Source organism: Camelus ferus, chromosome 18, assembly GCF_009834535.1.
Source record: "Camelus ferus isolate YT-003-E chromosome 18, BCGSAC_Cfer_1.0, whole genome shotgun sequence".
In the NCBI taxonomy this organism is placed as follows: Eukaryota; Metazoa; Chordata; class Mammalia; order Artiodactyla; family Camelidae; genus Camelus; species Camelus ferus.
The window spans coordinates 19542979-19752091 of NC_045713.1; the positions used below are offsets into that span (position 1 = coordinate 19542979).

A 209113-nucleotide genomic window follows, 5' to 3' on the forward strand; every position below is an offset into this window, starting at 1 on the left:
CGGTTCCCACCTCCTCCGCTGCAGGAGGAGACAAGCCACCACTGCCTTCCAGGAGCCTGCCTTCTTCAGTCACCCACACCACCCCCTTAAGATTCCCCTGATTTCAGAGCAAATGCTTACAGATGAGTTGATTGAGACTCAGAAGTGACTTGCCCGAGGCCACACAGCAGGCCATTGGCAAAGCTGGGGTCCAGTTTTAGGTTTGTGTGACTCGAGTCTACCAGTGCTCATGAGGAGTCAGCCTTTGCGCAGCCTCACCAGGGAAACATTGGCCTGGGAGGTTTCTGTGCACATGTCAGTCATTTGTCACTGTTCCCCTTGAACCTGAAGGATATTGAGTCTCAGAGAGGTTTCGTGGCTCACCCAAGGTCACACAGCTGGAAGTGGCAGGGCAGGAAACCAGGCTCGCAGGATTCCATATTCTGTTTCCTGCCAGAACTGCGATGGCTTCCTGACGAGCCCGAGTGGAGGTACTCTGTGGGTGGAGCTGCTGGAGGCGGCCCAGAGCCCGAGCTGGCTGTGGGGAAAGCGGGAAGCTGAGAGCCGGGAGGCCGGGTCCCCGTTGCCCCAGATACGCTGTGTGTGCTGCGTCCTGGCCCTTTCTGTTTTCAGAGCCTGTGCATGTGAGGAGCCGGCCTGCTTCTGGCACACAGTGGGCTCCACACCTAGTTGGTTCCGCTTCCCTAGGGGCTTTGAGAGCTGTTTGCAGAGCCCAGTTTGTATCGGTGACCCAGGTGGGCACCCTGGCCCATCCTTGAATACAAGGCTCCTTGGAGTTTCCCTGTGCACAGGGTCTGTGGAATCAAAGGCCAGCTGTGTAGGCTTCCCTTCATATGATGATGTGTGTCTGAGCCATCCTCAGCTCAGACACACGTTATCACTGAGGCCTCACTCACCTGTTCAGTCTGCCAGTCTGTCACCAGACATTTACTGAGGGTCTGCTCTGTGACAGGTACTGGGTCCTGGACTAGGCCTGATGGGTGGATACCCATGGGTCTTGCCCTCCAGAAAGGGAGGGGTGGATCCTACGTGTGTCATGTCCTTTACATCATCATAATTACTCACGAGAGTGTGTGTGTGTGTGCGCATGCACACGCACATGTGTGGGGTGGTGGACAAAATGTACTCTGTGCTCTGACCCGACTGTGCTCTGACCCGACTGTGCTCTGACCCGACTCAGATGTGCATAAAATGGATCTGTTTCTAGAGACAGTCTCATTTTACTCTGGAAAACTGGTGGCAAGAAAAATGTATTTTTAAAAAAATTAGCTCATTAAAGAGAAATCAATCTCTCCAGATTTAAAACAGGCTCTTCTGGATAAAAGAGTCAGTTCAAGTTGAAACTTTAGACAAGTTGTGTAAGAATTTCTAAAGGCACTTCTTCCTCCAAGCAGGTGCAGCTCTATACCAGGAGAGTGGGATGTGGGCTTTCAACCCACATTTGCTCCCTCAGCCAGGCCTTCTTCAATGGTAAGCAACCTGCACAGCTGTCCATGGTGGATTTGTCAGACTCCCCATTGAAACTGTCCTGTCTCAAGAGATCTCCCTACCCCCTCATCCCTCCTCTTTCCAAGATAGCTTTCGATGCAAGCAGCTTGTGTCTTTACAGGGTTAGGGGAGGGCCACCCTGCTCTTGTTTTGGACTTTGGGTCCGCAGACCAAAAGAACACTGTTAGATGGCCATGGCCCCCTGAGGACTGGATATCCAAAACCCACTCAATCCTGTATCTGAGGCTAAGTGTGTCTGTGTGCCACACCCCTGCCTGTGACATCTGGCTTTCACCATCCCCCACCAGGACACGGTAGGTGAAGTATTCATTAAAGTGGTCACTGGTTCCTGACGCCTCCACCTTCCCATCAGCAGAGGAGAAAATCAGAGTGAGTGGGCTTAACACTCAGCACTGTTAGGTGCCACAGCAGGTAAGTGGGTGGTGGAGCTGCCCCTGCCGCCCCAGCCCTCCCAGTCTGGGGGTGGCCTGTTGCCTCGGGCAGGCCTGGGGTCCTGCTCTTAAGCCGTAGTTTCCCTCCCCCTACCGTGGGTACCCAGCTCGGGTGACCCTTGGTGGCCTCCCTCCAGTCTACCCAGGCCCTGGGGTTTAGGGCTTCCCTCCTGGAGCCGGGTCCCACTGCTCTTCCTGGGTGGCCTGGTCTGGACTGTGGAAAAGGGAGTTGGCAGCAAGGAGTGATGTCACAGGGAGGCAGAGCCGGGGCTCCGGCAGAGGGGCCACAGTCCTGCCAGTCAGTCCTTGGGCAATACGCTGCCCACGGGAAGGCTCGTCCCATGTGGTTCCCGAGGGGTCTGGTGCTCACTGGCTGGTCTTCAATCCAGCACTTGGATGTGGTGACAGTTGACAGTCCCCTCCTCTGGCCTCATGTTCTGTCTTTCTCTCTCTCTCCGGCCCCTCTGCCCACCTATCCAGCCTCCCAGGGGCAGAGTTTGGGATCAGCGCTGATCTTGCATCCTTGAGGAGACAATCAGAAGAACCAAGAGAATTCACTTCCCTGGGGTTGGGGTGGGGGCACTTCATTATCACATCCAGTCTCTCACCTTTCAGTGCTGATGGGCAGGACTTGGTAGGGACAGGAGGCTGCCCAGGGAGCCCAAAATCAGGCTTGGAACTCCACTCCCTGGAGCTGAACTCCAGCTCCTGGTCAGTCCCACCTCTGCCTGCCTATAAAATCTCCATGTCTCACACCACGCTCTGTCTCCTACTCCAGGAAGTGACTTGACTCTTCCAAATTGGAATCCCATGTGGGCGCATTTGATGGGAAGGGACGTGAATATTGCCATTAAGAGATGGACTTACTGCATGAGAATTTCCCCCAGACACAAAGGGTATTTAAAAGATGGTGAGCAGCTGCATGTACTACCCACGCCCACTAGGTGGCAACATGAGCATTTATGGCTCCCTAGGACTCCTCCAGCTAGACCCACCCCAGAGACCACAGCCTCGGGTGTTAGGTCGGGGCAACAGTGCAAGGGGGCTGGGCCTTTCTGGGAACCCCGCCCTCTGTCTTCTCCCTCCCAGTTCCAGGCCCCTCTGGAGGTGCTGTGGCAGCCAGAGAGGTGGGAGTCCACGAGCTTGGTGGAATTCCGGAGTCCATATGTCCTTGCTGGAAAAAGTGTAGTGCCAAGCCCCCTCCACTCCCAACCCCAAAGTAATTTAAAATAATAACAATGCCAATACCTCAATAAAACTGGGGAGGGGGGGAGATGAAAAGAAAAAAACCTCAATTCTATGTCATAGAATTAGTTTCACTATTCCAAAGTGATGCTACATATGTAGGTAGGCTGATTTCTCTCTCTTGTGCTTCTAAGCACAAGTCAGTCAGCCCAGCTGTGTGACCTCAGGCACATCACTTAGGCTCTCTGGTCCTCAGTCCTCGGCTATAAAGTGGAGTTAGTACATGTTCAGTTGTTGAAGGACCACATAAGATGATGGATGTAGACTGTTCAGCTTCAAGCCTGGGTTGCAGTAGTTGCTCAGTAAACAGTGGTCCTTTGGGTTGTTATTGATACAGGCTCCTTTGGGCTGTTGGGGTGTGTAACCCATAGCGCAGGAGACCTGGCTCTGGCGGGTCAGGAGCAGTTGGGGTGATTGGGGGTTTAGTTGATACTCGATCAGAAAAGTTGGGGAGAGCCTGAGCTAAGTATCAGGCACATGGGCCAGGTATAGACATGAGGCAAGTGTCAGGAGAGGAGATGGTCCCAGGCTAGGCATCTCCCCAGGTCCCTCAATGCTCTCCCCGGAAACTGGCCCCTGTGAGAGGTGGCTGTTTCTTCTCACTTTTGAGACAGAAACATGGAGATGCTCAGAGAGAAACTGAGACTTGCCCAGTGGGGAGAGTGGGGACGCGAGCCCAGGTGCGGTGGCAGCCTGCTGGTCAGCCCTCTCCTGCTGCATCTGACACAGAGGGGGCTCTTCCTGAGCATTCCTGCCCCGCAGTGCTGGCCCTGGGGTCGGGGGATGGTCTAGGCAGGTACAAGGGGGCTGGCGGACAGTGAGACTTCCCTGGACTGTCTCTGTGACTGCTCCAGATCTTCTGCCCTACACTGCTTCTACACGGCTGCCAGCCTCGGGACACAGCCTGTGCCTTTGACACACACATACGTGTACGCACACACATACCCACCTGGGAGAGCGGAGAACACACGACCTCCCCAGGGGGTATTGACAACGGCCTCCCTGATCACAGCCAAGACCAATGCCCCTGTTTTGCAGCTTGGGAGCCTGAGGCCAGAGTGGGGAACCAGACAGAGTGGAGGGATCCCCATGGCAGTGGCCCAGGTCAGTGGGAGGAATAGGCCAGGGAGCTATCATTTCTTCAGCACCTACTAAGTGACTGGCTTAGTGGGGCATTTAACTCACAATAGTATAAACATGAAATGGTCTCATTTCTTAAAAAAAGAGACAATATAGCTGTGGACTCAGAGTTTTAACTGCACTAGGCACCTCCTCAGGCCCCAAGGAAGCTCTCTGCCCCTGCTTCTCTCTGATAGGGGCACCAGTGTGGATCCGGGGAGCCTCCAGCTCAGCCAACATCCAGCTGGCAAACAAGATGCCCTTCCTTGCAGGCATCCTGTCTGTCTCTATAATTCTCACAGGGCCTCCTCTTTCGAATGCAGGATCCTTGACAGCTTTGGTCCTTGTCTTCAGACCTTAGCTGCCAAGCACACAATAGGAAAAAACTCCCACTGGGCTGTACTTGAGTCAGATTCATGGGTGAGGGTTCGGCTCCATTAGCCAGAGACAGAGTAAGAAAGGAGGGGGGTCAAGGTGCCCATGGCTGTGTCTACCTCTCTCCTTTTTCATTTCTTTGACAAACATTCAGTGATAATGTGTTACATCCTGGCTCTGCTCACAGGACTCATTAGTGAGCCACAGGCCTGGTCCTGCCCCCGTGTAGCTGGCCTTCTGGTGGAGGAGAGAGAAGACACCATAAATGAACCGTGGTCCTAAATGACTCAACATGGCCATGTTAGATAGTGTTGAGTGGAGGAGCTAGTGATGGGATGTGTGCACAGGATGAATGGTCGGTGGGCCTCCCTGAGGAGCCGACCTAAAGCTGAGACTGGATGAGTCGCAGGAGCGGTCTTTGGGCAGGAGGAACAGCAGTGCAAAGGCCCTGAGGCAGGAATCAGCTAGGTGTGCTGGAGAATAGAAGGGAGGCCAGTGTGGCTAGAATTTAGACAGGGAGAGTACAGAGTTTCATGAGATGTTATATGATTATTTTAATCTGTACATGTGTAATTTTGATATGAATTTTAAACAATAATTGAAAATCAACAATAGTGTTACTGAGTCTAAACTCGTTCTGCTTGCCACATGACAGACCAATAAATCCAGAGACAAGTTGTTGGGGCAAGGAACAACGACTTTATTCAGAAAGCCAGCAGACTAAGAAGGTAGCAGATTAATGTCCTGGAGACCCATCTTCTCCGAGTCAGAATTCAGGCTCTTTTAATACTAAAAAGAGGAGGGGATGTGGTTGGTTGTTGCAAACTTCTTGGTGTGGAAATCCTTTGTTCTTGCAGCTGTCCTGTAAGGTCAGGTCATGATGTTCCTGTACACCTCCAATAAGACAAATGTTATTCTCTGTTCTGCAACTTTTTATCTTTATACGAATGGAAAAGCGCTATACCCTTTAAAGGTCAGAGCCCTGAGAATGGGCTCTCCTGTATATTTCAGGCTACAGGCAACATTCTTTTATAAAAGGTGCAGAACCAACATGACCTAGCACAGGAGTCAGAGCACAGGGTTAGAACCAAAGGAACAGATCTAATGTGGAGTCAGGTTTGTTCTTCCCTATTACATAAGGGCTCCCACCCCTAGCACTGCCCAAGTCGGATGGAGCTGATGTCCTGCCGCAGCTGCCTTGCTGGGCAGGGGCGTGGTCTCAGCCCTTCCTTTTGGCAGTCCTTGCTGAGGCTTCCGTGCTCCCCATCCCAAATTCGGACAGCCCGAAACCTCTCTGCCCCTCGGGTCCCGCACGGAGAATAGTGGACGGACACCAGCTGGGTGTCTTCCGGTGCTGGCAGGCCCTGCCAGACCTCGCCACTGGCTCTGCTGCTTGCCCACGGGGTCTCTGACTGCAAAGGCTGTTTTCTGTACTAATTGACCTCCTTGAAAGTCAAAGCAGGTCGACCAGCTGGCTCCCTCCAGAGTGCCTCCAGAGCCTCCTGCTGTTGGAGAAAATGAGTTTGTTCAGCAATCTGGGTGAGGCTTAATTCTGTTAAAGCCAGCGTCCTCCCCTTTCCTCCTGTTTTAAGAAAGGTCCTGAGTCTGTGTAGGGAGGAAGCCGGGGGCTCCAGGGCTGGAGGATACTCTGGATCCCAGCTCTGCCTCCCACGGGCTAAGTGACCATGCATGAGTCCCCTGCCTCCTCTGAATAATCGAGGGAGGGATGTCGATCTTAATAGTTCCAAGGGAGGGCTGTGTGGAATTCACTGGCGGTGTGCACGCTGAGTGCAGGTACAGAGAGAGAACTGTGGTAGGGTGAGTCCTTCTTGTTCTGTGGTGAAGGACCTGAAACTGAGTAGCCCCTTGCCCACAGTACCCGAGATAGTAGTCATTCTCCTCTCCTGGACTTGCTCACTCCCCTCTGGCCACACGGTGACCCCTTGCTTCTCCTTACATGTGCCGACATTCTTTTTTTTTTTTCATTATAGTATAGTTAGTTACAATGTGTCAATTTCTGGTACAGCACAATGTCCTAGTCATGCATATACATACATGTATTCATATTCTTCCTCTTTTGGTCTCTGCACTGCTGTCCCCCCCTACTCCAACCTTCGTCCCCCTCCCTCCCCCCATGTCTGCATGACTCCCTCCCTCACTTCCCAGGGGTCTCTGCTAGTGTGTGTAGATTCTTGTCCGTCCGCTCCCCCGGCTTGAGTTTTCCTCGGAGCTCTTATCAGCATCTGACCTGTTATGGTTTTTTTGGGGGGGTTGGTGGTGGTGGTTATCATCAGTCTCCCTTCAAAAGAATGGAAGATTCTAGAAGGCCAGAAAGCACTTGTAGTGGGTGAATTGTGATCCTCTCCCCAAAGTTATATCCACATCCCAGAAACTGTAAACATGATCTTATCTTTAAAAAGGGCCTTTGCAGATATAAAATTAAGGATCTTGAGATGAGACCACCCTGGATTACCCAGGGGGCCCTGAATCCAATGAATGAGGGTCTTTATAAGATGCACGCAAAGGGGAAGGTGGGAGGCAGAGACTGGAGGGAGGCAGCTGCAAGAACGCCTGGAGCCACCAGCAGCTGGAAGAGACCAGAAGGATGCCCCCCCACCAGCCCCCGGAGGGAGCGGGACCCTGCCGACACCTTGATTTCAGTCTTCTGGCCTCCAGAACTGTGAGAGAGTACTTTTCTGTTGTTCTAAGCCCCTGGGTTGTGGTCATTTGTTACGGGCAGTCTCAGGAAGTGGAAACAGCTCTGTATCGCCAGTACCCTGAGGGGGCCTGGAATGTAGCCGAGCAGGGGGCAGTGGGCTTTCTCTGGGAAGGATCAGAGAGCAAACATCTGAGGTTCTGTTGGCCAGACGCCTCTCCAACTCTGCCTTGGAGCCTGACGGCAGATGCAGATAACAGGGAAATGAATGGGCGTGGCTACATTCCAGTGAAACAGCATTTGCGGACACTGACATTTGAATTTCATATAATTTTCATGTGTCACAAAATATGATTCTTATTCTGATTACCCCTCTGACCATTAGAAAATGTAAAAGCCATTCTTAGCTTGTGGGTGGGACCCAAGCAGGTGGAAGGCTGGATCCGGCCAGTGGGCCGTGGTTGGCTGTTTTCTGTCGCAGGTGCTCGGTGGGGATCTGTTGAAGGATTGAAAGGAACATCACAGGCAGCAGCTGGAGGCTCCAGTCAAGGAGCCCAGAGACCGTGATGAAACCGTTTATAGACTAAGCCCCCCGAGGATTAAAATAGACTTGGATTCTGGGGCCCTGCAAGCTGCTGAAAGCAGAGGCCTCACCCCAGGATTTTCGGCCTCAGGGAGGGACGAGTACATGTTAGGGCTGACAGGTCACTCAGATGCCTGGCTGGGGAGGTTGTTCCCAGGTCCTCAGTGCTGGTCAGTGTCCTGGTGGCTGGAGTGATGGACGAGACAGAGGGAGGCCATGACAGCTCCCTTGAAAGATCGGAAGTTGAGCTGTGGGTTTAGTGAGAGTGGATCCCAGGATAAAGTTCTGGTGGAGCTCTGGGGACAGTGGAGCTAAAACTCCAATACAGTGGTAGCTGGAATTAGGCCAGGAACATAAATGAACAAAGTAGGTCTGATGTAGGACAATAGGGAGTCAAGGGGGACTGTGGCAAAGTGGGGAAACTGTCTCCCAGCTGAAGCAATTGCTTATCCCCAATCAATTTGGCCAGCTGGGACTGCAGGCCCAGTGCTGGCAGACTTTTAGGTTGTTTGTAAGAAGCTGGAAAATTGAATACTTTGTATGCAATCTCCTGATTTAAAATCTTGGCTCAAGAAAACAAACAACAACAACAACAACAACAAAAAAAAACCAAATAAAAAATAATTTAAAAAGCACGCAACAATTAAAGAATAAGTAAAAAAATAGAAAAACAAAAACCAAAAAAATCTTGGCTTAAATTAAAAAAAAACGTCATGCCAGGATCTGTCCACAGTTTAAGTGGATATTGTTAAACCCATCTTATGGTTCAGAGGGGCTAAGTTGCTTGATCAACAACACACAGCTATGAGACAGCCAATCTGGGCATGGGGGACCTCACAGTCTTCCACGTGGGGGCCCTGTGTGGCCCCATTCACGGGATGGAGATGGAGGGGCTCAGAAGATCTCTCCAGCTAGGAGGGCTGGGTCCTTGACGCCTTCAGTCAGAGAGGGCAGGAGGGGGATGCTCAGGTTCCTGGAAGGACAAAGCCACACACGACCCTCCTTCTTGGTTGATGGAGAAGTGGCTGGGCATACACTCCCATGTCTGATGGAAGCAGCTGTCACTCGTGTTTGCGAAGGAGGCAGCCCTTCTGTGAAGAAACCTTGGGAAATCAGATGGGACTGCTGTGCCTGCACTCTTAGGGGCCTGGGAAAGCACGTCGCATGCGATTAGGGGATGAAAGGTCCCCTTCCCCTTCTGCAAATCTCCGTCTTGTCTTCGCTCTGTCATTTCACAGTTCCATCAGAACCGGCGACTGTGATGGTGGAGGAGGATTTGCTCTTAATGGGTCTGCCCAGAATTGCCTTGTTTTCTTGCCGTCAACAAACTATATCCCTTAATAAAAGTTTCATGACTCAATTTAGTGAAGGAGACATGTAATCCCAGCCCCTTCTGCCCTGATCTCAAAGATTATCTCTGGCAGTGGGTCCCAGGAGCGTTCTTGTGTTTGACACAAGTGCCATTTCCAGGGTCATTGCCTACCGAGATCGCCAGGGCACTGGCAGGCAGATGGAGACACCCACGCCCTGGGAGGACCTCTTGGCCACTGCCTCCATCCGCCCTCTTGTGGTGGTCATTGGCCACTTGGGCTGTCCGGAATCCATTCTTGTGTCTGCCTTAATCGCCTGTGGGGATTGTTCGCAGGCCTACCAGCCCTTTGCAATAACACCCCAACAACAGATCTGGGCAGAGGTGCTTAGACCAAGAGAATGCATGGGGTGACTCCGTGTGAGTGCTCAGGGCAGAGCTCAGGAGGCTTTGTGTCTTCCACCTTTGCCTCCTAAGACCCCGAGACTGCTGTGCAAAACGAGAACCCCATCTAGCTGACCAGAGGGAAGGGCTCACTTGGGGAACTGAGGCACCCCAACCAGCATGGTGGCAACTTCCAGGTGTGCAAGTGAGGTCATCATTGATCCCCTGGCCCCAGTCAAGCCATCAGAAGACTGCGGCCCATGAATGACGCTGAGAGAGAGAAGCATAGCTGCCTAGATTCCAACCCACAGAATCATGAGGATAATAATTGCTGCTAAGTTTTGTGGGTTTGTTAGACAGCAACAGATAATGGTTGTAGCCACCTCTCTCTCTGTCTCAGGCACGATGTTTGGGCAGGGACTGACCCCAGACACAGCTCCAGGGGCGAGTCCTGAATCCCTCCACCAATCAGAGCATCCCATTCTCTCTGTCTACAGTGAGACATCAGGAACCATTTGCTGGGGCTTCTAATAAATATAAATTTCTCTGCTGTCTAAGAAAGAGCTGATGTGGTGTGAGAATGTGAGGTCAGGAATCATGGCAGCCATTTTGTGGCCTGGGGAGACCCTGGAGCTTTTGGGGAACTTTCAGGTGGAGCCAGTGGTTGGAGAGATGAAGCTAACACAGTAGGAGGTAAACCAGAAGCCTGGAGAGGACGCAAGTCCTTGACATCTTTGAGCTGCTAGATCAAACCACCCCTGAAGCTAGACCTCCCCCCGGGGTTTTCAATTATACAAGCCAATGAGTGACCTTTGAATGCTTTAAGCAAGCCTGAAATGACACATTTCCCTCTAAGGTGTGGCACAAGTACACCCAGGGATATACTTACAGATTCTTTATAAAAGCAATTGGGGCCTGTGTAGACCAAGATGTATATTAACAGATGTGCATCAGAGCGTTGTTCCTATTGATATATAATTGCCAAACAATAGCTGATTGTTTAAATACATTTTGGGACTTGCATACGGTGCAGTACTCTGCAGCCACTAGAGTACAGTGGAGGCCAGCAGATCTGAACTGAAGTCTTGACGGTGTGTGGCCTCTGTTTCCTGTGTGACCCTAGACTAGTTCTGTAACTCTCCTGAGCCTCAGTTTCTCCCTCTGTAGGACTGATACAAGGGTATTGCCTACCTATAGGATATCTGTGAAAATTAAATGAAATACGGGAAGAGCTCAACACAGTGCCTGGAACATTCCTAAATGTGCAATTAATAGTTATTATTAGCAATAATAATGGGCTGTGATCATGAGATGATTTCAAATGTAAAAAGCTGGATAGAAAACTGAGCCCGCAGTGTAATTCAATTTTTGTAAAATGTATGTAAAAATTTGCATTAGAATACTGAAATGTCCACCAAAATGAATATCAGCTAATTGTAAAATTGCAGGCAGGTTAAACATTCTTTACACTTTTTTGTATTCCCTAAATTTTCTGCAATACATTATCTTTATAATCAGAAGAAAAAGCTATGAAAAAGGAAGGAGGGAAGGAAGGAAAAAAGGAAGCGAGGGAGGGGTGGAGGGTGGGAAGAAGAGAGCTTGTGGATGATTAAAACAATTCCAAGACGATTAAGAAGCACATTTTCTATGGACTGGTGTTGCACTGTTGACCAGGCATCAGGCAGCCCCTAAGATGGCCCCAGTGATCCCTGCCTTCTATTCTTTACATTTCTGAGTGGTCCTCTCCCATGTTGGATAGTGCTGACCTGACCTGTGTAACCCATTGAATAGATGGAAATGACGTGTGATATCTAAGGCCAGATCATACAAGACACTGCAGCTTTCACTTGGCTTTCTCTCAGATCCCTCACTCTGGAGGAAGCCAGCTGCCGCATTGTGAGGACAGCCAAGCAGCCCTATAAGACAGGCCAGTGTGGCAGGGATTTGATGCTTTCTGCCGACAGCCAGCATGAAGCTGAGGGCCTGCCATCTGGGAAGTGGATCCTTCAGCCCCAGTCAAGCTTTCAGAGACTGAATCCCTAGCCAGCATTTTAACTGCAACTTCATGAGAGACCCTGAGCCAGAAGCATCCCACTGAGCCGATCCTAAATTCCTGACCCAGAGAAACCATGAGATGATAAATGTTTCTTGCTGTTTTGAGCTGCTATGTTTGGGGTGACTTGTTACACAGCACAGATGACGAGTACACCTGGAGAGAGAAGTTCATATTTATCGAACACACATCATTCCAGGGATCCCCCAAACATTTTTTCATGTCACCATCTCAACATGAACCCCTTAACCAACACTCATATAGTGTTTATTATAAGTCAGGTATTGTTGGGAGCATTTCATATATTGCTTATTTAATTCTCACACTAACTCTGTGAGACAGAAGATATTATTCTCATTTTGTAGATGAAGAAATTGAGACCCAGAGAGATTAAATGGCCAAGGTTACACAGCCGTTGGTGAGAGAACCAGGATTCAAACTCAGATGGTTTGGCTCCGGGGTCTACAGGCTTGCCCATCAGGCTATTTTCAGAGAGAACCCACGGCCCAGCAGTTAGAGCAGCTGGATGTCCTTATGCGTCCCCTTGCTTTCTTCCTCCTTCCCCATCACAAAATGTAAAGACATATTTTACATCTCTGGGAGATACGTTGGCCATTTTTGCTTTTGACACACTTTTTCTGTCTATCCCGTATGCTTTGTTTTCAGAGAAACATTGCGGGTTCTGGCGGGGAGACGCCTCTAGTTCACCTCTTCTTCTCTTCCTGGTAACCTGGTCTTGCTGAACTGGATGGTGGGGTCCACCAGGAATTCCCATCTGGTTCTTTCCTCTTTGAAGACATGCCACACAAAGGTCAGCAGGGAGAGGGCTTAGGGCTGGATACATGAGAGAAATAGCTAGAATGTATCAGTTCGTCTTGTTCCAAAAGTGCTGTAGCAAATGACCCCTGCACCCCCAGCCCCAAGTCAGTGTCTTGAAGACACTCATTTGTTCGCATGGACCTGTGGGTTGGTCGGTTGACTGATTTAGGTTGGACTCGGCGAGGGAGCTCTGCTGGTCTTGGCTGGTCTTGTCACATATCTGGGAGTCAGCTGAGGGGCTGTCAATCAGATCCTTCTCCTGGGGCCAGCGGTCTAGCCCAGGTGTGTCCTTACCATGGCGATGACAGACATGCAAGTGGAAATGTGTAAGCGCTTACGAGGCCTGGACTGAGAACTGAGCCAGCAGCATTTCTAACCTCATGCTGTTGGCAAAGCTAGTCACATGGCCAAGTCCAAAGTCAAAGGGCAGGGAAGCAGGCCCCGCCCATGTGGAAGGGCAGTGTGAAATGGCCCAGGGCACAGATACAGGATGGATAAAGAATGGAGGCCAAGGATGGAATCGACCCCATTTATTCATCTCAACAGCCTACATCCATCCATCGTGTGCCCATCTTTTGTTCACTGTGCAAACCCCAGCCAAGCCCCTTCCTGGGTCAGCACTCCCTCAAGAGTGCTGGCCAGGAGGTGGATTTCCTCTTCATGATATCCTTCACCCAGTGAGGGGGGCTCTCCCTTCCACTGGGTTGAACCCCATGCTTGGCTCGCCTCACTCCTGGGGAGGCGGGGAGGGAAGACCCATCGCTGTTCCTGCTACTGTTTCTCCATGTTTTGCTGCCTTCACCCTTTTTAAGAAAACCCTATTTCAATTCAATGGATTTCTTTTCTAGCCCAAACTCCACACAATGTGACATAAATATCTTCAATTAGAAAAACCGTAAGACAAACAAATAAACAAAAACCTCTCCTGACCCACAGAGGATGGAGTTGGCCATGCAGAGAGTTCGTGGGTGGAACTTCCAGAGGCAACAGCTGCCAGGTCAACGCATCCCAGGCCACGGGAACTGGAGTCACACCCCTGGGGCGGAACTCTAGCTCTGCCATTGACCTTACAGGGCACACTTCTTTCAGCCTCAGTTTTCTCATCTTGAAAATGGGGCTATAAGGGCACAGTCTTCATGGGGCTGTTGCAGGGAGAAAATGAAGGTTGTTTGTGTGTAGGTCCGGGTACACTGTGTGGCACGTAGTAGATGCTCATTAAATTGTCTTTCTCTTTGCTTTACTTGGGAGACTAAACCAATACAAGGAGTGTCATGCAGATGTGTGTGTGTGTGTGTGAGCATCTTCACTGGTTAACAGATGGTGTGGTAAAGAGAAGAGGCTCCAGGAGGTGTGTCTTGATCAGAAACCTCAGGAAGATGTGAGCACAGGCGAGAGTCACCCTTTGCCACTGAGTCCCGTGTCCCTAACCTTCCATCAGAGTGTGGAACTTGGGTGTCCCTTGCAGGCTGTGCCGAAGCCACAGGCCTGGACTCAAGTCCACTAGAAGCTCAGGGTGTCTCCTGGGTGGTGGGGGAAGCTCTGGTTCCCAAGTTTGAGAGGCCTCATGTTCTCACATTGGTGGCATCGCCATCCCCCAATAACAGTCTCCCCTTTGCCAGTCTCATCTGTCACGTCACAACAACCATGTCCTCAAAATGCCTTCTGGTGGGCTTCTCCCAGTTTTGCCACGTCTGTGCCTCAGTTTCCCTATCTGTCAACAAATCTAGAACCGTACCTGCCTCAGAGGGTTATTTGTGGATGTAATGAATTAGTCTGTGGGGCCCCTCTTACATAGCACCTGACACAGGGTCCGTGTTCTCTATTATCACATTTATGATTTGTATTATTACTGCTAAGGACAAGATCTTCGCAAAGAAGACTCTTCAATGATACTTTGTTATGAGATGGGGAGGGACCCCGAGTGTGACCTTAAACAACTGCTGAGCCTGGAGATGAGGCTCATGTGCTTCTTTTGTGAAAAAGACAAGGGCTCACATCCCCTGACCTCTTCTTGGGTGCCACGTGACTGTCAACTACTTGTCCCCCCAAAAAACAAAGCACCCAATCTGCTCCTCCAAGAGGAAGGTAATTTTTAAACAATGCAAGAGAATGTAACCGCTTTTTGAGAGACACTTGTGCTGGAAAGAGCATTTTGAAAGCAGATGTTTGGAAATGTTTCCATTGTTATGAGCTTTTATTGCCAAAAAGCAACGAACGTGTGTTTCCCTTAAAAACTCTCCAAGTCTGCACACTTTGAGAACCTAAAAACAGGAAGTTCCAATTTCAAAAAGCTTCCAAAAGAAACTTTCAGGGGGTTTTGAATCCATTTGTTAAAAATACACGATACCAATCTTCTGATTTGTCTGCAAGACTCAATGACTGACATCAAGGAAGATGTCAATTAGCCAGATTTCACCAAAAACGGTTCCCCATCTTGAGAATGGGACTAAAATATGAATATTGATATTTAGAAAGCACAGTCCATGAGATGCTTCTTTCATTTGGATTTATAAATCCAAATTTCAGCGCTGTTTTCAGCTCTAACCGCCATTCAGATCAAGTATGGAAATAACCCTACATAGAACTAGACTCATTTATTCATTTAATGGCAGTACCGGGGACTGAACCTAGGACCTTGTGGATGCTAAGCACATGCTCTGCCATTAAGCTGTACTTCCCCCCCAGAAATAGACTCTTGAATCACCATTTGGTAGAACATTAACCCATACTTTAAAAAAAAAGTATATGCAATTGCATTGCTAGCTGTAAAAAAAAATATTACTAAGAATGTTTAAATAAAGGCCAAAAGGTCTATTATACTGTTTGTAAATAAAATAAAAACATATAAATACAATGTTTGTTTAATCTTTATGTCCTTGAAAAGTTTCTAGTTTTTATATATGCTTTATACTGTTCGTAATATATTTCTGCATCATTATGTAATTTATAAATATTTATGCCCAGCTGGACACCTTTGCTCTTAATCACTTAATCGAGTCCCAGGTGTCCCTCAGGTTGCTCTCCTGCAGTTTTCGTTTCCTGGTGGTGGGTGGATGGGGAGAGATGGGGCTTTCTTCTTGGTCCTGGGAACCAAGGCCTGTGGCCCCGCTCTCGGCCCCTAGAGGGCAGCAGAGGGAAGCAAAAAACAGTTTGGAAAAAACCACTCAGAAAAACAGCCCAGGAAGAGCTGGTTCAGGAGAACTTAAAATGCCTGTTTTCTCCCCAACCTTCCTCGTTGTCCCGCCTCCAGACAGTAGTAAAACAAACCAGCTACAGCTCCTGAGGACTGGGAAAATTCCCACCAAGTACTGGGAACAAGGAGGCGAGTTTGAGCTGTGGGACTTTCACCTGGGCACTAAATTCACCTGGAGACCACAGAGAGTCAGCCGTGGATGCTGACCCCGGCCCTGCTACTTCTTGAGCCTCAGCTTCTCCAGCTGAGATCGAGTAAGGATTCCATAAGGACTCAATTATATCCCTTTGGCCAAAGTGCTTGACATGCCTTCGGTCCCAAAGAAATGTTCCCAGACCCTTTCTTATGATTCATTTATGCTCCAGCCCCAAAGACCCTCCCTAGCCTGTCATCCAGAGGATGTCACAGCTGATGGTGGGGACCCTTGTGAGGCTCTCCTGTCCAGGCCTGTCTCCTTTCCCTCCTGGTCCCTCCCTCAGAGCCAAGGCTGATTTGCCCGTCACCCTGTCGCTGTGGTTTCTGAGCACATTTTTGAGCAGATGTCCTGGAGTACGTGTGTGCCCTGGCCTTGTTCTCTGTGAATGCAGCCAGGTAGCAAGTCCAGGCTTCCTTCTCATCCCAGAGGAGGCTTCAGTGCTCGGCATGGACCACAGCACGTATCTTCTGACACAACTCCAAGATGCCTCACCTCGCAGCCACCTACCCCACTGACCCCTGGGCAACCTTCCAGAAACACAACCCTGGGCATGTCGTGTTCTTGGCTCCCCAGTCATCACTGGATCTTCTTCGCTGATAGGGTAAGATCTAAGCTCCTAGGTTGATGTTCAAGGCCGTAGGATAGGTGTTCTCCCCAACACACCCCTATACCTAATGTTCAGAGCCTCTTCTATATGCCCTCAGTTTCCTCATCTGTCAAATGGAGGCAACTAACCCCTTGCAGGTTGAGAGTGATAGGGGATGGAAAACTCTTCCTGTGGTGAGGATGCTCAGCACCTGATGATGTCCCCTTCCTCTACCCCATTTACAGATGGGAAAACTGAGGCTCTGAGAGACAGGTGTGGCCCAGATATGGCAGAGCCAGGACTAAAATTCAGATCTTCCATCCTCCATTCAAGACATCTGCTAACACCTCTCAGCTCAACTCTCCCTCCTCAACGAGGCCCCTGGTTGCTGCCTCTCGCGTCCTGTTTCACCATCTATGATTATCAAATTGATTAGCAGTTTCCTTGTTCATTATTGTCTCCTTCTCTAGAACGTAAGCCGGGTGAAGGACCTGGTTGGTCTTGCTCACTGAATGCCTGGCACAGAGCCAGGGCCTGATAAATTCTTCTTGAATAGTTGTTGGAAGCACTAAGACAGTTTTAGAGAAACTCCAGCTGATCACTTGCTAATGAAGTGGGTTTCTTTTTCCTCCAGAGAAGCCACCCTCTGGGACTTCTTTGATTGCACAGAGCTCCAGGGTCCCTTCTTCCCTGGGGAAGACTGGCCCTGAGCGGCAGGCAGCCTCACGTTACACACACCAGCAGTGCGAGGCCGGCTTTCACAGAAGCCCTGGAGAAGCATCTTAACCAGGGAGTAAAGTGTGTATTCAGCTTAGATACCTTGGGAGTCGATGTTTAAAAAAATCTCACCGGTAATTGGAAATTGGCTAATCCCTCGCTGTAATTAGGAGGGCCTGGAGGCTGGGGATGTTCTGGTTTCCCAAGCTTTATTTCAAAGGTTTAGGAAACAGGAAGTGACTTAGGAAGCCCAGAAGCTGGTGAGAGCCTTTGCAGCAGCTGACTCCAAACGGAAACCGAGACGCATATGGGTCATGTCCCTTCAAAGCATATTCATGTTTTCTGAAAAGTATGAATTTCATTATTAATAGCAACAATTTTTCTGGTCAATTTTGTTGAATATAAAAAGGGCGCAATTCCCAGCTGTACGGATCCATGAGTTTTCATAAACTGCATGTACCTGTGTGACCAGCCCCCAGAAGCCCCCCACTCCACGCCATGGCCCCTCCCGGACACTACTCCACCTCCCGACTGTAATCATCATCCTGTCTTTAGCATCATAGACGGGTGTTATCGGAAATGTTTAGGGCCTTGATTCCAGGTTCTCAAATTCAAATGCCTCCAGGGGTCCCTCAGCTGGTATCCCTAACGATGGAAGGGCCCTGTGGGACTATGGCCTCTCCTGCCCCCGTACGGGGACATCTGCCAGTGGTTGCCATGCAAAACCGCAGGCCCAGTGTTGGCAGGTAATTTGATCTTGCAGGAGAAGCTGGAAGTCTAGATTTTTACACGAAATCTCATGATTACTGAATGTTAGCAACTCATGAAAATTTAACACCCTGTGGAGGCCAATTCCAATCAGGCCAAACAAAACATACTTGTGGGCCAAACGTGGCCTTGCAGACTGCCGGTAGGGGGCACTTCAAGGGACCCCCCCCCCAGGCCCGTGAGGGAGACAGTTGTCCACAGACATCACAGCTCAGAGGAGGGGTGACAAAGGGCTGGATGGTAGGGGCCAGGGGCAGACAAGGCTCTGCCGTGCTTGGAGCGATGTTTAAACAGCACTTTGAAGGCCACACAGGATAAGTGCAGCAAGGGCGTCCAGGCTGAGGGTGGAAGGAAGGCAGAGGCCTGGAGCCTGTCCCAGCCCAGGGACATCAGGAAGAGGGAAGTGATGTGGTGTGGCGGTGGTGTGGGAGGGGCAGGCAGAGGGGCTGAGATGTGGGCAGAGCCAGCTGCACAGGACCTGGAGAGGCAAACTGGGGCATCTAGACTTTGGGGAGTGCTTGGAGGAGGTTACGTGGAGGCACTGGGCTCATCTCCCAGGCAGCAAGTGCAGGGGAGGAGAGCTGGTGGGGGGGAGCTGGGGAACAGCGGAGAGACGGGAGGCCTTGGTCTATGGCAGTGGCTGAAGAGGAGGGGGAGGGGTTTGGGCCCACATGTCTGGCCTCCTAAACAAACCCCACCCCCACCAACCCCAGACAAAGACCCTCCTTGACCAAACCTTAGTCAGGCTCCTCTGAGCCCTCTTCTCAACTAGGCCCTGACCTTGGATTCTGTCCTTGGCCTGCGTACTTCATTTTTAGCAAGAATCCTATTGGTTCAGTTTAACAAGAATCCCTCATTTTCAAAACCCAGTCAAACCTCTCATTCCCAACTCTGGATATCTTATCCTCCCGGGCCACCTTCAGCAAGAATTCTGTCAAGTCACTTTAGCCAGAATCTTCCCAGCCCTGGTGTTTCCTCTTAGTAACTGTCCATCCACTGACCCCCTCCCTGCTCCCTCCTCTTGTCCGGCTTGTTTTCAGAGTTGAGGATGATCTCTCGCTCCTGGGGCAAAACTTCTGCACTGGTCCCTGAGTAAAGGCTGCCTTCCTGTCTTAACAAGGGTCAGGAATAATTTTTCTTTAACACCTGTCCACACCCAAGGTAATTCCAACTGAATCACTCTTTGAGGATAAAAATACCCATCCTATCTAGGGGACCTGCTAATGAGTTTGGATTCATTTCAGAAAGGGTGTGTAGACACAAGAAGTGGCTCCCTCTGGTGGCACATCTCTGACCCCTTGCCCTTAGCTCCAGCTTGAGTACAAAGCCCAGGGCAAAATCAGTCAGAACTTCAGATCTTCTGGGCCATCTTCAGCCCCACCCTCCACTGGCTCCTCTTGAGGCTGTCAAACACCTCAAAGTCATCTTTCACGTCCCACAGCCGATCCTTGGACAAATGCTGCTGGATCTGCTTTTAAAATCAACGCAGATGCAGCCTGGTCTGCACCAGCCTGGTCTGAGCATTACGTGCCCGACTTCACTCACTAGCCCCTAGCTGGTCTCTGGGTTTCCTCTGTTCTTAACCCAGCATCTGGAATGGTCCTGGTATACTCGAAGTCAGATGTGTCTCTCCTCTGCTCAGAACATCCCCAGGTTCCCATCCTACTCAGAGTAAATGCCAGGGTCCTTATAACAGACTCCAACCCTGTGATCTGTCCCCTCCCCCCATCACCTCTCTGCTCTCCCCCTGCCCACTCAGCTCTGGCCACACTGCTCTCAGTTCCCCCTACCTCAGGGCCTTTGCACTGGCTGCTCCCTCTTCTTGGAACCTTCTTTCCTGGGATATCTCCATGGTTTGCTCCCACCCTCCTTCAAGCCTCTGCTCCAGTGTCACCTTCCCAGTGACCAGAAGCCCTCATTTAAAAATCACAATATGCTACCCTCACTTCTATCTCTCTCCCTGCTTTATTTTTCTCCCTGGATCTTAACACCTGCCAACTCTACAATGTACTTATTAATGCTGTTCATGCTCTTTTCTCCCTGGTGACGAGCATCCAGTAGGCGCTCAGCGAGTAGAAGAGTGTCTTAGATGGAAATTCCAAACTCCTCTGTGCTTTCTCTTGGTATTTCTTAAGAGAGCGTGGTCTCTGAGACATAAGTCACTTGGGCTCTCTGCATCTGGATGCCCAGGACAAGGTTCCCAACCTGTAGGTCTCTGAGTCCTGCCCACATGTACACAAACCACTGTCTGAAGCCCCCACCCAAGGGATTGGTTTTCAAATGTGTACAGATACTCCTCTGATGAATATTGCATGCCTGTTTAGAAGTGTTACTGAATTCCTTGTAGCTGTTTGCCATGATTTATTTTCTCTGTCAACCAATATCCTCAGTGCCACCATTACTGCATGGAGGTCCTCCTTCTCTAAATAGTTGGGAATGCCTTGCCTACGACCAGAAAAGGGATCTAATAAACAAGTCTGGAGACCCCTGGCCATCCTTCTTACGGGTTCCTGCCAGGAATTCCTGCCCACAACTACTCTCACCTACCCCCGGGCAGAGTAGCAGCAGCTGCCAGTGAGCACAGGCTTACCCACCAGAGTAAGGCAATTCATAATCCGTTAACCTTGAATTCTGCAAGCCCTGCCACTCCAAGAACTGGGGGTCGTTGGAACAGTTCTCAGCTTGGGCAGAATTCAAATGAACTCTTGCAATCAACGTGCAATTAATTGTTGCACATCCTGGGCATCCGGGCATCCTGTGCTGTGCAGTGTGACAGGGGTTCAGGGAACATGGTCATCTAAGAGTAGAGGCAGAGGTGACAATGGAGGGCTCACAGTTGGGCAATCCCACCTTGCACAAGAGATCCTGAAATGCTTTGTGTGAATTTGGTCCACTGACCTTGGTTCAGATGTTAATAATAATGGCCAGCACGTATTTTGCACCTACTATGTGCCAAGTGCTTTTCGTTGGTGTGATCTCATGACAATAGCCCCAAATTCCTCCCCTTTTTATAGATATGGAATTGAAGCTTAGAGAGGTTTAGTAACTTGTTCAAAGCCCACAACTGCCCAAGCCCCAGGGTGGCCTGACCCCAGAGTCAGTATTCTTGACCATTTTGCCCCCACCCCAACCTTGAAGATTCTGGGTTGGCAGCCTCTGCGGCGCACCCTTGCCTGGTAACTGCAACATGGGACCTCCTTGGGCCATGATGCTCAGGTCTCAGGTGGGTGGGGATGGCCTGCGTGGGGAAGCCCCATGTGTCATACCCAACACTTGGCATCCTGTGTGGGCCACTTCTTTGCCACCCTTCTGGCTGTTCCATGCCATGATAAGGAGCCCTGGTGATTGCAGCTTCATCCAGGAGCCTGTCCTGTTGGCTTATGCTGCCCGAATCCCCCTGGGAGACCCCCCAGGGGAAGCACAAGCCCGGCATTTATGATGAGGCATCTCTCCTGATGAGTCCCACAGCTCCAGGATCAGTATGAGGCATCCCTTCCAGCGGGTCTTGCTGCTTCTTAGTTGTGGGAAGCCCAGCAAACTCAACTCTGCAGCTCAGATTCTTTGGGGCTCCTTCCTGGGGAAGTCCTGCTGGTGCTTGTCCCTCGTGGGGCGCCCCAGCAGGCTCTGCCTTCCTCTCCCGAGGGCAGGGCTTCTCTAGTTCCCGCGTGAAATGCCCCTTCCCGGCTTATCTTGTTGCTCCACGTCCCTCGTGGGAAGCCTCTTTTTCCGAGAGCGCCTTTCTGGCACCTTCCTTGCTTCTCAGACTCCCCACGCGGGTGCGGGTCTCTTTGAGGGGCGTCTTTTCCCTCCCGGGCCCCTGCCCGCGCCCGGTGTGCGGCGCCCCCTCTCACCGTGAGGGCGGGCGCCAGAACAGTGTCGCCGGCCGCCTGCAGGTGTCTCCCCACGGAGGGGAGCGCGTCCCTGCGCCGTGGCCGCTGCCAGGCGCCAGCGACTCCTCGCCGAGGTGCATTCGCGCTCCGGGCTCCGGGCGCGCCGGAGCCGCTCCGCCACCGCCCGCCCCCTGCGCCCCCCGCGCGCCGCGCCCCCACCCCGGGGGGCGGGTCATGGGCCCGCGCCGCGTGCGCCGCCGCCCATCGCAGGCGCCCGAGCCCCGGGGCGCGGCGGGCAGCGGCCGCTGACGCGGGGCGCCGGCTGCCAACTTCGCGCGCGGAGCTCCCCGGCGGCGCGGTCCCGGCGGCGCGGCGGCATGAAGACGAGCCGCCGCGGCCGAGCGCTCCTGGCCGTGGCCCTGAACCTGCTGGCGCTGCTCTTCGCCACCACCGCCTTCCTCACCACATACTGGTGCCAGGGCACGCAGAGGGTGCCCAAGCCCGGCTGCGGCCAGGGCGGGCGCGCCAACTGCCCCAACTCGGGCGCCAACGCCACGGCTAACGGCACCGCCGCCCCCGCCGCCGCCGCCGCCGCCGCCGCCGCGGGGAACGGCCCCCCCTGGCGGCGCGCTCTACAGCTGGGAGACAGGAGACGACCGCTTCCTCTTCAGGAATTTCCACACCGGCATCTGGTACTCGTGCGAGGAGGAGCTCGGCGGGCTTGGTGAGTGAGCGGCGGCGCCCGCGGGCTCGGCTCCCAGCTTCCCCGGGCTGCGCGGCCCCGGCGCCCGAGCCCCAAACCCGCGCTCCCTCTTCACGCCCGGGCTGGGGGCCCGCGCCGCCGCCAGGACGCCGTGCCCCGCGCTCCGCAGGCTCGGCCGGACGTTCAGGGGGCGGGGAGCACCGTGGGCAGGTCCGGGGTTGGGGTGGGGGGGCGATCGGACGCCGAGCGTTTGGGACGCTCCGCCGTTTCAAGGTTCCGGCAGAGCTCCTGCCCCTTCGGAGCGCCGGACGCCTTTGGGGACGTCGCCTCCCAGAGACGCGTCTCCCGGCACCCTCCCCGGCTGCGGGTCGGAGGGGCGCGCGTTCCTTTCCGCGCCAGAACTCATCTCCATGCTCGCCCCTTCCCCCTCTTCCTTTCGCGGGGCACTGGATACTCCCATCCACCCTGTCCCGCCCGGGGTGCTGGTGGTGCAGGGACTGTTGCTATCAGCCGCCTCTCCCACCGCAGATCCCAGGAGCCGAGATGGTCATTCTGCCAACCCCATTCCCAACCCGCCCTAAACCGCTCACAGACCGGACTTGGGGAGCGCAGGAGTGGGGAGTGGGGACAGTCTGGTGGGTTCCCAGCAGGGAGCCCTTCCTGTCCTGGCCCCCGCCTGGAGAGGATGCTGCAGGGTCGGGGAGAGGAGGCAAGCTGGAAAGCGGGACAGCTCGGAGAGGCTTCGATCAGAAATGGGCAGGGGCGGGGGCGGCGGTGAGGGGTGACTTTTCAGAAGGCAGATCAAACTGCTTCCTTTACCTCGCACCCTTTCCTGTGCCCGCTGGAGGCAGCCAGGGCCGGAGAGAGTGTTTCCCCGGCAGACAGTGAAGCTGCTGGCAGGACTCAGGGGATGACGATTGTGCCAGATGCTGGGGGTGCTGGTCTACCTACCCACCCAGTGCCTCCTAGATGATGTTGCTCCAAGTCCAGGTGTGGGGACTCTCTTGAGTGAATTGACCTCTTTCCCCAAGGTTAAACCTCCTCCGTGCGTGCAGAGCTCTTTCATGTCAACGTGGTGTGTGTGTGTACTCACATGTAGGCAGGAGTGGGTGACAACCGTTAGTTTGCCCTGAATAAGCCATTGGCCTAACTGGTTTAAAGGACAGACAGAAGAAAGTGTGAAATAAGCCCAGGGAGGCTGCTGCCTCTGCCTGGAATGCCTTTCCCCCCATGTTCCCTGGCTGGTCCTCAGCTCCCATGGGACTTCCTGACCCGTCTTCCCAGGCAGGGTCCTCTGGAGAGAAGACCTCCCTATCGCCCTTCGGAAGTAGGGTCTCTGCACCTTTATATGTCATCACTGCCTTTATCTCCCTCATCGCACTTGGCACAACCTGAAATTTTCTGGGGGCATGCCATTGGTCACCAGCTTCTTGTCCTCTGTCCCCACAGGATGTCACTCCATGCGGGCAGGGCCCAAGCTGTCTTGTTCATTGCTGTCTCCAGCCTGTGGTTAGTGTGTAGTGCACAGAAGGTCTTTAGTACCTATTTGCAGGATAAATGCTAGGTGAGGTCTTGGGACCATGAACTAGAGGCTTCCCGGGGTGCTGCCTGCTCTGTCTTGCCTCTGAGGCTGCCCCACCGAACTTTTCTGGGACCACCTGCTTGATGCTGGCTGTTTGCCAAAGAAGCTTGGAGTAGGAGCCCACCCCTGACCAGCTGGTTCACCCTATCCAACTCACTTCCGGTGTGCTCTCAGGACTTGAGTTTTTACTCTGGGATGTAATAATAATTATAAAATTTACCTCAGAAGGCATCTTGGCTAAAATGCCCTGCTTTCCAGGAGAACCTTAACCTCTCCCATCTCAAAATGCCTTGTTGTGGGGAATGTTTGCACCTTTTGGGGTAGGGGTCCCTGTACAGCACCTCTAAGTTTCTCCTTTGTATGAAAATGCAGACCACTTGCCCCTTCCTTTACATTCACACTTACATCCAACTCTGTGTCTCTGGCAGTGGAGTTGTCCTGTCTCTGCCCCAAGGAGGGTCCAGCCCTTGATGGCCAGCTGAGCCTTTCAAGTGTTTGAAGTCTCTCCTGGCCTCTTCCTGAAGCTCACACCCCCTGACCCTGGTCATTATTTCCCTGTAGCTCATCTGTGTAGCTCATCCAGGGCATGACCCAGGATGTTTAAACCTGAGCGTTAAAAAAAATTATGAATTGAAAAACATTTAAAAACAATATTAGCCTTTATTTTTTTTTTTGAGTCTTGAATGTGCCTCAGGCATTGTTGAAACGTCTCACCTGCCAGACCTTGTTGAATCTTTGCCAAGACCCTGGCAGTAGGCACTTCTATGGTACCCATTTTTCAGATGAGGAATTAGACATTCAGAGAGGTTTCTATTTGGCCTAACTGCTGATGAGGGGGCCTGAATTGTCATCTTGGGGCAGAAAGGAATCAAGGCGAAATGATCAGGGAAGAAAATAGTGCAGTTGGAGATCGTAGAAGGGAGTGATTTGGGGGGTTCAGCATAAGACCCTCACCCCCAGTCCTTTGTTAGTAAAAACGTGGATAGTTAGTTTGTTGGGTAAATAAGACAAAGCCACAGTTTTCTCTTTTCTCTTGAGCACTGTTGGCTGGAGGTCGTTCCTCCTAGAAAATCATAATTTTCCTCCCTGGGAGCTTGAAAAATAGTTATCAGCCTGTCAGTGCTGGTGAGAAATTTGGGAGGTCTGAGCCAGCTTGGATGGTTCCCCTGGCTGATGCTACGATGCCCAGATCCTGCCCCTCCACTGTCGTGGTACTGAAAGGGTGCCAGGAGGTACCTGGCCTCAAACTTTTGTTGCTATGACAACCTTTCTTCTGGGTTCTGCGACCATTTTAAAATTTATTTTCTACTTGAAGAGGAAAAAACACCTTAACAACGCCCCCCCACCCACAACAAAATCCTGTCCTCCTCTTTCCACATCCCTGAGAACACCGAGGACTAACTTCCTTCCCTCCCACCTGTGAGACTACAGGGACGGCTTTCTTCCTTTCTCTGCATTTTATGTTCACTCCAATGAAAACACCAACCACAAAATCCTAACCTCTCCATGAGAAGCAGCTGCTAAATGTTCCTTCCTCTCAAACGCCTGTTCGGTAATTTCTTTCTGCGCTCAGAAAAACCTCTCCCCACTCTGGGCAGCCACAGGGAAATCAAATAAGCCCTTTTTCCCACACTAAAAATCTACAGCGTTCACAGAGAAAACTGCAGCCTGTCCTAAGCAGACACAATTTCCCCAGACCCGGCACAAAGAAACCTCTTTTTCTTCCTCCAAGAAGGAGCACCAACCTCCTTCAACAAACAGAAAGGGAAGCGTGGCCTCGACACAGAATTACCCCAAGCCCTTCACGCAAATTGAATTTCTCTTCTGAATTAGATGCTCCTAAGGGTCGAGTGGGTGCAGACGCAAGCATTGGGGTGGGAGGGGCAGCGGAGTAAAGGCCTGGAGGAGGCATGAGTGAAGGTCCGGAGGTGGGCGAGATGGGGTGGCAGGCAGGTGGCCGTGCTAACTGGGCACGGGTGATATTGGACTGCATCTCAGGCAGTGTGTGTTTGAGCCTCAGGAAATGGGTGACTGATGGATGGATGGAGTGGCCTGGTCTGGGGGAGCTTGCGAGGGTGGCTGGAGGGAAGTGGGGTTGGGGTGGCCAGAGAGAAGGGAGAGACCAGTCATGGGGAGGAGAAGCTGGACATTTGATGTTCCAACTCCAGAGCCACTCTCTCCCCTGTGATGGGTGGGAAGATGCCCACTCCCTTTTGTGAAGGATGGCTGCTTCTCAAGTGTAAGGCTACATGCTACCTCTTTTTAGCAGTGTGGTTTGGGCAAGAGCTTCAGTTTGCTGCCCTGTAGAATGGGATTATGGGGATCAGAGCAACGAGCACCTGTTCAAGGTGCAAGGATTCAGTGAAATAGTGCAGAGAAAGTGCCAGGCATCTGCTGGGTGTGTGAGTGCCCCTGGTCACCTCTGTCCGCCGCCCACATCTCTCCTGTGGACGGCTCCTCCTCCTCGTGCCCACCATTGTCCCCCTGTCACCCTGCATCAGAGCAATTGTCAGATCCTGTCCCTGTCTGCACAGCCCCCCTCTGGCAGCACCCCCTCACTTAGAGTCAAAGCCACATCCTCCCAGAAGCTCAAGGCCCTGCCTGAAGGTGACCCTCAGCCCCTCCCAGGCTAATGGTCTCTCTGCCTCTCTGAGCTCCTCTCCTTGTCCCTCCTGGTCCCCACTGGCCCCCTGACACCAGGCACACTTGGCCTCAGGACCTTTGCACTGGCCTCTACCTGGAATGCTTTTCCCCCAGATGGCCACAAGACTACTTCCAGAAACTTCTTTAAGTCAGGTCTCTCCTAGCCCTCGATTCAGCACTGATCTCTCCATACTTGTCCTGCTTGATTTTCCTTCTAGCCCTTGTCACCATCGACTGCCCCTCCGTGTCGCTTGATTGTTTTGTGTCTGGTCCGCCAGCTCTGTGAGGGTGGGTGTTGAGTTTATCCGCATTATTCATGGCTGGCTCCCCAGTGCTCAGGACACTAGCACATAGTAGGTGTTCAGTCAACATTTGTAGGATGAACGTTGGTTGTCATGACTGTGGTTCTTTGTAGCCAGTTCTCTGCCAGGCTCTATGTCTCCTCACTCTGTGATGAGGCAGGGGGCCGACCAAGAACCCCTCCCCTTCCACTGAGGCATCAGCAACTGCCTCCCCCTCCTTAGACACACGAAGTGGTGCAGGGCGAGCTCGTTCCCCCTGAGGAAGATAAAGCCCCCTGCTGCCCCTATGCCTTTCTTGCTTTCCTTTCATTTCTAAAGAAAATCCCAGCTCTTCTGTCCATCCCTTACATTATGCTGCTCCATTTTCACAAGTATGAAGACGCAGGTCATGTCCCCATCACTTGGAGGCTCCCCATGCTGGGAATACGTTGGTGTAATGTTGGACGGGCTGGGAGCAGCCGATAGGTAGAGTTGGACTTGGAAGGGCATGACTCTCAGCCCTCATTAGGGGTTACTTCCTTTCATCCCCATAACATCCCTGTGAGGTAGGTGCCATGGTTACACCCATTTTCCAGATGAGGCAACGGAGGCATAGAGAGGTGACATGACTTGTTCAGGGTCACGTGGCTTCTGAGTGGCAGACCTGCGATTCACGAAGGCTCCAGGGCCTGACGCTTGCTTGCTGTGCTGGGCTGCACCCTGTCCCCTGACCCAGTTCATTCAGGCTCCCCGGGCTCCTCCAACAGGCCTGGGGAAGGGCACTGCACCAGGTGTCGTGAGCCCCGGGTTCGAGTCCAGGTTCCAGTGCCAACTTGCTAAGTTACGTCACACTCCCTCTCTCTCTGGCCTTTTCTTTCCTCATGGGTAAAATGAGGGTTTGGTTTTGTTTTTTGTCTGGATGATAGAGGTGGTAGAACATCCCATGACCACAGGCCTTAGGGTCAGCAGTCTAGGCTCCAGCCCCCCAACTGCCACTCTCCTGCTATGTGGCCTCTGGTGGGGGCTTGCTCTCTCTGAGCCTCAGTTTTCTTGGCTGGGACAAGAGGATGAAGACATCTGCCTCACGATAGTGTCGTTGGAGTTGAAGCAGATAACGTGGGTGTGTGGCTCGTACACAGCAAGCACTCAGTAATGGAGCTGACGGTGATCTGACCTTGTGTCTGAGGCTGCAGACCCATGGGCCCATAGGGCACATCCCACTGTCCATCTGTTTTGTTTGGCCCTGAAAGGTTTACAGCATCTTTGAATAAGTGGCCAATATTTGCAGATTGAAACATTGCACAGAAACATCTGGATTTATAGCTTTTCTCAAACCTGACTGATCCATCCCCTTCCAGGAGTCCACCGTCCACCTCCACCCATCCACCTCCTCACTACTGAGATGACCCACTGCCTTCCAGGTGCTCGGGCCCCAAGTCTTGGGGTCCTCCTCGGTGCCTCTTGTTCTCCCATCCCACTTCTCATCCATGGGCGAATCCTGCCAGCTCTACATTCAGAATCCAGTCCCAGAATCCAACCATGTCCTCCCAGCTTTGCCCTGGCCGGGACTCTGGCACCTCTCCTGTGGACTAGGGCAGTAGCCCCTCGCTAGACTGCCTGCTCCTGCCCTTGGCTCCCACCGTCTGTTCTCTACCCTACAGCCAGAGGAACCCTGTTACATCTAAGTCAGATCACTCCCCTTCTCTGCTCAGGGCCCTCCTGTGTATTTCATCTCACTCAGTCACAGCCAAACATCTTCCAAGCCTGTGGGTCCTTTGAAATTTGTCCCCATTGCCTCTCTGACCATCTCTCCCTGTAGTTGTTCTGACCCAGCTGTACCAGCCTTCTTGCTGGTCCTTGAGCAGGCCAAATGCCTCAAGGCGTTTGCACTTGCTGTTCTTTCTATCTGGGAACTCTTCTCCCAGATGTATTCCAGGCCCCCTCCCTTTTCAGGCAGGTCTCTGCTCAAGCCTCTTCTCAGTGAGGTCTTCCCAGACCACTGTCTATGTCGGTGACCTCACCACCTCCAAGCTCTGTCCCCTCCCACCTTTTCCCCCCATCACTCTAATCACTGTCTTATCCACTACATAGCACACTCATTTGTCTTTTTTACTATCTCTCTCCCCTGCCTGGATGCTAGCTCCACAGGGGCAGGAATTGATCCATTTCATGTAATGCCATATCCTGGAACCTAGATGAGCTGGCACTTACTAAGAGTTTGGTAAATATGTGTTAAATGCATTTGAGTTTCTAGAAACTTCTCAAGACATGTGTGCAGCAGGAGTCCCTGGCTCTGTGCCCATTGTTCCCGTGGACTTGTCAGATGTTCTTTCTTCCCTCTTCTCTCCCCTGTTCTGCTCTGGAGAAGAGGTGTTCAGTGGGATGCTATGAGGAGCTGAGGGGGTTCACGGTGGTCACTCTCCCTGTTTAAATCCTGGGGTAGCAGACTCAGAACCCTCTTGTGGGGACACCATGACCTTAGGCCTCCGTGCTGCCTATGGGACCGTCCGTGGTGGTTAAGCTCTTTTGGTCCCAAGAAACAGAAGCAGATCCAAGCCCACTTAAGGATAAAGGGGAGTTTTTCAGAAAGATGCTGTTGCCTGCAGAATCCAGGCAAAGGTGGAATCATCAGGCCTCAGAGGTCAGAGTCAGAGCCACCTGGGCTTCTGGAGGCCAGAGCTGATGGATTCTCCCTCGGTTCTAGAGCCACCAACTAAAATCCTACAGTGGACAGACTGGAAACTTACGAGAGTGACATACAGGGGGTGAAGGGACTGTGGGGAGCGGAGAGCATCTGCTTGGTCTAAAGGGGTGGCTGCTTGCTGTTCAGCTCCAGATGACCTTTGTCATTGGTGGTGGTGGGGCCCACGTGGGGCCCAGTTGTCCATTTTGTCAATACTCCAGGTTCTTTTAATAATGCTTTTGATTTATTAAAAGTGTTTTTACATTTGCCGCAACCTGTCCCTTCCTAGTCTTTCCCATCTCAGTTAACAGAATCACCATCCACCCAGGCAAGAACCTTCATTATTTATTTTTTTTAATTGAAATATAGTCAGTTTACAGTGTGTCAATTTCTGGTGTACAGCATAATATACTCCAGGTTTTTATATGAAACCTCTTGATGGTTGAAATTTGGCAACTAATTCAATTAAAAATAAGAAACCCGCTCTTCGGGCCAAAAGCTAACACTTAGGAGGGACGGGCAGACCTTAGCCTGCCAATTTGCAGCTTCTTGGCCAGACTTGTGCTGCTCACATGGGTGGAGTCCTAACCCCGTTTCCACGGCTATTGGTTCACGGTCTTGAGAGAGAATCTGATTGGATGGCGTGGTGCCTGTGGCCATGGCTGGTCCAGTCTGCTCTGTTCCAGGAGTGGGGGTGTAGGATTACACAACCCCATCCTGTGGCTAGAGGGGAGCAGAGCTTCAAGCCAGGGGAATGGATGGGGGCTCCAGCAGACATCCCAAATGAGTCGGCCCTGTTATCTAGGACTCACTGCAAATGAGACAAACTTACCTGATGTGGGCTTAAATAGAAAAAAGGAATTTATGGTCATTCTTGGTAGAAAGTCCCCCAAGAAAAGTGTGGGGTTGTGGCGTGGCTGGATCACTGTGTTGTTGGAAATTTCTCTTTCCAGCCCTCGTTGCTGCCTTCCTCTGGGTTAACTTCAGTTCTCTAGTGGACTCTCCCCCTCTGGCGGTCCCTGAAAGCTTTGAACTTACCTCCTGTCCTTCCAGTACCTTCAGGGGAAAAAGAGATCCTCCTCCCCAAGGTTCCAAACAAAAGTCCCAGGGCTGGGTCTTATTGGACCAACCTGGGCTCTGTCCCCACCCCTAAACTGATGGGTGTGTCCAGAGGGGTAGATTGTGTTGATTGGCTACAGGAGATGAGGACAGGCCTCCCCCTCCCTCACAGACCTGAGAGTGGAAGAGGGGTCTATCAGTCAGCTCTTGCCACAGTGTTGCTGTGTAACAGCAAAACCTCAGGGGTTGACAACTGTAATGTCTACCCAGCTCATGAGTCTGTGGGTCAGTGTTTAGGTGGGGACTAAATGTTAGGTAACCCATATGTGTGGTGGTTGCTGGCTGTCAGCTGGAGTGATGGAGGCAGCTGGGCCATATGCCTCTTATTCTCCAGCAGGCTGGCCTGGGCATGTTCTCATGTGGTGTCAGGGGTGTGAGAGCCAGAGCAAGCCAAATTGTGCAGGTGCTTTTCAAGCCTCTGCTTCTGTCACCTTTGCTTACATCCCCATTGGCCAAAGCCAATCACGTAGCTGAGCCCGGAGTCACGGTCCGGGAGTACCACAGAGTTATCGTGGCCAAGGGCGTGGATACCAGAGGGGTGGAGAATTGGGGCCATTAAAGCAATCACTGTATCACAGTGATTCCTCCAAATTGGGGACTGGTCCCAGTAAGAGGTGCAGTAGGTACTGGTCAGGTAAGAACAACAGATGCCCCCTACTTACACAGCAGGGATGCATCTGGGAACTGAAGGAGTTTGTGGCCATGCCCTCCATCCCTGGCCTGATTCCTTTTAGCCAAGACACTGCAGCTGTGCTTGAGTCAGAGGTTCTTAACTGTGTGGTGCTACGGGGCGCCCTGATGCTGGGATGAAACCCTGGGCCTCCATCTGGAGAAATGCATCTCCTGAAACTCACAATTCGGCCTACGATCCTGAGGCCCACACTGAGGACCACAGCATCCATCTGATGTTTCAGATTCAGCTGATGTTTTCCAAACTTGGCTATGCCCCAGAATCACCTAGAGAACTTGTTAAAAGACACATTCCCATGGTCTTGCCCTGGGACCTTCCTGCTGGGTGGGTCTGGAGTGAGGCCCAGGGGTCCGTATTCCTAACCAGCTCCCCAGAGTTTCCTGAAGCCCAGCAGGCATGGGCACTGAGGTTCCCGTCCAGGCCTCTCTGCATCTGGGAAGGAGGCAGCAGCTTCTGCAGTGTGTGGGGCAGAGCTGGCCCTGGTCGCCAACCCTCCTCTGCCCCCTGCTCTCCCTGATCCTGGGACTGCCTTCCACTCCCTGCTCCATGTCAAGGGCCTCCCTGCACTTCTGGCCACAAGGAGCGCTTGTTCCCCACCTCAGGGCGTTTGCTCTTACTGGTCCCTCACCCAGGTTCCTTTCCTCTAAATGTGAGGAACTTGTCTCAGCTGTCATGTCTGCAGATCCTCCCCAATCTCCTCCCCTCACTGCTGTCTCCTGCCAAGGTTCTTTTTTCATGGCAGGCACTACTCACTGAAATGGCCTTTTTTTTTTTTTTAAATTTCCATGCATGTTTATGATTTGTACCTCTCAGTGAGCACCTCAGAGCAGGCCAGAGACCGTTCACCTTCCCAGCGTGGTGGTCCCGGCATCAGAACGTGGGATCAGTGGTCCTTAGGAAGTGGCAGAATCCCTTTGGATGAGGTGATACCCAGGATCTCAATGTCCCGGGAGGCATGTCTTTCCACGGAATGTGCACGTTACCTTGGAAATGCTCAAAACACAATTAAGCATTGAGGGCTGCCAGGAGGGCCAGGTTGTGTGTGTGTGTGTGTGTGTGTGTGTGTAGGGGATAGAAGGAGACAGGCAAGATCAGCCAGTCCAGTGCAAAGGCCAGTGGGGAGCATCCCATGGCCCCTCAAGTCCTGTTCCAGAGGGTGGAGCCCAGGGCTCCAGGACTCCCCAGGTCCTGGTCAGAGCCGAGAGGAGGCCTGGGCAGGCTCTCAGGGTCCCAGGGAAGATGTGGTCTGGATAGGGACACTGATGGGGACAGTGGTTTAGAACAGAGCAAGCAGGAGTTTTTCCTTTTCTGAGTTTTCAGAGGAAACGTGGTTCTCAGTTTCCTCATCTGACAAGTGGGGTAATAGACCTAACCTCTTGGACCCGCTCCTTCCTGTGATTCCTGCTTGCTTTATATCTACTCTAACTGGGAGGCCAGAATCGCTGTCAGAATGTGAACACGGCAGCCCTGAGCTATTTCCTCGGATTCTAGCTGGGTGGTGATGTCAGCGAGGTGTGAGAGGTGACCTGGCCTCACGTTGCCCAAGCTCAGGCTGCCTCCTCGTCGCTTTTGGGTAAGTCAGCCACAGGGTCCTCTCCCAGGGGCTGCCCCTGTCCCTGCTGGTGGAGACCAGCGGGGCTGTCTGTGTTCCAGCTTCTGAAAGCAGAGCTGGGGCCTGGGGGAGGGGCAGTGTCTGTGGGGGCCTTGTCCGAGGTCCCATCCTCCCAGGGAGTGGGTCAGAGACAGCAGAGATACAGGGACCCAGGGAGGGGCTGAGACCAGAGGAGCCAGGAAGGGAGGTCATGAAAGATGGTGACAGAGATGGAGAGAAAGGGAGACACACGTGGAGGGAAGAGAGCAGGAGCGGGAAGGGGTGGAGAGAGGCAGACACACACACACACACACACACACACACACACACACACACACACACACACACACACACACACACACACGAGCAGGCCTGAGGAGCTGGAAAGAGAGGCAAGTGAGGGGAGCCTGAAATAGCCCAGGGGAGGCGGGAAGGAGCACATATGGCCCCTTCTCACTGCTCTTTTCCAGGAAGGCTGAGTCCAGGCGAGAGGAGGCAGCTCCGCCCAGGGGTGGGCTCTTCGGGGCCTGGGCCCGGCTCTGGGGGCGGGGCTGGTGGGGAAGGCGGGGCAGCTGGGCCAGGCCCCACCCCTGCCCTCCGTGCCTCCCGGGCGCGTGGCCGTGGGCGGGCCTGGTGTTCTGGTGCTGCGGGCCTTCTGCTCATCGCAGCTGTCCAGCCCCTCTCCAGACCGTCCCAAGTCAATAATAATAACGAGAATGACTCGTGTAGAGTGTGAAGAGAATCACAAAAACATCTTCGCAAAGCTATAGTATTTTTATTGGTCATTCACAGCCCAAGTAAACTCAGTAGGTGGGAGGCAGCTTCTCCACCAGTTAACTGGAGCTGTGCCCTGGTCGCCTCCGGGACACACTTGTGGCTTCCACTCCCCTCTGTCCTTGTCTGTCTGTCCCCGCTTCTCTCCAGGCCACTGCTTTCTCTATCCGAGGGTCCAGTTCTGGAAGAAGTGCTGTGTATTCCTCCCATGCTCTTGGCTGCCCGCTTTGTCTCCTGCCACCCCTCTCTGCTGAACCCCACCTTGCGAGAAATCAGGGTGGTCCTGGAGGAGGTGGAGAGGGAAGGAGACCCTCCCCAGATACAGATGGGGAGAGGGGTGGACACAAGTCTCAGCTGATACCTCTGCTCTGAGGTCTAACCAGCATCTCAAATGAACAAGTCTCAGACCCACCACCTGCTCTTCCGCCCTCACTGGCATCACACTGCTGTGACCATCTGCAAATCTGGGAGGGTTCAAACAACCCTGGGGGCTCTGTTCCATGCTGTCCTGACTGGGGACCCAGGTAAAAGGGGCTCTGTCTCTGGGTTCCATGGCTGTAGAAGCAGGAAAGGGGGATGAGTTTCTGCCCCAAAGTGGTACATGCTGTTTGGTTTGCATTTCATCAGCTGAAGAAAATCACATGATCATAGCCAACCTCCTCGGGGGCTAGAGCGTTGCAGTCCTAACAGGTGCGTGGAAAGCGGAGGACTGGGAAGACTGCTGACAGCATGAATGGCCACCGTATCCTTAGCCTGCTCCTCTCGGCTCCGTCTCAACGAACTATAAAGGACAACACCATTTTTCTCATTTCCCAGGGAAAACCCTGGAGTCCTCTTTAACTCCTCTCTCCTCTCTCTCTCTCTCTCTCTGTCTCTCTCTCTCTGTCTCTCTCTCTCTCTCTCTCTCTCTCACACACACACACACACACACACACCCCATTCAATCCATCAGCAAATTCTGTTGCCTCCTTTTAAAAAATACATCCAGAGTCCAACCATTTCTCCCTCTCTCCCCTGCTGCCCTAGTCTGAGCTAGCTCCATCTCTTGCCTGGATGACTCTAGCATCTCTTTCCCTTGTCTTCCTGCCTCACTTGTCCCTACAGTCTGCTGAGGGACCCTACTACACATGAGACAGCATTCCTCTGCTCAAACTCTCCAGTGGCTTGCCAGCTCATCTCCCCATGGCTGCAAGACATAACTTGTCCCTACTGTCCCTCTGCCTCAGCTCCCACTACACACTTCCTTGCTTCCTCTGTTACATCCCCACTATCTGCTGGGCTTTTGCACAAACATTCCAGCATGTTCCTGCCTCAGGACTTTTGCACTTGCAGTTCCCTCAGCCTGAACACTCTTCTTCCAGATTTCCATCCCTTCACTTTAATAAAATGTCTACTTTTGTGCGAGGTCTTTCTGGTCACCCTATTTAAATTGAAAAACACCCCCCCCCGACTCCAGCCCACCCTCTTCCACCAATCAGCTTAATTTTTTTCCCATAACACTTTTCCCCCATGACCCCCATGACATGTTATCAATTGCTGGTTCTACCTCAGTGCCCTAGGGATGTGCAACCCATACTTTGAGAACCACTATCTGCATCAACTCTGTTTTGTGGACAGGGACACTAAGGTCTCTGCAGGGGAACAGACCTCTTGTAAACCACACCCCGTCACTAGCAGAACCGGTGCTGGGACCTGGACGGCTTCCCCTCAGCCCTGGCTTCTAGTTGCTGGTCCTCAATTACTCCTTGGAGAGCCACTAGAGGCTTTGACCTCTAGTTTCATGACTTTTGCTCTGTCAGAAGAACTGTTATTTAGAAAATGGCCATCCCCAGCCTCCCCAAAGCCACATTTCGTGGGACGAGTAGGAAGTTGGAAAACTTCAAATTCTCATTCTTTCATTCCTGTTCTTGAACGCCTACTATGTGCCAGGTTTTGTCTAGGCAGGAAGCAAGACATGACATCTCATGTCTTTTAATCTCATGGAGCTTACATTCTAGAGCAGGAAGAGAGACAGTAAGAGGTTGTTTATATGTTTGTGATTTAACCCACATTTACCAAGTCCCACGGAGGCCACTGTGGATTCAGTAGTGGGCAAAACAAAGACCTTGTCTTCATGGAGCTTATGTTCTGGAGGGGATGGACAGAGAGAATGGGTTTATCACTTATCATGACATATGTAGCACCTTAGGGCAGAATGACCTGGGGACTCAGGGAAACAGGTGTATCGCCTGAGGGGGTGAAGGCTAACAGGCCAGTCACTGCTTCCACATGTGTTCTTTTTTTTTTTTAAATGGAGATACTGGGTGTTGAACCCAGGACCCCGTGCATGCTAAACTCACGCTCTACCACTAAGCTATACCCACCCCTCCACGTGTTCTTTATTTTTTCTTTTTTTTGAGGGAGAGGAGGGGAAGTAATTAGTTTTATTTGTTTGTTTGTTTGTTTGTTTGTTTATTATTTATTTATTTACTTACTTATTTATTTAGAGGAGGTACCGGGGATTGCACCCAGGACCTCATGCATGCTAAGCATGTGCTCTATCACTTGAACTATACCCTACCCCACCTCCACATGTGTTCTTGATTGCATAAGCCAGTCACATCTCTGTGACTTCTCAAGCTTCTAATGGTGATAGAGTAGAATTTTGAGACCATGGTCATCTTCTTGTCTGTGAACCCTCAGCTGCCGGCCAAGTTGTTCCGACCCCTGAAGTATTTTCCAGGATAGTTATTTCCATCTTGAAATGTTTGTCCTCCTTTGTAATAAGAGGTTGTTTGGAAGGATTTCCTGGAAGCTGTCCTCTTGCCATCTTTGGTCTCCATTAATTCATTTATTCAGACACATTCATCGAGCACCTACTCTGTGCCGGGTCCCCTCCTCCATACTGGGAATACTTGGCTAACTTCATGAATGAAGTTCCTGCTCGTCAAAAAAGAAAATAAATCAGTAGCTTCATATATTACCAATCAGTGTAGATCTAAGTGCTATGAAGCAGGGTCACAAAGTAGCATGTGAGGGTGGCGTTCTTGCTAGGGTGTCAGGGAAACTTCTTTGAAGGGGTGACATTTGAACTGAGAGCTGAAGGACCAAGATGAGGTGGTCGTGCAGAGTGCTGGGGTGGGCGGAGCTTTCTAGGCAGAATAAGTTAGTTCATCCTTGGTGGTGGGTCCCTTCCCTGTTTTTCTACTCTTGAGTCAATTGTTAGTGACTTGTGTCTTCTGAGAAAATAATTTACTCATCAAGAGATTCTAACTTATTTGCATAAAATTTGGCAAAGTATTTTCTTATGATTAAAAGAAAAAGTCTCTCTTTGATTAGTTTCTTGTTTGCACTCCTAGCCCTGTGTATTTTTTTTTTTTTCTTTTTCTTTCTTTTGACTTATCTTGCTCAGATCTGCTGAGAGTGATATGGACCTGGTGAAAATTGCTCTTCAGACCCTCCAGAAAGAGCAGACTGGCTTGAAATCTTTGCCTGGGATCTGTCCTGAAGTGTCACATCCTCAGGTTGGAGGCTCTGATAACTTGTTCCAGAATCCTCCCTTGATTTTGGTTCAGGTCTTGCCAGCGAGGCTGTTTTATTGCCCTCCCCAATCTTTTTTAAAAAAAGAATCAGTACTCTTACATTTATAAATTCTGTTTGTTCAAATTTCCTAATGCATCGTTAATTTCTTTTGGATTACTTTTCTGAGGTTTGTTTTGTTAGAGTTTTCAAGGATTTGAGTTGAAAACTTTGTTTCCTATAGTAAAAAAAAAAAATAATGCATTTAATGCTATGAGTTTGCTTATGAACATCTCTTTGGTCATATCTTGTGAGTTTTAAAATGCAGTGCTTTTTTCAAAATGATTTTCTAAAAATTCTGACATTATAATTTTGTGTCTGACAGTTCTGAACTTTCAGTTTTGTTTCTTCATTAACCCAAGAATAATTTAGTGGAGCATTAAATATTTCCTGGTATTGATTTTATTGCTTAAATTTTTATCATTACTTTCCAGTTTTACTGAATGGTATAGGAGGTGTCCCTGAAATTCTGCTTCATACTTTTTTTTTGGTAACTGTTTTCTTTGAAAAAGCAGGTAATTCCCCTGTGAGTAAGGTAAAGCAGCTTTATAGAATTTAGAATTTCAAGGATGATTTTGTTATTTATTTCTTTTTGCTGTTTTGATTTGTCAGAAGCTGGATGGGGTAGGTCAGAGTCTTTCTCTTCAATAGAATTCTTTCCATTTTTACTTGTGTTTCGAATAGTTTTTGTTTTTATAAAGTTTGATTCTTTGTTATTCATCACAAAAAGATTCGTGACAGTTACGTTTTCATTGTGGAATTGTGGATTTTATCTTTTGTCAAGATAAAAAGATTGTTTTCCCCCAGTGAATGCTTTTTGCTTTGGATTCCATTTTTTTCATATTTTAATATTGTCATGCCAGCTTTCTTTTGTTTGTGTCCTCTTGATATATCTCTTTCTAGCCTTTTTATTTTAACTTTTTCATGTCTTTCTTTTAGGTGCAGCATAGTTAGAGTCTGTCTTTGGGTATAACCTGGGGAGGACGTCTTAACCAAATGACGTTTATTTCTGTAATAAATACATTTGATCTCCTGTCTCTCCTTTTGTGGAACGCTTCAATACTTTATTCTTTTTTCTTTCAACATTTCCTTTGCTTTTATCTTTTGGTACATGGATTAGGTTTTGTTTCTGTTTTCTTTACTAATGATTTAAAAAGTGTATTCACTGTTGGCAATTCTGTTTTTAAAACTTGGATTTCTGTTTCTCTAATAACTCTGAAAAACTATATCAGATAGAGTGCATCTTTCCTGGTGGAATGAGATTACTTGCTCTTGAATCCTGTTTTTCATTCATGTTTGTAATAACAATTGCAACCGGATACCTTGTTTAACCAGTTTCAGTACGAACTGCAAGTCCCTTTAGTTCATTTCCCCCTCATTTTTATTCATATCTTGATTGGCTTTGAACACTAGATACGATGGTGTGTGCTCCGGCCGCCAGCTGTGCACTGGATCCCATGGCAGATGCTGGGATGCAATGGAGATGAGGCCGTAGGAGTAGGTTCCGCCCTGGTGGAACTTCCGGTTGTGTGTATGTGTGTGAGAATCCACTGGTTTAAACCTTTCCCCTTGACATCCTGTAGGCATCCCTCCATGTTTTCTGGCATCTAGTGTTGAGGAAGAGATCCTGAAGTCAGTCTAATTTTTTTTTCCCTTTGTAGGCAACTTGTTTTGTTTTTCTTAATTCCCATGTGATTCCCCCCACCATTCATCCTCAAAATAGAATTTCATCACGGAATATATAAATCCCTTTTTTAACTGGCCAGGTACCTGTTGCGAGCAGCTTAGAAAGGCTTGATTGTGTTTTTTCAACTATTTCTCCTATTGCATTTGTCCCAGGCTCTTCTTCAGAAACAACTCTTATTTATGGGATTGTTTTCTGTTGCCTAACCTCTCTGGTTATTATTTGCTCTCGCACAATAATCTTCTTGTTCTTTTTAGCTCGTTCTTTTGGAATTTGTCCTGCATGGTGTTCTCTGAACTTCCTCGACCTGTGGTTTAGTGTCTGTTGTTAATTTGGGAAATTCTCTGTCATTGTTGTTTCGGATATTTCTTCTGTTCCTTTCTCTTTTTCTTTTCCTTCTGGTATTCCTGTTACGTGCAGGTTACACCTTTTAGAGTTGTCCCACAGGACTTGGATATTCTGTTGTTTTTCAGTCTTTTTTTTTTCTCTTTGCTTTTCAGTTTTGGAGGTTTCTATGAAGATGTCCTCTAGCTCAGAGATTCTTTCCTCAGCCATGTCCAGTCTATCAGTGAAGTCCATCAAAAAGCTGCCTTCATTTCTGTTCAAAACAATGTTTTTGATTGCTAGCATTTTTTGGGGGGGCTCTTCCTTAGAATTTCCATTTCTTTGCTTACCTTGCTCATCTATTCTTGCACACTCTCTTCTCTATCCATCAGAGCCCTTAGCATATTAATTGTAGTTATTTTCAATTCCTGGTCTGACAGTTACCATATCCCTGCCACTTCCAGGTGGTTCTGATGCTTGCTCTGTGTCTTCAAACTATGGTTTTTTTTTGTTTGTTTATTCATTTTTTTGCCTTTTAGTATGCCTTGTAATTTTTTTTCTTCATAGCAGATGTGATATGCTGGTTGAGAGGAACTGCTGTAAATAGCCTGCAGTAACGTGGTGGTTGGGTGGAGGGGCAGGGGCAGCATTCTGTGGTCCTGTGATTAGGGTTCAGTCTTCAGTGAGCGTGTGCCCCTGGGCTGTGAGTTTCCCAGGTTCTTCTCAGCACCCCATCCTGTTAGGTGGCTTAGGATGGCTGGAGTTGGTAACACCCTAGCAGGTTAGGCTCTGGTTAACTAGTTTGTCCTGAGAGCAGGCCTGTTGAGAAGAACAAGATGCTCTGATGACTTTCAGAATCCTTCCTCCTCCCCTTCCCCTCCAGAACACGAGGGGATTTTTCTCTGATACTCACTGTGAGGACCTGGTAAAAACCACAAAAGTTGGGGACCCCTGATAACTGAGTCCTCCCAAGAGTTTTCATATCTCAGACTTATCTACACCAGCGATTCATTAGTTACAATTCAGGATACCTTATCCGTGCTGGTTCCCATGGTGGTTTCTGCTCCAGTATGTTGTGTTTCTCTGAATCTGCCCAAGCCTCCAATTTTGGGGACAGCCATCTGCCCTGTGACCTCAGTTCTCTTAGGGATCTCAGAAGAGTTGTTGATTTTTCAGTTTGTTCAGCTTTTTAACTTGTTCTTAGGATGGATTGGTGACTTCAAGCATCTTACATGATGGACTGGAAATTGGAAATCCTGTCTCATTCTTTTGTGTTCCAAAATAATTTAGGACGTCTATTCTCTAGCTTTTGGTATCTCTGAATGCTCGAGAGAATGGTTTCCAGGCCCTGAATCCATCATGCTGTGCTGCTGTTAAACTGTGCTCAAGCAGCTCTGAGGGCGCCCTGGTTGAGCCTGAGTGGTCCCCTTGCTTCGTCTTCTCTGTACCCCAGCCTGATTCTGTTGGGGCCTGTAAGGATGGGTAATGTGGTGCTTCCACCAAAGCCAGAGGAAGCTCGAGGCCCTAGTTTCAGTTCCAGCTCAGAGGAGCAGAGACATAAAAGAAGATGCTCTTTGCCCCTTGAACTGTGCCTCCTTGTGTCCCTGACCCCTATCGGGCAGTGGTGTAAGTTTCTGGAGTTCAGTGTCACTAACACGCTGCAATGTCGATTCAGTTTTCTGTAGGGTTGAGTCTGCTCTTTACTGCTTTAGATGTGTATTTGGACTCTGCTTTTGCATCTTTAGTTCCTTAAAGTCCTTCCTTTCACCTAGACTGCCTCCCTGGCGGCTCTTCTCAACTAAGTCTGTTGTCTTATTCTCCAATCTGTTGAGTCTCAGTTATAGAGTTTATGTTTTCTTAGGGACACAAACACATTCATGAATTCTTTTGTGCTTCCTGTAATAAGTACATTTCAAAGGTGCACTTCTGTTCCTCTTTTTAGGTTGTAGAATTATCCCCAATGCCCTATTTGGGGTTATTTTCCTCATCTTTGGGTATGGAAAGGTGTCTCCAGGTAGAGTGTTTACTCTTAAGTAGGTTGTGTGAATTCTCTTTAAGCCATCTTACTTTTCACCTTATTGCTATTAGATTCTTCCTCGAATATCTTAAGTGGTACCAGTGGTTGGCATTTACATCACGAAACTGATTTCTGTTTTTTTTCAGGATTTATTTACATTTTGTAACTCAGCTAGCTGGAGGCAGGACCTCCCTTCCTCCCTTCTGGTGGTTTGCGCATGGAACAGAGGAATGACCTCCTTGTTCTGTGCAGTATTGTCTAGTTCCTTTCTTAACCAAAATGGCTGATGTAAAACTACAATTCCCATGGTGCACCATTCCTCCATTTCTTCTTGTCTTTGCCCAGTTTTGCTTCAGCTCCAGTTGTAATGCACTGTTGCCCATCCATTCAGATTCTCGGCCATGTGCCCTCACTGGGAATCACGGATGCTGGGTGGATGGAAGAGGTGGGCTGAACAGTCCTGGTCTCCTCAGAAAGTGGCTCCTGTGCTACAGTGGGTTGGGCACTGCCTCTCCCAGACCTGGTGATGTCACAGCCGCAGGGCGGTGGGACCCCTTTGGTCTTCCTTCTTGTCTGCAAAGATAAGTTGATTAATGGAAATTCCTTCTTGGTATGGCAGAGATCATTGACAATAGGCCCAATTTCTAGTCCCCTTGTAATGCTTCATGGCTTCATATGTCTTCTTGAGCGTTTTGATTGAAAGATGGGTAAGAGGGGCAATCACAATGTCTCCAGGCATCGCCAAATGTTCCTTGAGGGGCAGAAATCACTTTTGGTTGGTAACTAACCTGAAATCTTCTTGGGGACATTTACCATTGTCCTAGGAAGAAGTGGAAAATACGTATTACAAGTGTCGACGCCACCCCCTCCCTCACTTGTGGTCAGCATCCTTAACTGATCACATTACTTTTTCCTACAAATCTCAGATACCGCCTCAGAATCCTTCTTAACACAGCTGACCAGTAGCTACCACTTATCTCCCTATTCTAGGGTTAAAAGAACCCAGAATGCTCTTTGTGGCCCACACTGATTTACAGTAAAATCCTAGACAGCAGCCTTTATCCACCTGTGCCTCAATGTCCCTTCAAGTCAGATGAAAGCAATTTTAACTGCCTTCTATGGATCTGACAGAGCCTTAAGTGGGAGGATCAATGAGATAATCTTGGTAACTCAATTTGAGTTTTTGGAGGCGGGCAGAATATTACAGAAATGTGCAGCAAGATCATTATCTCATGGGGGTGCTATGAAGGTGAACCTGTAAATAATTAGAAAACATTTAGCTGTTATAAAGTGCCAGGTTTAATAATGGGAATAATGAAAAAGGAAGGCTCTTGGAAGCAGGCGGGCAGGTTGGAAGGCCCTGCAATTGGCTCTCTCAGGCTATCGCCAGGAGGAGTGGCGACGCTCAAGGCTACGGTAATCTGTGTGGTGTATGATGTTTTGTTCAGGTTCCGCGTAACCATGGAGACAGACTCCCCCCCTTCTTTCCGTGAAGCTGATTCCACACTCCTGCACATATGTATACACCACACACACGTTCTCTCTTCCTTCTTCCCTTCTCCTTCTGGCTTGGACAGAAGCAAGGATTCAGAGGAGAACCTAGAGAGGGACAGTGTTGTGGGATCTGGACGCCAGGGTTGTGGGTTCAAGTCCTACCTCTGTCCCTTCCTGACTATGTGAATGTGTATAAGTGTCTCAGCCTCTGGGAGTCTCTGTCTCCTAATCTGTAGAATGGAGATAAAGTATTTCCCCTACCCCTGCAAGGTTATGGGGGGAGCAAACTCTGTCTCCAGTGGGGGAGAACCATGTGAACTCTCAAAAACTCTTAAAGAGTGTGGCCTCACTTGCTACATTGTTAATGTGGACCTCAGGAACCCAGAATGACAGTAATCTAAATCCTTGATTTAAAAAAGTGCAAACAAATGAACAAAATCAACAAAGTCAAACCTGTGGTTTGTGTTGTCCTCTCACCAAAGGTCAGTGAGTGGCCTCACTGTTTTATTTATGTATTTAATAAGAGCCCTTGAGAACAAGACTACCCATGAACCAGACCATGACTCTGGCAGCCGGCAGCTTGGAGCCGCGCTGATGCCAGGTTGGGCAGCCTGCCTGGGCACGTCTCAGCTCTAGCCTTGCTGGATGTGTAACCACAAGTTATTTAGCTTCTCTGTGCCTCAGCTCCTCAGCTGTAAAGTGGGATAATAATAGTACCTACTGCAGAGTTGTTGTGAAGATTAAATGGATTGATATTTATAAAGCTTTTAAGATTGTGTCTGGCTGCACAAGTGTTTGTTAAGTCAATGAACTTAACAAGCCTAGTGCTTGATATCCAGTTTCTGTAGAGCTTGTTACAAAGCCATGGCAGGCTGGGGAGAAGTGAATCTGGTGTGTGTGCAGGTGGCTGGGCAACCAGGCCAGAGGGTCTAGAGGTGGTGGCGAGGAGCTGTCCTTGGTGCTGATGTGGACACGTTTAATCCATGAACTTCAAGTGGGAATGGGGCACTCAAATCAAACATGCAGCTATCAGGCGGTAGGGGAGGGTTCAGGGTGCAGATGGCTGCATCCCACTAGGGGAGATATTAGATGGAAAAACATATGGCACTCAGGTCCAAAGAGCAAATGAGAAGACCTCATGGGCAAGTCTAGCAGCATATCAGAGACTCAGGAAGACTTGGGTTAACTGTGAATTTGATATGAAAACAGGGCCTGGCACATCATATATATATACATACACATATACACACACATACATATGTATAATTATTATTGTAATTGTTGCTGCTGCTGTTTTTGTCACTGTTATTTTGTGCCCAACAGTGAAAAATGGCTTCCAAAACCCAGAATGTGACCTTGGGTTATATCACTAGAGACATGCATGAGGGAGGTGTGGTCCCTCTCTTCTCTGCCATCGTAGAGGCACACTTGAAGCATTTGACCTTACGAGCGACATTAATGAACTACCATGGGTCTTCTGGAGAGGAACAAGAAGAATGACCTGTTCACAGGGAAGTGGAGGCTGTATCTTATTCATCTGTTAATGGCTTGCAGTTCTAAGAACTAAGAAAGATACAAAGAGAAATTCTGCCCTCACGGAGTGCATACTCTTCTAGGGAGTATAAATCAGGCACATGATTCTCATATACAGTGGGAAATGCAATTAACTGTGTGTGTGTGTGTGTGTGTGTGTGTGTGTGTGTGTGTGTGTGTGTTTCAGTTATGGGGAGAAGCATTTTCGGTCAAGAAAAGAGAACAGAAGGGGGAAGTGGTCTGGGGGCTTCTGGGAGCTGTCTTAAAATATTTCAAGGGCTTCTGTGGTGAAGAGAGTCCTGATTTGTCCTAGGAGACCCCAGAGTCACCGTCAGAGGGAGACCGTGCTGGAGAGACCCTGATGGTAGGAAGCTTAGCTCAAACCAGCCCTGCTTAGTTGCTGCCTTATAAGCCAACTCTGAAATGAAGACTTGAGGATTTGTGTGCCTGCAGTTTGTTTGGGAGGGGATTCCAGAAGTCCTGGTGAAGAAGGGGGGCCGTGAGACAGGGTAGGGAGGGTTGCGGACGCAGTGCGTGTTCCAACTTGGAACCCCACTGAAGACTCTAGGGGACAGCCTGAGATGTGGGGGAGTCGGGCATTTGCCCACCAACTGCCACAGGCCATTGGCTGAGGGCGTTCCTGGCTTCCTCCTCGCTCTGGGTGCCAGCTGAGCATGCGCTGGGGCCAGAGGAAGCACTGGAGAGCGGTGAGTACCAGGGGCCAGGGGCAGTGTTGCGAGCTGGCGGTGAGCTTCCTGAATGGGGTTGGGTAAGCAGAGCCTGGATGATTGTTGGTGAGGTGTTGGGCTGATGATATGTAATCTTGAGGGCGTTTAGTGCGCGTTACCCCCTTGAGAGATGCTGTAAGCCCAGATCTTTATCCCACAGGTGATTGGGGGAGTTTGGAGGTGGGTGGACATGGAGGAAGAATAACTTTTCAAGCTGTTTTTTTTTTCTTCCCTAAACCACCCACTCCAGCCTCACTGTCAGACTAATTCCAAACACAGGAGCCCACTCCGCTGCTCAGCTGTTGGTCAGAAGTGCCCAATTTGCTGACCCAAATGAATCCTACACTGATTAACGATGTTTTCCCAAGGGAGTGCGGCTGGGTGGCAATGAGGTGGCCCAGTGAACCAGGGGAACCAGGCTCGCATTCCAGCTCTCTTGTTTACAAGCCGTGAGGCTTCAGACAGGTCACCTCCCCTTGGGTGGAGGGAGCTCAGATTTCCCATCTGAAAAATGAAAGTTGGATGAGGAAATCTCTAATTCTAGAGCTGACATTTCCAGTCTCTGGAAATGCTTGAATAAGATGTTAAAGCAATTTATTATTTGAGCTACCGTTAAACTACAAAGACCCTGTGTGGAAATCGGAGCTATTATTATGATGTTGGCAAAGTGCTTCCTAATATTTTATGAATTAATCGTGGCCCCATTAAGGCCCCCTTGTGAGGAAGCACGAATGTGCTGTAAAACCAGACCCGGATGCATGCGGGGGTGAGTGGATGATAAATAATTCCTGTCGCTGAGACGGGCTATTGAAAAGCTGGCAATTGGGGGTTCCCACAAGAGAAGGATCCTCACCTATTTTACTTCAATTTAAAAGGCACCATAGCAATAATTTAATATACATATTCGTTAAAAAATATAGCTGTCATTAGAGTATCTGAAGGAGGGGAGGGAATTTATCTATGTGCTAGGCACTCTTCTATTTTACATTTGGGGAAACTGGCAGTCAGAGAAGTCCAGGAATTTACTTGGCAGTGGGGTTCTCGACTGGCCGGGGGGCTGCTACTGAATCCAGTGGATTGGGGGCCAGGGAGGCTGCTACACATCTTACAGTGCCCAGGACAGTCCTAACAACGGAGAATTACCCAGCCCCAAATGTCAACAGTGCAGAGGCTATGAAACCCTGGCCTGGTGTCACCCTGCTGAGATCTCCTGGAATCCTAACCCTGGCCTCTCAGCTGCCTTGGTTTCCACCCCTGTCCTGGGTAGTCACCCTATGAGCCTCGGTTTCTGATCTCGGAGATGGGCCTGTGCTTAAAGCTAGAATGTTACCGATGTTTTTCCGGGTTGCTCACTCCCTGGAGGAAGTGATCAGAGCTATGCGCCTCCTCTCCTTAACAATTTTCCACTTTCCACTACACTATTTTCCCTTCTTAATATACTCCTGTAGAGTCTGCTTTTCTGTTAATTATTGTCATAAACATTTCCCCACATTTCTGCAGTCTTCATAATAATGATCATTATTAAGTGCTTCATACTTCTCCATCAGAAAGCAGTATTTCCCGAGTCTTTCCTGTGTTGCTGGGCATTTATTTTATTTTATTTTTTGGTTCCTTATAGTTTAACACCACAGTGATTATTTTCTTGAATAGAACATTTTTGTCTGTGGAATTATTTCCTTAGGATAATTTCTCAAGAGTGTTTCTCTCTCTTTCCTTCCCCCTCTTCTCTCTCTCTCCTCTCTCCCTTGCTTCTCCCCTTCTTTATTCTGTTTGATTTAATTAAACATTTTGGAATAGTAATATATGCACATGATTTAAAATTCAAAGGCATTAAACCATGCACAGTAAAAAGTCTCCCTGTTCTCAGCCACCCACTTCCTCTCCCAGGGACGACCTCTGGTAGCACTTTTCAAGTATTTGTCTGTACTCATTTCTTATAAATGGGGTCACGCTCTGCCCACTGCTCTGCCTGTGGATGTATGTGGGAGCAGATCTCCTTCAGACGGGAGGGGAGGCAGAAAAGTCCTCTCTAAGGAAGTGAAATTTGAGTGGAGACCTAGAAGGTGGTAAGAATGGAAGGAAGAGTGGTATAGGAAGATGAGGGAGCAAGTGCAAAGGCCCTGGTGTAGGAGTAGACTGGCAGATTTGAAGACCTCTAAGGAGGCCAATGTGTTTGTTGCAGAATGAGAAGTCAGACTGCTTGGGAAGAACTGGTCATGCAGAGCCTGGTTGGCTGTGGTATGAAATTTGGACTTTATTCTAAATACACTGGGATACCTTTGAGGGCTTTTAAGCAGAGAAGTGAAAGGAAATGATTTGCGTTTAACAGAAGAGCATTTTGACTGATGAATGGAGAATATTGGATAGAGGCAGAAATAGGAGAGTTAACAGGTGGTGGTCCTGGTGAGGGATGTTGGTGGCTTGGCCTTGAGGGGAGGTGGAAGGAACTGGGTGGATTCGGGATATAACTTGAAGGTAGAGCCAGCAGGATGGAGTGAGGGAAGGGAGGCACTGAGGACAACTCCTAGATTTTTGTCCTCCACATGATTGTGTCCATAATGAGCTGGAGAAAACTGAAGTGGGAACAGATTTTTGCTTTTGTTATTTATTATTTATTTCTAATGGGCGGGAGGGAATCTTGAGTTTAGACTGGCCGAGTTAAGTGTATTATGTCTGTGCGACAGCCCAGAGGCTATGTCAAGTAGAGGGGGCAGGGTCGAGGTGACTGGGGTGGGAGGAAGGGGGATGCGGGAGGACGGGCTGAAGTTACCCAGTGAGTGCTTAGTGCATACATCAATGTATGGATCTGTTAGTTTCACCCTAACTCTATCAGCCCTCCATGTTATTCATTTTTGTTATTTATTTTTTTTATTGTCTAATATTCCAAAGCAAACACGGCATGTAGCAAATTTAAAGACGTTGGTTGGCTGCTTGTATTTGGATTCCAGGAGCTTTCTTACTTGTTTCAGTGGCTTTACCTAATCTAGGGGGAGAATCAAAGTCTACCAGATACCCAAATTAAGAAAAAAAGCCTTTTTGTCTTTCCCACTGAGTTCATGCATCTCTAGCCATTTCTGTCCTGAAAGTCAGGAGTGCTCACTGGAGAGGAATCTTCTGGTAAAGAGCTGGAGCTGTCTCTTCTCTTCCCTGTGTCTCCTACAAACCCAAGAGACTCGGCTCCCCGCTGATCTTGGTATAATGCATTCTAGTTGCTTTTCCATTATAAATCCTCATTTTCTCTATTTCTAGATTATTTCCCTTTCCAGTGAGGTTAATTCCTGTCAAAGCTCAAAAAGCCCTGGGATGCAGTGTTTTTCCTCCTGTGACGTCAAAGTGGGAGGTACATGCTCTCCTCGGAGGGGGTTGCTGTTTGGCAATTGACATGGAGTTCACCTCCTGTGCTCTGCACATCCAGAAAGCGAAGCTCATATTTATGTTAACACTTACCCAAGGTAGCATTAGCCGATTCATGGAGCACCACCCACATGCTGGGGCAGAACTGCGCTATCCCTCAGGCCCCATCAGCTTGCCACAAAGAGTCTGGGATCTTAAAGGAGGCAGGAAATTAAGGTCACCCCTCTGGTCAGGGCTCTCATAAGCGGACAAATGGGCACATCTGTTTAGACCCTAGTGGGGCCTCACACTCTTGGACTCTTCCCGCTTTGGGAACGTTAATGGATGAGCTCAAGTAATAATGTTCATATTAATGAACAGCTACAGCATGGCCTGCACACAGTTACCACAAAGGGCCTGTTTGAAGCCCATCCCTCCTGCCCCCATCCCTTCCCCATGTCCTAAGTTCCTGGTAAGGGCATTGGGATACAAAAATGAGTAAGGCAACTTGTTTGGTCACAAGGGATAGAATCCAACTCAAAGTAGCTTAAGCAAAAAGACTTTGGGGGAAAAAAAGGCTTAAGCAAAAAAAAAATTTTTATTGGCTTATGCAAAGGAAGAGGTATGGCTTCAGGCTCAGCTGGATCCAGGTGCTTCTATGATGTCAACAGGACTCAGTGTCTTTTTCTGTTTCCACCTTTCTTTGTCTCTCCTTCTGTTTCTGTTTTTTTTTTCCCCCTTTCTCCATCTTAGAGTTCTGCTTCTTTATTGGATTCACTCTGTGGTAGCTCCCAACAGCTCCGTGTTTATATTCCGCCCAATTTAGCACCAGTAAACCTCCCAGGCAGGGCTCATTAACCAGGTTTGGGTCACTTGCCATCCCTAACCCTGCACTGTGAGGGATGTGGCCCCAATAGGCTAAGCCTGGATCGTCTGCTCACCTCTGGATCTGGGGTGGGGTCAGCCCCAACAGAATCTCACAGTGGTGCTCCCCAAAGGAGAGTCAAGATGCTGCTTCTGGAGTTGGGGAGCATGGGTGCTGAGCAGGCAAACCACAGACAAGCATCTCACTACATTTTTCTTCAAAGAACTTCTTCACACACCTGTGTCTTTTACAAGCAGTTCCCTTCTGAAATGGCCCCCACTTGGCCCCCCTGGAACATTCCTTCCTCCTCTTCCTTCAAGGTTGTGCAATTGAGGCTCCATCTGTGACCTGACATGCCTCTCTGTGCCCTGTTCTCTGTCTCCCCAGCTCAGGGAGAAATTCGACGTCATTTTCCCACCCTCACTTGTCATAATGACCTGTTCACCAGTGAGAGTGGGGTCTGCATGAGGGGACACCCTGGCACTGTGGACTGGGTGCTTGACAAGTCACTCTGAGACGTCCAGGGGTCTCCTACATGTCCTTCAAGCCTCACTCAAAGCCAACACTGCCTCCCTGATGAAGCTTTCTTGGCCCCTGTAGGCGTAGTTAGCTGCTCCCCATCAGCGAGATTTTGAGAGGGGCTGGGAGTTAGACTGCACCAGGTCACTACTTACTAATAGAGAGACTTCTGCCCTGTCCTGTCTCTGGCTCCAGGAGGGCCCGAGAGCCCTGTGGGGAGGCAGACAAATACTGAGACTAACCCATCGTAAGTTGGCTGCCTGGAGGATGGGCCACTCCAGGTAACTGAAAATTTCATAAGCCAAAACGCCCTATCCCGACCATTCCTAAAAATCCATCTCAGATAAATCAGTGTTCCTTGGGGCTGTGCTGTGCTGAATGGCACGACAGACACCTTGACTGGCCTCACCAGCAGCCTCTGGAACGCAAGCCTTCCTGGCACGGGTCTGGGAGTGTAGCTGGTGAAGGTGACTGGGGAGAAGGCAGACTCGCAAAGGGCAGACCCTGGAAGTTGTTTTAAAAGTACATTTTTATTTGAACTGTCATTTTTCACAACCCACATTCTCTGCCAAATTCTCCCTCAGCTCAGCACAACCAATACACACACGTGCACACGTGTGATCTCTGTGGTTTGAGGGTTTTGGGTACTGGGATCTAGTATCAGAGTAAGATTCTGACCTGGCCCAGTGTTGTATCCTAAGATTTAAATTTCATCACTCATCCATCTTCTGTGTTTTTATCCATCCATTATACATCCATCACCCATAAATACATCACCCACTCATCCACCATCCATGCATTTATCCATCCATCTCCTATCCATCCATCATCCATCAATCCTTCATCCTTCTGTCTATCCATCACCACCCGTCCACTCATCCATCCAAAACCCATCTATCTATCATCCATCCCTTCATCCATCTATCCATGCCCCCATCCACCCATACATCCACTTCTCCATTTATCCATCATCCATAATCCATCTGTATAGCAAATATTTTTGCTGTTTCTGCTGTGGCAGGCATTGCCTTAGGCAGTGGGCTCCCCTGATGGGTAAGGAGATCCCTGCCCTGAAAGAGGAAGAGACAGAAACACAAAGATAATTCAGAAAGGTCCCGGATCATCCCGTCTCGCCCCAGTGTCAGCCATTTACTTTGTGCTGATGATTCCCACATGGAAGTCATACCCTTGTGCTCAAATAATAAACATGCCATCCATTCACATTTATTCAGTTCTTTACATAACATGTTCTCCTATGTGGCCTCATTTGTTTCGTTTTGGACCATGCTTTGGGAGTAGGTATTGTTCTGTTTCTTAGATGGGAAAACTGAGGCCCAGAGAGGGGAGGGAACTGCCCAAGGACCCTCACCTTGGCGTAGTGAAGAAGGTACTCAGATATGGGTCTTGGGCTCCTGATTGCATGCTGTGAGGCAAGGCACTTTCTGTACCTCCGCTCACGGTGAGTTGAGTATCTGTTGAGGCTGTGTGACATCTGGTGGTGTCACAGAAGGCTGCTGGTCCCCCAGTGCCCTGCCATCCATCACCTTCTCAAACTTACCTGGGCTGGGATCAAGGTGTGGCTGATCATGGGTCATCTCTGCAGGCTCCGAGAGCTCTCTGAAGCTGGGGCCTCTCCTCTCTAATCACTCCCTTTCTGGCCACAGGGAGCCACAGCATCTCTAGAGAGAGGGAATTCCTGCATCTGCTGGAGGCATGTAGCATAGAGGTTAAGCATAGGACCTATTAAATACCCTCTAGATAGTCTGGTCGGCTTTGAGCCTTAGGCTGGCTCTCTCTGTACAAGTCCTAGAGAGGCATTAAAGACCCATTGGCACTAAGCTGGGACTTTCTCCTTGGTGTTAATAGAAGGACAGGAGGAGCATTGAAAAGGGAATAATTTTCTTTTTCTGAGAGTTAAAAGCTTGGACTCTGAGGCAAAACTGCCTGGGATTTATATTCTTGGGCATGCGATGAGTGCTAGTGCTTATTAATATTACTCTTATCACGACCACGGACAGAGTTTAAAAGCCACAGACGGAATAATGTGGTGGAAAAGAGTTTACATTCTGGAGTCACAGAGGCTGATGTTCCAGTCCTGGCATTATCACCTGTTACCACTTTGCAAGTGATTTACCCTCTATGAGCCTCAGTTTACTCACCTGCAGGATCAGGAGGAAAATAATTAAAAGAAATAAGTAACACCAGGGAGCATTTGTTCCATGCCTGGCACTGTTGTAGGCAATCCACATGTAATAACTCACTTGGGGGTAGGGGCGACCATCATCCCCATTGGACAGATCAGGAAACTGAGGCATCAAGATGTGCAAAGCCCCACAATCAGTTATTGGTGAAGGTGGGTTTGGAGCCCAGACCATCTGGCTTCCGAGTTCCTCATGGGCTTATTTGGAAAGATCAGTGAGCTGACATATATATGTATCAGCTGAATGCCTGGCACATAGTAGGGCAAAATAAATGGAGGTGATACTGCTGATGGCATTACTTGAGACTCTTTCCACTTCTGATGATGGAAACCCTACTAGCTTAAGCAAAACAAAGCAACTTACTTGCTCTTGTAAATGACAAAGGCATCAGGTTCAACAGGACATGGGGACCCAAAATATAAAAGGCTCTTTCATTTCTTAGATAGACTCTATATTGGTGACATCCAATCCATTAGCTACTAGATACCTGTGGCTGTTAGACTGAAATGTAAATGAATTAAAATAAAATAAAAGTTAAATTAAACCCCAAAGAAAATGTAAGTGTCAGTAACTCATTTGCACCAGTCACACTCACATGTGAGCAGTGCAGCACATTTCTGCCACTGCTGCTGCACTGGACTGGGCTGCACTCTGTGGAGACTGGTGTGGCCACTCGGGAGCCCTGCATTCACACCCTACTTGCTTAGCAACCCCAGAGGGAAGAAAGCATCTTTCCCGATAGCTCTGGCAGAAAGGTCTCAAGGAAGCCTCTCATTGGCCCGTTTATATCACATGTCCATTCCTGAACCAATCCCCATGGCCTGGGGGGTGTGAATGGGGCACTCCGATTGGCTGGCCTAATTCACCTGCCTGCCGAGTGGTGGGGGTGATTAGGCCTGCTCATATCACGTGGAATATGTTTCTGGAATGGAGGAGAGGGGAGGCTGGAGAGTAAAAAATAAAATGCTGTGCTGGATGATCTTATTTGTTCACAAATATTTATTTCTTCTCCATCATTGCCATGTGTCCCTGGAGGCCCTGTGTACCTCCCACCTCCATTGACTTTGGAGTGGTCACATGACTTGCTTTAACCACTCACATGTGAGCCCGTGTGATGTCCACCATATCCAAGCATGGCGAGCCTCTGCCCTCCTTTAGTTTCTGGCCCCTGTCGTGAGAACACAAAGCCCCGGATAGTGCCTGTTTCTTCTGCCTGGTCCCACAGTGAGGACACACAGAACCCGGTACAGCCAAGACCAGCTGAGCCCAGCTGAGTCTGCTTGAGCTGCGGCCAACCTGCTGCCCTTGTGTAACACGTACAAGGAATAAATGCTTGGTATTGAAAGTGAGATTTTAGGACTCTTTGTTGCTGCAGCAGAAGCTGCCTCATACATACACATCCTGATCCTCTTCCCCTGTCTCATCCTGCTTCCTGCTCTCATCCACTTTGGGATCTGCTGAGGCCACACCGTAGTGTGTGGCAGTCCTGTCGTAGCATCGGACTCCAGTGAGGGCCAGACTTGGGCCAAGGTAGAAGGAAGGGCTCCTCTCCTGATTTCTCTTGAACTTGCTGCCATTCATTTAGTCAGAACTATTTGTTGAGCTCTTGCCGTATGCTGGGTGCCAGAACTGCAGGATGGTCCAAGACCCAGCCCTTGTCTTCCAGGTGCTCGCAGCTGGAGGAGAGAGTGATCGGTGGGCAAGTGATGTAGGTGCAGCAGGACCAGGACTCTGGCAGACTCAGGCCCAGTACCACCTGGGAGCTCTGCTTGGTTGAGTATCAGGCTGGCCTTGGACCTGGAGCGCCGTGTTTGTCTGATTAGTTTCTTTAAAAACGACCCCGAAATGGAAGTGCAGTCCTACAAGTGCAGGTGGTCCAGCGCGACTGAAGGACTCTAGAGATTCTTCTTTCTGTAGCAAGGAGCATCTTCCCGAGCTCATTATCCTCCGCGCAGTGCCTGCCATGACGTGCCTCTGCCTTGGCTGTGGGTCACATTTCACACATTTGCAGTCCCTGGGGCCATCAGAATGACAGGCACGTCACACCCAACTGTCAGCCCTCTCCTGTCTTAACACACTGTTCTCTGACTTCACACTCACTGGTCCTAATTATAAAAGGACAGGCTGGGATGGGGGTCCCTGCTCCTTCACAGGGCCCCAGAGGAGGGCCAGGCTCTCTGTCTCACTTATTTATTCATTAATTTATCAGAAGGATAGAAAACCAATTATGTCCTGTATGTGTGTGGGGTGGGCGGTTACAGGGAAGAAGAAGATACAGTTAGCCCTTCTAGCCTGGGATGGGGGTGCGGGGGCCTGGGGAACCAGGGAGGGTTTTCTGGAGAAGGTGGCATTTGAGCTGGGCCTGGGAGGATGGGTGAGACTGAAAAAGCAGAGAGTGTTTTGGGCAGAAAGAAAAGTACGAGCAAAGACAAGGAGGCTGTCCCTGGGGATGGCCCTTCCTTTGGAGGCGGGGCTCCGGCCCTCCCAGGCCAGCCCCTCCTCTGAGTTCCCATATGGGGAGTGTCAGGCTCTCCCATCGCCCTGGCTCCCTGCCCCCTTCCCTGCTGATGTGGCTCACCACGACAGAGGCCTGAGGCGGCTCCGTGGCAGATGCAGGACACAGCATCTCCTGGTTCATTTGCTCTTTCCGGAGCCCCAGCCTTTCCCACGTGGGCTGCTTGGGGAGCACAACTCATTTGACTCAGTTCTGCAAGGTTTGCTTTCAGGACTCTTGCAGGGGAGCTCTCTTGGTCCTAGGAGAGGAGCTCTTATCACAGTCACGGTTAGAATGGCCTGAGCCCCCAAGTTGGAAATCAAGCTGCCACGATCCTAACAGTTCCATTTATCAAGCTTGTACTAAGTGCCTAGCACCTTCAGGGCTGCTGCAGCACATGGGGGGCTCTGGCAAGTTTGTAAAAGCCTCTTGCTTGGGGCATGGAAGATGGGTTTGACTGCAGCCCCACTCGCAGCCTCAGGGAAATGTCCTTGTTTGTGCACAACCTGAACAACTGTGCTTGGTGGCCCTGGGCCCTGTCTAGTCAATATCTCATTTAATCCACATAATTGCCCTAGGAGCTAGTGTGTGCTGTTTTCATTCCTCTTTTACAGTCAAATAAACTGATTCTTTGAGAGCTTCAGGAACTTGTTGAAGGTCTCCTAATTGGCAAGGGTGGGAGTGGCTTCACACCCAGGCATGTCTGTCTGCAAGTCCTGCCCTTTCTTTGCCAACAGCTCCTGCTGCCAGCCGCTCAGGCCTCCCATCTGATGGGCTCTTAGCTGATTTTCCAATAATTCTCCCCTGCTGTTCTGGGGCCTGTTATCATTCATTATTGCGTTTTGTAGCTTCATAGATTGTTTTATTTTTTACTCCCAGCGGCTTGTTGCTTGGGAGCAGCTAAGAACCTGGCGCTCCCCTCCTCTAAATGCATCGTGTCAGATGCAAGTTTATCTAATTTACTATCAGAGTTGGCGGTGGCACCTTGTCAATTCCATTTCGAGCTTATTTCCTCCCTGATGATTTCCATGCAGGTGGTGGTCTACCTGCCAGCCCCTGGGCCAGGTTTCCATATGCATCTCACCTGGTTGTGACCTTGGGGACATTGGGTTGCCTTTAGCCTCTCGGCAGTGGGTATCTACATATAGCAAGTCTTAGGAGCACCTGTTCTTTAAGGAGCAAAACCCCACGTATTGGCAGGTGCTTGGGTTCGGAGGCAAAAGACCCGAATTCAAGGCCTCTTGCTGCTGCTTTCTTGCTCTGTGGTCCCAGGCAAATCGCTTAAGCTCTGGGAGCCTCTGTTTCTTCATCTGTGAAATGGACAGGAATGAGGCACTATTTTCCTTCCCCCAAGTGGCCCCCAAATGGAACATTTTGATGGTATCACGAGTTGGTAAGGATGTAGGAACGTGAGGATCCTCACATAATGCTGGTGGAAGAGGAAACAGTGCAACCACAATGAACTCCATTTTGGCAAGTGTTTTTTGAAAACTGTCAATGTTCATACCCTTTGCCACAGTCATTCCAACTGCCAGGGTCGTTCCTAAGGAAGCACACAGGTCCACTGCAGTCTTGTTTAAGTTACAAACAAACCAAATGTTCATCAGTAGGGGATGACAAAGTAGATTGTGGAATATTCACTCTGTAGATTACGCTGCAGCTATTAAACTGTTAAAAAAGAATGAAGTGAATCTTCAGGTGACAACTGGGTAGACTTATTGGCGAGTGAACAGAAGCAGTGTTTAGAAAGATAGAATGAGAAATTTGTTATAAAACAGAAATAGAGAACAGATATTTTCTTAAACAAAGTCTTTTAAAATTGTGAATTATACTTACAGAAAGATACACAAAACAGAGACGCCCTGTTTAGTGATTTCTCATAAAGCCAACCTCGCTTATCCATCTCAGAGGTCAAAATAGAACGTTGCCCCCAAAACTCCCCCACCTCTGCAATGACCCCCACCTTCACCCCAAGAAGCACCAACTGTCCTGGAGTTTATGGTGGTCACTGTCTTGATTCACTTGATAATTTTGCCACCTAAGACTACAGTCCTAAACACTGTAGTATAATTTTGCCTGTGTTCTGTATTTACATTAAAGGAGTCACACCGTGTAGTCTGCTGTGACTGGTGTCCTGCTCAACATTATTTTGTGAGACTTAACCCCAGAGTTGTTCTTCTAGGTAATTTTTTTGGGACATGAGCATGAATATAAATGACTAGGAAAAGAGATCTGGAAAGGTACTCCCGAAAGTGATGGCAGTTTGGGAGAGGAACCTGGATGCAGGCATGGGAGTGTTTTAAGGAGATTTAGGGATCTTATCTGTTAATTGAATTTTTCTAAAGGAGGGATGTATTGATGCATCACTTGGCTAATTACATTTTAATAGAAAGAATAAAATGGAGAGAATAATACCTGTTTGCCAGAGTTGATGGGAAAGTGAAATGAGTTAATATAGGTAGCCTTGGGAACCCAGAGTAGGTTGTCAGTGAAAGGGAGATGGATACAGTTAAACACAAGCTGGATCTCTTGGAGACACCCAGAGGGGCAGTATGGTGGAGTGGTTAGATGCATGGGCTCAAGACAGCCTGGGTTCAAATCCTGACTCTGCTATTTTCCAGTTGAACAATTTTTTAACTTCTGTCTCTCTCCCTGACTTTTACTGCCTACATTAATTATCCATTGTTGCCCCAAACTTAGTGGCTTAAAACAACAATTGTGGATTATCTCTCGTGGTTTCTATGGGTCAGGACTCTGGGACTGTAGTAGGTGGGGATTGGGGCTGAAGTCTTCAGAAGGCTTTCCTGGGGCTGGGAGGTGGCCTCCAAGGTGGCTCCCTCACTTGGCTGCCAAGCTGGGAGTGGCCAGGGGGCCCTTCTCCACGTGCACTTTGCCACGGAGCTGCCTGGGGAGTCCTCACAACGTGGCGGCTGGCTTCCCCCAGAGCAGGCAGACCAGACACCAAGTCAGAAGTTGCAGTGCCTTTTGTGACGTGGCCTTGGAATTCACAAATTGTCACTTCCACAGTGTTCTATTAATCACCCGTTTCGTGCACAAGGACATGGGGAGCAGGAGGTGATGCTCCTGGGGAATCACGCAGGGGCTGGTTTTACCACTTCCCACCTGACACAGGGGTAGTAGTATTCACCCTCTAGGGGTTTTATGAGGAATAAGTGAAGGAATCTGTGTAAAAGCGCTTAGAACAATGGCTCACACACACAAGCTTCCTAGGTATCATTATTTCAGAAATGCTGCCAAAGGCATAACCTTCATGAATTCTTCTGGGCTTTATTTTATTTCCTAATTTTGTAATTGTAAGTTGGTGCTCTGGTTTCCTGGAATGACACACCATGTAACAATAGTCACGAATGGCTGTGCTTTGGAGTCCCCGCCAGGGCAGCGTTTGAGCCACTGCACAAAGACGGCGCCCCACGTAGCCATTTTGCATGTCAGCTTCACTGCGCGGACTGGTGCCCAGCAAGACGGTAGGGCTGATTTTCATCTCTTTGGGAACAAGCATTGAGTCGTTGACATCAATCACTTACCACATCAAAGCCCCAGAGCATGATGTGAGAGTAGACTTATTACTTTTGCCGCAGAACAGGAAACTAGACCGTCTTCAGTGCTTTAGTTCAAGGAGCCAAAACTCAAGTGCCTATGAGGCCAGATAGGGAGCCCACATTTGGGAAGTGGCCGAGGGTGAGAAGAACCATGTAAGCATGATGATAAATAGCAGTCGACCCTTGGTCTCAGTGTTGGAGAAACGAGAGGGAGTGGTGGGGACTCTGGCAAACAGGACCACAGATGCCCTGTCTCCAGGGCCATTGTCTTTCAGGTGCCAGGAAGTCATTGTCTGCAAGACTGTGGGCCAGCACTGCCTGGATTTCCGCTCCCTCCTCTCAGCGCTTTGCTACCATGGCTCCCCACCATAGTGAACTGTTGGCCCTCGAAGCTCAAGTTTTCAGTTGATTTGCAACCAGTGGGTAAAGTGGCTGGTGGCCTGATTAGCTTCTCCCTCTTCTGTAGCATTGGGGATCATCATCACCATCATACACCAGGGTTCCGACTGACCAGATCGTGACAGCAGGGGGACTTGCTGACTTCCTTCATCTGTGACAGCATCCACTGATTGACAAGGTGAGGTTTGTCACTCTGTGTCAGGCCATGAGCTGGGGACTGGAGATCAAAGCCATTTCAGAGTACCCCTTCCCAAGTGTCTCACAGAGGAAACAGACATATCTCAACAGTTCATTTGGGGGCTGTGTGGTATCCACTCCAGTGTCCACATGATGTGAGACCTGGGATATTTGACAGATCCGAGGGCATCAATAGTGGGCCAGGTGTACTTCATTCGCCTATAGGGGGGGTGAGTTGGGATAGGCATTATGGTTTCCTGCCCAATGTGCATTCCCTCTCCTTCCTTTTCTATCTGTCAAGGAGGCTGAAAAGGGTAGATACTTTCCCTGCCTCCCTTGTGGGTGGCAGTGGTTAAATGACCCAATTCTGGCCAGTGAGATGTTAGTGGGATTTTGCTGAGACTTTTTGGGGAATAGTTTCCCCTTGACAAAGGGAGGTGAGCATGTGAGGAAATTCTTTCTCACTATCCTGTTTGCTTCCCTACTTCCTACTTTTGGAAGTGGTTGGGTGAAGATGTGATGTCTGGAGCTGCAGCAGCCATCTTGTGCCTCTAGGAGAATTTTGGAGAATTGCATCACTGAGCCACTAGATCAACCCTCAACCATCTACACTCGGACTTCTTGTTAGAGATAATTGAATGCCTTTGTTATTTAAGCCACTGCTAGTGGGATTTTTACTTTCAACCAAAAGCTGCATTCCTAACGTTATAGGGAGTGTTTGAGCATGTTATCTGAAGGTATGGAGATTGGGTGCCCCTTAAACTTCCACAGAAGCTCGAATTTGCTCTGTTCTACCCCTAGGCCATTTTCTTTTCTTTCTTCTCTTTTCTTTTTACTTCTGAACCTAAAAAATTTAATTGTGAAACATATCACTTACACAAAAGAGTGTTTGACATAAGTGTATAGTGTAATGAATAATAATAAAAATACCAATACCCTTGCCACCCAAATTAAGGATTAGAACATTACCAAACCTTAGACACTCCCTGGGTGTGCTTCTCCATTGCACTCCACTTCTCCCTCAAGCTCACCACTCTCCTTAACTTTATGCTAATCATGTTCTGCTGTTCTTTATAGCTTTACCACCCATGTATCCCCAAAGCATGATGTTTAACTATGCCTGTTTTTGAATTGTATATAAACGGGAGCATCTGGGATGCTGGCTGTTTTGTAGCCATTGCCAATGAGGCTGCTCTGGCACCCTTGTCCGTGTCTCAGGTGCACACGGGCAAGAGTTGCTCTGGGGCACATACTTTTGAGGGGAGTTGCTGGGTCATAGGAATGCACGCTCTACCTTGGTTAGGTAATGCTAAATCCTTTTCTAAAGTGGTGGCACCAATTTCTATTCCTCCAGCAGCGGCTGAATGCTTGTGTTGCTTACATGCTCACCAAAATTGGGCACGTTCTGTTCTGAATGGCCCGGAGGCCAAGCAGAGTTGACCTCTGCTCTTTAAAGGTGCTCTGTCCCATTTACCATTAAAAATCAGCAGTCATACTTCTTTAAATGATCTCCTCAATGTTATTTGGTGGGGGGAAGTCTTAAAATAAGGCCATTGCCTCACTCATGGCTTTATCTCTGGGTTCTACTGATTTTTGAGTTCCTAATAAGGGGAAAAACTGATTTGATATTCTCAGTCATCAAATATGCCCCTGATTTGATTTGCTCCCATGTCAGCAGGAACTTCTCTTAAAGGTCAGCATCCAATTTCTCTCCTTCGATTCTTTCTGTATTTTGAGTAATCAACTCTGCAGATGGAGGTAAATTCTCGGATTCTTAGGCGTGTATACTGCAGGGAGGTGAGGACGTTGGGGACGACATGGGGCAGCCAAGAAGATTTGGAAGGATGTGAGAGGCCCTCCCTGGCTCTCATTACTGACTTGGGCAGGTCCCCTACCTTCTCTGAGCCTCAGTATTCTCTTCTAAAACAGGGATGATAACATAGGGTTACTGTGGGGAGTTGGGGTATATAAGTCCTTTAGCCCAATGCCAGCATGCAGTAAGTGCTCAATAAATGTTAGCAGCCACTCTCGGTTAGTAGTTCTCATCCAAGAGTGGTGCAGTGGGGTTGAGAAAAATTTCAGGCGTCACTGCTCTCATGCCAGAAATGTGCTCCTATACAACCTCAAGATTTGTAAAATTGTGCACTAACAAGAAAAGAGACAATGAGAAGAAAAAAGAGTTGGGGGTAAATGGCTCAAAATCTACCAGAGCATCACAAAATCAGTAACGATTCTTATAAACAGTTGAGCACATGCAGACTGCCAGGGACATTCACACCCAGGCACAGAGTCATTGCAAGATTCAGCCTTAAACCCTGAGGCTCCAGCTGCCTCCTGAGATGGAGGTCCTGGCGGGCAGTGGCTTCTCATCAGGACCATTTTCATCAACACTGAAAATGTGATTGAAAGTGTAGACTTGGCCATTAATCCATTGTTTCAGGAGAGGAAGGGAGGACTTCATAGCTTCTTCATCTCAACTTGGCATGTCCCCAGATTGCTTCACCCTGTGACAGCACAGAGGTTCTTGAAGCCACTGATCCAACGACTGTTTGTATCAAGGGAAGGCAGGCATTTCTGCAGAATTCCAGACTTTTTCTTGAGTTCTTCAAATCCTGCTAAGGATATTTTTAAAACTGTACTTGTTCCTGACTATTTAAAAATATTAGCGTGCTGGGGAAAATCATGTATGGGCACAATTTCCCTGTTATTTCATCATCCTTTCCCTATTTACCAATCATGGAGGAGGGAACTTTGCTAAAGGAACCTGCCTTATAGCAGAAGGAACTGTGTCCCCTGAGGGTCTTTCCAGCTCCAGTGTTCTAGAACAGGGTGTGGGCAAAGTACAGCTGAGGGATCAAATCCCACCCACTGCCCATTTAAATTTTTTGTTTCTTAATTTAAATTAAAATTTTAATGTATTTTGGAGGGGGGAGGTAATTAGGTTTGTTTGTTGGTTGGTTGGTTTGTTTGTTTATGGAGGTACTGGGGATTTGAACCCAGGACCTTGTGCATGCTAGGCAGGCACTGTACCACTGAGCTATACCCTCCCTGCCAAATTTTAATTTTTAATTGTAAAAAACCACATAACAAAATTGATTGCATCACCCATTTTTAGTGTCCAGTTTGGTAGTGTTAAGTACATCCACATTGTTGTGCCACCACCTGTTTTGTAAATAAAGTTTTATTGGGACACAGCCACAGCCCATTTGTTTATGTATCATGTGTGGCTGCCTTTTTGCCACAGTGTGAGGGCTGGGTAATTGTGACAGACACCGCATGGCCCACAAAGCCAGAAATGTTTACTCTCTGGCTCTTTACAGGAAAAGTTTTCTGACTCCTGTTCTAGGATTAGGAAATTCTATGTCCATGGCCTCTTCCTGTTCTGAGTTCCCAGGGCTCCATCTCTTTCCCAGAGGCCAGGGCCAGTCGTGATAAAGGTCTGCTGCTGTAACAAAGAGGCTCGAGCACACAGTGGGGACAAGTTCGCCACTGCCAGCGGGGCTGCCGCAGTTTCTCCTTTGTGACAGAGGACAGCTCAGATGTGAGGGGTCACTAGTCAAAGCATCTGGGAGTCATCCGGCCACCTTTTATGGGGCTGGGCTTCCATCCCTGAGTCACCGTCCACCCTGTACCCAGGAGACAGGGGACCTCCCCTGCGTCTGACAGGGTGTTGCTCAGGCTGCGCTGGTTAGCCTGTGGCCCGGCCCTGTGAGGTCACGTCTCCCTGCTCCTGGCCCAGGCAGAGAGGGCGAACTCCCTGCCCCTGATGCTTTTGTCTCTGCGACACCACTAAGCTCAGACTTAACTAATTAGAAATGGATTCCTAACCTCCGTAGGTGGGGGGACTAGAGCCCCCGAGCCCCACACTTTGAGGACTGGTGCTTCCACGGAGGCCTTTTCCCAAAGCTCACATCCTGGCCAGACTTTAGAAATACAGGGAAGTTTTATTATAGCGTAATACCTACTCGTTGTAGTAATAGATGCAAATGTAGATGTAGTAATAGCCCTGTAGGACAAAAAAGTGAAGATTAAGAGAAGTGCTCTTTTTCCCTTGTGCTGTGGCCTGGCTCCTCAGTTTAGCCTGTATTTTCCCCATTGTTTTCTCTCCATGTACACGCACATTCTCATGTACAGCAATGGAAGCAGGGACATTTGATTCTGCATTTTGCTTTCTTCTTGTGACAGTGGAACTCAGGCATTTCCCCACGTCTGTACCTGTGGGTCTGCTTCATTGTCTTTAATAGCTGTTTAGTAATCCCCCAATGGACATACACTTATTTATTCAGAATATAGACTTCCTTAAACTCTAGTACAGATGCCGTCTTCCTCCAGGAAGTCTTCCTTGATTCCTGTAGCACAAAGTAGCTCTTCCTGCTCCAAACTCCTAGAACCCTGTCCCCTATTCTGGTGCTGCATTACTCAGGATAAGGCTATGCTGCTGTAACAGAGACCCCCAGAGACTTATGGAACAGAGAAGATGTTTTTCTCTTAGGTCATAGTCCTGGTTGATGGGGCAGCTTTGCCCCTGCCAGTCATCTCAGGACCTCGGTTCCTTCTAGGTCATTGCTCTGCCATCCCTTAGGTCAGCCTGTTGTCAGCATGGATAAAACTGGGCCACTCAGGAAGCTGGGAAAGAGTGTGGAGGAGGCCAGCCTGGTGTCTTCATCCCTGACCTGCAGTGTCCACTCGTAAGCCATTGGTGAGAGCTCTGCAGGACCATGCCTGCTGCCCAGGAGCCTGGGTGGCGTCAGTACCATGGAAGAAAGGAAACAGGCTTTGGTGGGCGACAGCTAGTCTTTACCACAAGCCTTGATGCCTTAACCTCGTGTTTGGGGTCCCTACATTCTCACTTCCCGGCTCTGGGAGCAGGATCCATCCCTGCATCTTCCTTCAGACCCACGCAGCACCTGGCATATGGTCGGTGCTTGGCAAACGCCCAGCCAGTGCGTGGTAACGTAGTTAGTCATTGAATCAGAGGGTGCTGGACTCTGAACAGAATCTTGCACTCATTTGGCAGATATCTATCAATGTTTACTAAGTGCCAAGCACTCATCTAGGCCCTGAAGACCCAAAGACACAGCTGCTCTGCTCTCAAACATCACCATCATTATCCTTTTGGGTTCCTGGAAAAGGAAATTCTCCTCCTGGCCCAGGGCCTTTGTATATGCTGGTCCTTCTTCCTGCTGCCAGCCCCTACTTCATGTCTCTTCGTAAGTGTTACCTCCTCAAGGAAGCTTTCTTTGACCCCCTCTGCCAGACTAGGTTGGATCCCCCACACCCATTATCCACACATTGTACTTTTCCTCTGTAAATTTTATCACAACTGCGTTGAAGTCACTTTTTTTGTATAAAATTTTCTCTCCAGCCCATCCTTACCTGGAGTTGGTAAGCTTCATGGTGACAGGTGCATTTTTGTACATTTGGTCCTTAGTGGAACACCTGGCACACAGGTATTCTGTCTTTACTTGTTACATGTTTCTTCAATGTTATTACCAGTTCACAGATGAGGAAATTGAGGCTCAGAGAGGTTGAGTAACTAACCAGCCTAAGATCACACAGCTTGTGAATTTAGGTTCTGAGATTTCAGTCTGTCTGCCTCCAGAGCCCTGGCTTTCACAGCTTGATGCAATTAGAATACCACATGATGTGTGCTATAATAGGGTATTAATAGGGTATGTTTAAGGGGTGGTGGGAGGGCAGAGGAGGGCGGGACTGACTCAGCCTGGGGGAGCGGATGGCTGCCTGGAGGAGGCGGTGACCTTGAAAACTTAGAAACTGTGGGTAGTTTGGAGTAGCTATAGCGACCGTGTGGGAGTGTAGAAGATGGCACCAAATGTGGGGTTGGTTGTGGAAGCCCTGCTTTGGGGTGTCAGGGAGTTGGGACTTCGTTGAGCTGACAGGAACTCTCAGAGGCTCACAAACAGGGGAGTCACACGATCCAGGTTCCATTTAGAACATCACCTCGGGACAGGGCTGCAAACTGGCCCTCGCTGGCTGACAGAGTGGCTGGGCTCACTTAGTATCCTGCAGTGGCATTTGTGGCCAAGTGTATTAGTCAGGATTTTAAATCTGACCGCTGAGCCAAACACTCCCAAATAACAGTGGCTTAAATGTGACAGCTTTTTTTCCCTCTCTCACGTAGAAGTCTGAACGTGTAAGGCATCTCGCCTCCACACTGGGGACCGAGGATTTTTCTAGATACTTGCTCTGCCATCTCCAACATACTGCCCTTGTCCGCATGGTCCAGGATGGACCACAGCCGTGGCCAGATTCCAGCAGTCAGAGGAGGAGGGCGTGGATACTGGGGCCAAAGAGGAGTCTCACTTCAAACTGGAAGGATCAGGAGATTTCACTTAAGTGTCAGGGTTCAGGTTCTTGGATAACAGGAAGAATCTGACAGTGCTGGGTCCCACACAGCCACACAGACTTGAGTTGAGAAGCATCTGCCCTTTTGGATGGGGCCTGTGCTCTCCAGTTCTCCATAGTCCCCACCACTCCCTTTTGTGTCACTGACTCCCTTGGTGTCAGTCATCTTATACCTGTCCCTTCACTCACCTGCATCATCACCTTGTCCCTGAGGCATGTGAGTTCCTCGACCTGGAAGCCAGCTCTCACCGGGGACCCCCACGCAGGGGTGAGCGTGGCTACCCCAGCAGAGCCCCCTCCTCAGCCCTGCCCTCAGAGATTCCGGGACCCACTTTTCCATCCCAGAGAGGGCTGGGGCTGGCATGGCGGACGCCATTTGGACTGGATGCTGTTCAGACTTCCTGTTAGAGGCAATCATGGGCCGTTAGGCTGCATATGGATTTTGCAGTCAAGGCCCCTTGGAAGCTTCAGATTACATTCTCCTCACTCCTGCTGGAGGCCAGTTGCCAAGGAATGATTTCCTGTGTCGGGATATTTGCCGCCATCCGTATCCACTGTTCTTGACTCCAGTGCCTCTGTAGCTGTGACTCTGTCAGGCAGGAGGGGGATGAGCGGGTCTCCTTTCAGGGGCGAATGTTGATCGATACACTGAGCTGGATCAGGAGAGCAGAGAAGCTTGCTTCCTGCGGGATGCAGAACTCCTGGGGATGGAAGGCCCCTGGGGCCAGGGAATGATATTGCCACAGGCGGCACTCCAAGGTCAACTAGCCATTCAGCGTGGGAAAGGCTGTCCCATACCAGTGCGAGCCTGGTCTAATTTGTTCCTCCTGAGCACCAGCTCTCCACTGGGACCTCTGTGCCCCTTGAGAACCACGTACATCTGGCACAGTTCCCCACAGAGCATATGTTCTCTGGGGCCTATCCCCCTACTATTTCCAAGTTCCCAGAGGCCCCCTGTGCCCTCGGGGGCTGGGTTCTCACAGCTGACTCCCCTAATGAAGGGGGTTAGCTCCAAGACGAGATGCTGTCCTTTCTTTGGTTTCCATGGTGACAAACCCCTCTTCCAGGAGCGTTGGGGGATTTAGCCGACTTTACTGAAGATCCGGGGGAGGTGACATCGCACAGTGGGGAGCTTCTGGCATCTGACTGGCCCCTCCTCCTTCCAGTTGGGTTTCCTAAGATGAGCCTGATGCCTCTTCCCTGAAGCCTTCCCCGTTGGAGCCAATGTACAACCTTGTGTGTGCGCATGTGATGGGACGCTCACCTTCTATTTGAGCCCTTGTCCAAACATTTTGCTCAACAGTCATTTCTGCCCCCCAGAGCAGCTCTGGTGCTGGCAGCCAGGATAGGACAGTTTTTCCACTGTCACGGATATCTGGGGAAGAGGACAAGCAGGTGCAACTGTTCTCAGCTTCTATAGATCACCATGTTCTGGGTTTGTGACCTCTTCTTCCATCTTCAAAGCCAGCAATGGTGATTGAGTGCTTTCACAGCTGGGAAAGTTTCTGTTCTTTTAAAGACTTATGCGATTACATTGGGTCCACTTGGATAATCCCAGATAATCTCCCCATCTCAAGAAAGGCAACTTTAATTACATTTACAAAGTCCCTTTTGTTATGGAAAGTAGCATCCTTACAGGTTCTGAGGACTAGGGGTTAGGGCGTGGATGTCTTTGGGAGCCTTATCCTGCCTACCATGCCAAATAATGATAATAAAGATTATAATGTGACTCACACTTATTAAGCATTTACTACTTGCCAGGCTTTGTGTCTAGAAATTTGAGAATCCTCAGAAGAAGGTACTATTATTATGCCCATTTTACAGATGAGAAAACAGAGGCACAGAGAGATTAAGTAATATTATGGGTTGAATTGTGTCCTCCCTGAATTCATATGTTAAAGTACTACCCACTCCCCACCCCCTGGTACCTCAGAATGTGAGCTTAATTGGAGATTGGATCTTACAGAGGTAATCAAGTTAAAATGAGACTGTTAGAGTGGGCCCTAATCCAACATGACCAGTGTCCACATAAAAATGGGGACATTTGGAGATGCACATGCATGCATGGAGAACACCATGTGAACATGAAGACGGCCATCTCATGAGGAGAGGTCTGGAACAGATCTTCCCTGACATCCTCACAGCCTCAGAAGGAACCATCCTGCCAGCACCTTGATCTTGGACTTGTAGCTCCCAGAACTGTGAGGAGTAGATTTCTGTTATTTAAGTCACCCAGTTATTGGCACCAACAAACTGATACAAGTGACTTGTCATTCATTGTGGTGCCTGGATCTGAACCCAGGCAGCTCTCCCTCTTTGACTCTCCAGTGATTTTTCTCCTTGCTTCTGTCTCCATCTCTCTGTCTCTTTTGGTTTCTTTGGTTCTGCCTTTCTCTGTTCTTATCTTTCTCTCTTCTTTTTCTCACTGTCTCTCTGTCTCCTCACTGCCAACCCCCCTTAATCCATCTCTCTGACTCCCTCTTTCTCTCCCTGCCTCCTTCTGGCCCTGCAGATGGAGAGAGCCCCCCTCCCAGTACCCCCACCACCTCTAGCTACCCTTCCTCCCAGAGCACCCCTCTGTAATTGCCCTGCTGACGACTGAGGCCCAGACATGCCCAAATCTTAGGGCGCCCTCGCTGTCTCCACTTGGGGCCTGGCAGCAGCAGCAGCACTGAGGTGACAGTTGGGAGGCTTCCCTGCCTTGGAGAAGAGGCACGGGAGCCACAGAGAAGCCAAGCTGAGTCCCCATCCCGCTTCCCCTGTGCTCCCGTGGGCTCTGTCCATCCTTCTTGACCCTGCCGTGCACGCAGGGACCTCTGGCAGAGTGGCTGTCAGCCCCACCAGGCCTGGCTGGTGCATGACATCGGCCACAGGCACCAGCAGCTGTTCCATCAGTCATCCTGACCCTGCCGCACTGACCCTTGTTTGCTCCTGATTTCTGGTTTCAGGGTCTGCAGAGTAACCTTTCTGCTGCCAGGTCCCAGCCTCAATCTTTAGGATTTGGCCTGTCCCCTCTGTTGCCCTTGCTTCTGGGGTCCCGTGCTGCTCTGAGTGGGAAGCTCCCCACTTTCTAAGCCCCAGGGAATTCTGGTGGCCTGGCCAGCCCTTGGTCTCCTGGAGAGTTGGGGTTGGGGACTGAGATGGAGACAGGAATGCAGAAAGTCTATGAAGGCTGCCAAGACGGAGTTCTGGGGAACAGCCAAGCAAAGCGCACTTGGAGGTGTCTGCCCTGCCCAGCCCTCCTTCCCCACCTACTGTCGTGGCCACTGCCGGCAGCAATGTTTTCCTGGGCGGCCTTGCCCTTCCCTGGCTGTGCTATTGGCCACTAGGCTGGGACTCGTGGTCTGATCTGGGCCAATCGGCTTCTCTCTTGTGGGAATTTGGAGGACCCTGAAAGACTGGTCAGGCTCTGTAGGACTGGGTACAGGGCAGGGGCTGGAGTCTGTGAATTGGGGCGGTGGAGCAGAGGGGTGGAGACCAGGCTGCCAGGCTGCATGGAGACAGTGAGTGTAGTGAAGGTGGCTCAGTTGTACCTGGACCGACCTTGGGTCCCCTTCTGGGCTGATGTATACTCTGTCCACTGGGCCAGTGTCTGTTCTTTCTCTTGTGGGCCCTGGAGATGATCTCCAGGTGGGTCCCTTTGTTTCCTAGAGTCTTTCAGTAGGGAACCAAGGTTCAGATTCCCCAAGACTGGGGGCTTTGGCCTGGGGAGGGGGCCTGCTTCTGGAAACAAGCCTCTTCTTGGGTCAGCTGGCAAAGGAGATGATTTCACGTACGGGTGAGTTGCCTTCCATCTGTGTCTCTCTGCTTTGTTTTTTAAAAATTCATTCCATTTATTAGATATGCCATTACACAATGATCCCTTGGACATATTTCATGCTGTAAAGAGACAGCCCCTGCTATCAAGCTGCGTGCTGTAGCGGACAACCTGGGGTGCCTGGCACGCGCACACTCACAGCTCACACAAGTGCTCAGGCTGCTGTCAAGTGTGCAGACATCACAGGCCGGTGGGAGCAGCCCTGAGGATGGGAGATCCAGTCTGGTACTGGCCATAGCTCCCTTCTCCTTTCTGGAAAAATAATTTTAAACATCAAATTATCTGTGCCACTGGGGAAGAGGCAGCATGAGCCCATGAGTCCAGTGTCCGAGTTGCCTCCCCGCCAAACAGAAGTGGCTGACCGGGAGCTGGTCTTGATGAATGGGACTTTGGCAAACTTTCTTTTCCTTTCTTCCCTGCTGGTGGAGATGCTAATGAGTGGAGCCACGCCCACAGAGAAGGGGGAAGCAAGAAGCCTGAGGAACCTACCTGCTGAATAATCAGCCCTGAATAATTGCAAATTGACTTGTAATTACAGTTGTGTCAGCCTAGAGATGCTGATGCTGGAAGATAAGGAACAGGCAGAAAAGAATGATAGGGTCTGGAGAGAGGATGCAGGGTCCGGGATTGATGTCGGGCAAAGCAACCCGGGGGGTTAGGGGAAATCTTTCTGTTACAATTTTAAACTGCAAGGGCAGAGGGCAGACACCGTGGGGGAAGGTTACAGGGAGGAGGAGAGGAGAAACATATACAAGGAAGAGCAATATTTCTTGGCAGACAGTACACAACTGCCGAGCAAACCCCAGAAATGACACTCCGAGAACGTCTGTGGGAAGCTTAGAGAGCTGCTCATCCTGAAAGAGTGATTGGTTTTGTTCAAGCGTCATCTAATGCTCGCTTTAAAAAAATAGATTTTGTTTCCCCTCTTGCAAGAGTCTGGAGGGGAAAATCAAGCACATAACATCTGCCTCATGTCATCATTCAGACGCTTATGAATAAACTGACACTGGAGGGTGAGGAAGTAGATGGTGGGTACAAGCCAGCCAACTCCTGATTCTCTCTGTGTGGATTATCCGCTGTGGGGATTGACCAGGGGGAATGTCCCATCCCACGGTGGGGACCTTCCTGCCACTCAGCAAGGTCCCAGGCCTTCACCCTTGTGGTAGCCTAACTTTTGAGCACATGGGATATATGAGTGTGAGCAGGCAATGGTTAAGAGCGTGGTCTGTGCAGGCAGACATGCCTGGGGTTGAATTGGTCTCCTAGACACCCTCTCCATTCCTCTGAACCTCTGTGTCTTCAGCTGGAAAGTGAGGAAGATAATAATTGTGGCAGAGACTGCTACACTTGTCAGCATCCGTGAGTATCTCTGCATTTCCCAGCTTCCTCTGCAGTTGGACTGGCGTGTGACTGGTGTGGCCAGTGTGGTGTGAGTGGAAGTGATGTATGTCCCTTCTGGGCAGAGGTGGGTAAGTGTACAGCCTGCCTTCCCTATGCTTTCTCTCCTTCCTCGATGGTACCTGCACCATGGAAGGAGCCTGGGTCCCTGAGTCACCTTGTGGATGGCAGTCATGTGGGAGAGGCAGCTGAGAAATAAGCCTTTAAGATTTTGAGGTGTTTGTAACAGCAGCTACTATTCACTACCCAAACGGATACAGTGGCACTCCATTGAGAGTTACTGTGGAGAAATTAATGAGGGAGGCTGAGCTTGTAAGGTGCTTAGCTAGATGCCTGGATTATAGAAAAAGTTCAACCAATATTGTGTATGTGTATTAATTTATTTACTCAGCAAATATTTATTGAGCTCCTATCATATGCCAGGCGTGTGGATTAACAACAACGACATGGACATAACAATGAGCGCACAAAATCATATTTTGGATTATAAATTATGTAAATATAAATAAGTAAATGTATATGTATATATGTATATACACATAGGTACACACGTGTATATATAACATACATATATACACATAATATATATGTTTTATATATTGCACACCATAGTGAAGTAGAAAGGATTAAGTCATTCATTCCTTCAGTGTTTGCTAACCCTCCTGTGTGCCGGGCATCGTGCTGAAATGGTGGGGATGTGTGGTTGAATAAGCTTTCACTCTGACGTTGCGTGCTGGCCACTGAGAGATGCACACATAGGCAAATGATTCACATGCCCAGGGACGAGTGTCCTACAGAGGGGTCTTTACAAGATGCGAGCAGTGTCACTGATTCTGCTTGGGGGAATCCGGGAGGATTTCGCAGAGGAGGGGGCCATGGAGTACAGCCTTGAAAGTTCGAGAAGGAATCCGGCATGTTAGAAAGAACCTTTCAGGCAGAGGAACGGGTGCAGTCATCATGAGGTCTTGGGTTTGATGAGATGTGATGAGTGCTTGGATGGCTGGAGCCCAGGGTATCCATGGTAGGCAGAGCAATGCCCCCTCCAAGATGTCCATGTGTCAGAATCTCTGTGACCTGTGAATATGCCACCTGCAATGGGGAACAGAGACTTTTTCAGCTGCGATTAAATTAAGGATTTTGAGTTGGGGAGATCCTGAATTTTCCAGATAGCCCCAACCTAATCCCCTGAGTCCTTAAAAGAGGAGAACCTTTCCCAGTTGTAGTCAGAGAGGGAGTTGTGCCTAAGGAAGAAGAGAGACGCACCATGGCGGAATTTGCAGATGGAGGGAGGGATGGGCAGTCAAGGAATGAGGGCGACTGTGAGAAGCTGGAAGAGGCCAGAGACTCGTCCTGAGAGCCTCTGCAGAGGAGCATAGCCCCGCCACCGTGATTTTAACCCAGTGGGACCCATGTTGGAATTCTGCCTTGTGGAATTAGAAGATAAAAATTTTGTATTGCTTAAGCCTTTAAGCTTGTGGTAACTTGTTATAGGAACCAGAGAAAACTCATACAGTGTCTGAGGGAGAAGGCTGAGACCACGGTGGAGAAAAGAAGGAGCAGATGGGATTTTTAGATTTATTCCGTAAGAGCAGTGGGTCTCAGACGTTAGCAGGGTACCCACTTTTTCATGGAATATTGACATTCTGTATTCATACTAATTAATATTAATAGTCTGTGTTAATATTCTGAGGGGGAGAGAGAAAGAGCTACCTTGTTTGTTTTAACGGGTGTGAGTTTTCCATAAATTGAAAGTGTATTTCTTATTTAATTACTGGGAATTTAGGTTATTTCCAGTCCTTTGTTATTAAAATAATGGTGCAATGAATGATCTTGACCTGGTGTTGTTTTGCACCCGTATGAGTATGTCTGTAAGATGAATTCCAGGAAATGAAATTGTTGGGTCACAGAGAATGTGCATTTTTGGGAGTCTCCATTTTTAATAAATGTCTGAGGGTACGATGGTTCTGGTGAGGACTGGAGTTAAGTGGCGGTATTCAGATCTGGGCTCCATAAACATCCTTGTGGGTGACAGTGTGGAGGCAGGGAGGCCAGGGGAGAGGCTGAGGCAATGGACCTCGAGAGAGATGAGTGTGTGTGTGAGAGAAAGAGACGGAGGGAGAGGGGGAGATGTTTAGGACTGACTTGGCATGGGTGAGTGTAAGTTGATTTTCTTTCTTTCTTTTTTAATCAGCTTGGGAAATTCCCAGGACATGAGAGGCTCTTTCTCAGTGACCCTGGGTCAGAGAGCCATGTTGGGGTCCCTGTGGACAAGTGAGGTCCATGTGTTCATGTCAGGTGTGAATTCTAATCTCCCGTCTCTTCTGCCCTGTCATTTGACCCTGGCTGGGCAGTTACCTTTGTGACTTGGGCAGGAGGGGAGGATTGTGATTGCAGTCTTTAAACAAAGGTGTTTCCAGTGTCCACCCCTCCTGAGACACATAAGAGTACCAGCGTTCCTACCGCTCTGACCTCCTGATTTTTGATGTTTATATGAGCTTTACCATGTCAAGTGTGCATTACAACCTCTGGGTTGTAACCCCCTAATAGCTCCCATAGTTTCATTTTGTTTGTGTGTTTACATAGATTCCTTACTCACTGTGGTGTTTTCTTTTTTACTATGAATTCTCCATTCTTGAGTTTATTTTGGTTCATCTCTGGGTGAGCTGGATTTCAGTGTCAACTAGCTTTTCCAAGAACGGTTCATGGATACTGTATTCTCCGAGTGCCTTCACGTCGGAGGACGTCTGCCCGCCGCCTTTGTAGTTGAACGTGTAGCTCACTTGCCATTTACCCTTCTGCAGCCTCCCCCAAGGGGAACTCTGTGCCCAGCCTTCTTCCGTTCATCGCTCAGGATGGGTTGGGTACCAGCGTTAGCTTGGGCAGCCTGGTGGCCCTCTTAACAAGGGGACACTGTAGGAGGATTAGAGAGTGTTATAATTTGGAGTGAGGAGCTTTGGCTGCCAATTTCAGGGAAGCTGAACAGAAGATTATTTCTCTTTCATCCTATGTTTGGGATATTTGTTACTCTAAAAATACCCGTGGCTGCCGTGTACAGCCATGCAGACTGTGCACTGCACGACTCCAGGGAATCCCATTTGTGAAGATCACCATGTGAATGGTGCTCCCAGTATTGTGCAGGGTGGTGACCCTGGAAGCTCTCGGCCTGGAGTGGGCCGCAGCGCACAGAATTCTTTTAGCCCAGTGTTGACCAGACTTGAGTTATTCCTGTATATAACACCTTCATGAATTTGTCCTTAGTCGCATACTCCTGTTCTACTACGGATTTTTTTTTTTTGCTCTATATTGTCTCACATTTTCCTTACATAAATGAATTTAGAAGGGAAGCTTTAAATTACAATTGGAAATAGAAAATCAGCTCCGCTTGCCCAAAATAGGAGAAATATATATACATGTACGTGTGCGTATGAGTACGTGTGAAACAAAACAGTGCAATCAAATTCTAACTGGATGTTTTTGCCTTTCCTCCTTTTTTAAAACAGAAGATTAGCAGGGGTGAGGGCCATGTTAAGGATAGGCTAGCACAAAACTGAAATTTTTTTTCCCTAAAAGTAATCTTGACAGGTTGGCAGGGCATTGGGAAGGGAGAATCACTCCCCATGATGAGATTTAGGTTAATTTAGCACCACATCCCCTGTCATGGACCACCTGTGCGACATGTGAGGAAACACTGGCCTAGTCAGATACCCTGCCGGCTACTTGAATCTCTTGGTGACATCTCCATGTGGTAACCAGTCCTTTCTTACATCCTCTCACCACTGGGAAGTTGAATGCCACCTCGGAGGGGCCCTTCTTTGGCCGGACTCTTCTTTGGTTGTGTCAGGTAGAGAGCTGCTCTGTGGGCCCACAGGGTTTCAGTTCTGTTCCCTGGAGTCAAGTAGAGAAAAATCAAATGCTTCCTACAAGTTCCATCCCTCCAAACATGATTGAAAGTGAGGCCTCTGGAATTAAGGGTGCCCTGGATGGAATCCTGGATCCACCACTTCACTTACTATCTCTGTGCCTTTGGGGAAGATGCTTAACCTCACTGGGCCTCAGTGTCTCCATCTGACAAATGGGAACAGTAATAGTACCTCCTTCATATGGTTGTTATGAGAATTAGACAAGCTGGTGCATATGGAGATTTAGAACAGTGTCTGGCACCTAGTAAGTGCTCGGTAAGTGTTGGCTGTTGTTCTTTTTTGTAGCCGGGGCCCTTGTCTTCCTATATCTTTCCCTGAGTTTGCTTTTTTTTTTTTTTTTAATTGAAGTATAGTTGATTTACAATGTTGTGTTAGTTTCTGGTGTACAGCATAGTGATTCAGTTTTACATATAAATTCTTTTTCATTATAGGTTATTACAAGATATTGAATGTAGTTCCCTGTGCTATGCAGTAGGACCTTGTTTACCTATTTTATATATAGTAGTTTGTATCTGCTAATCCCAAACTCCTAACTTATCCCTTTCTCCCTCCCCTTTCCCCTTTGGTAACCATAAGTTTGTCTTCTATGTCTGTGAGTCTGTTTCTGTTTTGTAAATAAGCTCACTTGTATCATTTTCTTTAGATTCACATATAAGTGATATCATATGGTATTTTTCTTTCTCTGACTTACTTTACTTAGCATAATCATCTCTAGGTCCATCCATGTTGCTGCAAATGGCATTATTTCATTCTTTTTTATTGCTGAGGAGTATTCCATTATGTATGTAAACCACATCTTTATCCAATCATCTGTCGATGGACCTTTTACTGGAGTAGGAGGCAGAGGACTTGGGTTCCAGCTTCAGCTCAGTGTTTGACTGATGACGAGATCTTAAGTAACTCATGAGCTCTCCCTTGCCCTTGGTTCCACATCTGGAAACTGAGGGTGGTGGGCTTCATGTTCCCTAAGTCCCTCCTCCCATCTTGAACTGAGGTGGAGAATTCTGTGTTGAGGGAGAAGAAAAACAGGGACTCAGATGATGAGGGGCTATAACGTCCCCATGTGAGCCACAGTGTGCCACAAAAAACTACCCATACTCCCTCTCTCCTTAATTTCCCTTTCAGAATATCCTTTTGGGGAGTAAGATAAGACAATGCATGAAGGATTCCTGACAGTATCAAAAACTAAACAAAACAAAAAAAACGGGTAGGGGTGCGAAAAAAAGACTGAGCTATTGGGAAAAACAGATTTGCTTTGCTTTAACCAAACCCAACATATGGGATGACATAAAAAGATCACAATATCCTTTATTTACCAAGCTCCATTGAAAGATGACAGTAATAATAATTGTGAGCACTTGCTGAGTTCTTGTCATGCTCCAGCTGTCTCACATGTGTGGTATCATTTGATTCCCAACTATGTATAAGGTAACACCAGCTGCTGTAACAAACTCCTGAGATGGCAGGGGATTAACACAGTAGCTCATGTAACGGTTCAGGTGATCCTGGTGGGTGGCAGCTCTCCTCTATACAATGACTTGGGGACCAGGCAATTCCCATATTATGTCTCCACCATTTCCTAAGGCCTTGGAGCCTCCTGCATCTAGGCAGAAGAGGAAGGAAAAGGCACACCCGCTTCATCAAAGCCTGCCCCAAGAAGTGCCACACATCCCCCACACTCACATTTTAGAGGCAATAACCAGTCACATGACCCCAGGAATAGCTAGCTGATGCTGGCACGTCTTGGTGGTGGAGATGACAATTATACCCATTTTGCAGATGAGGAAACTGAGACCCAGAGAGTGTCCTTGGGACCTAGAGCTTGTAAGTGGCAGAGCTGAGCCTTGAACTCAAGACTCTGTGAGTCCAAAGCTCTTCCATTTAACCACGGTGGTATTAATTTTAAATGAGCATTTAGGTTCTTCCGGCTGTAAAATTCTTCAGAACAAATTCTTCCCTTCGACTCACCCACAATGGCCCAAATGCCCGCATAAGGTACATCTGGAGGCCACGGTGATGCAGTTGTGATGCCAGACAGCATTTTAGTCTCCTGTATTTCATCCACTTGGAGAAACGATTCTCCCCAGAAAGTTGACCCATATTTTGAACTCCTGCCAGAAACCAAGGCATGGTACCATCTGTAAGAGATAAATAAATCAAAATACCATCAGCAGATAAGTGTGTGCCATCTGCTGCCCTGTCAGTTGAACTGGCAGAGGCCTCCGGAGAATTCCAAGGAAGCACTTGCCAAGGCTCGGCCGTCAGCCTGGGTAGCGAGAGGGGAAGCTTCATGCCAGATCTGCTGCCGTTTTTCTCGACTCCTTGCTCCTGGCGCTGAATTCCTTGAATCCAGCCCGGTAAAGGTGTGCGGACATTCGCCCTTGCCAGACAGTTAAAATCGTTTCTTATTGGCCATGTTTCCTGGGGGCCACGACTGTTCTTCTCTGCCCTTCCAGCAAATTGAAAGCTCCTACTGGAGAGAAAACTCACCATGCACCTGTCCAGAGGTTGGGCTCCGTGGATCTGTGTCTCAGAACCAGAGTCAGGCTCAGAACCAGCCATGTCTGGGTCCTGTTGGCTGGGTGTCTCAAAATGCAGCCACAGCCTGATGGAGGCTGATTTCTCCTGCCACATGTGGAGACCTCTTGGAGGGCATCTGAGGCTTCCCTTGGGAAGAATGGATTTTTTTCTAGAACTTGCTTACTCTGCTAAGAGGCAGCACAGAGTAGAGACCAGATGAAAAGGCTCTGTGCTGGGCTGCCTCAGTCTGAATCCTGGCTTCACCACTGGCTGTGTGACCTTACTCTGTCTGTGCCTCAGTTTCTTCCAGTGTAAAAAGGGGGTGGTAGTTTGTAAAGCATGTTGGGCCTAGCCCCTCCCCATGGGGCTCCCTTTCGATGCCCTCTCCCTCCCCTGCAAGCCATGGGAACCTCAACTCCAGCACTGGATGAGATATGAAATTAAGTCACGATCCTCAGACCCGGGATCTGGGGACCCTGCCAAGGACACTGGGCTCCCCAGTGCCCCTTCTTCTTGCTGCCTGTCTTCCCACTGCCAACCAGATCTGGCTCCTGCATCTTCATGCCAAGGGCAACTTGGCCGACCCTCAGTGCTCCCCACACCTTCTGCCAGCCTTGGACTTCTGCCTCTGGCCACCTCCCTGGATTCTGCCTGTGGCCCTGCCAGGCTCCCCCCACCTGCTAAGGCTGAGATGGTATAGTTACAGCCTCCTGCTTCTGACCTGGGAAGACTTCCAGGCTCTCCTTAGGAGGAACGCAGCGTGACTCTAACTTAGGATCCAGGGACAGAATCAAAAATAGCGCTTGTTTACAGAGCCAAGTAGGGGCAGGCATTTTTCTCACCCTCTCATTTTCCTCCTTTTTGCAAGTCTGGAGGGCAGATTTGAAATGACTTTCATTTGACAGCTGAGGAAAAGGCTCAGAGAGGTGAAGTCACTCTCTGAGGTCACAGGGCCAGGAGGAAGTCAGAGGAGGGATTTGAACTCACATCTTGTGGCTTCTGAGCCCAGACACCTCCGTTTGCCTTAAGAGCATCCCCTTTCAAGGAGGCCGCCCTGAGAGCTGTGATGAATGACAGTGGGGGTGTGGGTGTCAGCTCATCAAGCTGATCCCTCGCAGGTGTTGCCTGATTTAAATCCTGACTGAAGACATCTTGTTTCATACCCATTACCTCATTTAGCCCTCAGCAACCCCATAAGGCTGCAATGATCATTCTTTACTGGCCCAAAACCCAACTAAACAAATAAAAACCATTGTTCCCCTGCAGTCCCACAGCTAGTGGGTGGCAGAGCTGGGATTTGAACTCAGGTCCGTGTGAAATCAGAGCTTCCTGCCTGGCCCCTACAGACCCCAGGGCACTCGCCTCCCGTTTGCCTCTGCCGCGGGCTTCTTTCTCAAGGAGAAGGGACCTGGAGCAGGGACCTTGGGGTAAGATTCCTGAACTCAGGAGTGAGTGGTGAGCCGGAGCCGAGGCAGCTGTGACCACCAGCTATATCCGGGGTGGATTTCTGGAAGCCCTGTTTCTGCTGGGGGCTTGAGCGCCAGGCGCTCCCCTTGGTGGCGGGATTGATGCAGCTGCTGACAAACTGAAGATGCTGCGTTAAGGGCAATTTCAGAGCCTTCTTCCCTGCCTGCCCTTAGCTCAGCCAGGTCTGCAGACAGTGGGTCAGAAGGAGTCAGCAGCGAGGGCAGGTCAGGGCCCCTTGGGTTGCATTATTCCCGCGTTGCTAAAAGTCAGCAGCCCCCACAGGGTGATGCCACAGGGTCTAAGAAGAAACGACCTTCCATTTGTCTTTTCTGAGCAAGGGAGCAAACCTTTCAAAAAGACATTTAGGTACAAACTTCTGGGATGTGTTTCAAGATAATCCCATGGTGGTGAGGGCTGTGGGTGCAGAGAGACCAGATTGGCTGTGGAGTGGCAGTTTCCAAGCTGGACTGGGGACATGGGATTCTTTATACTAGTGTCTCTGCTTTTGTAAAAGAGGAATTTCCCGTAATACAATGTTTAAAAAAGATATTTCAGAGACACTGTTGATTTGCCAGAGTCCAAACAAACTGGTCTGGCTGTGGAATGTCCTGGGTCTCTGTCTCCCTCTGGACAAGTCAGTCCCTTACATGATGGAAAGAGCTTTGGAAAGACACAGAAAGGGTCCAGATCCTGGTTCTGCTACTTTCTGGCTTTGTAACTTTGGGTAGGTGGCTTTGCCTGTGTGAGCCTCAGTTTTCTCATCTGTAAAATGGGCATGGATACTGACCTCATGCAATTGTGTTGTGTGCCAAGTTCTTAGCATGATGCTTGCCCTGGGCTCTCCTTGGGTCATTGGATCCTGGATCTTAGGCAACAGGACAAAATCTAGCTTCCCCTTGCTGGTGGGGAGATCTGCCATTTACAGCCCAAAGGGGTCCAAGACAGGGGCCAAGCTGTGCCCAAGGTAGAAGGTGACAGTATAATGGGAGATATCGTGGTAAAACACTGGGAATTCAGAGCGGGGAGACATCTCTTCGGGGTGGGGCAGGTGGTTGGTGAACAAGGTAGGGTTCATGTTGGGGGAGCAGGTCAACCATAGGGGAATGGAGGGAGAAAAGATGTTGAGATTGAGAGGTGGGAAAAGGTAGGGTGTAAATCCGAACTAGGGGACATGAAGCAGCAGACAAGGAGGTGAAAGGCGGTCATCAAAGATATCACGACCAGGCTGATCCCCAGGCTCCAAGCCCTCTGTGTTGTGGGAGGTGTGAGGCTGGGAAAGGCTGCTCCTTCCTGCATAATGAAGATGCCTTCCCCCTTCTGTTTGCCTCTTCCCTCTCAGATGGGCCCCAAGATGCTCCAGAGCTCAACTTCCAGTCTCACCTCTGCCTGCATGTGTGGTGACCACACCTGTAGGATTCTGCAGTCTCCCCAACCCTTGTAATTCTTGATAAAGGCAATTTGTGAAATTCTCTTCATATACTCATTCCACAGTTGTATCCAGACCACCTGTGACTGTCTTAGGCTTTGAGGACACAGCAGCGAAAGAGACACTTGGTGGTCACGGAGCTTCTGTTGTTGCAGAAATGCTGTCTGGGAGCCGTTTAGATGAGCTGTGGAATGTCCTCATTGGGTGCATAGACTCCAAGTGGTCAATACACATGCTTTAATGTTAGAACAGCAGCTCCACAAGGGTGGGCAGTTGCCTTCTGAACGGTGCCTGGCATGTAGTAGGTGCATGAATATAAAGCACTGATACTGGGAATTTAAGAGAAGTACATTTTTAGGGATTGAAATTAATTCAGCCCCCTGCCCCCAACAACATTATTGCGTGATGTGCTTTGGATTCCTAGAAGAGGGATAGAGAGAGAGAGAGAGAGAGAATCTTATCTGCATTGTTGCATTATTTCAGGGGCAGGACAGCAGAGTGGCCGAGGCCTGAGCTCTGGAATCAGCAGAGCTGGGTTCAAATCCTGACTCTGTCACTTCCTGTCATGCGAGTCCCCAGTCTTTCTGGTCCTTGATTTCCTTATCTGTGAAATGCACACAGTACCTTCAGGGAATGTTAAGATTCAACATGGGCAAAAAGCTTAGACACGATGCCTGGAACAGAGTGGGAGCTTAGGAGACTGTTGCTCTCGTCACATCATCATCATCATCTCCCACCCCAGGGTCAGAGGAAACGTGGGACACAGTTCCCTGCCCCACAAACACTGTTGCTTGAAGGAGTGTCCAGTGCGATAGCCCAAGCTGTTGCTAAAATGACTTACTATTGCTTTTTTAATGTTGAAAATAGATGTTTTGGCTAGTCAGATTGGAGTGTGACTTTCGCCCTGCCTGTCTGGCTGGAATCAGCGGGGGCGCTTTTAAACCCACTCATGCTGACCCGTTAAACCGCAGTGTCTGTGGGTGGGGCCTGGGCTTCCCAGTGCTGAGAACCACTTAGGATCCTTTCCAGCTTTCTAGTTTGGCGGGTCACAGAAGGTATGCTGCCATCAGGTGGCGGTAACATGCCACAACTCCACAATGTAATTGACAAGCCTCCTTGTCAATTACATTGGCACTGAAGTGCTAGTGCACTTATATTCAGTTTTACACCCAAAGGAAATCCCTTGTTAAACATATAAACGTAATAATAATTGACAAAGCTATTATTGTTTTAAGAGCCATTTCAAAGAGCAGTTAGCTAATATGGTACAGTTGATATCGTTCCCACAAATGGTTAGCTAACCTTTATCATGGAACTAAGGATTTGGAGCCAAAAATCCCTCCTGTGGTTGGATTTTAGTTGTTATTCTTGTTAACTACCGAAATATCCAGTCTTCCTTATGTCATCACTATGATTTTTCCTTGAACCTCAGCTTTGCCCTGCACAGGCAGTGTGGGCCAAGTTTGACCATCTATGCTTAGACATCTTCTGTTCAGTCTTACCCATAGACAAGAAATAGAAGCAGAAGAGCCACTTTATTTAGCCCTTGGTGGATTTTCCCTATCTGCACAGAGGTGTGTTCGCAGAGCATTTATTCTAGGACCTAGCAGATCTTTGCAGTGGGAATGACTGGCCGCAGTAGGAAATTCTGACAGAGCAAATGGAAATAGATGGCTGGGAAAAGCTTTAGGGCATGGGGCTTGGAGTCTATGGACCTGGGCTAAGTCCATCACCTACTGGCTGGGTGTCTTGGACACTGAAAGCTCAGAGCCTCAATCTGCTTGTCTCTAAAATGGGGATTCTCAGAGCTACATTTCAGGTTGTTATGGGATTAAAGAGAAAGCAAACACACTTTTACAATAAAAGTACTCCACAAACTAGGAATAGAAGAGAACTTTCTCAATCTGATAAAGAGTGTATATGAAAAGAGTACAGTTAACATCATACTTAATGGCACAAGAATGAATGCTTTCTCCCTAAGATCAAGAACAAGACAAGAATGCCTGCTCTTGCCGTTTGTGTTCAGCATTATACTGGAGGCATGCATGACTGGGACATTGTGCTGTACACCAGAAATTGACACATTGTAACTAACTGTACTTTAATAAAAGAACATTATATTGGAGGTTTTAGCCAGAGCAATTAGGCAAGAAAAAGAAATGAAAGGCATCAAGATTAAAAGGGGAAAAGTGAAACTATATCTATTTGTAGATTACATGATCTTGTATATAGTAAATCCTAAGAATCCTATTATAACTAATAAATGAATTCATTTACTTTGCAGGGTACAAGGTCAGTATACAAAATTAACCTATTTATATACACTAGCAATGAACAATCTGAAAATGAAATTTTAAAAGATTTCATTTACATTAGCATCAAAAAGAATGAAATGCTTAGGAATAAGTATAACAAAAGAAGTGCAAAGCTGATATTCTACAAACTATAAAACATTACGGAAGGAAATTAAAGCAGATCTAAATAAATGGAAAGACATCCCCTGTTCATGGGTTAGAAGACTTAATATTGTTATGATGGCAATGTTTGCCAAATTGATCTACAGATTCAGTGCAACCTCTATCAGAATTCCAAATTTTTTTTTAACAGAAATTGACAAGTTGATCCTAAAATTCATATAGGAATGCAAGGGATTGAGAATAGCCAAAATATTTTTAAAAATGAAAAGCAAAGTTGGAAGACTCACACCTCCCAATTTCAAAACTTACTACAAAGCTACAGTAACCAAAACAGTGTGGTACTGGTATAAGGATAGATACATAGATCAATGAAATAGAACTGAGAGTACAAAATAAACCTTCACATTTACAGTCAACTGATTTTTGACAAGGGTGCCAAGACAATCCAATGGAGAAAGAATAGCCTTTCAACAAATGGGGCTGGGACAATTGGATGTCCACATGAAGAAGAACAAAGTTAGTCCCCTTTTATATACCATACACATAAATCAACTTTAAATGGATAACAGACCTAAAGGTCAGAGTTAAAATTATAAAACTCTTAGAAGAAAGAGTGAGAGTAATTCTTCACGGTCTTGGGTTAGGCAAAGACTTCTTAGATATGACATGAAAGTATAAGCAACAAAAGAATAGTTAGATAAATTGGACGTCATTAAAGTTTAAAACTCTTGCATTCCCAAGGACACCATCAAGAAAGTGGAAAGACTATCCACAGAATGGGAGGGAAGTACAGTTGGCTCTCTGTATCTGCAGATAAACAGCCCATGGATGTGGAGGGCTGGCTGTACCATGCCATTGTGTATAAGGAACTTGATCATTCACAGATTTTGGTATTCAGGAGGAATCCTGGAACCAATACCCTATGGATACTGGGGGTGGACTGTATTTGCAAATCCTCTGTCTGTTGAAGTCCTTGTATGCAGAATATAGTCATCCCTCAGTATCTACGGGAATTGCTTCCAGGACCCCTAGTGCATACCAAAAATCTTCAGATGCTCAAGTCCTTTACATAAAATGGTATAGCATTTGCACATGACCTTTCACATTCTCTGGTATACTTTAAATCATTTCTAGATTACTTATAAAACCTAATACAATGTAAATGCTATGTATCCTTGTCAGTGTGCAGCAAATTCAAGTTTTGCTTTTTGGAAGTTTCTGGATTTTTTTAAAACATAGTTTCATTCTGTGGTTGGTTGAATCTGTAGTTGCAGGACCCATGGTTACAGAGGGCTGACTGTATATAAAGAACTCTTAACAACTAAATGATAAAAGAGAAATAATCCAATTCAAAAGGGGCAAAGGATCTGAATAGACATTTCTCCAAAGATGATATGCAAACAGCTGATAAGCACTTGAAAAGATGTTGAACATCATTAGTCATTAAGGAAATGCAACTCAAAACCACAATGAGATACCATGTCTCACCCTGCAAGGTTGCCTATAATAATAATTTTTAAAAAAGCCCAACAATAAACAAGTGTTGACAAAGTTGTGGAGAAATTGGGACCTCATACATTTCTGGTAGGGATGTAAAATGAGGCACCTCCTTTGGAAAACAGTCTAACAGTTCTCAAAAGATTAAACATAGAGCTACCATATGACCCAGCATTTCTACTCCTCGGTATATACCGGAAAGAAATGGAAACTTGTTCACACAAAAACTCATATATGAATGTTCATAAATAGCCAAAATTGGAAATAAACTCAAATGTCCATTAACTGATGAATGGATAAAGAAAATGTGGTCTATACATACAATGGAATATTACTCTCCACCGAAAAAGGAATGAATTATACTGACACAGGCTACAACATGGGTGAACTTTGAAAACATGGTGCTCAGTGAAAGAAGCCAGATGCAAGAGGCTATATAGTGTATAATTCCATTTAGGTGAAATGTCCAGAATAAGCAACTCTATAGAGAAGGAAAATAAATTAGTGGTTGCTCAGTGCTGGGGGCATTGGGGGAAGTGGGGATGGACTACTAGTAGGTATGGGGTTTCTTTTTTGAGATGATGAATGTGTTCTAAAATTGGGTGTGGTTGCACAGCCTTGTGAATACACTAGGAATAAACAAAAAACCTTTGACCTGCATACTTTAAATGGGTGAATTGTATGGCATATATCACAATAAAACTGTTAAAGAAAAGGCAAAAAGCCTAGCACAGTAAATCTTAAATATTATCAAGGGGCCCAGTTGATGGTGGGAAAACACTGATGTGGGAGCCAGGAGACCTGGTGTCGTAGGGCTGACGTCTCCCTCAGGTCCAGATGGCACACAGCCAAGGGTCCACAGTGCTTTCACAGGCCCATGAAGATGTTTGAATTTCTTTTAGAGTCAGAAGAAAAAAACCTTTTAGGTAAAGAAAAATTTGACATACAACGTTAATATATTCATCTTTTACCAATGTGGTTATAAAATATAATTTTTCATTTAATTTTTTATTTAGGAAGAGGCCCAAAAGGCAGAAGCGCCCGGAGCCCACCGAAGCCTTAATGGGGTCCTGGGTGTTGGTCTGAATTCAGCCATTAAAATTGTCCCTGTCTAGCTTTGAGAAAACCATATTACATAAAGAAAGTTTAAGACAGTGCATTCAAAATCCATCCATCCTTAGCACATTGCCTATTCTCATTTTTCAAAACCCTCTCTTCCAGTTCTTGGCTATCAGCAAACCTCTTTCAGCAGGCTATAGTGTCAGTACCACTGACTTGCTGTGTGGCTCTGGCTGGTCACTCAGCGGCCCTGAACCTTATTTTCTGTAAAGGGAGGAGAAGGTCCTGTATCTTGTGTAGAAGCCTGGGGAGGAAGCAGCATGATGGAACCACTGGAGTGGCATCCACCCACCTGTGGCCTCATGAATCTTTGGAAAGTGTGACATATATAAGAGAGGATCTATTCCTTAGCTCAGCAGTTAAGAGCCTTCGTGATCTGGCTACCACCCTCCTTCTCAGCCTCATCCCCCGCCTCCCCACCTCCGAAACCTGTCTTTGCATTTATATGGGGCTGAAAGGAAGTTCAGGAGCCCAAAGGGGCTTCAAGGGACCTTCTTAGAAAAGAACTTAGAAAGCTTCAAGCAGACACCAGAGTTGAGAATGCTAGAAGCTTCCAGATCCTTTTCACCTCCCCAAACCACATTGGTTTCATTTTGAACCAAAATCTAACTCCTTGCTGGAATCAGCAGTAAGTCCTTGAACCAGGAGTTGTCAGCTCACCAGTAAAGGTCAGCTAGTGTCTCAGGGACCAGTGAGGTTTAAGTGGGGCTAGGGGTAAAGCAGCAGGGAGTGGTGGAGACTGTGGCAAACTATAGAGCAGGTGTCCTGTCTGAGAAAGGGCCTGGAGGCTGGGTTATGTCTTGCTCTCACTGTGTCCTTGATGGCCAGTGCAGTGCCTGGCATCAAGGAGGCCGGGAGGAAGGAATAAAGAATTGAAGGCATAAGGTTTGGGTGGGAGGCATTCATTCACTCATTCATTCATTTATTCATTCATATACTCCTTCAACAAATACTTATTGAGCACTCATTATGTACCAGGCACTGTTCTAGGTGCTAGGGCCCCAGTGGGAAGAAAGAAGGGGAGAGTCAGGGAAGTGATAGATGGAATATTAAATAGATTAATTAGGAAAGGCCTCCCTGAGAGAGTAACATTTGGGGAAGGTGATCAAGGAGAGGAAGGGTAAACCATTTAGCTATATGGGGGAAGAGTGTTCCAGGAAGAAGTGGCAGCATGTGCAAAGGCCCTGAGGCAGGAGTGTGGCTGGCAAGGAGGCCAGTGTGGCTAGAGTGGAGTGATCAAGGGGAAGCTAGTAGGAGATGAGGTCAGGGAGGTGATGGGGGGACAGGTCACACAGGACCTTGTAGGACCATGGTGAGGACTTAGGTTCTGACTCTGAGTGAATTGGGAACCATGGCCAAGTTCTGAGCAGAGAAGGGACATCATCTATTTCAGGCTCTAACAGGACCCTTCTGGCGTCTGTGTGGATAAGGGCAGAAACAGGGAGACCTACGCAGAGGCTACTGCAATAATCCAGGGGGGAGATGATGGAGGCTGGGACCAGGGGAGGTGGTGAGAAGTGGTTGGATTCTAGATGTATTAGGAAGTGAAGCCGCAGCTCCAATGAGGAGGTATGAGAGAAAGAGAGAAACCAAGGATGACGCCAAGTTTCTAGCCAGAGCACCTGGGAGGACCAAGGTACCATTTTCTGAGCTGGAGATGAATTGAAGATGTGACACCTACCCTCGTGGGGCTTTCAGCTTGTGGACTGTCCATCCTAGAATCACACACAAAGTGATAACATCAGAAAGTGACCGGTGCCCCACAGGAGGAGGCCAAGATGCTGTGAGAGCTTATCTTAGGGAGGAAGTGTGTTCCCAGTGAGGGGACCTTGGGGTGGGAGGGAACGCGAGGACTATAGGAGCTGAGAGGAGGGGAGGGGAGGAGGTGCGGGAAGTGGGTGTGGATGGAGAGGCCGGTGGAGGCCAGTCCTGCGTCCCACAAAGGAATTTGGGCTTTATTCTTTGGGATAAAGGGTTTTGTGCAGGAGTGTGTGCACTTGTGTGTGTATGTGTGTGAGTTTGTTTGATGTGATCAGAGCTATGTGTTTTGAAAATCTCTGTCTGCAGTGTGGAGAGTGGATTGGACAGAGACCAGAGTGGAGGCCCGGGGAGCCCAGTGATGGTTACTGCCTTCGTCCTGCTGGGCCTGGATGGGGTAGAGGCCGTGGAAAGGGACGGAGGGCTTTGAGGGGGTGGGAGGGACAGGACTGGATGATTGGACTGGGAGATGAGATAGGAGGCAGCATCACGGGCTGCCGTGCAGCTGAGTTTGCAGGTTTGGCATCCACGTTCCTCAGGACGTTGGCTTTCTGGGAATGAGGGTTAGAGAAGGATGCAGCTCGGGGTTAGAGTTGCGTAAGTACTGGGTCTTGCGCCGTTCCACACAGGGCTTGTGGGAGGGGGCGAGGTGAAAACCTGAAAGCTCTCATTTCCTTTCATATTCTGAAAACCTTTCTTTCTTTCTTTCTTTTTTTTTTTTTAAGGTGAAAAATGTCGCAGCTTCATTGATCTGGCCCCAGCATCAGAGAAAGGTAGGTGTGGCCACAACTCAGGTGTCTCCAGGGACACTTCCCTGCCCAGGTGGCTTCTTGCAGCCCTGGGAGAGCCTGTCTTTCAGCATCCCTGGGTGATGGCACCCAGAGGGCCAGAATCCTGTTGCAAAGTTGCAGATCAGTGCAGTGGGAGAGGCAGGTGGAGGGAGATCACCTTGCCCTCCTTCCCCCCATGCCAGTGGGGATGGTCCTGAGGGTCATTGCACTTCCGTTATTCCAGTGCATGTTGGGACTTTGGGGGAGGCAGGATGGATGTACGGAAGTGGGGTCAAGGCAAGACCAGTGTTGGGGGCCTATGGTGTAGGATTTGGCCTTAGGGGAAGGAAGCCAGATGTTCTGTCTCTGTCATCTCACAGATGTGGGGAGGTCCAGCCTGAATGGAAACTGCCATTCAGAGAGGAATCATTGCCCTGTGATCCTCAGACAGGATGACCAGGAGTGGGGCACAGCTTGGGTAGGGGGTGGAGCAGTCAGATTTAGGTTTAGCTGCAAGTAATGGTGACCTCAAATAACTGGCTTCAATGGAGAAGTGTGTTTTATTGCTTTTGTGAATGTTTGAAATCAGGGTGGCTCTGCTATATGAGGTTCTCAAGAACCCAACCCCTGGGGCCCCTTTCCATCATCCCTATGTCCTTTGTCCTCATGGTCTAAGATGGTGGCTAGACCTCCAGCTGTCACATCTGCATTCCAGGCAACAGGATGGAGGCAAGGCAAAGAAAAAAGGGCAAAGCTTGCATGTCAACTCTTAGGTTCCCAGAATTTGCCCGGCGACACTTGCTTGTCTAACCTTGACCAGAGCTTGATCACACCTGCAAGGGAAGCTGGGAAATGAGGTCTTTATCTTGGCAACCATATGCTCAGCTGAAAGGCAGGGGTTTTATCATTACCCGCAGGAGAATGGATACTGGAGGATGTGCTCCCACAGGAGCACAGGGCGTGGCCACCTCCCTCCCCCCCCCACCGCCTACCCTGTGCCACCAAGGAGAGTGGCCGCCAAGAGAGAACGGGTGTGCAGATCTCTTCAAACAGCCTGGAGATTAGGACAGGGCTCTCGTCCTAGGAGCTGGGATGGGGAAACGGAGCAGGAGCTCAGTCCTATAAACTGTCCCAGCATGGGGGGCCTTGGCGGGCATGGCTGCAGGAAAAGTCTTAAGTCCAGGGCGTGTGGCTGAGCTTTGCAGGTTCCCTGCACTATCAGGAGGTTAAAGAACCTGGAAGGCCAGGTCTCTGATCCCTTCCAGGCAGTTGGCAGAGGGACGGTGGGCAAGGGGGCCGTGTGTCATGGCGGCTGGTGACATTCCTGTCTTGCATATACTGTCCCCTTGGAGTGCTCCAGCCAAGTGGCAGCTGGTGAGACTGATGGACACATGACAGGGAGCCCACGGTACCCCCTCCACTGAGCAAGCCTTTGGCAGTGGGCACTACCTCCCCGGTTTCCTCTGCTTCCCAGTGATGGTGCCTGTTCAGTTCGCTACCTGTGACCATCCTTGAAGGTTCGGGCTGAGCAACTCAGGCCACAGCTTCCAAACTAACTTCTGCAGAAAATACTGTAATTACTGCTGCTAATAAATGGCTGATCTTTATCAAGCAGATACAGTGTGCCAGCACTGGGCCAAGCACTCGTCATGTATTAACTGAGAAATGTCCCCCCTCAACCTTGTGAGGAAGAGGCTGACATTCTCACTCCACTTGACAGATGTGGAAACTGAGGCTTAGAGATGATAAGCCACTTAGGTCTCACATCTCACGAGGGGCAGAGCCCATGCTCTGTACCTCTCCGTTGTGCTGCGTCGTAGAAGCACACGTGCAGGCAGCCCTCTCTGATGCTCATCCCACAGTCCCCAAGGCTTGGGGTTCCTGGGTCACCTCTGCTCCAAATCTGGCTTCCAGGAAGCGGGCCTGGGTGTGCACACGTAAACCTGAGTACACGTCTGGTTGAGGGTAAGGATATGCCTGCACGGGTGGGTGCTGTTGTGAGGGTGTGCATGTGTCATGTGTGTGCACGCCTGCGCACTGGTGGGGGAGTGTGGCGTGGAGGCGTGTACACGTGTGTGCACTTCTGCCTGTGTGTCCACGTACAGTGGCAGGTGGGTTGCCCATGCCTCTTCCCAGAGGCATCAGACCTTTATTCCCGCTTCTTTTATGAGGACCAAGGGCCCCAGAGAGGTTGTATCTTTGTTTTATTGGCCTCGTGATTTTACTTTCAGGGCTTGGTGGCCACACCGAGGACTTTCTGGCTATGTGTATAAAAATGTTTGTAAGGAGGCCGAGTGGGCTGGCTTGGCAGAACAGTTTTCATGGACTTACTGCCTCTCAAGCACTGATGTTCTCTCTTGGGTCCAGGGGGTTTGGTGGTGGCAGCTCTGTGGCCTGTCCCCGAACCTCCCAGCCCTGTCCTCCCAGGGGCACCTGTGGATCCAGCCGTGTGCTCGCAGAGTCGAGTCCTCTCCACGCTGATGGTCCATTTCACAGATGAGGAGCCCAAGCTGCAGGGATGGAGGGACTTGTTCAGGGTCACACAGGGAGTCTGGGGCGATGCTGGAGCCCAGGTGTGTTCTCTCCCAGAGAACACTCTTCTCCAGGTTCTCGCCACATCTGCCCCCCTCCCATGACTTCCCTCCTGCTCTGCAAAATCTGATCATAATAATTAATGTTAGTTGACACTAACGCAAACTGGCTTTCATGTAGTGCTTACCACATGCCAGGTAGTGTTATGAGAACTTTCACCTGTTGGCTTATTTAATCCTCTTTTTACAGATGAGGCAACTGAGGGCCAGAGAGTTAATGGATTTGTCCAAGGTCAGACAGTTAGGATGCTGGGATTTAACCTGGGATAACCTGAGTGGTTTGTCCCTTAAATGCCTGGTTCTTTCGCTGGAAAGCTAGGCCTTCTGAGCTTCTGTATATGTGAGTGTATGTGTGTGTGTGTGTGTGTGGTTGCAGGTCAGTGTGTGTATGTACAGTGAGCAGTGCTGCTGTGGAGTGTGTGCACATGTGCTTACACGCTGATGGGCGAGCACATGTGAGTGGGGGGCATGTGCATGTGTGCACTTGGCAATGTGCGTGTGTGAAGGTGTGTGTGCAGGCATGGATGTGTGTGTGCGTGCATGTGTGTGCATCCCTGGGTACTCGGGGAGACTCCTCTTCCCTCCTTCCCCAAGACCCCTGAGCTGAGTTCAGGGCATCCTCAGGCCCATGCTCCCTTCCCTTCTTAACCTCCTTCCCCCCAGCAAACCATAGTCATGCTTTCAAGGCCCTTCCCCAGTGGCCCCCGTCTTGCCATTTTCTCCTATACCCTCCTGTCCTTTCCTCCCCTCACTTCTCCCCTGGCAAAATATGTGTCTGTCATCAGTGTTTTTACCGTGACACATTTTTGTTAGTTAGTTCTCTGATCATTCTAGCTTTAAAGGTGTTTCACATGGGAAATACCTTTTCATTTTACGCTAGCCTGAGCCACCTCCATTTTTCATCTGGGTTCCTGCCACAGTCTCTTAACTGGTTACCTCCTTCTGTCTTTGTCTCCTGATTCACTGGTAGCCAGGATGATCTTTTTAAAGCATAAATCATCTCATGTGCCTCCCTGTTTAAAACCCTCCCTTGGCACCCATCTCGCTCAGAGTAAAAGTCAGTGTCCTCATCGTGGCCTGTAAGCGCTGTGGGATCTGGCCCTGTACCTCTGGGATCTCATCTCCTATAATCTCTCCTCCTTCACCACGCTCCAGGTCTCCAGAATCCTTACTGTTGCTTGAATCAGCCAAACTAAGTGTTTACCTCAGGACCTTTTCACGTGCGACTTCCCGTTCCTGGAACACTGTTCTCTCAGCTATCTGCACAGCTGGTCGCTTCTCATCACTCAAATGTCACATCTTCTGAGAAGCCTTCCTTGAACATCCTTAGTGCAGCCGTTCCTCCCACCAAGTCCTTTTCCACTCCTTTCACTGTTTAGTTGTCTTTACATCATGTATTACAACCTGAAATGTTTTCAATGCTTCTTGGATTAATGATGGTTTCCCCCAACAAACTGTCAGCTCCACGAGGGCAGGGACTTTGTCTTGTTTCTGACTCACTGAATTCCTCGTGTCCAAAGAGATGCCTGGCACTGAGAGGTGCTCCACAGTAACTGTTGGATTCATGAAAAATGAACATTGATTTTTAACTGTATACACACTTGTTATAAGAATTATAACGATCCTTAAATGTGTAAGTGAGAAATGAAAATCTTGTAAGTCTTATAAGCCCACCCTTAGATATTCACTGGTAATGGTTTGGTTTATTAGTCCTTGAAGATAAATATGGATAATAGCTAGTTAGTTAGCTAGCTAGCTAAATACATATGTATACGTAGATACACACACACATGTATACACTTATACACATATATAAAATCATGGATGGCTTTTTATATCAATACATAGAGCTCACCTTCATCTTTTGGGACCACTGTGCAATAGCCCATCACGCAGAGACAATTTATTTAACCAAGCCCCATAGCTGGACATTCAGATTATGCCCCCGCTGCACTTTGAGCATCTTGCGTCATAGCTGGATAATAGCAGCCTGTACACATATCTTTCTCCCTCACAAGATCAGGGCCCTCCGAGGGGAGCAGTGGTTTCTTATTTACCTCTGGGCCTCCAGGGCCCAGCCCAGCACTGAAACCCCACTGGCAGAGCAGAGTAATAAGTTCTCCAACAAAGATCTGCCCAGCAGGCCATGGGAAGCAGAGGAGGAGGAATGAATTAAAGATGCTTGAGCAATTTATGAAGATGAAATGTGCAATTGCAGATAAATAGCAACGTCTGTGTGTTGTGAACTTGATACTGAAAATGCAGAGGAAAAGCTTCTCATGCTTCCTTGACTTCCTCTTCAAGGCTTCCCTTGTCTCTCAAAATCTTACTCTCTTATTCCCTGGGGCCAGGTTCTCCTACCAAATAATTACAACCAACTGGATAATCTTCAGACATAGTGTACCGGTCAGCAATAGCCACTATAATGCTGTGTAACAAGCCATCCCAAAACTCAGTGGCATTTGAAATTTATTTTTTTTTGCTCACATGTCTGTGAGTTGACTTAGGCTTAGCTGCTGTAGGCTGTCTCATTTCCAAGATGTAGACTGGGCTCAAGTCTGCTCCTTATGTATTCCTTTTGGGGGCCAGGTAGAAGGGACAAAAATACAAGATGGATAACTGCACAAGCACATTTAAAACCTTTGCTTGCATCATATCTGCTAACATCCTGTTGGCTAAAGCAAGTCATGTGGTTTCAGCCAACATTGATGGGGCAAAAATCACACAACCCACATGGAGATGTGGGGTGGAGTGGGACTGAATATTTGCTGAGCAATAATCTAATCTACTGCACCTGGGCCTGACCACAAGCATTAAGGATAGCTGGCAGCTGGTTGTGCTGGATCTGGCCCAGCTGGATTTCTGTGTGTATGTATGTGGGGGACTCATTAATTTGCTTATCAAGGTCTCCCCTGGTCATTGTCATCCACAAGTCATTTATTTCTCCAAAAGCGACCTAAATATTTGGGGGAGGTAACACCCATTCATTTCCTTGCCAAAGAGTTGAGCAGCCTCTGCCTGCCAGCCATCTGCTCACATGCCTTTCAATTTGACAAACATTTCCTGAGCACCTACTAAGATCCCAGCTCTGGGCTAGGCATGCAGGGTGCAGAGATGAATGAGGTCAAAGTCCCTGCCCAATAGGAGGGGGAGAGAGCTGAGTAAATGGTTATCAGGCATCTTGGAAGGGCCCCATCATCCACTGCAGAAGGCTGGGGATCCCACCTTGGAGGGTCCGTGAGGATGTTTGACTTTTCTGCCCTTTGTTATGTTAATTGGACTCCCCAGTAGGGATCTATCCCAGGTCGTTTGTCAAGGTGCGATATGGGGAAAGTTCTCAGTTCCTAAACCCCAGGTTGGATGGAGCTTACCCTCAAGGGTGGGTGGGTTCCCACTGTGAATGAATGAATGAAGAAAGAAGGAAGGAATTGAGACTCTCCTGCTTTGTATTTGCCATCAAGGCTGCACTGGTCACCTCTACCTGCAGTTCCCCAACGCCCATCAACCCACACAGTGGAGTGCTGTGCGCAGCACGCAGTACAACTGCTCTGGGCGTGGTTGTTGAGCGAATGAAGCCAGATTCAAAAGAATACATAGTATGTGATTCCATGTATATAAAACTGGAAAGCAGGCAAAAGGAATCTGTCCTGTTAGAAGTCAGGACAGTTGCCCTTGAAGAGCAGATGTGACTGGAAGGGAGCAGTGGAAGGCTCTGGCAGGGGGCGACGTTCTGTTTCTTAATCTGGGTGCTAGTTACACGGATGTGTTCAGTTTAAGAAAGTTCATCAAGCTGTACATTTGTGATAAATGCACTTTTCTGTATATGAGATACTTCCATAAAAAGTAAAACAAAAATTCCTCACACTGAATTCTAAATTATCTTTCTAAAATGAAAATCCAGCTTTGTCAGGCTCCTGCTTAAAACCGTCTCCTGGCTCCCAAATGTACACCATGTAACATGGCGTTTGTGGCCCTTCATGATCTAGTGTGTGTCCAATTTTCCACTTCACCTCCTGCAATCCTTGACATGGACCTTGTGCCCCTGCCCTGTCCCCTCCCTTGGGTACGTCTCCCCCAAATTCTCCATCATCTCTCATGCCTCTGTGCCTTTGCATATTCTCTTCCCTCTGCCTACCTGCCTCTTGTTTGCTTTGAAAACTTCTATTTATCCTTCAAAACCCAGCTTAGACATAACCTTTCCTGAAAAGCCATCCCAGAGGTACCCACAGTGACTGGTCTTATTAGCACCCATTACAGTGCCTTGAGATGATCTCCTCCACCAGGTTGGACACTCCTGAGGACAGGCACTGAATCTGGTTCTTCCAGGAGCTCCCGTGCCCCATAAGGGATTGGCACACAGCAAGAATTTAATAAAGGTTTGTTGAATGAAGGAAGGAAGGAACAGGGGCCATGCTATAGATGCTGGGTGGCCCATTTGGGTTTGGAAACCTGGATTCCGACTCCAGAAGCCATGGTCTCCTTTGTCCCTCCTGGGCTGAGCTGTGTTTGAAGTCATCCTTGCTCCCTGCCCCTGTTTCCCAGTGAGCTGGGATTTCTGGCAGCCACCAGCTGGCAATTTTTGTGAAACAATCTCCAAAGCTTGTAGATTTCATTTGTTTAATATTTCAGGGATGTGTAACAATGTGGTGGCTCCACGGCCACAATCCCAAGCCTTCCGTGAGTCATTTCTCACTTGAGTTCCTATAATAGTCTCTTGTTGGTTCCCTCAACCTCTCTGTTCTCCATCTGCAATCGATTTACAATTCTGCTGCTCACTTAATTTATTTAGTGCATTTTATTGATTTATGTCATAGAACTGAAACGTGCATAGTGCAGAACATGCTGAATAGGGAAGGGAGAAGGGAACCAGCTTCTACAGCTGTCCAGACTTGACATCGGGGCTGCAAGCGGGTCAGCCTGCTGGCTTCAGTCCGAACGTGCTGTGTAGCTGGCGCATCCTTGTGCCTGTGCACTTATCCTGGGAGATCTTTCCATGCTGGCTGCCTGGGGAACTCTGCCACCTTCATGAGCCAGCAAAGGGCCTGCTTCTAAGTCCTCTCTTGCCCCCCAGTCTGAGTTAGTTACACCCCTGTTCTGTGCTCCCAGGTCACCAAGTACATGCCTGTGGTCCAGGGTCTGAGAAAATGGGGACTCTGATTCTTTCATCCCAATGAGACAGACACTTCAGGATGCAAAGAGGCAGGAGACCAGCCTAAGTGGTCCACACGTCTGTTAGTCCCTCTCGCTTGCAATTCCCAGACAACATGGAGCTAGCTAATTCCTGCAGCCCTCTGACCATGGGGTGTGTGTGTGTGTGTGTGTGGTGGGGGGAATCATCCATTGTCTGAATGGCCCTGATCCTTCTTTGGAGGCAGCAGAGCTCTGGAATCCTCCTACAGAAGGAGATCATTTCCTGGCCATTCTCAGTAAATTCACAACACAGGCTGCCTCACCTGGTGCCATTTAATTCTTGGAGGCAGGGCAGGCTGCAGCCTGGCTTTCAGGTAAGGGCTGCAGGGACCTTTGTCCACCTGGTCTCAGGCCAGTGGTGCCTGAGCATCCCTTGCTGCCAGGCTGTGTGCCAGGAGCTGGGACAGCGAGGAGAACCTCCCACAGCTTCTGATCTTGAGGAATCTTCTAGGTGGGGAGACACCCAAGGAGGCAGAGAGTCACATCTGTGACTCAGGGACCCAGAAGGGGTGGCCAGAGGACTGTGGAAGGAATGATGGCAGTCTGGGAAGGCTGTGTGTGTGTGTGAGGGGTGCCATGTGGGGAGGGTCCTGAAGGATGAGCGACATTCCTTCTAGTGCACAAGAGGCACGGGGGTGGGGGTCATTCCTGGTAGAGTGAATGGCATGTTTGAAGGAGGAAGACCCAGTGTCCTTGTGCTGGGCATGTGTCAGATGCACAATAGACATTTGCTGAATGTCTGAAAAGTGGAAGATAGAGCCCAGAGACGTTAAGTGCCTTGCTCAAGGTCACACAGCAAATTTAGGTTAGAGTCAGGCTCACCCTCTAGATTCCTGAGGTCTTTTAATCAGCTTCCTGCCCACCCTGCCAGCCCCACCCATCCTTTCTCATCTCACCCCTCCTTCCACCCATTCCTCCAGTTTCATTTTCTCTGGTATCACACCCAGTCCTCCCACCTCCCTCATTCTGAACTGCTGGTTCTGCGACTTTAGTTCTGAAATTCTGGATTCCTCTAATTACGTGCGCTTATTAAAAGTGATTAAATCCCTGTGCCTGGTGGAGGACTGCTCCCCGAGATCACAACATCCAATAATTGCTTTAGTTGCTCTAATTCCAATTATTCAAGATTATCTTTCCAGGTAATTAGGTGTCTGGGTAGTCTCGCCTGTTCACTCTCTCCGAGAGCATCATATTAACCCCAGACAGTGACCAGCTTTCATGTTTCATAATTGGAAACAGTTTCTCCATGGTGAGAAGACTCTGTTAAGTGTAAACAGTGGTAATTTACATTTCTAAATGACGCCTCGATTTTATCATACACTTTGGTGTGAGAAATTAGCTCAGACACTTAAATCTAGCCCTTTGCCCATCCGAGCAGAGGTTTCAGCAGTGTTGGGGGAAATAGGGCTTGCTGAACTGCACGGGGTTGGAAGAATTTGAAGGATGGCTCCTTCATACATCCCAAGAAAGTCTTTCTATGGGCTGGTTCCTTCTGGATCTCTGCCTGAATGAGAGGCCTTGGAATGGAATTTGCAATAAGACCCTTCCATTTGGCCCAGGCCTTGAATTCACATAGGGCCTTCACTTTAGACAAATGATGATTCCTTCGAATGAAGTTATATAGTCAAGGCCACCATGTACGGTTGTGTAGGTTACCCACTGTGCAGCTCTAGGGGTCATGATTCATCTATGTGAATGGCATAGGATTGGGCAGTGCACATCCTGTACAACTGTATGCAGGGGCCCGGGATACACAGACAGAGTTAAAAGAAGATAACGTTCAACATATAAGTCTATACCTGCACCTGACTGCTGAACCACACTGCCTGTGATGAACAGCGAATTTATAATCCTACTTTGTCATGTTTCTTTTTTCACTGATGTGATTTTATCGACATAACACACAAAGAGTGAAATGCGCAGGGTTTAAATGTATACAGTTCGGTAAGTTTCAAGAGATGCATACATCCGTGTCACCCACATCCCTGCCAAGATACAGAACCAGGGCCAGCTTTGTGGGCATGTGACCCTGCAGTCACACAGGGCACCTTGAATAGCAGGGCCCTACATTTGGTTTAATGCAGTATTGTAACTGTCTTGAGATTCTTAATAATTCTTTGACAAGAGGTCCTGAATTTTCATTTTGCACTGCCTTCCCACCTGCGATGACACCTGTGACCCTCTAAGTTCCAAGAAAAGGGTCCAGCCATCATGCATGACTGTCAAGTGGAAAGGGCTCAGAGAGCTGGTCTCACCTGCTCCATTTTGCAGATAAGAATACTGAGGCCCTAAGAAAAAACTCTTCTTGGCTGTCATGGCCTGAGTACAGGCAGACCTTGGATATGTTGCGGGTTTAGTCTTGCAGACCACTGCAAGAAAGCAAATATCACAATAAAGCGAGTCACATAAATTGTTTGGTTTCCCAGTGGGTAGAAAAGTTATGTTTACACAATACTGCAACTGCAGTCTATTAAGTGTGCAATAGCATTATGTCTGAAAAACAATGTACATACCTTAATTTAAAAATACTTTATTGGGAAAAAATGCTAACCATCATCTGACAACGTAGGGTTGCCACAAATCTTCAATTTGTTAAAAAACGCAGTATCTGCAAATAACAATAAAATGAAGTGTGCCTGTGTAGTGAGTATGCCTCCTGCATACCAGTCCCTAAGACGCGGGGTCCCCACTCTGGGGCAGTACAGGGAGCACTTATAGAGCTTCTGCTGCCTATCAGTCCCCTTTCAGGCATCTTCCCCCATCATTTACTCTCTGGAACAGCCCTCAAAATGGGTATTATTTTTATCCCCCTTTTCCGATCAGGCAGCTGAAGCTCAGGTTGAGAAATTTGCTCCCAGTCCAGGGAGTGGCAGAGCTGGGATTTAAACCCAGAACTGAGTGCAGTGTTAGTGCAGAGCACGGGCTCTGGATTCAGATCCGAACTCTGCCTTATTCACTGTGGGAATGCAGACATGCTTCTCGTTCTCTTTGTGCCTCAGTTTCTTCATCTGTGAAACGGGAACAGCCACATCCACTTTATGGGATTCTTTTGAGAATCGACTGGAATAATCTATGTGAGAGGTTAGCTCAATCAACACCAGCCTGAATATTTCCCCCATCTCCTCTGTGCAGCCCAGCCAGCTAGAAAGCTAACTTGGAAAGTAACTCAATTTAAGTTTATTTCTACTCAACTAACCTTTATTGAATAATGCACAGAATTCCATTCACTGCTAAATACTTCCACACTCCTTGTTTCATTTAGTTCTTTTGAGAGCTCTTTGAGGACGTGCGATTACCTCTGGTTTACACCCAAGGGAGCAGACTCAGAGTTGAGCTACTTGCCTGAGGTCACACAGCAACGCGATGCCTCCCATCAGCCCCGTGCTATTTCTGCCGCACCTCATGGGTCTTTCCACCCTGCCTGGTGCCTCCTGGCCTCTTCTGCTCCTCAGGTCCAGGAAATTCTTTTGTTTGTTTTGCTATGTGTTCTGACTGAGCCAGGCGGCCTCATTGACTCACAGCTGTCGGGGGCTGCGTGGAGCAGAGGGAGGTGGCAGCTGAGGGGACCCGCGGCTGCTCCTGCTCGTGGCACCCTCTGCTCCTCACGCGTCACATCTGCTGGCTCCTGCAGACTCGTCATTTGCAACCATCTGCTGGGCTCCCTGGAGGCGCTGTGAAGTCTAGGATGTGACACAGAATCCCCCAAACACACTGCCTTTAGTCTGTGTGAGGAGCAGAGGGGGTTTAAGCCCCTGGGACCTTCTCCACACCTCACCCGCTAGGAACAACGGACTCAGGAGAGAAGCCCTTGCAGCAGGAATGTCCCTGGAACGCTGAAGCCCCCACCCTGATTTGCTGCCCAAATTGGCTCCTGCAGGCCTGGCTCAAGTTTCAGAGCCAGCCTGACTCCCACGGGCTTTGCTTCGCTTAGATTTTTGCCTGAAATTTCATTTTGAGTTGAAAAAGTCCTGTGTCTCTTGGCAGGGATGCCCTGGTCCCCTGCTCGTCCACAGAGTCTCTAGCCTCTTGGGCTTCTGATACCCAGCACGTGCTTTGCCAAAGGCAGAGGAAGGCCAAGTGTGTGCGCGTGCTTGTGCACGCATGTGTGTGTAGGGTTGGGGTGTGTGTGCTGTGGTGACACGAGGAAGGATGAGTGGTTTTTCAAAGCTGGTGTCTGTCTGGCTGGTCTCATCACACACACCTCTTTCCTGGCCCATCTCTGGTGTTGAGGGCAGAGGCTGTTGATTTTATTTATGTCTTAAAAATTTTTGATTTGTGGGTAACAACTTTATTGAGATTTAAGTCACTTACCACACAGTTTGTCCCTTTAAAGTGTATAGTTCAGTGGTTTCCAGCATATTCACAGAGTTGTTCAATCATCCTCACTATCAATTGTAGAATATTTTCATCACCCTGAAAGGAAATGCTGTTTCCTCTAGCCATCACCCCTCAGTCCTCCAAGCCCCACAGCCCAAGACAACCGCCGATCTCCTGTCACTGTAGATTTGCCAATTCTGAAGATACATGAACAGAATCCTGTAATACGAGGACTACTGTGTCTGACCTCTTTCATTTAGCATAGTGTTTTCAAGTTTCATTCATATTGTAGCATTTATCAGTACATCATTTCTTTTTATTGCCAAATAATACCTCATTGTGGAGATATTTATTAACCCTTTTTAAAATTGGAAAGTACAGTACAGTTCTGAAAAGTACATAAAATATAAACATATGGCTTAATGAAATTGTTGTAAAGAAATACTTCATTTACCATTGAGGTCAAGAACGAGATCGTTGCCAGCACGACATAGACCCTTCCCCCAGCCAATTCCCATCCGTCTCCAGAGGAGAGTAATCATTGCCTCACTTAGCTGTACATCAGGGGCCGGCAAAGCATGGCCCGCTACTTGTTTTTGCAAATAAAGTTTTATTGAAACACAGCCATACTCATTCCCTTATGTATATCCCTGGCTGTTTTCATGTTTCAGTGACAGGGCTAGTCAAGCGGTTGTGACAGAAATGATATGGCCCGAAAAACAGAAGATATTTCCTCGCCCTTTACAGAAAAAGTTACCTGATCCTGCTTCATAGTTTATCACCAAGGATGCAAACCTAAACACAAGAGATTTGCTTGTTTTTGAACTTTCTACATGAAGTGATTATACGGTGTACTTTTTTGCATCTGGCTTCTTTTGCTCAAGATTGTGTTGATCACTGTCTTAGTCCATCCAAGCTGCCCTAAGCCTCAGAAATTTATTTCTCACAGTTCTGGAGGCCGGAAGTCCAAGGATCAGGGCTCTAGCAGATTCAGTGTCTGGTGAGAACCTGCTTTGTGGTTCACAGATGGCTGTCTTCTTGCTATGTTCTCACAGGGCAGAAGGATGACAAGCTCTTTGGGGTCTCTTTCCTAAGAGCAATGATCCCATTCATGAGGGCTCCACCTTCATGCTATAATCACCCCAAATGTCCCGTCTCCAAGTAGGATCACCTTGGGAGTTAGAATCTCAACATATGAATTTGGGCAGGGGATGGGGGAACATTCAGTCTATAGCAATCATGTAGCTGTAGTTTGTTTGTTTTTATTGCTGTGTAATATTCCATCGTACATCTCTACCACCTTCTGTTTGTTCATTCTACTCTGAATGGATATTTGGGACATTTTCAGTTTTTATGATGAATAATGCTGCTGGTTCTTCAAGTGTGGTCCCCAGACAGGCAGCCTCAACGTCGCCTGGGAGCTTATTAGAACTGTGAATTCTTAAGCCTCACTCCGCCCTAGGCCTCCTGAGCAAGAGTCTCTGAGTCTGGGGCCAGCAGTCTGTGCTTAACAAGCCCTCCAGGTGATTCTGATGCACAGCTCCAGTTCTGAGAATCACTGCTGTCGTGTTTACCTAGATGTAGAACTGTAGGGTCAACTCTGTGTGTCTTTAATTTTACTCAGTAAAGCCATCTTGTTTTCCAAAGTAGATGTACCAGTGTATATTCTCACTAACGTGGTCTGAGAATTCCCGTTGTTCTAGCTTCGGCAACACTGAGCTTTATCAGATTTTAAAAGTTTGCCAAAGGGATGGATGAGGAATGCTATCTCATTGTGGTTTTCAATTTGCATTTCCGTGATTCACGGGGCCGAGCATCTTCTCATGCTTGTGGTTATTTGGCGTTTCTCTTGCATGAAGTGCCTGTTCACATCTTTTGCTTATGCTTCTGTCAGAGTGTCTTTCACTTATGGATTATAAGAATTTTTTTTCACAGATTGTATTCCTCTGTTGCTTATAGGTGTTACAAATTCCTTTTCTCATTTTGTGGCGTGCCATTTCACAGATGCCTTTTGATGAACTTAAGTTCTTCCTTTTTAAAATTGTGGTAAAACATACCTAACATGAAATTTACCATTTTAACCGTCTTTAAGTGCACCCTTCAGTGGCATTAGGTACATTCACATTGTTGTGCAACCATCTCCATCATCCATCTCCGTAACTTTTGCAACCTCCCAAACTGAAACTCAGTATCCATTAAGCACTAATTCTTCATTCCCCTGCCCCTCCCCAATCATCATTCTCCTTTCTGTCTCTATAAATGAGACTCCTCTAGGTACCTCATGTAAGTGGGATTTGCAATATCTGTCCTTCTGTCCTGTTCTATTTCACTTAGCATAATGTTTTCGAGGTTCATCCATATACCTTGCTGTGGATATGTCAGAAACAAAATGTCTCGATATGGTCTGTTATATATATTACATTTTGTTTATCCATTTGTGGATGGGCGTTTGGGTTGTTTGTACCTTTTGGCTACTGTGAATAATACTGCTATGAACGTTGGTGTAAAAATATCCGTTCAAATCCCTGCTTTCACTTCTTCCACCCAGTAGTGGAGTTGCTGGATCACATGGTAATTCTGTGTCTAATTTTTGGAGGAACCACCATACTATTTTCCATGCAGCTGCACCGTTTTACATTCACAATGCACAAGGGTTCCCATTTCTTACATCCTCATGAATACTTGTTATTTTCCGTTTTGATAATGGCCATCCAATGGATGTGAGGCGGAGTCTCACTGTGGTTCTGATTTGCATTTCCCTGATGACGGGTGATGTTGAGGATCTTCATGTGCTTTTTGGCCATTGGTACACCTCCCTTGGAAAATGTCTATGCAAGTCCTCTTCCCATTTGTGTTTGTTTTTTGTTGTAGAGTTTTAGGCGTTCTGTATATATTCTGAACCTCATTCTTTATCAGATGAATGATATGCAAATACTTTCTCCCATTTTGTGGTTTGCCTTTTCACTCTGTTAATAGTGTTCTCTGATGCACAAAAGCTTTCAATTTTGATAAAGTCCAATTTATTTGTTTTTTCCTTTTGTTGTCTGTTTTTTTTTGTTGTACCTGAGATTACTGTCAAATCCAATGTCACGAAGTATCCCCCTATGCTTCCTTCTAAGAGCATGAGCACACCCCAGATTTATTCATCCATTATCCATCCAATAATTCTGATTCTGATCCAATAATCCATCCATCCTTCCATCCATCCATCTGATAACTTTTGGCCTTATGGAAAGCATTCCAGGGCTGCCCCAGGACCATCTGTGTGGAAACCCCTTGCAAACATTCGTTTGCTCCTGCACTGTACTGGGTGCAGGAGAACTCGAGTCTTGCTGCTCTCCTCGTTGTCCTTGGTAGACTGGGTGATTCTTTGCTTTAAGGTTTCCTAGTCTGTTAGTCTCTCCCTTGCAGAATGATGTGTGTGTGTGTATATTCGTGCTCAGTTGCGTGCGCGTTGGGGGAAAGTGCAATGATCACTTCAGTGATCCACTCAGCACCTATGCTCCCTTGCTTCCCTTGAGTTAGTAACACTAGCTGCTGTGACAAAGAAACCTCCAAATCTTGGTCACTTTTCATAGTAAGAGTTGGCTTTCCGCTCCTGTGAAGTCCAGTGCAGGTGGTCCCGCGGCAGGCCCCCTTCCTCACGCTCATCCAGAATTCCAGGCTCCTTTCCTTGCAGGGCTTTGGAGTCTTCTCCCTCCAGCCAGCAGCTGGGGAAAGAGGTTGGTGTGGGAGGTCCCACATTCCGTCCCGGCACCGAGTCCCCGCACAGTGCTTGACACCCAGTGGGATATCAGCCAACATTAGAGCTACAGGAGGGAGGCTGTACTGAGCCAGGTGCTGTGTGCAGATCATCTCACTGAATTCTCCCAACAGCCTGGTGGGATAGGGGCGGCTCTTGCCCCCATTATACACATGGGAAAACTGAGGCACAGAGAGGCCGAGCGCATTGCTCATACTCCCACAGTTGCAAAGTGACGGCATCGGGATTCAACTAGGCGCTGCCTGGACTCCGGGACCGGCTGTGGGGTGACTCCCGTGCCTTTTGCTCTGGGCTTCCTCTCCTTGTGGTTCTCTTCCACTACCTGGTTTCCTTGGAAATGAAATTCATAGCTCACTTAAGTCTTCTGTCCCTGCACCTCAAGGGCGTTCCTCTTAGGAGGCTTATTTAGAGTTAAATGAGCTGGAGGTGGAGGGGCCCTCACAAATGGAACCACTACCCGTTGGGCACCCAGGGCCACCCTGCCTTCCGGGCTGCCACACATTTTCCCCTCGGCTGTCTCACGATTTCCGGTGGAGTTCTCACCCATGTCCCTTTAGGACTGAAGTTGGCAAATAACCTGGCTGAGATGGTGAGGAAGATTTCATTTAGTTCCACTTAGTTTAGCTCTTCCTCCTCCCTGTGCTCACGCCCGTGGAAGGAGCACCGTGGCTGGGTTCAGAACAGGGCCTTTGCCTCCAGTAGGGCCCAGCACCCAGGGGACCTTGGCCTTGTTTCTGAACCTCTCTGTGGTCTGTGGGGCAGTGGTGACCAAGGCCCTTCCTCCAGGCACTTGAGTTTTGCCTTCTGATAAGATAGCGTGAAACTTCCTTCTGGAAGGGAGGTTCCGGGATTACAAGAGTCAAAAGGGCTTCACATTTTTGATCTTAGTCATTGGTTTAGTGGGTATTTATTGGGACCCAGCTGTGGACCTCCCCAGGGCTATTCTAGGTCCCTGCCCTCATGGACTTGATTTTGGTGAGGCAGAGACTCAGGGGAAGAGGGTGAAGTGGTGTTACCGCTCTGGTCAAGGCAGTGATCATCAGTTGTCCATGCGAGTATCCAACTGACTGATTAATTGGTTTCTCTTTATCCCCATTCCCTCTTCCTTCCCCCCACTCTTCCATACTGGCAACCCTCAATTCTGTTTAAAGTATTTATGTTTGCATATGTTCTTAGAACTGTGTCACTCTTTGCATCTTTTAAATTTATATAAATAGTACGTGTTACTATTTCTGCAATAAGTCTGTACTATAACAAACCATCACAGAACTCCATGGCTTCCAAAAACAAGCATTATTTTTCTTGCTTGTGTGTCTGAGGGTTGGCTGGGGCGACTGCTTTTGATTGTGGGCTGACTGGGCTTGGTTCCAGGCTGTGCGTTGGGTTCAGGTCTGCCCTGTGCGTGTCCTGTCCTGCGGGGTCAGCATCTACCCAGCGGATATTCTCATGGCAATGGCAGAAATGCAAAAGGGGTGATATTAATCTGTGGTGCTTCTTACATCTTGGCTGGGGAATGGTCACTTCTGCTCATATTCCCGGGGAAAAAGCAAGTCACATAGCCAGACCCAAAGCTAGTAAGGTGGGGAAACATATTCCACCCCAAGAGAAGTGTGAATGTTTGCTGAACAGTAATCCTGTCAATTGCAATATGTTACAGCTCTCAGTTTGTTTCTTCAGTTTCCATTAAGCACTACGTGTTTCAGATCCATCCATGTGGCTGTGGGCACACCTGGTCTAACACCTGCCTGGTACTCCACGTTGTGCATCTCCTCTGTGTGATATTTACTCTCCTAGAGATGGACACCAAGGTTGTTTCCCACTCTCTGTCACCACAAATGATGCTGCAGAGAACAGCCTCAGATCTGTCCTCTTAAGGAGGTTGTGAGAATGTCCTTGAGGCGTACACCAGGAGCAGAATTGTGGGGTCATAGGGGAGGATGTACTTAATTTGCAAAACGAACACCGGTGCTGCTGGAGGGTCGCACACCCCCCACATCCGGATCATTTGGAAGCACGTCCGGGTATCAGCCAGCTTTCTAATGTTTGCCTGTCTAATTAGTAGAAAGCATAAAGTCATGTCTTACTGCCTTAATTTGCATTTCTCTGATTAGTAGTCTGTCTGAGTGTCTCTCCACATGCCCCTTAGGTTTGGGTTTCCGCTTTGGGAAACTGCCTCTTCACATCCTTTGCACTGTGTGCTTTTCCAACAGGAGAGAGGTAGGGGGTCTGGGAAGGGGGCTGGGCTGGGGGCAGTGGCGTGCCAGCCACCTGCTTGGACACGTTGGGCTGAGGTCAGAGCAGGGCATCCATGTGGCTGAGTCCTCAGTGGACACGGAGGAGATTTCAGCCGGCAAGAAGTCCAGCTTATCTTCTTTGTCCTGGCATTAATTATTTAACCTTTATTAGCAGCTCTGAGATAGGAAATGTGTCTTCCCTTGGTTGGCCCCACGAAGAACCCGAATGAAGAAGTAGATATCACATCACCAGCTGTGTTATGAGTGACCTGGGAGACGGTCGATGAGGTGCCCCCAAGCCCTTCTTTCTCAGCCCTGCTGCAAAAATCAAGAAAAGACTATTTCTGAACCGTATCAGTTGAGGACCTGCTATGTGCTGGAGGCCTCCTATACGTCAAATTCTCAGAGATAATGATATCATCTCAGGGGTGATAACAGGACCTACTGAGGACTGGACTCGTTCATTCAGTCAGCAAACACTGATTGAGCACCCACTGTGTGCTGGGTGTACTCTGGGCCCTGGGATGCAGCAGTGAATAAAAAGAAAACAATTCTAGAGGGGAGGGCATAGCTTAGTGGTAGAGTACACGCTTAGCATGCAAGAGGTCCTGGGTTCAATCCTCAGTACCTCCGTTAAAAAAAGAATACTATATATATAAAGAAAACAATTCTACTTTCTTGCAGCTCACATTCCAGTGGGGAGTCAGACAAGAAATGAACATCTAGCAGGTAGAGTGTTTAGGTGATGTTAAGTGTTAAAGAGGGAAGTGGGAGAGGGTGGTTGGAGGAAGGCTCATTTGAGTAAAGACCCAAAGAGGATGAAGGAACCAACCACGTGGGGTTAGCAAGGCATTACAGAAAAGCACAAAGAGTGGCTCCTGACACCTAGTAGGCACTCTGTAAAACTACTATAGTTTGTACATGAGAACGCAGAGGTTCAGAGCCATCCGTTACCTGCCCAAAGTCACAGGAAGAGGCTGGAACTGAGATGAGGGGCCTAGGGTACAACATTTAAGGAGACCCTCACTCTCAGAGGCATGCAAGTCCCAGCCCTGGTCAAGAGGTGCAGCTGGGCTCAAACCCAGATCTCTAAAATGCAGCATGGTATGTGCTGCACACTTAGGGGTGGCCAGCTATGCAGGGTGTGGCTACTGCTTCCTTGCAGAGGGTCTTTTCTGATGTGTGATCTGGGCTGTAGGAGACACATAAAGCAGGAAAGAAAGAGGGTGCGGTAGAGGAGAGCAGGAAAGAAAGTGGGTGTGGTGGAGGAGAGCAGAGATCTGGGACCCTGCCCACCCATTCCTCATTCTCTCATGCTGTGCTGGGTGCCCTGGGCATGTGGAATGGAATCTGTCCTCACCTCACAAAGCTCACCATGGAGCAGACATACCAATCCCAACTGCAGCCATCAAGACTTTGAAAAACCAAATATGACAGAAATACAACTCAGACAGGCTGAAAGGAAAAACAGAATTTATGGGCCCAAGTAACTGAAAAGTCATCCTTCAGGCATGGCTGGATCCAGGACTCAAATGACATCTCTGGAATCTATCATCTTCTTTTCAGCTCTTGGCTTTGTAGTTCCTCTCTTACGTCTCCATTATCAGGCCGACTCTTTTCAGGAGATGGCACAATGACTGTCCATACATAGCAATCCCAGAAGAAAGACAAGTTTTCTTCCTCAGCAGCACCCCCAGAAGCTCCAAGCTGATTCTCAGTGGAATGACTTCAGCCACTTAGCCTTCCTGGATCAATCACTGTCATTAGGGAGATGTGAAACTCTAATCAGCTAGGCTTGGATCATGTGACCATTCCTGGGGCCGGCAGTGAGACTGTCCCAAACCACAAGCTGAGGATACAGGAAGGGCAGTTTCCTAAGGAAAACCAGGCAGCTATTACCAGGAGAAGGAAGGATGTGTAATAAGTCCGACTCCAGGTTGGATCTGTTTCTTTTACTTTAACCTTTGTATTCTTTTGCTTTTGCTACAAGTTAATCAATAAAGGGATGTTGCCTATAAGTTTAAATTATACATAATGGCCCATCTCTGGGAACCTTGCCTCCCAGGTAATGAGCGTTAAGCTAAAATACCTTTGCTCAGAGGAAACATCCTGACCAGGCCCACCTATGAATGACTGCAGGGAGGAAGAAATGAACACATCCCTTTTGGAGGCTGACTGGAAACAGGAAATGTTTGACTTTGCTCCCTCCCCTTTTAGTAAAGGCAAGATGGTTCTTTGGGATACTAGTCCACCGTCTCTGGGTCTGCTGGCTTTCCAAATAAAGTCGCTGCTCCTTGCCCCCATAACCTGTCTCTCGATTTACTGGCCTGTTGTGGGGCGAGCAGTACAAGCTTGGACTCAGTAACAGATGGACTGGGTGATTCCACCCCTCACACTATGATTTCACATCTCTGTCACCTCCAAGGGGCCATTTAGTCTCTGCTGCAGTGATTTTCAAGTCTGGCTTCATGTTAGAACCACCTGGGGAGATTTTAAGAAATACAGGCACTTAGGCCCTACCTGGGCGGATTCAGACCTGAGCTAAGACCCTAGCACCCTTATTTTTTAAATGCTCCTCTGGCAGCCAGAGCTGAGAACCACTTTCCTCAGTCCCCATTCCTTAATTCACTCCTTGTATTATCATTCTGTGAATAGGAAATATTTTTCAATGTCCCAGTTCAGAAGAAGAAATCCATAAGCAGACTCTAAACTCCTTAGCCAGTTTCTTGTATTAATTGGAGCTCTGAGCTGGTGTCTGGGTCTCCTGGGATGGAGGTCAGGGTGGACCTCATCAGAGTGTGGCTTCTGATGGGCATCAAAGCCACTGAGGTTAAACTCGTGTTGCCCGGGCCTCAGGCCACTCCGACGACCTTCTGACCCAGGCCTCTGTCACTCCCTCCACCACCAGCCAAGTGTCAGCAGGAGGCTTCAGTGTGGCTGAATGGAATCCAATTAGAGGCCTCTCCCTGGTGCGAGGTGGACCTGACACATGGAGCCTTGGTCTTTGTTTTTCTCTCTACTCACGAGGGTTTTATTTGCCTTAGAACTGGGCTCAGGGGTGAAGGGACTGGGAAGGGCCAGGTCAAACACTTAATCAGAGTCTCCCTCGGGGGCGCCAGCTTCACAGATGCTGGGGTTTTTTGTTCGGTTTTGTTTTTGTTTTTTGTTTTTTGTTTTTTTTTTTACTGTATATTGAGGAGATAGGTAGAGTTGGGTAGGAAGACAATTTTGGGGTCAGACGGGCTGGGGCTGGAATCCACCCTCTGGGACTCACTTCTGTTTGTGATCTTGATCCTGGCTTCTGGGCCCATTTCCCCATCTATCAAGTGGGCCTAGTAGGAATTCCTGCATGATAGGGTTTTTGTGAGAGTGAAACTGGGCGGTGCATGTGAAGTCCATGGGGCTGGCACATGCTGGCTGTGATAGAGATCCTCACCCACTGAATAAGTATTACTGAGAGCCTATGTCCTCAGGAACTGTGAGAGGTGCTCAGGGAGACCCTCTCCCCTTGTGGAGCTCATAGTCTGCTGGAGGAGACAAACATGAATAAACGGATGACTTATGCATTAAGGAAATTACGATAAGGCACTGATTTTCCACTGTGGCTGCACCTAGGGTTTCCCCTAGATTGGGAAGTCAGAGAGGGTGTCCTGGAGGAGGTGATAGATGGGCTGAAGGATGGCTGTGAGCCAACCAAGATAGGAGCCTGGTGGGGCTGAAGGTGAGGAAGAGTGCTCAAAGCAGGGAAGAGCATGTGCAAAGGCCCTGTGGTATGAAGGAAGTTGGCACTGGCAGGGGGTCTGAGAAAAGGCCAGTGTGGGTGGAGAACAGAGAGGGTGGGGGTGGAGACATGGCGGGGACCAGGCCTGCACAGGGCCTTAAAGTCCATAGTGAGAAGTCTTTCCTCCATCTGAACAGTGAGGGAAGCCATTGAAGGATCCTGGTGGGAGGTGACAAGGTCAGATTTACATTTTCAAAAGATCCGTCTGGCTGCTGTGTGGAGGGTGGATTGAAGGGGCATCCCAGTCAGCATTGGAAGCCTTATTAGGAGGCTACCATAGTCATCTGGGTAAGTGGAAAAGGTTGGATGAGCAGGTGGCTTGGTGTAGAAGTCAAGGGCTTGGGTTTGTTGTCAGTCTCTGACATATTTCTTAACCCTTAGAGCCTCAGTTTCCTTATCTGAAAAGCAGGGGTAGCAGTAACAGCCACTTCACAGGATTGTTGTGATCATTAAATGTGGGATAATTACCTGCTCACGTAGTAGGCACTTCACTGATGTCAAGCTTCTGTGCTCCTTCTACTTAAGCGACTCCCTCTCACCCTTCAGTCCTTGCCCCAGAGATCTTCCAGCTCATTGCTTCTCCACTGAGATTCCCTGTCAAAGCATTGTATCAGCTGTTTTGTACTTAACTGCATCCCCCACCAGACTGACCACAAGCTCTGCAAAGGCAGGGACTTGATCACCACTTGGCTCACGGCTCTGTTTCTAGCCTGGCACATAGTGCACACTTTGTAAGTGTTTGTGGGTGAATGAATGAATACAGGAGAGAACACATAAATAGGTAATCCTCCCGCACTTTATAGAGCCACGACTGAGTCCAGGCTGACTTGTGGTCTGCAGTTGTGGAAACCTTCAGCGATAGCTTCCCATGTGCTTGTCTAATGTCCAGAGCCTTTCCTTGGAGAAGATGGGACCATAATCGTAGACAAGGCTTTGTCATTCCTTTTCTCTGTTTCATATTCCGGAAGCCTGTTTTACTGAAATCCAATTAGAAGCTCCACTTCAACTGATGCAGAAAAACTTTCACGGAGAATGCCTCCGGAACTTTAACAACACACACCATTTCATTCAGCTGATTTTCCCCTTCCCTTCTGATGTTGGCATAAGTGCATTTTTGTTGGGACTTCTTGGGCTGCTCTCCACTGTCACCATTCGAGGTGCTGGCACGTAACCTGGAAATCCAGGACTGTATGCATGCTGCAGGTGGGGTCATATTCTTTACCTTTGCCTCTTTGCTGGCTTGGTTAATGATGCCATCATTCATCTTGTCACCCCCTGCCCCTTGGCCCCTGTCCTAACGTGGAAACGCCGCTGGTTCTGTGGATCCCACCTCCCTGGATGGGTAGAATCTCTCACCTCCCTCCCGTGAGTGCTGCTGTGGGGTGAGCCTTTGGTATTACCCTTGAATGATTGTGCCTTGTTCACGTGAAACAACGTTTATAATGTTATTTATGCTCAAAACTCAAGACACAAAACTGTAGGTCCAGCATGATGTAAAAATGTATGCAAATGAGAAAAAGATCAGAAGAAAATAATTCAAACAATGATGATAGCTGTTAGCATAATAAATTTCTGTTCACTTCTACCCCCATTTCATGCTACCTTTAGCAATGTGTGTATACCCACCCACACACATATACACGCATACACACACATACATATGTTATACTAAATTTACTTTATAAAGTATAGTATATTGTGTACTATAATGGTATGTAGTTTTTTACATAGTTCAATAAGTATATATGGTATATACTAAATATATACTAAATGTATAATGATATATTTATATGTTTGTGTACATATACACAGGTGTGTATTCATATATATATATAATTTGCTCCTACAGATTGAACTTTATAAATACTATATTCATAAATTTAAACATTAAACACTTCTCTACATTAAACTGAGTTAATCATCACACACTCTTCTGCAGAAAGTAATATTATTATTACTATTTTGCTTTGAGGAGCTTGAGGCCCAGAGAGGTTAGGTGACTTGCATAAGGTCACACAGCTAGTATGTGGGGTGCCATCCACCCTTGGGCTCCGAACTCTGGGGCAAATGGTGTGGGGAGCTATCCAGTGGGCAATGCTGAAGGCTCGCATCATGAGAGAAAGCAGAATACACAGTGAACAAAGGGAAAGGAGATGGCAGGGAGTCACAGAGACTGAGAATCCAGGTCAGCATCTGCATCAGAGAGTCCCATCTTCCCCTAGAGGTGATCAGTAATATTGACTGGGGGCCAATCTATTGTAATCGAGTAGGGAAACTTATTAGGTTAAGTAGTAAGTATAAAAATGTATTTGGGTATAGGCATGTGAAGGAAAAAAGTATAATTATATGTTGGGAAATATCTTATAGGCATGTTTTGATGGGAACAGACTCTATGGGATCAATGGAAATAGACAAATATCTTGTGCAGCAAGATACGTGGAGACACAGGCATGATAAAGAGGGGGAAAGTGCAGTTTTGACATTCTTGTGGCCACAAAAGAGATGGAGGAACCAGAGTAGTGCAGAGGAGAGAGAAATAAGTCATTTTCAAGGTTGGGAGGGTTGGGTGATGGATAAAGGAGATGTGTACAGGCATGGTCACAACAAGGGTGAATAAATGTAATATTGATGTATTTGTTTATTATGTTCTGCTCATTACTGCAGCTGATTAGAGGACATAGTGGATGCGAGAGAAGGCAGGAAATACTCTTCTGGTGGTCTTTGGGGGTTGGCCTGAGTTATTAGACACTGTGACATCCTGATGCCTTGGTTTTTCTTCCAAAAAAAAAAAAAAAGTAGAGAGGGTGACAGGTACAATCGAGGCAGAGTCTTCATCTTAGGATGGGGGCTACAGTCTAAGACACATCACCAAAACAGGTACTTGGAAAAGAAATCAAGACAGAGATCTGGCTATATACAGGGAAGAATCCAAGCTATCAAGCCAGTTTCTCAACTGGCAGGAAGCTCATTTATATGAACTGGGCAGCATTGAGAAGGTTGTGAGGGGTGAGTAGGAGTTTTGAAGGAAAGATGAGGGAGATAGAAATCTAGGTAGAGAAAATGTGTCTTGTTTTGTCTTGCTCGGGGAATGGTGAGGAATTTATGTAGCTGGGGTTCATGGTGATTGTGTTGTGGGAGCAAAGGCTGGAAAAGTTAGTAGGGGCGAGAGTATAAAAGAATAGGCCAGATGAAAGGCTATGGACTTTAAATGGCGGTGAATGATACACAAAATCTTTTTTAACAGCCTGCAGGCCACCAATCATACGAACAGATGCTGGCCATGGTGCTGGAGCAAGTCTTGGAAGGGAAAACTAAGGGTCTTGGAGAGAGATGAGAGCAGTGTATGTGGGTAGAGGGGACAGCTGTTGGGGCGTGGGGAGTGGTGCTCAAGATAGCAACTGGTCACCTGTATGAACTGATATGAAAGTATTTCAGTATTTGGACTATCAGAATGGCTGTACTGGTACAAATCAGCAGATCATCAGGCCTGAGTTGGGAGCAGCGGAATGTTACAACTGGATTTATGCTTTCAAAAGTGGCTCTGGTCACAGCAAATATTTGTTCACCAGGTGGATTGATGGGTAGTAGAATTTTAGAATGGGTAAGGATCTGGGCTGATTTCTTTCCCTCTGACAGAATGTAAAAAGTTTCCAGTCCTTCTCAGCCTGGGCCTGGCCAGAAATCACCTCCTTCCATCTGGCCCCTCATTCCCTCTGACTAAACATATCCCCAGCTCCCCACATTGCCTGCTCTTGGCCACTGCAGCCCAGGCTGCCTCTGTCCCTGGCTGGCCGTCTCTACTCAGCCCTGTCTGGACACGCCTGCTGTGCCTTGCTCTTTTCTCCCCTCACCAGAAGGAGAATTGGCAATCTTCTGGGATTTAATTACAGGTTCCCTGAGGGCTTTTCAGCCCATCACAGGGTTCCTGCAGGCTGCTGCCGGGAGGGTGACAGGATCATGTGGTGATGAACAGCGGCTTCCCAGCATGGCGGCTGAACCCAGGGGCCGGCCCACGCTCCTTGGGCTGCTGTGCATTTTCCTGAGCAAAACACGTCTCATTCCCGTTTTGCAAGATCAGTTAGCAAATGGGGAAAACACTTGCAGCAGGAGAGATGATAAAGGAGAGAGAGCCATGCAGCCGGGACAGAGGACATGGAACACAGCAGTTCCCCTGGAGGTGGCACCTGTTCCCAAGGGCTCCAGGAAACTCTTTAGATCCATTAAATAATGACTTAGTAATTCTGTGCACTTTAATTAAGTCAGCCTGGTGTGCTGACAGCTCAGGTCCAGGTGGCAATGCTGGAGTCCAAGAAAGTTCACAGATTAAGGTCAGCAAATACACAGCAGGCGTGCCACTGTTCCCCACTCTGCTGCCCACGGCAGACATTGCTAATTGATCATGGCACCGCTAAGCCTGAATTTTACAAGAGTGTAAATACGAATGTTGGCTATTCAGCATTCATTCAGGGCTTGGGGGTGGCTTACAATAAGACAATGAGAGATCTTTTTTGGTCCTTTTCAAGTACAATGGCAATGGAAGGCCTCGATATGCCTCAAAGGAAGACATTTTGGCCATAGCTTAAGAGGTCCCTTCCCCTAGTCGAGATTCTTCAATATTTCTCCAGTTCAGCCCTCTCTGAATATGCCATTTGCATGGGGTAAGAGGGACCTTTATCAAGAGAAATGAGATAAATCCACTCAACTCTGCACCATTTGTTCTTGGTTCTAGGAAAATAAATAGGCATCTGAACATCCTGTCTCTTAGGTTCCCTCCAGGTGAAAACCAAATGATGTGGGCTCTACATGATCAACTAGAGAGTCATGGGGAGCCTGTCTCCCCTTCCTTTGCCAGTGTACTGTGGTGTCCCCATGGGCAACTGCCTCTCCATCACTGTCAGCCTGTGTGGTCAGGATGAGGCTGATTCTACTCTCCAAGGGATCCAGGATCCAAGTCTGGCCAGCCAGTTTTCCATCTTCTTGGCTGCCATAGTGGGTCCTGGATTCCGCTAGGCTATGAGATAGGCCTGGGGGTTGTGCTGCATTCAGTGGAAAAGTGGAGCCCACCTTCTGCTGGGTTTGTGGGCTAAGCTGGTGGGATGTTAGCCTGGAGCTGCTGGTCTTTGTCTCCCCTTGGGGAAATCTTTCAGAGGCACTGAGGAACAGCTGAGCTTGATACGTTTTGAGGAACAAGAAGACAGAATGGTCAGGACATGGAGGGCGAAGGGAGAGTTGTAGGAGAGGAAGTCAGAGAAGAAGTCAGGGGTCAGCCTATGGAAAGTCTCGAAGGCTACAGTAGGGAATTTGGAGTTTATTCTAATCGTGGTGGGAAGCCATCACCACTTTGGGCATCTCCACAGCCTCAATCCTTCTTTGCCCCCGACCCATCCCTCCATATGCATCATTGTGGATACAACCTTTAGGAGTTGGAAGACTTGGGGTACCCCCAGGCTCTGCTGATGACTTACCCAGTGAAACGGACCAGCTGCACCCCTCTCTGGGCCTGTTTCCACCCTGGCTCATGACAGAAGTGGACTAGTTCAAGGATAACAAAAGGATTTCATCTTTCATCCCTTCTCTGTTCACTTGGTAGTGTCTGCCTGGACAGCCGTGTGGAGAAGGGTTGTGAGCATTGCCCAGGCTCTGTGGGAGAGTGCTGTGATCCGTTAGCAATGTCTGCCATGGGTAAAGAAAAGAGAGTGGTGACTAGTTCATCTCAAGACCACATGCTCCCAGCGGTGTCTCCTATAGCATTTTATGGGACTTTAAGTCAGATGTATCAGCAGCTTGGAGTACCAGACTAAGAATAAAAGTGTCTAGCAAGTTAGGAAGCTTACACAGGACTACTCACTTTACAGAAAGTTTGCATGGCCATTTTCTCATTCGAGCCTAACAATCTATCATGTGTTTTTCACACCCAGCATGGTTACCTTCTTTTGGTAACCATACGCCATTTTTTTCTCTTGGACACCAGTCCCTTCCTGTGCTCAGGCTGTCTGCTTTGGGGCTGAGGATGGAATATGAGATTGGGCTTATACCATCATAGTCCCCTTATCATGGCGATGGGTCAGGAGATGGGCCCATGACCACACAGAAGCACAGAGGTTATGAGATGTAATGAAATACTTGCTGCAACCCCTGGGGAAGGGTATTGTGTCCATGGATTTGAAGGTGTTAGGATATAGGCCTGGTTGTGCTGGGGCTACTTCCTGTGTCCTTGAGAGTTCATTTTGCATGAGTCAACTTGACATTCAGTGACATCACACTCGTAACTCGAAATCAGCCACAGTGCAAGTATTTGCCATGAATCAGGGGACTTTTTTCCCCTGAGAGTTGACTTGCCAGCACTCCACTGGCTTGGAGGCTGCCAGCAGCTTTCTTCCTACTGCAAGGAGCCCGAGACCCAAGTCACAAAGTGGCAGGTGGAGCCAAAAGGTAGAGAACAAAGTCCTGAATCCAGCTGTGCCTGAAGCTAGACCTGCCTTTATACTTTGCAGCTGATAGATGATTTTTTCTGTTTGTTTAAGCCTATTTGGGTTGTATTTTCTGGAACAACTAAAAGAAGACAGCTGTAAATTTTGTCAATATGCAAAAAAAAAAAAAAAAAAACAGATGGCTTAATACTCATCTCTTCAAAACTTTGTGAATAGTTCTCCACTGCCTTGAGAGGAATGTTCAAATTCTCACCTGGCACCCAAGATTTCCCACAATCTGGCTCCACTGTCTCTCTCTGGCTGCAGGTGAAGGCATCCTGTGCTCTAGGTTAATTGAACTGTAAAACTGCCCTTAACTGTCTCCTCCTCCCCCACGTCTGTGCCTTTGCTCACTCTGTTCCCTCTACCTGGAGTAGCCTCTCTCTCTCTCTGCCACTGTTTAAGGTCCAGGCTCCCTCACCCGCAAGCTCCCCTAGCTTTCACCTGCACCTCTCCATCAGCACACAGCACTTTCTAAATTGTAGAGTCTTGATGCCCTGGCTCACTGCCTCTTCTAGATTTCAGTTTCTTAATGTGAGGTTCATCTTTGAATCCTTCCAAATACTTATTACACTGCCTTACACAAAACAAGCCACCAGGAAGTACTTGTTAAACCAAAAAACCCATTCTCAACCCATCAGCCAGAGTAATCTGCAATGTAAATTGAATTAGTCTACACCCTTACTTAAAACTCTCTGAAGTTCCAGCCATACTGGCCTTTCAGTTACAGGAACAAAACATAAAGCAAGATTGTTCCCACTGCAGGGCCTTTGCACTTTCCGTGCATGGATTTCTCTTCATCCAGCTCTTCACCTAGTTGACTCCTTTCTGTCACTTAGAATTTAGCTCACATGTCACCTCTGCATCAAGACCTGGATGCTTTTAACTAGTGTAGCCCTTTAGACACTTCTTTTGCATTAAGCAGCTTTATCTTTTCATTAATAATTCTGAATGCTTAAATAGAGCTTACAATGTGCTACTCTAAGCACATAGAAATGTATACCTTATTGTGGTAATTACTTCACAATATATCTGTATATCAAATCATCACATTGTATATCTTAAGCTTACATAGTATTATAATGTCAACAATATCTCAGTAAAGCTTGGGGTGAAAAAGAAATACATTAACTCATTTAATCTTCAACAACAATCCCCTGAGAGAAGTGCTATTATTGCCTTCATTTACAGATAAGAATGAGTAAGAATGAGTATGTTTCTAGGGAATTTGGATTCCGTAGAAACAGAGCCTAAGATGGGGATTCTGTGCACCTGGTTTTGGCCAGAGATAATGTCGGGAAGAGGGGAGTGAAGGAAGCATGATGCTTCAGGGAAGGGCTGAGCAAGGATCTCTGAGGGACTGACTTCAGTCTGATCCTGCAGAGAGCTCTGGAGCGTGAATGGCACCACAGAGGTGGTCCCACCTTCAGCTAAAGGGGGCCGGCCTTTCCCCCTCGTTTGCTGCCTCACTGGCTAGAGGGAATGGACATGACCTTCCAGGTGAGGTCAGCCATGGGCATCTGCAGAAGGGGGCGATGTGAAGCCTCATGAACCTTTAGTGATACATAGTCACGACAGGGATGTGGGCAAAGCATTAGTAACATTCACTACAAAGAACTTAAGTGACTTGCCCAACGTCCCCACCTAGGAAGTGGCAGGGTCAGGATTTGAACCCAGGCCGTCTGGCTCCAGAGTCTGTGCCCTCCACCTCTCTCCTCTGGCTGTCGCTATCTAAAATGAGCTCATTTACTTCTTACAGCTTGTTTATTTTCAGTCTCCCTGAGAGAACAGACTCATTGTTTCCAGTGAAACATCTACATTTTCAGCACCTTGAACAGCTCCCCGCCCACAGTAGGCAATCAGTAAACGTTTGTGGTGTGAAAGAGGACTAGTTGGGGCAGTGAGCCCAGGAAGCCAGTTGACTCTATCCTGTGGTTTGTTTGCTCACTACCCTGCCCTGTATGCCCGATCTTTATTTATGGCCCCCCCAAGGCCTCCTGCTGTTCATGGATTTCTTTGCTTTCAAATATTTCTTTCCTAACTGAAATAGGAGTCTGGCAGACTCTCCCTAAATCACCAGATTTCCTTGGCAACAGACCATGTGTTCAGACCACCCCACCTCATCCTCTCTTCCTACTTCCTGTTTTTGAAGCCAACTTTGTGTGTGCATGTGTGTCCAAGCGTGTGTGCACCCGTGTGCACACACAGACACATCCTCTGGGGGAGAGATGCTTGCCCCATCACTCAGCTTGGGCCTTCCTCAGTTCCGATCAATGCCTGCATGGTAGTGGCTGAGTTCTTTCTGCAGTCAAGAAGCATTTATTCGTTTTTTGGTTGCAGGTATGCTCTCATCAAAGTCCTTTGGTGATCACAGTGGTTCAATGATCACACAAATGATATGGAAGCAGACATCACAAGGCTGCCAAGTTGAGCCGGAAAAAGTGCATCCTGTCAGTTTGCTTGTGATTTTTACTCAGATGCTTGTGTAGCCAGGGGCGATCTTCAAAAATTTAGCTGCTGGTAGGATGCAGGACTGACCTATCAGTCTGATAATATCCTCCCCGCTCCATTTATACATTATTATTATTTAAATAATAAAATCTCTAGTATAGAAGATGCAGGCCAGGGAATTTTGTGCTAGATGCTTCCAAAGCACCATCTCCTTTAATCTTCTTAAGACAGCTCTGCAAAGTATCATCTCCACTTTGCAGATGGGGAAATTGAGGCTCCAAAAGACAACCATTTTTCCATTCTTCAAGAGCATCACATTTTATAGCTACAGAATATTCCAGCCAATGATGCACCACGTTCATCTAATGAGTCTCCTGCTGCCAGCCCATTCATCTTGTTTCCAGTCTCTTTGCGGGTATAAATAATGCAGTTGTGACAGTCTCTATATCATTAAGAATTCTCTGAAGAATTCATTTTGGACGACTATATAATATTTCATATTGTCAACAAAAATGTGTGTACAAGGATACTAATCGCATCATTACTTATAATAGCAAAAATTGAATGTAATTAAGCCACACAGAAAAATGCTTTTGAGCTGATATTGAGTGAAAGCAGCAGGGTGCAAAATTGCATAATCAGCCTGCTCCTGGTTGTAGAGGAGTGGGGAAACTTACAGATGCATTAAAAAAATGGAAGGAAACATCCCCCAACTTTACCAGTGGTTATTGGCTGGGAGGTGACCATATATGGAAAACTGTCATTTCTACATGTTGCTATATTTTTCAAATTCTTCACAGTGAGCATGTATTACTTTTAAATTAAAAAGAAAGAGTAAAAACATTTAAAAGGATTAGTTTAGTTTGCGAGTTTGGCTCATTGCTCTATCCGAGGGCTCAGCAAACTTTTTTTGAAAAGAGGCCAGATTGCAAATATCCGGACAGTAAACATTGGCTTTGTGGGCCTGTGCTCTCTGTTGCAGTTACTCAACTTTGCCATTGTGGTGTGAAAGCAGCCACAGATAATTCAAAACAAATGGACATGGCTGTGTCCCAATAAAACTTTATTTATAAAAACAAGATGTGGGCCAGATTTGGCCCATGGACCATAGTTTGCCAACCCCTGCTCTAACCTACCCTAACTGTTGTTTTCCTTTTGAAAAACGCCTGACTTTATTAAATATTGGAATCGAAACAGAATATTTATGAAAATAAGTTCAAAGTACCGATAATAAAAAACCAGTAAACATCCACGTACCAATCACAATTTAACCACCATTCCTGTTAGCTTTGAAGCCCTGGTTCCTATAAACCCAGATCCCAGCCCCTTTCTTCAAAGGGAACCTCTTTTCTGACTTCAGGATTTAACTTTCACTTGCTTGTTCCTTTGTTCATAGTGTTATCACAGGTAGGTTTCTCTAAATACTTCATATGATTTTGCTTGTTTTTGAACTTAGAATCAATCAGATCATAGTATATGTATTATTCTATAACTTGTTTACTGTTTGCTTGTAAGATTTTTGCATGTTGATGTGTATAGCCCTAATCCATGGTGTATTCCATGCTGTAAACGCACCAAAATTTATTTATTTATTTTACTATTGATGACCATTCCAGGGTTTTTCCCCCATTTTAAGCTGTTCTGTACACAAATTTCTTTAATGTGTACAAGTAAGACTGGGATGGCAGGTTTTAGGGTGAGACTATCTTCAACTACACAAGGCAAAGCCAGATTGTTCTCCACTGTGGTTGCATCAGCCCATGCTCCCTCCACCATGGGATGAGAGTTCCCATTGCTCCTCATTCTCACCAACATTTGCTATTTTCATACACTAATAATTTGTAATCTTGATGTTGTGTATACTGACTTACCCACCAAAGCTTTGTGAAGTCTGAAGACACGACAGACAGACCTTTAGGTTTAATGTCAGTTGTCTTACCTTGGGTGGGCCTGGACCCCAGGCAGGCTGGGTGCTTGCGTGCACAGGTGGTGGGACAGTGGTGGCTATCAGACCCACGTAGGTTTTGTGGGAAATGCCCAGCCTGAATGCCCACAGTAGATAGTCAGCAGTCTGATAACTTGATTTCAAAGCCAGCAAGTGAATCATTTATCTGACAAATGTTGAATGCCTACTGTGTGTTCTGTGTGTTAGACACTGGCCAAGATGTGAGGGTATGGTAGTGTATAAAAGGGACAAAAATCCCTGCCTCCATGGAGCTTACACTCTTGAAAAGAGAAACAAACATTCAAAAAGTAAGTCATCAATTAAGTGGTGTTATTCGGTGATGATAAACATGGAGAAAAAGTAAAAGTGGGGAGGGGAGCTAGCAGGTGTTTGCATTTCAGATGGCTTGGCCAGAGCAGACCTCACTGAGATGGCGACATTTGAGCAAAGATCTGAAGGAGGTAGGGGAACAAGCTATGAGGATATCTTAGGGTCGGGGGAGAATGTTCTAAGCAACAGGAACAGCAGGTGCAAAGGCCCTGAGGCAGAATTCCCAGTATTTTCAAAGAACAGCCAAGCAGCAAAGAGACTGATATGCCAAGAGTAAAAAGAGAAAGGGAGAGAGTCAGAGAGATGAGGCTGGAGTGGAAAGGGGCCAGACTGAGCTGAGCCACACAAATGGCAGGCTTGATTCTGGCTGCCAAAAACTCCAGGAGAGTCTAATCAGGCTGGTCGGGGTAACAGGATCAGGCCGCTGCTGGGGAGGAAGTGGACTGTATCTAAAGAGAGTGTCATGGCCCCAGCCCTCTCTTGGGGCTCTGCACAGGGCACTGGAGTGTTTCGAGGAGACAGAGGCAGCCTCTCACTGTGAAAAGTAGATTGACAAGGTGTGTGTACCTGTATGTGTGTTTAAGCCTCTCTGATGGGAAGACTGGGGATCATTAAATACTCAGTTCATGGTCTGGGGCAGCAAGACTAAGCCAGAACTCAGGCTGGTGGGGCTCAGGTAGGGGTGAGATTGGACCTGGAGGAGGTGCCAGGGCAGCCAGGCTGAGCCCAGACAGGGCACTGGCTGCAGGCTGAGGTGGTGCTGGGATCCCCTCTCAAACCCTTGGATCCTTCCTCCGCAAGAGCCTTTCAGCCTGGAAAGCTCCATGGCACCAGGCAGCCTGTGTAAATCACTGCTCTGACATTTACTAGCTGTGTGACCTTGAGCAAATAAATGAACCTTCTGTGCCTCAGTTTCCTCGATTGTAAAGTGGGGATAATCATGGTATATACCTTATAGAGGTTTTTATAAAGATTAAGTATGTTGAGCTAGGTCAGTTGATGAGAACAGTACCAGTAATAAAGCAAATGCTTTATAACATTATTGGTCTTATTATATGAGAACAATTCAGTTTTCTCAGATATCATAACATCCATCTTTGTCCCAAATATTGACCAGACCAGGAGGGGCATGGGAGGCTGTACTTTACTTTTTTTCTCTCTTTTTCTTTTTTTAATTGAACTATAGTCGATTTACAATGTTGTGTTAATTTCTGGTGTACAGCGTAGTGATTCATTTGTACATATACGTATTCCTTTTCATATTCTTTTTCTTTATAGGCCATTACAAGATACTGAATATAGTTCCCTGTGCTGTACAGTAGGACTTGGTTGTTTATCTATTTTATATATAGTAGTTAGTATCTGCAAATTCTGAACTCCCAATTAGGTGAATACATTACTTAATTGCTCTATGATCACGGGTACGTTATGTTGCTTCTCTGCACCTTGGTTTTCTTAGCAATGAAATGGGACTATTGATGCCCTCTTCACAGAATCAGCAGTGCTGGCTTATCCAGAGCTGGGTCACGGTGGTGTTGGGTCATTTTACCTTTTCCATCTTTCCATGGTCCAGACCACAGGCAGATAGTGGTGAATGATCTATGGGTCCCTGACTTCTCAGGCCCAAATGCTTTCATGTCTTCATGAGGAAGGCAGATAATTGCACATCACGGTAACAAGAATAGCAGCTGAATGTACGGTGCACTTAACTCTGCTCAGACACCATGCTCAGCCCTTCCCGTGGATGACTGATGAGGCAGGTGCTGTTATCATCATCCCGGTTTTTCAGGTGAGGAAACCAAGTTTTAGAAAGGTGACATGATGGGCCCAAAGCCCCCAGAGCTGGTGAGCAGCGGTGCCAAGACTGGACCCACTGTATGTGGCTCCAGCCTGTTTTAACGAGTGGGGTTGCAAGGATATAATGCAGTGAACTGTCTTGGGGTGGGGCGAGAGGAGGAAGTTACTGAAGGCCTCCACTGGACGAGACACTGAGTTGAGTATTGAAGGATGTGTAGGAGTTGGCCAGGCCAGTCAGAGTTGGGTTGGGGAGGTCTGCCAGGCAGATGCAAGAGTGCAAAAGCCTGGAGGTGTTTGGGGAAACTGAAAGACATGTCAGTGATCTCTTGCCGCAGTAAGATATGTCAGTTACATGTCATATGTGTCGGTTATCTCTTGCTGCAGGCACGACCTTGCAGCAGTAACGGAGGTGCAAACAAGAGGGCACACCCACTCATCCACTCCAACCCCATTGGCCAAAGCAAGTCACGTGGTGGAGCCCGAAGTCTGAGCAGAGGGGTGGTGCCGAGGGCGCAGACGCAAGGAAGGGTGAAGAACTGAGGCTATGTCTGGCAATCTACCGCACAGGGAGTTTAGGGGGGTTGGGGGGCTGGGGCGTGGGGAAGCTGCAGACGAGGTAGCAGAGGTCACTGGGGACGAGTTTGTGGAGAGTGACTGGAGGGCTGACGGGAAGTGGGGAGGAGATGGGAGGCTGCTGCCGCCCTGAGAAAGGACACTGGCTTGGACCACGGCAGCAGCAGTGGGGATGGAAGAGATTGATTATGCTATGTTTGTCCTATAGAAACCAAGGCAGTCAGGCTGAGGCACTTGGTCTGTTACCCAGATGTCACAGATGGCCCCTGGGATATAATTGGCCTTGGCCTCTGCAGAAAGGTTAATTGCTCAGATCACACAGCCTGAAGCTTCTCGGACTGACAGAACAGTTCCCCAATTAAGGACCCGGTGCTGCTGAGCTTTCTGTCTTCTCTGGTCACTTGGCCAGGGCTGTGAAGGGCAGGGGAGGGGCAGAGAGGCCAGAGGCCCTGCCCAGGGCTGTGGGGAGCTCATAGCCTGGAGGGACAGGAGCCAATAAGCAACCGTTCCAGGGGCTGTGACAGACATTCTTACAGGGACAGTGAAGGCTGAAGGCTGTTTTGGTTGCAGGAGACAGAAAACTCATTCCAACAGGCTTGAGCCAAAGGAGGAATTTGCTGGCCCAGGGAACCCAGCAGTCAGGCATATCATCATCGCGCATAGCTGGCTCCACTTTGCTCTTAGGAGGCAGCTCCTGTGTCTCAGCTCAGGGTCCCTGTGTTACCTTCCTTCCCAGGTAGGCTGTGTAGTGGCAGAGATGCCCCGGACAGCTCCTGGTTTCCATCCTCCCCAGTTTAGCAACCCATGGTAGAAAAGGAACACCTCTTTCCCAGATGTTTCTGCAAAGCCCCAGGGCTGGCTCTGATTGGCTCAGCTGTGAGTCACGTGCCCATCCCTGAACCAATCACCGTGGCCTGGGTTACGGCCAGGCTGGAACTGGAAAGAGTGGTCTGCCCCACCATTGCAAGAACTGGAGTGGGCAGAGGTGGTCCTTGGAAGGAAAAGCGGATTCTATTCCCAAAAGGGATGCTGAGCTAACCTAGGGCACAGGAGCGGGAGAGGTGGTGGAGACAGGGTCAGTACCTATCAGGGTCCCGGGAGTCACGTGGGAGAGGAAGGGCCCTTAGGAACTGTTGAGTCCAACTGCCCATTTTACAGATGAGGAGACTAAGCCAAAGATACGATCATTTCAAAACGAGAAAGCTGCTCAGAAGACAAACAAGATGTCAGAATCGGGAGTGTCTGGGATCGGGAAGGTTAGATTGGTGGATAGACTGGGACCTTTCTGGCTGCAGTCTGAGGAATTGACATCTTAGCTGAGATTTGAATGGAGAAAAATGGTTAATGGTGAGGGTAAGAGGAAAGAACATTCTAGAAGGAAAACCTAGGTGTAGAGGGCCCCAGGCTGAAGCAAACTTGGTCTGCTAGGGACCCAGGCTGATGGACACACCAACATCTCAACACGTGGTCTCCCATGCTCCCCGTAAGCAAGAATGAGGGCTGGGAGGTCATACACCAGCTTTTCTATGCATTTTCTCAAAAGTGATGCCTATTTCTGCTCAGAGCACAGTGTCTGGGATAAGTCACATGGCCCCTTCTATCTGCGGGGGGCCTGCGACATGGGGACTGCATGACTACTGAGTGACAGGTAAGCGTCCCTGCAAGGGAAACTCATGTGCCCTTACCATCTTCCACCAGAAACTCTTACTTGAAAAACCTTTGCTCAATATGCTGGCCAAAGGTGCTATCTCATGGATGTTTTAATTTAAATTGTATTGCTAATGGGGTTGAATCTATTTTTCCATAAAATTATCATTAGGTTCATTTCTTCTTTTGTGAATTATCTGGAAACCTAACCTTGGGCCTCCTTTAAAAAAAAAAACACCTTTTTAAAAAAAAAAAAAAAAAAAAAACCCTGAAACATGAGGCATTTGAAAGCTGTGATCTCAAAGGCCCCGTCCAGCTTGCAGATTCTCTTGGATTCTCTGATCTTTAAAAATACCAAAGGAAATGCCATTTATATTGGCAAAAGCTTTGTGGGTGCGTCCCAGATGAGAGAATAAACCCCCGAAGTTGGTGAGTTTAGATATTTTTAGAATCTTCTGCTGGAGTGATAAAAACCAGGATCCTTTTGACCAAGGTGGTGGTGGGGGTAAGGGGGGTTGCAAGAAAAAGGATGCTGTCTGGCTCCAGGGTAATAAAATAGAGATTCCAAGTGCAAGGGAGACTCAGGCAGAATCATACATTGCTCCCCACGCCCCCTGCCAAGATGAACGTCCTAGTCAGATAGAAGAAGCCTATTCTTTGTGCTAGAATAGCCTGTCACGCAGCCTTGCAGATAAACCCTAAAAGATTTCTGTCCACAAACATTTTTTCCCCTTATTCTGTGCATGCCTCAAAGGTGCTGACATGAACTTGACTAGGGTTTCCTGCTTTGTGTGGTCTAGCCTAGTGCACTGTAGGAGTTAAATGTCTGTTAAGAAGCAGAGGTCCTGGGCTGGAGTCCAATGTACTGCTGTGTGACCTTGTTCAATTCTTGTTCTCTCTCTGGGGTGGATTTTTTTTACCATCTGAATAATGAAGTGGAGAGGACTCAGTTAGGATTGGGTTTTGACTTCTGTGAAGGATTGTACACTAGTGTCCCAGGGCCCTGCTACTGCTCAGTGTGTTTGATTGACTCATGTGGTGTTTGAAAACATTAGAATTCATTGCTGATGTTTCCAAATGGGGAGCGTTCACATTAAAAAAAAAATCAGGATTTCTGGCTTCTTTTAAAAAGCTGGGTGATCTGGCAACCCTGGTTACCCACTCTCATCAGTTGGACGAGCTGAGCCAGCTTTACTTTTACCCCGGCTAGAGGCCCTCCAGGTGGCTACAGTTGCCACTCTGTGACTCTGTTGTCCCCCTGACATGGTAGCAGGGTGTCTATTCTTTTATTATTGTGCTTGTGTCTTTACTTAAGGAGGAAAATAAGAGATTTCTTGTACCCATGTTTCTAATCAAAGTTGGGGAAAGCATGTGCAAAGGCCCTGAGGTGGGAATGAGTTTTGTGCATTTGTGGATAGAAAAGAGGCTCAGGGAAGAAGGGAGATCAGGCTGGACAGGTGGGTGGGGGCCAGATCATTTAGGGTCCTGGAAGGAACTTGGATTTTATTTTGAGTGTGATGAGAAAACACTGGAGCATTGGAGGGCTTACAGGAGGGAGATTTGATTTACATTCTACAAAGGTCTCTCTGGCTGCTGAATGGTGATAAATGATAGAGAGAAAAATAAAAAGAGAAAGGGGCTAGGGAGTATTGGGGAGGGATGTTGGCAGTTTTAAATAGTGGGATCAGGGAAGACATCACTGAGAAATAACATTTGGACAAAACTTAGAGGAGGGGAGGGGAGGGAGATCCAGGGGAAGGGAAAGGCAAGTGCAGAGGTCCTGAGGCAGGTGTGTGCTGAGGCATTTCAGAAGCAGCAAGGAGGTTAGTTTGAGTAGAAGGAAGTGAGCAAGGGGGAGGAGGGTGGGAGGTGAGACCAGGAGGTGTGGGGGAGTTAAAGGCCGTTGTTCAGGTGGCTGCTGCCCCTGACAGGCAAGAGGCGAGGAAATGCTGAGCCCACTGGAAGACACACTCAGCATGGCTTCGTGGAAGGCCTTAAAGGTTCTCTGTCTTGGCTGGGCCTTCCTGGGGCCAGGACTTCCAAATGGAAGCTCGGGGAGGAAGGGGGAGCTGCATTCTGTCCATGGAGCCCCAAACTCCTGCATCTGAAGTCCCCTCCTCCCACTATAAATAGGCTCCATCTGTGACCATCAGCTGGTTGTGATGGAGTCGGGGAGTCAAGAGTTGATGGAATCGGGTGGAAGTTTGACAGCCACCTTAGGTTCTTGTCCTTATGCGACACCTGCCAAATTAACAATCCAGATTCCTCGGGGTGAGCCCTCCTTGGCTGCCTTGGTCACTGTTTCCTTCGTTGACTTCTGGATCCCCCTGGTGGTCTCCCCATGGATCAGCGTCAACTCCAGGCTTGCCCCTCCCTCCGCTCTCTGCACAGCATCAGCATGAAATTTTGGACAGCAGATACGACCACTCCCCTGGCAGGAGATCTCCCGTGGCTCCCCGCTGTCCTCAAGATGAAGTGGCCTCCTCTGGCTGGCCCCAGCCATTCACCACTTGGCCACTGTGGTCCAGCAACACCTGAGGTCCCCTGTGGTCCTAACTCCTGCTCCCCAGGTCGGTTTGTCTATCCTGGTCCCCTCTTGTCCTTCAAGTCTCATTGGAGGCAGCACCTCCTCTGGAAGCTCTTGGGCCTCCCCAGCCTGGCCACAGCCCCTGTTTACAGACTCATGTGTGGTCCATCTCTGCTTCACTGGTCTGTCTCCTCGTCTGTCCAGTGTGACCTGAGAGCAGCATTTCCTTGTGACATTCCAGCTCCAACACAGCACTGGCATAATTAGGAAACAAAAGATTATACTTGCTGGGCGCTTACTGCGTGCTGGGTATGGGGAGTGGAGGCCATTGAATCCCCACTACCACCCTTGAAGTGGGCACTGTAGGCATTCCATTTTACAGATGAGGAAACTGAGACCCAGCAGGATTTAAATAACTTGCCCCCAGTAACACAGCTGGTAGTTGGAGGAGGTGGGATTTGAACCCACTCTGGCTCCAAAGCCCTGCCCTTATCCCACTGGGTTCGTCCCCACCGAAATGGAGTTAATGACTCAGGCATTGACTGAGTCCAGATGACCAAACCCCTAAACCGTCTGCCTCCCCTCCTCCCTCCCTCTGCACTGAAGCTTGAACAAACCTCCCCTCTACTCCATGCCCGCCAGTTCTCATTATCAAAACCCAAGGAGTCTGCACTGCCAGCCTCACCACCCACTCCTTTCCAGCCCCTCAAGTCAGATTCCCTTTGGCATCAGCCCCTATGAGGAATCTGTCTCCTTTCTCGCAAATGTCACCAGAGGGTCTCCAATCTACAAAGCTGTGGCCTTTTCTAGTCTCTCGGTCCTCATTTTTCCTGACCTTTGGGTGGCATTCACAACAGTGCTGCCTCATCCTTGAAGCAGTTTCTTCCTTTGGCTTCTTCGCTGCTGAGGGAGCCTGGCCATCTCCTCCTTTTCCTCTTGGCTTGTGTCATTTCTTCAGTTATTTGTTTAACGACTTTTCACTGAGCGCATCCTGTGCTGGTGCCAGACACTGTTCTAGGAGACAGCGCTGAACAGTCGGACAAAATCCCTGCCCACATGGAACTTTCACTATGGATGGAGAGCAGATTACACATGAGTTAGCCAAGAGATAACACCATTTCAAAGAATGAAAAATGAAATGGGTTGAAGGCTGGAAAGTGACTGTGTGTGTTGAGGATGTGGCTCCTTTAGATGGAGTGGTTGGTGGCAGCTGAGCTGGGAATCAGTCAATGTAGCAATGCTGGGAGGTGAGCAATCTGGACAGTGGGCACAGCACGTGCAAAGGCCCTGAGGTGGCTGGAATGTGGTCAGTGAGGAGACATCAAAGGGTAGGCAGAGGCTTGACTACCTTGGTGGGGGTGCTCAAAAGCTGGCAGGAAGTTGGGGTTTATCCCAACTGCAATGAGGGATCTCTAGAAGGTTGCAACAAGGAAGAGACTTCATGGTATTTGCATTTTTAAGACATTTCTTTCTCCAAATATGGCCCATGCATCAGAATGACCCAGGGTGCTTTTCAAAATGCAGAGCCCAGCCTCTTCCCTGCATCCACAGCATCAGCTTCCTTGGGGAGGTGGTGGGGCAGCCTGGCAATGTGAATTTTAGCAAGCAGACATTTGAGAACAACTGCTTCAGGCAGAGATTCTTAACCTAGAAATTCCCAAGGGGGTCAGTGGTCAGAATGCAGGGGATGCAAGAACTTGGGTGGCAAGATATTACATCTTTCCTCTCACTAGCCTCTGACTGGCAGTTAGCATTTCCCTCCATCTGGAACTTTGTCAACAACTGGAATCACAGAGTTTTCATAACACCTTACAGGGTTTGCAGAGATCTTGAAAATAATCACTTTCTTCCAAGCTACTTCAAAGTTACGGAAGTTACCAGACTCACACTAGATCTTGTTATTTTGTGCATTAGGAAAGAAACACGTAGGTTAATACTATATGTTTGATTTTTAAATATGTCTTGCTAACTCCATTTCAATGTAATTGGTTCCTTTGCAATCCTGTACGTTTGGTCTTATGCATTTAAAAACATTTTTCAGAGAAAAATGTTAGGCCTCATTAGATGCCATAGGAGTCCATGGCCCGGAAAAAAGGCAGAACCCCAGCAGAGAGCTGGAGAGGAGGGCTCAGAGAGCCAGGCACCACTCCTGACTGCTTCCCTTGCCAACGCTGTGGGACCTTGGGCAAATCACTTCCCCTCTCTGTGCTTTAGTATCCTCATTTGTAAGATGTAGTGCCTATTTTGAATGCTTGTTGGAAGGAACCAGCTGGGCCACCTACAGATTATCAGGAGGTGTTCCTTCTTCCCCTGGCACACAGGGCCTTGAGGCCGGCTGGGCTCATGCAGGAGAAGCTGGGCTGGCTGGCCTTTGAATCCCAGCTCTGCCACGTGCTAGCTGTGATCCTGGGCCGGGTAATGAACCTGTCTGGGCCTCAGTTTTCTCTTCATCTAGAACTTGGAGATAATAATAGCATGCAAGTCCAATGGTTGTTGTGGAGTTGAAATGAATTTCTACTTGCCAAGGGCCCAGCACAGTGCTTGGCACCTTAAGTAATAATGTGGTTGTCGTTGTTGGATGTGTGTCTTGGCCCTAAGATTAAATTTGCAGTTCCCGGAGGGTTGGATCCAAGTCTGATCCCCTCTGCATCCCCTGTAGCACCTGACACAGAGTCTAGGTTTGGGAAATTTGTTTGGTTCAGTGACTGTGATTTTTCAGATGAGTTTGGATGTCAGGATCCAGGACGGCATGTCAGAATGCCCTGGATTCGGGAAGAGGGCCACAGGGAGGCCAAGGGCACAGAGCTAGAGTGTGCCTGCCTTGGGATACTGGGCACATGTTGAATCCAGATCACCTGGGTGACAGTATCTCCCTACCACCCACTCAGCCTGGCTCTTTCAAGCTTGAGGCAGATGAATTTTTTCTTCCTCTTTCCAAGTCTCAGTGTTCTCATCTGTTTCATGAGGACAGGGGGCATGTATTGAGGCCTGTTGTGAGCTGAGCCTGGTTTATGCCGTGTTACATGTCTCATTTAACTCTTACAACCACCCTCAGAGGCAGAGGAGGAAAGTGAGGCTAGAGAGGTGTAGTAACTTGCCCAGGGTCACACAGCAAGTCAATAGCAGAGATGAGGTTTGCCTGCAGGGGGTCTGGCTCCGCAGGCATGCCCTTAACCACTGGGCACACGTTTCCTTCTTTTCTGTGCTCTGCAGCGACCAGCCCCATTCTGTTCACAGATGCGTTCTCCAGGGTACCGCTCCTCCCACCTGGCGGCAGGTGGCAGCTGGAGTAGGAACCAGCTGGTGTCTAGGAGGCCCTTCGGATGCAGTGCCTCTCCCGGCATTCCCAGCCGGCCTCCTTCCCGAGCCCTGCCCGTCTCTGTCCCCTGGCTGCACACTGCCTGGCTTTTTCTCCCTCTCTCTGCTTTCTCCCAGCTCTCATTGTAAAGGACCCTGCCCACACTCTGGGGTGCTTCCCTGGGCTGTAGCCTCCAGGGCAGGAGACTATAGGGAAGAGTGGGGACTGTGGCAAACTGGAGAGCACCTGCACCGCCTACAGGGAGCAGCCGCCTCTGGGCTCCAGCTGTTGTCTTCCTGTGGGAATGTGGCCCTGATTGGCCAGATCTCCCAAAGAATCTAGATTTTCATGGGATTTTCCCATTTTAAAATGTTGGCATCTAATTCAAAATTTTTAAAATGCCACATATAATAAGAGAGAGACAGACAGAAAAAGAGATGGAGCCAAACCAACCCAGGAAACAGCAACAAATCTCAAAAACTTCTCTTTAGGCAAGTTTGCGGCTTCTGACCTACCCTGTCCAACTTCCTTTGCTTGCGTAGCAACCCCATCTTAGAGATGGGAGAAGGAGGAGGCCCAGAGCGGTGGGAGGACTCGCCCAAGTGGTGGGAGGTTGGGGTGGAGGTGGTGGCCAGAGCTCAACCTTGAACTTCTGAGTTCTTCCCACCACATTTGCCCTCCCAACCTCCTCCCCAGATCCCGGCCTGTGGGGGCCAGGGTTTATCTTCAAGGCCAGCTTCTGGATCCGAAATAGAAAGAAAAATCATTGTCATCTGATGCTGAAGGCCAAGGTCACCATGACACATATCAAATGCTCAGTGACTGTCCCTGGGTTCCATCAGAGCCGTTTCTAAAGGGCATGTCTGCCAGAGTCATTTCTAAGTTGACAGGGACTGGAGCCTTGTGGGACTCTGGGGACAGTAAGGCATTGTCAAAATCAGTTCCACTGATAAACTCGTTTATCCAGTTGTGAGCTGAGAGGAGGACACCTCATTTCTCCAGGCCCAGCTTGTCAGCTTTGTACACCAACATTTACTGGGGGCCTACAATGTGCCAGGAACTAGCTTGGGGGGTTTGCAGCCACGATCTCACAGAAAACGTGTGAGATGGGTCGTGTTGACTTCATTTTATACCCAAAGAGACTGAGGCTCAGAGAGGTTAGGTAAGGGTCCTAGGTCAAATCCAGACCTACTTGACCCCCCAAGTCCGGGTTCTCTCCATCTAAGCAAGGCATCTACCTGGAAGTGGTAGAGAAGCTTCCTTTTTGGCTGAGGTCGTCTGGGGGCTACCGTAGGGGCTGGGGTAGTCAGGAGAGGCTTCTTGGAGGAGGTGATCTTGAACAAAGAAAGAAGATGTTAGAAAGTTGAAGGAAAAGAAAAAAAAGAAAAAGATGTTAGAAAGTAGAAGAAAGAAGAAATTTGTTTCTTATTGTTATTGTAACAGGTTAGCACAAACGTAATGCCTTAAAACAACATGGATTTATTATCTTAAAGTTCTGGGGATCAGAATTCTGAAGTGAGTTTTATGGGGCTAAAATCAGATTGTCGGCAGGAATGCATTCCTTTCTGAGACTCCAAGGGAGACCTCCAGGGGAGAACCTGTTTCCTTGCGTTTTCCAGTTTCTGGAGGCTGCCTGTATTCCTTGGCTCATGGCCCTATATTGCTCCAACTTCGGCTTCTGTTATCACATCTCCTGTTCCTGACTCTGACCCTCTTACTTCCCTCTTACAAGGACCCTTGTGATTACATTGGGCCCATCCAATTAATCCAGGATAATGTCTCCATCTCAAGATCACAATCCACTGTATAAAGTAACATAACATAATCACATGTTCTGGAGATTAGGACGTGGATATCTTTGCAGTTATTCAGTTGAGCCCAGAAGAGGCCGACACTTCAGGGGCTAGGGCCATGCTGGAGACACAAGAGGGCATGGAACCTTCAGCAAGCAGATGGTGCTGAGGGTGAAGGTGGGCAGGGCTGCTTAGGACCCGCCTGTCAAGGGCACTGGGTGCTGCATGAAGACTTTGAACTTCATCCTCTAGAGCAGTGCTCCTCACGCTTGAATGTGTGTCTGGGTGAGCTGTGGATCTGGTTAAAAGGTAGATCTTGAGCTGGTAGGTCTGCTTTGAGTAGAGAGGCTCTAGAAAAGGAAAAGATGGTCACACAGAAAACAGTCCCTCCCAGGTCCTGTGTTTCCTGAGCAACACAATGATGGGTGTTTGAATGGCATTCTGTTCCCACGTGCTCTGGTACCCAACGTTTTTGCACATCCTGTAAGAGTGGTCACCTAGGGTCTCTACCATGATCTCCAGTCAAAGCCTAAAAGGTTCTGTCTGACTTATGAAAGGAAGATTCCCAGTGTCGTGACCTTGGGCAACTCCTGGCCCTCTCAGGCCTTCGTGGACAGGATGTGGGCCTGGGGTGGACAAGCTGACTCTCAGAAATAGTTCTCAGATCCATATTCCTGGCTCAGTTAAATCACTCTGGGCATATTTTTAGAGCTAAATGCCTTTTCTTTTACTCTAACTCTTTGAAAATTGGCACCCTCATGTATGAGGTGGCATGGTGTTTGCTAGAACCCCTCATCCTCGAGGAAGCTGGATAACTGAGAGTTTGCTGTATATTTCACTCCCACATGTAGATAACGGGGAGGACCATACAGGCTCCCCAAAAGTTGAATTGCTGCAGAATGTCAGGGGTAGGAATGACTTTAGGCATCATTGTATGGGAGGCTGTAAATTCAAATGCTCACGAGCGCTAGGCAGGAACCCTGAAGGAGTGAAGGAGTCCGGGGGCAGGGCGGGGTTCTGTGCTGGCCCAGAAGTACATGCCCTGTTTGAGGGGGGCCGCCCTAGCTCAGCCCCACAGTCATCATCATGTAGGGACGTGGGTCTTGGATTGCTGCATCCACTCATTTTGCAAACAAATCCAGAAATCTGGATTTTTTTATGTGAAGTCTCCTATTTTTAAATGTTGATAATGAATTCAGATATTTTTAAAATACTGTGTGGGCCAAACAAGACAATTTTGCAAGCTGGCTTCGGCCTGTTGGCAGCTTGTTTGAGAGACCACTTGTTTTACTGGGAGGGAAACTGAGGACCCCGGAGGCACCAGGGCCTTCCAGGGTCCCACAGCATCAGGGCTGGAACTCAGGGCTGCAGACGTGTTGTACAGCCACCATCCCTTGGTCTTCAGGGCAGCCCCTCTCCCCTCAAACCTCAATCCCTGTGCCTCTGATCGAGTCACCCCACTCCCCAGTCGTGCAACCTGGGAGGTGGAAGACCTGCCCCTACCCTAATTTGCCCACAACCTGCTTTGTAACACAGCACATCCTAACTTCTCATCTGCAGGCTGAGACCTGGGGGCTCAGTGACCCCCCAGATTCCTCCCTGTGGTTTTCTGAGGCCTCTGGCGTCCTTCTCCCAGCCCCCTGTGCATCCCTTTGAGCTTCCAGTATTGACATTTTGCAAACAGCAGCTGTCACAGAGTCATTTCCAGCCTCAGAGGTCCCGGCTCGTGTCATTTACATGACTTAACATGCTGGGCTTCAGGGGGTGTGTCACCAAGCCCACAGCCAGCGGCCACTGCACCACTACTTATTGATTTGACATATTAAACTGATGGATTTTAGGGGGAAAAATGTTTTCTCTTGAAATGCCATTAAGTCTTGGGATTTCATATGATATTCCAACAATTTCCTCCTCTCTCCCCCTTCGCCCGCTCCAATAAGTTTTATTTGTCCAGTGGCCGAGATGCACTCGTTCCAGGCTGCCTGCTCTTTGGCTACGTCCCATGGGAATTACAATGACAAATAATAGTAACAGCTAATGTTTATGTAACACTTGCTATATGCCAGGCACTGCCCTTAGCACTTTACTCATCAATTAACTCACTTTATCCTCACAACAGTCCAGAAGTGGGTACTATCTATCTCCCAATTTATTCCTGTTTCTTTTTTACAGGGAGGGGGTGTAATTAGGCTTATTTATTCTTAGAGGAGGTATTGGGGATTGAACCCAGGACCTCGTGCATGCTAAGCATGCAGTCTACCACTTGAACTATACCCTCCCCACTTCTATTTCCCAATTTATAAGCGAGAAAACAGGTACAGTGGGAGAGACGACTTGCAGTCTCCCAGCTAGTAAGTGGCAGAGCCAGGTGTTAACCTAGGTGGCCTGTCCCACGTCCACGCCCTTCACCCCTATGCCTGACTGCCTCTTGTAATTATTGTAATTGCTAATAATTATACTAATTAGGAGGTAATAGTAATACTTAGTTTTCTTGACTGCTTTCCAAGGGTCAGGCTTGTGTGACTGAATGGTATTGTCTCATTTAATGCACACAAGTCTACTGTGCCCGTTTTTCAAATGAGGAAACGGAGGGCAGAGGGGTAGGGCCCCCAGCCATGGTCACACATCCAAGACATGGCTCCCACCCATGATGTCCCCCTCAGCCAAGGAGCTGGCCCCAGAAACCGTCTTAGCAAGGGAGGGAATCTCGGGCCCAAGGGAAATCATCCTTGCAATTCTGTCAGTTTCATCAATGGAGGGTCAGAGTTGGCGTCACGAAGATGTTTTTTAAAAAGGCAAAAAAAAAAAGTGTAGCTAACAGGATTAGCTGTCACCCCTCAGGTCCCGCACCTGATGAGAAATCATTTCATTTCCTCTGCCCCAGGAGGTCATCAATTCTCAGCTGCAGATCAAGCCATTAGCGGCAAGTTTCAGGGACTTGAAACAATCATCTCTGTGATTATTGAGCCTTTCCCGGGCATCACTAAGGCTCCCCACTGGTCCTGCCCAGAGACTGCCAGCCCACTGTCCTTTCCAGCTTCCTTTATCCACATGTGCATGCATTCCATAACATGAATAATGATAGTGGGCATTGATTGTAGACCAGACACTACGCGATGATTCCCAGTTGTTTAATTATTCCCATTCTACCTTTTCTCTGTTTGCCAGATGCCAACACCTACGGTCTAGCATTGACTCAGTTTTTCCCGATGTTCGCTCACTTTTTTGTACGTACGTTTAAAAGGGAACCACAGATCAGTGATGCTCATGTTTGAATGTACATCAGCATCACCTGGAGGGCCCTTTAAAACACAAGTGGGCCCCACTGTCAGAGTGTCTGATTCGGTAAGACCCAAGAATTTGCATCACAAGTTCCCAAGTACTGCTGCTGCCAGTAGTCAGGGGGCCACTCAGACCACTGCCTTTGATCACTACTCTAATTGGATCCCTTGCCATAAAAAACGACGTGCCAGGGAGGCTCTCTCCAGGAAGCAGAATCTCCCAACTAGTTCCAGTGAAGGCACTTGAATGAAAGAACTTCTTTCTCACAGAGGCGTAGGAAGGGTTAAAAGAATCTGAGGCCCCGCAAAGGCTGAGGACAGGGGGAAACTGTTACCAGCCTTGGGTGGGAAGGAGGAAAGGGTAGCAACAGTGTTCCGAAGCCTGTAAGAGCAGTAGCCGTGACAATGGAGCCATGGTTGCAGATAAGAGGATGAAGCCACTGCCAGAGATGTGGACAGAGACAGGGAAGGAGCAGGGCAGAAGCAGGGCAGAAACACGCTGACCTCTCTCCTCCCTCCTACTTCCAGCTGGTGCCCCCCATTGCTGACTCAGAAGGCTAGGGAGCCTGGGGATGCCGTTCTAAGGAGTCAGTCCCTTGGGGCACAGAGCAGTGATCTGGGGAAGACGGGGAAGGAGAGGATGCAGGTGATGGATTCTCCAGCACAGAAGATAACTGTCAAAATGTTCTTCAGGTCTGCCTAGGAACTGCTGAAGATCTGAGCCCTCTCATTGGTTTAAACAATTAACAAGTGTTAGGAAGGTGTTAAGGACACATCAGCACCAAACAGAGGCTCTTTTGATTGAGCTGGTAAGATTTTTTAAAATAATGGAAAAGCAAATAGTATTTTCACTCTTTGATTCGGACAATTGAACATCGTGGCTCTTCATACTTCACAGCACCTCTCTGCTGGTGCGAAATACAGATTTGTAGATGCGCTCCTCCTCACTTCTCCCAGCAAACCCCCACCCCAGTGTTACCCACCTAGGGTACTTATTCATCAGCCCCCGCCCGGCATTGGTTGAGGGCTGCTGCTGCCAGGTGGAGGGCAGGGTGGTATCAGCTTCCCAGCAGGTGGAGGGTGGGCTGGGTTGGCCAGGGCAAGCCCTGGGGTGGACAGGTGCTGGCAGATGGCAGGGACACTGAAGTATTGTGGGCAGGGATGGGTGGGGCACCCACAGTGTCACTACACCCTCAGAGCCCGCTCCCCACTCCTCCCCCTAAGTACTGAGTTTCCTGAGGGTTCCACCTCCCACCCTTTTCTCTTCTGCGCTGCGTGCTTTTTACAGGCCTCTGTCTCTTGAACAATCGCAGCAAACCTTTAGTGAGTACTTACATCTTACCAGTGCCCCTCCTCCCTGTCTGAGCTCTAGCTGCATTCTGGGCATCCCCACTGGAGGTCTTGAAGCTGCTGTGGACCCTGCATGTGCAGGAGTGACCTCACTGACTTCCTGCCTTAGCATCGTCCCATTCTCACTGAGGAACATGACTGTCCGCTCAGTTGCCGGCGCTGGAAACACAGCCCCGCTCTGGACTTTTCCCTTTCCTTTGCCTCTGCATTCGTGGGTTGGCTGTCCACTGAGCCCACCCCTCCGGAGTTATCAAGTTCCCCACTCGCCCTCACCCCTGACATTGCCACGTCCTGGGCCACCACCGTCTCTCCATGGAGCGCGGCCAAAGCCTGCAGTGGGTCTCCCAGCCAGGCCCCCTTCCAGAGTGAGGCTCCTGGCACGTCTTTCCCTTGCTGAGGTCTTTAGGAATACACCTGCCTCTGCAGTGTGGGTCAGCCTGACCTTCCGCAGCCTGGCTCCCAGCATCCTCAGACCCGTATGCTCTTCCCTGTGGCCTCCTTCCCCACCATACCTCGTGGCCAGCTCCACTCGGGGTCAGTGAGAACCCCCTCCCCCCATTATCCCACTCCATGGTCATCCTCTTGCACAAATCCTGACTCAGAAATTGTTTGGGATGCTGGAGGGCATGTAGGCAAGAGCCAGGACCAGAGAACCCTCCTCCTTCACACTCAAATGGGCCCTTGTGACCAGCCCCAGAGCCGGGAACGATACGACTTCAATGATACAGCTGGCCACTCTATCCTTCCAGCTCACAACCTCTGACTGTTCCTGGAGTCAGAGAGGCCAGGGCTTGAACCCCAACTCGCTATACCACTAGCCAGCTGTGTAGACCAGTTGCTTAACTTAAGTTTGCTCATCTGTAGAATGGGTGCTGCCTTGCTGCCTTGTAAAGTTGTCTGGAGGATTGGGGGAGATCGTGCCTGTGAGTGCTGGTGTCTGAGGCTGGAGTCCCTGGTAGCGGACCTTGGGATGAGGATCCAGCTGCAAGTCATTTATAAAGGAAATGTCTCTGGGGAAGGGACTTGGGGGGAGCAGGAGGGAGAAGGGAGGGAGGTGAGTAAGGAGGTGATGTCAGGCCAGGGCCCAGAGAGGGCAGCTTCCTTCTTGACCCCGCGGGGGCTTTGCAGTGTGGGTCACCTCCCAGAGTTGTCTCTGCCAGAGCCGTAGGGCGGGACCACCTGTCAGCTGCTGGTTGACCACAGTGCAGAGAGGAAAGTGTAAGTTTCTTGGCCCTTTCTGAATGAAGATGGGCAAAATGGAGTCCAGTCTCCCAAAGACAATCCCCCAAAGACAGAAAGACTATAAAGAGGTGCAAGGAGATTGGGTGGAGGAGAGCACTGTCCTGTATGATTCAGCAGGTGAGAAACGCCTAATAACCGTCGGTCCTTACTGTGATACCGTTGCTACTGTTCGCATAACTGCAGCAACAATTCCACTTCTGACTATTGTTATTAATTTCCTTGGCTTGAGTGGGCTGAAACTTTCAGACAGATGCTCTGAGCCCAGTGGGTAGACAGGCAAATAAATCTGCAGAAATAAAAAGCATAACCCCAGCCAGGCATCTGAGATCCCAGTGCCTGCTTCTCCGTGGTTAATTTACTCTTGGAGCCCCTCAACCCCCCAAGGCCGATGCCATCTCCCAGCCTATCTGAAAGAGGAGAGCCGGAGCCCTGCTGTGAGGGGTGGTGGGCGGGGTGGAGGCTTGGCCCTGGGGCCCCCGTGGGCCGGATGAGAGCACCTCTTGGAGGGGGGTGGGGGCTGTGCGAGGGAGTTGGCTGAGTCAGTGCGCCACACCTTGGCGAGGGGCGGCCTCCACCCACCAGCAGGGCAACAGCAGCTGGAGCTGAAGGCTGCCCGCTGGCATGGCCCAGCTCACCCGGCACCTCCTGCCTTCCTCCCCACTGCCTGGTGGGCCTTGGGCCAGCGGAGGGCTGTGGAGGCTACGAGTGTGTGGTGCCAGGGGGTGTTTTAACAACATCCAGGCTGCCAAGAGCACATTATTCTCTTACAGAAATCCAAGGGATTGCCCAGGAGATGCGATATTTTTGTAGCAAAAAAAAAAAAAAAGAAAGAAAAAAGAAAAGTGCTTCAAAGCTCCAAAAGCTCTGTTGTGCTAGGAATGATAGTGGGTGTTTGAGAATCCGGATTTTTCATCAGGGAACAGATAGGGACTTGGAATTGCTGTTTGTTTGCTTCCTTCACTGAATAGTGTATATTGGGTGTCCTTCGGATGTTAAGGTGAAAGGAACAACTTGTTCAAAGGCAGAGAGGTAGGAAAGGACATGTTTGACAGCTTCAGAGAAAAGAAAAGCTGAAAATCAGGACTCTTGGTTGTAAGAGACAGAAATTCTACCTCAGACCAACTTAGGTGAAGACAAGGAATTCTTGGCTCATGTGATTGACAGAACAAGTGACTGGCAGCTTTAGGTGTGCCCATGAATTGAGCTCTCACTGTATGCTAAGCACAAGCTCGTTACATTGCTGTGTAATTGAATCCTCACAGTGTAACAATACTATGAGATAGGTGTTATTATTACCCCCATTTCATAGGTGAAGAAACTGAGGCATAGAGAGGTTCATTCCTGAACCAATGACTAGAGTCAGGAAGACGCAGAGCTCTGACTGGCCGGATGAGTCCTGTGCCCAGACATGGAGTCAGGATGTGGACCAGCTGCAACTGAACTGCACAGACTGAGATAGGGAAGGGTCTCCAAATAAAAAGCATGTAGGAAGAAGGGGGAATAATGTGGGATGGGAGAACTAGAAGATGCCCCAAATGATGATAACCCAATTTTGGACCAGTTGTGGAGAAAAGTGAGCTGTGCTATCTTAGGGAATAAAAAGAAGGTTTGGAGAGCCAAACAGCTGGAAGGATGGGATGCAACTGGCCTTCAGGAACAGCTGGAACCAGGCACTCCCACTGTCAGACTGCCTGGACTCCCATCTGGGCCTCTCTTCATGTCTACTTCAGAGGGTTACAAGCACAGATTCCTAGAGAAGGGTTTTGATTGGCTGCGTCTAGGTCACATGACCACGTTGGATCAATCAGCTGTGCCCTGGAGGGTAGGACCACAGCAGAACATGGCAGCCACAAGGTTGAAGCCATGGAAGTAGCAGTGATGGTTTCTAGAAAAAACTGGAGTGAGGTACAGGGTAAATAAAAATGTAGGTGTCCCTTGAGGGCAAGCATGATGTGTGTAAGAGATGGGGTGCTTGTAGCTGCAGGTAACAGAGGACGTCACACCGTCCAGCTGGGCCACAGGGAAGCCCTCAGGGCTGGTGGTTGGGTGGCCCAATGAGGTCCCCTCTCCATCGCTCCACTCAGCCCCTAGTGTCAGCTTCATCCTAAGGCAGGTGCCCTCTGGGCCGTGAGATGGCTCCCAGTGGCAGTCATCTGACAGATGAGAAGAGAAAGCTACAGGATAGAAATTCTTTCCTCTAATCTGAATGAGCCCACTTATTGGTTGCACGCCTCCCTGGACCAGTAACCGTCATCCAGAGAGCGCCATGCTCCCACTGGCTTAGGCTGGGGTTCCTGAGCCAGTCCTGCTGGAGAAGGTGGCTGGCCATGATCCAGCCACACCTAAATCAGGACCCACCCTAGAACTGAGGTCCTCTCTAAAACAAATTGATCCCTCAAGCAAACGGCATGGGGTGAAACAAACACAGGGAGTGTCCATGCTGTGCGTCCTCCTCTCACGACCTCCCTGCCTCCTCCGTGCAGGGGTCCTGTGGCTGTCAGTGGTCTCCGAGGTGCTCTACATCCTCCTGCTGGTGGTGGGCTTCAGCCTCATGTGTCTCGAGCTCTTCCACTCCAGCAATGTCATCGACGGGCTCAAGCTCAACGCCTTCGCAGCCGTCTTCACGGTGCTGTCAGGTAAGGCAGAGGGCCTCAGGCAGCCGGGCGAGAGCACAACGGGCAGAGGGGAATGCGGGTGCTGGAGCCCCCCTCGGGCTGAGTCCTGCTTGGCCCACCTGGGCAACCTCTGGCCAATCGCTTCTCTTCTCTGAGCCTCAGTGTCACAACTTGTAAAGTGGGATTTGTCTGCTCACTTATTCTCTCATTCAGCACGTGTTTACTGGGTGTCGTGTGCCAGGTAATGTGCTAATAAGTGCTGGGGTTATAGTAATGAAGGGGAATAGTTTGGGGGCTTCATGGAGTTAACATGTGGGAGAGAGAGGTGGGTTAGCTGCAGACGTATTCAGGAGATGGACGCCATGTGGCTTGGTGATGGGTTGGTTTTCTGACACAAGGGAGAGGGAAGTGGTGGTGAGAATGGGCAGACGGTGGTGTCTTTCGCAGCGATATAAAAGAGGGACCTATTAGGGGTGGCAGGCACATCACTCATCTACCTGAGCTTACCTGCCCTTGAGACATCCGTGTGGAGATGGCCAGCAGGAAGCCAGATGGGCAGACACATTTGGAAGCTGGAGGGTGAGTGTGGGATGATCAGAGGTGTTGGGCGAAGGCCAAGGATGTTGATGGTTTTACGAAAAACAGGATGGCCGGCAGCAGCACGTGATTCAGGGAGGTGGAGACAGGGGACTCCCAAGAAAAGGTCGTTGGATTAGGTGGCCTGGTGCCCAGAGTAGTTTCGGCAGATCCAGGGCAGAAGGGGTTAAGCCGGGAGTTTGCCAGAAGGGAGTAAAAGGAGCCGGTAAACCATACCTGCAGGAGGCCTGACAGAGTGGCGGCTTGGCTCTGTTCGACATCTGTTCCTAAAAAGCCAAATGTAAATTGAATTTCTATAAATCTAATCCTATTCTTCACGCATTGGAAGAACTCTATTTAATGAAACCGAAACGATGAGCCCTTTGGTAAGGGAAATAATCGCCCCCTAATTGAGGTATGTATATGTAACAGAAGGATCTCTCAGAGAACACAGAGAAGAATTCAAGAAATTATAGCACGCCTGGTAGATCAAAACATGCACATTGTCATCCAGGATGTGGGAAATCTAACCAGAATAGTAAAGGGAAGAAAAGAAACATAGAGTGATGCTCACAGCGCTGTTGATTTTGGCCCCCGCTTACCCCGTTTTCAGCTATTTCAGATAGAGAGACTGTTTCTTCTTTTTCTTCTTCTTCTTCTTTTTTTTTTTTGATTCAGTGTGTGTATTACTTGAAATCAGTTTTCATTCATGGTTCTTTTTTTCATCTTTTATTCATTTACTCAACCAACACTCACTCAAGACCTGCTGGGCACTGAAGGCACTGGACTAGGTTTGAGGGAGTCAAGGAGAAAGGACTCAGTCCTTGCCCTCCTGAAGTTTGCAATCTTGTGGAGACACAGAATCATCAAACGAATGTAACCTGGTGGGTTAACCTCCATGAAGTGGGTTTTGTGGGTCCTGCAGAAGGGCACCTGCGTTTGCTCAGGGGGTGTGGATGGGTGGAGGTGGAGCATGGGGAAGGCACCATTTGAGCTGAGACTTGGGAAAAAGACTGAGAGTTTACTTGCTGGACAAATTGGGGAAGACATTCCAGGTGGTGGGAACAGCATCGGCAAAAGCGTAATGAGGCAGCATACTCTGAAAACTTCACATAGTTCAGAATGGTGGGAATGAACATAGAAAGTCAGGAGAGTAGGAGTGTTGAGAGATGAGGCTGGAGAGCCGGGTGAGGTTCTTGGTGCTCTGCAGTGGTCTTTAGATTTTATCATGTGGACAATAGGGAGCCATAGAAGAATTCAGAGCAAAGGAGGATATGGTCAGGTTTGCACTGGGGGATGAAGGTTCAGGGTGCAGCTCGGATGGAGTGGAGCAAGGATGAGGTAAGAAGGCTGGCCCGGAAGTGAGAAGGGGTGAGGTGCCAACCTCAGTGCAGTGGCAGTGGGATGGGGCGATGCAGGTACATGTGCCCTCCAGCAAGGAGGAGAGGTCAGCAGGGCTTGTGGACTGACTGGGAGAGGTGGGTGGGAATGGGTGACTATCAAACAACCGAGACTTTAGGTCAGGGGTTCCTCGTGTGGTATCCACAGAATTCAGGCAGTCCAGGAACCTGGATGGGGAAGAAGTTATATCTTTATTTCTCTGACTTGTAACTGATATTTATCATGTCCTTCAAATATGAATGGAGGCAACAAATCACAGTACTGGCGGCACCTGTGATGTGGCACCAACAGGAATCCACATTTTTCATCTCACACAACAGTTTTTGTGTAGATATCTTAAAATGCACTCCTTCAAAATGAGTGCATGCTTCTTAGAGCCTCTGGTGAATTTTGTTACCTAATATGTTATTAAAGAAGCACATTTATTATTATATAACACATTTGTTTGAATATTTTGCTAACTGTATTTCAGTATAACTGGTTTCCTCTGTAGTCCTATTATTTTATTTTATGCAATTGAAAACATTTGCATAAAATGAGGGGCCCATAGGTCCAGATGGCCAGACCCCCTGATCTGGGCTGGTGTTTGCCTTGGCCGGGACGGGATGAGCAGGGTTACCACCAATATGGGGAAGGTGGGAAAAAGCAGGTGGGGAAGATGATGGGTTAGTTAGGTTGGGTGTGATGTGCTGCGGGGCATCAGGGCTCCTGTCCCTGTCCGTGGTTTCATCCCTTCTTTCTCTCTGTTAAGCATGGAAGAGTCCCCTCCGTTATCCCCAGCCATCCAGCCCTCCCCCTCAACTTGCCTACTCCAGTCATAAGACAAAAGCTGGTGGTCAGCCCAAGGCAGCCATCTCCGGTTCTTCAAGCAGGCCTGTCATGGGGAAGTGGGTAGGAGGCTCTTCCCCCACCTCAAAGGGCTCATTAAAGTTTTCGCCTCTCAAAACCCCCCAGTTTCCTTCTAGCAGGGAGTCCCACTGCTAAAGAAAATAAGATCATCTCTGTAATTTCAGGCAGATAAACAATGCAGGGCTCAGGGAGGTTAAATGACTTGCCCAAGGTCACACAGCTGGTTTTGGGGTTGGGATGAAACCTGGCTCCTGCTGGCTTCAGAGCCCTCTGCTCTTTTCTCAGGATCTCACCTCAGGAGGAACTGGGCGGGTGGGGAGGGAGAAGACTTTTAAGTCCCCAGGAAACAGTAACTGAGAAGGATGTAGCAGCCAGATGATGTAATAAAACCGAAGTAGCAAATGATGGAGAGAAAGCAATCTGTATTCATGCCTGGGAGAAGATAAACCTGGGAGAAACATGAGACCAAGGGAGAGATGCCTGGCCTAGAGGAGCCAGGAAGCTGGTCTTTCTGGAGCCCCTTGAGAACAGGGCTGGGGGTGAGAGGTTTGGAGGAGGTGGGTGGGCTTCTGGCTTGCTCTGCAGGAGGGGAAAAAACGGCAGGGTCAGGGAGAGTGCATTGACTGAGTCCACGTGGGGAGAGGGTTGGGCTCTGATGCTGCCAGACCAGCTCACACCTGAGGGGTCCTCGGCCCAAAGTCAGCACTTCTAGGGTAGAGGAGAAAGCAGAGGTGGGGCAGCCCCTGATGGAACCAATTATCATAATTAATTATAACCAGTTAATTAGTATGAATCATAGTAGCCCACACTGACGGAGATGCCATGTTGCACCAGCTCTGGGCTGAGCCTGGGTTAATAGCTTTATTCCTCAATGTCCTGGCGGGAAGGGACTAACACTGTGTCCATTCCACAGATGGGAAAACCGAGTTGTCTGCATTCACATAACTTGTAAGTTGTTGAACCCAGAGCCTACCACATAAAGTGCTTTGAGCAGGGCTTGGCCCCCAGAACTTCAGGTTGTCATTGTTACTACTACTGTTACTCCTCGCTGTCCGTGAATAACCTAAGAGCAGATCGTGACCCCAGGGACCAGCCCTGTCACAGTGAGGCTAGGGCAAAGGGATTTGGACTCTCCAGTGAAGAGAGAAGGGGTGGCAGGGCCAGGCCAGCAGAGCTGTGTTCCCAATCCTGGCAGGAAGGTGGTTTTATAGAGCAGGTTGGTGTCCAAGGGCTGGAGGCGGGGGCTGTGATGGTTGGTCCGCTGGTCCAGAGCCTGGAGCTCATAGTGCTTCTAGGGGACCTACAAAGTGCTTTAATTTTGACTGCTTTGAAAATCAGAGGAAAAAAAAGTAGAATGATAATGAAGACATAAGAACAAGTCTAGATTGGATTAGATTTTTTTATGCTATTGCCATCATAAAATGTAATTTTTAATATTTCTTTTATGGAGGAATGGGCCCATGAAAGTCATAACGTGGCCCTGCACTGGGCCACTGCTGTTCTCTGTCTCTCAGGACTGAGCAAGGCTAATTCCAGCCCAGGGGGCAGCACCAGCTGTCAGGGTCCCCCCACCCACCCAGTCCTGTGACTTCAGTAGAGAGGTACTGGGGAAGATGGGCTCCCTGGGCCCCAGTCTCACAACCCCAGGGGATGTGAGGCCAGGCTGGAGGATATCTGTTCTTCCCCAATTCCTCCGAAAAATGAGGCTGATGTACTCAGGAAGAAAAGAAAAGTCATTTGGAGAATTCTTGCATGGTCGGGCTAACTGCGGGCTTTCAGTAAAAATTGCGCTGGCTTGAAGAGAAACATGTCCATTTCCAGGAAATAATCAGAGCAATAGTGAGCAAGTCTATTTTGTTAAGTAGTGAGAAAAGAAAATTTTGTGATAAAACAAAAAATGACCAAGGATGAGGTAGCACTTTGGATCTGGGAAACTTAGAACCTTATCTTTCATGGAATCTTGGCATATTTGGTTTCATAATAAAATATATATTTAACTGCACAGTGCGTCTCTATTAATCTTATAATTCATTTTGTAACCTTTAACCATGTTTTATACGTTATTTTGTTACATATATGTGTAATATGTGATTTGAAAATTTTTGTTTTTATTTCTTTTTTAAAAATGCAGAATAGCCTAAGCTTGGAAGCAGTTGAATGGGGTCTGATGGGGATGAGAGTGTTGTGCTGCTTTTGTGACCAAAAACTGCAGGGCTAGTGGCCTCTTAGCCAGGAATTAAAGGTAAAATCTTGTATGTCTTTCTTTGAAGGAGTTCTAACCTTGTGAATGGAGAATGACTCCGGAAAATATTGATGGAGAAGCATTAAAGGCTTAATCATTACAAATACTTAAAAAAATTTCAGGAGCTGTTTTCAGAGTGAGGTCTGAGTTGAAGAGCAGGCCTGCAAGGTGGGCACCACGGGTGCATTTTGGACTGAGGTTTGGGGACCAGGAGGCCTGTTGGTGCCGAAGGAACAAAGCATGCCAATCCCACTGCACTGCAGAGGGGCTTCCCAAATCCTCAAATACCAAGTGCTCCCTGCTCCCCTGGGCCCACCTCCAGCCTCGGGAGCCATGAAGCCTGTGAGTTGAAGGAAGATGTGTTTGCAGAGCCATTGGCCTCACGCCCGGGTCTGAGGCTGCCTTCTGTGAGCGACTGTGAGATGGTGAACCCATCAGCTTTGCCTTCCACGGGCTGCCAGCAAGCTTAGATCCAAGCTTTGTGTTCAGTCCCAGCAGCTGTCCCCAAGCGAGGTTGCCTGTGGTCTTGAACTCTTCCTCATCCACCTTTCACTTAATTCCTTGGCTTTTCCTTGGCGCTTACTCTCGGTGCAGTGAAGGCACAGAGTTAGTATGTGGCAGTTCAGTGCTTTGGTTGCTGTTGATCCTGTAGTTCCCTGTCCACAGGGTCCCTTCTGGCCCCCAGGGCTCTTTGCTGCTAGGACCAGATGGGAGATGGGAGAAGGAGGCTGGTGACCCCAGTGCCTGTGGTCTCCTCACTCGCAACCAGAGGACTCAAGTGCAATGCCCACCAGGACCGTGGAGGGGACATAAATGAGTGCAACCGTCCAGAGGTAACAACAGTGAATGTGGGGATGGTGGCAAGCTTGGGAATGTATGCCCCTTCAACACCTCATGGTTGCCATGGGGGAAGATGCATGACATTCAAGGAAAGCCAAAATACCGTTTTTTAATGGAAAAAAACCTCCTGATTTTTAATTCAAAATGTTTTTCAAACAGCTTTATTGAGATATAATTTACATATCATAAAGGTCATGTAGATGTAAAATGTAGAGTTTAGTGTTTTTTAGTAACCATCACATAATCTAATTTTAAAATCTTTTCATCTCCCCAAAAAGAAACCCCGTACCCACTGGCAGTCTTTATTTTCCATCAACCCCCACCCCAGCCCCAGGCAACCACTGATCTCCTTTCTATCTCCATAGATTTGCCTATTCTAGAGATTTAAAATTTTTTTTAAATTTATTTTTTAGGGGGAGGTAATTAGGTTTATTTATTTATTTATTTTTGGAGAAGGTACTGGGGATTGAACCCAGGACCTCATGCATGCTAAGCACGCACTCTACCATTTGAGCTATACCCTCCCCCTAGACATTTTGTATAAACGGGATCAGACAATACATGGTCTTTTATGACTTGCTTCTTTCACTTAGCGTGGTGTTTTCAGGGTTCATCCGTGTTGTAGGATGTATCAGAACTCCATTCATTTTTATTGCTGAATAATATTCCACAGCACAGATAAACCACATCTTGTTATTCCATTTATCAGTCAATGGACATGTGTGATGTTTCCACGCTTTGGTTAGTATGAATAATCCTGCTATGAACAAGTGTTTGTGTGGCCATAGGTTTTCCTAGGAGAGGAATAGTTGGGTCCCCTGGTAACCCTCAGTTTAACTTTTTGATTCAAAATGTTTTAAACCATCAGGCCAGCCAACAAAACATCACTGCAGACCCTCAGCATCCTCTCCTGCCTCAGGCAAGAACAATCCGACTTTTTTTTTTTTTTTTTTTTTTTTTTTTGTGTGTGTGTGTGTGTCCTGAGGAGCAGAAGACTGCTCACTCCCCCGCTCAGGGGCTCCTGTCCTAACCTCCTTGGTAAATTAAGGCTTCTGAAGATGATAGCCCTGAGGGAAGGAGTTTTCCGATGGGTTTTACTTCTCTTTCCTGAAAAACCTCTGGGAGTGAAGAAGTCCAGAGGCTCTTACCTACTAAGTGAAGCGAAAGGAAAAAGGAGAAAATACAGGGGGAAGAAAACCCATGAATTCCCATCTAAAAATCTTATTCCGCCACGCCCGTTTGCCTAATGATCATTTTGCATACTTGACGATTGACCTCACGTTGATACTCATCAAGTGTGCAGCTCTCCGTGTGATAAAGTTCCAGCTCCTTTAGAGATTTAAATATAGAAGGCTTTTTTTCTCACTTAGCCTCATTTGACCATTTTAAGAATTTCTTAACGAAGTCTGTTTTTGTCATTTCTAGTTGGTATTTGTCAAATGTGACTTTTGTAGAATAAATTTTAAACTCCTTCCCAAGACTATAAAATCTGGCCCTTGCCTTCCTCTCGAACTTCATCTCCTGCAACTCGGCCCCTCCTTGCTGGTCCTCACCCTCTCCACGCTGGCACCGGCCCCAGCCCATGGCTTCTTCTGCGGGTCTGCCTTCCGCGCATGCTCCTGGCTTGCTTCTTTCTTGAGCCAGCTCTCCACTCAGGTCATCTCCTTAGGAGGTCTTTCCTTTCCCCCAGTCCTTTCCATCCCCTCCTGCTTGTTTTTCTTAATGGCATGTACTGTCTTCCGAGCAGTGTCTAAAACACGGTGGGCACTCAGTAAATATTTATTGTATGCATAAAAGAACTTCTAGACTAATTTGTTTACTTGTTTGCTACCCACCTCTCCTCTAGACCAGGTTTTCTCAATCTTGGCACATTCTTTGCTAGATTGTTGGGTGGTTCTTTTTTTTTTTTTTTTTTTTTAATGGAGATACTTGGATTGAACCCAGGACCTCATGCATGCTAAGCACGCACTCTACCACTGAGCTATCTCCCTCCCATGCAGGATCCTTCTTCATTGTTGTGGGGAGAGGGGCTGACCAGGGCACTGTAGGATGCTGAGCAGCATCCCTGGCCTCTACCCACCAGATGCCAGTAGCACCCCCTCCCAAGCCTTGGTGTTTCCAAATGTCCCTTGGAGGCAAAATCATGGTTGGTTGAGAACCACCGCCTGGACAGTTGGCTCCCTGAGAGCTCTGGCTGTTTTCTCTGCTTCTGTATCCCCAGGGCCTGGCCCTCAGAAAATTCTCCTTGAATGTATGAGTGCATTGCAGAGGCAACATGACATGCTGGGGCTGGACCCCTCCCAGTGGGGCTGTTGGTGTTTGAGCTTTTGGGTTTGCAACTTGCCCCAAGAGGACAGGCGTGGACTCTGGAATCAGACAGACTGGGTCACACCTCAGTTGGGCCACACTGAAACTGTGTGTTCTGGCAAGATACTTATATTCTCTGAGTCCCTGGGTCTGTATCATGAGGGGCTTGAGCAGTGAAATGAAATCATCCAAACCACACGAAGAGCCAGTGGGGCGAATGCACACGCACTCTTGCCTGTTAAAGAGTTTGGGTGGGAACGGTGACATTGGTGGGATCTGGTGCAGGGACGCTACACTTACGGGTAGGTGACTGTGTGTCCTGGCTTGCCCGGGACAGTCCCAGCGTCATTACTAACGGGGCCTCTGTCACCCCCAGAAGCATCCTTGTTTGGATGATAAGCTACCTGCTCACCAGTTTGGGGGGCTTTGCTCTTGCGTGTTTATTCTGTGAATACATCCTGAGTTTCTTCTTAAGAGAGTCCACATCCTTACCTTCTCTTTCCTAAGGCAGAAATCACCCACCCCGACACCAGCTTTTTCCAGCTGTCCCTCCTTCTTTGAATTGCTCTTTTTCCCCTAGACCAGTGCTTGGTCTATTTCCACTCTGCGCCTCTCGGCTTGTTGGAACCACGGGACTTTTTTTTAAAATATTTTTTTTTTGACTCCACGTTGCTGACTTTCATCTGGGCTTTGTTTTCCTCGGGGGTTGTTGCCAGGTGGGCAGCAGGGAGGGAGGCCAGGCAGCACTGAGAGTGTTTGGAGCTGGGGGACAGGGCTCTGACGGCCAGACTCTCCCCTGGGTGTAAGTGTTAATTCCACCCTGGGGCTGACAGAAACTTAGAGAAAGACACTGCATTGAATTCCGCCTTAAAGGATGGGTGGAGAGGTGTGAAAGCCCAGTTGGGGCAGGGAGGGAAGCAGGCTGACAGAGGCAGAGGCTCGAGGGACACACAGCATCCATTCTTCATTCATTTCTCCTTCCTTCCACAAATAGTCCTTAAGCCTTTCCTCTGTACTGGGGACCAGGAAAACAATCAGACAAGCTCACTGCCCTTGGGGGCTTGGGTCTAGTGAGGGAGGCAGTGAATTAGTGAGTAGTTGGGAGTGTGTTATGAAGGGAAAGTCCCAAGGCTGGGGATCACGCCTGCTGGGGGCTCAGGATCCTTCCCCCAGAGCCCCAAAAGATGAGTGGACTTAGCTGGGTGAGGAGGCAGTGGGGGTGGAGGAGTGAGACAGAGAGAAAGAAAGAGAGAGTGCTCCAGGTAAGGGGCCAGCAAAGGCAAAGGAGGATCTGTGAGGGGGAGGCTGTGGGCAGAGACTGGGGAGCACGGGAGAGTGGCAATGAGATGCAGAGGCGGATAATGCAGGCTTGAGTTTTCTCCGCAAGATAATGGAGGAAGCCAGGTATTCGGGGTTTTAAGCAGGAAAGTTTCAGGGAAGGTGACTCCTTGGAGTGGCTTGACACAGGTGCGCTGGGCCGAGGTGGGGAAGTAAGAGAGGAAAGTTCAGTCTGATTGTGACCAGATGTGGATGCCAGGCTAGGATATGTGGACTTCGCTCGGGGTGGGTGTGCAGTTGAGGATCTCTGAGGCTTTAAGCAAAGAATTAGTAAGGTTACCAGCAAGTTCTAGAAAGATGGTTCTTAGGGTAGAAGGAGGGGTCGGCACAGATCCAGGACTCTGGCCAGGAGGCTATCTGGGTTTCTGGCCACAGGGAGATGGTGGCAGTGGGAACAGAGAGGGCTGTGGATGGATCTGAGAGAAGCAGGACTGGGAGGACCTGATGATCTGCAAACTGGAGGGCAGGGGTGGGGGGGTGTCGAGGTGCCCCAGTTGTGACTGTGTGGGGAAATGGGGAGTAATCCCTGGAGGTCAGGGAAGAACAGAGGGGTGCATTCTGGGTGTGTGAGGGTTGAGACAGGACCTTATCATATCTCAGTCTGTCCAGGGCTGGGAGGGAGAGGGCAGGGAAGAGAGGAGAGTGAAAGGTCCCTGATAAAGAAAGAGATGGAGTAGGAGACTGGGGGTGGTAGAGGGAGATGAACAGACCCACTAGAATGGAGGTGGGGACACACAAAGGGAGAAAGAGACAGAGGCAGAGAAGGAGGGAGGGGGAGAGAGGAAGACGCAGAGGGAAAACAGTAGCAAAGATACTAACATTTACTGAGCCCCTGCTGTGTGCCAGACTCGTTATACAAGTTAATCCTGTGGTTAACCCCCTCTCCAACTCCTAGAATCTTGGGAACCCTATACTGTTCAATAAAGTCTGGCATACAGTTGTGTTCATGTGTTTGTGTGTTCTTAGTGAATTATAACATTAAATCTGAGAATAGCAATTGTTCTTACTGGATCATTCATTCATTCCACCAACATTTACAGTGCTCCTGCATATAAGGCATTGTTCTAGGACAGGAGCCAACAAACTTTTTCTATAAAAGGACTAGAGAGTAAACATGCTGAGCTTTGCAAGCCACTGGGTCTCTGTCACAGTTACTCAACTCTGCTGTTGAAAGCAACCCGAGACAATTGGTAAATGATGGGCATGGTCATCTTCCAATACGACTTTAAATAGAGCAGTTTCTAAAAAAGTTTAAAATAGAACCACGTATGATGCAGTCATTTCACTTCTGGGTATAGATCTGAAGGAAACAAAATCACTGTCTTGAAGAGATACCTGCACTTCCATGTTCACTGCAGCATTATCTACAGTAACCAAGACACGGAAACAACCCAAGTGTCCATCGATGGGTGAATGGGTAAAGAAAATGTGGTCTATACACACAATGGAATATTATTCAGCCATAAAAAAGAAGGAAATTCTGTCATTTGTGACAATAGGGATGGACCTTGAGAGCATTATGCTAAGTGAAATAAGTCAGACAGAAAAAGACAAATACTGTACGATCTCACTTATATGTGAAATAGAAAAAAATAGAACTCAGTGGATACAGAGAACAGATTGATAGTTGCCAGAGGTGAGGGTGTTGGGGTGGGTGAGATGGGTGAAGATGGTCAAAAGAACAAACTTTTGGTTATAAGGTGAGTAAGTCCTGGGGTTGTAATGTACAGCACGGTGACTAAAATTAATGCCACGGTATCATATATTTGGAAGTTGCTAAGAGAGTAGATCATAAAAATTCTCATCTCAAGAAGAAAATCCTAGCTCTGTGAGGCAATGGATTTTAACTAAACTTACTGTGGTAATCATTTCACAATACAGATCTTCCTCAACTTAGGAGGGGATTACGTCCTGATAAACCCATCATTTTAAGTGGGAAGTATCATAAGTTGAAAATACATTTAATACACCTACTGAACATCGTAGCTTAGCCTGACCTGCCTTAAATGGGCTCAGAACACTTACATTTGCCTGCAGTTGGGCAAAACTATCTAACACAAAGCCTCTTTCATAATAAGGTATTGACTATCTCATGTAATTTACTGAATACTGTACTGAAAGTGAGAACCAGAGCGGTTGTCTGGGAGGTGGGGCTCTTGTAGACAGGGTGGTCAGGAAAGACCTCTCAGGGAGGTGCATTTCTGTAGAGACTTGGAGGAAATGAGGGACTTGTGGGAATATTTGGGGAGGAGCATTCCAGAGTGAGGGAGCAGTAAGGGCAAAGGCCCTGGGGTAGCTCTGTGTCCGGTGTTTCCTGAGGAATGGAAGCCATGTGTCTGGGGCGGGATGAAGATGGTGGAGAGTGGTAGAAGGTCAGGAGGGACCAGGAGGAGTAGGGAGTTAAACTGTGGAGGCCTCCTAGGCCACTTTATCATTGGTGAGGACTTTGGCTTTGACCCCAGGAGATGGAGAGCCATTGGAGAGTTCTGATCAGAGAAGCATGATTTTGTCTGTTCTTTGAGGGATCATGGTGGCTGCTTTGTTGACAAGGGCAGAAGCAGAGAGACCAGTGAGGAGGCTACTGTGACAGTCCTGGTGAACGATGCGGGTGCTCAGATTAGGGTGGCAACAGTGGAGGCGTGAGAGGTGGTTAGCTTCTGCATATGTTGCAAAATAGAACCAACAGTATGCACTGATGGATCAGAGGTAGGGGAGATGGAGATGGAGACGGAGGGATGGAAAGAGAGAGGAGTCACAGTAAATCCTGGGATTTGTGACCTGAGCCACTGGAAGGATGGCTTTTTCTTCACTCAGGTGGGGCAGACTGGGTACGTAGAATGTTTGGGGGGATCAGGAGTTCAGATGTGGGGCAGGCTAACTTGAGATGCCCGTTAGGTGCTGCAGGTGGGTAAGAAGCAGCCCCTGTCTTCAGGGAACTCAGAGTCCAGCCTGGAGAAGCCAACCAGAGCATACCTTAGTGACAGTCTGAGGTATTAAAGGTGCCACAGAAGCATGAAACCAGTATTGCAAACCCCTGGAGCTCCTGGGGAGGTGAAGGAGCCTTCACAGAGGTGACGAGTTGACTGTCCTTTGAACAAAGCTCAGGTAAAGAATGAGGGAAGGGCATTTCTGGCAGAAGGAACAGCAGGTGCAAAGGCAGGGAGACATGTGAATCTGTAGTTTCCTGCAGCTGCACCCTGAGCTGTGGGCATGGGGGCTGTGGGTCAGGACGAGGCTGGAGAGGTGGCATGCTGGGCACTTCAGACTCTCCCCCAGAGGCAGTGGGGAGCCAGTGATGGTTCTAGTCAGCAGAGTGAGATGGTTAGAGTGCCTTTTTGGAAAGTCTGCCCTGCCAGTAGGGCAGCCTCCCCCGCTTCACAGGCAGAAGGCCAAGATGTGCTGCCAGAAAGTGTTTCTCAACCTTATTTTCATTCTTGTTCGGTGTTTTAGACTTTCTTTTCCTAATTGCCCCTCCCTTCATGAACTCTTAACTCCACAGATTATACCATACATCTGTTTCTGTACATTATGTGTGTCTGTGCTTTCAACAGAGTTATTATTTTTTTCTGCATGATCAAGGATGACAGTGACCTTTCAGGTTGGACACTTTCACGTAGAGCCTCCCTCGAGAGGAGTTAAGCTATGGCCCTGGGACCTTGGGGGCTGGCATCTACCCTCCTTTCTAACTAGCTGTGGGTTGACTTGCTCAGTTGTTCTGTGCAATTTAAGTTCCTTCACAGAGCATCTCCTAGGTGCTATGCCTCTGCTGGGCCCAGAGCAGATCTTGGCCCCCACCTTTCCATGCGCTTATGGCCTGGGGTGGTAGAGGGAGGAGACAGTCTGACAGTGATGGGGTAGGGGGTGTCAGAATCCTGGGGTCACCCAGAAAGGTTGAGACTGCATGAAGTTGGGCCCCCAGTGAGACCCCTAGTTTTTTTATTTTTAAATAAAAGTCCAGTTATGAAGAAGATTAATCACCCATATATTATTGGTGGGAATGTAAAATGGTCCAGCCCCTCTGGAAAATAGGCAGTAATTTTCAAAGGTAAAAGCGGATTTACTGTAAGACTTACCATGGGACTCAGCGACTGCACTCTTGGGCATTGATCCCAGAGAAAGGAAGACTTATTTTCACATAGGAACTTGTACTTGAGTGTTCATAGCAGCTTTATTTGTAATAGCCCCAAACTGGAAACTAACCAACTGTCCTTCAGTGAGTGAGTAAATAAACAAATTGCTGTACATCTCTCCCATGGAACACCACTCAGCGAAAAAAAAAAAAAAAAAAAGGAACCACTGTGGATACACACAGCAGCTTGGATGGCCCTTAAGGAAATTATGCCAATCTCAAAAGGATTTCATGATTTCATTTATGTAACATTCATGTAATAACATAATTACAGATACGGAGAATAGATTAGTGGCTGCCAGGGCTTAGGGATGGCAGGAAGATAGGTGTGTCCAGAAAGAGGCAACATGATGGGGTCTAGTGATGGTGCAGTTGAGTATCTTGATTGTGGTGGTGCTTATGCAAGGCTACACATGTCACAAAATTGCACAGAGCTACACTCACACATACACACACACTCATGTGTGCACGCAGAAGTGGTGAAATCTGAGTCAACCATTGATTGTGCCAAGGTCAGTTTTTTGGCTTTGATAGTGTATCCTAGGACCGTGCAAGTTGGGTAAGTGTTAACTGGGTCAACGATGCATGAGACCTTCTTGTACATCCTTTGCAACCTCCTGTGGGTCTATAATTATCACAGAATAAGAAGTTTTGAAAAAAAATCCAAGTAGGAGTTATAAGGTGGCTTCGAGATGATTTAGTTGGAAACCTCTCCAGTTTTTATGTCCCCTACACCTTGTGGTCTGCGTCACTTGTAGCCTTGTTCTCACCTGTCTGTGGAAGGTCCCAGAAGATCAGAAGCAGAGTTGGGACAGTCCTGAGTTGGAAGCCCCATCAGAGCAGCCAATGCCAAACTCAGTGGGACGGGAAGGCCCAGAACTGGCTGTTCCTCTGTTCCCTGCCTTTGCCTGGGCTGTGCACCTGCCCAGATTGCCTTTCTCCTTCTTCCCCACCTCCCCCACCCCCTCTCCAGAAACACATGCTGACCTTTCCCAGCGCAGCTTGAAGCTCACCTCCCCTTCCAGGCCTTTCCTGCAGCCCGGGGAGAACTGACCTCTTCTCTCCCTCAGGTCCCTTCCAGGGATTGAAAAGGTAAATGCCTTCAGAGGCCTGGAAGGAAAGGCAGATGAATGAGTGGCCGGGGATATTGCAAGAGTGGCAAAGGCCACGGACAGAGACAGTGGACACCAGGGCACAGCTCCGATCAGCTCCAGCTGAGGGTCATCCAGGGGAAATGTGGACTCAAAATGTGTTGCCAGATTTTCTGATTGTTTTATAAGAGAAGCCAAAACTCCCATATTTTAATGGAAATCCTCCAGATTTTTAAATGTTGCCTTCCAAAATTCATCGTTCTTTACAACTCTAGCCAACATCTGCAGGTTGGATTCAGCCCATGGGCTGCCTGTTTTTGATCGTGACTGTGTATATTTCTATTTTTGTATTTGTAATAATTGATTTGACTTCACTATTTATGTGATCCTCCTCATTAGCCTCGGGGGAGTGGCCACGCCATATTCACAGCTGTATCCCCAGTAGCTGATCCAATGCTTTGCATATAGAGGATGCTTAATAAATGTTACTTGAATGAATGAATCGGAGTGTTAGAAGCAAGTCAGGGGCCGTCAGAGAGGTCTGAAGATTCTAGAAGAGAACCAGGACCTGTCAGCTGGGGGGCAGCCAGTGTGTCTTCGGGAGGTGGGGCTCAGGGGACAGGCTGCGTCTGTCCTTGGCCTCGCTGAGGCTGGTCGTGGTGATTGAAATTCTGCCACATCCTTTGCCTGCTTTTGGGAGCGAGGATTGGGAGAATATGCAGGCCATTGGGCCTTTCATACAAATGAGCTTGGCCCCAGGCACATAGCCAGGCAGAAATTGGGCTTTGGGGGGAAAAGGAGGAGGCAAGAATTTTAATAAGTTTAATAAAAATTGGAAGTAAAACCCACGGTCCTGAAGCTGCTTGGTTTTAGTGGTTTTAACCGTCTTAGTGGAGTGAGTGTAGCAAAAGATGCCAGGTGCTAAAGGGCCTGGTCTCTGGGGAAACTCAAGGAGGGGCCCGGCATTGGCTCAGTGAAAGGCTGGACTCTGGGGGGTGTGGCCTTGGTGGAAATTAAGTTGGTGGGCAGGGCAGCAGGAGAGCCTCTGGAGGAGCATATTGTCTTACCCTGGACCTGGTGGCCAGGGCTCCAGCCAGCTGGGGCTGCATAGGCATAGCATCCAGCCCTGGGGGAGGGGGTTGGGTAGGGAACGAGGCAGGGCCAAAGCCCTGTTGTAGGGGAAAAGGCTGCACTCTGGAGTCTCCTACACAGGGCAGGTAGGGGCTTAGTGGAGAGATGGGAGTTCTCCAATAACTGGAGGGAAGGAGACTCTGAGGGACACCTGGGATAGCTTGTGGGGTGGGGCCCGCCAGTCTGCACTGCCCGTGACTGATTTAGGCAGGAGCCATCCCCACCTTCTGCTCCCAGGAGTTTCCATCTTGTCACTGATGTGCCAGGCGCTCTCTTGCTTTAGGACAGGATTGGACCACAGTGGCCAGAGAGGAGTGAGAGAGGGGAAGGTGGGCAGGAGCTGAGGTCAGGGATGGAGACACAGATTTCTGTTGCCATTCTTTCAATCCTTAGCCTCCTGTTGGTGGACTTTTAGGGTGTTTTCAGTCTTCTACTGCAGTGAACATCCTTGTCCATTTATCTTTGCCCACATGTGCAAATACCTCTGAGGGTAAATTCCTAGAGGTGGAATTCCTGGGTCAAAAGGAAGGTGCATTCTCAGTTTTGACAGCTGACCCTTCTGCTTGCCTCCTTGGAGGGTCCTCCACGCCCTCGACTCCCCTGGTCCCTGCCTGGGCCTGGCATCCCATCCTGGCTGTTTCACATTGTGCTGTCGCCTGGGCTCCCATCTTTCCTCCATCCAGCCCCCTCCCCGCAGACAGCCGTTGTGTTGCTGCAGGTGGCCGGGGAGTCTAAGAGCCCCTTGGAGGACACTTCCCTTGATGGAAATTCCCCACGCCTGGAGAGCACTTCTCCCAAATGGGGTCTTCTGCGTGCTTTTCACAGGAGTTGGCTTTTCCCAGATGGCTATTTTGAGACAATGAGTTGAGTTTGTACTTGTCCATCATTTGTCTCTAGGAAGGGGGCCGGCTGGCGGGATGTGCCCAAGGGCAGAGCTCAGAGAGCATCAGGCTGGGAAGCAGAGGCTGCTGCTCTCCTCCCTGGCCCCCACGCTCCCTCTCTGGATAAAGCTGAGCCACCCACTGACCGCATGAGATCACAAGGCCTGGCAAGGCCTGGGGGGTCTGAGACCCACTGGGCTGGAGCCCACCTAAGAGTCAGCCAGCGCTTATCAAGTACTTACCCTGTGCCCTGTGCTTTTCTGTATAATGCGACTGGCAATGGGGGAAGTGTCACCTCCCCTGCTTAAAGCCTTCCGATGGCTTCCTGCTGTGTTCTGAATAAAATCCCATGCCCCTCCCTGAGCTGGTCCTTCTCCACCTCCCTGCACCCTTGGCTGCCCCCTGGCTCCCAGGCTGCAGCCACACCGACCCCTTCTCCCCACTCCAAGACCTTGGCAATTGCTGTTCCCTCTGCCTGGGACTCTTACAGGCTCAGGTTTCAGCTTAAAGTCCCTTCCCAGAGAGGCCTCCCCTGATGATCCAATCTGAAGCAGCTTTCCCCAGTTACTGTGTCTCCTCACTCTGTTTCTTCCTTGAAATCACTTATTTAGTGTCTGTCTCCCCAACTTGGATGTCAGCTCCATGAGGACAGGGACACTGTCTTGCTATTCACGGTGTCCCCAAGACTTAAGACAATATCTGGCATACAAATAGCTGCTCAAGGAATACTGGTTGTATGAGTAGATGTGATTAGATATTAACTCTTCTTCCCAGGTGAGCCTCAGAGATGTTAAGTAACTTGCCCGTGGACACACAGCTGGGAATTTGCAGAATTAAGATTCTAATCCTTGTGTGCTTGATTTCAAGCCAGTGGTCACTTTGTTGCTGGATGGCCAGATGGACATTGCTGGCTGTCTAGAGATGACAGGCAGGTGTCTGACCAGTGTTTGAAACTTGAAGGTCAGCAGTGTCTGGGCAGGTGTGCCAGGGAGTCTGGGGGGCTGGAATGAGGGACTGCTGGCCCCTCATTCCCCTCTCTTTGGATAGAGCCAAGTCACACACTGCTCACGTGAGAAACACAAGTCCTGAAGAAGCCTGAGGCTCTGAGACCCATTGGGATGGAGCCACATAAGAGTCAACCAGTGACGAGCAGGCAAGATCTGGGTCATCACCCAGAGCCACCCCTGTGCCCCACACTTGCCCTGACTCTCCTGATCTCAGGTCTCCTGGTGCTCCATCCCCTGTAGCCTGAGGCTTCCCCTGGTGGCTCTCAGTACCCCACCTCACCCGGCCAGATTTCTGTTTTTTTTGTCATCATGTTAGTCATTCCTCTCCTCTAAGGTTCAGGTTGCATGGGACGCTGTGATGGTGTCATTTTATCTGGAAAACCTGGCTCTTCGAGGGGGAGCATAGACAGTGACTGGCATGGCCCCAACACTTGTAGAACATGACTACATGTACCCACGGCTCATTCTCATAATTAGATGGGGAAACCGAGTTACAGAGCATTTAACAGAATTGCCTAGGTCACACAGCCAGTAAGTGTTGGAGGCAGGATTTGGACCCAGGCAGATCCTGGACTGAGTGGAAGCAAATTTGGACCCAGTGTGGACTCCAGAGTTCACACTGTCCTGTCTCCCATGACAGCATCTCAGTGGTCTGCAGGTTGGGGAACGAGGCCCAACTGGCAAAGGGAGGTGGGAGAGATGGTTTAGTCTGGGATGCAGGGGTGGGGTGACGGGGAAGATGTATCCCCAGGAGCCCTGAAGGACAGTCAACCGTTGGGATGGAACTTAGCATTTTGGTTGAAGAAGGCCTCTATCAGCTTGAGGGGGGAGCGCAACGTACAGGGCCACTCCTGGACGAGGCCTGGGGAAGGGAGACACACGCAGACCCCACCTCTGGGAAGCCCAGGTCCGGAGCAGGGTAGCCAAGCCTGCGGCTGGGAGTCTCTGTGGCTGCACAGCTGAGCCTTGCTGGGGCAGGCAGGGCCCCCCTGGGGGTGGGGGTGCTGCCTAGAGCCACCCCTCACTTGCCTCTGCTCCTCTGCAGCTCACGGACACAGCGGAGCCTTGGCCCCTCGCAGTCTGAGGGCCTCCCAGCCTTAATCTCCGCTCTGAGCACCAGGGACCCCTAGTGGGAGGACCTGCCTGAGTCCCAGGTCTCCCTCAGAAGAGAGGCTGGAAGACCCACTCCCGCCCAAGGAAGGCACAGAGGAGAAATGCTGAGGGTCTGAGGCAGGGACGCCAGGGCCGACAGGAATAAAGGCTGTGATGTCAGCCTGGAGGTGACGCACGTGACACACCTGCCTCGCCGTCCTCCATGGGCGCCCGTCTGCCCAGGCAGTCTGAGGGCGCTCTTAGCACTGGTGGCGGGTGACACCCAGCTCTGAGCTCGCTGCGCTGCCTCACTCCTGCCTTGTCCTCCCATCACCCTGGACGTGCGTGGCTGGGTCCCAGTCTTGAAGGCTTCCATCTTGGTTCCTGTCCCAGGACAGAGCGGGGCCAGGTGGGACCTGCTGTCCATTGGCGTCCAGGCCTCTCTGTGAGTGCCCCTGGGCCAGGTCAGGAGAGGGGCCTGCAGAGAGGCTCCCAGAGCCAGCTTCACTCATGGAGGAGAAGGGGCTGACAGTGCCCCGGCCCCCACCTCCTTCAGATCCTGCAGTGCCTCCTCGCAGCACACAGTCCCACGAGATGAGGCTCCCGCCCTCTCAGCTCCTGAACCGAGAGCAGCCAGCTTCCTTCCCCCCTCAAGGCCTCTGTGCTTGTCCTTCTCACCACCTGGGCCTAACTTCCCCAAATCTTCAAAATTTTCAGATCTCAGCTTAAAGGTCACCTTCCTAAAGATACCCGCCCTAACATCCTTGGCCAGACTCTTTTCTTCCTGTCCCCTCTTTTCCTTCACAGCATCTGCTAAACTCTGAATTTCAAATATGCTTCTGTGTTTATTTTCTGTCTTCCTTCATAAGAACATCAGCTCCGTGAGGGCAGGGACCTTGCTTCTTTTACATGCTCCTTTATTTCCTGAACCACAAAGAGTGCCTGGTACACAGTAAGTGCTTAATAAATACTTGTTGACTGAATTGAATGGATGGAAGGGACTGTGATGGAAGGATCAAACATCTAGACCTGAACTCAAAACACACTCCTTTTATGCTGTGTGACCCTGGGTGGATTGCTTTACCTCTCTGAGCTTCACTTTCTCCTTTGTTAAATAGGGTGTCACCAAAACTTTGCTTTCTTGATGAGGTAAGGATTACATGAGATACAGGACAGTTGAGTACTTTACAGACTGTAAAGTCCCCAGGGAAGGGAAGGGCTGTGCAGAGGTTTTGTTCTCCCGAGGTTTTGCAGCAAGGCGACTTGCCTCATCTTCCCAGTGCGCAGGCAGCTTCCTGGACAATGAAGCTATTTGGATGGTATCACAGCGTCGCTGCAGGAAAGTGTGGAAGCTCAGAGCACTTAAGATGTAACTGGCCAGAAGGTCGGATTTGCATTCCAGCTAATGGGAGGACAGAGGGATGGAAGGGTAGCCCTGGGAGGAATGTTCTCAAGGCTGTTTATGAAGGACTCCGCTCACTCTGCTCACTGTGTGCTGAGGCAGGAGCCAGCTGGCAGGGGGTGAGGTGGCGGCCTGAAACTTCGGCCCCAGACCCATCCTGCGTTTCTCTGTGCAGGCCGAGATCCCTCATGGACCAAACGGGAGGTGAAGGGGGGCTGCTTCCTGCTTGGGCACATGTAACTTGATATTCCTGGGACAATGAGAAAGTGAGAGAGAGAGAACCAGACACAGAATGAGAGGCAGAGGCAGCGATAGAAGGAAACAGAGAGAAAGAAGGAGACAGAGGCAGAGGTAGAAAGAGAAAAAAGTTGAAGGGAGGGGGCCTGCCCTAGAAGGACAGTGAGACGGGATTGTCCAGCGTGCTGTCCCCCACCTCCACTGATTTCAGGGCCCCCAATGCCTTTAACAACGCTAGCATCTTGCCTCAAAGAGCCTGCTTTGAGGGTTTAAAGATTCTTATCTTTCATGTCACTTGGGCCCCGAAAGTTTAACCAATTCCTTCCTCTGGTGCCCAACCCAAGAGAGACAATCTGTTGTCAGGCAAGAGGAAAGCTGGCCTTGAGCTCCAAGGGAAGAGATGCGCTCTCCAAGATGGCATCTACCTGAGGGATTCCCAGGCATCTCTCACACACACACACACACATGCATGTACGCACACATGCGTGCACACACACACACACACACACACACACACACACACACGCGCCCAGCCTTCAGCTCCCTGGGGTGCTGCCCGCCCCACTCTCACCTGACTCCGCATTTCACACCCCTCAGGCCTGTGCCTTCTCCCTCCACATCCACGTGCCCTCATTGACTTTGCATTCTTTTTCTCTAAATCAGTCACATGTTTTGAAACTTAAAGGTATTCTGAAAGGAAGCTTCAGATCACAACTGGAAATAAAAAGCCAGTACCACTTGCAATAAATAGAAGGGAATTGTAAATCTGTAAAAAGAAAAACATTGCCATTGTAAAGATGTTTATGTGTCCATCTAAAACAGCGCTCTCACCCTGGGGCAGTTTTTCCCCCTCCCCCTCCCCTGGGGGCAGCTGGTAATGTCTGGAGACATTGTGGGTGGTCACCACTAGGGGAAGGGGGAGGTGAATGCTCCTGGCATCTAATGGGTAGACATCCTGCCGCGCACAGGGCAGGTCACCCCCACAGTAAAGGGTTATCTGGCCCCAGATGCCAGTAGCGCTGAGGTTTAGAGCTCCTGGTCTAAAATAAGCTTGAGCACCCCGGAGAGGTGTGCCCCATACTCCGGCAGCTCTGACCTGGTTAACTGCGCTTCATCCTTCAAGCTCAGCTGGAACACCCGCCCTGCAGACGCCTTCCCTGACCCCCAGAGCAGAGGACTCCAGACGTCAGCTCCTATGGCCCCTGCCCCCCCACCTCCTAAGCCTCCAACCCTCGAAGGTTGTTTTCTGCTTGTGTCTGTCTCCCAACTAGAGCCTGGAGCAGGCAGGGGCCGTATCTGCCTCATTCATCTCTTTCTCCAGCCCCCAGCCCAGTGCTGGCTCGTAGCAGGTGGTGGTGTGTGCGGAATAAATGAATGAAAGAAGTTTGGGCAGAAAAAAGAGTTGTGGATTCTGCTTTCAGATTCCCCACTGTCTGTTGGGCACATAACCTCTCCTCAGCCCACTTTAGTTCTAACCTGTGAAATGGACGCACACGAAGAGGACTGCTGGGCCCACCAAAAAGACGGTGTAAAAGTTCCTGGTGGAGGGGAATACCCTCGGTAAAGGTGAGGGGCCATCCACAGATGGAAGGGGCCCCTGGAGAGAGTGGGGCTCATTCCCTCATTCATTTCTTCTGCCGTCATTGTCCAGAGCCGGTATTCCTCTTGTCCCAGGGTAATTTTTAATTGCGCCCCTGTTCATCTCAAAAGTGTCCCGGCTTAGGCAACAGATGATAAGTCCCTCTCACTCTCAGCCACTGTATCTAGTAGGGCGCGTGGAGAGGGGAGCCACAATTAAGGCTTGAGAGGGCCGTCCACCCTGGCTGTCTCCTCTGCCGTGTAGTCTGATCCCTGCTCCCACCGCTCCGGACCCTGCTCTAAGCGCTCAGGGATCTCCGTTTAGCAGAAGGGCCTGGAGACTGTGCGTGGGGCTGGCTGGGAGCTGCTGGGAACGTCATGCCCAGGGTCAGAGCCCTTCCCCACAGAAGCAGCCCAAGTCCAAAGCTCAGGCGAATGTCAAGACCACGTGCCGTGGCGTGTGAATTTCTGGGGTGGAGATGTGGGAGGAGGACACGGGAGAAAGGGGGAGGACCATGACTTGAGCATGCGCCCCCTGCCTCTGCCCTGGATATCTGTGTGAGATTCCCAGCATGCTTCACTCAGTCCAACCCAAGCATGGTCCAGGGGACTTTTTCTTCTTCCTCCCACCATCATCTTCTAGGTGAGAGGGTCCACTCTCCATCCTGGGGGGCTTTGCAGCATCCAAGGCCATCACGATGGGGGTTGTCCACGGGAAAAGTCATATGGGAGTCAAGGGCCGGGATCCAGGTGGACAGCTTCCTTCTGAACGGGATGTACTGGCCCGGTCTGTGAGCACGTGGCCTGACTCCCAGGATGTTGTCCCATGTCCACTCAGATTGGGACAGGACCCTTTGTGGCAGCCAACTTCACTCCCAAGTGTTCCTAGGGATGGGGTGAAGGATGGAGGCTCTCTGGGGCTGCCCTGCTCATTCTGTGTAGTTTCATCCGTTGTTTCCTGCGACCCACTGTCCTCTGCTCCTCTTCCCCTTCCTTCCACTTCCCCCAGGGGGGCAACTCTACCTGGCCTCCAGGTGGAGGGGGGAGTAAACTGGCTCTGCTTGATCATACATTCTTCCAAACCTTTTCATCAAACACCTGCACGGAGGCTTTTGAAATCCCCAAAGCCAGGAGTTTGATTCTTGCTTTGTCAGTCCTCTGCGACAGCTGGGGCCATTGAGGTCTTACATCTAGTTGCCCAAATGAAGCAGGGCGTGGGGACATTGGCACTAAAATTGAAAAAAACCCATCATCTGCCACCAGATTGCCCTGGGCCACCCAAAGTCTCACCGAGAACTGGGGGTGAGGCCTCCGGACTCATTCTAGACCCCCACGGTGGGCGGGGTGGGGGTGGTTCTGAGCCCATTCATTGGCTCAGGGCGAGATGGAGGCAGCCTGGTGGACAAGGCTGGTGGGGGTTCCATAAACCTTGACATGGGAAGGTCCCTCATTAAATGCCACATCCGACTTGAGCCACTTCACTTTAAGAGGCAAATCAAGAAATGGTCAGAATCCAAACAGGAATGGTGCTAATGACTCAAGTGGACTGAAAGGAGACCTTTGAAGAAAGGGCGGAGCGACTGGAATGATCTAGTGCCAAGAAGACAGAGTTGAGGCATGACTTGGTCATTGCCAAGCCCCGGAAAGGTTCCGCTCAGAAGGATGCCAACCGGCTCACCCCCATCTTGTTCTCAGAAGGCAGAGCAAGAAATTAGCTTAAATTGCTCTGGAAAGATTTAGGTTATGTGTAAGGAGGAACTTTCAAAACCCTGAAATATGCTACCAAGAGAGGCGGCTGGTTCTTGGGAGAGTGTCTAAAAATAGCCTGTTCTTTAAAAATAGATCTGGGCAAGCGTTAAACATAGCACCCGCTCAGCTTCTTGGGGATGGGTTTAAGTGCAGGTGAACCTGGCTGTGCGGAGTCCTCCCCAGGCCAAAGGGCACGAGAGAGTCAGCCTTTGGTCTCTGCAGGGACAAACCTCTGTATGTTTTAGATATACCTGGATAAGGGATTTCTCTTTCCCTCTGCCCCCAGCTGCTTGGTGTCATGAAATGCCAGCCTTGACTTCGGAGTTTTCTTTCTGTTGGAGGATGTTCCGTGCTGATGTTAACTGGGTCAGTCCCACCAGCTTCTCCCAGTCCCGTCCCCATTCCTGAGTCAGGGCTCTCCAGTGCCCAGGGCTTTGCTGGGAACCCATCTATCTCAGCTGTGCCAGACGTGGCTCCCTCCAGCCACCTGCCCGCCCACCTCTTAACCTCTGTGCCCTTGGCCTTGCTGTGTGTCCTCTCCTGCTGCAGCTGTGCCTCCCTGGCCTCCCTGCCTCCCAACCTCTTGCCAGTCTGTTCTCCACCCGGCAGCAAGAGAGGTCTTTAAAAAAGGCATGACTGGTCCTTGCCCCCTAACTTACAATTATGCAATTCCTGCCCATTGCCCTCGAGATAAAGCCCAAACTCCCCAGGAAACTTTCCTGCAGTGTCTTGTTTACCCCTCCAGCAGCAGCCACTCCCTCCACCCACGTGCCCTACCTACGGCCCATTATGGCTGCACAAACCACCTTGCCTGTGGGCTCTCCTGGAGCTGCCTCCGCTGCCTGGTCCACCCTCCTGCTCCCTCAGGTCCTTCAACTCTCAGCTTGAATGTTACCCCCTCCAGATACCTTTCCTGACCTCCCCACCCAAACTTGCCCTAGGAGTCCAGCTAGGGTTCCTGCAGGTGCCTGGCCTTCCCTGTTGGCTGCCCTGCCACATTGTGGTCCCAGGTTTTTGTCTCTCTCATCCCTGAGAGCACTGGAAGCCAGCTCATTCATTCCCAATCATATTTCCCCAGCTAGAACATGGCCTGGTGCTCAATAGATGCTCAATGACTGATTAACCAAAAGTCAGGCTGTCCTAACAGGGGTTTCCCTTTGCTGCCATCCTGCCCCATCTCATCTGATTTCAGCTTCCTTGAGGTCCCCACCAGCCCCTCTGTCTTACTCCCTGACATGACATTCATGGGATGTTGGCAAATCCAGATCAGTGCCCACATTCACAAGGATATTTGTTTAGACACGAATGCTCCCTGAGTGTTCTGAGTAATAACTTGGACAGCATCTTTAATGATAAATTCAATTATAAATTAATTCGTCAACTACCTCCGTCATATCTCAATTAAATGGAGCATGCCACTAGCACAATACATCGAAACCCTGCAAAAGAGAGGCAGGCTAGATTCAAGAGGCGTTCTCGACCTCAGTTGGGCATCTATGTATCCTTACCCGGGGTGGGGGGCATCATGGCCTGGCACTCCTGTGTGTCCTCCAGACCTGGGAGGCACCACTCTGCGTTGCCAGGCTGACTCCTCTTCCTCTACCTGAATCCCACAGCCACGCTGCCTGGTCTCCCTTTAAATTTCTGAACACAGGCCTCACAGGCAGGTGGCATGGCTCCGCCGGTCACACACACTGCCGCGGTTTGTCTGAGCTTTCCCATGCTCCAAAAGGACCACTTCCCACCTTCTCCTGCTTCCTCAAACCTCCTCACATCCGCTGTCTCGCTCTCTGCGGGAGGCCTGGCCTCCTGGTGGAGAGGGAGAGACAGAGCAGCCCCAGTGCTGGGATCTGCACTCGCACACCCTCCTTCCCGTTCCCTTGGGCCAGGTGTCCCAGCTCCCATCCAAAGCCAGCGCCTTTGTCTTTCAGAACCTTCTCTCTTTCATGCTTCTACAATGGCTGTCTGGCTTCTCTGCACCCTCAGGCTCTCCCTGTCTACATTAGCACTCTAGGTAAGCACAGCACCATCCTCTGTCTCCCCTCTCCTGGATCCCTCCCCGAACCCCAGGTCCTCTCCAGCTATCACCCCATTTTTTCTGCTTCTCCATGCAAGCAAATTTTGGTGTCTTCTCTGTAATTGTTTGGCTGTTTGTCTCCCCATCTCCTTGGCCCATTCCAGTGGAGCATCTGTCCCCGAGGGCCCCCGTGTTGGCAAACCCAGTGGTCACTACTCTGTCTTCATCTCTGACGTAACAAACTGCCTCCTCCTCTTCGATGTGCGTCCTTCACATGGCCTTGGCAATGCCGCACTCCGGTTTCCTCCTGCTGCCGGGGCCTCTTGTCCTCAACCTCTTCTGCTGGCTCCACCTACTCTGCCCAGCAGTCAACTTTGGTTCCATCCAGGCCCCTTCTCTTCTCTCCCTACATCTCTCCCCAGGTGGTCTCTTCCAGGCACACATTTGTATGCTAATAAATACACATTATTTAAATCACTAGCTCTGACTGTTCTCTGGGCCTCAAACTTGAGTACCAACTGCTTGCTTGGTGTCTCAGCTAGGCTAGAACTCCTCACTGTGGCCCCTGCCCGCCTTCCTGATCGTCTCCAAAGCCCCCTCCTCTTTCGCACTCTGCTGGAGACCTCTCTCCCTTCTCCCGCAGGTCAGCCTCTGCAGCCTTCAAGCTTTTGCCCTGTGGCCACTCCCTCTGTCTGGAATAGACCTAGATGTCCATGAGACCACCTCCAGCTCCCTGTTCAAACCCCTCCTTAAATGTCACCTCCTAAGCGAGGCCCTCCCTGACCAGACACTCTGAAGTGAGCTGCATGCGTTTTTGCCCTGTTCTGTTTTCATCACGGCACTTTTCACTGCCTGACGTTTTCTTGTTCATCTATGTGCTCATTGTCTGGGTCGCTCCACTAGAACCTCAAACCCCCTGAGAACAGGGCATTGTCCGTCTGTCCGTGTCAGTTCCCCTGACGCCCCCATGAAAAATGTGTGGCATATGGAAAATATCGATGCATATTCATTGGCTGATTGAAGAAATGAATGATAAATAAATGAATGATGAGTCTGTACGTAGACAGTTTGCTCTCCAGAGTTTTCAGATCTAGCCTTGTCCTGGCTCATTCCTGTATCCCAGACCCTAGACCTTTATCCCAGCCAGCGTAGCTCCCCAAGCACCTTGCAATCAGCTTTGAGTTGAATGAATCATCTATTCATTCAGCAAACACGATGGAATACTTACTGTGTGCCAGGCCCTGGGCTTGGTGCTAGGGATTCAGTAGAGAGCAAAACAGACCTGGTCCCTGGACTAGCATGCAGTCCAGCAGGCCTGTGTAGTGAATCCTAGGCATTTTCATTCATTCATTCAGCAAACACTTAGGTAGGGCTTATCGTGTGTCAAGCACTGTTCTAAGTACTTTACAGTGTAAACCACCTAATCCTCATACCAATCTATGAGGTAGGTGCTATTAGAGTTAATATATAATCCCTATATTATAGTTGAGGAAACTGAGGCACAGAGAGGTGAGGTAATCTATCCAAAGTCACACAGCTGGTAAGTGACAGAGCTGGAAGTTGGACCCTCTCTTTCTCCTTGCTTCACCCCTGCTTTACTCTGGGCTCACCTTCTGACCCTCTTGACCTTGTTTCTTAACTCTGGCCCCAGGCTAGCCCCTCTGAACTTGGCAACAGATGTCGACTTCCTCAGTCTGACCAGTAGAGGGCAGGGCTGAGAGTCAGGGCAGCTCTTTTTTGCTCTGGGTTCTGGTGCCACCACATCCAGCCTGGCTCTGAGCCTTCGGCCAGCATCCCCCACTTCCCCGCCACCCAATGCTTTCCAACGTCCCCTGGGTCAGAGAGGAGCCATGCCTGCCTCACCACACAGGCTGGGAATCCCATTTGTGGTGTTAGGAGTGGGAGATTCCAGAAACCCCATGATGAGAGATTTACAGCTGTGAGTTTCCTGGTGTGGGTCCTTGCCAGGAAGCAGCAGTAGCCACGCAGAAAGCCTCATTGCTGCTAATTTCAGAGGTGCCTTAACTCGGCAGAAAGTCCCTTTTAAATTCAGAATGAGTTGGAAACAATTGCTTCTGCCAAGGAGTCTTACAGCAGATGCTCCTGGTGGTGGACCTCACTTCACAGGACAAACATGCTTTCAGAAACTTTGTTGAGGGTCCAATTTTTTAAGCAGAATCTTTAGAATGTAATCAGAGAATCTCAACAATCTATCTTTGAGTGATTTGTCATTTTCATTTATTGAATTTTCTTAAAGCATGGACCTTTCATATTTGGGAATAAATGGAATTCAGTTGAGAAATTAATGCTTTTCTAAACTAACAATTTGGAAAATTAATTATTCTGCCAACAGTCTGGATCCAGCTTCTGGGTCCAGTTTTTGTAGTAAAATATTGTCATGTCCTGCTGTCCTAGTATAAGGAGTCATTGTTCTCATAAATGTTTTTCTTTTTTAGTGGATGCTCTCCGGAGTTTCCCATGTCTACCATTGTCCCCATTTTATAGACGGAAAAACCAAGGCACTGACAGGGCAATAACTCAGAGGGCATCTGCTGGCCTAGTGAGGAAGAAACTGAAGAAGTTATGACAGCAGGGATTGTGATACATGTCACTCTATGCATTTGTCAAAATCTGTAGAATGTATAACACTCAGAGTGAACCTTAATGTAAACTATGCATTTAATTAATAATAATGTATTACTGTTGGCTTACTAATTATAACAAATGTGCACCCTATTGAAAAATCTTAATCATTCGGGAAACTCTGGGGGCAGAGAGATGGGGCATATGGGAACTCTAGAACTCTCTGTATTTCCCACTCAACTCTTCTGTAAACCTAAAACAGCTCTAAAAATTAAAAGATATTAGTTTAAAAAAAAAGATGTGCTGTATATGGAAAAGACAAGCTGTAAACTATTTGCAGTCTATACAACAGACAGGATTAGTACCCAGAATACATGAAGAATTTCTGTCAGTTGATAAGGAAAAAGAATTTTTTTAAGGAAATTAACAAAGGATACAGTCAAAGAAGAAATAGAAATGGTTAATAAATAGGTAAAAAATGCCCAAGTTTATGAGTAATGAGGGAAATATAAAACTTAAAACAATATGGGGGTGTCATTTTTTGCCATGCAATGTGCAAAACTTTTTAATGTCTTATAACATCAGGTGTTGGTGAGGATTTGCGTGAGTCCTCACAGAGCTGGCGGAAGTACAACGTGGTACCACTCTTCAGGAGAGCAGATCACTGACAGTGATCAAAATTTAAAATGCATACACCGTATGACCCGGCAACACCTCTTGTTGTTCACGTGAAAGAAATCCTTGCTTGTCTGCACAGAGACTTGTAGAAGGGTGTTCATAGCAGCATTGCTTATAGAGCAAAATGCTGGAAATAATTTAAATACCATCAACTAAATAAAATATGGTATATCATTATCAAAGAATCTTATGCATCAGTTCCAAAGAATAGGTAGGTATGTTAGGTACCTCTTGGAAGTTCACCAGGAATTGTGTCAAGTAACAAAAAATAAGATATTCATGTGTCTCAGCCCTTGTCTCCTCCTTCTAACCTACTGAGCCAGGGCAGAGGGGACCCAGGAGGTTTCTGGCATACCTGCTGGGGCACCACTAAGGATGGGCAGAAATGGCCTGGGGAAGGCTGAGCCTTTAGGGGCTTCTTGGGGGACCTCATCACCTGTCATGGTCACCCTCTCCTTGGATTTCCTGACTTAAGTGCTCCCCCTCCCCCCAGCCTTTATCTGAGACCAGAGAGCAGTGAGAAGTGTCCATGAGGGGCTGACCCCAGCCCCGAGACACAGCCAACCAGCTGTGAGTCCTCTGTCTCCGTAGGGCCTAGGGTCAGGTGATTGGAGGGAGACAGGTGTGCTAGAGCCTGCTGGCTCAGCTCACGAGCCCCAACTCTGCACATCTCTCCTCTGCTCTGCTTTCAGTGATGTCACATTGGTAGCTTGAAATTGGCCACGGTGGGATTATTTACAGCATGGAAATTCAAATGCTATAAATCATAGCTTTTAAAAATTTTTCTCTCCCTCGGAGAGCCTGTTGTTAAACATTAACCTTCACACTATGGGAACACAGGATGTCCCCCTTCACCCTCACTCCTGCCCCCAGGGCTGGGTTTTAGGATTCACTCTGCCTCTTTACCTCTGTCTTTTCTTGTCTCTGCCCCTCCTCTCCTTATCTCCATCTCTTCTCTTGTCTCCAAGGGGAAAGGGTGATTGAGGCAACAAGGGGAGGATAGGTGCATTCTAGGCAGCATGGGAAGAGCCCTGGCTTTGAGAGCATTTGGATCTGGGCCCCAGTTACAACTAAGCCATCTACTCCTTTTGTGACTTGGGACAGACTTTATCACTCTGAGCTTCAATTTTCTCACCTGTGAGGTAGGAAGAATCATATTCAAGGCTACCATAGACAGCCTCAGAGATGTGGTTCTGCTTCAACTCCGGGGAGTGACATGCACATGGACTATAATGTGAATGGAGCCATAAGGATGGAGTTGTGCAGTGGGCAGCCTGAACAATGGTGCATGGCCCACATCATCATACTTACTTCAGAAGGTTGTTATGAAGGTTAAAAGAGATAATAATGGAGATAAAAGAGTCTGACAGAGTGCCTGGTACACAGTTGGTGCACATGCATGATTGGTTTCTTTCTCCAGTCATCTACATTTTCCCTCCTCCTCATCAATACTGTATCACTCCATCTTAGTCAGGTCCATGTCAGGTGGCCACACACTGTGGCACCCACAAGGGCTCCAGATGCCGCAGTCCACATGGAGCAAGGTCCCCATGTTTATAATAATCCTGGTAACTGTAACGATCGCATACTTGCGAGACAGCAGACCTGGAGGCTGCCTTGCCTCATGTCCATCACTCTTTGCCATACCTGTCAGAATCCTCATCTTAGGGCTGAAAGATTTGAGCCTCAGAGGAGTGAAGTCCCTTGCCCAGGGCTACACGGTGGACACATGGTGTGAAAGTATTCCGTCTCAGATCCCTTGGAATCAGAAGTTCCCCCAGCCAGTGGGTTCCAAGCTTTTAGACAAGAGCCACAGAAGAATGTTTCATATTACAGTCGCTGCGTGCACACACACGCACATCTATAGAACTGAAAAATTTCACAAAACGATATTTGTTCCTGCTACATTTAATGGTACCAGATATTTCTATTCCATTCCATTCCATTCTTGGTTGTTTTTTTTTTTTTAATTCTGGTTGCAATCCATGAAGTTGATTTCATGACTTACTAGTCTAGTGAGTCAAGACCTGCAGTTTGAAAAACACTCTCTAAGCAGCTTCTCCCCAATGACCTTCTAACACACGTTTCAGCAAACTATGGCCCACGGGCTAAATCCAGCCCGCCTGCTTTTATAAATAAAGTTTTATTGGCACACGGCCATGTGCATCCTTTTATGTACTGTCTGTGGCTCCTGTGCGCTACCATGGTAGAGCTGAGTAGTTGCACAGACAGCCTAAAATACTTACTTATCTGGTCCTTAACTGAAAATCTTTGCCCATCCATATACAGATCTGACTCTGTGTCTCCCTTGCTTAAATTTCTCCAGGGCTACACTGGTTCAAACTCAAACTCCATGGCCAGCTTAAAAAACCACCACACTCCCGTCTTCTGTGCCCTGGTCCTGCTGACTGCCCTTCCTTGGGGGTCCAGCACTAACAGGCCCATAGAGGGCAGACAAAGCCCCATCTCGCTTCCTGACACCTTGTCCTGCTCACCCCCACAGGCCTCCTGGGAATGGTAGCCCACATGATGTACACGCAGGTGTTCCAGGTCACCGTGAGTCTCGGCCCTGAAGACTGGAGACCGCATTCCTGGGACTACGGGTGGTCCTTCTGGTAAGTGGCTTTTGGCCTTCAGACACCAGAGCCCCAAGGCGTGATGGGGCTTCAGCAGTTCAGCCCAGTTGGAGAGCAGAGGAAGGTGGGTGCCAAATATGCTTTCAGACCCTGGAGCTGAGGTGGGCCTGCTGTGGCCTCTGGGTGGTGACCTGTTTTTATGCAGCCCTCAAGCTAAGGGTAGTTTTTACATTTTTTTATTCCTTAACAATAAATCAAAAGAAGAATAATATTTTGTAACATGCGAAAATTATGTGGAATTCAAATTTCAGTGTCCATAAATAAAGTTTTATTGGGACATAGCCAAGCTCATCATTGACATATTGTCTACAGCTGCTTTCACGCTACAGTGGCAGAGCTGAGTGGTCATGACAGAGACTGAATGGCCCACGAAGCCTCAAATATTTATTATCTGGCCCTTTACAGAGAAAGTTTGCCAACCTCTGCCTTAGAGGCTGCTCTGGAAGGTGGAGATGGAAGCTTTCAAGGTCCTAGTGAAGGGTTCTGAATACAGAGGGCAGGGGGCAGCACTTCAGAGCATGGCGTGCAAAAGAAAGGCAGGATCTGGCAGGAGTCTTTGGCTTGTAATAGAATCCCAAGCTTAAATAAACAAAAGGGTTAATTCATGTAACTGAAAAATCCAGGTGGGTCAGCCAGCAGGGCTATATATATATAACAGAAAAGCCCACCCACTTCAGTCAAATCAATAAGTAAATACACTGGTTCCTGTAAACGGAAAGCACAGCTGGGCATGGGCTTCAGGGAACGTTTGATCCAGAGTCACAGTCATCAGGGCTAAATTCTGTCTCTGTGGTTACCTGAGCATTGCTACTCCCAATGTTAACTCTGTCCCTGGGTGGCCTTCCCTCCTAGTGGTGAGAAAGCTCCTTGGAGGTCAGCGCTTCTTCCTTCATGTACAGGGGGAGAAAGAGTTTCTCTTTCCTTAACATTCGTGAAAGTCCCAAACCTCCCTGTGATGAGCCTGAGGTCATTTTCTCCCTCCTGAATCATCACCGTGGCTGAAGGAATGTCATGAGCTTATTGGCTCAGCCTGTCCATTCCTCTGGAATGAAGGATGAGTTAAAAACTCTCATGGCGAGTGGGTGGAATGGATGCTGGGTGAATTACCACAATGTCTGCTACAGGCACAGCTGGATCCAGGTGGTCAGATAATTCACCAGGAACTCAGTCATTCTCTCCCCATTTCTGTCTTCATTCCTTTTAGTGTTGGCTTCATTCGCAAGCAGCTTTTTCCCAGGTGGTAGCAAAGGTGGTCACCAAGCCCAGTTCTAGGCTTACATGTTACAAATGTAGCAACACCGGCAGAGATCCAGTCTTGGCAGCCCAAATCCTCCTTGACCTTTGCTGGATTAGCTTAAGTCATGTGACCATACCCGAGCCAGTGATTTAGACCCTGAAGAGACTGGACTGGCCAAATTGGTCTGGCCTGAGTCACGTGGTCCAAACTCTTGGACAGAGAGACGGAGGAGAGGTCCTCTAATGGGAAATTGGAGGTGGGGTGGGGGTGGAGTGAGCTGTTAACAAAAGGAGGATGCGTGCTGGAAACACGGTGACCGTAGTTGTCTGTTATGCAGGTCATCCGGATCTGGTTCTGGTGGCTGGGGGCCATTTATCCACTCAGTCATTTAACACATATTTGCTGAGTGAGCAGTGATTTGGGGGCAGCCAGTGCTGAGAGTCCAGCAGTGGCTGAGACAGTGTTGAAGGCAAGTGAACAAGCTATGCTCTGAACCACACTGTGGTGTAGGCGGGGTGGGGGGGTGGTCACAGATAGCTGTGGAAGCACAGAGAAGGGGTCACTGACCCAGCTTCCCCTGGGGATGGTCCTTGGGGGAGAATTTGGTCAGGCAAACTGGCGGAGGAGGGAATAAGATAGTGTGCTAAGCAGGGGAATGGCCGGTGCGAAGCCTTGGTGGTGAGAGGGCACCTTTGGGGGAGGGTGGTCAGAACGGAGCAGGAGGGGCTATGGTTGTGACAGACCTCATTTCAGACCAGGAGGGACTCCTGCTCCATTTCCACCCCTTCCTACTCACTGCTTGGCTCCTCCTCCTTCAAGCTAAAGAGACCTTGACCTGTCAACACAGTCCCTGATCCCTTTAAGTAGAACAGTGGCAGGGAAACCGGCTAAGGCTCTGACTCCTTTTTACCTACCCTTCCCCTCAACCCTTCAGCAGTTCCTTCCTGAGATCTTGACCTTGGTAGTTACCTTGAGCTAGAGAAATAGACAGAGGAAGAGAGCGGACATTTTTGAGTATTGACCACGTGCAAAATAACCTCTCGCATGTATTAACCACTGATGTGTCATTGCAACAGCGCTGTGGGGTAGGTAGTTCATGGAGGGGAAACTAAGGCACAGAGACCTTAAGTAACCTGTCCAGGGTAACCCAGTTTGGGAGCAGCAGAGCTGGGATTTGAACCCAGGCAGTCTGGCTCTGGAGCTTTCAACCTCTATATTCTGCTTCTCCGAGGTGATGGAGTAATAGTAAGACAGTTCATGTGTGTTTAGCACATGACACATGTAAGTACTCAGTGAACACCAGCTCTTCTAATATTACCATTATTGACATGAAATTTAACACCCACAATTACCCCGTGATGCATATGTAGATACCGAGGCTCAGAAAGTTTGGGTCACTTGCGAGGGATTCTGAACCCCCTCCCTCCACAGCCCTCTCTTTCCAGCAGCCCCTGGTTCTCCACCCTGGCCTGCAGCCAAGCCCGCTGGTATTGGCCACGGGAACCTTTCTTCCTTTAGAAGCCAGGCTTCCTGCCCTGCTCCTCAGCCGCCAGGGGCTGGCCTCCCCAGGGGCACCCAATTCCCATTTGACTTATTTAAGGCCGGGCCCCCATGTGCAGCCCCTATACATGGCTGATCCATTTCTCCTTGTCACTGAGGCCTGCAAGATGATCAGCTCCATTTTTCATCCCTCGCATTTGGGGCCTTGCCAGGACCAGGCCGTGTCATCTCTCTTGTTTAATATGTGCGAGGCCATTTGTCAAGATTCTGGTCCCCACCCCCCACCAGGGAGGAGGCCAGCTCCCAGGCATGACAGCGCCAGCCTCTGTCTCCCGGCCTAGTGCGGGGAGGAGGAACTGGCTGCAGGAGCTTATCAGTTGGGGCTTCTGAGGACCAGCTTCCCAGAATGACACCTGGACAGGAAGGCAGAGTTTCTGTGGTTAGGAGTCCACCAGTCTGAGTTCCAGCCTCATGCTGACAAGCACTGCTGGGCACTGTGGGCAGCGCAGAGGGGTGGTAGAGGGGCGGCCTCTTGGATCAGACAGCTTGGGAGCAGATCCTAATCCTGACCTTCACCAGCTGTGGACCTTGGCCAAGTCACTTACCTTCCCCAAGCCTCAGTATCCTCAGCTGTAAAATGGGTACAGCTCGAGATTCTACGTCATGGGGCTCTTGTGAGTGGCATTCCAGTCCTCTGTTGATTTATCACACATCACCTCCAAATTAAGTGGTTTAAAACAAAAATGTGTTATTATGTCTTATGATTCATTGGATTGACTGATCTCAGCTGGGTGGTCCTGGCTTGGGGTCTTCCAAGATGCTTCAGTCATCTGGGGCACTGCCCCGCTAGGCGTCCCAGAGGGCCCCTCACAATGCTGGCAGTCAGTCCTGGCTGGTGCTAGGGGTCTGCTGGAGCCGTCAGTGGGACTGGCTTCTCAAACACTGTGGCTGGGGCCCTGGGGAGTGTCCCAAGAACAAGCATTCTAAGAGAGCCAAGTGGAAGCTACAAGTTTATTTTATGACTTTGCCTCAGAAGTCACACAGTGTCACTTCTGCTGCATTCTCTGGCTCAAGAGCAAGTGATGGGGCCAGAGTCAAGGGGGAAGGGCTGCACAAAGCATAAATCCCAGGAGGCTTGGCTCACGGGGAGCCATCTTTGGAGACTGCGTGAAATAACGCTGGCGAGGCACTGAGCACAGGGACCGTGCTCTGTGAACGTTGCTATTAAAGGCAAGCAACCCATCCTCTCTGAGCCTCAGCTTCTTCATCTCTAGAGTATGGATCACAATAATGCAGGTTTAATGGGGTTATTGTAAGGACCACGTGGCACCCAGCTCTTAAAGTGCTCATACACAGTAAGTGCTCTGTAAGTGGCCATGATTGTCAATGGTGATAATGACATGGGGCCTTTTAGTAATGCCACTCTCATTTTTTGAGAGGCACGTGACCCAAACGTCCAAAGTGGAAGACATCTGGTGGGCATGTAAGTAGCCCCTTGCTCTCTGTTGTCCCCAGTCTCCCCAGACTTGTAGTTCATGTTTGTTCCCAGGTTGGGATCCAGCCCTGGCCGCACCCTCTTCTTACTCCCGACTCCCTTCCTTGGGCCCCACCTAAGCTGTGGAACCCCATCCCTGCCCTGCACCCCTGGGCCCTCCAGCCCTCCTCCTGCCGGCTCCTTTTTCGACTCTTTGTCTTAGCTCTCCAGGTCCTCCTGTGGCAATGCCAAGGCAAGCCGCTGGGAAGGGAGGTATGTGGGGACACAGGTGGCTGCTTGGCTTGGGAAGGGGACAGATAAGATTAAGGTCATTCAGCGTCTACTGTGTACCAGGCACGGTGGGAGGCACTTTACAGGCCCTGAACTGTCTAGTCCCGCCACTGACCAGCACAGGTGGCGGGGGTGGGGGGTTGCCCGTTGGAGGGATGAAGACGCAGGGTCAGAAAGGTCATAGGTCCAAGTCACACAATTAGCCTCAGAGGCTCCAAAGTGCCTTCAGCCCAGAGCTGAATGCAGCCTGTAGATGGTTTGTTTGGCCCGCCGCAGTTTGTTTTTTAATTATCATTTATTTCTAACATACAGAATGGTAAAAAATTTACATAAAAATCGAGGTTTCTGTCTGTGCCTAACTCACGTTGTCACATGGCAGCAGGTGGCTTCAGCTTATTAAAGGTTGCCCCTTTAGATGAGGCATATGCTCTCCACTTTACCCCAGTCCCCACTGCTCCCTATTGCCTTACCTTACCCACACCTTCCTCACTTAGACATCCGCCTGACCCTGGAGGAATTGAAGTTTGTGACCCCTGCTTGGAATGAACATGCCAGTTTTCCTGGTGATAGTGGGAGAATAGAAATCTAGTCACTTTCTACTTCTGTTTTGCATTTGATCAAAACAGAGAGGGATGGGAAAAGGGTCCCTCCTACCCCAGCACACACAGTGCAACCCCAATCCTGAGCATTCACTTGACAGACTGAGGGTAGTGGAATATCATGGAGCTGTAACTTTTAAGAGCTGGACGCCCAGAGAAGTTAAGCAGTTTGCCCCAGGTCACACAGCATAAGAGTAGCAAGTTAGGCCAGGTCCCAGGACGGTGGCGCCTCTCTGTTTGTTTTGGGGGCCCATCTGTGTGTAATGTGGTAGCTTCACCACAATCCCCTCTCCTCCTCCTTCCTCTCCCCTTCTTTCCAGCCTCCATGACCTTGTGGAAACAGTAGGCTAACCCCTTCCCTTTCTGGGGACCCCAGGCTGCCCCACCCTCTCTGTAGGGCTTGGCTGGCATTTCAGCAAGTTGAACCCTTGCAGTGGCGGAGGGGGTACTTTAAGACCCTTGGCCCCAAAGAGCCATGGGAGAGGGTGTTTGCTGGTGTTGCCTAGAGGCTGTGTGGTCAGCAGGAGGCTCTTGTTCTTACTCGTCTCCCCTGAGGAGGGTGGTGCTGGCCTCCTTTTCTCTAAGACCATGGCAGGGAGAGAGCAGTGTGGTGCCCACGGGTGCCCTGTTGCCATGGATGGACCAGATGGGCCCCCACAACCTGCTCGCATCATCTCCTGGTCCCTTTAGTCCACAGTCACTGAGGATGGCCTGGATGGAGCATTTGTGTCTTATCCTGCCTCACATAGGGACTCTGTGCCTGTCTGGCCTGAAGGTGGACAAAGGCTGCCTCCCTCAGCAGGGAGGGAGCCCCAGTTATAATCTTTCCACTGAGAGGGGCCTGGGGTAGATTTCAAGGTAGCATCCATGCATCTCTGAATCTGGTCCCCTGGCATTTCCCTGCCCCACCTCTGTAGCTCCCAGAGGACAGAGAGTCAGTTGATATCCGCCCCCACCACCCCCTTCCCCCATAACTGTCACAGTGTCCACTCTGTTCTTGGCTCCAAAAACCAGGCCAGCCGCCCACGTACCTCACTGCACCAGTCCAGCCGTGTAAACTGCAAACACCAGCAGGCATTCCAGCCTCGAGGTTTTCAACCTGTGCCCTGCGTTGGGGGCCTGGGAGCCTGAGGGTTCGGGGGGCAGGGAAATTGAAGACTCACAGATGTAGCCCTGGGCCCCTCAGCTATGTCAAAAGCAGAATAGTGTTTTTAATATCTGTTTTTTCCCCTACCTGTTCTTGTTTTATCTGTATTTATTCATTCTACAAATATTTATTGAGCACCTACTCTGTGCCAAGCACTGTTTAAGGTGCTAAAAATATAGCAGTGAATGAAACAAAGATCCTGTTTTCATGACTCTGACATTCTGGTATGTGGAGGGAGACGACCCAAAAACAAATCAGAATGACTTGAACTTCGGGGAAGACGGAGCAGACTGACTTCTCCCTGCTCTCGTGCTAAGTGCAACTGAAATCCCAGGGCATTATATGTAAGAGAAACATAACAGGCCTCTGGAAAGTGGAAGAAAGAGAGCAGGCTGGCTAAGGACTGAGGGTTAACACATTGGTAAGTACTTTTTGTCTCACAGATCCCAGATTTGGAGCTGAAGGAGTCAGCCAAAATCAGTCAGTCAGAAATGCCAAAAGATACAGACCCCTTCCCCTCAAAATCCCCAATAAAAGTCTGCTTTCTGTAGCCAAATAACCAGGAAAGGGGCAGCCTGCCAAGACAGAAAACTTTTAGCAAGAACTGCTCTACCCAGTCACACATCACAGAAAAAAACAAAACAAACCAAAAAACCACCCTGTGGCTCCACCTTCCTCATGTCAAGTTTAGATTTCACATCATGAGGCTGTCTTGAGGCACCTAACTGCGCCCCTATGTCCTGCTGAGGGGCATCAGAGTAGGCAGCTGTGACTTTCACCCTGCTTGACAGTAATAAGCCCCATGCACCCTTGAGTGTTAGTGGCAACTCCCCAGCAGGCAGTAACAAGGTGCTCCCCCCACCCCAACACCTGCTGCTGGAATGGTGTCAGAAGAGAAGTCGTGGACAGCCAGGATTTATACCACTGCCTGGTGGTAATGAAGTCATCCACCTCCCTGTGGTGTCAGTGGAGGCAAACTGGGGAGCAGTAATAAGGCACTCCTGCCCCTCCCAGCCAGAGCAGTATCTGCAGAGGCCTAAGGAGGTCAGAACTCCCACCTCTGCCCAGCAGTAACCAGGAGCCTCTCCACCTTGAACGTCAATGTTGGCTCATTGGGAACCCTGGACTTCTGTTCCTTCCTGACAGTAACAAGGCAGTGTTCCCCCCTTCCTTTATCACAATGGTGTCAGAGGAAGCCAGCTAAAGCAGAAGGTTTAAACAAGATCCAGAGTCTCATAAAAAAAAAAAATCCCAAATGTCAAGGTTACAACAAAAAAATCACTCACCATATCAAGACCTGGGAAGATCTCAACTTGAAAGTACAAAGAGACTCAGTAAATTCCAATACTGAGATAACAGAGATGTTAGAATGACCGGGGAAAGATTACAAGGCAATCATTATTAAAAAGACTTCTATAAACAAATACAAACACTTTGAAACAAATGAAAAAAAAAAAAGTCCTAGGAAGGAATTAGAAGATATAAAGAAGAAACAAGTGGAAATTTTAGAACTGGAAAATGAAATAACAGAAATAAAAAAAACTCAGTGGATAGGCTCAACAGCAGAACAGAGAGGACAGAGGGAAGAATCAGTGAAGTTGAAGATAGAAGTTACCCAGTCTGAACAACAAAGAGAACACTGACTTAAAAACAAAAATGAACAGAGCCGCAGGGACCTCTGGGACTATAACAAAAGCTCTAACATTGGACTGCCAGAAGAGGAGGGGAAAGAGGGTGCTGACAAAGTACTCGGAGAAATAATGGCTGACAACTCCTCCAATTTTGAAAAAGGCATAAATCTACAGAGTCAAGCTAAGTGAGTCTCCAAACAGTATAAACCCAAAGAAATCCACAGCCTGACACACCATAGTCAAATGATGTCTTTAAAAAAACTGAAGTTGGGAGGAGGGTATAGCTCAGTGGTACAGTGTGTGCTTAGTATGCAGAAGGTTCTGGGTTCAAGCCCCAGTACCTCTATTAAATAAATAAATAAAACCTAACTACTGCCCCCCCCCAAAAATAAAAAAATTTAAAAAAAACTTAAGTCAAAGAAAAAATATTGAAAGCAGCAAGAGAGAAGCAATACCTTAACTGTAGGGAAAACCAATTTAAACAGTGGATTTTGCATTAGAAACCATGAGAGTAGAGGGAAGTGATATGTCATGTTTCAAGTGCTGAAAGTAAAGAACTCTCAATTCAGAATTCTGTTTCTAGCAAAAATATCCTTCAGGAGAAGGAAGGGGAAATCAAGACATTCTCAGGTGAAGGAAAACTAAGAAAATTTATTGTTAGCAGACCTATCCTAAAAGAATGGCTAAAGGAATTTCCCAAAACAGAAAAAAAAAAAATTTAAAGAAGGAATCTTGGAACATTAGGAATGAAGAAATAACATGTTTACTTTCTTCGTGAGTTTTCTGAATCCTGCTTGATGACTGAAGCAAAAATTGTAACATGGCCTGATGCAGTTCTCAATTACTCAGAGGAAATATTTAAGGCAATTGTGTTACCAATAAGAGAAGGTTAAGGGACATAAAGGGAAAACCACATAATCATGTCAGTCAATGTAGAAAAAAAATTTGACAAAATTCAACATCCATTTATGATTTTTTTTTTAATTTGCAGAAAGCTAGGAATAAAGGGGAGATTCCTCAACTTGATAAAGAATATGTGCAGAACACCTGCAGCTAACATTATACTTAATGGTAAAAAGTTGAATGCTTTCTCTCTAAGACTGAGAATACTCTTACTCAACACGGTACTGAAAGTTCTTTCTAGTGCAATAAGGCATGAAAAGTAAGTAAAAGGCATACAGATTGGAAAAGAAGAAATAACTATACCTATTTGCAGATGACATGATTGTCTATGTAGAAAAATCTAAGAAATCTACACTTCCAAAATGCCTTGACCTAATAAACGAATTCAGTATGGTCTCAGGACACAAGATTAAAATACAAAACTCAATATAAACTTCTATAAACGAGCAAAGAACAGTTGGACAATAAAACTCAAAATATAATACCATTTATACTCAAAAAAGTGAATGAGTCATAAATCTAACAAAATATCTACAGGACTTCCATGCTGAAAACCACAAAATGCCAATAAAAGAAGTAAAAGAAAGTCTAAAAAAGTGGAGAGATACACCATGTTCATGGTAAAGATGCTGATTCTCCTCAAGTTGGTGGAGAGGTTTAATGTAATTCCCATTAAAATCTCAGCAACATTTCTCGTAGGTTTAGACAAGATTATTATAAAACTTCTTAGGGAAGGCAAAGGAACTAGAATAGCTAAAATCATTTTGAGAAAGAAGAATAAAGTGGGAGGAATTAGTCTACCCAATTTCAAAACTTATTATATATCTACAGTAACCCAGACTGTGTGTTATTGGTAGACGGATGGGCACACAGATCGATGGAACAGAATAAAGAAACACACCCACACAAATATGCTCAGTTGATTTTTGACAAAGGTGCAGATTCATTCAGAGGAGCAGGCAATAGTTTTTTCAACAAATGGTGCTGGAAATATTGGCTATTCATAGACCAAAAAAAAAAAATAAAATCAGTCTTGATCTAAACTCCTTACTGTATATAAAAATTAACTCAAAATGGATCATGGACCTCAATATAAAATATGAAACTGTAAAGTTTTAGGAAAAAAGTCTTTGGGGATTAAGACCTGGCAAAGAGTTCTTAGACTTGACATCAAAAGCATAAAAGGAAAAATTGATAGAATAGATTTGCTCTGTGAAAAACCTTGTTAAGAGGTTGAAAAGGTAAGCTGCGGGCTGGGAAGAAACTATTGTAAACCGCATATTTGACAAGGGACTAGCATCTAGGATGTATAAAACCACGCAAAACTCAACAGTAAACAATGACAACAGCAAAACAGTCCAGTTATAAAGTGGGCAAAAAGCATGAACAGGCAATTTACCAAAGAGGATATGCAGATGGCAAATAAGCAAACGAAAAGATGTTCAACAGCATTGGGGAAATGCAAGTGAAAGCCACCAAGAGAGATTTCTACGTGTCTATCAGAATAGCTAAAATTAATAAGCAGTGACAACACCAAGGGCTGGCGAGAAGCCGCTCATACATTGCTCTAGGAATCCTGTTCAGCAATATAAAGGAACAAACTGTTGATACACACAACTTGAATGAATCTCCAGAGAATTATGCTGAGCGAAAAAAGCCTATCCCAAACATACGCGCTGTGCAGCTCCATTTATATAATGTTCTTGAAGTGACAAGATGATGGAAATGAAGAACTGATTGGTGGCTGCCAGAGGTTGGGAGGGATGTGGCTATAAAACGGCAACAGGAGGGATCATTGTGGTGACAGATGGAAACGTCATGTATCTTGACTGTGTCAGCAGTGTCAATATCCTGGTTGTGAACTATATTCACAAGATGTCACCATCTGGCGAAATTGGGTAAAGAGTACATGGGATCTCTGAATTATTTCTTGCCACTGCATGTGAATTTATAATGATCTCAAAATAAAACGTTTAGTTCAAAAAACAAACAGAATAATAAATCATAGCGGGAAAGATACAAGAAAATTACAGGGTGTTATGAAGACTCTGGTGAAATTAAACAAGGATATGTGATAGGGAGTGATGTTCCCCCATGGTTGGATAATCAGAGCTGGGAGTTAGACCTGATCGTAGTTAAGATCCTTGGTTGTAAAGACTAGAAAAATCCCTTCAAAACTAACTTATGCAAAAGAAGGGAATTTATAGAAAGTAATTGTGTAAGAACTTTTGTTGCTAATGACAGAAACCTAATTCAAACTGGCTTAAGGGAAAAAAAAATTTAAAAAAAAAGGAATTTGGGTTCCCATCATTGAAAGTCCCGGGATAATGGCTTCAGCTGAGAGATCTAACTCCTTTTGGTGGCTTTGGTCTTTTTTTAAGTCAAGCTCATTCTCAGGCTAGGGAGGGTGGCAGGATGGGCTGCAGCAGCTCCTGGCTCAAATCCTGGCACCCCAGAAAAAAGATGAGCTCTGTTTTCCAAAGCTTTAGCAAAAGCCTGGGACTGAGTCTCAGTAGCCTGACTTGGGTGTCACATGCCCACCCCTGAACCAGAGGGAAGTGACACCATCATTAGCCAGGTCTAGGTCGTGGGCACACCCCTAAAGTTTAGGGGAGAGGCCAGGTCTACACAAACCACATGGCTGAAAAGGAGGGATGAGAAGTGGTCCCTTTACAGAATAGATGCTGGGCAAGCCAAACCAACAGACATAGACTCATGGAATCCCAGAAGAAGACTGCTTCTTTATTCTCCATCCTCAAGTTCTGAATTTCCCTCACTCTAGTTCAAACAGATATCCCAGACTGAGCTAGAATCTTCAGCTTCATTGCTCGGAAGAGAGAGTATCTGATTGGACCAGCTTTGGCCAGATGTTCAGCCCTCCTCCAATCACCTCTGGGCCCTTGGGTGGACAGGGCAGTTCTTAGCGGGGCCAGGCTGACACCCCATGGCGATCTATTACAGATACTTAGAGTCTGGGGGCTCTAAACTAGCTCGTTGTAAAAGAACAGGGGAATCTATGAGTGGGTTTAGTGATAAGGGATAGATATGATGATGGGGGTCCCTGGGAGAAAGGCTGAATCCTCAGATTTCCCCTTGTTTCCTTCTGGGTGCTCTGAGGCCGACAAAAAGAAGAGCGGTGGGCATGGGAGGTGGGCTGCAGGGGCGGTGATGTTGGGAGACCCAGTGGGAAGCTGGTGGAAGCGAGGTTTGGAGGGTTGACAGTGCAGGGTTGACAACAAAACTGAGCCCTTGATGTGGAGAAAACAAGTTATCAAGGCAGAGACTAGGGAACAGAGACCCAGGAGCCAGACCAGATATGACTGGAGCAAGGCAGGTACCCTACTCCTGGTTCTAAATGTTACCGCACAGTCTTGATCAGAGGAATCCGGCAGGAGGCCATTTCTAGAATGGGCACCGGGTCACGGGAGACCAGCATCCTGCCCACCAAGTCTCCTAGCTCCACGGGACCCTTTCTTTCTTTCCTGACGTGGATAGGACAGAGTCCCTAGTTCTAGCTGGCTCAACATACACCTCAGGCGAGGGCTGCCGAGAGTCCCCAGCTGTGCACAGAGGAAATGTGAGCTGAGAGCTTTGATCTAACAGAGAAAGAGCTTGGAAACCAAGTCAGGTAGCAGTGGGTAGTAAGAACGTTGACAATAGTGATGACGGTAACGAGAACAAACCTTTCTTGGGTGCGGACTACATGCCAGGCGCTGTTCTGAGACGTTTTTATTGGATCATCTCCTTTAATCCTTGCAGCAAGGATTGTGACGAGGTGCTGTGTGAGGCAGAGAGGTGAGGGCACCTTTGCCCGGGTCACTAATGAACAAGGGTAATTTAACTCTCGTGGAAAAAACCAGCTACTTGGGTACCTGTCCCCCACCTACTGCTCCATCATCAACTCCCACTAATCTCCTCATGCCCCCTCATCCAGCCCCCCAAACCTCCTAAGGTTTGTGGAATGCTTCCTACTGCCCCCTGTCTCTATGCCTTGGCACAGGTTCATTCCTCCTCCTGGAATGCCCTTTTCCCTGGCAAACTCTCACTCATCCTCCAAGACCCAGTGCAAACATTGTTGCATTCTGATAACTTGCCCTAATACCAACCTGTGGATGGGATGACTTATTCTCTGCCTACCTCCCAATAATGAACTCTGTGTTGTCTGCATCACAGTGTACAGATAATGCTGTCTCCCAGAGCCGACATGGGCGGGGCAGGGACCAAGCCCTACTCTTCTCTACAGTAGCATCCACTCAGGTCTGGATGTCTGATGGGTGTGGTTTTCTGTCCCCTGCCCACCCTCACCATGGCACCTCTCTCCTCGTCTCTTGGCAGCCTGGCGTGGGGCTCCTTTACCTGCTGCATGGCAGCCTCTGTCACCACGCTCAACTCCTACACCAAGACGGTCATTGAGTTCCGGCACAAGCGCAAGGTCTTTGAGCAGGGCTACCGGGAGGAGCCGACCTTCATAGACCCTGAGGCCATCAAGTACTTCCGGGAGAGGTCAGTGCACTTGGGGTCACCTCTGGCCACCACCGGAAATTGGAAGCCCAAGGCCTGGCCTCAGTGGCCACAGGGCTGACCGAAATGTTCTGGGAGGTGGTGGGGTGGAAGGGGCAGGCTGGGTGAGGCAGAGTTTGGACCCTACTGTGTTGGAATTTCTGCGACATTTTAATGTTTTATGAGGCATGAGGTTGCCTTGGGTTTATCTGTTCAGAGCCTGAGAAACCAAGAAGGGAATCAACTTTGAGTGTTGGCCATTTGGCTCCATGCTTCTTAGAACCAATATAGGGCCATAGGAGGCTGAACCAAGGTTTCCTTCTCTAGCTCTGTCACGGCACTGAGTGAAGAAAAAGGACTTAGCAGTGGGATTGGTGATGGTTGCTAAAAGGGGAGGACTCCTCATGAGTCAGGGACTTTACCTGACCTTAGAGTCCTTAGAGTCCAGCTGGGACTAGAGGAGGAGGCAATAAACGGTGGGTCATGTATGTATGTATGGATGGATGGTTGGGTGGATGGATGGATAGATGTATGTATGTATATATGTATAATGTGTGTATATATGGTTGGGTGGGTGGGTGGGTGGATGTATGGATATATGGATGGTTGGATGGATGGGTAGATGGTTGGATGGATGGATGGCTGGATAGTTGTATGTATATATGTATGATTGGGTGGGTGGATGTATGGATGAATGGGTGGATGGATGAATGGATGTTAGCTGGCTGGATGGGTGGATGATGGATGGATGGATGAATGGATAGATGGATGATGGATAAATGGATGCTGGCCAACTGGATGGGTGGGTGATGGATGAGTGGAAGGACAGCCAGATGGTTATCATAATTTCCTGGGACCACCTACTAAATAAACTACATGCACCTAAATCTTTGCCACAGACTCTGTTTTGGGGGTAGCTGACTAGACATGCAATAATGCCTTTCAGTGGCAGGGAACTAAAAGGTTCTCAGAACTGATGACAGAACCTGAGGAAGGAAAAGGGGAAGGAGGCTGTGGAGCTGAGCAGCATTAAGGAATTGAACTCTCTGTGGGGCATGTGGAAGGGCTTCAAGGCAAGGGTTGCATGGTGAGGGATAGTGGGGGCCACCCTGGGACCTCTCTCTGACTGCTGCAGACCCCATCATCTCTCCTTTGCCACATGACTCTCCTTTCTGTCTCTTGAACACAGCAAGCTCATCCCCACCTCTGGGCCTTTGCACCTCCTGTGCCCCTGCCTGGAATACTCACCTGGCTGGCTCACTACGGTCTCAGCTCAGATGTCACCTGCTCAGTGAGACCTTCCTTAATCACTTGGTCTAAATTACACAACCTCATTCATCCTGTCCTAGCCATTCTTCATCCTATTGCTGTTTTTTCATTGCACCTACACAACCTGAAATTATTCTGTTTATCTGTTGGGTAGTTTGTAGACTGGGGCTCTGCTGATAGAGCGCTCTGCTGTCTTTCTCCCCACTGTATTTTGAGCACCTGAGACTCGGCTAGGCACCTAATAGGTACTCATTAAACATTCTGAGGAGTTAGTTTAGGGTGTGTGTGTGTGTGAGATTGGCTGAATTCTTCTCTTTGGGGACCTCAGCCCTGACTACCTCATGCCCTTTCAGCTCAAGCTCCATCAGCATCAGGCAGATTCGGCGTCCCAGCGCCCCTGCACCAAAGTCCCAGGTCAGGTCAGCTGTGGCCAGGGAGGTTAGGCTAATGGAGGTCGCCCATGGCTGCAGCCGGAGCGTATTCGCTAGGAAGGTGGCATGACTGGCATAGCATGGGACCCAGAGCAGGCGCTCAGGAAATCTTGAAAGCAGCCTGACATCTAAAACCATGCCATTAACACTGCATCAGCTGTCACTTCGGCTGTGAGAGAGCCTGGGGCGTCCACGGGCACCCTTGTTTTGCTGAGGCAGAAGGCAAGACCTCTTCGTACCTTGGCAGCAAGAAGCTGCTGTTTGCTGCTGCCTAACAGCTCAGGCCCCGGTGACGTGGGAGAAGATAAATGCTTTCCAGCATATGTGCGGAATATCACTTTACACGTTCATAACTTGAACATTATGCAGAGGTTCATCAAATTTTATTTCCTTTCCTCTCCAAGGAGAACATTTCAGCTGGGCTGTTCTTTTTTTTTTTTTTTTTGGTGCCTTCCCTACGAAGAGCTCAGAGCACATGGACACATGTCTGCACAGGTCTGCAGCGGGCCCAGCAGCAGGGCTGACCTGCAGTGGCCAGAGTCCCCAGAATTATAGCCAGGGACTCGAGGGAAGAGATTCTTGACCCCACTTGCCCACGTTTCCTGCTCCTTGGAGAATGGGACTGCTGTGGAAAGAATATGAGTTTAGGGGGTCCCCTGAACTGAATTTTCCAGCTTTGTCACCTAACTGCTGTGTGACTTGGGGCAAGCCACTGAGCCTCTCTGGGCTGGGTTCCTCTGACTCACAGTAGGAGAACCCAGAGCTCTCAGCATCCTGGCTCAAATTTGATAACCCAGGTAACATGGTGAGCACAGTGGGGGCGCACGGAGGGCATTGTGTGTGTGTGTGTGTGTGTGTGTGTGTGTGTGTGTGACTTCTTGTCCCTCCCGCTACTGATGTGAAGTATAAAGGTTGGTAATAATTAAGTTAGGATGGAGACAGAGGCAGTATTTTACAAATTAATAATCTAATAATCATATTAATAACCACAACAAATGGGTGGGTGAGGTGGGAGGCAGGTTGTGAATTCAGAAGAGGGGTACAGAATAAGACAGGCCCTGGGAGAGGGTGTGGGGTCTTCTGGGTGCCCCCCGCTATTCCTATCAGTGGGAGAGGCACCCCTGACTAAGGTCAAGATGATGTCCTGTGGGGGCTGATGGAGCAGGAGGGGCCTGTACTGCCTCCCCCTCTCCTCTCTCCTGCCTGGTCCTGTTGGATTTTTCTCTGCAGGAGCCGATTATGGGTCTGGGGAACGATGGGGCAGAGTCTGAACCGTTTTCAGGGCTTTTGAAATGTGTGTGGAAGAAAGCCATGGATGTTTGTGCATTTATTTGTGTGCAAGTGTGTGTGTATAGGGGTCAGTGTGCTCCCGTGTTGGGTTTGTGGGGGAGGGTGAACCTGCACACCCTGACTCCCAGCAGCCTCGTCTGTCCCAGCTCTGAGTCTCTGGAATTAAACCCTCCCAGACTCACCCTGCCTGTCATCCCCAAGGAGGTTGTCTTAATCAGGACTCCCAGGGGAGGGGCGGAAGCTGCCAGATGAAAGGTAAATATTTGCAGATCGGGGCTTTCTTGAATGCTTTATGTTCAGATCTGGTTTAACAACGTGCAGAAGGAAATGAGACCCTGTTGATTGGACTCGAGGGGGAAGTCAGCCGACTGAGCAAACATCCCGCCTCCCTCTGGAAAGCCACAGTGGGCGGTGGGGACAAAAGGCTGGGAGGAGGCAGCTCTTCCCCCAGGATCAGATCACCCCGTCACATCCCCTTGCTCCGACTACCAGTCTGCGAACTTGTTCTTTCGCTACTCACGTCTGTCGGCCTCCATCCAGAGCACGCGCACACCTCCAGAGCAGGGCGCGCTTTCTTGGCTTCTGCTTTGTCCCTGGCACCTAGACCCTTAGGGGCTCAACAAGTTATTAACCGTCTGTAATCATTATACTGTTAATTATAGTTGTGCAGTACCTCCTGTTGCAGGCGCTTTTCAAGGGCCTTGCCTGTGTGCTCTCACATAATCCCGTGGAAGACAGGAGGAACTAGACCAGGGCTGGAATTAACTCTGTAGTTTTTAGCTGTGAGTCCCCAGCAAAACACCCTGGGGGCTGCCATTGGGCCTCCTGGAGGTGACTCCAGGCGAAGGGAGGGCTGAGCACCACCCCGGGGGAGGCAGAGGCTAGAAAAGCCTGCATAGATGAGACCCCCAAGCCAGGTTTTTAAAGGCACACACAGCGCTCCAGGCCAGATGGGTGGTGGGTGGCAGAAGGCGTTCTCAGGCACAGGCAACCGTGTGAGCAAAGGCCAGGACGGACGGCAAACAAGGGTATTTAGGAAAATCTAGGCAGTTTGAGAAGATTTGAGAACAGGGTGCAGGTGGGAGTTGGGCCTGGGTCTCTCATTTCTCTCATCCAAGCCTCCTTCCTGAGTAAGGACTCACAGGGCGCTGAGCAGATGCAGAGCAGCCAGACCCCCACCTGGGGGAGATCGCTGTGGACGTAAATTGTTCCTGCACAGTGGAGGGCCCCCTCTTTCCCCATCCCCGTGACTGCTGCTGGGAGGGACGCGAGGACCCCGCTCCCCGCCAGCTCTGCTCTCTCTCCTGTCTGTTGTAGGGAAACTTTTGGAAGGGCTGGTCTCCACCTCCTCACCTCCCACTCACAGCTCCTCCCAGTGCCATCTGCCGTCCACCCCCTACTCCCCCAACAGCTCCCAGCTGCCCGGGGGATGAGTGATGGGCACATACCTTCCCCCTGGGTTCCCACCAGCCACTCCTCTGGGCTGTGTGAGCCCCCCTCCCACCCCTCCTCTCTGTTCTGTGAAATGGTGATGCTCCCAAGGTCAGTTCTAGGCCCTCTTGACATCAGCCTCAGTGGGCACAACAGGACCAGTGTACCAGGACTCCCGCATTCTTACTCCCTCCACAGTCCCACCGCATATCCAGCTGCCTCTTTGATGTTTCCACTCTGGATTCTCAAAGGCATCAAAATTCAACATGGCCAGGACCTACTCCCGGTGCTTCCCCAAACCCAGTTCTATTTCCGCGGATTTCTCCAGGGTGGACCTGCCTATGCAAGCAGACATCTGCAAGTCTTACCCCCATGTCCGGTCACCCCAGGACCAGTGCATTTCCCCTGTGGGTGGGTCACTTCTCTCCATCTTCACTCCCATCATCCTGGAGAGTCCAGGGCTGCGCCCATTCTCACCTCCTGCTTGGAGGTGAGATGTGAATCCCACATCCTACTTTGTCCCCTTGCACCTGTCCTCCCCCGACAGCCAGTGCCTCTTCACTGTGCTCGTGCGATCAGGGTACCGCGATTCTCATCTGTCTGCTGAAACACTACAGCTCCAGGGCGAAGGTCCAGGACCCTGGGCGCCACCCCCTGCACACAGCCTCCACCCCACCAGGTGGGTCATTCTTTGGTCTCCACATAGTCTCAGGACAACTGTCCTCTCTACCTGAGGGTGACAGAGAGCAGAAAAGAAGGGGCCTCATGGGGTGGGGGTATAACTCAGTGGAAGAGCATGTGCTTGGTATGCACCAAGGCCTGGGTTCAATCCTGGGTGTGTCCAGTCTGACTCTGAACAGCACGGCCCCTCAGATGTGCCCACCTCTGTGACTGCTCACTGCTCTCTGTCCTGTAGCCAAGGCTGGGCTGAAGATGTGACTTTTGAGATAAACCACATCTAGAGGTTTTCATGTTGTCAGGGGTACCTAGGAGCTATTGAAGGCGAGGATGGGGAGTTGGAGTGGGGGCTCCACTCATGTTAGTGATTGTTTTTCCAAGTCACAATTTCTAGCCTGTGCAGTTCCAAAAATAATCTCAAGGTGCTAATGTTTAGAGACCTCTTTTTAAAACCCAGTATCAGAGAAATGGGAGGTAGCGCTCTCAACCACACACAAAGATCTGGGGGGGCGACAGCACCCGGGCTATTTTCTTCCCTGTATTTTCCAAATGTTTTGAATCATGATGTTCTTACTCATAAAATGAGAGAAGGGAAAAAAAATCTTTCAAAAAACCCATTTATTTCCCCCTGTCTTGGAGTGGCACTTCTGATGGGGCGCTGTAGAATTTTAATCTCCTACCTGGGATCATTTATTTGCCAGATTTCCTTTTAATTCCACCCTTCATTCCACCATCAATGCATCATTTAAAAATCATTGTGTTCTTTGTCCTCTGTGACTGTTTCTTAGCTTTTTAACCTCTGAGACGTATTCAATCACACGCTCCTTCTTACCTGTCATTTCCACTCTCGCTGCTTGAATATTACTTCTCCGCGATGCCTCGCACTTGATGGCTTTTTATTGGGGTCCTTTGACATCACTGTTTCGTCTGGAGAGGAATGCGGGGCCCAGGAATTAGAGACGGCGCTGTGGAAATTTCGGGGCCCTTGCTGGGCCCCCAAGGTTAGCTCACCCACCAACGCAATGTGAAAGGAAAGCAAAAAGCACAGAGTGGTCCTGGAGGTCGAAGCATCAAGGTAGTGGGAACTTCTGGCAGGACAGCCGCTCCCCAACCTCCATGTTCATCCAAATAGCAGCAGGCTGGAGGGAAATGAGAGGCTACGGTCAGCTCTTTGGTGATGCCTCTTTGCATCCAGGACTGTGGGGAGGATACTGGAGGCCGGGGTACACTGGACGACAGCCCAGGACATGGAGGGCAACTGGGCTCATGCCTAGCGGAACCTCACAAGTGCCCAAAGCCCAGGGTCCAATACTTGGTTCTTCAAATGCGATTCGGGGCCCAACAGCATTGGCCCCCACCCCAGGAACTTATTAGAATGCAGACTCCTAGACGTACTGAATCAGAATCTGCATTTTAACAAGCTTCTCTCATCATCTGTGGGCATTGGTACATTTGGGAAGGGTCAGGCTGGAGGGCAGAGCAGATACAGCCCTGGTCAGGAGGTGGCTGTGGGTCAGCAGAGACTGGTGGATAAAGAAGGGATTCTACGCCTCGGTGCTACTCAAAGTGTAGTCCCCAAACCAGGGCCCATTTGCAAACATTGTGATGACATAAGGAGAGAAACTGAGACGTGTGTTTAGAAAACTTCATAGTGAGTTGCTCTTGTTGGTACCCAAGCTTGCCTTCTGTGTGTGGCTTTTTCCATTTCATTTTCTAGCAACTCATTTTTGTTGTATTTTATTAAAAAATTGGTCCAAGGGAGATTGAAAATCAAGGTGGAAAAAACTTAGCCCTTTATCAGTTGGTTTGAGAAGCACACTGCGTAGGCTGCTGCTTTCCACCAGGGGTGGCTGGAGATTTCGGAACCAGAAGCTAGACTGGGGCAGCGAGAGAGGGGCAGGCTTTGAGGAGGGCACAGAGAGGGTCACAGTGGGTGGAGAGTGTGCTGGGAGCACTGTGCTGGGGAGGCCTCGGGCTCCTGTTGCAGCAGAGGGAGGACCCAGTGGACCCCTCACCAGTGGTGGCCACAGGCAGGTATCGGTGGGGGCTGTTTCCTGATGAGGCAAGACACTTGGGTTCTATTCTACCTTCAAACTGCCAAATCCTTGGCGCCTCCCTGCTCCTGTCACTTGCCTGCATATTCTCTTCTCTCAAAAAAAATAGCAAATACCCAGCTTCAACCCCATCCCAGATGTTGTGGGTCACTGGGGCAATGACTGTGTGACAGCGCAGTCACCCGCATACTGCCATCTGCACACCTGCTGGCAGTTCTGGGAGAGCCAGTGCCCAGCGTCACTTCCCATTGGGACCTCACAGCACAGGTGTACCCAGAGTGGGTCTGATGGAAAATCCCCTGCCAGCCAGGAATCTGCAGGGCACCCTGGAAACAGGCTCCAGCTCCAGGGACTGCTAAACCTGAGTTCAAATCCCACCGGCCGGCCAGCTGCTGGGGTGGAGAGGGCCCCACGAGAGCAAAGTGTACGGCTGTCTTCCTGGCTCCATGTTCAGTGATGTCCAGTGACGTCACATGTTCAGTGATTTCCAGAGGTGTTTGACACTTTGCAGCCTCTTCTCTGCTTCAGAGCAGCCATGCTGGGAGTATTCACCCCACAGATGTCCACAAACACTGCAAAGCACAGCTCTTTCTGTTAGAGAGCCGGTTGTTAATATTTACCAGCACATCAGCAAAACCTTGGAAAAGTTACAAGTCTGTCTCAACTTCAGTTTTCACAGCTGTAAGTTGGGGAGGGTGACGATGATGATGCCGGTAACTCTGTGGTTGGAATACAGGTTTGAATAGGTGGAGACAGACCCCAAATAACAAGGATTTAAACAATGAACAAGTTTATTTCTCTCTCACTTGGAAGTCTGAGCGGGTACCTCTGTTTTTGTCACATTTCCTGGGGGCTCATTCCCTTTTCCAGAAGCCACAGCGTCGCCTCGCTCAGCCTCTGTGCTGACTCTTTTGTCCTCAGTTTGGGGAGGGGCAGAAGGCTGTGCTGTGACCCCCTGTGGTTCCTTCTGCCCTGAATCCAGAGGTGTTTGCTACTTTGAAGCCTTTTCTCTACTGATTTCAAAACATCCCTTTTCTAAGGTAACAAAGAATTCAGATCTAAATGATGGAACGAAGGAAGGGGTGTAGGGGGCAGGGTGGGGAAGGAGCTTTGGTTAATAGGTTAAAATAACATCCTTCCACATTAGGAATTGGGAGGTGGAGTCACAGAGTGACTGACCACAAAGGCCACCAGCCATGAGGATGCTGACGATGGTAATAACAATGATGACTGTAACAAGTGCAAGCCGTCCTGAAAGGATGCCAAACAGACTGAGCGAAAGCATCTATAAATTCAGATAAGGACTTGGGGGTGCCTTCAGTGTTCTTTAGGATGCACAGTAATGATTGGGATTGTTTCTGCTTTGGAGACTAGATTATGTTTCTCTAAAGCTGAGGTACATGTAGACTGGACTGCCTGGAACTCTGGAGTATATTTGGGTTACAAATGGACATGTGCACCGTGGGAATATGACCCTGCCCATTCTCTGGCCCAGGCATTGATGGGATGGCGGTGAGGGTATAGGTCCGGAACCGTGTTGGGGAGTCTGCAGCTGCCTCCGCTTTGACCCTGGGCAGCCTCTGCTCTGGGCTTGGCAGCCCTTCCCCAGCCACACCAGCAGAGGCAGCTGCCTCCAGAACTGCAGTGATCTTGAGTTGCCAGAGGAGAAGGGAGCCACACTGGGAAATCCTCACAGTTGCTGGTGGGAAAGAGCCCTGGGCCAGAGGTCGGAAGACCAGGGCTTTGTTTCTATGTAGAACTGCCTCTAAGAAGTGTTTTAATTTAGTTTAAAAAAAAATGATGCAGCTAATAGAGTCCTTTGCCCTAAAGTCAGAAAATAGAGGTGGGTTCAAAAAGGAGGCTCCAGATTTACTCCCCTATTTTCACGTTATCCAGGGTTAATCACCATTAACCTTTTGGTAGATATCTTGCCAAGTAATGTTTTGTGCATATCAGTGTGTAATTTTTAAAAACAAATCGAACCGTACCCCTTCTTTTGTAATACACCATTTGCACGTGATTGAACATCTTTTTGTGAGAGCACATGGGTTTGCTCGTCAGAGGCATCTGCGTCTGATTCGTTAGCTGCCCGGCACCTGATTGGTCACAGCACTTTCCAATACCTGTTTCTTCATCCGTTACAGATTCCCTCTCTCAGGTGGCTGGTAAGAACCCCCTGGGGCAGTGGTGCCAAATTGCTTTGCAAAATGTTCTCCGGAGGGGAGGGGTACCCTTTTCCAGGTGCTGGGTCTCTGCCAGCTCAGCCTGCTCTTTCTTACACTGGCTTTTGGGTTCTCTTCTTTCCAGGATGGAGAAAGGGGATGGGAACGAGGAGGAGGACCTTCGCCTGGACTGCCGCCACGGGAGATACCCCGCCCGTAAGTGGCCTCAGCCACAGGGGTCTGTGCTGCAGAGGCATGGGCTGACAGAGAAGAGAGGACGCTGGAGATGCGCCAGGCCAGCCTCTCCCTGCACCCCTGCATTCTCCCCCAGACACACAGTACGGAGGGCCAATCTGAGGCTGCGGTCTTAGCAGAGCAAGTCTTTTGCACGCAGCAGCTACAGCCCTTGCGATGGGGGTCAGAGTTCTAAGAAAGCAAGAGGGACATGGGGGTGCCTTAAAGTCAGGCAGGCGAACCACAGCTCAATCCTGGTCTGGTTTAGCCGTTGGCCTGAAGGGAGAACGGCTCCAGGACAGAACTAGCCAAGTCAGGGAGGTGACAATGCACAAGATTGTTTGCACAGTGGGTACTCCTGGCAGCTTAGAATGCATTGACTTCATATGTCTCACTGTGGGAGACAGAATCTAGGGCACCCATTAAGAAAACAAATGTCTGGACCAGAAAGCAAAGGGGAGGTCAGAGAAGAAGAAGACCTTGTTCCAGACAGAAAAGGAAGGAGCTGATGCAAGATGAAAGTTAAAATGGCAGAATCTCAGCCGAGCCTGCTCCCTGCCCGCCCTGCTCCGTACTGAGGCTCTTTATGCCTGTTCTCGTGTTCTTGCTCACTTCCAACCCCTAGAACTGGGATTACTATTCACACTTTGCAGATAAGGAAATAAAGCCTCAGAGAAGTGGAGCAATTTGCCTAAGGTCACATAGTTTAGCTAGTCAGTGGCAGAGCTGTTAGAGCAGACGTTGTCAGTACCCTGCCCAAATCTCTCAGACTTTTTAGGAAACTCCAGTGCCTTCCAGCTGCCAGTATCTGCGTCTCTGTCCCTGGGGGCTTCCCCTACCTCCACCCACAGGAGATGAAAGTACTAAGGAAATGCATATAGAAGCCCTAGCTCACTTGCCCCTTGAGTGGGATTCCCCGAGGTGAGGGATTTGCAGGATTAGCCAGGTGTGATGAGGTTTAGCAGCCACCTGGGTTCACAGCCTTCTCTTCCCTGGGCCATGTTCCCCTCTGCCCAGTTCCTCTGTAGTGTCTCCCCTTCTCTCCGATTCCTACCTTAGGGTCTGCTTCTGGGGAACCTGAACTAAAACAGCAGAGATTTAAACACACTATCTGACCCCAACCCCTAGGAGTGAGAAATGGCTCTGCTAGGAGGGAGAAGACAGAGGACGGGTGAAGGAGCTTGGGAGGGGGCCTGGTTGGAGAGGAGGAGCAGGTCCTGTCTTCAATCGGAGGGAAGAGGCTCCTGTAGCAGCCCAGAAAAAGGGCCGAAACACAAACTGCCTGCCCGAGGAGTAAGAGTGGACACTGGGCTCACATACTGTGGGTTCAAGCCAGGTGTCAGGGAAGGAGGGCTTCCTGGAGGAAGGGGTCAGGAACCAGGGCATGGAGGCAGCTGGGGAGTGCCTGCCTCAGAGATACAGAGGAGAGCAGGAATCCACCAGAGGGGCTCAGGAAGCACATGGTAGGGATACAAACTGAGAGCCCTGGCATGTTCCAGAGCACCACCAGCCCCTCTGCTTGGGCCTGAGTCCCCTGCAGAGTGGGTGAGAAACCCTCGGTGGGAAGAGGTTGTGGGGGCCGCTGGGGAGTTGAGAAGAGGAAAGAGCAGCTCTCTGAGGCCTGAGAATGGGAGAAAGAGTGGAGTCGAGGGAGCGAGTCTGACCCGGAAAGCGAGCCCTGGGGTGGAGAATGAGGACGCTCAGGGTTGGGGAGCTGCAGAAACCCTCTCCGCACAACGCCGTTCCTCAGCTCTGCTCTGGCACCCACTTCACCTCCCAAGCAGCATTTCTTCACAAGAGAAACATCAGATGCAGTCCTAGGTTAGCAGCCTACGGAGAATTCCATTTTTCATGCCCTCAACAAATACTGAGCGTTGCAGACCCTCTGTGCTGGCCCCGTGCGAGGCGCTGGAGACGCAGCCAGGAGCTGCAGCAGACAGAGGTCGCTGCCTTGTGGGGCGGGGAGTCCGGGAGAGAGAATCAAGTAAGAAATGAACTCAGAAACAAAGGAGATGACCTCAAGTCTTACCACAAGAACGTGTGATGTTAAAGAGGGAACGGGAGAGGCCCCCTTAGAGCTGCCTCTTTGAGGAGCCCCTGCTGCCGGGGCTAAGGAGTGAGAAGTCAGCTAAGCAAAGAGCCTTCCAGGCAGAGGGGCCTGCAAAGCAAGAACAGCCAGCACTGGCGGCCGGTGTGGCTGGACTGGAGCAGGGAGAGCAATGAGGGCGGGGAGGAGATGGGACTGGGGGGCGCAGGAGGCAGGACCATGGGGAGGAGCCGGCTCTGAGGTGGGGAGCCCGGGGAAGAGACATAGCAGATTATTTATCTGAATCTACATAGCTACATCATCTTCATCCACATCCATCTCTCTCGGTGCCTCCTTCCACCCCATCTGCAATGTGGGAAAAGGATGAGAGGGCAGGAAGACTGGAGGCCAGCAGACCACTTTAGATGCTGTCACTGTCATCCCCGGGAGTGACGTGACGTGACGGTGGCCTGACCTGCAGCAACAGAGATAAGGGTGGGCGGATTCAAGAACTTTTTGCTGGGAGAATTGTCAGAGTGCTTTGTTTGTGTTTCTCCAGAAGCAGATCCTGAGATAAGAATTCTACAGCAAGTCCCTTATTTGGGTGACCTCAGAAAATGCAAATAGATGCCAGGGAGGCAGACTGAAGCAGGGAAGGGCAGGCAGCACGACTGAGCCGGTTGTCACTGTAGGCCCGGCTGGGGGACTTGGGGGCCAGTGCAGAGCACACGTGTCTGAGTTATCCTTCCAGACGTGGTAGTAACTCTCCTTGGGTGTCGCTGGAGGGCTGCTGAGGTGGGGTGGGGAACATGAACTCTCCCTGGGAGGGGGGAGAAAGCCCCGCACTAGGGAAGGGGAGGTCAGCAGTGTGCTCCTCTGGGCAGAGGGGTGGTGCCCACCCCAGCTTGTCTGATTCGAGGTGAGGGGTGGGGGCAGCCAGCAACCTAGGATGCTCACAGAAGTTTAGAGCCAGCAATCCAGGGCCAGTTGTCACCCACTGATGGACATGGAGAGGAGTTTGTCGGGCGTCATAATGTTGCATCTGTGTTGAGTCTGAGGGACGTGTAGGGTTGAGAGCGGAGCTAGTTGAAGCTGGAGGACTGCTGAGGCCATTGAGGGAGATTGTGGGAGGAGGTGGAGAAATGGGGGGGGCCACGAGGTTCTGACAGCCCGAGGCTCAAAGAGAAACATGGAAGCCGGTGGTGAAGGTGTTGCTGCTCCCAGAGGTTTTCCAAACCCCAGCTTCTCGGGGAAGGAAGGAACCTCAGATCCTATGGCACCTCTGCCAGGTGTGCCTTTCATCGGGTAGCCGAGCTGTGGGGCGGCTGTCTTTCCCCGGGGCCAGCAGAGGTGCTGCAGACTCGGTTAAAACAATGAGGACGAGAAAGACCCTATCTGCGGTCGGAGCTGAGGGAGGAGGCGTCCGCGTGTGGGCTGGATGCCGGCTTGAGCGCTCCACTCACTTTCATTGTCCTAAAGTGGGCTGTGTCTGTGGCCACATGAAAGTCATTCACTCATTCGTTTATTCAACGAATCTTTGCTAAAGATGCTTCTCTGGGCTGGGCCTCCTGCGGGCTCTGAAACATGGAGGGAAATAAGGCGAGTTCTGGACTGGGGAGCTCCCAAGCCACTGCTGTATCGTTGGCCAGAGCTATCATGGGGTCCATGCTGGCCAGAGGCCTGGCGCCTCCCCCAGCTCGGGTGAGGGTGGGGTGCGGAGAAGGAGGGGGTGCTTGGCCCTGGGTGGTCTAGCTTGGTAGAATTCTACAGCTGTAATGATGATACCTGGAGTTGACTAGGAAAATAACCAACCAGGAGAGCTCAGTCCCACCGGGTCTCATGACAACAGTTCCCCCTTGTGTACGTTCTGAGGGCTTTACATTTATCCTCTCATTTAATCCCAAACATAGCCCCATTTTACAGACAGGGAAGCTGAGGCCCAGGGAGGTTATGGCTGTGCCAGGAAGTGGATGTACACCCAGCCCATCTGGTTCCAGAGCCCAGATTCCGAGGCACTAGGGTGAGCTGCCACGTGTCAGTCAGTGGCTCCACGTGCCAGGCACACCCCATCTGCTGGACCTTCGGCAGTGTTTGGGGAAGAGGGACCCAGCCACAGGTGGACTGGGCTCTCCCATTGCTCATGGACTAGAAAGCAGCCTGATCAGAATGTCTAGGGAAAGGACACCATCTCCAGAATGCAGCCTCTTCGCTACGAGTGGGGTTTTGGCCAAGAAAATACTTTGGAAATGCCTGGATGAGTTCTGCAATTTTTCTGCGCTGAGCAACCACTCAGCTCTTGCGGTGGCCTGACCTGCCAGCAAGCAGGACAGGAGAGGAGGGATGCCAGGGAGCCCGCATTATTAAACACTTGCTGTGTGCAGGTCCCTGCTTTGTAGCCTTCTCATCTGCTGGTTGGTGCAGTCCTGGCAAGGAGGGGTGATTATTTTTTATTGTGCAGATGGAGAAACTAAGGCTCCTAGAAGCAGAGTGACTTTGTTGAGATCTCTGGTCCCCTGGGCAGTACAGATCAGCTTGGCGTGTAGGTTCCCTTACCCTGGGAGCCAAGCTGTTCCTACTCAGGGCCCCCAAACTCCCCACCCTGTCTCCTCCCATTCTCCCCTTTCTCATTCTGCTCCAGCCACCCTGGTCTTTCTCTTCCTTGAACATGCATAACTCATTCCTCCCACAGGACCTTTGCACCTGCTATCCTTTCTGCCTGGAGTGCTCTCCCTCTTAATCTTTGCATAGCTGGCTTGGGCTCATCTTTCATCTCAGCGGAGGACAACTTTCTCAGAGAAGCCCCGCTGACTTGCACCAGCTTCCCCAGTCACCTTCATATCACCATGGTTTTTTCTTTTTCCTTTTTTTTTTCCCTTCAAAGCATCTGTCCCTCTCTGGAATTACCTTTTATACTTAGGTACCTGGTTTTTGTTGTGTTGCCTCTCTCTGCTGCATTCCGTGAGAATAGGCACCCTGTCTTGTTTTGCTCACACCTGTATCCTGAGAGTCTAGAGTAGTGTGTGGCACCCAATAGGTGCTCAACTGATGCTCTAAACCGCTCGTTTTCTACCATATCCCACCTGAGAAGCCACTTTTACATAAACAGGTATATGAACTTTTGGATTATCTTAACCACTCCAAAAGCTGCTATTTTTTCTTGGGCTACTGTGATATGGATTCTGCCACAATTTTTTTTTTTTTTCCTGAGGAGAGTTTTCTTTTGAAACCTGCCTTAGAGGTTTTGCCGTGCCACCAGCTAGCTTGGGAGCACGTCAGATGTGACATTTGATGGAAGTGATACTGCCATATGGTCCAGGTGTCTGCATCTTCCTTTTAGGGGCAACTGGGGTTTGCAGCTGATTGCAGCTGTCAAGTTCAATGCCCGAGACAAGCTTTTGATTTTGCCAGGTGTAGCTGTCAGGCTGGGCCGGGTGAGAGGCTGTCACTTGCTGGATACAGAGGTGGCTTCTGGGAGCTCCATCTAGACGAGTCTTTGCTGCTACTGCCCTCAAAATAGCAGAGGGAATTTCAAGGAAGACTTTTCTGGGCTCACAGCAACTTGGCACTTTTATTAGATCAAAATCAAATCCAATATAGTACTGCTTGAGTCTGCTTCCTTTATTAAAAAGGAAACAGACAATATTTCTGAAATAAATACCAATGCCAACTCGCTGGGCAAACAGACGGCCATGCAATTTGGAGATATCTGAGGCCCTGGCACTGAGGGCAGAGAGATCCAGGACAGCGTCAGCATCAGAATCCTCTGGAGGGCTCCTTAAAACATGCATTGCCCGGCCCTACCCCTCAGTTTCTGCCAGTGGAGGTCGGGGGATGGAACCTGGGACTCTGCATTTTCCGTGATGCTGCTTCTGCTGCTCCGCAGACCAAATTCTGAGTGGTCCTTGGCCCTGGGCTGCTGCCAGGAGCGAGTCTGCATTTTGTCATCTGCTTGGGCTATTGAGCGGCTTCTGGGTGGAAATTGCTGCTTCTGGGGCTGATCCCCCTTCCAGTCCATCGTCCTAGGACACAGACTTGATCATGTCTTCTCCAGCTCCTCCCAGCCCCAACCCACCTGGCTGTCAGGTCTTGTGCCGACCCCTTTTGGACATTCCCAAGGGGACCTTCTCCCACCATCCTGTCCCTGCTTCATTTTTCTTTCAGTGACTCATCACTCTGGGAACCCTCCGTTGCTAACTCTCCCCACTGGAGTGGGGACGTCATGAGGACAGTTCGTTCAGGTGGCAGCCCCCGTGCCTAGCGGAGTTGGTCAGTCGGTCATCAGTACCGCTCCATGAATGGCTGAGCTCCCTTAGTCTTCATAGGGTAGTGGCTCTGAGGGCTATTTCCATTTTACAGGTGAAGTTCCTTGGATTTCCAAACATCAAAATCATTTTTCTTGGGTCACAAGCCTGGGTGACTCCAAGCTCAACCTGTGTCATCGTTCTTTATGCCCATTTTTGCCCAAGGCAGTGCTCTTCCAATCACCCTTGAGCCTAAGTAACACTTGGGGGGCAGGTATTAAAATACAGATTTCCCTGGAGCTTCCGATTCCTTGGTTTGGGGCAGGCGGGGCGGGAATCAGCCTCAGGTGGGTCTGATGATGTGGCAGAAACCCCAGGTGCAGGATGAATCCTCTTACACCTGGCACCTTCTGCACCTGCAGCCCTCTACTCCTCCCTCCTCCAGCCCTGTGTGCCCTGCTCTCCAGCCCCACAGACTATCCTGCTTTCCTGCAGCCACCAACGTGGCTAGGTTTTTCACACCTCCTGAGAACCCCATTTACCTGCCAAGAACCTATTTCACACCCTGTTCCTTCTGCCTGAAATGACCTGCTCCCTTCCTCCGTTTGGCAAAAAAAAAAAAGTAATCAAATGAGAAGTGGGGAGACTCACAGCCAGAGGACAGCAGGGAAGGACACTCTAACTGAGGGACCACAATGTGCAAAGCCACGGAGAACAGAGGGGCCACAATGTGTGAAGCCATGGAGAACGGAGCCGTGGGACAGAGACGCAGGCCGGAAAGCAGTCAGAAGTCAGAAGTGGCCTCCCGCGGGCTGGGTCTAGCCTGAGAGATGCTGCTTGGCCCACAGATGGTTTTAAATGTTTTTAAAAGCCTTAGTTGTCATAATTTAAAAACCAGGAGATTTGATTTTGAAATTCCAGTTTTCAGTTTCAGAATCAGTTTCAGACAATTGGCAAGAGCTGGGGAAAGGCTGCTTCTGGCCGCTTCACCCATTTTTTGTCATTTGCTTGGGCCCAGGGGGCGTTTTGAGGTAGGATTCTGTGATCTGTAATGATCTATAGCATAAGGCTTTTTTTTTTTTTTTTTTCCCCTGACTGGTGACCAGACCCAAAGTAAAGGGACCAGGAGAAAGGAAATGAGTAGGGAGTCTTGGGGTGATGGGGTGCATGCTGAGAACAGCTCCCTCTACTGTAAATGTTCTTGGCCCCAAGCCATTCCCAGTGGTTAGTGAACTGGTCTCTGGATCCAGGGGACAAAGAACCAGATTTTGACTCAGAAGGGTAAGGATCACGGCTCCTCTTTTTCCTTAAAAATACGTGATCATTTTCTCTCTGTTCCTCTGAACTCTCCAAGGTTCTGACTGTTGGCAACGGTAAGAGCAGCTACAGTCATTTCTAAATACTCATTTAGAAAAACAATCAAGGCTTCCCATGCACCAAATATTTGCTTTTAGATTAAAAAAAAAAAAAATGCCAACACCTATATCTTGGCAGCAAGCACTTCCAAAGAATGCAACTGTTTCAGTGACTGGGGCCAAAACAAATGTTTTTCCTGAGTCCAAACAATTCCAGAATGTTTGCCAAATGTTTCCCACCCCTTTTTAAAATATAGTAAAATTAGTAAAGCGCTAACATTAAAAAATATTAAAAATAAAGAAAAGCCAAAGCCAAAAAAAATCACGTGTGCATACTCCCACCGTTGGCACAACCATCCTCAGCTTTGCCTGTTCCCTTCCAGTCTTTGTTATGAGGAAGAATCTCCTAACAGTCAGAGCTGCTTTTGGGGTGGAGGAAGACTAATGAGCTGTCTGTCCTTGGAGGGGTGCAAGCAGGAGCTTGGCTTCAGCAGGAATTCCCGCCTCAAGGGGCTTGCTCTTGAAGGATGTTGGACCCTAAAGGATGACAAGTATGTCTGAGCATCCTTCAGAGCCTGGAGTGGGAAACAAAACCACACAGAACAAATTTCTTTTAATGCTGATGTTTGGAATCAGGGAGAAATGAACTCAACCCAGTGGCACTGGAGCTGTGAATCCTAAAGCAGCTGCTTCTCCTGGCTGAGTCTCAGTTTCCTCACCTGTAAAATGGGTGGTAGCTCCCTCAGGCTTTCAAGGACAGAACCTCATAGGGTGTGGAGACTAAGTGCTTTGTCACCGTTAGTTTTCTCCCTCCCCCTTCACGCCCGTCCTGTCCACCATGCCAGCTAGTCTCTCCTCCCTGGGGCCCCTTTGTTCTCATCTTTCCAGCTCCATAGCCGCCGTGGGGCATTCTCCAAGGGGTGGGCTCACGGTCTAATGGGGGTGGAACACCACTCGAGATCCGGTGTTCCAAGATAGGGAGACCTCTGAGGGCTAGGAGGAGAGTGCCTGATGGCCTTCCTGTAGGAGGGGGAACCTGAGCTGAGCTGGGGGAGGGATGGCCTGAGCTGGGCTTTGAGGGTTCAGTGGGACAGTAGGTAGAAGGACATTTTAGGCAGGTCCCAGCTTGGAGATGGCAGTGGGGTTGGCATGTTAGAAAGACACAAAAGAGGCACTTGGGTGAAGGCAGGGGAACAAACTTCTGAGAATCAAGAAAAACACAAAAGAGGGAGCACGTTGCATCAGCCGAGCCTCCCAGCCCCTCCGCATGCTCAGGCTGTCAAGAGCAGAGGCCCCGGTAGAGTCTGCCCCCTGCCTCGGCCCCGGGAGCTGCTCAGGGGCAGCTTTGGGACGTCCGCACATTCGCTCGCTGGCCTGGGGTCACGTAAGGTTACATAAGGAGTTGTCGACACTTCTCCAGCTAACCCTTCCCCGGCTCCTTGAGCAAGTCAGGGCACACGATGGAGCCCAGGGAAGCCTGATGGGGTGAGTGGGTAGATGGGGGGGGGGGCCGGGGGGAGGTGAAGGGGAGATGGAAAGTGAGCAAGTGGGTGTCCTGACCGGGTGGACGGCTTAAGTGGGATGGGTGAACGCGAGGGCAGGGGGGCTGCAGGGTTGGTGGCGGGGCAGAGGGCTTTGTTGGATGGGTGGGTTGGTGAGTTATGGGGCAGAAAGATGGAGGAATGGAGGTTTGTGAGTTAGGGGGTGTGTCTGCAGGTTGGGAAGCAGACGAATAGGTGGTAAGTTGGAGAGAGGGCGGGTGGGTGGATAGGTGGGTATTTCTGGTTGACGGGTAGATGTGTATGTGGGCAGCTGGGCCAGTGGGAGTGTTGTGGGTGGAGGGAGGATGGGTGGGACAATGGTGGGTGTGTGGTGTGTCGACAGATGGGAGGTGCTTGAGTGGGTTTTAGGGCTGCGGGCGGGCTGTGGTGGGGCAGACTCTGTGAGTGAGTGGATATATTGGGTTGGCGAGTGGATGACGGTGGATATTGGCAGATGGAGGTCCGGGTGTTGGTAGACTAGGGGGGGACGGGACATCACAGAGGTGGAGAGCTGGATGTGCAGGCGAATGGGTGATGAGATGGTGAGTGGGACAGGGGCAGAGCGCTGGACGTGGGCTGATAGACGGGTGGGTAGGACTGTGAGAGGGAAGGTGGAGAACTTGTGCAGGTGGGTGGAGGGTGAGCCGGTTGGATGGCGGGCAGATGGGGTGTGGGTGGAGGAAGGCAGCTGTCAACACGGACCCCCCTGTCTCCTGGCAGGACACCAGCCACATATGGGAGATTCCTGGCCCCGGAGCTCTGCACAGGAGGCCCCGGAGCTGAACCGCCAGTGCTGGGTCCTGGGGCACTGGGTGTGATATTGACCCAGCCTGACTCCAGACCCCAAGCCGTCATCGGCACCAGCCCCCTGCCACAAGACCACTGGTCTGGTGTCTTCAGAAACCCGGCCTGTGTGCTGTGAACTCAGCCAGCCTGCGTGGGAGACACGTGGCCTGCCCTGCCCATCGCTGCCTGAGTCTCAGGGTTTTGGAATTGGGGCCAGGGTGGCCCGAGGGATCGCACAGGGCTGCACAGTGTGACTTTGGGACAGCAACTCCTAACTCCTGCCACCGTCACATGCAAAACCCTGTTGGGTGCAGCTGGGATGCAGGGGGAAGACATGGACATCGGCCACTGAAAGCCTGGGACCCATGAGCCAGCCAGAAAGTTCAGGAGGTCCCCAGCGTGCAGAGCCCTGTGGGGGGCAGGGACAGGGAATGGGCGGGGCTTCCTGCAGGGGGTCACACAGCAGGCACACAGCAGGGGCTCAATAAATGCTTGTTGAACCTATTTTCTTGCTGTGTGTAGAGGCCAGTTGCTCTCTGGGCTGTGGATTCCCCCTCATGGCCCCCCCATACCAGGTCCTTAAGGAGCCTGCAGGTGAGACAGCTCAGAGTGTGCAGGGCTCAAGGCCAGACACTGAAGTTCGGGATTGGGGATGGAGGGAACCTGAAGCCGAGGCTGTGTCTGGGGGCGGGCTGGGTCAAGATAGAGCCTGGCTGACAAGCTGCCTTGAATTCCAGAGGGCGGGCAAGGTGGGGGCCCAGGCAGGCAAGAGACAGGTCCTCAAACCCAGGCCCTAAGCCACCCAGACCCTGTGGGGACCCTTTACCCTAGAGCCACATTTATATCAAATCTTAGGGCTTAGATGCCTGGGGAAACAGATTACTATTACGAAGATGAAGGAACTTAGGGTCAAAGAGATGAAGTAACTTACCCGAGATCACAGAGCTAGCAACAGGCAGAGTTGGGGGTTTGAACCAGGACCTCTGACTGTAAGAAGCCTTATCCTTTCCCAGAGGGATTTCTAGAGTTTTCCCCCAAGTAGAGAATGTCCTTCATTTTTTCATAAACACATCATCCATTATCCATTCATCTATCCATCCATCACCCATCTATTATCCATCCACCCATCCATTCATCCATCCATCATCCATTCGCTCATCTATCCATCATCCATCCTTCCATCATCCATATTCCATCATCCACCCATCAGTCATTATCCTTCCTTGTATCAGACACCCATTCGAATCCTTTCATGCATCACCCATCCTCATTATTCAGCCATCCATCTGTGCACCCATCTATCTGATGTTATAACTCAGTGTGCCCCTACTATGTGCCAAGCGCTGTGGTAGGCCCTTGAGATGGGATACTGAACCATCCAGAGAGGGTGCCTGTCCTCTCAGAGCTCTCAGGTGGGCAGGACGCGTAACTAGACAGACGATGATAGTAGAACGTGCGAAGTACTCTGGGGCCAGGCGGCCTGGGGTCAGATTCTAGCTCCTCTACTTGAGACGTTGGGCAAGTTACCTGACCTCTCTGTGCCTCACCCCCATGGGCGCGTGGGGATCGTCAGTACACCTACCTCTTAAAGCCATTCTGAGGGTTAAATGGGCTAATGTATGCAAAGCATTGGGAACAGAAAGCTCTGTCAGTGTTTGCTGTTACCTCAGTGAGGGGAGATGGGCGGGCTGTGGAAGCCCAAAAGCAGCGCTTGCTTTGTGGGGTGGGTCATAGGAGGCTCCTTTGGGAAAAGTGACATTTAAGCCAAGACAGAAAGGTTGGCTAGATGTCAGGCAGGCAAGAGGGTAGAGGGGAAGAAAGTTGGGCCCATTTGAGGAATTTAAAATGATCTAGATGGCAGGTGTGGAGAGAAGGGAGGGCATCAGGGGGTGGTGGGAAGTCAGGCCGCGGAGGTGGCGGAGCCAGAGGGACTTGAAGCTTCCTTGGGAAGCGTAGACTTCATCCCGGGGCTGGTGGCAACCAGGGCTGCTTTCAGCAGAGACTCACCCAGCTGTGTATGCCAGGAAGGTCCCTGCGGCTCTGGGCTGAGAACAAATGCGGGGGGACGGCTCCCCTCCTCGTTCTCACCACACTTGAAGGGAGAGAAGAGGGTGGGCTGCTTCAGTACGGTGGCCCTGGGGTGGGACAGTGAGGGCAGATGCAGAAGGGAAAGCAGGCTGGTGTGGGACGAGAGAAAAGCTAGCGATGACTCTCAGGTTGTAGGCTGGGGCCTGAAGGAAGGGGTTCAAATGTCTGGAGTCTCAGATGCCCGGGGGATACCCAGGTAGAGGTATGTGTTCATTCATTCATTCATGCATCTTTTGATAAAGCAGTGATTCGTTCATCCATTTTCCATTCATTCAGTAAATACCGCAGACCTGCTGTGTGGAGCGGGACTCGGCCTGGCAGAGAGACTGGGGCGCAAATAAAAAGGCTTGGAACATCAGGACAAAGAGGTCAGGCTTTGGCCTCTGGGCAAGAAGAAACCAACAGAGACGTGAGGCTGGGCAGAGACGTGCCCTATAGGAACCTGGCCTGGGGCGTCTGGGAGCCCTTTCTTCTCACCTAGGGTCCTTCTGAAAGTCACAAGTGGACCACAGAGGTCCAAGAGATACACACGGGCAAAATTTTAATCTATTTTAATAGTTGTGTTTATGTAAATGTGTATTAGGAAAAAAATGTATAATGGGCCCATCAGTGCCGTGATTTCACAGGCATTATTGCTTAGGATAAAACCAAAATAGGCATTTAAGTTAAAAGAAAAAGGGTTGGCTTAAAGAAAAATATTAAATAAATAATTGTGAAGTGGTCTGTGATTACGGTATGCGGACGGCTCAAGCAAGGGCCATTTTTACCCTCTGCACAGGACAGGGAGGGACAGGGAGGAGGTAGGAAGCCCATGGGACCGCTCAGGTTTCAAGTCCTCCTGTCCTCTCCTGGGCATCTGATGGGCAGGGGGTGAGAAGTAGCTGTCTTTTGGTCTCACGGAGGCTGCAGCAAGAAGGCTGCTGGTTAGATAAAAGGAAGTACTTTCAGGCAGGCCCAGTGGATCCCCACTGAGAGTCACTGGAAGGGTTGTCTTCATTCAGGGAGCAGATGCCACAGTCTGCCTGAACCTGGGAGGAGGAGGATCACCTGGTTTGATAGCAGGGGGCACCTGGGTGAGCACACAGAGGCTTGGATGGGGAGGCAAAGGTCCCCTCCTTCAGCCCCTGCAAACAGCTCCATCCCCTGCTCTGAGCAGACATGTTCTGACCACTGGCTGGAATGGCTGTTGGCCTTGACCCCACGCATTGGCCTGACACACAGCCCAGAGTAGTTGTTACGCAGCCTGTTCTACCCTGGACACTCACACCCCGCATCCCTGTATCCACACACCCAGGGCCTGTGTGCACACGCCAGCCTCGATGCTGTACAAGCTTGGGTTAGCAGTGTGTAGGTGCACGCATGCTGACCGCGTGTCCTCGGCACCCACCCACGCCTGTGTGCTCCCGCTGGCCCTGGACCTGTGTCTGCACGTGCCTGGTGCCCTGAAATGTGGCTCTGCCCTTTTGTTTGCTCACCCCCTTTCTCCCCAGGTGCCCTTGTGGGTCATGGTCCTTGCCTTGGCTGAGGGCTAAGGGTGGGTCCAGGCCTTAGGAAGTCACCGGGCTGACTTGGGCTGACTTCCCTCTTCGGCTGGTGGCTGTGATGAGCCGTCCTCCCCGCTGCCCCCACCAAAGCCAACCCATCCTGGCCACACACTGCCTCGGGTAATGGAAGCGTCAGCTTGATTCATGGCCGTTCGTCGTGGCAGCCAGGCCTGAGGACAAGACACCCTGGGAGGCTCATCTTCGGGAAGAACTGCTGTTGCCACGGTGCTGACCCTTTGTTTGGGAGGAAGTGAGGATTGAGGAAAGGCCCTGGGACTGCAGAGTTAGTTCGAATCCCAAGACCACTGTGGACCCTTGCCGGGCCTTGTTCATCTGAGAACTATTTCCTGAGGGGCTTCTGTGTGCCAGGCGCTGGGCGTGCACTGGAGCTGCCACAACGAATCAGAGACACTGACTTCATCCTCATTGAGAATATATTCCAGTGAGGAGACAGACGATTCCAATAATTCTAACAAAAATAAATCCTAACAAAAGTGTCAGTTTAGATTGTGAGAAGCACTGTGTAGGCAAACGAAGGAAA

At 49.2% G+C, this 209113-nt stretch overlaps 1 protein-coding gene across 1 annotated transcript; it reads left to right on the plus strand.

Moving 5' to 3' along the window:
• Positions 1–22150: 22150 nt before the first annotated feature.
• GSG1L (GSG1 like) lies at positions 22151–207738 on the plus strand. Its single transcript, XM_032460582.1, is given in 8 exon segments — positions 22151–22387; positions 22389–22497; positions 87157–87204; positions 140265–140417; positions 172028–172139; positions 185278–185445; positions 194903–194973; positions 204875–207738. Coding segments are annotated over 8 exon segments (996 nt in total). The 3' UTR covers positions 204973–207738.
• Positions 207739–209113: the final 1375 nt, after the last annotated feature.